This window comes from Miniopterus natalensis, chromosome 2, assembly GCF_054644295.1.
Source record: "Miniopterus natalensis isolate mMinNat1 chromosome 2, mMinNat1.hap1, whole genome shotgun sequence".
Classification (NCBI taxonomy): Eukaryota; Metazoa; Chordata; class Mammalia; order Chiroptera; family Miniopteridae; genus Miniopterus; species Miniopterus natalensis.
Window position 1 is genome coordinate 130,754,732 of NC_142082.1, and position 288,358 is coordinate 131,043,089.

Here is a 288,358-nt window from a genome sequence, read left to right on the forward strand (position 1 = left end):
CCCACCCACTCCTGCTTATCAGATCAACAAACTATTAGTAGGTTAAGAAAAAAGAAAACAGTAATTAAATGTTGCATTGTTAAATTGTGTCCCCTGTGTTTACAGCAGTTTTTCACTAAACCTGGGACTGTGAAGGGATTACAAAGAAGGTGATTAATATAGTCCTTTTTAAGGTTATGTGATTTCTCCCCCCGCCCCGCCCGCCCCCGCCCCGCCCCGCCCCAGATGAAAGTGGAAAGACCATGGCAATAGAGAGTAAGTGGTCACTGCAGTGTCTTCTCCCTTCAAAAGATCCAACTGCTGCTGAGGTAGAAATCAAACGTGGGCGCCCCCTAGTCTTCTTCTGCAGACTCTTGTGAGGATGTCTCTTCAGTCTCCTCCTGGAACACACAAAGGGCACAAGCGTTAGGCCGGCCGTGTGGGCGTCCGCACAGGCAGTCCAGAGGGGACCCGCGTCCACACGCGCTGTGCTTGCTTCTGAGGCGCGTGACTGGCAAGCCCCTCGTCCCCGGGGCTTCTGAAACTGTAATTGAGGGATCAAGGTGGTGTTTTTCCCCAGAGCAGTCATTAGCCACTGTTGACTTAAGGCTTGACACCATGGAGGCCGGTCAGCAAATTCCATTGTTTGCAGTCCGGAGAATGTCAGGCCCATGTGCGCTTACTCACCGATTAGAGGAAAAGAGAAATGGGTCAATTTTTCTCCCCGATAGCATGCCACTCATCAGTTTTAAAAACCGGCGTACAAGTAAGAAAACGAAAGTTCAGGAGATAACTTACTTAGGGCAAAAATATACGTGTCCTTCAGATATTGGTAATCATAGCGGATACTTTTATGGTGACTATGAGTAGCCTTTAGGGAATATCTGCTATTATTCCCATTTTACAGGTGAGGAAAGCGAGGAGCAACAAGTAATAAACCCAAAGTTACAGGGTGAGTAGGGCCAGGATTTGGGTGGAGTCAGACGAGCACCAGGACCTGTGTGTGACCACAAAGGCCCCGCCACCAGGCAGAGGCAACGCGGGCGCACAAGGGAGCCTGATCTCAGGCGGCAAGAGCCGACTCCTAACTTCCTCTCTAAACCGGGTTCCTTGGTCTCATGTGCATTCAAGCACATTTTAAGACAATGACCAAAGTTTGGCCTCACTGCTCAATCTCAATGCTAAATCCACATTTACCGAACATTTAACGCCGGGCTGGCCAAGCAGAGAAAATCTAATATATATGTTTTTGCAGGGCCTCTTCTTTATGTTAATCTAATTCCTCCTTCTCTCTTCCTTTTTCTGATTCCTTGTGGTTCTGGAATTTGTTGGAGTCTCTGCAAGCTGGCTTGAGCCGCACAGTTCTCTTCCCCTTTGCTTATTTTACAAATGTGCAGTACCTCTCAGGACATGGGTGGTAAAGCGGAGACAATAAACATTTCTGATAAAAGCGTCGTTAGTGAGAGGATGATTTTTATCAAATGCTGCACACTGTCTCATAAGACGGCATGTGAAAAAGATCTGGGAGAAGAGGTAAACATTTACCCCGGCAGCAAACTGAGCCCCTTTAAGAATGGCCAGCTTAAAACAGCTTATAACAGTCTTCATACTTTAATAGATTTGATTTTCCACATGGCTTCATTTTGTCTGGGTGGCTAACTGACACAATTTATACCTCTCTTCCTTTCCCAGGTCACTACAGTACACCATTCAGTAACGCATGCCTTAAAGCTTGTCTGCATTATATGACCAAACTTCCATTCATTAGTGTTTGAAACACTTCAGCTGTGAAGGAGCTCCTAAATGCTACCATGTGTGACGCTTTTGCGTAAAAGCAGCAAACGGGAGGAAAAAAGCCCACACGAACGGGCGGGCACTCACATGAATGCGCACGCACGCACACACGCACCCCTACACACTCACAAACTATCCTGGGCTTTAATCGCAGGCCGCTGCTTACGGCAAACCCTTTGCCAAAGGTTTCACACATTCTTCCCCCAAAGACTCAGAGAGCTGTAAATCCTGGGAACAAACACGCCTACAAATGAATGGATCACAGCTTAGAAAATATAACCACGGCAGCATCGAGCCACGAGATCTCACACCAGTTTTGTTTAGTCTGCTTTGGGTTATGTGGGAAATGTGGGCCGTATGAAGCTACCTCCCCTCCACTCTCAAACCCCAAACTTCGCGCTTCATATATTTAAGCAGCGGGTTTATACCTCTTGATAGGCACCAGGCCACGACCCCGAGATTCTCTACGGAGTCCTGGCCACAGAGGGGATGCACCATGATCAAAGCCACGGACAGACGAGAGAGAGACGAGCCACGGCTCGGCTGCCCTGTGGCCTTCTCTTTTCACTTAATATTTAAGTTCCAGAAAGTCACTAAGCTGTTTGGCAGATACACTCTTCATCCGTCCCCAAATGACTCACTTCTCATTATGGACAGGAGGTGTGGACTTAGGTTATTACTCTGAAACAGGCCACAGCGTAAAAGCTGGCGGGTATATTTTATTCCTTCTTCTCAATGGTTGATCAATTAATAGAACTCAGTCAAGCTGGAAAACCTCCTGGATCTCGCTGTAATTATTCCACTTCCAACGGCTCGGTTTTTCTGTACTATCTGGAAACCAAAGTACTTCCAAATCTGGAAGGAAATAGAATTTTCAGGCCATGAACTTACAGAGACCTTGTAGTAGATGGAATGTGATCAGCGTTCAAAACATTCCCAGAAACTTTGTTTAATCTGAGCTCTTGAAGCTCCTGATATGTAAGTGGTTTATTCAAACCCCTTAGACACAACTCAGCTAAAAACGATGGTCAGTCTCACTGTTTCCTTAACGGTTCTTAACACAACACAGACAGTTGTTTTATTTAGGTATCTTTCCACTGACCTTGAAATTCTTCTACTCATAGTTGTGAGAGTACTGGGTACAGTCTCAGAGGGCGGGGGCGCACACTCCATTGAACTTTGGGAAGGAACGTGGCTCTCACATGCTCAAAAGGGTGGTTTTCTCAAAAGGCTAGTTAGAGGCGAGCAAGCTCGTCTTTGCACAGCCCTGACTGGCCACTCTCCACGGGACAGCACGGCTGCCAAGCGATGACGCTGGCAGGGCGAGGCACTTCTCACCTCTGCAGGCCTCACCTTTCCAGGGACTTGGTTGCTGAGACAAAAGCGTGCATGTCATTAAAAGAAGAAAAACCCTCCCCGTCGGACAGAAAGTGGGAAACCCGCCGTGCCTGCCCTGCGCCCTGGCTGCGCAGACTTCACAGGGGGCTCTCCTGCGGTGCAGACAGCGGACAGAAACCGGGGGTGCCGGGGACAAGCAGCTGGCTCTGATGTCCCCAAAGACTCTTATTCCCAGAGCAGAGTAGTAATTAGCAGAGTAGTTATCAGATTCAGTCCCCTTCATGGACTTAGAAGACATTCTTGCTTATTGTAGACAATAGCTTGCACCTTGAGATACTGACTGAAATGCTTCACGCTTGCCACATAAGCCAAAGGACCTTGGAGCTTGTGTAGCCCCTAAAGAGTAGCACTGACTCAATAAGGAGACTGAAATGTTGTAGCCAAGAATTATATACATTTCATTAGGGGCTAGTCACGGAGGTGGGAAGGCCAAACAGCAGCAGTCTGGTCAAGAAGGCTTCGTCCTGGAATGTAGGATAAAAGGACTTTTCAAAGTGCAAGTGCACAGTGACATTTTTGTGAGCTCTAGCCACTCAGGGCTCTAAATACTGAACAGCTCCCCACCATTCACGCACTTATTTTACAAAGACAACTGAGGCTGCGCCATACCGGGGTGAAACATGGGGGGTTTTTTGGCAGGAAAGGAAAGTGGGCAGAGTTGGAGAACTATATTTTTATTATGACTATTGGAAAATTGCACTCATTTTGCCTTAGTTTTTCTTTTGTAAATGAAAAAAAAGGGGGGAATTTAATAAATGTAACTCTTTCATTGCTTTGGTTAAGTTTGGACAAAAGCCCACTACAACCTAGAAATGTGGTTGGCACATATCTCCATTCTTTTCATTTGGTTCGCCAGAATGCACGTGGCATATACTTTGGGTACACGTCCACTGATTGACTCAAAGGAGAAGACAGTCCAATATCCAACCCTATCCCCTAATGCTTGATGGAGTTTTAAGATGTCTGAAGAGTTGAATCCTAGATCTCAGCAGACAGGCATGGGTAAGGGTGTGCGCTGGAGGAATGCTCAGAGTTTAAGGCAAGAGCTAAAGCTTTGGGTTTAATTTTCACCTGCAGACTAAACAGCAGGTCTGCAATGCAAGCCGCCAGTGGATTCTTAATAGAACCAAGAAATGGAAATATTCTCCCTGCAAACTGGAGCAGTTGTGTCACCATGAAGTCCCTCTGTGTGTAGAGTAAGGAGTTCGTGTTGGCTTTAATCAGTCCTTCTTTTTCCCCCTCGATTGCAAAGAACTCTGCAACTCTTACCATAAAATGTTGCAGGCTAAAAACACACTTGTAATTTAGGTTATTCTTGCCCCAAACCCTACAAAAATCTGGTAATATAGAAAGAGTAGTTATGGTTTTATGACATATTCCTTTTGTCATATTAATAGGTTTGATTCCTTAAGGACTTGGAGTGACACATTTAGGAGATTTTCATGTTCACAACTATCTTGAGCCAGTGCTCTCAGGACAGAAATAATGGGCTCTCGTCGGCAGCAATAACCAGAAACCAACAGCCATTCCGCCCCCTCCAGCAAGACCACAAAGCCAAGTTTTTCTATTTCTCTGTCACATAGTTTAACTTTGAATGGATTGGGACTGTTTAACTTAATGGAAAGTGACTACCTCCTCCAACTAGGAAAACTTTATATCAGGTTTTCACATATTAAATGGAACATATATAAACCATAGAATCTGGCAAGTGCAAGGGATTCTGGTGGAAATGCTAGAAGGCAAATCTGTTTTTCAAAAGGATGTTTATGGCATTTGTATCTCATCTTGTCTTTATTTTAGCTTTATGCATATAAAAATATACAAGTATCAGGACTATTGTGCATGTGGTACCATCAGCTTAATACAGTCAATTGAAATATCTTATTGGAGGGTGCTTAAATAAAGAAGGCAGATTCTAGATGTGACTGACCAGAGCACCAACTCTGGGATGAACGGGTTGTCTAACTCACGTCTTACTCCCGCTGTGTGAGACCGGTAGTGACAATACCCATCTACCTGCCACGCAGGGTGTGAGAAAAAATGGGACAAACAAATGGGAAATCTTTGAAAAAAAAGTAAAAATCTTACAGGACTATAATTTGGAACTGTGATTATTAATTACAGTTATTCATTCTGTGTTTCTTTTTTTACCTGTGACTCAATAATAGATTTTTTGGGAAAGAAAAAAACAAAAGATTAAACAATGCCTCCAAAACAAACAAACAAACAAAAAACAAATAAGACATCTTAGGTTTCTAAAATGCCCTTCTGTTTGTCCCTTTTGTGCCCTCAATCAGCGTTCCATCATTGAAAATATGGCCAACAGCCCGGCTGGGGGTGGCTCAGCGGCTGAGCATCAACCCAGGACCCAGGAGATTGGGGTTCGATTCCCGGCGGGGCACATGCCCGGGTTGCGGGCTCGATCAATGACTCTCTCATCATTGATGTTTCTATCTCTCTCTCTCCCTCTCCTTTCCTCTCTCTGAAATCAATAAAGATACATTTAAAAAAAAAAAATCACCTGAAGGGAATCACATTTTTTTCAGAGCGGGAAATCATTTTATGTCTACACTAATTGCAAGTTTCAGGATCCTATAAGTCAGTCATGATTTCTGAGATTACGAGCTTCATCAACTTCCCATGTCAGTTCTAATTCTTACTGAAGGAGCCTCATGTATAAAAAATAGCTAAAGGTATATATAGCAAAAGGGTTTTTGCATGAAGGAAGCACTCAGAAGAAGGAAATTTATTTCAACAGTTCCAAAACTTTTGAGGGATATTCTTGTTTTTGTGCAAAGTAGTTTTATGGTTATGGTGAAGGCTGCTTACTGGTTATATGCCAGATGTGTTTATTGATGAACAGGCTAGGAGAAACCTTTTCTCTTTGTGTATATAACTTTGCATGACTTGTATGTGTTGCCAGGGAACAGAACACTCCTGGATGTTAATCCTTATTGCACCAATCGTTTGTCATTACCCTAGGACTTTTGATCACAATAGTGAGTCAACAGGTAATTATTTAATGGACACCTGAGTGTCCAACAAACATTTCCTGCACATAAAGGAAGTATCCTGGATAAAGCAACATAATTGCATTCAAAGATTAAGGATTTTCTTTGAAGGATCATGTTTTAAAGCCAGTTACTATAATTCATATTAATTTGGGTCAGCAAATTTGGCTAATAATAAGAAAGTTTACATATTTAATAATTGCTTTATGTCCAACCCACATCAGAATGCAGAGAAAAAGCAGGCAGACATTGCCATTTTATTTATTTTTTATTTTTAGTCTAACCCACAGACTTCACCACACCATGAAAAACAATTATACTTTTAAAAACTATATGAAATCTGTCAAGTCCAAGAACACTAATTTTTTCCTTGTGGAGTTTTATCTGCTGCCCTGAACTGAGTGATGTTCTTTCCCTTCCATTAGGAGTTGATGTCATCCCTACAAGACATCCCGGCCAACAAACAGCTAGATTCATCTTGCCGATATTCCTCTTACAACTGCTAGCTAATTACTTCATATGTTTATAGTTAATAATCGTTCTGCTATGTTCCCCTGCCCTCCCGCTGTGGTGTTATACCCTTCAGCTACTTTACTGTAGGGTTAAATGTTCCTTGGTTTCTACTTTTCTCTCTCCCTCTCCCTTGACCTTTGCAATGTCAAGGGTCAGGGGTGGAATCAAAAAGTATTTCCTATACAACAAAACGGTGCCACTCGGGGCAGACTTTGATATAATTCTTCATGTTTTACCAGTTGGTACCAAACATTTACTGGCCCACAAAATGCTTTACCAGCTTGAAAGACCATGAGGAGGAAAATAAATCAGTGCTCTTTATGACTGAGGCAGTGTAAATCACTAGGCTCCCTGAGTGCGCAGAGACTGACCATTTGCAAGTCTGATTTATTATGAACTATTTACTGCGCTGACCAAGGTGCCATGTAAAAGATGAGTGTTACAGCGAGAACGCTCTCCCCTTCTCCGCCTCCTTCCTTCTGCGTGTCTAGACTAAAAGCCCCCAGTAAAAATGCCTTCTTTGAGAACAAGATGCTGACTGCAATTCATCAACTTGCTTGTCCCAAAATGAAATCTCTCATTTTGCTCCAAACAATGTTTAGGTTGTCTGAAATATAAACATCCTTAAAACTGCCCTTGAAGTCTCTGTAAAAACATTCAATTTAAAAAAAATTTTTTTGGAAGGGGAGAAAAAAAAAATCTCCTGATAACCAAGGCTTCCTGAGATTTCTCCTCCCTGACACACATCGCCCGCAGGAGATGTTACTTGCAGGTAAAAACTCTATTTCAAAACAGATAGCTTTGTTCCCAGTCTCTCAGAAACCAAAAACCTGCCAGCTCTCTCACTGGGAGATTGAAAGGGGTGGGTTTCTACTTGTCTTAACTGCTGGAGGTGTAGCTTACCAGGGCTGTACCACAATGAAGAAATTGGGTGGAAAGGAGGGATAACTGTTGGGATTTTAAAAGCCTGTTTTTACCCTTTGGATAGGGCTACAGTGAGGGGAAAAAGTCTGAATTATATATAAGGACTCAATTCTAATCTTAGTTTAAGGCATTAAAAGGGGGAAATCAAGAAACAGTAAGATATCTGATAAACCAGCAAAACCTTGTTAGAAGTCTAAGACGGAGTGAGATGTATTCTTATGTATTATTATTTTTTAAATCCTTACCAGAGGATATGTTTTTCATTGATTCCAGAGAGAGAGGAAGGGAGAGGGAGCGGGAGAGAAACATCGATGTGAGAGGAGCAATCGGCTGTCTCCCGTATGCGCCCTGACCAGGGATCCGACCACAACCCGTATATGTGCGCTGACCGGGAATCACACCAACGGCCCTTTGGTGCAGGGGAAGACACTCCAATGAACTGAGCCACCCGGCCAGGGCGAGACGTATTCTTATCAAAATAACTCGGGAAACAAAGCTGCCTCAATCAATGAGGATAACCTGGTACTTTTATGGTGTTTTAAAAATTAAAACAGTGACAGCAACAGAACCTACCACTATTTCCTACTAAAGTTAAAAATGTAACCCATGGGGCTGAGAATTCAACCGCTTCAAATTGTTAAAAACTAGGAAATTAGCTAACTTTTGTTGATTGCCTATTTTGTCACTTTAAATAAAAACAAGAATATAGTAGAGTTCCCTAGTGAACTTTTGTTTCCAACTGGTTTTGGAATTTTAAAAAAGTTAATGTGAATATTACAGATTATTCCCTTTATATCTATAAGAGACTCTAACTTTCCCATTAGGATTGTGAGACACACTGGGTGTTTGCAGCTGATGGCAGCTGGTGGATTGTCCAATCACAACCCCTCCCAGTAGGGTTCCCTTTAAACTTCTATTCCTCCCTGGACACATGTCCTTATATACACAAACACAAGTATCTAAATTTTGAGATTTGTTATAATCCTGAATTTGTCTCCTCAGAGTGGATTTTGTCACTTTGTATTCCAGTTTCAGGATATAGCAATCCTGAAGCTCAGAGATTTCCAAATTTGACAGATTTATGATCCTTCTCAATAGAGCCTTTGTAATTCTAGATACATGTGACATGCGGGGAAAGTGACTCTGACTGCTTGAGTCCTAATGATGGGATGTAGCAATTACAGTTAAAAAGCACCCTTATTTTAAAACAAGCAATAAAAACACTTGCAGTAAAAAGGATAGCAGTTTTAAACTAATTAGAATTCTAAAATTTTCGAGAATATACACCTCTGGAAATTAAAAAAAAACCCCTGGCATCCAAAAATAAGTCAGAACATAACAGCACTCTCTCTCAAAATGTTCTTGAGAGTAAGGAAAGAGGTGTTATTTTCCCATTTCATAGGTGGATACGTAGGGCACACAGAGATTAATCTGCCCAGGGATGAGGCTAGAAAGCAAAGCCTGGGCCTCCTTACACACCTCTGAGCCTTTTCCTTTAGATGTAAAATGTATAATTGTGCTGAAATCTTCACCACCTAACAACAGGATCTACATGTAACCCCTCAAAGTACTGTTGATGGAGGAAGGATATGAGCCTGAGGTAATCCAGACTGCCACATGGAAAAGCCATCTGGGAGGGTATTTTGAAAGAAACAGATGAAAAAGGAAGAGATTCTTTTGAATGTAGTGTAAAATTTACATTATCCTCCATGAACTTCCCTGTAGTCCCGGTGTTTATATAATTCATCACTGTGTCCTTAGGCGATGTAGATTAAGAAGCCCAATGAGCTCATGCTATTTTTTTTTTCTGTTTCTGAGTCTGAACTCTCCTTTCAAGGGCAAATCTGGATCTGGGTCTGTGAGGCAGCCAGACTGATCAGTGAAGACCAACCCCATCCATCTGTGGCTTCGTGGATATTCCGGATTGCCTTGGGAAAATTTTTTGATTTCACTTATATCATTTCTTGGTGTTATTCCTGCCCAATCTGCAATCAGTTCCAGCAATCTCCACATGTGGTCTATTTGTTTCTGCCTCTCTACTTCTGAACAGTCATTCATCTCATCTATAAGGTCTTCCTTTCTTTCCCCCAATCTGTCTCCATCTTCCCGTTTGCAGCTAAACAACAAATCAAAGCTCTTCCAGGAATCATCTCCTGAATGATCCCCTTGTGTCATTCTGTATCCTCCATGTACCTCATAAACGTTGATATTCTGTGTTTCAGATGTTCAAACCTCTTGTCATGTGTGTTCACTGAGCACCGTCACCCCTGGCTGCACATTAGGATCACTTGGGGCGTTCGTAACAAATGCTAATGTTTGAGTCTCCCGACCAAATAATCAGAATCACGGAAGGGTGGGGCCATTGGCATGTAGGTAAATATTTAACGACTTCCTCTCCAGGGAAAGTAAGTCCAGATTTGTAGTATTTGTCAATTTTCACGGTGTAAATATTTCCAACATAGTGGATTTCAAACTACCTACTTGACATTGCTGAACGTAGATATGGAAAAGATGCTCACAACTGGCTCCCAACAGCCAGTTCTAGCACATGCCACACACCACCTGGTGTATATACGTGAGATACATGTGCCATGTATATGGTGATATATAAATGTATACGGCATATACATGGTGATATTGGTAATAACCACTTAGATATACATGGTCACTCACACACACACACACACACACGCCCCCCATATACATAGTCCTCCTTATCTGTGGTTTTGCTTTCTGTGGTTTCAGTTATCTGCAGTCAACCTTGGCCCTAATATATTAAATGGAAAATTTCAGAAATAATAAGTTTTAGATTGTGTGCTGTTCTGAGCAGCATGGTGAATCTCACACTGTCCCACTCCATCCCGCCTGGGGCGTGACTGGGACGTGAATCGCCCCTTTGTCCGGAATACCCCCCCCCCCCCCGTTAGTCACTTAGCAGCCACCTACATAATCAGATTGGCTGTCAGAGGTTGAGAGAGAACGCATTCACATAACTTTTATTATAATAAATTGTTATAATCGTATTTATAATTAGTTATTATTAATCTCTTATTGTGCCTAATATATAAGTTAAAACTATCATGGGTGTGTACGTGTAAGAGGAAACATAGTACAGGTATATGTAGGGTTCAGTGCTACCCACAGTTTCAGGCGCCCACTGGGGGTCTCGGTACGCATTCCCTGCGGATGAGGGGGCCCTACTGTGTGTGTGTGTGTGTGTGTGCGCGCGCGCGTGCACGTGTGTAATCACCAGGTTACTGTGTGTCTGTGTGTGTGCGCGCGCACGTGTGTAATCACCAGGTTACTGTGTGTGTGTGCGCGCGCGCGTGCACGTGTGTAATCACCAGGTTACTGTGTGTGTGTGCGCGCGCGCGTGCACGTGTGTAATCACCAGGTTATTCTAATTCCAGAGCCAAGGTTACGAACCTCCGAACTAGATGGCACATTTCTCAGCTAAGGGGCTGTGCTGCTGTTCGCCGCTGCTTCCCCGCAACGCCGCGAAGAGGGACCCGAACAGTGCGGCTAACAGCCCGCGTAAGGGGGTGAATCTGCTGTTCACAGGCTCCCATGCAACCGTGAGCACCGCAGGATCCTTTGACTCAAATGCAGAATCACAAATTCACTTCCTCTTGATTTTCTTATTGATGAAGGGTGAGAGGCTCAAAATATTTGAGATGTCCTACTTAAAATGTTAAGTGCTTGTTTCGATTTCATTTTGTTCAATATCACATACAAACGCTCAAACGTTGGGTATTTCTTTTCAGTGCCTCCTACCACTCTCAGTTTTTAGGTATGGGAGCAGCCATGAGAATGATTTTTGTCATGGTAACCATAGTAGCTCTGCTTTTATTTTAAAGCACATCTGTAATTATTTGGATACATATTTTCTGCATGCTTGCACATGTTTAGAAGCTTCAATTCTCTTCCAAGCAGCATTTTTAGGAAACAGTAAACACATAATATTGTGGTTGATTTTTCCCAGGCAAGGTGACAATGTCCCAAGAGAACAGAATGCAGGTACTTTTTTTGAGACTCTAGGGAAAAGAGCCCACAGATTTTTTTTTCATCCTTACCTGACGATATGTTTATCGATGAGAGAGAGAGAGGGAGAGAGGAACACTGATAGGTTGCCTCCCTTATGTGCTCTGATTTGGGGATCAAACCTACAACCTAGGTTATGGGCCCTGACCATGAATCAAACTTGCCACCTTTTGGTGTACGGGAATGACACTCCAACCAACTGAATCACCGGCCAGAGCCCATACATATTTTAAATTATATGAAAGAGATCTACAAAGAACTTGGTAACCCATGACACTGCTTAAAAAATTTACTTCAGCCCGTTCTGCATGATACATCCAGATCCCTCGACCTTCTCCTTAAACCCAGAAGGGGGGAGCAGCAGGACGTTCTCATACTTTAATAACAGCTTGCATACTTGGCAATCGTATTAATTTATTCTTCGGTTTTGCTTTCTTCAAGATATACTTCCTCAATAAATATGATTCTTATGTTTCCACGTATAGATTACAGCTAGGACAAGGCCAGTCATGTGGGACAATAGAAGTAAAGCTGGTTCCTAATATTGATGTATCCGAGGACTTCAGAGACTATGACTCAGGCATTGAAGCAAGACCTGAGAATTCATCAATCTGCAAACCCGGTGTAACTTAATTTCCCAGTTCCCCAGCCTTCCCTGGGGGGCGTTTTGGGATCATCTAATGTTATGGAATAGTTCATTGAACAAATATGTTTCCGGTCATGAATCATGAAATATTTTGCAGCTAATAAGTCCCACACCAAATCAATGAAATATGGATAGTTAGGTGGAAAGAATAAAATTTGATGTTTAAGGATTGGTAAAACACATACAATTAGATATATGTTTCATACACAAAGCACTGAAATAAAAATTCTATTTTTTTAAACTTTTATGTTTGCCTGGTCACTTAAGGAAAGGTCTTGATCTCTTAGGGTTTTTAATGACAATCTCCGACTGTGTATTTCTGACTTCTCCTGAAGGATACAACAAATTGTTGAGAATACCGCAATGCTGATGTAATCAAACTAGAAAAATACTAATTAAAGGTTTAATTTGGGGACTTGTTTTTCACTTTTTCTATTAGTTGGGAGGAAAGAAGTCACAATGACCATCTCTTACCTGAGCAGGCTTCTTCTGAACAACTTGTTGTGGCTAAAAAAGAACAGAAAAAAAAGAACTGTTATAGTTCAAGGGAAAACATACGTAATGAAAAAAATTAAGTGTACATATTTATAGCAGCTACATCAAAATAAACTTGCTATTTCATTCACTTTGGTTTTGTTGTTGTTTGGTTTTTTTGTATGAATACCATAAAACTTGAGGAGGGAAAGGGCCTAATTTGTTAATATTTTGGTTTTTTAAAAGAGCTTTATTGAGATATAAAGCACATACCATAAAATTCACCCAAATGCAGTGTATAATTAAAAGTTTTTTAGTATTTTCAGAGGATTGCATAATCATCATACAATCTAACTTTAGAATATTGTCACCTCCTTTAAAAGAAACCTCATACCCACTAGTGGCCATTCCCCATTTCTTCTTGCCTCCCTAGTCGCCTCCTGTCCCTAACTCACCACTAATATACTTCCTGTCTATAAATTTGCCTGTTCTGGACACTTCATGTAAATGGAGTCATGCAATAAATGGTATCTTATAGTCTGGTGTCTTTCACTTAGCACAGTGTTTTTTAGGCTCATCCATGCTGCAGCATGTATCAGTAGCTTTTTCCTTTTCGTTGCCAAATAATATTCCATTGTATGGATATACTACATTTTTTAATCCATCCATGAGTTGATGGACATCTGGGTTATTTCCACCTTTTGGCTATCATGAATAATGCTTCTATGAACACATGTACATATAAGTTTTAATGTGGATATGTTTTAATTTCACCATACACACACACGGGTACATATGTGGAATTTTTGGGTCACACAGGTAACTATGTTGAACTTTTTGAGGAGCTGCCAGTCAGTTTTCCAAAGCAGCTGCACCAATTTACATTCCTACCAGCAATATATGAGGGTCCCAATTTCTCTAAAACTTGTTATTGTCTGCCTTTTAAACACCCTACTGGGTGTAAAGTTGAGTATCACTGTTCTGATTTGAATTTCTCTAATGACTAATGATGTTGAGCACCTTTTCATGAGCTTATTGGCCATTTATATACCTTCTTTAAAGAAATATCTATTCAAATATTTTGCCCATCTTTAAATTTGTCTTTTCATACTGAGTTGTGAGAGTTCTGGATACAAGTCTCATGGGGATACAGTTTGCAAATACTCCACTCTGGGTGGGTTTGTTCACTTCCTTGATGGTATCATTTGCAGATACCATCTGTGCCAATATCTTATTTATCTATACCTATATCTATTTAATTCTTACGTTTATATCTATCTATATCTATGTAATTGTGCATGTAGAGCAAAACTCTCCACTTTTAAGTCAAACACCTGAGGGAAATTTTCTACCCACCACCAGCCTAAATTAATTTCCCAAGAATTAGAGTATTAGAAAAATATTTAAGTTTTTCTTTGTGTCATAAAAGGTGGATTTGAAGCTGAGGCTTTCCGATAGATTACTTCCAGGACTCACCTCATGTCTGAATATCATAAGCCTTCCTTATTCCATCTACACATCACTGACATTTGTGAATACAATTGAGCCACTTTGTGACATGCTTTCATGGTTCAAGTGGGAAAAAAAAAAAAAAAAAAGAAAAGAAATAAAACTGCCACAGTTCTCCCAAACAACAGAAGTTAGAGAAAATGCACCATGCTGTGGAAGGGGTAGAGTTCCCATCTTTTTTCCTTCCCCTCAGAATTTCTGTGATGCTGTAACATCTTATTGCTGCAGTATTAAATATATCCAAAAATCCTCACAGCTTTTAAAAAAGACGAACAGACTGAAAATAAAAGAAATGGCACGGTGCTTTTGTTCATGGAAAATAAGTTCTTCCTTTGACTTTGAATCACAGCGCAGCTGACATCCCAAAGCCCACACTTGGAGAGGATGTTTCCTGCAGGTGGCATGAGCCCAGGCGGGTGAGGCCCTCTGCCTTTGGGGCTCAGCGTGCTGGGAGACAAGTGTCCCGGTGAAAGGGGCCTCGGCGAGGGCAGCCGCCCTTCTGCTCCCCTCTTCCCCGCCCACCCGTGCAGCCCCCGGCTGAGCCTGCAGCCCCCCAGCCGAGCCTGCAGCCCCCCAGCTCAGCCTGCAGCCCCCCAGCCGAGCCTGCAGCCCCCCAGCTCAGCCTGCAGCCCCCCAGCCGAGCCTGCAGCCCCCCAGCTCAGCCTGCAGCCCCCCAGCTCAGCCTGCAGCCCCCCAGCTCAGCCTGCAGCCCCCAGCTGAGCCGCCCCCGCGCTCCCAGCCCCGCCTTTCCCGCCGGGCCGCGTCCACGTGACTCCGCGCGCTCGGGCTCAATGAAATGCTCTGCAAGGGCTGCCAGCTCACCCAGTTTTCCATGAATTAGGTCCTGACACTTCAATGGGGGGAAGACAATGCCTGAGCCGCTGCAGCGCTGGCCGCCGGCCGAGTCCGCGTCAGAGCCTCCAGCAGCGCCCCCCCCAGGGCACCTCGCCGAACAAACCGGCCCTTGAGCGCTTTCAGGGCCGCCCACCCGCGCCAGGCCGCGCCCAGAAACTTTCCTGTTGTTGTTATTTGGATTGTTTTTATTTTTTTATGAATGGCTTTGGGAGAAAAATGCAGACGGAAGCACAATGCTACTGCCATTCATAAAAAGGGAAAGGAAACAAGCAGCTGTCTGGAAATCTTTTGGGAAACCAAGCAAACTGCAAGACTCTTGTCTCCCTTGAGGCATCTCCTGGCTAAGAACTAAATGTTGATACCCAGAAACCAGCTGCTCCTTAGGGTTCATACCCTTGCAAACATGGTTGATCACTATATTTTCATAAGAAGAACTGAATATCAATTATGCATGTTAATCTTTAGTGCCGTGAGCAGCATATTTTTCTGCATCTTAATAAATGAGTAATATTTTGCACATGCATTTCCCATATAAAAGCTTAAAATCCGCCCGGCCAGGCGTGGCTCAGCAGCTGAGCCTGGGATCCAGGAGATCCGGGTTCGATTTCCGGTCAGGCACATGCCCAGGTTGCAGACTAGGCAGCCAATCAATGACTCTCTCATCATTGATGTTTCTCTCTTTCTCTCTCCCCCTCCTTCCCTCTCTCTGAAATCAATAAAGATATGTTTTTTTTAAAAAAAGCTTAAAATCCTTTCCGTTTTTTAAAAAAGAAATTTTTATTGAGTTTCAGAGAGAGAGGAAGGGACAGGGAGAGAGAGAGAGAAACATCGATGTGCGAAAGGACATTCCTGGCTGTCTCCTGCACGCCCCCCTACAGGAGATGGAACCCCAACCACTAGGAAGCCAAACTTTTTGGTACATGGGAGGGCTCCCAACCAACTGAGCCACACCAGCCAGGGCTCCTTTCTGTTTTAAACATCTGCCCCTTTGTGATGGGAAGGACCCAGGCCTTAATATTTCCATTTGCTCACAGGGAAACTAAGGCACAGGGAATTTAAATAATTTCCCCAAGACCATTTTCTAAACCCGAGTCTCCTAATTCTCTTAATCCTGTGAATAGTGATCTGAGGAAACCCATTCTCATCCAAAAAACAAGTCAACTCTGATCTAATCCAGGAGGACAGCTATGCTTCATGGCCTTGATTGCTCCCTCTAAACTCTCCCCTGCCACTGCTGTCTCTCGGACGCCTTACTGCCACCACAGCCAGGGGAAGCCCCAGCTCCCTCACCGGGGCCCAGCTCTGTGCTCCTGGGTTGCTGACAAAAAGTGAACCCCAGAGGACAAGCGTTAGGCCCACAGACCCAGCTGCTCCCCCCATGAGACTCTTCCTTAGTTATCAACTGTGGAGAGCCTGAGGACATCCCTGATAAAGGCGTGGCTTTCATAACGACTGTTCTGCTGAACAGAGAGCAAAGCCCTCCAAGTTGCTTATTTAGACAGTTCTGAGATTCCATTTCTATTAAGTCTGTGCACATGGTAAGTCTGCAGAGTTTGGTCAACTTGGCACACAAAACTAACAGTGCCCCGAGATGCTGAGCTCTGTAGTTAAGAGATTGTTACACCTTTCAGAAGCCTGTAATGAAAACCTCTCATTACACTGATGCACGTAAACTTCTAAAATACAGTGAAAGAGAGCTTCGTCCCAGAACAGAACATCAACAGCAAAGGACTCGGAATGCTTTGGATTAATATAATGTTAAAATAAAACTCCGAGGGGAACTAACAGACCCGGTCAATCAAACGTAGATTAAGAAGGGCCCTCTCAAACCACAGGGACGTGTAGTTCTCTGCGGGTTAATCCTTAGCCAAATTCAAAGTATAATCTTTAAGCAAATAAGTATTGTTGCCTGTAACTAGCTTAGGATACAGCATGTTAAGAAAGTGCAAAGGATACAAAAAAAGAAAGATCATTTTTGGATTTCTGAAACTATACAGCAAACCAGAATCTCTCCAAATGAAAGGAAAAATATTATTGCATTTTTAATGCCCACGGACTATTTTGTTTTTTTTTCAGATTTTGTAGAAAGACACTTGTCCAGGAAGTGGTCTGCCACCCATCTATTTCAGAATAATTAAGGGGTTCCCTATCCCTCCTGAGAACCCGGCCGATGGTTCCCGGGAGTCTAGGTATTTTAAAGCTGAGGCTTCGACAGCTAAGCCACCCCTTCTAGTAGGAACTGAAAGAAAATCCTTCCTAACAAAGGACCTAGACATTATTAGTTCATTTTACTACTCATCTCAACATTAAAAGAAAAGAGGCTTGAATGGGGCTTACCAACTTAAGTTTTTTAAAACGAGATACAATGTATAGTAAAGTGAGGATGATCATTATGCAAGGATCTTAAATTCAACTTTGAAAGAAAATAGCCCTTCATTTGGATCTCTGTTCTCAGCAGAAGTTTAACCTAATTATATTATTCTCTCTTTTTCTGCAGTCAGTATAGGAGGCAGTTTTGCTCACTTTGTTTTAAAGTCATAAGACCATCATCGAATCGAGACGTAGTCCTGTGTCCTACCACAATCTTTTCCCATGCCGACTGTTTTTCATTCTCATAACAGCACAGGCTAAGACAGATCCCCTAGCTATTTACTAAAGAAGATTTTAAAATCTTTATTTCTTCCAGGCGACATGAAAGGATCCTAAAATGTAACTCTCATTTCTTATTTCTAAATCTGTTAGCCAACTAAATAACATCTCACAAGATAAGCTCAGCTATTTAAAATTAAATGTGGTAGCAAACTAAACATATTTGCTAAAAAGATACTTGTTTTTAAACTTCCAAAGGAGTCCTTCATGCTGAAGTCAGTGCACTGAAGCAGCAGGGCTCATGGTTCTGTGTGTGTCCACACAAGTCAAAGAGCTTCATCTTCTGCCTGAACTGACTGATGAATGTATCTCCACCATCTGAAGAAAATTTCACTAAGTAAATCGACCTATTGCTCAATTTCCTCAACTGCTCCCTGGACCAGATTGATTGGTTATTTATAGCAAAAAGTATCAAACAAATTGAATCAATAGATACAGCTCAGATTCGAGACAAGTAATTGTCCAGTCTCTGTGCAAACACTCCACGCACGCACGGCCACGCACACGAAGGCCAGCAGCAGTTCCCATCGGCAGTGTCTGTGCTGACAGTTCTTTCTGACTTGGGGGTTGAACAATATCCTTTGATTCTTTGTCCCAAGTAGTTTAAAAGCTCAAAAGGTAATCTTTCTCTCTGTACATAACCATTCACCAAGATGCACTTTCATCTATGCACTGAGAAACACGCTTTCCACTCTCTGAAGCTCCACAGTGCTCTTCTGAACATATTTTCTTTGACTATGACATTAACCCAACCAGAGGAAGAGTACCATCGTCAAGAATGGAAATTCTTCCCTGCTTTTCCTGAAATGACATGTTCAACACACTTGCTTATGGCACTCTGGATTTACAGTTGTAAAGCTTGAATATTCTAGAATGTCAAGATTTATATTTGGGTCCCTTTAGTAAATGAACTTTATGCTCTATAGGCTTTGAACCACTTTATAAAAGGATTAGAACCGCTTCCTCTTGTTTTTCCAAATCAGGTCTTATGTGAAATCGTACAATAGGAAGCAGACAAAATGGTACTTCTCACTGGAATGCCGATGCTCCAACACATTCCTTGCCCTCCCAGGATGCCCCCGACGCCCCTCAGTGGAACACCAAGAGGTCCAGGGAAGGTCAAGTAAAAGTCTCTGATCTGCAGATGTAAATTCTCCACCAGGCTTGTATCTCACCAGGGTAGGTGGAGGCAGAGCCTCTTCATAATTAATTCAGTGTGACTTATACTGTTAGCTGGACATAGGAGCCTGAATGTTTGTCAGTCAAACCCAGTCAAACAGCAATAATTTCATATGGTTTAACCTAATAGGTTTGGCCTAGTGGAATCAAGGTAAGGTAATGGTTCTTGTTAATTCAACTACATAATTTTTGTGATATATTAGGTTGTGTCATCCAACAGATTTTTGTACTTTCTGTGCATCTAGGACCTGCTGTCAAGTCCAGCTTTGGTCCTTTCCTTTACACCTATTTTGCCAAAGGTTGCCTGACTCTGTGGTGAAAGGAGGGATTGCTCATACCAGGTATGATATTCCAGTTTTTTCATTTATTCTGCAAGAACACCATGGCTGTCTTTGTGACCAGGTAGCTAACTTCTGATACCCACTCCAAGCCCTTCTGAAGTCTACCTCTTCACTGAAACTGGATGGCTGGAATAATCTGCACCTAGCAGTTCTCAGTGGCTATTCAAGGAAGCTTTAGAATGAAAACTGTGACTTCTAACTCAATTTAAAATAAAATAGTCAACTCTCAGCTACTGACACTGATATAGGGGAGTTGAGTTCAAGATATTCTCTAGCACCAAGTGGTCAAATTATTTGATTTACCTAAGAAATGTTTAGGTAATTAGAGAGGAAGGTGTATTTGAAGTTTGAAGCATTTATTTCAGATCAAGTGGTGCAACAATGTATGAGACTCAGTTGTAGCTAAACAAATGCCATCCCTTTTGCATATATCACTCTCACTGCGCTGGAAGCCTTCCTATCTAATAGCTTCCTCAATTGAGAACGACCCTGCCCCCTGGTGGTGGGAGGCCTTGGTAAACAGGAGAAACCACCTACCATGAGTAACTGGTGGCAGTTTTCCTCCAGCTTAGAAAAAGCCTGAGTTGGATCGTAACTTCTATTTCTTGTGCCTCCTGTGTGCACTTTGAGATGACTGTGTAACGCGTGTACACATGTAGCCCCGCATGGTTACAATTTGACAGTAACATCTGGCCTGTATACTGCAAAGGAGATTTTGTAGTTCTCTGTACAAAGTCTCCTAAGAAGTGATAAATCTATGGGGAGTTTTGGCAAAATCCCTGGAACTTCTGCTTGGTATTGGGAGGAAGGTGAGGTGTTCTTTATTTTCTACTCTACTTGGCTTTAATCTTAGACTTTAATGCAAAAGGCAAAAGTCAGCATCATTTCAAAAGTATTTATTGGATTATTAGAGCAAAGTGCCCTCACTGTGGCTGGCTTCACTTCATCCGTTCAAGGATGGGAGTAGTTACAGTCTGCTCTAGTTAGTGTTGATTAACATCAGGCGGCGTGTGCACAACAAGCCACGTGAAAGCAGTTCTCCTGAAAACAGATTTAGGGATCAGTACTTTGGAGTCTTTGCCTTCCCTCAGGTGCCTCTCAGGGATCAGTACTTTGGAGTCTTTGCCTTCCCTCAGGTGCCTCTCGACACCTTAAGAATGGAGGGGACAGATCAATGAGGAATCCTTCAAAATATCAGTGTCCTGATTAGTTTCAAAAGCCAACCTTCTACAATCTGACCTGACGGCTCGCTGAATTCTAACTGATATCTGATAAGCTGTATATCAAAGGTACTGGGTATAAAAAATGAATAAGAAATGTTTCCTGGTCTCAAGGAGCCTCAAGTCTAATGGGGGAGAGAAAGGAGGAAAGAGATATTAGAGTACAAGGTGCAATTTTAGATTAATTTTTCCCATGCTCAATGTAATCTCCTATGTCCAAGGTAATCTTAAGAGGAGAAAGGCATGATGATGGAACAGAATAATCACAGAGAAGAAGAGATGGCTATTTTTCTTCTAATAGGGAAAATGACAAAGTAGAAATAAGTGCACTGAAGCAAAAAAAAAAGTGCAGGAAGAAATTTAAAGACTTGATAGAGAGGAAAAGTATCAATTCTTCCCTATCACAAAAAAATACAGGTAGGAAAGAAATGTTCTTTATTTTCACTTTAGAAAGTTAAAGATTATAATTAAGTTTAAAAAAAAAAAAAATCAGAAAACAAAACAAAAGTAGATGCAGCTTTGTGCTTGTAATGCTGTCAAAACCACAGCTAGTTTTAAAACGATACTTTGGTGTGCTCCGAAGTTATTGCATTTAATAGGCATTTTTATTTTATGGAAGATGGCTGTACTTTGGGGATATAAAGCATTCTGAAATGAACAGTCACATACCAGTGGGGGTGAAAAAACACACAGTCTCATGAGTTGACTTTTCATCTCAATTTTTATGATTTCCCAAGATTTGGGGGAAATTTCACCCTTAGGCAAAGAAGCTGAATGAAAATTGTAAGATGAATGTCACTTCATAAAAAAAAAAAAATCAATCTGTTTCAGTCCTGTTTCCCTATCCTACAAGTTTTTAAACAGAAACACTACATATTTTTCAAAGGCTCAAATTATTTATTTATTCTCTACATATTTCTTTTTCTCTGTATGTAGCCATTCACAAAGCTAGTTCACTTTGCATATGCACACATGGTTAACAGCATCAAAGTAAAATGAATAAATATTTGAAACACCATGCTGCTTGGTTTCAACAAATCAAACACATGTGCATAGATGCTGTGGACTAGGTTCAAACTTTAGCTAAGGTCAGCTTTAGCCAGACAGAAAGAGTAATGTTCAGTCACAGATGAAAGTAGACGTCTATGAGATAATGAAATTATATACTAATTGGAGATGAGCAATAATTAATACTCTAAATGTGTTGGTGATATACTTGAAAGTCCATTTAAGACATGCATCTTCTTAACATTAGACCTATTCTTTAGGTAGTGGTTATATTAAATTGAATTTGGACTTGAACTTTATATACACAATTTTTCACATAATATGTATATGTTTTCTCGTGAGCTTGCCCATATGTTTATGATAGAAATAATGTGATTTGAAAAGTAGTTCTAGTTGCTTTTGTTTTGACGAAAGAGATTTAGAACCAATATTAAGAAAATTTCTTTAGCTCTAAGAATATTTGTTTGGTCTAAGACTAAAAACACTTAAAAATGGCTTCACAAAGTGATTTGAGGATCCAGTATTTCCCAACAGCTATAATAGTTACACATGGAACTAAATTTTAATAGCTGAATCATGATTTTAGGCATTTTCTTTCTTTAAGGAAAGAGTCAGTAAATTTATTTGTAATCTCTTATGTTCTCAAGGACTACAAAGGGATAGTTTATGGGTTGAGAGCTCTATGATACTTAACTGAGTCATATCTCTCCTAGAACCTTAATTTCGCAGTATTTTCTTGGCACCAATTTAGGGCTGACTTTAGCAGTTGAGTTGTTTTCCTTGGAGGAAGTTTAATATTCAATCCGAGAAATGTTAGCTATTCCCGAATATTAGCTTATATCCTTTAACTTTCTAAACAGTTGTAGAAGTAAGTTCTCTTTCTCCCACATTCTCACACTTCACAGTCCACCCAGCACCCTGGTCTTTCCAGAGAACGCCTTCATCCTGCACCTTCCTTCAAGGTTTTCTTGGGATTAGAGTCCATTTCTGCAGAATCCATAAATTTAAATGTCTCCATTCCTTCTTCAGAAAACCAGGCATTTCATTCAGCTTGTCTCCAAAATCTCTATTTCAAACTCAAGTAGAGCTTCGGGGAACCACCTGAACTACCTAACTCAGCCAACTGCTCTAAAAATGGATGATTCTGCCCTGGCCAGTGTGGCTCAGTTGGTTGAGTGTCGTCCCGTACACCAAAAGGTGGCAGGTTCGATTCCTGGTCAGGGCACACACCCGGGTTGTGGGTTCGATCACCAGTCAGGGTGCTTATGAGAGGCAATGATTGATATGATCTCTCCTCTCTCTCTCTCTCTCTCTCTCTCTCTCCCCCTTCCTCTCTCTAAAATCAATTTTTAAAAAAAATTAAAAACTGATGATTCTGAGATTGGTATACTGTCATCTTAAAAACTATTTATCTTTGTTTAGACTATTCCAGAAATGTCTCTCTGAACTCTGCTGTATTATCACATCCATTGAATCAAACATTCCCTAATTACAATTCAGGATAAGGTGATATGAGTCTTCATTTTATAATTACAGTTGTCCCCACTTATTTGGGGAGGGATATTTCCAAGACCACCAGAGGATGCCTGAAACCGCAGATAGTACTGAATCCTATATATTCTATGTTTTTTTTCTATATACACATACCTATGACAAAGTTTAATTTACAAATTAGACACAGGAAGAGATTAATAACAATAACTAATAATAAAATAGAATAATTATAATATATTGTAATAAAAGTTACAGAAATGTGGTCTCTCTCTCTCTGCAAACTGACCTGATAATCGAGAGGGCTGATAAGTGACTAATGGGCGGGGAGAGTACACAGCATGGATGTTCGGGACAAAGGGATGATTCATGTCCGGGGCAGGACGGAGCGGGACAGAGCAAGATTTCATCAGCTCTCAGAGAGCATGCGATTTAAAACTTATGATTTGTTTATTTCTGAAAGTGTCCCTTTAATATTTTTGAACTGTGGCTGAGTTTGGGTAACTCAAACTACGGGACATGGGCGACTACTGTATATTGATTCTGTGACAGTCATACAGCAATAAACAGTTTACAAAGTGATTCAATGTGTACCGTCCGATTTACCTCACTACAGCCATCTGAAGGAAGTACTGCCATTCAGATTTACACACGAAGAAGCGAAATGCTACAGACAGTGAAGGATGTGCGAAAGGTGACAAGGCCGGCAGGTGCGGAAGCCGCAGCCGCGGCCCGGCTGTGCGGCCCCACAGCTTCGCGCCTCCCGCTGGACCACACGCGCCAGCAACTGCTTATTCTGTGCTTCTCTGCTTAAGAAATACCAGCTCTCTGTGCACCCATCTTCTCTCATTCATAAAAATAGCACCTGTAAAAAATAATAAAAATCTAGCCTTCTAGGATTATAATTTCACTAAGAAGAAAAACTACCAAATAAGAAAAACTGCATTTTAATGTAACAACTTTAAAGATCTTAGCTCAAACGAATGTTTCTGATGCATTTACAGGACAAATCAGTATTAGAAAACTCTTTCCATAAGTAACAGCTTTGCTTTGAAAAAAGTATTCTTGCCAAAAAGGTCAAGATGTCTTAGGAATATAAACAGCATCTTGTTTCTTACTAAATTTCTATCAAAGTAGAAATCGCATCCTGCTATTCTTATCTTTATATTATGTATTTTCCTTCACCCTTTTATTTCTCTTATTCTCTTCAAAAAAAGTTTATGAAAAAACGTCAGGCAAGACTGTGAAGGCTGATGAATCCAAAGTATTCCACCAAAGAAAATTTCTGTGATAAACGCTAACAAATTATTTGTTTCTTTCCCCTCTTGTTTATCACTTATTCTAATATGTGATTGTGTTAAAAATGATAGCTATGAATTCTGTGAGGTCTACAACATAGGAAATATACAGAGTTTCTATATCTATGTTGTTTAGAATCTCATTATTAGAATCTCGTATTGCCTGCGAGCGACATGTGAGGAAGGAAAGATGCCTGCTTCCCAACAGGCCCCTCACCGGCGTCCTCAGGCATCGCCCCGTCCCCCTCCCCGTGGCCTCCTGCGCAGGAAATCTGTGGGGCTCCTGCTTTTACTCCCCTGTTCTGCATGGTGGCTGCCCTGACTGGCTGCTGCTTTTGTGATGTGTTCATTTCTTTGGAATGTGACCACCCATTACACTTATTTTTTACCCATGATATATATAAATACACAGTGCCATACAGACGGAGTCATTTAGAGCCTGCGCATAGATGTATAATATTTATATATATTTACATTAAGGCACAATTACTAGTCAAAGCTATCATCGCCGACCACTTCGCGCTCCCACCCCGCAGAAGCCGAGCTCGCAGGCCCCGGGCCGCTGCGCCACCCGCGCACACTCCAGGGAGACTTCGCCCCCTGCCCCCTGCGCGGAGCAAATGTTCCAGAAAGGTCTCTGACTGACTTCTACACCCTCTCTGCCTGGAAGACGTCCCTTTCCTCTGTTCCTCTTCCCCAGGTCTCCTAAAAGGGTGCTGGCTGGAAATGCAGATGCCTCACTCCACCGCTAGATTCAGGGGGGACCCAGTAACTGCTTCAAAAGTGGGCGACTGGCCCTACGGCGGTGCCCTGAGAAGCACTGTCGTGGGGAAGCTGCTTACACGGCTACAGTCTTGCCCTCCAACAAGGCTGTTGTGGACACCAGAGAGCTGCTTTTTCGGAGATCCAAAAGCGGGGAGATGAAAATGGGTGAGAACACATATTAAATGTGACTTTATTTCCCCATGCTTCCTGTAGATCAGTGTATATGGAAGTGGGTATGGAAATTCAACAGATTTATAAGAATGTCAAATATCCCAAAGAAAATTCCTCTTGTATGCTTTTGGGTACAAAAGGGAAGCCCAACCCAAACTGACTTAACAGGGATATAATTTACCTCATGTAACAAAAAGCCTAGAAATGATGCACCCCCAGAACTGGTTAACTCGGCAGGTTACATGCGGTAGGCGAAATCCTCAGGGCTTCAGGTGGTTTCTGCCTTTCTGCTCTGTCATCTTAGATTTACTCCCAGTCTACCTCCTGCAGAGTCGCAAATGGCACTATCGGGAATGTCAATGTGCAGCAGAAGGAGAGATGGTCTCTTCCTACGGTCCCAAGCAGACTGCCCTGCTCTCTTCAACAGGCCGGAGCTGCCCTGCAAGGGGAATGGGACTGCCTCCGAGAAGTCAGGTTTACCCCAGCTTGGGAAAGGATCACTTTCTGTGAATAAAGGGAAGGGGGGGGGGACAAATGTAGGACAGCAGCCACTTTGGCGTTGAGCATTTATTTTTCCTTGTGCTGGTCTGTCTTTGAGAGCCGGCGAGAAGTGCCCTCTTGACTCTGGAATCAGCGGCACATGATTTTCCTTTGCATTGTTTGTCCTGTGCTCGTACATAAGGCTTTTGTTTTTGTCAAGCTGTTTCAGAGGAGGTCGAAGAACAGGCTTCTTTGTAGAATGAACACATTTCGGTTTCATAGTTATTATGGAGATGATGTCGGTGGTGTTTGCTTTCCTGGTCTGTTTGGAATTTTCCTCTGGTAAATCTAGATTTGAGTTCATCTCACTGTAGACAGAAGGGTCCCGACAGCTAGGTAATGAGTGTGCCAGGCTGCCTGGAGACCAGCCGTAACTCACTGGTCAGGTGCAAAAGGAATTCCAGGGATGGGAGTAAATAATTCGCATGAGCATCTGCCCACATTTTGGTATTCAACTAAACGTCTACTGACTTTCAGTGGGCGTCATTCAGAGTTCTGCTTGGCTACACTGAGGAGCAGCAGACCCTGAGTTTGTGTTTGGGGCCTTCGCTGCCAGGTAATAACGGCTCTCTTTGTTTTATGCTGCTCTTCCGACTCCCCGTCACTTCAGCTGGGGAATGTCCCTACTCTGTGAATGGGCTGTCTATTAAAATGAGAGAGACACTTGTCTGTAGATGCAGTGGGATTCAAGTCTTGGCTCTAGATAATACATGTTTTGGTATGTCTGGGCTCACTGCCAGATACATGTAGGTATCTGATCTTAGGAGAGCCTGTGGATGGAAGTAGGGTTTTTTTGTTGTTTGTTAAATTTTTTTTAAATAAAGGCAGGATGTTTGTAAGGTGCTATCTTTGATTGTAGTTGCTGTTTCCAGGATATGGAAGCTGTTCTGGAGTACTACAGTGGCAGCTTTTTGTCCTTGAGGAAATTCTCCCCCAAGGAACTCAAATGTACTTTGTAGGGGTTTGCAGGTAACATCCTGATACCTGCAAAGTTCCATTTCCCTGGCCCACAAGGAAAGGAAGTCTGAGAGAGTGGGGAAGGACAGGGCTTTGGAGCCAGAAAGGCCTCTGAAATCAGGTCTCAACCAAATATGCACTCACTGTGTGAGTTGGTGGTAATTCAAAGCTTAATTTCTTAATTTGTATAATCTGAGTACTTCATGTGGTTGTTGGGGTAATTAAAAATAATGTCTCTGAAATACATGGCACAGTTGCTGGCTATAAGAACTTAATAACCATTACTTAACAGCACTAAGGGTGGTGGAGGTGGTGGTGGTGGTGCAGCAGGAGTAATAGTGGTAAGGGTCATAATAGCAGCAGCAGTAAAGGTGGTAGTAATTGTTATGGACAGTTAGACAGACATGAGCAGAGCAAGGACGATGGGCCAGGTACAGAAACTTACCACGCCAGAAACCCCCAGATGCTTAGCAAGGGGCAAAACTGGGAAAACAAGAACCTTGCCCCCAGGGTAACCTTTCCTCCCCTATCACATTGCTGGTCATGCTATTTAGACCCCCTGACTTTTCATATTGCCAGTCATGTGGTTTAGACCCCCTGACCTTTTCCTCCCTAAAGATAACATCTAAGCCTCAGTTGTATTTCAGCTCCAGGCCCAGAAAAGCAGCAAAACCAGACAAGTGATGCCATGGCTGCTTCAGGACCAGCTACATTGACTAATGATCCCCTGCCCTGGCGCTGAGCAATCAATGGAGACCACAACCCTGAAAGGGCACACCTGGAAAGCTGATGAATATTCTATTGAGACCTTCCCGTAAGAACTCCCTTAAGATTTCTACCTGCAAGAGAGAGAGAAATATGCTCAGGATGAAGGACCCAGGGAGCGCTCTCCCCCAGAGGAGGGCATGGGCACCTCCGTCATTCCCTTCCCCTTTCCTCCCTCTAAGGGACCCCAGGAGACTTGCAACCAGGGGAGCAATGGGCAGTAGTAGCTCGTCTGGGCTAACCTCCTGAACCTGTCTCCAAGGCCCCTTTTTGTCTGATTTCTCAGTGAGCCAAAGCAGCCCAGCCTAGGCTCTCCTGTTACTTCTAAGCCCTTCCTTGTTTCACTGTCCTAAGTATATTTTGCTACGGCCAATAAATTCTCACTTACTTTGCTACACTTTGTCTCTTGATTGAAATCTTTCAAGAAGACAAGAACCGAGGTCTTGTCATCTCACCAGTAATATATATTTGCTGCCATCATTGACCCAATACCCTTTGGCTCAGTGCTGTGTAGCCCTTCCCTTTGGATATCCCCATCACCCATGCCCTTTTCTTTAAATAAATTCAATTTTTCTTTATTCACTATCTGAGATGGCTATTTAGCCTGCCTGTGCACCACCGACTTTAATCATTCAGTAATAATAGCAGAATAGAAATAGTAGTAGTGCCTGGCCAGCATGGCTCAGTGGTTTAGGTTCAATTCCCAGTCAGGGAACATGCCTGGTTGAGGGCTCTGTCCCCAGCAGGGGGAGTGTAGGAAGCAGCAGATCAATGACTCTCTCTCATCACAGATGTTTCTCTCTCTCTCTCTCCCTCTCCTCTCTCTGAAATCAATAAAACATATGAAAAAAAGAAAAAGAAATAGTAGTAGTAATAGCAGCAATAGTAACAGTAATAGCAGCAATAACAGCAGTAGTAACAACAGTAGTAGTAACCGCAGTAGAGTGGTAACGGTGCTGTAGTAGCTGATTGGCCAGTGTGTCCCTTAAAGCCTTGCCATTTCTGTGGCCTTCGAGATTCCAGTTTCGGCTGCACAGGAATACGCATGGCAACCAGGACAGGGTTTTTTATGTGCTTTGTTCACCTCATGTGCAGAGCACAATGGCAATTTCCTTTGCATTGTGCAATGGTGTGATGTAGAGTTCATAGGCATACACTTTACAAAGATGCTATCTAGCCTGATTTCCTTCATTCAGCTCCAGCCAGGCTATTTAAAGCACTTGATTTGTGGAGAGGGATGTCCTCCCTGCACATTCTTTCAAGGCCAAAAAAAAAAAAAAAGATTTACAGAGAGCAAAGAACACACACATACACAATATTAACAAGTAAAACAGCTTAATGATAGTGGCTTGCAAACTGGGTCTGACCACAGATCCCATCTGTTGAATGGATCCAGCCACGTGAACATTAAAGCTACATGTGCTAGGCATGTATGAGTCCCTGTAGCTTTTTCTCATAATACTCCTGTAATAAATGTCACATCGAGCATGCAAAACCTAAAGAACTTCACTGCATCCCTGCCAGACTTCACAGCTTAGAGTACTTTCCTGGTTCTATCTCCCAAACACTCTGCGCTGCTGGGGAAGGGAACCAGGCTTTCAAATGTACGACTGTCAGGGATTTCTTTTGAAAGGAACCTGTATTTTATTAAATTGAATTAATGACTACCAATTAGATTGCAGGGTTTTAAAAAACCCTCTTTATTTTCTTCCAAAATGACCCCTCTCCAAAAATAACTTCCAGGAAGTTGCAAAATTAGAATTTCAATAAAAGCAATTTTAAATCTTCTTCCATGTTATTTGTTGCTTGCAAACTACCTCTAGGATGCTCATGCTGTGAAGAGTGAAGAGACACACTTAGTTTAAGATAACAGCAGTAAGTGTTCTCACTACGACACCCTTATGCTATGACGAGCATGTATGACACACTGCAATTATGCAAATATTTCTGTGAAAGAGATTTCATTGAGTCAACAAATTTCTGAGTCACTTCTTTGTGCTGAGATGATGAACAGACTATTCTGGAACAACTGTTAAGCAGCCAACCAGTAACAGATGACATTCAACTATAAGTTTGTTGCTTAGCAACACTATTAATGGCTCTAATAATTGATAATACTCACTGTATAAATGTAATTTTAAAATTAAGCTAAATTTACAACCTAGAGTTTGACATCAGAAGAACTAATGCGAAAGCCTGGATATCTGAACAATCTAATTTTTCAATGTTTCCCCTGCAAGACCCAAGAACTACAGTATCTTCGGGATGCTAAGCCACACACACTGTAAGTTCCCTTCTCCTTGGAGGCAAGAAAGCCACTACTTCTAGCTGTGGCGACAGGGGGAGAAGATCTGAGGAAAGAAGGCAGTCTGGTTGCTGCTCGGTTCAGAAGCTGCCTTTGCATCTCGGCCGGAGCCTGTAACTTGCTCTTCTGCTTTGTCTGCTCTGACCGCTGGTGCGAGGAGTCACTTCCACTCCTTCCATCTCTTGCTCTCCAATCCCTCCAGGTCCTGCAGGGTAGCACCTGCTTGGCTGCCAGAGAAGTGCCCACGACACAGTCTCCTAGCACCTTGCTGGATCTCACCACTCATTCAAGGTGCTCAGGGGAAAGGCGAGGGAACCGAGACGACGGCATGCCTAAAGAACGCTGAGCTCCAGCTGTGTCCCAGCCCCGTCCCTCGGCCTCTGCGGCTCACTCTCGGCCTGCCGACTCCTCGTGTTCACACGCAGGCAGGGGAGCGTCGGAACAAAAGCTCCTCAGCTCTGCTCACCACTAGGGATATCGTGCTCCAGTCAGTGGCTTTTGTGGAAAAATGGAGGCACCACGCACCCCAATTTGGCAGAAAATGTAGATGACGAGTCTCTCATGACGGCAAATTTTGCACCCTCTCGTTAGAGCCACAACACATTAGGTAGGAAGATGACAGGTATGCAAGTGCATAGTGGGCTCGGGCCGAAAAGGGACCAGGCCACACCATGAAGTCCAGGAGGCTTCAAACGAAAAGCAGAAAGATGAAAGCAGACAACGAAGCCGTTGTTACTCAAGAACACGGTCGTTGCTGTACAGGTGCAAAGAGCGAGCGCAGGAAAGGCCCGAGACTGATGCAACACTGATCTGTCTACGTTGTACTTCAAGTTCCACTGTTGAAAATCTGTATAAATTCTCGATTACTCAAACTGTGTGGAATAATATCTCACCGTGTACCCATCTGGATGTGAGCTAGAGCACTTCATGCCACAGTCTCTTTTAAGTGTGCCTTCTTGAAAAGATGTGAGAAGTCCCTTGTCTCTGAGGGCGACTTGCCCAGACAACACCCAGACAAATGTGAACATTTTCTGAGGAATTCAAATGGTTGACAGAGACTTGCGTATTTTACAAAAGAAGAGGCAATGCCATTGCAAACTGAGGCAGAAAGGAGATAAAATAGGGCCGATCTGGAGTTTAAAAAAGATTTCTGTGGCTGCTTCTGGGAACTCATTTCTGCGCACACTCTACGCCTAGGACAGTTTTACAATGTTAGCAAACCACGTCCCCATGTGTACAAACAGAGTAAGGGCAGGTTATCTCTGCTCAGAGATGGTACGTCAAAATTTGGTGATTAGGAAATATCCTTGCTTTCCCTATTGCTTACAGAGTATAAGCTAATATATATATTTTTAAATAAATATTTATTGATCTCAGAGAGAGGAAAGGAGAGAGAGAGAGAGAGAGAGAGAGAGAGAGAGAGAGAGATAAACATCAATGATGAGAGAGTCATTGATCGACTGCCTCCTGCGCACCCCCGACTGGGGATGGAGCCCGCAACCTGGGCATGTGCCCTGACCGGGAATCGAACCCCGATTGCCTGGATCCTGGGTAGACGCTCAACTGCTGAGCCACGCCCGGCTGAGCTAAGCTAATATTAAAAAGAATAAAAGCAGGTTGGATGGTTAGTCCCCACCATCTTCTATACTTATTCTTTCAGTAAACAATCATTTCAGAGCAACAGACTTACCTCTGAATGGCCACCTGGGGAAGCAGAGTACAGTGATCTTTTTACCTCTTAGCATTCATTACCTCTGATTCACTGGATGGACCATTCAGTATATAAAATGTTATTAAAATTGGATTTCATGAGAAATTAAATCTGTTTTGCAGACTTTATCAAGATTGTTTAGATGGGATAAATGAAGGGGAACTCTGATGCACTGCTTATACTTAAAGGACGAATATTAAGGAAAGTTTAAAAATCACACAGAAAACTTCCAGCCTCGTGTGTCCGGTCAGGTACAGGCCATCTTTTGATAAAGGTGACAATAAAAATAATAAGCTTTCATGGAATTCTGCAAAGGTCTTCTCTGTCTATTTATGAGGACAGACAGGGGGACTGAGGCTCCCAAGGTTACCCACGCAGCTAATAATGGATGAAGCAGACACTCACACCTATGCTGGCCCACTCCCAAGGCCACGCTTTCTCTCCACATTATGCTGAATGGGAGTGCAGTGATGAGGAAAGTAATTGTACAAGTGCAATTAATTCATCCCCCCCAGTATCCTGGCCCAAATTCTCAAAGTGGTGAGGACTGTTTCTCTGTCACAGCCCAAGAACAAACCTAGTGTACGTGAGTCAGAGGCGTGGTGAGCAGACCAGCAAGTTGGTATCTGTGATATATGCTCAGGATGCCAAAATCATGGAAGTCTTGAAGGGCAGTGGTAAGGAAAAGTTCATTGAATGGAGTTGTTACGACTGGAGTTTTTTAGAAAGTGAGGAAATCCTTTAGGGGAGGGTTGCTTTAGGTTTTGACTTGAACATGCATTTTGCAGACAGCCGTGTCACACGCCCAGTCCTGCAGCTGCACAGGTTCCTTTCAATTTCATGAAAAAGTGGCCACTGATCAAGAAGGCACTCTCGTGGTTGGAGTACTTTTCAAGGCGGGACAGGATAGCAATGGCCTGCTGATGAACACATTCACCCCTATATTCCATCCTATTTAGGGCGCATCGCTGTATCTGTAGTTTCAGTTGGCACTGTCCCTGGTCCTATACCCAAAACAAGGTTTACTGAATTGAATCTACTCTTATAACTCATTGAGCTTGCTCATCCATTCAGTTCTTCAACAGACATCCACTGAGAGCACCCCTCATATGGTAAGCACCCAAGGAATGAGAAAAGAAGAAAGGCTGGAGAGATGTGATATTTGCCACTTGGCGAGTCTAGTGATGCTTATGCCAAGGACTGAACATCATCAAGAACCACAAAATTACATTCAGCACATTTATAAATGTAGCCAAACACACCTGTACCCATACATATTAGTGAGATTTTCACATGCAACATTATCAAAATTTAAAATGATGATGCAACATTATCAAAATTTAATATAAAGATGTTAATATTCAACTATGTGGAAAATTAATATTCTCTGAGAGCCCAACATTAGCTGAACTTTCACTGTATCTGGTTTTGACCCCAGCTCTCACTTCCCCTTTCTTCTGGGGAGAAGAGGTGCAGTGATAATAAATGTGGGCCTTGAGTGAAATGCAAGTATCTTGCTTTATACGTCTTAGGATAACACTGTAGATTTCTTGCACTTGAAAACCTGGACTTGAAGCCAAATTTGTGCTAGAAAACAATGAAAGAATGAAGATAATTATTTAAACTGATCTGTTTAAATAGTTTAAACTAGTCAAGTTTAAATTACTCAATCTCAATTTCTTGGATTTGGTCAGTGTTTTAGTCTTTCACTGGTTGTGACTGCCTGCCTTGGGCAACTAATACATCCACAAACTCAGAATTTTTAGAGGTAAAAAGAACAGATGCCTAATCAGCAATCCGTTTGCTAAAAACCTGTGTACATAGAGCTTTGGATAGACACGACACACACATACACATGCGCACACAACATACCTATATCTATAAACTTTGTTAGCTCCTAAGCTCCATTCTCGTTGCCCTTGATAAACACAGGAGTCATAATCATATAAAGGATACTTATAGGATTGAGAATCTCCTAAGTCTTTCAACATTGGATTGCTTTATGTGGTTGTGAGATGATGGTTTGGGGAGGAATTAAAAAAGGAAATTCCAAAATGTGAATGGTATTTAAACCTCCTAAATTTTTTCTTCAAAGGAAGAGAAAGAGAATAAAATTATGTTTTCCTTATTTAACAAGATGGCATGCAGAAGGGCTGTTGGGCAGAGAAGTAACTAGAAAGAATACAAAGGCCCAGTGACTTGAGTCCCTTTCCTGAAATATGTGAGTTAAAAAAAAAAATCCAATAACCATAAAACAAGTTTTTCTTTGATGCTGAGCAAAAAACAAGCTTCAAATTTAGTGCTGCTGAGCAAATGAATAAAAAATACAGATGTCTTTACCTCCAGTTCAACCCAGAATTGCCATCTGAACAGTCCCATGCTTAACTCTTTGTACGGCTCACTAAATGTATCAAAGCGTCAGTTAACAGCACAGGTTTAAAAGAAAACTTTAAAATACAGAGTTTTCCTTTTCTCTCTCTCTCTCAATGAATTAGGAAATCTGGCTGTGGCATATCACATTTTGTTGCCCTTGATGAATTACAAACCTTAGAATAACAGAAAAGTAAGATGTGTAACGTCTTTTCCTGGTGTAGGACCCTACTCTAATTTTTTCAAATTAACTAAGATATTGATTGCTTTATTTGAAATGTAGGATCTTGATGCTATTTTAATTTTCCAAAGTCAGCTCATAATACCAATTTCCCCAAGGTCAAAAACAATATATTGAGGAAATACCACCTGCTACTTAGAGCTTCCACAGGAAATTTGCATTTCCAAGTTTGCAATGCATTATTTGGGGGAGGAAATGACAACCGGCTTCATTATCCTGAAGCACAGCATCCCAATAGCTCCAAAGCAGCAGAGAAAAAGAAAGAAGGCCAGTGTCCATTTTCCCACTCACATTTTATGGAGATAAAAGAATCAGTAAGAGAAGGCAAAACGCATACACTGAAAGATGGCAGGCTCACCCAAACTCTCTCTTGCTTTCATTAAAGACAGGCTTGCCTGCCAGCTCACTTGAGTGGGGCTAGTTGCACAGAGAGGCAGCATGGGCCCTGGGCACATTTTTCAATTTTTTGTAAACAATCTCTGTAGGATTAAGGTGCTGGTCATGGCCGTGCCCTTTAACCGACCTCCAAGAGTGAGAGAGAACACATGGAGACAGCCTTTGCAAAGTTCAACAGACCTTTTCTACAGTGTTATTTACAAACTAAACAAGGTTGAAGATAGATTACTTCCTACTGTCCAGCTCACAGGAAAGAAGCATTATGTTCAGGTATAGTATATACATTCGGGAACAAAGGAGCGGCTGAAAGCATCTGCCCTGATAAGCGGTCAGCTATGTTGGATTTAGACTTTATACATAATACTTTACTCTGAAAATCCCTGTTGATTGAACTTTTTTTGAGTGCATCATTTCTCTTCTTCCCTCTCATGCTTTTCCATCTTTCATGGATTTTCTTTCTCCAGAGTTCTTATTACTATATAAGAACGACCTGCTATTCCCTGTCATGTATCCCATACTTAATGTGCATGGTAGTTAAAGCAACCTATAAATTCATTCAGTCAATCAGTGAGTTTATCTGGAGAAGGGCAAGCAAATAACTTAATCAATTGTTTTTCCTCCCTGAGTTGACCAACTATCCTTTTTAAAGTATAGAAATATTTTCCATTAAATTTCACTTAAAATTGAATAGAAATGGGTATTCTTTGAAGTAGCTGATGTAAGAGACTTGAAGAACTGAAGTTAGGCTTATCCTGTTATCCACCTGTGTAAATTAGCTGAGTAAATATGCATCTCTTCAGGAAAGATCAAGTTGATAAGCCTTTTTAAAATTTTTAAACAAGGGTGAGTTGACACAGGTCTTTAAAAATTAGCAATAGCTTCCTTTTTCATCTTCAAAATAAAAATTACTTAAATGTTGTGGTCATGATGCACTATGGCTAGCAAAACAAAACACTGCTTAAGAAATCAAATGTGTTAAAATGCCACGCTGACATGCAAGAATGAAAACCATGAGGCAGTTTTGCTATTGAGAGACATGGCCCAACAAACTGGTCAAAGGACACCCAACATTTATCTAGAAAGCAGCTCTGAGAGCAGAGAAATGCAGAACTTGTCTATCCAAATACCTATGTAAAAACTTGACAAATACCTTGAATGCTTTGGTTGAGATTCCAAAAGTTTGTTGTACAGTGGTTAAAAATGGTGAAAAGATTGAAAAATAGAAATCTCAAAGTAAATGAAAAAGAATTAGATTGCTTAGTATGAAGAAGGTAAGAATGCGGGTGACTTAAGAGCTGTCTTGAGGAGATATATATTCCCATTTACAGGGTGTCCCAAAAAATGTATACATACTTTAACAGCCGATAGCTCAGTTTTGAAAATGAAATGTATTTTAATAAACACTGCCTTTATAATTATTCAAAGTGTGTGTATAGATTTTTTGGGACTATATATATATGACAGAGACCAACAACAAGTCTTTATCTCCTACAACGGCAAATCAGGAAACATTTATATTAACTTGGTAAAGGCATCTGTACAGCTGAAAGTATAATAAACCGTATGTCCAGATTCTGGCTTTGAACCCATTTTCTGCATTTAACTAGCTCTAAGATCTTGGGCAAGTCTTTTGAACTCTCTCTGTCTCCATTTCTCAATCTTAAATGGAGCTCACTGTCCAATATCACCATTCTATAAAACACCAAAAACGGTTGGTCCTTGCCTTCTTCAAAACTGAAATGAGCAATTTTGCCTATAGCCTGGCCACTTAGAAGTACAGGACTGTCCTTTCCAGTGTGGTTTGTATACTTGGCAGTAAACATGGAACACTCAACAGAGGTAGGGTACGAAATCAAAAGGCAAACAGTCTGGGGTAAAGTGGTAGTAATTTATCTTTTCAGAAATTTGTGATCTCTTCCTAGAGTCCGATGTGACTAGAGATTGTAGCTCATCGAATTAAATTTCCAAAAACACTCCTGCGTTTCCTACCATGAAGGGGATACATTCATTCCCAAAAGTATAGCAATTCACGGGCACCTGTGTCCATCCTGATCCGAGGGGAAAGGGGACCATTCTGTAAAAGCAATCCAGGGCTGCAACTCAGGCTGGCTGGAAAACAGTGTTAAGCTGTACTTTTAAAATGAGTGATAAACCTCTCATGCATTGAGAGACTTCTTCCTTTACATAAGAGGAGCGCCCAGCCCTTCGCCTGCTCTACGGCAGCAAGAAGACCCTGCTCGTTTCAGTCAACAACAGTCGGCCTGGCCGTGCAGGAGATGAAGCGCAAGACACTTTTCCTTTTTCTTTCCTTGAATGAACACAGGGCTGCTTCTGGAATTAGAGTTTGCATTTTTCTCACCACATCCCTCCCCCGGAGCAGAGTGTGAGCTGGGAGACCGCTGAAGGAGCCTCCAGCTGAAGGTTTCATGTGACAATGCGGGTGTTTCAGAGCTTCCTGCTGCTGGTGGTAATCCCGTTAACCTTCCCTCTGCCATCTGTGCCGTTCGGGGGACTGTAAACCAGCATCCGAGCTGATTGAACGCAGATTTAAAGGGCAAAAGAAAACGATGGCTGTTTAATGATTAAACACCTTTTTTTTTTTTTTTTTTTGCTAAACATTGGAGTTATTTTAATGTTTAAATTAATGTACATGCAGGATGCAAACTGCATTGGGGTTGAAACAGAACTTTGCCACGCTGTTGTGCTTCGGGGGAAATTGCTAGTATTACTTTAAAAACTCAAATTTGTAAACTAGCCTTGAAAAGCTCCCCTCCAACACCCCTAGCCGCCTCCCAGGAATTAACTCTACAGAGACAACATTAAACACATAATTTGTAAAACTATTGAGGAGTGAACTTCTTGTTCCACAGGAACCAAAGTAGTTGCCAAATGCAGATAAATCTTCACCCCGAGTGGGAAGCCCCACAGTTTTGAAAGCAATCCATAGGCTTTGCCACTGCTGAAAAGGACTAAATGCTGGAACCACAGGCACCACTCGCTGCTCTTGCTCTCACTTACTGCTTAGGGGGGCGGAGTTGACACTTTTAAAAAACCAGCAGCTTCCCTAATAAATAGCGTGATTTAGTGGAGATTTTGATTGTCTTGGGTTGGTATCCCTGAGAACAGAAGGTTTAATTTATTTCACTCTAAGCAGGTGTGTAATGAGAATAGAGGCTGTGTTGATAAGAGATCCCTGGGAGTTGGTAATATATTATCCTCGTAATTTCTTCCCAAAATAGACTTAATGGAAAGAGGATGCATAATATACCCCTTCTCAAAGGAAGCATTCCCCAATACAACAGAAGCAGTCATTCTAAAAACAGCTTTATGGCTCTTCAGTCAATAGCTCTATTTTCTCCCCTTTCACAACTTCCTTCCTTCTACTATGTAAGGACGTGTGTAAGGACACACACACATTCACGTCTCAGGTCTCAGCGCGCGGGACACAAAATGCCAAGGTCAGATTCTCCCCCTCATCGAAAAGCCAGTCATCATCTGATGCGATTTAACCTGAGTCCTTTACAACTCTTTTCATTTCATTTCATTTCTCCTCCAAATCTGATGAAGAACCATTAATTAGCCTTGGGTTACATTCAGTTCAGGAAGCAATTACTAAGGGCCCTGCTATGCAGCCCTGTGTTAGACACAAAGATAAATAAGGGACAGTGTTCACGGATAATGGTGAGGCGCAAGCGGAAGGGGTCCCTCAATCTAAAGATGGTCAGAGCTCTGGCAGCCAGGCTGCTCACTATCAATCCTAACCACACACCTACACTGCAAATCAGGTTCCTTTCCAAGGTCTCAGAAGTGAAATTTCCTTGCTATCCCCACAATGCTTTCCTTAGCTGTTTTTTGCTTTTGTTACTGCTTTTTTTTTTTTTAAATCCTCACTGGAGGATATTGTTTCCATTGCTTTTCAGAGAGAGTGGAAGGGAGGCAGAGAGAAACATCGATGTGAGAGACACATCGACTGGCTGCCTCCTGACGGGGGCCGGGGATCGAGCCTGCAACTGAGGCACGCACCCCTGGCCAGAACCGAGCCCAGGACTCTTCAGTCCGAGGGCCAGTGCTCTAACCACTGAGCCAAATCGGCTAGGGCTTAGCTGTATTTCTTAAGCTAGAAGAACATTTCCTCTTATTCAGGGCGAGCCAAATCCTTATTAGAAGAGAAACAGTCCCGAAAGTCGAGTTGTGTGCCAGTTTTTTTCAAATTTGGAAGATTTTGCCTTGAGGCAAAAAAAGGTATAAAATGGTGGTTAGATTCTCAGGCTGGGTGACAAAAACCTATAAGCTAAAAGGTGACAAACACATGTATAGCAAAAATTACAGGAAAAAAATACTTCTGAGCTAGTCATAGTTAATTAAAAGAGTTAAACAAAAGTTTGCAAGAAATATTCTAAAAATTCATCTTGGAATTTGACATTTGAGAAATAGCAGGGTTTAATAAAAGACAGTGGATGGAAACTTTTAAGGAGGGTCTGAATGGGAGCTCCTGGGCATTTTCAAGGGCTGGAGATTAATGACATTCTTTCTTTATTCTATTAAATTTTACCTCAAAACATATGGTTTCCCTCCTCTCTGATATGTGTGTTTCCAGGGCCACTCTAGCAATATGACAGAATGGTAGATAAAAGTGGCACAGAAGCAAATCAGAAGACATATTCCGAAAGAGGAAGAAAGAGCTGGACGAGAGGAGAGTAAATTGGTATTTGTGTGCATGAAAATATATGTGAGGGAGGCCATTGTCTTGAGGAGATGTAATGGCAGGAAGACTCTCTGAGCCACATAACACTTGTTCTAGTCCACAGCAAAGTGCCCTCTGCCAAAGATGTCAGAGTGACCATTCTCTAGAGTGACTTCGAGGCGCGTGTGTGCGCATGTGTGTGTTGTGGGAGGCTGAGCCAAGACAGAGGGCAACTGTGATTTGTAATCCCAGGGTATTTATAAAAATTGAGTGCCTGTTCTATATCCAATTTACAGCCCAGAAATTAACATATTGGAGAAGTTGGAGACTACCCTCAGGCATAGCATGAAAGAGCGATGGGATTAGAGGCAGGTCAGATGAAAGTATGCTAAAATAATTTTTTACTTAATTTGAGTAGGTTCTCTTAAAAACTAGCTTCCATAACATGAAGGAGGATAGGGCATGGGTAAAGCTTCCACTGCCCCAAATAAACCAAGTCAAAATAGGCCTTAGTTACAGTAAAAGGAATTTCAGTTAGTATTAGGAAATATCCTTCCCAAGGCGCTGGGGCTGGGGCTGGGGAGAGGTTTCTTCAGGGCATCGATGGTTGGCATCTCTAATCAGATCAACTCTAGTGCTCCCATTTGAAGGCATAAGATGGCACCTACATCAGCAGGCTAACATACTCTCCCGGGCTTCCACCACGTGTAGGAACCTACAGGAGCTTGAAGCAATTAAGCAAGTGAGGGAGCTGCTGAATCTTTTGCATCATAATGCATTGTCTTGTCCAGTGCACGAACTGGCAAGCGGAGTCCACTACTATTCCGGCTTTTTCCCCAAAAACCTGGGTACTGACAGTGACCTGTATGGAGTACAGGGAAGCCCATAGTGGGTGACAAGTCTTCCTTCATCAAAGGATCCTTCTGCTCCACCCCCAGTCTTCAGGACACCAATTTATATAAATGATAAAAACAGAGCTGCTCTGGTTTGAGAGTGGGAAAGCACCCAGAAGTTTGTCCTCGTGTTTCCTGAGGAGTTTTCTTGTAAGTATGGCCATAGGAAGTTTTCGCTTCTCTTTTTCTTGACTGGGTCCACATTTTTACCAATTAAATCAGCCAGAGGAGTAAGTTATCCTTCTGTGCAGCATAAGCATTAGTGAGGAGGAGCAGTTTCACCTTGTTTCCAATTGGCAACAACAAAGAAATGGTCAGACAGGCTGCTCCCAAGGCCATGTGGTTAGTAGTAGGAGAGCTAGATCTAAAAATACACATTTTAAATAAGTCTTTTACATTTTACTTGTCTTTTTTTCTTTTCTCTATAATTTCCTATTATATTTTAGCAGTCCCTTGATGATTCTGAGGATTTGGCAAACCCCCAAATTCACAGTCTCTAAATTTGGGAATCCAGGAAACATTTTGCTCAGGTTTGGAGATTTCTCCAGAAACGATTACTATCTAGAGGCAAATGTTTCCTGTGCATATCCTCTGACCAAGGTTAACTCCATCACCAACCTTCCTTTACCAAGGATTCATCTCTCACTTGATGGCTATTTTCACAAAGAAACTAAAACAATTGTTTAGTTTCTTAGAGAGAGTTACTATGTAAACTCAAATCAGGAAACAAAGAGGTCACATTGGGATGTGACTACTGGCAAAGTGTTGGCTCACTTCATTCTAAACTAAATGATTTTCTCCCAAACATCAGCTTCCAGGAGCCAGAATTCAACTCTGTGCCCGAGAAAAATGACAAACTACTAAATGTCCATCTGTGGTCACTGAAACCTCAAGGTTGCCCGAAGTCCACTGTGTTCTTTATATGCAGTCTTGATTCCCTTTTGGATTAAGGTAAAACAGGAAAATACTAAATAAGGCCACAAATAAACAGCAGATCTGAACACCACGTGATGAAATTTTTTTGTTATAGTTTGTCACTTATATACATTTTCTACCACCTATTGATTCTATGGCATGTCTTTCAGTGGTGTTGAAGGACTCACAGACATTTCAACTCTCATCAATTTAATGGCAAGTAACAGAACATGCCACACCTTTCCACACTGTTCTCTGACTTCCCAGAGTTGGGAAAATGGTAGACTTACCTAAGAACTGTCGCATTCGCCTTTGAAATAACATTCAGTTTCTGTTACTTAAATTCTATTTCCTCTGCAAAGGCCTGCCCTTATTAACTAAAACGTTTCTTAGGCTGCCAGTTCATTCACTCTCGCCTCTAAAGAAGGGACCTGCCTTCTGCAATCATGCTCAGGGCTCCTCTGCGGCAGGAACCCATTCTTAAAAAAACCAGACCACAGTGGAAACAGAAAAGTGTATCAGCATCCATATGGCTTTCCATTAGGACCACTGCTGTCTTTGTGTTAGATATCTTGCCTAATTCACGTTAGCTTTCTTTTGGGCCAGGGGCGCATGGCCTACTGCTGTACTTTCATTAGCAGTAACTGTCTGATGGGTCATTTAACAAGCACACCAAAATGCCTAACATATAGATCAGCATGAATAACGAAGACTTGGCTACTGCTCCTCGTAGGGTACCAGTCTATATTTTTATGGCACTTCCCATCTTCCATGTTTGGGATTAGCGAGTCTGTACTGCGTAATATACCCGAAGAGATGTGGCTGTTACATCTGTGAGGTGCTCATCTGATATTTGTCTTTTTTCTGTGGGAAAGTTCTAGCAGATGAAACAAGACTGTCGGGCCCTACCTCTCTTTCCTTTTTCACCCTGCTGAGAGATTTACCAGAGCAGTACCCCTTCCCTCCTCTGCAGAGGTGCTTTGAAACATATGGGCAACCCACCGGTATCTCCTGCTCTACAGTATCATCATTACTTCTAAAAATAGAAACTACTGCCAGGAAATAGATGCAAACAACTTTTATATATTTAATAAAATAAGTAACATCATTGCCTTTTTCAACTATCTCTTCATTGCTCTTAGAGAAGGACTGATTTGTGGTAGAAAATTATACAGTCACATACAGATGTCATTCACAAGATTATTTTCGAAGTCTCCAGCCTCCTGATATTTGTCAACATTTTCATCCTGATGTCCACCAAAAGACGAATTTCATTTTCTTAAAAGTTTGAGGAAAGTATGTTCAGTTTTTTAAATCGTAAGAAGTTGAAAATTACATTTTTGATGCTTCCAAAGCCAATTTTCTTATTCAGATAGTTACTTATAGGTAATCTTCTGAATACTTACAGGCATTCTTATGAAAACAGAACAAACATGAAGCAAGAGAGAGAAGCATATTTCACAACTTTTAGGCCCATTTCTTCATTTTGCTAAGATTAGGAAGGATGCTTGTCTAGCTGGCTCTGAAGGAAATTTCACAAGCAATGCATCTAGATACTCTTCCAGAGGTCTTTGAGTAAATTATTAAGAAAATCCAAGTTTAAAAACCTCCTCTGAGTGGAGAAGGGATGTTTTAGTTTGATCTAGCAAAACGGAACATTTTCCCTGAGTTCATTTCTGGATAATTCTGCACTTTTAGAAGTCACTTGCCCTTCTTTCTTTCAAGCTGGCATGAGGTACAGAGTAAATGCTTGGAGAGCTGTGCGAGGCACTAAAGAGATACACAAAAGCAGTTCCATCAGAGGGCTGAGATGAATGTTTGAGAAATGGCTGGAGATACAAGCAAATTAAAGGCCAAAATCATAAACTCAGGTTGTCGCCCTCTCTGACTCCACGCTCCAGGCAACCCTGGCCTTCTTTGCCCACTACTCTGTCTCCTCTCTTCCCAGGCTCGGTCTGCTCTTCTTCCTTCTCAACTCCTCTTTTCCTTTCTGCCTAACTGTTAGGCCTATCCGCAATATTGATAGGTACTGTTCAGTTCTATGCTACTATCCTCTTTTTTATATGGGGGGGGGGAATCATGATTACCTACCTCTGCTTATTGGACTGATTCGGTCCCTCCCTCCCTTTATTCATTCATTAACCAAATGCTGTCTCACAAAGCACCATGTAAGATAACTCGAGGGACGAGATGACCAGACCCAGATTCTGCCCCCGTTTTGCCTCTTTCTCCGCAGTCCTCGCTTTTGTCCGATGTTTTTCTGAGAGCCATCAAACGCTGTAGCTCTGTACTGAACTCCTTAGGCCCAGGGATCTGGGCCGCCTTGCACCCTGCTTCCCAACATCCTCAAGGCCTCAGTGGCACGGGACTGTGGCCACGGGAACTCTCAAATATCTCCACCTGCCTTTCTTTCTTCTTCGGCTCCTCCCGTTCCCTCGAGGCAGTGTCCCTTCGTGCCCCAGGGCTCAGCCCCGAGGGCCCTGCTCCTCTCCTCCTCTGCTCACTTCCCTGCGGCACCCACATGGATTCAATTAGCACCTATACCCAGATGAGCCCCAGATCCCTATCTCCTGGCCTGACCTTCCAGGGTCTCTTCAGTCACATATTTCTCAATGTCCACTAAATACATAGACTCGCTAGTTTACTGCCATCTAAAGCAAACATGTCGAAACCAGATTTTCTCATCTCTCCCCGCAGCAGCCCCCGTTGCCTACCTCCCCCCTGAGCAGCGGAAGCGCTGGTGCCCCGACCCCCAGGTCTGTCTTCCACCGTCTCCTCTTCCCCTTCACTGTGCCCTCTGCCTGCACCCTTCCTTCAGCTAAGCCCTATTTACTCTTTTCAGACCCAAACTTTTCCCCAGCCAAAGGACTATTCCAGATATCAAATATCTCAAAGTAATATGTATACATGCACTCAAAGAAGTAATAAACAGGAAAGCTTTCTCGGGGTACTCTGCACGTCCTAACACAGATCAGGAAGGATCCTGTCACATGTTTGCTAATGATTTATAGAGCATGAAAGAAATGATTCAGGCTGGAGTTATAGGAATATTTATTAGGTTTTTCTATTTACTTAACTCCATAGTTGTTTTATTGTTATGTTCCCAGGGAGGCTCTGGCCTAACAGGCACATTAGAAATAGATGAAGAAAAATGGAGACAAGGCAAATTTAATAATGGCATTCCAACCATATCCATTACCGAGACTTATCTGCTGTCCAGTACATCATGATGTCAGGACATTTTGCCTCCGGGTGATCTTTAAGTTTCTCATTTCTTTCTTTTTTTAAAAAAAATCCTCACTCAAGGGTATGTTCATTGATTTTAGAGAGAGAAGAAAGAGAGAGAGAGAAAGGAAGAGGGGGGGAGGGAGAGAGAGAAGCATCCATCAGTTGCCTCCTGACCAGGCACAAACCCAAAACCTGGGTATGTGCTCTGACCGGGAATCGATCCCCCAACCTTTCTGGTGTACATGACATCGCTCCAATCAACCAAGCCACCCGGCCAGGGCAAGTTTCTCATTTCCTAGTTTTATACCTTTTTACACAAGCTTTTTTGCATTACATTGCAAACTTTTTATGTTTAAGTTCACCTCCTTGAGATCTATCAGTTACCGGACAGAAGAAGCTGGCTGAGTCTCGTCACTTCATGGATCACCAGAACGGACTTGGCTGAGCTTTGGAAAATCTCATTGCTCGCTGCGCCTCCCTGACTGTTCTATGTGGGATTTGTCCAGAGTGTGAGCTTAGTATGAAAGGGTCTTCTTGCCTGCAAAGGATGGTGCTCCTCTACGGGGGTGGGGAACGTCCAGCCCACGGAAATCACCTGGTCTGGCCCTGCCAAGGCAACCGCAGGTGGGACTAGAAATTCAATAAATCTAGGAGCTTTTATCATAGCTAATTTTTAAGTTAATAATTTTGTATGGCTCACGAATGATGTTATTAATATTCAAATGGCCCTTGGCAGAAAAAAAGTTTCCCTACGCCTGTATTAGAGCCTCTGAAGTCTCACTTCCTGTGAAGGTTAGTGTGTGGATTATCTGATCTCTTGACAACCCCTCTCCCTTTTTCTCCCATTACCTAGGTTCAGGCAATTTAAACGCTTATTAAAGTCATCTCCAGAGGAAAAGTAGAGAAGAAGGGAAGCAACACTGGACTAAACTAATTATACAGATTTTGCCAATTTGCTTTTGATAAGAATCTGTTAATAGAATGTTGAAATTTTTAGGAATATCTGTTTGGCTTCATCCAAAGTTGCCCAAAATTGAAACACAAAGAGTAACTCCACAAAAAATATAGGTCAAGGCAGGTATTCAAAAGTGCATGTAAAGAAACAGCTATACCAGTAGAAGTAATCAGAGCAAGTCTGAAGCAGAGACTAAAATGTTATTTATAAATTGTATAGAGGATAACAGATACAGGACAGGAGGAGGCCAATAGAATGAGAAAGGGGGGCTGATATTAGATGACCCCAAAGAGACAAAGACGATCAGTACTTTTTGAGCATCTATTTTATGAAATTAAACCACACCAGAGCCAACACTGTGGCTTCGACAGAAAGGTTAATCCTGTACAAGGGCGTCCAAAGTCCAGCCCACCCCCTGCGCCCCATGCTATCTGCCCAGGCGTGCCACTGCACCTGCTGAGAGCGGTGCCTTTCTCTAATTTGCACAAGGGTTCCATGGGGGGCAGCGATGAAACTGCATCCAGGAGTCATCTCGATCTGAGGTGGAAACCTAGGAATGAGTAACTCAGTGCTCTGAAATGATCTGAAAGACATCTGATGGGTCCTACATTGGAGAGAGTCACAGATAAAGCCACATAGAGGTAACCTGGGACGTTCCTCAAGGTGAAAGTAAGATTAAGAGCTATCCTGGACATCTCCAATGCCAACTACGCGATGCCTTTTGATATGGTTTCCTCTGGACATTCTCTGCTCAGAGATGCTTCTTGGAAGTAGCTTGTCCCTGTGGACACAACATCAGAAGGCGTATGGAGATGGTACGAATACCTCAGAAGAGCTCTAGTGATGAAACACACAAAGGTGGGGGTGGGGAGAATGTTTGGGGGGATGGGTAAGCAGAATTTTTAAAAATTCTTAACACTGTGTTCAATTCTAGGCTCCGCAACTGGTAGGAGATAGTGGGCTGATGCAGAGGAGAGTCCCAAAGACGGGGAAGAACTTAGTTATCAGAGCACTATTGCTTGTATGCCAGGAACCTTACAGGCACCACCAGTTCCCACGGGGACCCTGTGAGACAGGCCCCATAACCGCCCCGGACAGACGAGGAAACCGCCGTTCAGAGAAGTTAGGCGCTCGGCCTGGGGTGAGACAGCCTGAGTTCCGAGGCTCAGACTCAAACCCGGGTCTGGCTACAAAGCCCATATTCTTTCAATTACACCACGCTGCTTATTAAAGGGCCGAACAAGACGCCCGACGAGAAAAAGCTAAAGGAAGTTCTATAACTCACGCTTGACAAAAAAGACTGAAAAGTGATATAATGTTTTTGAAGTGCTGTCGAGGAAGGACGGGCCTAAAGGATGGTAACCAGCTGCTTTTGAAACTTGTTCTGGAGAAATAAGAATAGGAAATGGGCTTCGACTGCAACGTGAAGGAAAGCTTCCTTACCACAGGCCGCGAGTGCCGGGGTCCAGGGCCGGGGAGCACCGTGGTCTCCTTCCTGTGCAGAAGTGAAGACAAATGACCCCCCTTAGAAGATGAAAACTGGAGTCTGTTTAAAATGGAGGGTCCACGGAAGGAGTTGCCGGGAGTGAAGGAAAAGAAAGAAGACTGCCACAGAGCGGCATGCGACAAAATGGCACGGATGGCAGGAGGGGGGAAGGAACAGGAGGGGTGTCCAATGGGGAGATACACAGGAAACAAGAGAATCACGATTACAAATCATTAATGAAAACACTTCTGTTTGTGTGTCTCATCTTTGTAACTATCTTGGTGCAGCATCTCCTTCTCTGGCAGTAGTTTCAAGCAATATAGATTTTTATCTGAACGGAAGACTTGAAGGGTGGCCCTGCCTCTCAGCGGGAACATGCAAATGCTAAGTGACCATCAGGGGCCTTTGTAATCCTCAAAGCAGCTTATTTATTTATTTTTTAACCCTCACCCAAGAATATACTTTTCATTGATTCTAGAGAGAAAGGAAGGGAGAGAGGGAGAGAGTGGGAGAGGGAGAGAGAGAGAGAAAGAGACATTGACGTGAGAAAGACACATTGATCGGTTGCCTCCTGGACGCATCCCAAACAGGGACCGAACCTGCAACCTGGGTGTATGCCCGGACCAGGAATTGAACCCTCGACCCCTTGGTACACGGGATGACGCTCTAACCAACTGAGCCACACCAGTTGGGCAAAGCAGCTTATTTTTTAAACTTGCCTTAGATTTAATAGTGATCTCAATTAAAAAATATAATGCCCCATTTAATTCTCATACTGACCTATATACTGGGCATTATCTTCCTGCGACAATTTACATTTTAGAGTTATGAAAACTGAGGCTCAGAGAGACTAAGTGACTTATCCAGTTAATAACTGACAGAGCTGACTTGACATTAAGTCCTTGAACAAATCCCAATAGCCTGCATTTGAAACACGTTCTGAGAGTTGGCTACCTGTCAGCCACACCACCTCAGGTTGTTCCCTTAACTTCAATGTGAATCCCTTGTAAACTCTACTGACTGCTTGCAAGGGTGGAGAAGAATTGCTAAATAAAACTGGTAATTCAGAGCAAGAGAACAATTAGAAAACAACAACTCAGGTACTGTATCTAAAATACCCATGTCCCTCTATAAAATCACCAACGAGGCTAGTTTTATAACGGCTGTAGACAGTGGGAAGCAATGTCTAAAGCTTTTGTTCTTTATGTTGTTGAAGCTCACTACGAAGACTGCACTCAGAGCATTCTTTGCTTCATTTGTTTATTCATCCATTTATTCAAATTCAAAACAGATGAGGTCACATTTTGTCTATTTTTGCAACACTGAAAATTTGTTAAAGTTGTGTATCCTAGAGAGAAATAAATGCCAAAATATTTAAAAAGTATCAAGTTCACTTTAACATTTAAAAAAGTGTAAATTATTTGTCTTACCAAAATAATATGCAATAATTTGAAGAAATTTTTAAACATTTATAATTTACCTTAAGACCCATTCTGGGAAGCGGGGTAAGGATTGCAACTATTGGGTGTTTTGAGATTGTAAAGAGAGAATAAACAGAAAAGCTAATGGGAAGAAAGGATAGTTATAGACAATAAATTATAAAGAAGCTACAGTGTCTAAATCAGGGAACACTAGTCTAAAAGCCCTGAGCTAGGCACTAGAGGCTGCATATGATATATTATCTATAAGTGTACATATTCCCAGATGCATTGAAAGCAGAATTTAGTATAGAGACGGCACGGCGCCATAATAGCCTCATTCCTGTTTGGACATGCTTGTAAAATAACTTCAAGCATAACATTGCTGAGAGACATATAGCTCGATGTGGTGAATCCCAACACTGGAGATTCAGTAACACTGAACCTTCACCACAGTATTGTATTATTTCTGCACAGGTGCCTGGTCTTTGAGGGGATGGGGGGAGGCTACATTATAAGGAGACTGCATCAACGAAAGTATGACAAAGACAACGGACAGGGGTCTCAAATGAAAATGGTTTGATATCGTGGGTATTCAAGTAACCAAGCGCTTATTGGGAGGCTTGGCTCTAGAATAATTCAGGATAGCAGAATCAACCATGCTAAGAGAATAGGAGAAATCGACAACTGAGAGCATGGGACCCGCCCCTGCTTCCTGCATCCTAATCTTGCTGTCATCACACAGCTTTCCTTGGAGCTCCGCCAAGCAATGTGCCAGCAGAGAGGCTGCTCTGTCGAGCAGAGGATGTGGACACTAACTACCCTGTCACCTGCTTCCGGGGAAGGCTGAAAGCATATTAAGGTTTTTAGAAGCCTGATCCTCCCAACAACCAGCCCTATTATTAAGCTATCCTTTTATCGGAAACTAACGTTAAAGTCAAGTGACAGAGATAGTGCATCTGCTATCCCAATCTTTGAAAATCTGTTTTTCTAGCACCACCACCAGCTCTTTCCCAGATCCAACCCTGGAGCACAGTGGCATCTTCTAAACTTGCTTGTGCTCTCAGCTTGCTAATATAAGTTACTGAAGTATGCCGATATCAGATATACAGAGTCTTGTTTGGAAATACAAGAGTTGAGTTTCTATTAGACATATATCAGTTTTTATGACTAGAAAATACCCCTTGCACTTCTGACGCCTTATTTCTTAATGTGATTGCTCACAAGGATCTTGACCATTGTTGCAGTCTAGGGGGCTCCTTGCTAAAAGGAATAAAGTTAAGTGGGAGATGGGGACAAGGGGAAGATAAAAATCAGGCCTCTTAACTACTGACATCCAGTGACTACTAATCGCTACTTCTTAGTCTATACAGTTCGAACACTTAAGAGTTGAATTTGGGCCTGTGAATACAGTCAACCCTTAGCACAAAGGGAGACTTAACCTTCTTTTAAGAAAAAGGGAAGCATGTAAGAAAGCAAAAGAAAACCATGGGGGGTGTGCATTTCAGTTTAATTTGTATAGCACTCTAAGAACAAATAAGAAGTTATTTAAAAAGAAAAAAGGAAACTGTAAAAAGTGGCCCAGGATCCAGTATCCAGAGTTTCTACCTGAAGATATCCATGGAAATCAGGGACCACAGACGGGAGACAGAAATGCGTGCAGAAAGGGAAAACAGCAAGGTGCTGTGTAGAATTATCACTGTATGTGTTTATCTTCAGAGCTAAAGTCATAAAACATCTTACTCAATAATCTGTGAAATTAGGACAATCTAACAGGAATGAGGCTTGAGTAAAATGTAAAGACTTTTTAAGTAGGAGATAAAAGACTTACCACAGTGCTTCAGTAAGTGGCAACTATTGTTCATGATTGTAATATTTGTCTTTCAGAGAATATTTGGATTATTGGACCAAAAAAAAAGGTTCTAAGAAAGGATCTGTTCCTGGGAATGGGGACCCATCTTATGAAAATGGTGAGACAATGACTGAATTAAATGATTGAGCAGAGGCCCCCTTTTCCCGCAGGGAGCAGGGAAAGAAGCATTTGTTCAGCTGTGGTGTCCCATGGATAAGTGCACAAGGCCAGGCTATGGCCCGAGCATAACTGTGTGTGAGAATCATGAGGGGCCCAAAGAGGGGAGGTGGATCAGAGCTTACTTTTATTGTTTTGGTCTTAACTCCTCTAGTCTCCTTCCTTCTATCCCTCTCTATCTCTGTTTCTCTCTCTCCTTCCTTCCTCTCTACCTATTTTCAATATATTCTCTTTTATACTATTAACTTTCATCTGTCTCTTTTTTGTCCTAGAGAAAGTGTTCCTTCTACACATTCTACACCCAAGATGATATGTATGCAGCAATCTTATGTCCAAGCACCTCGAGGGCCGCAGGGGTTGACCACAGGGCATCGAGGATGTCAGCTAGGAGAATGGAGCTACCGTGGGTGTGCATGCATGGGGAAGGCTGGAGCTCTCCATTTGAACACCTGCGCTGGCATGTGTTTCTGCCACATGTTGGAAGTCTCACATCTTGGTCCTATCAGCAGGGTATAAAATTGTGTTCAATGGATTTAAATACATGAGGATTATGTCTCCATACTCCTGTCCATGGATGTTCTATTTCTACATGAATGTTTATATAGACAAAACAGAGGCATGATGATACGGTTAAATTCAGTGAAACCTCCCTATTTTTTCTCATTATTCGTTTTGTGGTGGTTGGGGGAATTCTGTTTCTAAATAGACTTATTCAGATAATGGCATCTCTTTCCCACCTCACCATAGTCAGGTAAAGCCTTCATACCACTAGCTTTAGATAGTTTTCATTCTCAAGTTAACTTGAGAGAATTACTAGAATTTTGAACTTGTCTTCCATATGAATGCAAAATTCAAAATATGCCTGTAAAAAGATTAAACAGAAATTAGGCACGCTAAATATCCTATATTGTAGGAACAAACGAGAGCTTTAAAAAAATTTTTTTTAAAGCAATCCATAGTTTAAATTTCCTGCCTGCAGGGCATCCTACACCTTACATCCTCTTAAATTCCACAGGTAATATAATTTATATTAAATGGGACAGGTCCCAGCAGAAATTTGTACTGGTGCCAGGCAAAACAATTACTTTGATGTGCTCTTTTGAAAGTATTGCTGCTCCCAGGTACAGGGTTTCCATGCAGACAAACAGTAGAAGATTTAGATGCATATTCTGCTATTAAAATTATTAAACTGCTAGCATGTAATTATTGAGTATAATACACAAACAAAACTAATCTATTTAGCTGTTTATTTAAAAAATTAATCAACAGTTAAAAGGTAAGAAAAATTAAAGTCAGACAGTCTAATAGTTTGCTAAGCTAGTTTCCTAGAAAAGAAAGTGAAACAAATCCTCTGCTAGCAGATGTGTTCAGAACTAAACCTTTTTAAGATGATGGCAGGATATATGTTGTGGAGGCAATTACAGTGGAATTCAGGTGGGGCCAAAGCACACCAGATTACAGTCCGTAACAAAAAGCCTTTTGCTATAGTTTGACTGTGTTGTAGGAAGTCCTCAACCCACACAGAAGTTGGGTTCCAAAAGTCTGTTTGTAAATTGACTCTCTAGAGAGCAGATAAACTTTCTTATTGAAATTACAATGGTTAAAAACAGGAGCATTTAGGAGGTCCCCATTAGATGCCTGGAAAGTCCCTTCAAGGCAGAGACAGATGCGTAACCAAACAATTACAAGGCAGCAACCCTGCACCTTAAGAGAGATGCGAGGATGAATGAAGAGGCGACCATCCAACTCTGCTTCTCAGTAACAGCTGTGGCCAGGTTTACCCCAAACTGAGGATGCAGAGAGGGAAAGAATGAGAGAAAGACAAAGGAAGGGAAAGGAGAAGGGACGTGGAGCGGGGAAATATTAGAAGACAGTGAACAAGACTTTAATGGGGTTAAAAACGGTCTAGAGAAACATGCTGGACTGTGAGTAAGGCAGGCAGACTGAAGAACAGGACTACAACGTGTGTGACATTTTCCGAGTTGGGACTAAAGGCTCATGTCTCATGCCAACGGTTCCCTGTGCCTGTTCCCGAGGGGGAAGAGGAAGCCTGGGCCATATATGGGCTGGCCTTCTAGTGTGTAATGTCTGCTATAAAGGCCAGCGCAGGTAATCCAGAGTGCCTTTTACAGCATGCCGCAAACACCATAAAAACGAGGGAAGCTCCCGCAAATTCAGACCAAATCTTAGGCAAATTCTTGGTCCACCTGATTGTCTAATTTGGCCTTTTCCACCACAAGTATTTAGTTTCCTCTAAATGCTTAATTGGAGATATTGCTATGGTCTGAATAGTGCCCCCTCACCCCCATTTCATATGTTGAAACGCTAACCCCCAGAGTGATGGTATTAGGAGGTGGGGCCTTTGGGAGTGATTAGGTCATGAGGCAGAGCCCTCGTAAATGGGATTAGTGCCTTATAAAAGAGACCCCAGAGAGCTGGCTTCCCCCTCCACCATGTCAAGATACAAGAAGTCTGCAACCTGGAAGAGGGCCCTCACCCATCCGTGCTGGTGCCCTGATCTCAGATTTCCAGTCTCTAGAACTGTAAGAAATAAATCTTTGCTGATTGTAAGCTCCCCAGTCTGTGGCACTATGTTACAGCAGCCCAAACAGTCTAAGACAGGTATAGTGTCAATCTTATTTAAAGGAGTAAAAATGGACTAATTGAGCATAAAGAAACAGCCACGCAACTTTTGGAAAGACTGGAGAGCAGGGGAGAAGCTGAAATGGATTGCAAAATGGAGCTTAGGTCACAGTAGTGGTTGATACCACCCAGAAGCAGTAGGACTGGAAATTATGTGGGAAACACAATTACATCATTATTGTCTCGTGCAGCTGTTTAATCCCACATCTACCACATCCCAGAACCACTGGGCCACAAAAGGATTGTTACCTAGAAACATCCTTACTGGAAGAATTAAACACTTGTCCAGTAATTTCCCGTTAATGAGCAACTTCCCTAAACGTTGGCTTGCGTACCTCCTAAGTGGCCACTCCATCTTTCTGCTATTCCCCAATCGCTGTCATTAACGAAGAACTCCCCAAAGAACAGACCTTCCAGGTGCTTCCAAAGAGGGACACAGACGCCTTTTAAAATGTCTCCATCATTTTAGGTGATCTCCTAACTTTGGACAAATGCTGTGAGGCCCAGAACTCTCAGCTCAGGACTCCACCCGAGTCCATACTCCTTTTTATTAAGTTAACAGTTTACATATTTGGTTGCCACTGGTCTTGAGCTCCACAGACCGCCCATTCAGCTTCGGAACCAGGTGCTAACCTTGCGCAGGTCTGGCACCTTCGTAGATGATCAGCAATTGTGAGGGAAACCCAATTTAACAAGGCCTTGATCTTCAATGCTGGTGGCAGTGACATTATATTTAACACCGAGCCACTGGAATAACCACTGTTAAGGTTCTAACATTCAGCTCCTAAGCTTGTTTCCTGTCCTCAAAAACCTTCCAATCTAAACAAAAAATAACAAAGAAAATTCAAAATCCTTACTCAACAGGACTTAACGTGCAGCACAATCTGCAACCCCCTTTCTTTCGATTCGCTTCTCTAATGTCCTTGCCCTTTTCTTCTTTTTATTTTATTTTATTTTTTTAAAAAATATATCTTTATTGATTTCAGAGAGAGGAAAGGAGAGGGAGAGAGAGAGATAGAAACATCAATGATGAGAGAGTCACTGATCAGCCGCAGCCCGCAACCCGGGCACGTGCCCCGACCGGGAATCAAACCCTGATCGCCTGGATCCCAGGTCGATGCTTAACCGCTGAGCCACGCCCGACCGGGCTCTTTACTCTTGCCCTTTCTTCTCCGCCCCTCGAACCAGTACCACCGATCCAACCCGAGTCAAACGAAAATATCGCCCAAATGCATTCTGAAGCACTCACATCCAAATCCTAAGCAACCGATGGTTGGAAACGCTGCAGATCGCCTTCTCACTCAAGTATGGAAGCAAAACCGCACACCATGGAGACTCTGCTCAGCTTTTCCCATCTAAAGCCACAGAACCCACCAATAAACACAAAGATTGTATAAACACTTACTAGTGAATGTTGCTGGGCTACTGCACACCCACTTCTGCAGGAATCAACCTTCAAGGGCTCACATAAAACCGCAACCAATCTGTATGCCTATAAGATGCTATCACCAGAGGCACTGACCCCCTGGCCCCCACCCCCAGTGACCCCTCACAGTCCTTCTCACCTCTCTCACAAGACTTCCAAAGGAACTCCCCCCTCCGGCAATTGTTACTTGTGACCTCATGGCAACTTCCCGACAAGAGTTTCGCTGCAGGCTGATGTCTAAAGGTTCAGGCGCTATAAAAACTGGTTTATTGGATGCAAAAGAGAATCAGGACTTCAAAGACTCTTACTCTGTCAAATTAAATTAACATATGGAACAGCAACTAAGCTATGATTGGTATTCATGGCGTCAGCTCTTTGGTAAGGCTCTGGCTGGTTTTTAATGCAGTTGCTCACTGTTTTAAGTTAACTAATGCCAATCTATTCTGACTACTTAGAATATGTAATGACATGAGAAATGCTCACAATATACCTAAAAATGTAAAAAGCTGAATAGAAATTATATGTAAGGTATAATACAAATTTTCTAAGATAAGTTCTATTTAGTTGTTGTTTTTTCCTAATTTTACTTCATATATTAAAGAATTAAACAAAAATATTAATGCTGACTTCCTCTGCATGGTAGGATTAAAGGAACAATTTTATTTTATTTCTTGTACTTTTATGAATTTTCTAAAATTGCTGAAGAGAATGTATTACTTTAATAATGAGAAAAAATATATAAATGTTTTTAAGGAAAATACATTATTTTAAAAAATATTTCTTATGTAAGTAGAAACTTGCAAAGAGTAGTGTGCATGAACAGAGACAAGCATCTCTGTGCCTGTTATTGGCAATGTGTGGCTATGCTCAGAGTAAATGTAGTCGAGGGTTTACATACCTGTGGGATACAGGCAGTGTCCACAGACAGGACAGGTTTGGATATGAAACATATTATTCAGCTTTTTAGTTTTCTTTCTATTCTTCAACATAGAAAACTGTAATTGAACAACCAAAATATTATAATAGTGGTAATATATATATTTCTTTTTTCCTGGAAGAGGAATCAGTTTCAAAATCTAGTAGAATGCTATTAAAGCAGCTTGATGGAGATTTAAACAAAATCCGGCAAGCTGAAGCATAGGAAATAGACAGTATTCAATAGATTTTTGTCTTACAAAAATAGCAATTTCATTTTGTTTAACTGAATACTGTATATCAATATCACAAATTATATATAATAAATACTACTGATTTTAGTGTTTCTCTTTATTCCCCTGCCATAGGTATGTATTTAGGTGATAAAGTCCATTTGTTGCAACCTACTCCTAAAATAATCAGAAAGTCAAACCTATGAGAAAAAAGAAAATTAGGGCATGCATTTCAAAGTCTGACATAAAAGATTTTCTATTTATCTGCAAGTTTTTGAACTTTTTACATGCTGTTTCACTCCACAATTCACCACATCAAAAGCTAACTTGACTACAGAATTATAAATATACAAAATGCTTTAAAAGTAGTCAAATTGGCAGACAGTTTAATCCCCCAAACATCAAAACAATTGCTTGAATTAATTAATAGGTAGCATCCTTCAGAGTCATCAGAGCAACCCATTGGGGATATCAGAACCATTCTCTATGCATCCTGTTCTGTTCATTTATGAAAGGCAATACTGTACCTGTAAACATGCAACAAAAAATTGGTTCAAGAACAATTGCTAAGGAACTGGGGGATGAGGGTGGCTGGGGCTGTTATCTTGATTCTGGATGCTTTCCATTGTGGGAAAAAAGAATATGCCACAATTATGTCTTGCAAGACATTACCTGTCAATTGTACAGTGCTTGATATTAGAAGCAACTTTAAAATGAATTGCTTTGCAACTTGAAATAATTAGACAAATTTATAATCTAAATGCAGATATAGTGACTTCAACGCTTTCATCACTCAGCAGACTGTTTGAGCTAAAGGATGACCTTGGGCGGAAGCAGCAAATCCAGATTCTAGTCCTAGCCTCTCGGGCTATGCATTCTATGACCTTGGGCAAATCTCCCAGACCTCCTTGGCCTGGGATCCTCTGCAAAATGAAGCAAATGATTTATGTGTTGAATTAAGTGGTGCCTTTTAAATTACTCTACAAATTCAAGACATTATCATTACTACTTACTTATGATAATCCCTGTGTGACGTGTTTGGTTTTGCTGTTTACTGGCAAATATAACTCCACCTCCCCGAAATAAAACATTTCCTCTTTATTTCCACCAGGAAATCAAGCTACTTGAGGCAGTTATCACGAATGTGAACTTGTCAGTATTGAGGCTTGTTTCATTCCAGCAACAAAAATGAATGTTATCTTTTATCTGCTAATTGTCCCCAGAAGCCCATCTCTCACCAATCAAGCAGCCAGAAGATATGACATAACTATGGGCTCAGATATTCTGGGACTTATTCCATATTCATTTGCAAGATGAAGGAGCAATGCCCCTTGGAACACACGCAGCCTCTCTCGGCCCACCGAGGCAGTGTTTGACAGGGCTGTCAGAAACATTTTGCTAACATTTGACCTAAATAAATATTCACTGTGACACTCAGAACCTTTACTATTCGATCTTTTTTACAGTGGCACAGGCTGACCAGGGACCCTGCTCTGCCCCGACCACCCCACGATGTCTCGTCTGCTTGGGCTGCTCTTGTGGCTACAGTCTCTGCCGTTTTCCCCAAAGGTATTTTCCCCCTCGGATCATTTTACCGTGCGTTTCGGCATTTCTCCAAAGTTTCCTAATAGGCTGCAATTTACATTACCTCGACCGATGACTTAAAATAAACCAATTAATTTTTAACATCCTATATTTCCCTTCAATTTCTAGTGCACATTGGCCACTTACATATTTAACACTGCAGCATGAATTTTCAGCCAGTGCTTTAGTAAAGTGTCCCAGGTTTCAGTCTTTTTGACCAGCAAAGCCACTAGCTCCAAATTGTGTGTTTTGTGAAAAACATATGCATAAGTAAGTCCTAGATCAATCTACCTCATGTCCCGGTGCTTTAAATATATAATATATATATAGTACATTTAATATATACTATATATATATTATATATATGGACCAATATTTATAAATAATGGATTCTTTTTTCACTTCAGCTTATTTTCTTTTCTTTCTAATCACAGGTCTTGTTTGTTTTTAATTCTCAGCCGAGGATATGTTTTTATTGGTTTTAGAGAGGGAGGAAGGGGTAGAGAGAGAAAAACATCGATTGGTCTTCTCCTGCGCGCACTCTGACTGGGCATGTGCCCAACTAGGAATCAAACTGGCAACTTTTCTGTGCATGGGACAAAGTGCCAACCAACTGAGCTACGGACCAGGACACAGTACCTGTTTTATGTGACCATCTTACTCTACACAGTTGAGATATAAAATTTTGAATTAGTGCCCAAAAGTAGCACATTGCCATTTTACATGGGACAAGAGCAGAGTGAGGAAGTTGGAATTACGTTAGGCTGCACTGTGAGTTTAACAATTAACAAGTCAAAAACTTGGTTGTATCAGAAATGACCAACGAAATCAGGATATGATTCTCCACTTTCCTCTGAATGTAAAACATACACAAACACCCTGTGGTCTGTTCCACTCCCTCCGTTCTGGGCAGCTGTCTTCTCATCCTGTGCTAACTACTGCTGAAAACAGATCGGGTTGTGTTCTCACACTTGTTGGAAAAGCATTTCCCCGGGCTCTGTGTGTGTTCAGTAATGATGTACAAAAGAATATAACTTTTGTTTGTTTTATTTCACTTTTTAGGGGCTCTTGGGGTAAAAAATCTTCTTAGGAAAGACAAGAGAATTTTTGAATCAGAAAGACCTGAACTAAAACCCCACCTCCACCACTTATTACCAGAATGGTCCTTAATTTTGTGTAAAATGTCTCATGTTTGCGTAAAATGGAGATATTATAACCTAGTTCACAGAGTTTTTTTTAAAGATTAGTTTTTAGACATGTGCCTGGTACAAAAAGCAGTGCATAGCTGATATTCAATATTATTGGTTTAGTATTATTGTTCTACGGAAACAAATTCAGATTATCACCATCTTCATAAATTTCTACCAATTCTCCTTAAGAAACTGAGCTTGGTTCTTTAATTTTACTTATTTGGAATGGAAAACAATTCTTTAAAGTGGGATGATCTATATTGTGAACAAACATTTGAACTCGACCTGAAGAACCAGGACCAAGAGTTACTTATCTCTGTGTGGAGCCATGGACAAAGTCTGGCACATAGCTGGTTCTCCACAAAATAAACTGAGATTTTTTTTTTTTTTTAAGTAAATTAATCAACACTATCATTTTTTACTATACGTGAAGCACAGTTTTATGGGTCTAACATAAAAGACTTTGTTTTCTGATATACTTCAGTATATGTCAGATATAAATACTTCAGTTAGATTTTCAAAGACAAAGTAGGTTAGCAGTGATGACCTTACTTAGGTGCGCGCGCGCGCGCGCGTGTGCGTGTTTCATTCGTGCTGTTTGAACTCTGCTGGCATCCTTGGATTAAGATCTTTCACACTAGGACTCATCAGAAATGTGTAGATATATTATGGATTCAGGTTACAAGGTTTCCATTGTCTTCTATTATCTAATAAGTGATTTATTCCAGGCTCTCTGGGAGAAAGTGTATTCATATGTACACTTACATGAGTTATTATAAATTTTGTGATATTAAGAATTACAGAAAACAGCCCAGCCAGGCGTGGCTCAGCGGTTGAGCATCGACCTAGGATCCAGGCGATCGGGGTTCGATTCCTGGTCAGGGCACATGCCCGGGTTGCGGGCTCGATCCCGAGTGGGGGGCGTGCAGGAGGCAGCCCATCAATGGCTCTCTCATCATTGATGTTTCTCTGTTTCTCTCCCTCTCCCTTCCTCTCTCTGAAATCAACAAAGATATATATATATATATATACACACATATATAAAGAATTATAGCAAACAATGTCAGATAATAAAATATAAATACTCTATTTGTAAGTTCAAAACATCTGAAACTTCCACTTGACTTGTTCCTTTTTACAAAATTCACTATCCGTTATTTATCATTCTATCACCAAATACAGTGTCACAAAATCAGACCTATAAATCAATGCTTGACTATTATTCAGTTCAGCAAAGAAATAGCCTTGGTCGCTAAGGAATGAGAGCAGTGCCAGCATGAACACAGGTCGATCTTTTCCTTTACCTTAATAAGTAAGACCACAGTGAAGCAATGAGGTCAGAACTTCACTCACTCATCAGTAACGCGAGTGACTTCTCTGCTGAATTGGATAATGGTTTTTGAATACTCAAAGTATATTTCCTCAAAACTTTCTGTGCTATTCACAATGTAAAGGCTACAGACACAACATTCTTAAGTTTAACCTGAATTTTTAAAATGTCCCCAGTAACTTTCTTAACTCTGGACAATCATCAAAACAACATGTCAAGCCCTATTTGTAGTACTTGCCAATTTCTGTGGCATATATGCTCCTCCCACCACAGTGGATCTCAAGCCCCAGTATGCCATCGCTAACAGAGTTGGAAAGAGAGGCACAGGGGCACACATTATATTCTGCTTTCTCCAGACAGATACAACAAGCATAAGCTTCAAAGCTTAAATGGTAGTAAAATAATTTGCAAACGATTAGCTTTGTTTTTAATAATTTAATTATAAATTCATATACTTTAATTTTTTATAATTGTTATGTTTAACAACCAGCTTACAAAATTCTGAAACTGTAGTAATCCGTTCTGAATCAGCTCCCACACACCACACGGTCTCCTTTATTAATGCTGGCTAGTGGGTCCATCCAGCTTTATCTATAAATAGGTGAATTCCGTGAGTCTTCACAAATGACTGGAGCTTCTACCACAAAAATTGGGCTACTTTTGTTCTTAGTTGTTGCCTTAGCTGCCTTTTCGAGAACAGGAAGCATACAATTGTTCCTGTGGTCTCCCTGCTCCGCGCATGCCTCCCCGTTCAGAGGTCGCGGCCTCCTCGGGCAGCTAGCCCCTGGCCGGGCCCTGCGCTCACCGTGGGGAAGTTACTCGCCTGCCTGGTCCTGCCTGGACTGTGCGCCTGATCGCAGGCTGGTAAGCTCTGCTCTCCGGCTCTCAGCTACGTTCTGAGCTAGGAGCAGGTTCTACTTAGCTTGATAACGCCCTGGAAAGGAATCCTAGGAAGCAGAGCCCCACTATACCCTCAGGTGAGAACAAAAATGAGTCCTGGGAATAGAGGAGAGGGAAATTCTCAGCCATTGAGTAACTCCAGACCTAGTGCTTTCCTAACTAAGTCTCATCATATAGAAATTTAGAGTGTGGTAAGTAAGGGCCTGGGTACAGAATGTGGAGATTCATAATGACTGTCCTTTCTCTCTGATAGGTAACTGTGACAAAAATAATCCAAGGAGATCTCAATTCAAACAGATCGTTTTCATTGTCAACAGAGTAAGCATGACCAAACTGGCAACCAGTAATTAGCAAAGTCATCTAAATTGCATAAACAAAATAATCTGAAAGAGTGACATTATCCTATAAGTCAGGGTCTTGGAAAGCACAAAATAGTCAATGACTATGACAAAAGGTTTCCCCCCGTCGTTCAGTTTTATTATTTATTTATTATTTTATTAAATTCCTCACATAGTTGCCTCTGTTTATGACTTTGTGAGAAGTAGAAAAACCTGAGCATCAGGAAACTAGTTATGGAGGTGGTAAAAGTATAGCTAGGTAAAGTGTGATGGTGCATTTCATGGTAGAACTGGAAATTTCAGCTTTCTGAAGATGCACTGAGACATTTGTAAATTAAACTAAAAATGATCCAAAGAAGAAAATCCTTCAATTCTCATTACCAAAATAGCACAATCTGGAAAATCACTTCCTTTCTCAGAATAGAATACCCTAAAGGGTGCAGACGATGGTAAAACGTCTAGAATATAGGGAATAGTCTAGAGTGCGTTGGGCTTTTCCTCACTAGGATTCAAAAACTTGGCCAGAATGTTTCCATTTAATTCCCTCAGTCAGGATTCTTCTCATTCAGAGACAAACTTGATTCAAACCCTGTCTCCCTCTACAATGCAGAAAATATCTTGAGATTATCACATCATAAGGCAGATTTTTCTGAAGTGTGTATGTCCTGTGATGGTAAGTAAGAAAGCCAATGAAATAATGGAGTGAATTCGGGAGCAGGGCAAAGTAGGATCTGAAAGCATGATGGGTGGGGGGAATTAAACGTAGGTACTGTAGTGAATAAATAAACACTGAAAAGCACTTGTTCCCAAATGTGCCATAAAAGTACAAGCTATGAAATATAAGGATATTTGGGAACAGTTGGAAACTTTTAAGTTTTCATTTGTTTTGAAGCATGACATAATCAGCCAAGGGGCCTAATAGGAAGAACACAGACACTGCAATCTCCCCATCATAGATGGACTCTGGTTCCATTACTCTCTAACACTATAATCTCCTTGAGCCTCAGTTTCCTCATCTGCAAAATGGGAATAATCATAACATGATTGTGCAGGGTTGCTAGGAGGATTAAGGGTAACGTGAGTCAAGGGCTTGACACAGTTCCTGCTATTTGTTGTATCATTGAGAACACAGTAGACCTAAATGAAATTTAGTCCTGAAAGGATGTCAGACATATTCAATAACCCTATATATGAAATACAAGAATGTTATATAACATAGATATTTTTAAACTTTCTTAATGAAGCTTTCTTTTTTTAAAATTTATCTTTATTGTTGAAAGTATTGTGGATGCTCCCTTCTCCCCGCACTGATCCCCTCCACCCTGCAAGTTTTCTTATTAGAAAAATAATGATGCCTAGGTGGTACCTTTTCAGGACTGGTGCAGTGGGGCTTTGCAGAAAACACTAGCCACTGCAGGTTTCCCTTGGGATTGGGAAGCTCCACCTTCTAGAGCTGCATAAGTCATTGAAAAGATCGGAACATTGGCTCATGATTTACAATAGGTTATACTGAACTGATTACAACAAATAGCATTAATCAACAAAAACCAGAAAGAAAATGAAAACACAGCTCTGTCAAAGATAATGATTTTCTACCCCATTATGCCGTGAAACTTTTTCACCACTTGAACTATAGTACTTGTATATTTAAAAACTTATTGAGGTAGCCATCTCTGGGGGCTATTAAACAGCTCACTGCATCTTAGTTAGAAAGAAGCCTGGTATCATTATGTTTGCTACCTACTAGGGAATGAAGCTCACTCATACTTAGGCATCCAAGCTAAACCAGGTCACATCAAAATTAAAATAGGCCCTGGCCAGGTGGCTCAGCTGGTTGGAGCATTGTTCTATACACCAAAAGGCTGCAGGTTCAATTCCCTGTCAGGGCACACACCTAGGCTGTGAGTTCGATTCCCAGTAGGGGCCTGTACGGGAGGCAACCGATCAATGTTTCTCACTCACATCGATGTTTCTCTCTCTCTCCCCATCCCTCTCAAAAAAAAATCAATAAAAAAACATATCCTTGAAGATTAAAAAAAAAAAAAATAGGCCCTGGCTCTGGGTAGCTCAGTTGGTTAGAGCACTGACCCAATAAACCAAGGTTGTGGGCTCAGTCCTTAGTCAGGGCACATATAAGAATCAACCAGTGAATGTATAAATAAGTAAAACAACAAATCAATGTTTCTCTCTCTCTTTCTGTCTCTCCCTTCTTCTCTCTCTAAAATCCATAAGTTAAAAAAATTAAAATAAAGAATTAACATCAGTGGCTTCTCGGCACATGAGACCATTGCGCAATCCTTTCCTATGGATGAATCCTTGAACTTTCCAATTTCCCCAGGAGCAATGATAAGCACTGTCCCATACCCACCATCGCTAGCCTTCATATCCCTTCTGAATTTTAAAACACTGTTCTGCACCCTTTCTCACTCTGTGCTCACCCTGACCGATCCGCTTTCGTTTTTTCCCCTGGGCCCCCCGTATTAAGATGGAACATAAGAAAATGAGTGGAAACTAAGTAGAATATCTCTATTCAAATGCCTAAAACCCAGTTCATTCCCCAATTACAACACAAAGACTTCCATTTAAAATAAGATTTTTTTCTTTAATTTTCCTTGAAACTTATAAAATGATGTAGATAACACAACTGCATGGTCTCTAATTTGTACGACAGTTTCTTTTCATCAAAAACTAGTGTTATGTCACCTAAGATCATTCTGATCCGTACTTCTCACATCTTTGCTATTGCAAGGGTCAGGTTCCGACTAACCAATTCTACATTCTTCTCAAAAGCCAACAGGAATCAGCAGTGGCTGGAGCTGCCCTACAGAGTCTGACCTGACGACGCAGATGCACCCAGCAGAGCAGCCACGTGAAGGGTTATGCTAAGTGTCTCTTCCCAGACTCATTCATTCCAACTACCAGATATTTTGGTAAATGCCAGTCTGTAAGATAGATTCTTCATGCAGTGTTTCTCCAATGTTTAATCAATTAGGAAAACACAGACCTCCCCGCAGGCTGCCGAACTACTGTAGATCAGTTTATAGAATCATGTTAGTTCCAACAAAGGCCTGCCATTGGCCACTGACTTGCAAACAGCAGCCAAGGCCAGAAGATCTGCTTCTAGAAACGGCCAAGCTGCACACACGGAGAAATGTACATTCATTTAAAAAAAAAGAGAGAGAGAGAGAGGACAAGCCTAAGAGGAAGGAGAAAAACAGAAAGGAGAAAGAAAAAGAGAGAGCACCACACCTCTGACAGCAGCAGCTTTGTGACCCCATTGGTAATGTTACCCAGTTTTGTTTATCATGAAAAGATCCCATTAATGTCTCAGCCTCATCAAACAGCAGACCCAGTCCATGAATGGCACCTATCAGAGCCCAGGGTAAATCCAATGATTAGAGGGAATTCGCCAAAGGGCCTTTGTAGCTGAGAAAAATGCCTACTCCAGAGAGGAATGCAGAAAATTCCTGGGAGCACAGGCTCTCCTTTGTTGCAGTCTGGCGGTATTCTGGAGCAAATAAAGGGACAAAAATGGGATCTTAGATGCAACGAACATTTGAAGAAAATGTTTTTCAAAGACCTCCTTGAAACATTTCTTTAAAAAAAAAAACACCAAAAATCCCCCCCCCAAAAGCTATTACTCTGATCAAGAAGAACTACAGAATTTTTACCCAAACCACTATTTCATAGTATTACATAACCTTGGAGATTCTCAACAGGAATATCATTTTAGTTAGATTTCCTTTGTCCTGCTGGGTTTCCTGGTTAAACATTAAGCCAAAGTTAAAACTTTACAGATAAGAAAACACACACACACATTCACTCATTCACCTCCAATATACTGAGAGAATCAACTGAGATTTAATGTAACATAAAAGCATCAGTCAAGGAAATAGAGTAGCATAAAATACTGAATGGAGTATATTAACCAAACTCAGATTAGAACAGAGCATAAAGAACATGCTGAGCTTTCACCATGATTAAAACATGCGTACACCCAACAGGGAAGCAAATCTGTCAGAAAGACTAAATAGGATGCAGAAGGGAAGTTCTAAATAGGATCCTAAGGCACAAGGACCCTAGACGTCAGTGAGCATTGTTCTTACCTCTTCTGTGCATAAGAGAAATATCTGTGTACTGAGATCCCCCTAGCTAAAGTGTGGTAGAAATAACATGCCTTGTATTGCTTTAACATTCAATAGTCTGGGTCTACCAGTGCATGCAAAAGGAACGCTAGGCCTAATAGACTTCTTTTATACGTTTTCCTGGAGAAAACAGAATCGTTCAGTTTTGTTTGGTGAGAAGAAGCCAACATAATAGAATATGAATCGGAGCCTTAAGCCTTAAACCTTTGGTAGCCGTCAGGCATTGGGTACATCTGACTTTCTCATTTTTCTAAAAAGGTATCCCCCCCTTCCCAAGGCCCAAACAATTTTAATGACTTTTCTGCCCAATGTGCCCCTAAGTGTAATACCTTCCCTCATAAATCTTGTTACAGACTTATTTTATGTTCCATTTTAATGTCTGCTGGGTTGAGGGAGGAGCAAAGTAGTAATCATGTAATTCTAGTTGAAGGTTTTCCTCCCTTTTCTCCTGGGCTGAAATCTAATAAAATATTATTTATTTGCATCTTTGGAGAGCTATCTACTAACATTTTTCAAAACTGTAGTAAAGTGGTTGCAGAGGTGATATCTTTATTGCTTTGCAAATGTTGTTCATTTTATTATTTGTTTTAAATGCCATTTTACTGATACCAGCGGATTTACATTATAAAGCTGCATGAGGATGTTATTTGGGGGGGATACACAACAAATGTAGGGCTTTGGATTGTGCTTCTCCATACTCACTTCTGTTTGCCCGTTTAACCACATAAAACACTTCTCCCAGACGTCCCCTCCAAATAACCAAGCATACATAATTGTGGGGTTATGGCATCACTGTTTATGACCAACCTTGCTCTTTCTAAGAGTTATTTCAATAAGTCTCTACCTTGGGGTGTACTCCCATAAAATTTATACATCTGTGCACCAAAAGGGAGAGGTCAATTTTACTTTGCATCATTAAATATATAGTTTTGCAAACACTAATAAATACAATACTTTTTCAACATACACGATGGCTTGAAAAACAATTGGCATACTTTCCTGATGCATTTTGCAAATTTCCTCCTATGTCTGGACTGAAAAAGCTTTATATTTGAGTTCTTATGAATAAAGTGCTTAGTTTTGCCAATGTAAAAAAGAAAAAAAAAAGATCCATTTAAAAGAAATGTCTAGAGCAGAAATAAATTTAAGCACAGAGCAAACTAAACGCTCTCATTGACCCTGATTGAGGATTCCCTATAAATGGAGTGTACCTCTCCACCACTGTTGAGTTCTCTGAAATCTTGCCAAACGCATAAATCCTGGAAATATCTTCTAAAAGATAAGAATGAGCTTGGAAAATAGATCATCAAAGAAATATGCAGTGCCTATAAAATAAACCACACACATACACACACAATTTTCATTTACCAGATCCTCTTTCAAAAATCTAGCAGATGGTAGAGCTTTAGAACGAAGTTTTTTCAAACTGAAATTTGATTTTCATCTTTAGCATGTTAAGAAGAGAGTATGCGTTGGATACGATGCCAACACCAGGGGCACACAACCACACTCATATTCAGGTGGCCAGTGGAAGAAAAGAAAAATCCTGAGTGTGAATTCCAACTTTTGTATAATTTTTTGTAGGACTACAATATAAAAAGTACAAATTAAGAAATACATCACAAACATTCTCTTTTAGCTAGTGACATGCTTGGGTACGCTGAGCAAAAACAAACACCATAAGGAACGGCTACCCTGTGCAGACTGGACTCAACCCATTGCAACAACTTTGCTTTTTGATCCAGCTTTGTGTCGGGAGGAAGGTTCAGGGCAGCTATGAACCACGAGGTGGAGGCCACGCAGGAGGGGGTCTGACCAGCCACTGCCCTGGACACTGCAACGCTCGCTAAGGACGGACACCTTGAAGCAGGGGGTGGTACAAAACCAAGTTCTGTGCTGCGTCCGTTTACGAACACTAATACACACAACCTCTAAGTGGTCTCGAGGCCACCGTTTTCTTTTTCACGTTTTAAACTTGTGCTCTCTGGAAGAAAAAAAAAAATCACATTGACTTTATAAAACCTATACCCAATCAGTTATTTTCTCTTTTCCAATGTATCCGTTTGGCCAGGACTTACACAAAAGTGAATTCTGGAGTGCCCTGTCGTGGCAGATCCTGTCCTCAGACTAAGTGCCCTGAGCCTGGCTGTAACCACACCAACGCGAAGAGACGGTAGGTGCTGCTGGGAACAAACGGGTCTTGCTGTGGCCCTTCAAGGCCCTCCTGTGCTAACAGCAATGAGAGAGGAGAGCTGAGCTACTTCGCCCCTCCTCACGCAGGACCTCGTCTCCCCTTCCACAGGAAACGGGGGCCGAGCTAGTGGGGCATGACTAGAGAAGGGATCTGTGACTGCGGAGCCGTGTAGCCATCGGTATAAATCTGTCATAGACACACTCGCAGAGGAAGAGGGACTTCCACACACTGCAGCCTGCACACTTTTTGATGCAGATACAGATTTATGGCACACGGGAAACTGGGAGCCTTTGAGCCAAAGGGGCCCTGTGAATCAAGGCCATTTTGTAGGTTTCTGCTGCTCCAAAGAGCTACACATTTATAATTGTGCTTGAAGTTAGCCCCCTTCCAGCCCCAGGAGGCAGCACCATTTGGTTAAAATAAAACTCAGGACTTTTCCCAACAGCTGGTCAGCTTTAGTTTTAAGTTTTAACTACAGGATGAATGGACTGAGGGCTGCTGAAGGGATCAAAAAGCATTATGCCAGACTTGGAGAGACCCTTCCCTGACTCCACCGTTCCCAGGGATCAGATTCATTCAGAGATGACGAACCCACTTTGAAGAGTTCCCTAGCATTGTTCGCCCTACACAGATGACCCTTTCACCAAGATACTTAAAAATGATCCAACTGAAACTTTGAGGAAATGTCTCAAACAATTTCAGACAAGAAAAAAAAAAAAAGAGTCAGCTAAAAGTCACTTAAACACTGGCCCAGGGTTGGTGCTAATTAATTAAGAACAATTTCAAAGCATCCCTAATAGAAGACTTCCTCCGGGCTGCCAGTGTCTGATTCAGCGAGTGACTCAGGCAATAAAATCACAGTTGGGACGACTCCCGTGGTGCTGGCAGGCCAAGTTCAATATTTTCCCTATGAGGCATGCCTGTACTATAAAAAGAATGTGATGTTTGAAAACGAGTGTCTCTGCTCTCTGTGTGCTGGCATTAAAAGCCTCTCCTAGCCCTCCTGCCACATTTCGAGAGTACAGTATGAATCACAGTCATGTGGCGAGCACCTCCTTGCCAAATTCTTTCATGCTGCTACCACGGTGCTTTCCCTCTCAGGCTCCTGCCAGCAGCCTCTGTCCCCCGGCCAAGACCAGCAGTGTGAGCGAGCGTCAGTGGACAGGCAGAGCTCTCGGCTCCACATTCACCAGCACGGAAACAAGGAGGCGCATTATCGTAAAACTGTACTCGCTGAATTGACTGAGTGGGCAGGGTAAGTCAGCTGAGAGATGGAGCAGCTAGGCTGGAGAGGAAGGATGAGACGCAGGAAAAGGGACTGCCACTTCTGGAGGGTGGCCTCTGTGCCAGGCCTGGGGTTGGGCTCTTTAAATTCATGCTCCTGAGAAATTCATGCTCCTGAGAAATGATGGCTGAAACTATGGTGAGGAAACTGAGACCCGTATTAGAGAAGTGGTTTGCTGCATTACATAGCAAAAGCTGGCTGCGCTGAGGCTGGACCCCAACCTAGTGTCCCTGTCACTCCCCACTCCTTGCCCTGCCACCTCTGATCAGCAGCTCAAACTTGGAGAAGACAGAAACTGCTTTTCTGCTGTTTGGGGATTTTTTAAACATTTAAGCCATTCTCTTAACTACCACTGTCCCCTAAATGCACATAATGCCACTTTCATCAAGACATGTTTATGAAAATATCTGTCAGGCAGATTAGCATCCATAGGACCCGTCTTCCACAGTCATGCCCACAGAACCCACCCCAAGCCTAACAGTCACGCCCAAACGCTGCTTGGCTCAGAAAGGGCTCTGGGAGAGTGTATGGAGGGAAATATTATTGTAGTTCAACATCATGAATCACTACTGATGGAACCACTCAAAGTTTATCCCCTACTTACATCTGCATTTCCTTTGTGTTCATTTACTGCTGTGGTTAACTACAGATTAATCTACTTGCCAGTTTTCTGGCTGAGTTTCCCATAAGCCTAGCATTGTCTGGCCCTTAAGAGGCAGAAATGGATCATGAAATCAGGAAACTCCCTGGAGTTACAATGCTTGTTTATCCCAGTCTTGTAAATGGCCTGTTAGGTATAAGAGTTTGGAATGAAAAACAGTGTGGGAAGGGCTACGTTTCTGTGCTTCACAAGAAAAGGACAACTTGTTCTGATGACCAGGAAGAGGCATGGAAGCGGAGGTAAAGAAAGGAGTTCTGGTCTACCTGAAAGCAGGGTAGGCGTTGGGTGGCGGTAGAGTGGGGGTGGGGAATGTGGATTTTCATGGCACATGTACCTGGCTTGAGTCAGTAGCGTACTATGGCTGCCAAAAAAGGAAAGGATTTACATCTTAAGCAACATTATAGTATAGTATTTAGAATAATACTAGGTGATAGTCTCACTCTTCTTTGCATTGATCAAATCACAAGAATCTACTAATTAAAGATTTAGTAGGACTTTGAAAGGATTCAAAACCAAGGCCTATTACTTTATTCAGCCATCATTCACAAGCTTGAATAGTGCAGCTATTATGTCTCATACACTGTGCTAAGGGTTTGATATACAAAGATACATAAAACAAGGTCTATGCCCTACTGGAGTTGAATACAGTCGGATAAAACAATGTTTTAAGTGTTACATTTAAATAGCGGCCTGTACCTGGTAACTACTGACCTTTGTGGTATAATACTTTTCAGGATTTGGGCAACTCTCACCTTAGAGTTCTTGCTGATAATATTTGTAAGATTCTTTGCTACTTAACTACTATGTGGGTTGGTGGTGTTATTGCTGTATGGATCTATATCTGTAACAATTATGGAAGAAATAAAAGTGGGTAAGAATTAATGGAAAGATAGCTTGAATCTTTTTTTTTTCTTTCTAATTTTATTTTTGTTTAAAATATTACAGATGTCCCTTTTTCTCCCCAATGACCCGTTCCACCCCATCCCATCCCCCTCCCTGAATCTTCTTTAGTGAAGAAGACAGAAGGATTTTTCAGAGTGATCTGCCATGTAAGTGGGGCTAGGGTACAGAATGAAGTAGGTAGTCAAGTACATCTCTGGGGCCAGCCTGCCCTGCCTGGCTCTACCACTCATTTGTTAGCTGTTGAATTCTCCAGCAGATGGCTTTTCAATCTGTACCTTGTCTTCCTCATCAGTAAAATAAAGATAGTAATAGTACTACTTCACTGAGTTACCATGAGAAAGAAATGAGATAATCCTCATAACAATTCTGATATGTGCTTTCCCATGATCTAACCCCCATGCAAACTAAGGTTTGTCAACATACCTACCTTCCTCTTTAAAGTCATACCTTGATTCATTCACTACTTGACAAAGCTAGACTATTCTGTCCCACAACTTGTTGGCCTTGTGTACTGGGCTTTCAGTTAGCATTCTTGTAATGGAAACTCTCTAGAGTACTCACTTGTGTTTATGTGTGGTTCACTATATATGTGTTTACTGTGTATCTATTGTAATAGGTTGTCTGGAGAGCTGCACCCTCGACTCAGTGCTCAGGTCATCTTGTTGCGAAACAGAAAGAATAAATGCCAGATAATAAATGATGAGCTGATCGTTTGATTTTTAGGAAAAAAAAAAAAAAAATCCTTTTATTTCTTGAAACTTGAAGATAAAAAACAAAACAATGGTGATACTGTATTAATTACAACAATAAGTCTTATCAAAACCCAAATGAAAGGAGTCTTAAATATCTAGCTGGATACTGGAGTTTATGTGACAAGAGTAATAAAAAAGTTTAGGTGACCAAAATGAGTACAATTCATATTTCTTTTAAGAAATATTTAATACTTTGGATGTTTTGGTGTCAGTTGGAGTAGGGTGACAGTAAAATTCAAAATAATAATAAAACAAGATATCGAGGTTGTAGTCCTTCTTGCTGGTATGCGCTGGGAAGGCAGCTCACTACTGGTAGAAAGAGTATAAGCTCTGAAGTCAGACAAGCATCTCTAAAAGGGGGCTATGGTCCACCTGGGTCCCTGACCCATCTTTGTTAGAAGAGTTAAGTGATATAATCTGATCAAAATGCCTACCACACTGTAGGAGCTCTATATATACTGATGAGTGAATCAATGAGTCAATGGCATACACTAAGTTTTTATTCAAAGGTTTCTTTTTAAGAAAATATCTGTGCCTCCTTAATTCACAAACTATGTCCTATGCCCCTAAATTGCTGGGGAAAAGGGCATTGATAACCTCAGGAAAACTACTTTGTGAAGGTGTGAGTACATATCTGTGTGCTTGTGTAAGTGAGGGAGATCAAAGGAAACATAAAGCCTTCGGGCAAAAGGCAAGGAGGTACAATTAGAATAATAAACTCAGAAGTAGTTGTATTTTTTGCTTTTTTTAAAAAGCTGATCTATGGCAGGCTATGTTGACTACAAGTATCTTCCTTCAGAGGTCCTGGTGACAAAGAATGTATGCTGTTTAATTTTTTCAATTATAAAAGTTAAGATCTATCACTCTCTAAAATTTTTAGACTTTTGTAGATTCGAAGCATAAAATATTTTTAAATATCGTTCCATAAGGTGATTCACTGGAATGCCCATTAAAAAGAAGAGTCAGGATAAGATTTTCATTGCCTTCATCAAACTGGCCTTGGAGCAAGTCATCAAACTTCCGTCTTTGAAACTCCCACTTAAATAACACTGATTGCACAGGGGGCCATTTGTGTAATGAGCTCTTTATAGAAAAGGCATCGTTTAAATTGCCAAATAAATAGAGTGAGGTAATTGACCTTCTACAATTCTGGGCCACGAGGAACACATATTACTTTCTAAAAGAGCTCCAAGTCATTAAAAAGCCCAAGAATTTCATAATCCAACCTATAAGAGAGTCTTGCTTACTTCTTATTACTTAGTAAAGGGCGGTGGAGGTAGGCAATGAATAAAAGAGGAAATGAGGAATTCAATGGACTGCGCCTTCCAATAGCAAAAGTGTATTGAAGATAAGGCCCAGAATGGAGAGTGAAAGTGACCACTGCCAGTTAGCTCTTGGCTGGCAAACTGAAAAGCTTTGTCTGGAAATTTCCCTTGAATTCAATGGTATGCCCTGGTTGGATTTATGCCTCCTTCCCAGAACACCTCTGTGTTGTCTGGATCAACATCCTTTTCAGGAATTCCTTGCAAGAATGACGGATCAGAAGAAACTCCTCACCAGGAGGAAACAAAAGAGCTCAGGGTGACAGAGAATCTTGAACCTTAAGTGAACTGTCAGCTTGAAAGCATTTTGAGAACAGTCCACTTTAAATTCTGTTCAGCCTCCCGATCTCTTAAAACTCACCCTTTTATTCAATAAACATTTTTAAAGAATGGTGACAAAAGAGCAAAAATATAAATGTAAGCCAAGTTTAAGAAGTCTGATCTTTTAACCTAGTAATCTGCTTTAAAAAAAAAAAAAAAAAAAAGAGACATTTTCATGGCATAGATATTGACATCATTAAATCAAATTTTAAAATAATTTCAAAAATGTGACTCTCAGATTATGGTCATTAGTTATAAAAATCTTTTCATGTTATTGTTGCGATTATCATCATTTGAACCAAGAAATATGGGAGAGGCGGCCTGCCTTGACATTATTTTTTGGAACAGAAAATTGGTTTGAGAGATTTGGAGTGTGCTGTAAGGTGCATGAACGGTCTTGTTGCCTCAAAACAAACTATTTTTCAGCATGTTATTTATTCCCAGGATTGCACACATTCCAGATGACATCACCAGGGCTGCTAGTGCACAAGCAAATAAGCAAATGAAACACACATTGGCTCATGTGGCCAATCGCTGGGTTTACCAAATGGAAAAGAACAAAAACAGGGAGGGAAAACATTTTGTTTTCAATCTACAAGGATATTAATAAAACTCTAACGCAACATTCTGTGGCTACATTTCCCAGGAAGAAGAGTCTCTGCTGGCCAAAAGAACATAACAACAAACTTTTGTATCTGAGAATATGTGTCTCGTGATGTCATTTACCATGACTAGGGCTGGAAACATGTTTCTCTGAAACTCAGACGCTAAGAAAAAACTTGAGGACAAATTCTACCTAAAATAACCTGCAGTTCTAAGTAAATCAATTCGATGAGGGTAATTTGACCCATTATATGTCACAGCTTAAAATCAAAAGCTTCTCTAGATAAAATTCCAAGGAAAAAATAAACAGTAAGTCACCACTTATTGTAGTGCCACAGAGAGAATGAAGTAGAAGATGAAAATTTCTTTTAAAAGACTTCTTAGGCAAGTGTAATATACAGACACCAGAGAACCAAAAACAACAAACTTTATAAAGCTGAGTATTATTTCAAAATAGAATCAGCTGGAAGGCTTACTGTGATTTAAAACTTATCAGGCACAACTGTAAGAAAATTCCAGTTTGGAAATCATTAGTGGTTAACAGTATCAGTTAACACTTAGATAGCACTGTGTGCCAGGCACAATTTGCAGCCTTTTACATAATTAACTCATTCAATGCTCTCAAAAACCCATTGTAATAATATGATGATTCCACTCCCATTCTCATTCTATAGTTGAGGCAGCTATATCCCAGAGAGATTAAGAAATGGTTCCACGGTCACACAGGCGTGATGATTAGCCCATATTAATCTAGATGAAGTTAACTAACATTTCAAAGATATTAATAAATATTGATAATACAGAACCATCATTCTATTAGGACATAAAGATTTTGATAGAGCAATTTCCCTTAGTAAAGTAATAATGCTGAACTATTTGGACTGCTTACCTTGAGGATACAAATTATACAGGGTGGGGCAAAAGTAGGTTTACAGCTGTTCATATGGAAAATAATACAATCATTAATTAATAATAATACAAGAATAAACTGTTTTGTGCACTCACAACTGGACCTTACCCTGTAACACATACATTCACAACCTTCCTTAGAAACAGAGTAAAGGTCAGCACAAAAAAAGTTTAAATTTTGCCCTTGACAACAAAAGAGGACACACTCGTGCATTAATATTGATCAGTGATTATCAACTGAACAGCCACAACTTGATAAAAATATTAACTTTTACCAACGGCTGCTGGGCATGCATATATATAAAAACGTCACATGAAATTATTTTTCTCAGTTTTTAATCCCTTCCTGAATTCTCTAACTTAAATGATGATACATACATAGGAAAAAGACAATTGGCTCTCTTATTTTAATAGAGTCGAATATATTTGGAAAACAGGACTGCTTTTTTATAAACTAGTCTCCTTCTGGAAATATTTAGAATTTTGGAAGAAGTAGCCTTGGCAATAATATCGTCCAACCTTTATTTATGGGGAGAAAACAGTGACCCATAGAGATTAAACTCAGGTTAGGATTAACATTAAGAGGTCAGGATTAACATTAAGCGGGAAGCAGGCCATAGCCCAGTGGCTAAGGGCACAGGAGCACTTGGCTGAGCGACCTCGGGCAGGTTATCTAACGTCTCTCAGTCTCATTTTCCTCACTACTAAGCAGGGAAATATTTCATGGAGTTGTTCTGTAAATTAAGTCAAATGCTAAATATTAGAGTACTTTGCACAAACACTTGACACCCAGTAAGGACTCAATAAATGGTCACTGTTGTTGTATCATTATCTTTTTTCTTTTTAAATCCACACCCAAGCATGTGTTTTTATTGATTTTAGAAAGTGAGGAAGGAAAAGGAAAAGAGCGAGAAGCATGGGTCAGAGAGAGAAACGGGTCAGTAGCCTCCAGTATGCGCCCAGACCAGGATCGAATCTGCAAACTGAGTACGTGCCTTGACTGGGAATCGAACCCGTGACCCTTCAGTGCACAAGGACGAAGCTCCAACCAACTGAGCCACACTGGCCAGGAACATATCATTATTTTCATTAAGTGACTCACAACCAGTTAGTGTCCAAACTGGATGTAAAGCAGTGTTGGCACAAGCGTTACTGTAAGCTGGTTCCTTATTTCTTCTATATACCTGGGCGTAAGGGCGGGGAATCATATATCATTAGAGTTTACCCCGACATGGTACATTCACCACCTCCTCTCTTCTTTTACCCCCAGAACAACCTTTCAGCCTTTTAGGAAGTGTTTTCCGTCGGAACAGCACTTCGAAGTTGACCGTGTTACATTCTGGGGCAGGAAGGTCCTGAGCGCGCTTGCACAAAGCGGATACACAGGGTCAGGAAGCCTGAACAGCGACGGTGCCGCGGCTCCCATCACCCGCTTCCTCCTAATTCAAGTCGGGCTCTTCCTGAAAGGCGGAGGAGTGTCTCCTATTTGATTAAACACGCCACTAACATCAGAACCAAACAAAACCTATAATCAACCTGATCTTAATTCTAGGGCGCTTACCCCTCCTCGTGAAAAGCAGCCCTGTTTGAAAAAACATTTTGCTAACCAATCAGGTGCTGATGAACAACTCCCTACCTTTTCTGCTTCGCTGGCATCTCGAGTTCTCATTCAGATAAGACAAGCCAACGTTTACTGAGGGCTTCCTAAGTGCCAGGCCTTTGTTTACTTTCTCGTTTAATTATCACGATGAGAATTAGAGGGAGAGTGGTATTGTTCTCATCCCCATTTTACAGATGACATAACTGAGGCTAGGCAGAGTAAGCTGTCCAGGGTCACATCATTAACAGCAGAACTACTAAAATCAAACAGCCCTCAGGAGATCTGGCCGGGCCCCTGCTCAGACAGGCCACATCCCCTCCCGACCTCAGTTTCCCGTCTCTGAGAGGATGCAGCCCCTCTCAAGTTCCCGTCCAGCCTGCCCCTCCCGCCCAGCTGCGCGGCTGCAGGCAGGCTCCTTTGTTTCCATGTTCAGCTGCTCTGGCCGGCCTCCCCGGGCTCTGCCCTGTTTTGTTTTTGCTGCTGGCCCTACTACAGACGCAGTCCTGGCAGCGCGGCCGAGGCTTCCTCTTTCTCTCAGTTCCTGGCTGCTTTAGTAAGAACAGAAAAGGCGGGCAGGGGCCAACTGGCAGAGGCCACAGAAATCGCAGTGCATGATTCTCCCAGGAGCAGCGGGAAGGTCTGCACGCAGGACCCCGCCGTCTGCCGGGCTTTCATTGACTAAGGTTGCTTTTGGCACGCACAGGCACAGGGGGTTTCCACGCTCATTTCCCTCCGGTCCGAGCAGACAGCTCTGGTGATAGACAACTCCGAGGCAGGCCAGCGACGGGCTGGCCAAGGACAGGAGACGGAGACATTCAACTGCAAAGGCCACATGGGAACCCCACAATCTGAAGCCCTCAATGCATTCTGCAGCCTGGGACCTCCTCGGGGACCTACCGAGGGCTCGGGTCGCCTCTGAGCACAGGGGGAGAAGGTGTGCAGTTCAAGGACGTGTAAGCAGCAGTGACCCAGCCATCCCAGCACACGTGTGAGAGGCGGGTTCCCGGATTAGCAGGCCTGCTCTGCCAGCATGCTGCTCTCATTAGCGACGGCCAGGAGGGAACATGTGTGGCGTGGTCTGCAGCCAGCGGGCGCGAGTGAGTCAAGCTCTGCCCTTCAGCGCAGTTTTCCTCTCCCTGTCATTCTCTCTAGCTCTCTCCGGGGCTAGGACAACAGTGAGGCCAGGACGGTTCCAGTCAGAGCTGGATCTTTCCACTACTTAGTAGCACACATGAGGATTTGTTGGAGTGGTTTCTTGTTTTGTTTTGTTTCGCTACTATTAAGCAAGATGGACTCATAATCCTTTAAGTGTTTTTTAGCCAAGTTCTATTTACATAGCCTGGCCAGCAAGCATGTGATTGACCCAAAGATGTCACGAGGGAAGAAGGCAGATGTTACATCTGAAAAAAAGCTGATGCTGTTTCATTTAGGAGACACAAACAGCTGAGCTGTCGAAAGGACAACTGTCTCTTGGGCCAACACCACACAGAGAACTCTCAGACTCTGGAGACGCTCAGAGACAAGAAGAAGCTGCTGCTGAGGTAGGGGTGCAGATGCAAACAGTCCTGCTTCTGTCTCCTTCCCTTCCTCTCACTCTCACTCTCACTCTCTCCACTCTGGGGGCAAAGCTTTGGGCTAGCCGATGCTCAAAGCATCTAACACATGTGAATGGTGGTAAACTGTCAGTTCACTGTACCACAAGGAGACACTTAAAATGTGATGCCTTCCTCCCAATTCACACACCACCCAGAAAACAAGCTGCCTTCCATCAAGGAAAGGAAATCTCAAGCATTTCCCTAAAGGCATTATTTCAACCAGTATCTCCTGAGTGGTGTTATGTGTTAGATTCATGCTAGACAGATCAAGGAGCTTTTCATATCTTTTAGCCCATGATAAAGATAAACAGCGCCATTTCTCAGAAATATAACTAATGATCTACCAGAAAGTGAAATAGATTCTGATTTATCAGGGATTATTTTAAAAAGTAAAAGAAACCTAAACTTCAAGACCTAGACTCTCAGAAGAAGGATCTTTTCACCAATAAGAAATCTTTAAATGTTAAAATAAGCATTTACCAGGAGATATCAGTGAGGTCTTGACTATGTATAGTCTGATTCTCAGGCAAAACATACTGTAACACACACAGTAACCTTCTATTTCTAACTCTTATCCCTCCACACTGCCTCACCATGCAGCTTTAAAAGTCATTTATCTTCTCTGAGTGTACATTTTATTATCTTTACTCTGAAAGGACTGTTAGGGATTTCTAATTTCTCATCTAGTTCTACAATGAAATATTTGTTTAACGAAAGAATCCATTATTACTGTCAATGGCAGTTTTTATTTTAATCTTTATACACAAAGGGCAATACATGCTGCACAGCACAAAAATATCTCATTGCCATAACCGCTGAGAGAAATATTTTTCCAAATTTTTTCTTGCTCTTCTTGGGGGGAAAAAAATCATGCCATCAGGCTCTGTGAGTGAGGCAATGCCAGGGATGCAGAATGGGGATAGAGGTTTCATTTACTTGCTTTAAGCTGAAATGCTTTGGAAGAGCTGGGAATTTCCCCATGGAAAACGCTTTTGCCTCTAACATTATCTCCAGCAATCGGGAGTTAGTGCTGAAGGTTTGTGAATGGGTTTCAGAATGTGCAAGTGGCACCTCCCATCGTTAGCTGTCTACATTTTTTTATAACCACTTGCATACTTTTGGTCAACCACTGTAAAATAAACAGTCTTTCCCAAATGTTTTTGTTTTCTTTGACAGCACAGCAATAATTCACTTGGAATGCTGTAGAATAGAATAGCACTTTAATGCTGTTGTAAGGCTAGCTTTTTATGATTTCTATTCATCGAGCTGTTTTTTTCCAGCTAAAAGATGCCAGACTCAAAAGCACATAAAACACTTTGGAGATATGTTATGCTTATATCTGCTATCCCGATCCCTTCAAAATATATATACATGTAATGTATGTATAACCACCCATGTACATGTGCATATGTGTACTCTGTACACATATGTATTAAAAACAACACTCACCTAAAGTGTCGGCTGTTTTTCTTTTTGTACTTGTACTTTTGTTTCCTCCTTGAGAAGTAGGTACAGTTTTGTGTTCATGAAAATGGAGATGTAAATTAATATTTATTTCTGCCTAGAAAAGTTTGGTTTGTTTTTAAATGTCCTAACACACCCACTCCTTACTTGATAAATACACTCGATCTTTTTTTCTCCAGTCATGCACATACTAAAGAGTAAGTTTAGAAAAAATATATAAAGTTTGATCAAAAGAGATTTACTTTCTTTCTTTTTGGGGGTTGGGGATTATTATGTCAGGTGCATATAGTAGAATAAAATACATATCTAAGTGTCAAAAACAGAACTATGAAAGCTGACTGGGGAAACTGCACAGTCTCTGTGCATCATTACATAGGATATATTTATATAGGACATTTGAAGTAAGAAGCTGGAGTTGGGGCAGTGTTTCATTTCATCTTAACCATCCTCCTCTCTAAGAAACCCGTCTCTAGTCTGCACAACAAGGCTCTTCCACCTGTGATCTGTGACCAGCATGAATAAGCCTTGTGTTGAGTTGAGTTGCAGGGGCCCGGAGTTTATCAGCTGAGCCATCTCACCTGCATTCCTTGCAAGTGACTGGAGCTCGGGAAGCCTGGCCTGGCTTTGGGCTCCTCCAGCAGAGAGCAGTGAAACACTGTCAGTAAACTTAATTCTGGAGACCAGAGTAGCCTCAAGCTTAGAAAAAGGCAAAGACAGAACTGGTAGGCTCATCAGAACTGCAAAAAAAGGGGAAAAACTGGGCTTGTAGATTTTAAAAACTGGGTATGTTAGAAGTTTGATGCCAATATCGACAGCATTGCATAATTTCGGGCACTGAAATGTCAAAATGGCACTTTGCAGCGAGACAGATGTCAGAAAAGAAAAAGCACATACTTTCCTAAAGCAAGTTTCTTATTTTAATCATGAAACTACTATATTATTATACATTTACTAGGTCACTGTCATTTGCATTCAGTGTTGTCACTATGTCAGCTCTTGAATCCCATTCTCAGGCCACCTGCGTTGGCCGTTCTTCAAGAATCCCTTGTTTGCAGCATGGTAACTGCCTGGTAAATCAAGTGCAAAAGCGGCGTATGCATGTGTGTTCTGCAGGAACGTGGTTGCAGAGAGCCACCCTAAGCAGCTTGAAAACGGCTTCAGTTCAAAATGAGGTTCATAGTGGGGATGTGTGAATGTCACCTCCAGGTAAAGTGATTTATGTCGTTACATAGGAACTTGTTAACAGTGTAACACAAAAATGCAAAAACTCCCCTGACACCCAGCCCTTGGCTGGGGTGCGAATGGGTTCTTCTCCTTCCAATTAACAAAACTGATGACAGAGAATATTAGTGAATGGAATATGCCGCTGCTAAGCTGTTCTCAAAGAAAACATATGTTTTCACAAAGAAAGTATGAGCATTTACAACCCCATGTGGTACATATGATCTGACCTGTTACTTTTCTTAGATGAAAAGGAGTTTAATAAACAAACTCACAGACAATAGTATGGTGGTTACCAGAGGGGAAGGGGGGGTGAGAAGAGATTGAAGAGGGTAAAGGGGGTCAAATATGTGACAGGAGACTAGACTTTGGGTGGTGGGCACAATATGCAGATGTATTAAAGAACTGTACACTCGAAACTCACACGATGTTATTAACCAATGTCACCCCAATACGTTTACCAATGTCACCCCAATACGTTTACCAATGTCACCCCAATACATTTACCAATGTCACCCCAATACGCTTACCAATGTCACCCCAATACGTTTAATTAGAAAAGGGAGTTTAATCCATTATTTTTTTTGAAGCAAAGACATCAGAGATATTATTCTAAAGACGTCTAAGAAAAACAGGCAGATCATTCTGCCACTGAAGTGAAAGATAATCCCCTACGTATTCAGCACACAAACCTTTAACTAGGGGCTGGATGAGCTCTCATTCCGAAACTTTGCTGTCTTCCAGTGCTGGGCTCAGGTGCCAGCCTCTGCATGCAGGCTGCCAAAAGACTAAGTGAGGCATGGGGCACTACACATTAAAGGGGAGAGGTCAGCATGGCGCCATGCCCGAAAAGCATGCTGTACAAAGGATGAACTTCGAGGAGACGGGCTCACATCAAAAGTCACCGCATGTTTTACATTCCCCCAGTGACCAGGGTCGTTTTACCTTCCCCTGGAATCTCCTCTCAGCCATTCTATCTCCCACTTCTTGAAGAAAACTCCCTCCTTCGTTCCTCCTCCCCAAGCCCCTCTCCACAGTGCCAACGCCTCGCAGACAGAAACCTCCTTTCAGAGGGCAGAGAAAGCTGCAGCTGGCACACCTAATGGCAGGCGTCCCTCGGACGGAAGAATGTGGCCGAAGCACAGGCCACAGCGCTTGGGAAAGTGCAGCCCTGCTGCTCCAAGTCAACATTCCACCCCCTCCGCCTTTCCCAAGGTCTCAGTGAGAAAACCTTTCTTTTCTTTCTTTCTTTCTTTTTTTTTTTTGTTCTTATCAGTTCAAACAAGAACAATGAATTCCTCAAGCCCTGCAAGAATGTGACAAGGTGTCAACAAAGCCAACCAGGAAGGTGATGTATGGCCCATGGGCTGCAGCTCCCATAAATCACTTCACAAACCAGAGTTGCAAAGAATGAGCCCTGCAACCCCCAGCCCAGAAGGCTTGCTCCCTGCACCCTCAAACGTGTGTACCCCACACCCACCCTCCTCCAGCACCCTTGTAGGATTGCACCTGTCACCCTTCCACCTACAAACTGGCCTGCTCAAAGGTTAAGCTCTTTTCCTTCTGTGTCTCCTACACGGTGGAGCACTATATAATTCAATGTGCCTTAGGGATGTGTGTTGACGTGGCTTTGTTGAAGGCTGTCTGGAAAGTTCTACTCGAAACCCTGATTTCAAAGGTTTATAAATGGTAAAAGTATTTGTTCTTAGGTCAAAATTTGATTTAGAAAGTTTGGGCTTAAGTGGTGAAATGATTTTATGGTTTTCAAAAATGAGTGCCAGAAATTGTTTTGTCTGCTTTATAAGTGATACTGAGAGAAACTGAGAATTACCAATCTGGAATTCCTCTCTGGGTTCCTCTGGCTTTCTTGAAAGAAAAATTGGACATATAAGTGTAGATATACTAAAATTAAGAGGGGAGTGGAAGTATTAAATATTGTTTTATGCAAAGTAACTCATTGGCAAATATGGAAATACCAAATAAGATATTTTCCTTCATTGTTTTAATATGTCTAAACTGATTTACACTTTCCACCATGATTTGGGTGTGAGTTCATAGTGTAAATTCTTAATGCAAAAACTCCTGAAAATATTTAATTACAAATGAGTCACTAAATCTGCAACAGCTTTGAATCCATTCTGTGAAAAACATGATACAGAACTTTTTTTTTAAGTGTATTAAATATATATTTAACTAACAGACCAGAACAGCCAAGTAAATCATTTATAAACATGTATTCGTATGACAGGCTGATCTGTTGCTGCCACATTCTTATATAACAAGTTTAGAAAAGAAAGAAAGAACTTCCGAAGAAACAGTGTTATTGAAAACAAAGGCAAAACCAAAAGAGAATAAAGTCGCCAACACCCGTGCTAATGGAGACCGGGACTCATCAGTCTCGCTGAACACAGGTCTACTTCTGCCTTCCAACCACTTGTTTAAAAATCAAAGATTCTAAAAACAGCTGGAGCAGCAGAAATGAGCTCACTGTCTACTAACTAACTTTGCTCGTTCTCTCATGATGGTAAAAATAATTAAAAGAAAAAGCAAATTTAGAAAGAAAGTAACACCCACCAAAATGGTAGCCCAAACTAATAGAAAGTTAGTGGGCTTTTTGACATAAGCCTTGGTATTAAGAAGAAAAACTAAGTACATGAAAATTTGAATAAAGGATTATATGCAGTATGATCTTTGAAATAATCTAAGGTTGTTATAAATGACGAGTTCTAGTGCATGTACATAGGTCAACTCGGAATAATATCATCCACTCATTCAAGACACAGGCATCTAATTAACGGAAGTACCTCTGGTATTACAGCCAATAAGACAATTGGAGAAAGTAGGTACTGAGCCACTGCTAGTGTATCTTCTAAGATGAGAATGGAGGAGTAAACATTCAAATTGTGACTACTTTGAAAGAATTACCTATTGCATTAACTCTATTTAAATATAAACACTTTTTTATTTTTACACGTGTATGATTTCAACAAACACAAAACTCACTATGGCCATAGTGTCAAGGTGCACAGTAATTCTACAAGAAAATCACTGGGGGAATAAAAACTGTCTGGTCCAAAAATGGAGAAGAGAAGACAGAATAAGTACATGCAGATTTGTCAGATTCTAATTTTCTTGCACAGGAAAAACTTGTAGAAAGATCTATTCCCACTTCGAAATGTGACTCTATTTTCCTGAGATGGAGCTCCAAACTGGAAAAGGCAAAGAAGAGGGCATCAGGGGCGACCATTTAAAATCTTCTGATAATTGCCTGGCTGATGTGGCTCAGCAGTTGAGCATCAACCTAGGATCCAGGAGACTGGGGTTCAATTCCCGGTCAGGGCACATGCCCAGGTTGCGGGCTCCATCCCCAATAAGGGGCATGCAGGAGGCAGCCGATCAATGAGTCTCTCATCGTTGATGTTTCTATCTCTCTCTCTCCCTCTCTCTGAAATCAAAGATATATTTTTAAAAATTAAAAGTAAAATCTTCTGATATTTTTAAGCAACTTGTGAAAATATTAACCTTCATATATAGATACAGAAAAGCAGATGTTAGAATCATAATCATCCATTCTTTTGTAAGATAAATAAATAAATAAATAAAGATACCTTGCTAAGCTTTAAGGAGGCCCTATGGGTAAATCTGGGCAGCTTGGTGCATATTATAGATCGGCCCAAAGAAAAATGATACACAGGTCACCTGTACTCCACTACAATGAAGCTGGAATCACCTACACTTCCTTCTGAAAAAGACTCTGAAACAACTTGGAAAAGGAATAACATCTTCAGATGGTTTCCTTCCTACTGGAAACCTAGGCTTTGTTGTATGAAAGCAATTTGTTTCCACTGAAAAAAGGTGGTTAAAATTTCCTGAGTATTTGACTCAGATCATTAGTTTTATCTACATTTTTACCCAATGGGTTTCAGCAACACTGAACAAAGCCTTCAACGAAGTAGCAGATTTTACACAGCTTTAAATTATACACATTTTAATATATTTATTACTTATATATCTTTATTATTTATATTATACACTTATTAATTTTTATTGTAAATTTAAAAAATAAAAATAAGCTTTATCTTCATAGGTAATAAATGGGAGCCATGAAAGTATTAAAGATAAATTCTTACTCTTACAACTAGTGGGTGTCAATAAATATAGACCAAGACCCAACACCATTTTAATACACACAAGGAAGAAAGAACAACTGAAAAATTACTACAAATTGGCCTCTGTTCCACTGTCACTTCATTCATTCAGCAAATCATTATTAAACACCCAGTGTGTGCAAAACTATATAGTAGGGTAAAGAGATATGAAATAGAATCTCACTTATTATTTGCTATTAATTGGCAGACCTCAAACCACTTTATATTGTTACATATGTTTTTCTGTTTGTGATTTTTAAATTCCATAAGTCCGGGACCATGGGTTAAACCCCATGCTCAGTCTCTGGCTTTATTGTTGGACTTAAAAATGATAATTTTCTGAGAATGAATATAAAAAAAAAAATCAAGTAATGTGGTAATGGTCACATTAAAATATATATACTTTATACTATACATATATAAATTCTTTATATGATTTACAAGACACTGACTTCATACCAAGCTCTCTTAGTATTAATATGGGAAATTAAAACTTTATCTCTAATATATGCAACTCATTAACAGTGACATTTGGAAGCCTCTCCTCTTCTCTACCATTCTATTCAAATAAATACTATTCTTCCCACATCTGACTTCATAAGTGACTATTTGTACATACACATAGCCTAAATTTATAGCCCAAAAAAATACTGAGAGAAAAAGAAAACTTTTCTGCTGATAGCTGCCCTATTGGGTGCTCATAGCACCAACTCATTTCTTCTTCTTCTTTTAAATGATTTTAGAGAGAGGAAGGGAGAGAGAGAGAAACATTGATCAGTTGCCTCCCGCACAGACCCCAATGAACCCACAACCTAGGTATGGGCTCTGGTTGGGAATCGAACCTGCCACCTTTTGGTGAACGGGATGATGCTCCAACCAACTGAGCCACACCAGCCAGGGCGCACCATTCTTTTCTAACATGTCTCATAACGGAATCTAGAGGGCTTATGGTGTAGATACAGACATATAGCTTGGACACATTCATTCCTTGGATACTTTTGATAAGATAAACACTATGATATGCACTGAAAATACAAAGAGGGAGAAGACATGGGCTGCTGTGTGCAAAACATGTGAACAATGCAGTATGAAATGTGCTCTCCTCCAGCGGTGTGCAAACCCCCATGATGGCAAAGAGGAAGGGTAACTAATTTTAGGGGGGGCACCATATCTGTACTGGGGCTTGGGAGATGTGTTGAGATTTGTCCAGATGGAGATACAGGTAAAGAATATGACAATCAGAGCAGAGGTGTGCGGGGGTTCAGGAAAAAAATGGTCTTTCTGCACTAATGAAGACTATAACTGGCCAATGATAGTGTGCAAGATTAAAAACAAGACCTAATGTAATAATCAACACAAGAAATTTGGACTTTATCACTTGAGTAAATGGTTGCCATTGAAGGCTTCTGGCAGGAGAGTGTTAAGGTTTCTGTCTTGAACATAGCACTTGCTGTAATATTGGGGGTGGTTGAAGAGAGAAGACTAGAGACAGCAGGGAAACTAGCAGGAGACTGGAGCAAACAGTTCAAGTGAGGGATGATGAAGGCCTGGAAAGAGGAAGTAGCAGTGGGAACAGAGGAAAAGAAAACTCAAAACATATGGAGCAATAAATGACAGTTGAAACAACAGTCTGTGAGTGTTGAAAATGGAGAAAGAGGGGAGTTAAGAATGACTGGGTGAATTATGGCACTCTCAAGTAAGCTAAGAATAGAGTCATTGAAATGTAGGTAGATTGTCACTGAGCTTACTCTGAATGGACACACGGAATGAAATATAGAGGCCTCAGTTTGTAACCCTGGGGGACGCACAATGTGAAAAGAGCAGGTAGAAAGAGAAGAGCCTACCAGACACTAGGAGGTTTCAGACAAGAGAAGAAACATCAGGACTGGTTTTTGTTCTGGGATCCAAGGAAGGAGAGTTTGAAATGTGTAGGGTATTTCAGAATCAACATCAGCATGATGGCTGAGAAGTGCCCCTTGGATTTGGAGGTTAAGAAGTTATTGGTGACCTTATTTAGAGGACTTTCCGTGGGATGAAGAGTTTGGAGGCCAGATCACTTTGGGCTCATGAGTAAGTAAATGACATGGAGAGGGGAGACTATTTTTCCCTTTGCGTGCAGTTACCTCCGTCATTTCAGAATGGCTTCAGCCCACAAAGGACAGGTTTTCCTGCCTCCTTTAGCTGTGCCTAACCAGCCCCGAACCCACGAAAGCCAGGATGCTGCCGAGCACAAAGCTGCACAGCACAGAAGGCAATTGGTAGGTCACTATGACATTAACACACCAAACAGAGACAGTAACACTGTTCATAATCAAAGATTCTGCCACTCTTCCTGAGCCCTTCTGGGGAAAATGACCTGAATGAGATATGGACAGACACCAAACAGGAAGAGATTTTTAAGAGATCCTAGGAAGCTCACTTGGCACTGTTCTGTGGAGCTGACAGCCTGAGTGTGAACTAAAAATGGAGTGTGACTAGCAAAGGAATGTAGCTCTCTAACCTAAAGGGAAAACCACACTTTCAGGATCCCCATGGTAAACGGGGATGGTAATGGATAAAACATATTCTGCCTCATTATTCTTTAGCTTTGAGAATCTAGATACAGAACATTCAAGATTCTCAAGAGAAGGAAAAAAAATAACATCTGGAGGCAAAGCTAAAGGTGTCTTGCTTCTGTTAATGAACTGAAATTCATTTTCCATTTGCACACTATAGGAAGAAATGCATATAAATGGATTGAAAGGCCAGAAAGACATACTCAAGCAGAGGTCAGCAAATTTTTTCTGTAAAGGACCAGACAGCAAATATGTTAGTTAGGCTTTGCAGGCCAGGTGGCCTTTGTGGCAACTATTCAACTCTGTCCCTATAGTGTGAAAACTGCCGTGGACAATCTGTGAATAAATAAGTGTGGCTGTGTCCCAGTAAAACTTTATTTACAGATACTAAAATTTGTATTTCCTATCATTTTTTTACATGTCACAAACTTTTACTATTTTAGAATTTCTGGGTGTGGAACCTGCTGACCCGTAGAGACCATGAAATTTATATATTGGCAATTTACAGAAATATGGCTCTTTAGAAGTCTCAAAGTCCTTTTCACTGTGACCCTGGGTGAATCACTCACCCTGATAATAAGAGTGAAAGTTGTAGTTAACCTAGAGGCTATCCATTCAATTCTTCATTCATTGAACAAGTATTCACTGAGTAACAATTCCTCCAGTGCTGTGGGAGATAGTAAAGAAAGCAAAAACAGGGTCCACATCATCCAGAACTGGTCATCTATTTGAGACAATAGACTCATGCATTGAACTAGTGGTGAATGTGAATACAAATTCACATAATTAAAGGGAAAGTTCTCAGGCTGCTAATATTTAGACCAGACTGCAAGAAGGTAATCTTTTCACTTTCAAGTTAATCAAAGCACATGATGATTACCAGCTCCTGGTATTAAGAATGTATAAAAATCATCTTATAAAGTGTTAATTAATTGTATTACAAATGCCTATTTTTATAACTGATGCTTTTTATTTATTTATTTATCCTCACCTGCAGATATTTTTTCCATTGCTTTTCAGAGGGAGAGAGGGGGGAGGGAAGAGAGAGAGAGAAACATCAATGTAAGAGAGACAGAGAAACATTGATCTGTCACGAGAATGTCTATGGCTAGTGACACAGGTTTCTGTATGAGTCTCTATTTTTTATAAAACAAATCAAATCTGATCAGTCATTCTCTTACTCAGAAATCTTTTTTTTTTTTTAATATATCTTCATTGATTTCAGAGAGAGGAAAAGAGAGGGAGAGAGAGATAGAAACATCAATGATGAGAGAGTCATTGATCGGCTAGCCCGCAACCCAGGCATGTGCCCTGACCGGGAATTGAACCCCGATCGCCTGGATCATAGGCCGACACTCAACTGCTGAGCCACGCCCAGCCGGGCTTACTCAGAAATCTTTAAGAGCTTCCATTTCCTGTGGTGCCCAGTCTCCTCAGGCATGCTATGGGTGGCCCTCGCGACTGGTGTCACTCACTGTCGAGGCTCATGGCCCACATCCACCTCTTGCCAATGCTATGTCCCTAATTTACACTGTGCCACCCAAACTGGCTGCTGGCACGTGAACACACCCACGCTTCCCTGCCTCCCTGATTTGTTCCCGCGTTTCACACACCATGGCAGGAGCTCTCCAGGAACTTCCCCTTCCAGCTATCCTATGAAAATCCTAGTCATTCCTTAGGGCTCAGCTGCAGTGCATTCATCTTCTCCATAAAGCCGTCCTTATTTTACCTAGTTGGAATAAAGGCCTCATGATTTATGATTTACACTTTGAAAAAAATATTTATAAAATATCTACTGTAAAAAGCTCTTATAAAGATTAAATAGTAAGCAGAACTGTGTTTAGTTGCCCCATTTATTACCTACATTGAGAAATGATGTCCAAAATAGTACATACCAGGATAAAATGCCAACTGTATTTCTCGACCATTCTTTCTTTTCTTTTTTCTTTTTTATCCTTACCTGAGATATATTTTTTACTGATTTGAGAGAGTGGAAGAGGGAGAGAGAAAAATTGATGTGAGAGAGAAACATTGATCAGTTCACTCCTGTATGCACCCCGACAAGGCATCTAGCCCACAACCTAGGTATGTGCCCTGCCCAGAAATCAAACCCGAAACCTTTTGGTGCGTGGTACAACACTCCAACCAACTGAGCCACCCAGCCAGGGCAACCGTTCTTTCTTAAATACATAAACAGAGCAGCAATCTCTAGTCCATTTGCGGGGAAGAGCCGGTACAATGAGGGTAGTTTACTATGATCTCTGAAGAGTTACCTACTGACAGCACCCTCTTTGACTTCCCCCGATGACCTCAGCAGACAGCAATAGGGGAGTGCAGACCATGGCGTCAGATCAGACTTGAGGATCCATCAATGTATGAGGTGGAACTTTAAGAGCTATAACAACTACCATCTGCTGACGAGGACGCCTGAAATACAACCACTGTGTTTCACTTCCTAGTCATCACTGTCATCTTTCTGAGTTGCTCTGTGATCTACCATATTCCTTCTCCTCTCTTGCTTTAATTTAGGTATGGACATGATGATAGTGTCACAGTGCCCTATTTCAAAGTATGTATACCCAAACTAAATTGGCCCAGAGAACCTCATACAAAAATGGATCAAAGTCCATTTGGTATTGAGTTGATTGAGTAGAATCCTTAGAAAACAGTGCCTAGGCTCATTCTAGCTAACCATCCCATCAACTGAATGTTTTGCAAAGGTTTCTGCTTCTTTGATCAAGGAAGTACAGCAGCTTACTAATGCCTGTCTCTTAAAATATGTTACAGGAAGTCAGTGGTAATCTATTAGACCCACTTGTTCATAATATGCTGGTGGTCTGGGGCAGCATTAGTATTTTCAATATTAGTATTTTTGAAAGAGTCTATCATTTGGGTTTAGACACAAATTCTTAATTTACTTTTCAATTTCAAAACATCACAATTTCATTATTGTATCAAGAACAACCAATAAATCCCGGTCGGGGGTGGCTCAGCGGTTGAGCGTTGACCTGGGATCCAGGCGATCGGGGTTCGATTCCCGGTCAGGGCACATGCCCAGGTTGTGGGCTCGATCAATGACTCTCTCATCATTGATGTTTCTGTCTCTCTCTCTCCCTCTCCTTTCCTCTCTCTGAAATCAATAAAGATATATTTAAAAAAAAAAAAAGAACCACCAATAAAAACCATTCATCGCCTAGTAGTTAACTTACTAAAGCATTCCCATAGATCCTGACAGGGATTTAGGTAAAAGAGTTAGGTAAGAACAAACAAGACTGACTGATACCACCTGGGATTTTCTGCCCTACCATTGCTCCCTGAACCATCACTTAAGATGTGCTGAACTGGACAAGACCCATGGAGAAAATAGCAAAGAAACTCTTGCTTCAAGTTTTCTGCATATTCAAGGTAAACGGTGCGTTGGGCCCAAACGGCCTCAGTTCTCCCTTTCCTGTTTCACCTTCAGACACAGCCAGGACTGACAAGTAACCCGACTCCTCCCTGCTGGTAGCGGGCTACCTCCAGGATGATACTGAGTTTTCATTCTTTGTGTGCTCTGTTAAACCACCTACCGCTCAGAGAAGCTCTTCAACATGTTCTAAACTCTAACAACAAATGAAAATGGCATTTCAAAAAAAAAAAAAAATGAAGCCAGAACAAAGTTGGAAACCTGATATTACAAGATCAGGCACTTATCTGCACTGTAAGTGAAAAAAAGCTTCGGAATCAAAGAACTTAGCAATTTAACCACCCGTTTTCTCCTGAGACTTCACTGTCACAAGAGAGCCTTGCATTTGCAGCGGCATTCAACAGATCTCCCCTTTCAGGGAGGCCGGCACACGAGGTCACTGGATATTTGTTCCTTCTCAGACAGAGAGATTCTTTTGTGAGCAATGTTGGGGGGAGAAAGAGCTCAAATGGGAGTGGACATTGGAAGACAAAAGACACAGGTCTACAGGTGCCTGTGACATCTGTTTCCATTCTGAGCTGTGGCCTATTGGTGGCAGAGTGGAAGGCCAACCTTTTGTCCAAGTCCAGTCATTCAAGCTCTTGGTAAACACGGCTACGGAGTAGCAGGGGACTTTGGGAAATGTGTAAGAAAGAGAAGCTGGATCCTTGCCCTCCAGGTGCCTCCAGTCTTGTTTGGGTGACAAGCTTTATGTATGTGAACTCAAGTCTTTTCCTGACTTCCTTCAACATGTCACCCAAAATTCTTCTCCTGCAGGCAGCCTCGGGTACCGACTAATCACTCGCTCCTGCCTCGCTCTGTCTCCCACAGACTCGGAGCCTCCACTTTTACACATTGAACTTGGCAGGAGTGTCCTTTGGTTGATTCCTGTGTGCTCAATCCAATTGATTTGTCAGTATCATGAGGATAGTGTTTGGGGTTTCTCTTTCCTTTGTGTCCTTTCACAGTAATTAGTTCCGTAGCTTAAACAAAATCCACACTCACTAAAGGAGGGTGGGCTGGCCAATTCTGAGTCCTCATGCTCAGATACCATTCCCAGTGTGCTGGTTCCTGGCTCTCCCCGTGACATTAAGTTCCAAGAGGTTCCCCTTCCTGAGAAGCTCTCCAAATGTTCATTCCGCCTTTGTATCCAAAACCAAAGAGGTTCTCAACAGAGCAAAGAGTTAGAATTCAGTGCCTCAGTGGGCAGGACTTCTGTTCATCAAAACAATAGGACAAGTGGCTGCGGCTACCCAGCTTGTGAGGTTAAGGGGAGCACCCATTAACAAGGGCAGGTCCTCAATTCATCATATCAACATTTTTTTGTTATACGAACTAGTAATTTAACCCACAACTAAGGAGGCCCATGCAGCTCTTTCCACCTTTCTTCACAAATTGTTTCCTATTTCGCTATATTTTTCTGCAGTGTTTAGAAACCAGAAAACCAGAGCTGATTTCTCTTCCCCCATGTCTACACACACACTCACTCACTCTCTCTGTCCCTCTTTCATTTCTACAGGGAAAACAGCAGCAGAAACAACAGTATGACTCAGGTGGGTCAAGAGGGCACCACGCCAAGCAGTGTTGATACAAGCTGGCTACCTCTCAGCTAAGTGCAGTTAGTTTTTCTAAGTTAGCACTGTTAAAAAGAACAAAGACTATTTTCATTAATGACTATTTTCATGGCTTTCTTAAATCGGTTCTGAAGAATGAAAGGTGGCCTGAAATGGCAGAGGCAATATTTATTTCACTTTGAAACTTATAAACGGCCCTATCGGTATCACAAAAGGAACAGATATAATGAATTCTCTTGCCTTTTACCTGCTTTTTATGGTACTTGCAACATATCCTTGGGTGTTTACCCAGTCACATATTTCCTAACCCAGGAGATGAGAAAAATAAAGTTGAATGCACAGTTAGCCCCTCCTAACTCCCTCTGGCCATCTGCTGCTTGATGCCAGCCAACAGATCTATCTTCTTGTCATTTGGGGCTCTAAATAGCACCTCCTCCAAGATGCTCACCCAGACTGTCCAATGTAAAGCACCTCTCCCACTCCAATACTTTACATTACATTAACTTGGTTCACTTTAATTCATAACTCTTTATCACTGTTGGAAATGACCATCTTTATTTTTCAGTAACTAGACCATTGTACATAATTCCTCTCTAGAGTATAAGATCGATGAGAGCAGGGGCCTTGAACTGCTCACCAGTGTATCTCCAATATCTAGCACAGTGCCTAGCATTAGCATGGACATGATAAATGCTGGCTGAGTGAACAGACAGATGTCTCCTTAGGGGTAATTCTCAATTTCCATTCTTTCTCCTATGTTTGTGAACTGTTTTTCTCTCCAAAATAGAAGCCCACCCACCTTGGACACATAGAAATTATATATCTGGTGTGATCCCTAGAGTATGCAAATTTGATTCTCCATCACGTTAGCCAGGAACTATAGTTTGAATATTAGTGGAAAATAGATGGGGACACAGATGCTTAGAACAAGTGTCTTCCCATCTTGACAGCAGAGAAATGGAAAAATATCACTCTGGTACGTTCCATTCAAATATGAAAACTTTAGAAAGCCTGAGGACTAACTTAGGTTTAAATATAACTATTTAAAACAGCAGCAATATTTTCAGTACATATACATTCAATTATTAGAAAGTGTTTTAATTTCTACCTGTTAAACAAGAGCATAAAAAGTTCACCCTCATGCAATTAAACAAAAATACACTAATGTGCAAAAGAGCTGAAGCGCATAAAATGGATCACAATATTTCTAACTGCAGTTAAGTAAGCTAACAAATACAGGCCAATGACAATTTTATGCCTGTGTTCAAATGGCCATTGTACGTGCCAACTAAAGGAAAATCTAGTATGTATATTGACTGTAAACACTATGGAATCATTTGTAGTGTGCCCTAGGAAAAAAAGAGAGCATATTAACATTACAATGTTAATGCCACTAATTTAAACCAGTTTTTAGTATGTTAAATATTTCCCTGTATTTAAGAAATCATGAACTTTAATAGGAAATTGGGCGATCTCTGCCAAACTCAAGCTGAATGTGTACTACCTACAAAGTAGCCAACAATGGAGTCAGTAACATCATATAAGATTTCAAAGAGGTACAAGAAAAATACTGGTATTTTCTTAATGCTCATAATTCTGGTTTTGGCTATGTAACTGTATAACATTACTCAGTTCAATTAACAGGTGAGTCAAAAATTATCATCTTGGCTGCTTTGTGGCATTCTTCAAATCTCTTAAATCCCTTGCTTAAGTTTGCTACCCTGACAAGCACTTACCCATGTCTCTAGGGTGTTATATGAATTAAGAACCCTGGAGCCCACAATGCCTAGGCATGGCCAGCAGGTAGGAAGCTAATAAGCATGATGGAAATGGGCCTAGTTAGTTACTATGGATACACAGATACAAAGATTCCTACTTGCGGTACTCATCAGCAAAACTCCACATGTTGCTGGACCTAAATACGGTCATAAATGTTTACTGCGCATACATAATATCCACGGAACTATTCTAAGATGGCAGAGCCAAGGCTTGAAAAACAGTATGTTTCTTTCCTTCGATTTGCCCATCCCAGTTTCCATCTGGAGACATTAAAGTTTTGTTCGGCAATTAGCTTTACAGAATGGAGCATTTTTGTTGTATTACTAAAACTGCTTAGCCAAAACCGGGGGCAAGTACAAATCCTGTGCCCAGCCAGCTTACCTAGAGACACCGCACCCTTCAGAAGGTTTGGAAACTTCATCTTGTCTGCTCAGCGTGGAGGTGGCAACCACAGTGGCCTGAGGACCAGTCCTCTAGCACATCAGAGAGGATGAGCTGGGCACAGAGCCCAGAGTTGCTGACTCTTACGGTCCTATTCATGTGAAAACCTTTCAGACTTTTTCTTGTGAATGAATCCCAAATTACAACTCAGGTTCTCATCATCTGATCCATGCAATGAATATCACCTTAATTTAATTTAATTTTTTTGGACCTTGAAATCTAATGATCCTTGAAGTCCAGGTTGTCAGTTTAAACACACCGGGGACATTTCACTCTTCATTAGAGATGTTCGCTTTGTTTCTCAGAAGGGAAGGTGCAGTTGATTGCTGGGGACAGGCCTTGCACTTGTGTCCTATTTTTCTAACCAGTTTTAGTAAAGCAACAGGCATGCTCCACTCTGTAAAGCAATTGCACAACAGAACTTGAACTTTTTCAGATGGGAAACAAGATGTCACTCGATATGAGTTAATGACCTGGCCCAACAAGGACTCTCCTCGGTTTCATTTCCTGCTCTCCTTGAGTGTTGATAGCACAGCCAGGATTTAGGGTTCGCTGCCGGCCGTGGCGTGCCTCAGTGGTGAGCTTAGTCTAGCGAGTTAATGGAGAAGCAGCAACCATGCCGACTATCAGGAGGGGGTAAGGGGGAGGGGACGGCAGGGGGACCACACGCAGGTTCTCTGTATGGTGGGACTACGGGGGAGGAGGCAGCGATGACCACTGGTCCACATCCCATTCCTGGCGGCTGGCCACCTATTTCATCTCGCTGTGTGCACTGATCCCCATATTCCCTTCTCCTCTACTTTCTGCATCGCTTTTCTTTCCCACACTTTCTTGAGGTGCTCCATTCACAGCCATGGCTGCAACTGGGACCCCCGTGGCTCCCGCATCTTCACCGCAGCTCAGCTCCCTCTCCTAAGCACCAGGCACAGTCACCCAGGATGGGAGTGCCGCGGCTCCACCTGGACTCCAAGCCCACCCTTCTCCCTCCCTGGGGTTTTTCTCTTAGCTGAGGACATGGCCATCCTCCAAGTGACCCGTGCTTCTGGTCCTTGACACCACTTTTTAAATGTTTGGAGTACAAGAGATTTCTAACAACTGGCTTCCATCTTTATACAACCAAGCAAGTTAATTGCCTTAAAACAGTATTTTAAATATGGTTTCAGACATATTTAGTTTTTCCTCAGTTCTTTTGTAATATAAAAATGTAAAAGTACTTAAAATATTTAAGCCTGTTGGTAGCTGTGGCAGTGATACTGATTGTAGGAAGCAGGGAGAGAAGTGGGTAGAGAAAGAGACATTTTCTGGTTTTACGAGGCTGTGGTGTATGTGTGTGTGTATGTGTGTGTTTTGGTAAATGTGTTGTAAGATTCTGAGAATAAGGAAACATATCCAATGATTATTCTTTTGCTTTCACCCTTTAAAATCTAGTCACACTGCAGTATTAGGAACAGTTCCATGCATAAGTTAATTTTTTTCAAAAAATATATTAGTATATTAAAATGTAAAGTATAGTCTATTAGGAAATAGTTGCAATATTTCTTTTCTGAATTTACTCTAAAGTTATATCATTTTGTTTACCAGGGACATACAAGGTGCTTAAATTAAATATAGAGAGTATTTAGGCTTCTACCAATTCAAGAGAAGTCAACATAACCGAAAAAGAGATGAAACTACTGATGAGATATTTAGAAAAAGAAAACTAAGATATTTTCTGAACTTACCATTCCTAGTGATCTACATACATAGAAAAATGATAAAATAAAATAAAAGAAATACATTCACAAGTTTTCCCTTGTATGTGAACTGTTTTATCCTGATCAGCAAATGTTGTTCCTTTAAACCACCTTTTAAAAAATCAACCATAGACACATTGTTTTTTGTTTTTGTTTTGTTTTAAGGAAAACTTCCCCCAAACAGACACACCTCTTTCCAGTTGTGCAGAAGAACATGCCTGCATATTATCAGTACCACACAGCAGATTCACCCGAGACGGTGCCCCTAACCTAACCCGCCACATAGCCTACATTGTGTCATCTTTGAAGGTATTTTTCCAACATCTGCTTCTAAGTGGACTTTCTCTTTTGTAATCTCGTTGAACGCGGTAGCAGAGCTAATGTCACTTATATTTATGTCTCTAAGCATTGGATCCAAGAGATTAGCAGCAGCAGTAATTCCTCAGGGCCCAGTAATTAATGACATAATACTGTGGAAATACTTTTAAAAAAAAAGCTTCCAATTACAGTTTTAAGAAACCATCTTGCAGAAATGATCTAAGTAGCCCAGCCATATACTTTTTTTCTTCATTCAACAAATATGTGTGTTAAGCAACTACTGTATACCACTGTCCTGGAATTGGAAGAAAATTCTAAACACGTGGTAACTTTTCTCAAAGTTTATAAAACTGGTAAACAAAGATAAGAAATGTTCCAAAATTATCAGTACAAGAGAAAATGGATAGCATGTTATAAGCAAGGCATTAATAATGTGTGTTCTCATGTTCCAGGAGTGAGACAGCTCCCCTGACCCCTGACTCGGGGAGTCATAAGAGTGGTGTCTAAATTGGATATAGATGATTAAAGATTTTAAGCAGCTGAATGTGGGACAAAGAAATTCACGTAAAAGTGACGGTGAGAAATTGTCTGCTCTGTTTATAAAATAGCAAGTTTACTCACTCGGTTACATATGTATTCTTTTTACATGTATACATCTGAAAATGGTAAACAGTGTGCTAAATAATTATATTTACAGGCTCTGAAAAATTTATAATTTATTCAGTCACTAAGGAGGAGCCATTGGCAGTTCCTGAACAGAGAAATGGCCTGATAGAAGAGCGGCAGGAAAGAAAAACCTGGACGTGGAATAGGACACAAATGTAGCAAGATTAAGGGAGGTGCGAAGCAGGGGTGTGAAAACTCTAGGCAGACTGTAGGCAGGGTGATCGTGGACTTTACCTTCCCCAAATGGGGCACTTCAGGGGGCGAAGGGGGTGCTACTGGCAGTTACACTGGAACAATGGGCATAAACTGGGACTGTCCTGATATAATCCATGACATACAATCATCTTAATTATGGGGCACTAGTGTGGTATTTTAAGAGATAATAGTTTTATACTGCATAAAGTGCCTCATTTTAACATGGTTTGAAAGTTAACCCCTTTAGGATTAAAACTCACATATTTTTTGCACTATGTCCCATCTCAAAGCCCTAACCTCAGGACAGTCCACATTAGGCTTATTCCTGGTTACTGCTGAATCATAACCTATCTACTCACCACCAGAGAGAAAACCCTGGCTCTTTCCATTCTGCAAGCTCCTTGAGGGTATCTCTGTACTTCCTCCAGGACCCAGCACAGTGGCTTGCACATAACGCCTATTTGATTTTAGTCATATTGAATTAGGCAAAAGATCAAAGGCAGAATATGGCAAGATCTGAGCTGAAGGGCATTAAGGTCTCCTCCAGGGGCAAATGACAATTAGGATAGAATAGATATAAAGTACTATGAAGGTAAAAAAGACAGCTATGAAGGGAAGGTAGAGACACAGTTGATCCAAAGGTGACTGTGTTATCCGATACAGTTGTCACTAGCTATTTACATTCAAATTACAAGAAAATAAGCCAAGTATTCAGTTCTTCATTTGCAATCATCACACATTAAGTGTTTGAGTAGCTACCTGTGGCTGGCGGCTACAGGATGGCACAGATACAGAGCATTCCCACCACTGCAGAAAGTTCTGCTGGGCAGTGTGGCTCTGGAAGAACTGGGAGATCCTAGCACTTTCTACAAAAGCGAAAGAAAGTGGAGGGGTGGGTCTGAGAAGCAGAGCGGCATCTGAGCATCTCATGGATGCCAAAAATCAAGGAGAGGGAAAGGAGAAGCAGGCTGGGGACACTTGAGGACCTTTGACAAAGCAGGCTCAAAGTTTGACTGCAAATGAATTTACCCATGTGAACAACTACTTGGAGTGAGTGCTGACCAAGGAAAGAAGTGGGACCAGAATTGAGGGCCCAACAGAATGAGACTTCTTAGCTTGGCTCTTTCATTTCTTTCAGTGCAGATCTGTGTCCTATAATTTTTCAAATCCTCCACAGAGCCTGGCCTGAAAAATGTGGAGTCACACTGGAGAGAGAGGTAAAAATGGTCCACAAGATCATGCCTGGGTGATGCTGTCTACATCCTCAAGGACGGCAATTCCAGGAGTCTCAAGATTTTCCCTTTTGTGACTTTTAAGAATGTAATTTAGACTACAAATAATGCAATGGGTCAGTTGATTATGATCATAATTAGAAAGATGAGGGCTAGCTTTCTAAAAGAATCAGAAAGGAGCATGATGGGCAACATTTTGACACTTTGGCTTCTTTATTAAGAGGGGGTGTGTGTGTTGCAATACTTAACATACATTAAAAAACCCTGGAATGTTGACTATCTAAGTTGTGCACTGCTTTCTCTTGGACTCAATATGTAAAGGTATAAATCTAAGGCTGCCTATTACACAAATAAATGACCAAAGAAAAACCAAGGAAACACAGCAAAACTATTACAGGTGTTTTGTTTTTTTTTGTTTTTTAAATCTTGCAACATTTTAACAGAAAAAGAATTTTTACAAAAATATAAAATATACTTTTTTTCTGTTCAGACCATACGCAAAACCTGAACATTATTTGAGTTGATGACAGAAACTGGTGTTTCCAAATGTGCCACTGAATACGACACTTTTTTAAGCCTTGAGCCAATGCAGAAATTACTGAATCAAATTTTCTTTTTTATAGTGGGAAAAGTAGGGAACTGTAAAGTCAGCTATAAAACATATGGATACTGAGGGATGATTCAAACAATCTGACTTACTACTGTATGTATATACATTCATTTTCTCGAATTAGTCCATACCATTGGAAACTGCATCAACCCATAAAAATAACTCATACGCCTATTATGTTTTTCCATTTTAAGCTTGTAATAGCAATAACGACCTCAGCAAAAGACATTTCCTTAGAATTAATGGCTGGCTGGGAGGCAGAGCCAAGGGCCACTGGTTCCTCCCAGCTGGTCATTAATCCTCAGGAAATGCCTGTACTTCCATCATTATTGCTAAAGCACCATTATAGAAAATTCTCACAGTTCCAATATATGGAAATTTGAGGCTATTATGCAAAGCCCATGGTATTCATGTTAGTTAATAGGCCACCACTGAGCACAGAGGACGTAATTATCACGACGACAGAAGGGAAAATACTGTTCTCCTAGGTCAGTGAGGTTATAGGAAATAGGGACTAGCCTTATGGGAAGGAGTGTATTTGAAGCTAAAAGACATTAATTTAAAGGGAGATTTGGAATCACTTATATAAAAGTTAATAAAAGACATGGCATCCATTCTTATTACTTTGTTTTAAAAATATTTTTTAAAGATACAAATTAAGGTTGTATGGGCATTTCCTCCCAAATAGATTAAATAATATTAAAGAGAACAAAGAGAGAAAGATTGTTCAGGAACACAAATTATTACAGTCCACTAGGGGAATGCATACAACAGTTGAGAGTGCTGAGTGAGAGTAGGATTTTTTTTTTCATTGTATACACACAGTTAAATATTATATAGCAAATATTTTGTTCTACACTTTATGACTACAAAAAATTTTTTAAGTTCAGGTTTTTTTTTTACCTTAGAGGCTTAGCACATGCAAACAAGTATCTAATAACTGAAGATCAAAATGATAAAAAAAATACAGAGCTAGTGCTCTGTAAGTTTTCAATTCTCTAAAAAAATTTTTTACTGGCTTCCAGGCCGAAATGAAAATGAAAATGAGGTGTTTTCAGGTCTATTCATTCCCTCCTTTAAATAAATGGAGTCCAACAAACGGTTTCAAAGCAGGGAATTAATCCAAAAATCACACCCAAAACAGTCCATAAATCTTTTCAATGTGTTATTGTAACAAACTACAAATGTTGGATATGATGCTTTACATTTAATGAAATTCATTGCAGGTTCTCATTGTGTTACAAATACCTGACTGATTCGAAAACTGGTTTTGAAGCTAACGAGACCTGTTCTGGGTTGAACTGTGTTCCCGAAAAAGATGTGGAAGTCCTAATCCCCTGCGTATTTATGAATGTGACCTTATTTGGAAATAGGTTCTTTGAAGATGTAATCAAGTTAAGATGAGGTCCGTAGGTAGGCCTAACCAAATATGACTGGTGTTCTTTTTCGAGAAGAGACACACAGACACACAAGGAGACTGTCATCTGATGACAGGGGGAGAAACTGGAGCCATGCACCTAAAAGCCAAGAGACGTCAAGGAACATCAGCAACACCAGAAGCCAAGAAGGCATGGAACAGACTCTCCTCTGAGCCTTTAGAGATAGCGAGGCCCTGCCTACACCTCAATTAGAACTTCTGGTTGCCAGGACTATCTGAGAATAAATTTCCGTAGTGTTAAGGCACCCAAATTTGCATTACTTTGTTACAGCTGCCCCAGGAAACTAATCCAGGACCTTAAGGAGGAGGTTCATCAGAAGAACTGTCAACATTACAAATGGAAAACCAAGAAAAGACTGGTGGGGTGATAGGAAGGTGCTCCCTAGAGCGGAAAAGTAATGGACTAGAAGTCAGGAAGCCTGGTTCTTGTCCTGGCTAACAAGGTTGGGTGACCTTGAGCTGAGCACATTTAATTGCCCTCAGTTTTCACTTTGCCACATGCAGAATACGAGAGAATTCAACTACATGATCTCTAAAAAAAGTCTAGGATTGTTGTCGGACACATCAAACATCAAATAGATTACCACTTTCATTGTTACAAAGATCACTATTGCAGCACTGCTTAGACAAGTCCTCAGTGAGTGATAGTGGGACACAGGAAGCGGAACCTCAGGTTTCCATTTGCCACCTTCCACAACCACACCAGCAGCACGACCACATTGATTTGGATGAAGTAAGGCCCAGCGAAGTGTGCTATGGAAGTAATAGCAGCCTGTCCTGATCACCTTTTATCATCTTTCCTTTAATTCATAGTTTTTTCTGTACTTCCAAGATTTTCACAATGTCTCCAGCTGACTAAAAGTAAGCTTTTATTTAAGTAAGGTACTTGTCACCACCAAAAAGAAAAAAGGCACTGTAAATCATGAATTTTGAAAGCGCTAATAGGAGAAGTATTAGTCCAGAAAGGAAAAGAAATGCTTTATATACCAAGGCACAGTTGAGATTTAGAATACAATAGGACATTGGTAATAAACTCACTAAACTTATTCTCCAAAAGGACTCCATAGTGATCAAGTTTGCAGGGGTTTGCTCATTGGTTAATATGCCCAAACATCATCATCATCATCATCATCATCATCATAAATGTTGGTCATCTAATTAAACAGTCAAATTCCAGGAGTGATGAGTGGTATGCAACAGATCTTTGTCATTCTCAAATTTTAATATTCACAGCTTCAGCTATTTGCAAATCCAGTTTTTCTCAGACTGTAGTACAGAGCTGAGATACTTAGCTGGTGAGGCAGCTTGGCCATCTGCCAAGTGTTTGCCCCTCAGCACAGTTTTGGGGTGCTTATGTGTGTGTGATGGATAATTGCAATTTTTTTTAAATTGGGGAAATGAATATTGTTGTGGCATTGTCAAAGGTGGGTATTCCTAAAGTTCTCAACATAGGAGAATTCTACTCAAGTTCATTCTAGAGACTGGGCCAGATAGCCAAAGTACAATTAACAGGACATTTCCCTCCCAATAAATATCTGTCCTTATGGACATTTAAAATCTGTGTGAAACAAATTTCTGGGGGTGGGGAGTATTTTCCACACCTTGAGGACTGTGGAGACATGTTTCAATATATCCCAGGAGGCAAACAGGTACTCAAATCAGCCTGTTGTACGTGGCCTCGGGAAAAGCAGGTGTGTTACATGCCTAGGCCAACTCTTTGCTTCCTGGCCTCTGAAATTGGCAGAACTCTTAACACAGTACAAAGCATAACTTACTCCAGGCGAGTAGTTAGCTGTGTGCCAAGCCCACCTATGATTCTGCCTGGGCCAGCCAGCCCTTTCTAATGAGGACTGTGAAAGTTACTACACAGCCACAGACAGGAACCATGGGCCAGATTTCCACTCTCCACCTTTCTCCAGCCATGCAAAGCTCTTATGTATTTAGAGGACACACATCTTAATGTCTGTCAGCACAGGATGTACCCAAACTCTTGAGCAATTTACAGTCTTAAAAGAGAGTATCTCTTGTGGTGGATACATGAATCTACACAGGCAGTGAAACTGCATAGAATTTAATACACACACAAATGAGTACACATAAAACTGGGAAAATCTGAATATGATGGGTGGACTGTATTCATGCTGTATCCTATTTGAGAGACAGTACTAAATAGTTTTACAAAATGCCACCATTGAGGGGAAATTGGGCAAAGTGCAAAGGAGATTTTTCAGTATAATTTTTACAACTGCATGTGAATCTGCAATTATCTGAATTAAAAAGAAAGATAAGGGTATATTTGCTGGAATTTGAGGTAAAGGACAGAGGGAGAAAGAAAGCTGGTTTAATTTTTCTCTCTACCAGAGAAAAGCAAGGACACTTTTTATTTTAAAAATATAAATGTGTAAGACTATCAATGGTTTGATATTATTCCTTTCTAGGAATTTGGAGATAATGTGGAGGACCTTCCTTCTGACCTTTTTTTGGGGGGAAGGGGAGACTCAATAAAATCCAAACAACCTTGGTACAATACGAAGTATCTCAAAATATATACCCTCATCAGCTACTTTTTATACCAAATACCTTCAAATGCCACCATATTATACATAGTTTATCAACGTTGCATTAAGTTAAAACTCATTAATCCCTTAAGAGATATCATGATTCATGAGCACAGGAAGCCTAGCTGTAAACCCTGTGCAATCATCTCTCCTAGACTAACGAGAGTCTGGAAATGCTTTCCCACACATCTGCCTCAGCACTCGCTACGGATTTTAATTGGGGAACCTAATCCTATGGTGGTGTTCTCAAATTTGGATATTCCTATTTGAAATCCAGAGAGAGACAGGAAAAACAACTAAATTTATTGAGCACCCACTCTGGGCCAAGCACTGTGTACTGAGCTGCCTAGACCAGGAAGGGTGGGACCCATGTGCGGCGAGGGCGCAGGCTCATGCCCCAGACATGCCATCACACTCCCACTCTGCCCACTCAGAGTCACTGATTCAGGAGGCCAAAAACGATGACACGATTCAGTGGCTAAGGTCACAGGCAGCCACGGAGGAAAGCACCCCAGGAAAGCAGCATCTACAAATCCCAAGTGGACAGACGTCAGGCCACTGTGGCTAGATTTTTTAGAATATAGAAACATATAAAGTGACCAACAGGGATGCTTAATCAAATTCCCCTCTCCACTACTCAAACCTAAGTACTTCCAGCCCCACAATTAAACATGAAACCAAACTGAATGGAGGCAACAAAACAACAACAAAAATACAGAAAAAAATTTGGGGGAAAGCTTCTTACTTCTACACACTGTCACTATATTCAATAGAGTTAAAAATTAAACCCAAGAGCACACGGAAATATTCTTTTAAACATGACTATATCCACTCTGCTTTCTTCCCTCCATTTTTAGCACTTGTGAACAGTCCCCACGGTTCACCCTGCACGGCTAGGACACTCAGCTTTCCCCCCGGTTTTCTCCAACACCACATTCTCACTTCCCCACACACCACTCGGCTGGCCCGCCCTCCCTGAGAGTGTATCTCTGCAGACATGGCCATCGTCCTGTACTGCCTGGAATCACTCCAATCTTCAAGGTCAGTGCCACTATAAGTAATCCCCAATGTCTCAAAGGTCCCTTCTCATTCAGATACGTTTTGACCATGCCATGCTTCTGTTTGAAACTGGGCAGTGACTATCTTAGGAGATGCAGGTCTACAATCCTCTGTTAAATCTACCTCTCCTGGGTCACTTCACCTCTTTGTTCCCACTTGGACCACCTGCCCTCTCTTAACCTCACCCAACTCTGCTACTGACTCACCCTCCACACACAAACTCAATACTTTGAATGTGTGAACTGTTTTAATGTGTCTGTCATACATCTGAACAGTCTCAGTTTTAGCTTTCCAGCCATAAGAGCAGATGAAAATGAAAATTAAAAAAGAGTAAATGCTTCATAACTGCCATGTAAGACAAGGGTGAGGCTGAGGACGGTGACCAACATTTTAAAAGTCAAGACCAATTTCATTGACCCTATTGTAAGTAATTAAAATTTAATTGCTGATTATATTTACTGCTGTCGCTTAATGATTGTACAGTGCTTCATGACTTATGAATCACTTTCTTAGGGTATTTTCACTACAACCCTGAGAGGAAGGCACAGAAGGAATGACCATTATTATTCCATCTTACACATGAGCAAACAGGCTCAAGGTTGTTAAGTGACTTGTCCAGGGTCATATAGAAGAAATTCATTAAGTCAGAAAGCAGATCAGATAGGCCTTTCATTGCAAACCTAGTGTTCCATCTACCATACCATCTGAAATCTCCTTTAGAACTATTTTCAGTGGATTAGAAAAACAGGACACAGTTAGAAAGATCTGGGAATGTTATTATGGAAAAGGAAAAGCTGACTTAATAAATCTCACAGACTTAAGCAATAATGATACAAGGTAGCATATTCTGAGCATTTACTCGGAACTGGACACTGAAGATAAAACTGTGATGGAGAAATTATCAACCTCATTATACAAAAGAAGAAATTTGGCTCAGAGAAGTTATCAAATGATAAGGCCCAGGCTCAAACCCAGATCTGTGAGGACCCAAAGTGTGTACACTTTACCTCAAGGAGGAAGATTTATTTTGAGGAGGGACGTACCAGATGTTCTCTATCACCATTAAGAACAAGACAAGAGGAAATGGACTGAAAACCATATAAGGAGAGAATCAGGTTGCATATATTAAGACCCTCCCGTCACACCATTACCAAGGGTACTTGTGAAATCTCCTTTCTAGACATACAGGAGACTTCTCTATGATATTTAAGGGTATTTTTATATAAGTAGGTTTTTCTACCAAAGATACTTTCAAGACTGAAAGTAAATCAACCTAAACGTTTCCTCAGACTTAAAAAATTCATAAAAAAGATAAAACCATAAAATATGACATCTACATTTTCATACAAATTTAAAAAGTTCTATTTGCCTATGGATATAAAATGTCAGCTTCCCAACCTGGGGGATGGATGGTGTCTAAATTTTTATTGTAACATATTTACTTAAAAGAATCACAAATAGTAATGCTGAATGCATACCATGTTATAATGATCCTGGGCAGAAAACTCTTTTTTTAGCAAAAAAATTTCAGTCACAAGGGAATTCTTTATACTGTGACCATGTATGGCCAAGCCCTGTCACTCTATACAATCTCTGCACATTGACCATCTGATTAATTCCACAGCGTACATAAGTCCACTTGCTTTACCACAGCACAAACTATGTGGCACAAGTCAGTATGGCATGAATCAGTTCCCCATGACTACTAAGGAACCCCTGAGAGGTTTCAACAATGCAATATTTTGTTTTGTTCCATATGTGCTTACTATTGAAAAGGGGTCCCAAATGATATCCGCCAAGATTAGTGATTTAATGGCAAAAGAAGATTAAGACTATGTAGTAGAAAAAGTCACCATTTTATTGTTTATAAAGTTATGGATTTTTAATGACTTTATGTAGGTCATGAATTGTCTCAACAGGGTGCAAAGCAATGCCCAAAATCATAAACCTGGCTGGTTCACTGATAAATGTTAACATCTACCAAAAAAGTAGGGCATCACTGGTAAAACATGACTAAATAAGACATACGCCCCACCATTGCTTTGATTTGATGGCCTGGAAATGAGTACTCTAAGCAGCCAATCCAAAGAGAACATCATTAAACTCTGTACCACTGCTCTGAAAGGAATTATGAGGAGGATTAGAGATGGAAATGATGTCATTTTCATCCTATGCATATAGGAAATATATGGTCCAAAGATAAGAAAGAGGAATGAAGAATGTAAAAACCAAACATTATTTATTCCTAAAACAAAAATTTAAAGTGTAATAAGAGCACAGGAAAATAAAAATGTTATAGGATAGACAGCATTATCACATTAATGACTCATAGGTGCACGCCCAGTGTCACACACAGCACCCCTCGCTGAATGCCAGTCTCTCAAGAGAACAGGGGACCACAGAGACGGTCATGGTCATACATTCCAACTCCACCCCACATCTACCCACTGAGAGTGGGCCCAGGCCTGCAAGTGCTTCATCAGTTTCCAACAGGGAATTTAAAGAACATTAAAACTGGACCACCTAAGAGAGTAAGAGTAGGAAAGAAAATGCAAGGACTGAGACTCTGTAATAAGGAAATTCTACGCCAGGATCAGCTTCTGATATGTGTCCTTTCTGACATCCGAATCATCTGGAACAGGAAATGATAAAAGACTGCCAAACAAACGGTACTTTATAGAACATTATCAGCTATACTCTTATGATTCCCTGGTCTTCTAGAGGGTAATTCTCTCACCTCGCTGGGCTTTGGTGCTTCCTGTAATAGGGTGCTCCCTCGAGACTGAAAGTATTTGGGTTGTCTGGAAACTTGGCAGATCTGCACTTCCTTTATTGGCAATGTTAATGCTTTAACGTCTAAGTCATGCGATGTTGCTACCTGTGTTATTCTGACTGTGAAGTCCTTATTCCAGTAGTGACGTAAGCCTAGGATATTGGATTTTTCCCTCAATGAATCCTCACTTGTAAACCCTGCTGCTTTCGCGTCACTCGAAGGGTTTGAGAATGCCCTTGAAAGGAGTCAAAGAAGCAACAGTCACTAACTGATTTTCCTCCTTTCTTTATTTCCATGTTAGCACTAAAATTAGGAGTAAAGGAAATAGAAGACAGGCAATTAAAATGTGTTTTCATAGAGAAAAATCAGAAACTATCGTAGAAAATTATTTTGTGCCAACAAGGCTCTCTTCTGTTTCTCTGATGATCCAAAGCTGTGACAAAAATTCCTTTAAGGTGCAGCACTAGGGTCTATTTTGGAAAGCAGGATGCTATTTCCAGGGCTGAGGGAATGGAAACATGAATATAGGGCAAGGCATTCAACGTTGGTATTGGGCCCGGGTGATAGTGGCTCACAGCTTACTTCTGAGGTGGAGAGACAAGCTAGAATTCAAGATCATTACAAACACGGCTTTGATGCCCACAGGTTGTGCTTTTTAACCCTGTGTAGCGTCTTAAAAATACAAATCATCAGATTAAAAATAAAAGCCAAAGAAGGCAATTCAGTCCATGTTCACTACCAGAAAACAAAAATGCAAAGACCATGCTTCATACGCACTATGGCAATTCTATCCCATTCGCCAAACATTTATTAAATCCTGCTACGAGCCTGGAACGGTATTAACATCAACAACTTTGATCTATGGAGTGCCTGCTACATGTTGAATAAAGTTTTTTGATGACCTGTCATTTAGTTCTTACAAAATAATCCTCTGAAATGAAAACGATTATTACCCTTTGTTTTACACACGGGGAGACTGGAGCTGGTGACAATAACCAAGTTGCCTTGATAAGCTGATAACTAGACCCAGGCAGTCTGAGCTCTTCATCACTTTGCTGAATTCCCTCCTATATCCTGTAGGTGCCGAGCAAAACAATAAATGATGTGCTTTCTACCCTCCAAGAGCTCGTTTTCAATACAAAGGGCAGCCTTCTTCAGAAATATTAAAGGATAGAATTAGTTGCTTTACCACCTAGTGATTTTCAAGTTATTTGATACACATGAATTATACGCAGTGTGAACAAAGAGAAAAGTAAGATTAACATATGTTGAGGTGGTGGCTCAATAGAATTATCCTGGTCTTTCTGATTCCCAGTCACCTCCTCTTTTTGGAGCTGACACTTGATTATCTGACACTTAAATACCTATATTTCCCCCCCTACAGCATTTATCCCCTCTATGCCCTCTTCCACCTCCCCCCAACCCCCTGCCATCACCATACTGTTGTCCATGTCCATGAGTTCTCTAGCTTTTTCTCTCTCTTTTTCATTCAATCCCTCCACCCCCCCATCCCCCCAACATCACCCCACCACCACCACCAGGGCTGTCTGCCTGGTCTCTATGTATAAGTCTGTCTCTATTTTGCTTGAAAATACCTATCTTTTAAAGCTTTTCTTAACAGATAAAATTTGGCTCATGATATCAATAAATCAAATATGTATACATTTGATATTTGCCTGGATATCTGCTATGGTGATGAGAGAATGTAACCTCAGGCTCACTAGTGCAAATTCATAAATTATGTATAGCTAAATTCAAATAATGATAGTGTTGCTAGGGTTTGGAAAGCAACATCATCACTTCAATGGAAGGATTGTTAAATTCTAAAGAGTTCAAAAATACTTGAAAAATGAAATTTAATTTAGCCTCACAACATCCAAAGCACAGAGCAGTAACCTCACGGGCTGGTATCAGATTTTCCTTTCCAGGTCCCAAGACTGTAAGTGCCCCAAAGGCAGCCCGTTGGCCTCTGTGTCCCCAGGACCTACCTCAGGGCTTGATCCATAATACTGTCAGGAGACTTTAGCAACACCTTTAGACAAATGGAAAATCACAAAATCAAAGGGTCTCGCAATTAGAGCCCCAGGGTTTACATGGTCCAGCCAAGCAAAAGAGAAGCAAACAGACAAGTGAACACAAAAGTGTTCCAGCAGTTTCCTCTACATCTGTGCTGTCCGTCTTACATGCCGAGCCCTCTGCACAGTGCTATGTTCAAGGAGACGCTCAAAGCGAATTCTCTGGGTTGATGCAATGAAACCACAGCACAAAGTGATAACATGGGCTCTCCATGGTCATTCAGGGACAGTAGTTATATGACCTTTTAACACCCAAATAGGACTCTTTCAGCAGCATAAAGCCACCTTCCTTTGCCTGCATTGAAAGCACTGTCATTCCACAACCTGAGTCTAATGTAAGAGGAAATCTGGTGTGATTTTTCTGGGTTTGAACAGGGTGCAGGGACTTGCTAAACCACACCTGTTCTGCAGCCACTCATCCATACTGAGATTTTTCTTCCTGTAGCATCCTAAAAAAGACATTTTATCTCCTAAGATCACACTTATTATACGAATGAGTAAATGATGAACTAAAATCACATTTTGATGTCATAGCTGCACTGCATTGCTCCTGAGGGCAGGGTCTGGGGGAGCAAGCTGACAGGTAATCTGAAAACCTTCTGTCTGCCATGACTCCCAGACTCTTGCACCCCAAACCTTTTACCAGAGTTGACACCCTGCTTCTGGCCCTGCCTCCAGCTGGCGGAGACAATAATGAGCAGTGAAATGGGCAAAGGGCAGGCGGCAGGTGGGAGCAGGGGAAACAAAGCGAAGAAGGGCACAGGAGGCTGGGTCATCTACAAACTCAATAATCAGTCCCTGGATAATAGAGCTGGTCACAGCAAGAATGGTTTTTGTGCTTTACAACCCTAAATGCTTGATAGGCATTAGTTACAGAGAGAACATTCCTGGCAGACACCTAAACAGGAGAAAACGCATGGGTTCATGAAGCAATCTGCCCAAAGGTACTCAGCGCATCAAAACACAAAGGTCCTTATTTCAGCCCAGAGCAGAGACAGGCTTGAGTAAATCCCATGGAATTGAACTTTTGCCAAAAATGGTTAACTATCTGTGTCAAATATTGATGAGTTTAGAATAAAAAATTCTTTGATTTAAAAGGCCTTAAAATAAAAGCAGACTTCACTCTTAAAAAGAAAACAAAAATGTTCTCTTAAGTATGGAGTAATAGTTTTACCTATCTTGCCTAGTTTTAAAGTACATATATGACATATTAATTTTATTTATATAGGACATGAGGTATCCAGTATTTTAGAAATATTTACCATGAATACTGATTTGGGTAATCACAGGTAGTACAGATAAAGTCTTAAACACATTTATTGTCATATAAAATGGTTACTGAATTCAATAATACTTGTCATCTAATTGGAATGAAGTTGAGATAAATCTCTTGGCTAGGATTCTATCAATCTCATTATTTTCTTGTAGAGAAATAGGACATTTATCTGAACTACCTTCTGTCTATAATTTGCCATTTAACCACAGGTGGGGGGGAAAACACGTTCTTCCTTGATAAGAGTTTAGTAAGACCACGTGGCTATTGTGGTACTGTGGCAGGGTCAGTTAAACAGCAGGCCTCAAGGTCAATGTCTTTATGATCCTTAATGGTCAGAATCTGGTAGAAACTGGCCTTGCCCAACTGAACTAGATGATCACATAGGGCAGGCTATCAACCTCTTTTTTCAAGATTTTGTTTAACAGAATTAAAAACAGCACTTTAATATTTAAACAAACAAAAAAAGAGGTTAATCTCAAGACAAAATATTAATCAAACCCAATTCTTGCCTTCTGAGTATGATTTATTAGCATCTTCACATTTAATCCTGCAATTTTAAATAATCATTTTAGTGAATTTTACAGTATGCTATCAAAAAACAAAATAAGCAAGTCACCTTCCCCCACAGAGATCTGTTCTGCTAAGTATTCCAGTTTATCACAAAATAATTGCAAAGGAGGAGATAATTTCAGAAAATATTGCTCACTCATTTTGAACACGTTATATGCATCAGAAAATTTATATTTTATCTGCTGAGCATGTATCAAAATGTGCTTCAGAAGGCCCATCCCCATTTTTAAAAAGCATGTTATTGCAAATTTCTAAGGGAAAATGACTTTGCCTTCACACACTCCATTAGGAGAGTTTTTGATGTTAAAGTCTGTTCTTCCTCTCTGACTCCAGTGAAAAGTTACAATTATCTACAATATGATTACTGAATATTCCTTTCTAAACATCGAAGTTATATTTCAGCTTAAGACAAGTGTTAAATTACAAATGGCTAAAAGTTGTTGTTGTTTTTAAAGTAACAAACATCTGGAGGAAAAAATTAATGGAAAATGAAGCCCTGAGGTTTTAATTTCAACATTAGATCTCAAGGCTCTTCAAAGTCTTAATGGTTGGGATCTTCAGAAGAAATCCAGAGTTTCAATCAGCCTGGTTGTAATAGGTTTTAATTCTGATTTAGTCCCCTTACTTGATTTTCAAATCATCACTTAAATTCCTACATTTCTACGAACTTGGAAAAACAAAAAGCCCTTGTTGCCTATCTAGAATTCTCATATGTTTGACTAGCAAATGAAATTACATCACTTTCCTGTGTATCACAAGCTCTTTAATAAAAGAAAGACAACTGTCCCCAGAAAGAGGTGGACTGGAATGCATATTTTTTCATCGACGTACTACTGCACACATCCCGTTACCAAATAAAGAGAGTCAGCAACCCCAGAAAACAGCTGGGGTTTGTTAGTATGTTCCTAGTGACCAATTGAAGTTAAGCTTCAGCATCTGGTCCTTGGGTCAATTTCTAGGTCAATCTCAGTTTCTCCAGAATGAATTTTTTTCTTTAAAAACCATTAATTCATATTGGAGAGTATTTCCCTTTTGTTGTTAATTTCCTTTCTTAAAACGATATTCTGAAAACAAAACACCTAGAAACATCTTTTTCCCATTGGTTTGTTCTTTATTATTTTTTCCTTGCTGCTTTTCCCCCAGAAGCACCAGTTGCTTCACTGAGCAACATCTGGATGGAGCATTTCATACGTGAGGTTAACATCTTTATTATTTCATTGTATCCTTGAGCCTTAGCTCCACTCTCTAAAACTTTTTTCCACATATTTTCCGCCACTAAATCAGATATGTGATGAGCTCCTTTCCTAGGCAAATATCGAGAAGTACAAATATTAAAAGCCTGCTTCGGCCGGCAGAAGGGCTGACTAATGGAACTCTATACAGGTTCTGAAAAACCAGAACATCCCTCATGTGCACACTGAAGTGAACAGCAGAAATATTACTTTTCAAATTGATAAACAACACAAGACTCAAAACCTCTACAATTAGAAGGCTTATAAACCATAATTTTAAATGTTTGCCTTAGCTGTAAGTAGATTTACAATGTACTTTAGTATTATTCATTAGCAATTCTTAAACTTGATGATATTCAGCATAGATATATTGAAGACATAATGGTAACAACACCCAGGTCCTTGGTTAGTTTCATGCACAGTTGTTAGCTCCCTCCAAATGTAACTCCTGGTAGCTACAAGGGTTTAGGCTGTCAGTGATATCTACATAAAAGCGCATGGCGGAGTTAAGTCTAGTTTCTAACATTTATTGAGCATTTACTATGTGCCATGCCTTTTAATAAGCCTTTCACATGCATTATCTTATTTAATCTTCAAATCAACTCTATGAGAAATGTACTGCTTGTACCACTATTTTAAGGATGAGAAAACTGGACCTTTACAAGGTCATGTAATTTGCTCAAGAGTACATAGTCTAGTGATGGGCCAGAATTTGAATCTAAGTCATCTGAATCCAGACCCTGAGCTCCCAACTATTAAGACGAGGAGAGAGGTTAGGCCCTACTTCTCTCTCTTACTTTTACACAGCGGTCCTCTACCTACACACATTTATTTAATTAATCTTTTAATAACCTACCAAATAGACCCCAACCACGAGAGGAATCAGATGAGAGGGTCACACTGTAGATATGTTTTCCAGGCCTGTTATATGACACTGTAAGATTTATAAGATATCTTTTATTAAAGCAAAAGAATTTTAAAACAAAGCAAACCACCCAAAAGAACAATGGGAACAATTTGGCTTGTAGACCATGATCTTAGGAAATCCAGTCAATTGAAAAAATATATCTCTAATACAAGGAAATCAGTAAATGACACTGCTGGAAAGAACTGAACTTCCTATAAAGTACAAATCCCATTTCCCATGGAAAATGCAATAATTTATTTCTTTAGTACAGCTTTCCAGTAAAGAATGCCATTAAACTGGATGCACTGCTGTGACTGGCTGCATACTCTACCCAATAGAATATATACAAGCAAAGAGGAAACATGCTGTCTAGAAAAAATATACAATTTCCTTTTATTTCCTCTTCTGAGTAGAACAACTCTTCTTTGGGGAACAAATCAGGGGCTTATAACAATTCACTACATAACATTTTCCATTCTGACAGCCAGTAAAAATGAGAAACCGGGAGAGTCAATGAAGATGACCCAATTATTCTCAGAAAGGCAAGGGTTCCTGTGGTGGGTGCCTCACAAGGGCTTCTTATCCAGCATGAAGATGAGCTGCCTACAATCCAGATCTCCCCCAAGTGAGCAAGAATCCACGGAGGAAAAGCACAGATCCGTTAATTAATCCATATTTTATTCCACCTTGACTGAAACATCAGTTGGGTGGAGATGAGTAGTAGGAAATAAAGCCGTAAAGATAGGTGGGTTTATATACTGTAGGGATCTCAAAGTGCTAAGGCGGGCTGTCACTGATTCAGTGGCCAGCTGTGGAACCATAGAAGGATTCTAAGAAGAGCAGTAACATGACTATAACCTATGGAGATCAACGGGCAAACATTACAGGATAGGTCAAAGGTAGAAGAGATGAAAGGCAGAAAGACTAGGTAAGAGGCAAGCTATGGAAACAACCTAAGTGTCCATCTATGGGTGAATGCATAAAGGAGATGTGCATATATATGTGTGTGTGTGTGTGTGTGTGTGTGGGTGGGTGTATGTATATGTATATATAAAATATATATATATACACACACACACACACGTACATTAGCATATTACTCAGCCATGAGAAAGAAGGCAATCCTGCTGTGTGTGAGGGTAGAACTTTCAGGCATTGTGCTAAGTGAAATAAGTCAAACAGAGAAAGAGAAAGACAAATGTTGTATGATATCACTTATATGTGGAACCTAGAAAAGCTAAACTTCTAGAAACAGAGTAGAATGATGGTTGCCAGGGGTTGATGGGTGGAAGAAATGAGGAGATATTGGTCAAAAGGTATAAATTTCCACTTCTAGGATAAGTTCTGGGGATCTATCATGGTGATTATAGTTAACAATATTGCATGATTCACTTGAAAGTTAAGAGAGAGGATCTTAAATGTTTTCACCACAAGAAAAGAAATGGTAATTATGTGAGGTGGTGGAGGTATTAACTAATATTACTGTGGTAATCATTTGGCAATATGTATAAAATGTATCAAATGAACATGTTTGATAAACTTATATAATGTTATATATGTCAACTATATCTCAATAAAGCTGGGGAACTTGATAGCTGTTGTGATGGTTAACTTTCATTGTATTTGCTTATAATATATTTCACTGCACTTTAGCAAAATTAATCTCATGACTTCAAAGAATGTATCCATTTTCTATTATGTTGCCTATTAGACAGTTTATGTGGGTCTTTTTTATTGATTAGTTCAATGGGATAGGATATCCTTGCAAAGTTCTGAGGCTTGAAAATGACAGACCTGTATGTAATATGTATACCAATACCAAATTAGTCAACAGAGTGCTCATTAGAGTATAGTGGAAGTAGCCCTTTTTGATGTCTGAGTCCAAGTAAAGAACTTGGACTAGTCAGAATACTCTCTCCAGCAGGCCTGAGTGCATGTCAGAAGGCTGACTGCCTACCCCGAGACCACAAAGCTGGAAGGGCACGAGTATCAGTGCTCTAGTCACCCCTAGATGCACCCAGACTTCAAGCAAATCCTTCGCAAGTACCAGACTATAAGGGAGGAAGCCCCAGATTCTAGACTCCAATCACTAGAGTCACTTCCTGCTGTTTGAGTCCTCCCAGCTGAGGCCCCAGACATCATGAAGTGGAGATAAGCCTTCCTGCTGTGTCCAGCCCATATTCCTGACCCAAAGAATCTATGAGCATAACAAAATGGCTTTTTTTACATTATGAAGTTTTAGGGTGGTTGATTATGCAGTAATAGGTAGCTAGCACCCTATTTACAAGACAGGTGATAAATCCACTGGTTGTGGAGCCCACACCTAGAATATGACACTTAATTCTGGGTGACATATTCCAAAAGACTAAAAATCAAACAGACTCAGAAGAGAGTAACAAGAATGTTCATTTATGGGGGGAAAGATGAAAGGATTGGCGATATTCAAACTAGAAAAGAGAACAAGGGTACATGTTAATTGTCTTCAAATATTTGATGGGCTATCATGAATGAAAATGAAAACAATTATTCTGTAAATTCCCAGAAGAGAGGCCTAGGGACAGTGAGCAGAAGCTGGAGGGAGTGCGATGTCAGATGGAAGAACTTTCTAATACTCAGAGCTTTCCAGGAAAGAAGAGGCAGCCTCAGGAGGTAGTGAGTTCCCTAACATTCAAGACAATCAAACATAGTCTAGATGATCACCACCTGGTGGGTGGGTTTGGAGAGAATTCATTTATTGACCAGAAGTTTGAATGAAATGCTCTTACTTTAAGGTTACACTGTAACACTGAGATGTGTTTAATCTAAAGATCAACCCCATTTCCTTGTGCTAAGAAATCTAATCCCAACACATGTTGAGCAGAGGAAAAAAAATACAAGATGAATAAATTAAATGAAAAGCAATACCCAGGTATAAATAGAAAGTGATGGGAACTTTAGAGGCAGAAATGGCAAACGAACAGGAAAATATAATCCTGCATAGCAGCAAATAAACTTTTAAAAAGATAAAAAGCATGAAGCATAAACTAAGGAAGAGAGAAAACGAAAGACATCAATCACGTCACAGGTGATACTGGGTAGAGAGGATGCCTTTCTCTTTCTTGAGAAATGTTTATTCATTGTTAAGACTTTTCTCTCCTGTCCGTGGGAAAGACAGAGCAGAAGGACACGGCAGTGCAGCAGCAAAGGGACTGAGGTCTGAGTGGCAAAATGTGCGAAGCTCTTCAGCGATCACCGCATTTCTGGCCTCCAATAGGTCTGTGTGCCTACAGGGTCAAGCGCCCTTGCCCAGAGGCCGCTGTGGATAACGTCGGATGTAAGAATGACTAAGGGAAGCGAGAAAAACTGGAAATTAAACCCTGGTTTCCGAACAAAGCCAATGTGGAAAAAATGCACAAACCACCTAGAAAATGAGATGTGTCTAGAGCAAAGCCACGAAGGAAACAAAAAAGAAAACGTTAAAAAGTTATCTCAAACACATTTCATCTGAACTTGATCAGCATTTGTAATCAACGTCTAACATTTCATAATACCCTTTAACCTTAGTTACGCAACCCGCTGAACAAGTCATCTCATTGTTACCGCGTTTGGAGGAAGAGTGGAGACTCTTTTCATGTTGATAAGAGATAGAAAAGGGAGTCACTCCCAGGAAAGAAAAGCGGTCTGAGTCAACTCCTGGAGCCGAAGGGTAAGGCGGTGATAATCTTTCGCTTGCCTTAACCCTTTCAAAGATTCATCGAACCAGAAGTTAGAAATTCACGTAACTGATAAAAAGAAGTAATTTTCATTTAAACAAACAGAAACTTTTCATTAGAAAACAAAAATAGAAAGTGTATCTTATTACTCACCCATTTCCTAGGTCGGCCTCTTGGCCGTTTTTCTCCAGTGGCTTCTGCTTTCTGCAAAATGAAAAAGGAAGTCATATGGTTTCCTACCTGACATTATTTATAGTGCCGCACCAAGGGACACGGTTCAGGTAAGCACGCTCCGAGCTGCAGAGGAGGTGTTGAGACTGTTTTAACAATCTCTCTTTTTAGGTTCATCTCCTCTATTTTTGATTCTTCTTTGTTTTTCTCATTGTGTGATACGAACAGATATCTATACAACCCTCACCGCGAAAAGACTCCCCTGGAGTGACTTTCTTTTATTTCTATCCATAATAAACAAAAATGATTCCCACATATCCATAATTATATAAAGTATTTCAGAAAATTAATGTCTCTTAAATGATGATTTCTTTTCCATGTCACTGAAGTCACAAAAATTAATACTGATGTATTGCTTTATGACATGCAAAGCACATCTACCTACACTGCTAGTCAAAAATAAGTCCAAGCTTAAATAAAAGGATTCTGAGTTTTAAAAAAATATTTGCATATTTCGACATGATTTCCTATTCCTTGCCAAAACACAAAACAGTCACCTGTCAATCAGTTCACCTAAAGCAGAGGGAAATAAAGCTAGAAAAAATCATCAGCGTTTGTCCCTGAAATGGAAACTATGGATATTAAAAATAATTAATAAATATGTACATTAACTATAATTCCACACTTAACACAGACATTATATATACATACATATATATGTATTTTCTAACTACATTGAGAGTTTGTTTCATTGTTTTACTTCGCAGATTTTTCTAGTATCACGGTTATTTTTTCCCTTTTGAATAAAAATTTTCTATTAAGTAATTTCCCGGTGTTTATCCCCCTATTCCAATCCCAGATACACCAACACACACACACACACACCACATACACCTTCTATAAAAACAGGATAAAGAGCCCTGGCCAGTGTGACTCAGTTGGCTGAGCATCGTCCCAAACACCAACAGGTGATCAGTTTAGTTTCTGGTCAAGGCACATGCCCAAGTTGCAGGTTTGGTTCCCAGTTGGGGTGGGTAAGGGAGGCAACTGATCTATGTTTCTCTCTCATATCAATATTTCTCTCTCCCTCTCCTTTCTGCTCTAAGTTAAAAAAAAAAAAATCATTAAAAAACCAGGATAAAGAAAACTTAGTGCATACTCCTGTGTATGAGAATCATCCCAAGGCTATATAAACACAAAAATATAAGTAACCTGAGCCAGGATAACTTGTTTTGCATTTCACTTTCATTACCTGGGGTAGCAGCCAGTAGGTACTTAATACAATGATACTAAAATTACCTGTTATAATTGTCTACACTGCCAAATGAGAATCTCCTCTTTCTCTCTTCAGTCTACCTGGTAAAAATAGATGGAGATGGATGACAGATAGGTAGGTAGATAGATAATAGATAGATGCAGACAGACAGACAAAATAAGCTTCAAGATTTCTCACCAAATAGTATCTCCCTTGCCTGGCAGTAGTATCCACAGGTGCCATGAATTAGCCCAAACTCTGTATAATTATAATGTTAGTTCACATTTATCTAGCATTTAAAATACCAAAGGCAAAGGGCTAAGTCATTCACATGTTATTTTAATCCTTACAACAGCCTTAAAAGGTAGGTATTATTTTTCTCTTACTTTTGCAGATGAACAACTAAGTTCTAGATAGAGGAGGTAAATAATTCAAGGTCACACACAAAGCTGGTAAACAGCAGATCTGGGATTTGAACCAAGTTCTGTTGGGCTCTAAGGATTGGGTTCCTATCCTCCTAGCAATGCTGCTAGCTTTCCACAGGCATTTGCTACCACGAGGAGATATTTTAGTTTACTGAAGTCCCCACCGATGCAGCTAATTTCCCAGAACAGAAGGAAATCTGGTGGAGCCTGTCTATAAAGGTCAGACTGGGTGCTCTGAATCGTTGCTTCCTACCTTTCGGTGGCTCCACAGAGGAATCACTTATTTTCAGGGGTTAGTGGCACTGTCTTAACTTCAGTCATAAGGGCATGAATTAAATTGAGAGCCTGGAGTACCCGAGAACCACATCCTCTTTCTGAGTGTTGTCTCCGGGACACACAGAGGTATCTTAACAGGAACACAGACCCCACTTTGGAAAGCTTAGGCTCAAATTCTGGCTCTGACATTTTAGCTTTAGGACTTTGGGCAGTCCCTGAAAACCCCAATTTGTTCTCACATGTGAAATGGAGATAATGCCTCCTGTGAGAAGAGAAGTGCCCTCCATAAATGAGGTGCACTAATGGAACTCTTAAAGGGAAAGTTTTCCTTCAGGTTAGTCCAATCTCACAGAAGGTTCGGTCAATGCAAATATTCCATTACACCCATCTGTCACCTTTAGAATGAAGCTTTTAAGAAACCCTTTGGCTAGTACATAGTGAGTTACACAAGTTCAAAATTGCCTAATACAGAAGCAGTGTCTGATTTAGTCTTTGGGAGCATAATTTACCCAGTACTAAATTACACAAACATGGAAGACAGAAATTCTCCCTAATGGGCTTGGGGATGATAGGTGGAGTTGAGGGAGGAGGCTATTGACCTTGAAGGCTAACGGTGCTACACCAGGCTTTCTCTGCATGGTTGTTAGGTTTCAGGGGCCACGATGTGATCCAGGTGTATCTAAATTCTGTTGAAGAGAGAGTTTTTCGTGAAAGAGTTTCACTGCATTTCAAAGTCGGAGAAAGCAAATCTCTCAGAGAAAGAGAGAAAGCCCTGCAAATAAGAGGATTTGAAAATGAGCATCTCATTTACAAAAAGTCTATTCAAAAACAAAATTCACAGCATTAGCTAAAGAGCAAAATATCACGACTGTCACTTGGACTTGTTAAAAGCAAACTTGCTCCATGGTCTTCAGGCCAGTGTTACATGTAAACTGAAACCCTACTCGGAGACTGCATCTAGAAGGAACACATTAGCTGTGCTGTGCAGCCTCGAGCTGGGAGGTTTGCATTGTTCTTTAAAACCCACATTATTTAATCTTTCCGATCAAACTTCACAAAGGCTGAAAAACAAGTTGGGATTTGAGTTTGTAAACCAGCATAGACCCAGGGTTTGCACAGAGTGCAAAACACAGGCTTTTAAACCCCGCCCCCCCCATGTTTAATGCCCTTCAGGATATTATTTTTCCATAGGAGACAAACAAAACATTCCGGGGGCTTGTTTTGTTTTTAATATGTCAACATATGCATACTGTGGGGGGTATATTTGGTTTTCCTTTGCTGTAGTGGCATTGGGTTCTATACTGCAAACCCATGTACAACTGAGACAAAAACACATTCTAAGTTTTTCCTGCTTATCCTGGGCGGGGGGTGGAGGGGTGGGGGTGAGGGTGGAAATTCTACATTTGCAAGAACTGAAATTTCAGACTATGACCAGCACTGTTATACTACCAATATTTACAGCTATCATATAATATCTTGTTAAAAATGTTATTTCTTCCTTGCCTGTCTTCATTCATATTGATTCTTTTTTAAGTTCAGATTCAGAATTATCTCTTTAATTTTATAATATGCTCAGAAGCAAGTTCATGAGGGCTGGCAGAAATATTAGATGGGAAATGTAATTATTTCTTTCTCTAAGAAGTTCTGATACTCCAGGCTTTTGAATGCACTCTGCACTTAAAAAAATAATTAAGGAAGGAAATTCACCAGGCAAATACAGCTCTGGCATTTGGAACCAGTGCTTTGCCTGGTGCACAAGATATGCTTGCTATGTTTTTATTGAGGAAGGAAAGAAAGAAACACTACTGTTTATGGCATGTGTGTGCCTTGTTTCCCTCTTACTGTCAGAATTCTACAACTTGGTAGGACTTCTGGGTAACTTTAGAGAGCATTTCATCCAGCCCCTTCCTTTAACAAATAAAACTTCTGGGTGTCTTATGATCTCCAAAAGCATAGCCTTGTCATTTATTTGGGGTCCAGAGGTCAGTGGATATCGGCTGGAGCTGGCACACATTTGCAGTCCTTTTATAAGCTTGTAAAGAGCTGCCCTCCAAAGGTTTCTCAAAACCTGACTTCCAACCTGCATTTCAGGTTACTACAGATAACAATCTACCTTCTAGCAAACATCTTACAAAATATCTGACAGCATATTGTAGAGGAAAGATAACAGGCTTTAGAATGAGATGTGAATTCAAACCCAGGTGCCATCATTTGCTAGAGTTGAACACTGGATATGTCAGTTTCTCATTTGTGAAATGAAGACCAAAATGCCTACATCAGAGGCATTACATATACATAATGTATATGTAAAGTGCCTGACAAAAGCGACAGCATTTAGTAGGTACTCAAATGTAATTTCTTCTTCCCTCCACATTTTAAAATGTTACCAGTAAAAAAAATACCTCCCAGCCCTGGCCGGTTTGGCGCAGTGGTTAGAGCCTTGGCCTGTGGACTGAAGGGTCTAGGGTTCCATTCCGGCCAAGGGCACATGCCTCGGTTGCAGGCTCGATCCCCAGCCCTCTTTGGGGCATGTGCTGGAGGCAACCAATCGATGTGCCTCTCTCACATCAGTGTTTCTCTCTCTCTCTCTCTCTCTCTCTCTCTCTCTCTCCCCCCGCCCCCCCCCACTCTCTCTGAAGAGCAATGGAAAAAATATCCTCGGGTGAGGATTTAAAAAAAAACAACCTCCCAATTCTGTTAAGTTTCCATAGTGATTTTCTGAGCATCATCTCACTTAAATAGGGCAGCCATTACTTCCCCTGTTTCACAAATGGGAGGTTAAGCCCACATTCATAAGTAGTGGGACTGAGACCCAACCCGATTTCAAGGCAATCAAGGGAATATTCTTCTGGGAAATGTTCCCATATAAAGTAAAATAGCCATGGGCAAATTTTTAAAAATCAAAACCTTCTAGGGTGAGAAACAAATGAATAGTTAAAAGTAAAACATTTCCAAATTTCTTGTAAAGACATGGACAGAAGGTGAGATTGGGAGCCAAGAGAATTATCCAGTTCTGACTTCTGGGTCAAATTTAGATATCTATTAATTCTTTGCTAATCTAAATGCTCTCATCATGTATTATATGTACTGTAATAATGCATGAAAGCCAGAACTCTCCCACCCTTAATCAATCAGTGCATATGAACAAAACACACAAAAAAACAGCTAGAATATTTAGGCATAGTAGTAACTTTTGTTTTTATGTATCTCTATGTTTGTATATATGTATATATGTGTAGATAGGTAGGTAGGTAGACCGACAGATAGTTAGGTAGATATTTTAAGACTAAGACCTGTAGGCCTAAGAGCATATGGAGCCAACTATCCAAAGTTTAAAAAGTCACATTTTGATTCTCTCAGTGGTTCTTTGACAAATATAAACAGTCTAAATCAATGTGCACTGGCATCAAAATCAGGTGGACTGATCCGTCAAACTACTGAGTAACTCTCATTTTACCTTTCTGATAATCCAGTTGTATGGGTTTCCAAAGTTTAAGTGCAACCATTTTTAGTCTCAAAAAGATGTTGCAAGTTCGCTATCACTCTATATTTTCCAATAGGAGCTATAAGTAAATTCTATCCCCCATTGGAGTCTGTGCTCATTTTACCCAAGGAAGCCCTCATTGTCAACTCCCGTATTATTATTTACACACCCGTCTTCATCATCCAGGGGTGAGGAACCTTTTTTCTGCCAAGGGCCATTTATAACATCATTCATGGGACATACAAAATTATCAACTTGAAAATTAGCCTGCTGTATTTGGTCAAATATTTAATTAACTCACCCCTAATGTGATGGCTGGAACTGCTTCTCTTTGGTAAGACCTTGGCAGGGCCAGACCAAATGATTGCTCGGGCCCACATATGGCCCGCCAGCCGGACATTCCCCACCCCTGATCTATACAAACACTAAATTAAAGTCAAGGCCAAAAAGACCAGGAAAGTAATCTTCAAAGTTTAAGATTCTCTTCCTTTAAACTATCCCTCTACTTCTTTGTAGTCAGAAAAATCAATATCAACAATACAAGTTCATAGGGTTATCTTCTGAGCAAACTGCCCCTTACTTTACCCTGGAGAAAATAGGACGGCACTAGTCCTGGCCAAATCAGTTAGAAGATGCTATTCAAAACTGTTCAGTGTATTAAAGCAATATAGCATAACGCAACAGCCTAAAATATAGTAAGTTCTCCATTCACCCTCTCCTGGTTGGCAGAACAAAGATTCATAACTAAAAACTCCAGAGTCTAGAACAGTGAAATTCATTGTTCCCCTTTTTGCCAAGCTATGTGGTCCCAAGGTGAACTCTGGAAACTGCAGACAGTGAACTAATAAGACAAGATAGGTTCTAATGACTTAACTGACATAAAATGCTCTTTAGCATCCATCTATTCTCAAGGAAGAACTGAAATGCAATCGAATACCAATCTGGTATGTTCTACCTCCTAAGCAAAATGATCTGCTGACACTTGGAGATAAAAACGAACCAGGGTTATTAGTCAGTCATAGTAATGAGGAACTTTTGCTGAAAAAAGTTGAGAAGAATGGTAGCTTGCAGAGAATGAGAATCATGGCTCCCCTGAAGTAAAGTTACTTCATAAAATAATTCAGATGTACCTGGCTCTCCTGTACTTGGATCATGATCTATGATGACTCTAAGGCCTTGCCAGATAAAATTTACTGATGCAGCAAGGTCTGGTCCTCTCTGGTAAAGTGAAGTGAAAAAAATGAGTTCATTGTTTAGGTCAGTCAGCCTAAAATATCAAGACAATGGAGACAATAACTGGGCTTTACTTAATTCTACCTGCCTGGATTCATTTGCACACTCATGGCCCTGGATCCCAGTGGAAATTACCTTTGCACTAAAACACAGAGGAATCAAACTAAATCATCCTAGTAACATAGAAACCATGGGTTAGAATTGTATGGTAACTTCTAAAACCATCTTTTCCCAGCTTACCTATAATGATGCCCTTTGGTTACTCTAATTGAGCCTACTGTATTCTGAAAACAATCTTGTCCTCACTCAGCATTATGCTCTAACACTGATCTGAAATGATGAGTGAAACCCGCCTTCTCTCATCCTAATATAAATATCTATGATTGGCGTTAGTAATCATTTATGAAAATCAAGCACATTTCTGGGAATGGGATTAGAAGCAGCACAAATCTGCCTTTATAGTTTTAGCAAATAGAAGATATATATGAAATCTTTACCTGAACACATTATTTGAATCATACATCCTGTACCTAGATATTTTCTTTCTGCACTTTGCTCTCTGGGTCTGGTCAAAATGAAGCTCAAGAAAATCTATGACATTATGAATAGCGCTACCTCACACTTGATATTTTTTATTTATGCAGTTTCCTTCTGTGAAAATTTAATTCAATGTCAATTTTTCCCCTAAAAGTACCTGGATGAGAATTAGCTTGAGACTTAGGGATGAATTTGACTTGCCACCTTAAACACTGAAGAATTAATGACAACCCCTCTAATGTTCCCTCACCAATAAAAAGCCACAACAAAAACTCTAAACCAAACATTAAGGAGAGGGTATCTTTCTTTTCCCAAAATAATGTGAAAATACAAAGTATTTCCATCCAGCACAAACAGGAGTGGAAAACAAAACAAAACAGAGGAAATTAAGAGGCAATTGGTTACAGGTATATCTCAAACTGAAACATAAATAAAAAGGGTCAAGACACAAACACATACACACACAACACACACAGACATACGCATGAATAAATTATTCAGGAAAACATTAACTCCTGGTTTCTTTTATGAAGATAACAATATGAAACTGATTTAGGGACAAATTTTGAGCACTCAGGTTGGAGTTCTAAGGAATGACTAGAACTGCTACACAATGGTCATCTATGGGAATTTGCCAAAGCAGCTGTAAGAAGAATTATCTTCTCTCCCAAAAGTTCCAGGCATAACAAATTGTGTTTTTAGAAATGTTTGTTTTATATTATACAAATCGATTTTTATATTGACTATGGTCTGAAATTAGAGTGATAGCTAATTTAGTAGTCAAGCACTTGGTCTTGCATGCATTGTCAAGTTTCACATTGCTAATTTTCCAACAAGCAGTTTTGTTTTCAAATGCCCCAAGGCCAATTACTGAGCCCAAACATAAACTTTGTAAGCAAAGAAACTCCAAGAAGCAAGAAAGTTTATACACACAACACCATCAGGATTCCAGTGTTCACTGTAGCTCCTCTGATTTTAGAATTCTATTCTCTTATATACTTACCAGTTTTTGTTATACCGTTTTCATTTTGATGAGTCAGTTTTCAGGAGAATATCCGAGTTATCAAGCATAGAAGACCTCTCATACACTCTGGACAGTCTAGCAGGGTATGTTTATCTTACATGTTATGAACAATATAACTATTTCTTAACTATTTTGAAAAGATTTCTTTTCAAAATACTTACAAACATACGTTTTATTAAAATACAATATGTTTGATAATCATGTTTATATAGGGTATTAGCAAACTCAATAAATAGTGATTTAAAAGTGAAAATACTTTAAGTTTACACATGCCATGAACAATTCATCAATGTCATTCATTGTTTTGCAAAGTATTATCTTCTCCAAATGAAGCGTAATTTATAAAACTGAATATTACAGTCATACTATTGGCAAATATATTTACTCACTTTTATTAGAAGGGGGACTTTTATAACAACTGTGTGAAATAATTTTGTCTGGAAGAGTGAAAGATTTCAGGGAAGTATTTCTTTGGGGAGAAGAAAGCCTCCTTGTGTTTTGGAAGTTGTAATCTGTATGCATACAGAACTATCAGAGAGATGAGTGGCCTAGTTAGGGTCATTGTAAATACCTATTATAAAAGTAACTAAAAAGGAATCAAATCTTACTTGGGAAGAGATCAACTTATCTGTTATTTGGTTTTAGGTGGTAAATTAGGCTCAAGTGTCAGCTGTCCTTGTCAATGAAGATTCTGTTTGTCAGTGGTAAACTGTTCAGAATGAAAGGTGATGGAAACATCTCTTTACATTCGAAAACATGTAATACAATGAAATCTGAAAGATAATTCCTTTTCCTTTTTTCTATTAAATTTTAAATAATTTATTTATGATGAGAGTTACAGATTTCTTTCTGGGAGATGTTATAATGATGCCCCTTTCAGAGCAACTACATCATAGTCTAAATGTTTGTTAGCTACCTGCCCAGGTATCCTTTTGCCACCTTATTAAAGTAAAATTAAGTTAGGTAAATCCCACACTATGCAACGTAACAAAAAAAAAAAAAAGGAAAAGGAAAAAAAAACCTGTTAAATTAGCCTTTTTTAGTTAATTTAATAAATTCAAGTAAAATGTAACAGAAAGTATTCATGTCAGAAATATAAGATTATATATTGTCACTTTTAAATGACAAGGTAATTTAGAGCTACTTGAAAGTTTATTGATTAAATATGAGTCACCAATCTTCATTCTGAGCAGTTGTATTTAAATATATTAGAAATCTGCTCCTTCAACTCTGTTCAAGACTGCTAAACTAAAACAGACAAGAAATCATAGTTACACCCTAAATAACTTTATATGTATCACTGGTTGCTATGACAGTTTACAACAGAAAACCATCACATATAATATGGTTAGCGCCCATAATCACAGAGAAAATCACATAAAGCATTAATCCCCAAAAGATGAGCATAAGTCCTTTCTAATAAACACTGTACATGGTGTACTCAAATCTACTCAAAAGATGTATCAAAACTTATTTCTCAATTTTGAACCTTTGTTTTTAACTAATATACAAACTTACAGATAAAACAGAGAAAAAATTTTTTCAGATTTATTTATAAGGCTAAAAAAATGTGAATTTTATAGTTACCTTCACTCTCTATACATGCATTGTCCCTGAGATATTTCCTCTTTCCCAGCTCAAATAAAAGCAACATGAAGTTATTTTACACCACATTTAAAGATTATAAAGAATAACACTGGCAGTTGTACTTGACTGGGTTCTATCCTGCCTCCAAAAATACAGTAAGTGGATCAAACATTTATTTAAAAAAACTTCTCATTGTCTCATTTAGAGCATTTCTATATCATCTGATGGAAAGGTTTTTTGAGATTATGATATATTATATTGCAAGCTTATTGTAAACAAACGGTATATACTTTATCATCAAATTTAAAGCTGTAAAATTCGTAATTTTCCAGTATCCCATAATTGGATTTACTTCTAATTATCATCTATTTGGCAAAGAACTTAACTTTAATAGGGGGATTTGGTTTTGCAGTAGTCTTGTAAATAAGCACAAAGTAAATTAATCTTTATTATTTTTAAAGGAAATTGCAAAATCTATAGTTTTGATTTGTAGTTAACTATTTCACAATTGGCCCAGATCTTAATTGTGCCATTCTCCACTCCCCCTCTTCACCCTCCCAACCCCATATTAACTTTCATATTATCTGGTGATTGTTTGTTTGTTTGTTTGTTTTTGTTTAAAAACAACACTGAAGCCTCTTCATGAACTTTTTATGCTAAGCATTTGCTTCGAAATCTTGCTAATAGTAAGAGCAGGAAATGAGTCTTGGGTTAACCAGTTAGGACAAATCCTTAGGTGTGGATCTAGAATGGGATAATGACAGGAAGGTTCCTGTGGTCCTTGAGAAAGTTGGGAGGACTTGAGAAATCTCACCTTTTGAGCTGCTTTTGAGGGACTCTTGTTTTTGCTGCCTTTGGGTCTTCCCCTGGGTCTCTTAGGAGAGGGCTCACCGGTTGGCTCCTAATTATGGAGAGAGAAAAAAATGCTGTTGTGGCAAGAATGTCTGCAAGAAATTGACCGATTCTATAGTTATATTTTCTGCATGTGCTGCTCCACCGAACTGTTGGAAAACACTTCAGTTCAAACATAAATAGTGATGATGGTAAGAGTTTTCAGAAAGGGGGAAATAACCATACTTTCAATCCAAAGGTTCAAAGAGGAAACTATTTTACATATGAAAACTAGATTCTATTTCAACCCTACAAAGGTAACAAAGGGTGACAAGTTTGCATGCTCTAGAAAGAAAGTCATACATTAAAGTGAAAAAGTTGCATGGTTATGCATTTGGCAACTCAGCAATAAGCATTTTACACAAATAAGACCAGCCATCATTGTACTAGCATTTCGAACAGAAACACGAGGCTAATATCATAAATATTTCAACAGTCTTTCCTACTGATGGTTTTTAATCATCTCTATATATCTGCATTGTAGGTCAACACATTGAGTGAAATATTGGAGCAATTATCCAAGTTCTTCAACTCAAAACAACTCCATTCCCCTTAAAATTTCCAAATAATTATGGTAAATCTGTTGTGGGAGGTTTTGCTTGAATTATCTAGATAATTGCTTCAATTCTCCACTTCCTTTTAGAGATTCCGGCATGGTCTCTAGTCTAAATTTAAATATCTTTTGATAAAAATGAACAATTTCTCCAAAACTTTCTTTTGAGAAAACTCCTTTGGGGGGTGAACTGGAGAAAACTAAGAGGGGGGGAGGGGGAAGTGAGGAGGAATGGAAGTGTCTGGGAAGGAGAAATTGAAACTATCAATAGGTTTTAGCAAAAACTTTAAACGGCTTCTTTGCCAACTAGTAAATACTCGAGTGGTTAAGAGAATGCGATGATTAATATTCCAGTTCCTGAATATTTACCCAGCGAGTCATCAAATTACATTTCATTCAGATTTGGTGATTAAATGAGACCAATTAGCTTAAACCTCATGGAAGTCTTGAATGAAAATGCACATCCTAGTGAGAGAATCTGGGGAAGGTCACTGAAAGCTTCTGGGGGACCAGGAGCGCCAGTGGGCACATCCGGAGCAAACACATCGGAGACACATTTTTCCTTTCTTTGTGAACTCTGCCTTAACTCAAAGGTAAAACCTCCAATCACCTCCAGACCCCACTGCAGTTTCTTTTGGATTACTTTTCGGAGGCCGGAGGCAATTAGAAGAGCCAGAGAGAGCTGGGTGGCGGGTGGGAAACCAGGGCGGGGGGACAGGCAGAGACTTCCCGGGAGGTGTAAAACAGGATCCCAACGCCGCGTAAAAGTGTCGCTTGGCAGAGCGGGAAAGCTCAGGGGCCTCTAGATGGGCTTGGTCCCTTTGATGATTTCAAAAAGGTACAACCCTCTCGGTGTTTCTAAAACGCGCTGGCAAGCAAACTTTGTTCGCTCCATATCCCCCACCTTGCTCTCAGGCAGCTTTGGGACTCTAGGATAATTCTCTAACCGGCCTATTTGCCGTGAAGGAAGCCGCTTGTAAGGCTAAGGAATGAAGAAGTTTTAAAAGCCCGCGGAAGCGAAGTTTAAATGTTCTCAATGGACGTGTTGCGCTCCAGCCCTGCCCGCCAAGGCTTGGAAATTGCTGCGAACAAAACCCCCCGCCCTGGGCGCTGCGCGCAGCCCTGCAAGCGCCGGCTGCACGCTTAATTGGTTGCATCCGCAGACAAAACCCTCCACTCCGCGGGGTCCCGGGCGCCCCTCGATCGTCCCCTCCCAACCCCCCAGCCAATGGCCCTGGACTAACACATTTCATGTCTGAAGCTGAGGCGCGGGGTCCGGGGGCAAAAGGGAGACTGGACGCTTGGCGAGGAAGTGACCCTGGCTACGGTGCACCCTTTCGGACATTACTTTCCATCGCGCCCTCGGCCAAAAGAGCTAATCCCGTTCCCGGCGGACTCAGACTCCGCCGTAGCCCCTTCCCCGGGACACCCCGGCGGCGGCGCCGCGTTTAAAGAGCCCTGAGAGGACCCGGCGGGCCCACGAGTTCTTTGTCGGGAGGGCGCGAGTCTCGGGCCACCGAGAACTTGGGGAAGGCGCCAAGGGGGCGGCTGCGGCGTGCCAGACCCGGGCCCGCTAGCAGCCCCGGATGGCGGGAGAAAGAGCCGGCGAACGGTCCCCAGGACCTCAGCCCCTCCGACTCTGCCCCTCCACCGCACCCTCGGCGCCCCCACCCCACCCCCGGCACTTCCTTCCCCCGGGGCAACTGGAGAGCGGTTGGGAAAGCGCCTGGCCAGCCCCGGATTGTTGGACTCCGGCCGCTTCCAGTCACCAGGAGCCACCGCGACACTCAGGGCGGTGCACAATAGCGAAAGTCCGAGGACGCGCTTCGCCCGACCCCACCTCCCGCCTCCGTCGGGCCGCCCGCCGCGGCTCCCCACCTCCCCGCCCGGAGGGGCGCGGGCGCCCCGGGGCTCAGCCGCGCACGGGACTCCGCCGCCCGTCCCCCCCCCCCGCCCGCCCGGTGGGCTGCGTGTGGCGCCCGCGGCGCCTGGACTCCCGCGCTCCGGCGGCTGCGCGTCGCGGGGCCCTCGCACGGGGAGCGGAGGTGGGCTGGCGCTCCCGCCGCGCCCGGGTACTGACTTGCTGCTGCTTCCTGGGTCGGCCGCGTCCTCTCTTCTGAGGCGCCGGGGCGGCAGGTTGTCCCTGGGCTGAAGTGGACGGCTGCCCGGCGCCTTCACCGCGTGCGCTCATCCTGCCTCCCGCCGCCGCCGCCGCTGCCGCTGCCGCCGCTCCCGCCGCTCCCGCCGCTCCGCCTCAGCTGCCCCCAGCCGGCCCGGCACCTTTCGGGAGAGCGGTCGATGGGGCTGGCGAGTGGGGCAGGACGAGCGGAAGCCGGCGTGCTGCGAGGGCTGCTGCTTAGGCTGCCGCCGCTGCCACCATCAACGCCGGACGTCCAGCGGCTGCCAAAAAGAGAGAAGAGGGGAGGAGGAGGAGAGAAGGAGGCGCTGCTGGCGGCGGCGGCGGCGGTGGGTGGGTGCCGGAGGTGGAGGTGGCGGCGGAGGTGGAGGTGGAGGTAGCGAGAGGAGGAGGAGAGCGAGGGAGAGGGAAGGAAAAGAGGGTCTGAAGTCGGCAGGCTCCCCTTTCGGTTTGGGATGAGGAGCGGCGGTCACCGGGAGCACTCCGTGAACGGCTTGGAGAGGGAAGAGACTTGGAGTGAATTGTGTCCCTTGAAATGTTAGGCGGGGAAAGAATTCCTCCTCCTCTTCCCCCCCGCTCCGCGCCCGCAGAGCAAGAAAGAGAAAGAGAGAAAACAAATAGCGCCTTGGGCAGTCGGAAAGCCAGGAGCACGGGGAGGCTCCGCCGGGAGCCGGGCGGGCACTGAGCGCGGGCGAGGGACGGGCGGCGGGCGGCACCGCGCCGGCTCGGGCGCGGAGAGCGGGCGGCAGCGGCAGCGGCAGCGGCAGCGGCACCGGCAGCGGGGAGTCGGAGGGGGGCCGGCTGCTCGCTCCTGCGTCCTGCACCAAGTGCGCTCCCTGCCCGGGCTGGAAGTTTTCTGAGTTCCTGCCCCAGGATTCAAGTGGGATGAGTGCGTGTGCGCTTGGGGAGGGGGCGGCGGTGTGGGGGTGGGGGTAGTGCCCACCTCTAATCGTGGGCGGATAAAGGGGAGGGGGCTGCGCAGGAGGAAAAGGAGGAGGAGGAGGGAGGCCAGGCGGACCGCCGAGCCAAGGCGCCTGGCCGCCCGCCAGAGGCAGCGTTCGAAATACAACTGCATCGGCGGCGGCGGCGCCCGGGTGCCACCCGGAGCACGGCTCACGTGCTCCCGCCGGGCGGTGGGGTTAAAGGGACAGGCTGGGGATCCCCCCCGGCCGGCTCGCCGCTGCCCTCGCCCCTCCCGCCGCCCGAGGTCGCCCCTGGGCGGTTGTCCTAGGAAGGCGCGGGAATGTGCCTGCCCCAGAGCCGAGCTTAGGGGCTTGGCCTTTACCTGCACCTCCACGATGCGGAGCCAACACTCTGCAGGAAGCGTTTAGCTGCACGAGCCGCAGAGTTCTCCGGCCCTGTGAGTGGGAAGGAACTAAAGAGGAGTAGGAGCGGGGCCCCCGGCAGCCCTGCTCTGCCTCGGGGGTGCCCTCATCACAGACCGCGGGACCCGGCGCCGCGTGCGCGCGCGCGCGCACAGATATGCACGCAGATACACACGCGCACGGAGACCCACGTGCACACGCGCACAGGCACATGCACGCATAAACAGGTAAACAAACATGCTCGAACTTACGCGCGCACATGCACGCCCATCAGCGGATACATGCACACGTGCAAACAATGTGCGCACATGCACTCCGAGCTGGCCGGTCTCTTCATTGAAATTTTTTCTCCAGGAAAGACCAGAATCCACGCGAAGTCTCCCGCCCTCCACCCCCTCCCCCCGCCCCCGGCTGGCGCTAAACACCCGGTTCTAACGCTAGCGAGGTAGAGGGTTTACCCCCAGCAGGGACCCTCTAAGCTTCCTAACATCACGATTGTGCCAACTGTCCAACTCTCCCTTCATTTTACCTCGATTTAACCTTCTCCTTAGGAACTCCCTTTCTGCCAAGTCCTAATTTTATAGCTTGGGCTGTTTCAGAGTTATGTGAACACCGTAATGACCACAGTCCGTTTAAAAAAGGTGGGGTACATTTTTTAATGTGCTTCTTTGCATTCTTGAGTAACAAAAAACTAAAAAAAAAAAAAAATTAGGTTCAGATTTTCACACATCAAACCCCAAATTATTTTGGATTAATTCCAAAATAAAACCTTTCACCCGAGGAAGAATTTGTCCGCCCCCTGCCCCCCTCCCCCACAAAAATACAGACCACCGCGGAATAAAAACGCCTACTTTACAGCCCTGAGCGGGGAGTTAGGCACCGCCAGGTTCCGCCGAGCCTGTGGAGGAGGTGCGTGTAAATGTCTGCTTGGCCTCCGCAGCGCTGATTGGTCCGCGTTGCCATTTTAAATCCATTTCCAGCTGCCCTTTGCAGAGCTGGGACACTTAGCTGCGCGTTGAGTGCCCCGCAGAAACCCCGGGTTTCTCCTGGGTCTGGGAACGCTTAGCTGTGATAGAGAGGGAGAGCCCCCATCCCTCTGGATGGAGCCCAGAAGCCGGCTGGGGAGGGAGGAGGGTCTTAACAGGAACCAAAGATTTTCTGCCAGGGCTCGGCTGAAAGATGCTATCTTCATCAAAGGGCTTGAAATTTCGTGTACTACCGATTGCAGGGACATAGCCTAACTGCCGAGTTTGCACGTTTTTTCATGCGGTCACATTCGCACTGCGGTGCGCACCTTGTACATACACGTACAAGAGGAGCTTCTGGGTATGTTTTTGTTTGCTTCCTCTCTGCAAGGACTGCAGATAAAACTCTGAGATCCAATGTCAGAGGAATCATTGAAGATTTCAGCCCGCAAGTTTTATACTGGGTAGAATATTTTCTCGGGTTTTTTCTTTTTCTTTGTTTGTTTGATTTTTTTAATATTCACAGAGGACAGCAAGGAGGGGATTCTAAAATTTTATTTTTGCATTAATCCTTGACTCTAAGAAAAAAGCACAGAAAAAATTGGAGGTGGGAGAATTTCCAGTCACTTGTTTTCAGACCCATGTCACTTAACTGTCAGACTATTTGGCCCCTTTAGAATTTATAACAAGAATATGAAAAATAATATTGCATCCAGTTTTGTCTAAATAGTTTTATATTTAATGTTTTCAGGCTTCTGTGTATTTTCTGTAGGGAGATATTAAAATTTGTTTTCATCTTTGAAATTACTTGAGACTTTAAAAATGATATTATATATCTTATTAAGTTAAATAGTTGTATTTTAATTTAAAGTGGATTTTTTCCATTTACATTTGAAGGTTGTTTTTTTCCCAGTTTAAGTTGCTCAGATGTTCACTTCCTCTTCTTTATCTCACCATATTTCAAGGCCAAACTATTCTAATTTGCAGACTTCCCAGGTGGTTTGTGTCCACATAAGACTATTCCTTTTCTTCTGCACTTACTATCAAACTGAACAGTTAGCACCTTGGTTGTATATGTTAAAGGCTTCTAATTATCTGCACTACATGATTTAGTGTTTAGATTAGGTCCCCTCATTAGTGGGTGGTAAAGTGAACTCAGTGGACTCATCACATCATCTAGAAACAATAAATTGAGTGCAGTAGATAATATTGCATGTAAAAGTTCTGTTGTAATTACATAGTACATGTGTATAAAAGTTGTATTCAGATGCTTTTTTTCACCCTTTTACATTTTGGAAGTTGGGACAGATCTTAGAGGTCAAGGTATCTTAACATGGTGTTATAACATACTGGACAGAATCTTTTCTATTTTAACAGTATAAGCAATACTGATGTGTTTTATAATCAACAGCACTATAGATTAGAAAAATATATGTATATGAAGTCTATTTCTTAGCGTGGGTTGCCGTGTCACATGTATAAATGGCGCTGACTTAGGCAGTTGTGAAACCTGGGTTCCCTACGACTTCACTAAACCAGCTCTGCGGCCTTTGCTAAATCATTTCTCCTCTCTGTATCTCAATGTCATCTCGAAAATGAAAGATCAGTATAATCTCTGAAGGTTCTTCCAGTTCTAACAGCCTTTAGAACACACATACAATCTTGTTCTCTAATTGTGTCCTGTGTACATGTAGATTGTACATAAGTTCCAAGGAAATCAGTAGCATTTCTAATGCCTCTTCTCTGTACTATTGTGTGTTGGAGTGTTCAGTTCATAATACACTTTTGCTCCTTACTAATTTATTGCTATGACAAAGTTACTCTTACTAAGTTACCATTTTACAAATGTACCCCAGGATGAAAAAAGCATTACGTATGTTGAAATATCCTCCAAATTCTTTTGACTCAAGGAAGATGTATCCGTGATGTAGTTGAAATTCTCCCACTGCACTTTATCACATTATATTTGTACTTTAATATATTCACAAATTAAAGAATAATCTAAGAATTCTCTCAGGGTAGAAATGATTGAATTAATCATAGATGTGTGTACTTTATATGTAATTAAACAGATTTATTATAACCAGATTTTTGGAAGTGAATCTATATAGGGCCACAGGAAAAAATTATAACTAATATTTATGGAACAATGCATATATATGTATATATGTATACATACAAAAATACGTGTGTGAATGTAATTAGAAGTTCAGTATAGTACAAGGTGAATATATATTTCTGAAAAATATTGCCAATGTTTTAACGTGTACTCATTTGTGCTGCTCAAGTTCACAATCTTAGAGATTGTGTCTTTTAAAATATGCTTAGTACTTAAAGCAACGGAAGAGAGAGAATCTGTAAGCGCTCCCCTACAGTATCACCCAGAAAGAATAGATGCTGCCCAGCTAGCATTTGGTGGTTGGCGGGGAGGGAGGTGTTGTGAACAGGCTTTCTCGTTCCATAGACAGAAGTGACCAAACAAAACGAATTTGTCCCCTCACTTATTCAGCAAACACAATGAGTTGGTGTTGCAGTCATCTCCCCTATTGTTCTCTCAGGACTCAGGAATGTAATTTATTCAGAACTAGAAAGAATCTCTTTTGAAACAGCTAGGTAATCATTTAAAATCTATTTATCCCTTATGTTAAGCCTTTGATTTACCCTTACACATATTCATTCTCCTCTATCCAATCCATAGTTCATTCAGCAAATATTTATTGAGGACCCAGAACGTGCTAGAATTCACAGAACATTCTTTTGGATGAAAGTCATGGAGTAGAACAGAAGTGGAATCATTTCATTTCCATCTCTCATCTATTGACATGATACTGTCATCCCCAAACAACCTTGGTCTAAATATACTACCAAGCAACTTTGAATAGCAGGAGGAACCTGGGCTTTTAAATCAGATTTAGGAGTGGGAGGGTTGGTAGGCAGAATGCTAAAATGGTCCCCACCATTCCGCCACCCCCACCCCCGTTTACCTGCGGTGCGTAATCCCTGGGACTATAATATGATGGGTTTTACTCCTGTGATTAGGCTATATTAATGGTAGAGTTGACCTTAAGATAAGAAAATTCTCTAGGTGAGCCTGACCTAATCATATGTGTTTTTAAAGCAAAGAAAGTTTTCTCTAGCTCGTTTTAAGGGAGGAAGTTAAAGATTCGGAGCTCAAGCCCGGCCAGGCGTGGCTCAGCGGTTGAGAGCCGACCTAGGATCCAGGTGATTGCGGTTCGATTCCCGGTCAGGGCACATGCCCGGGGTGCGGGCTCGATCCCCAGTTGAGGGCCTGCAGGAGGCAGCCAATCAATGAGTCTCTCATCAATGATGTTTCTATCTCTCTCTCTCCCTCTCCCTGAAATCAATAAAGATATATTTAAAAAAAAATAAAAAAATTCAGAGCTCAAGAGGGTTTGACTCACCATTGTTGGTGTGAAGATAGAGAGATGTCCTGGCAAGGAATGTGGGCAGCCTCTGGGAGCTGAGGAAGCCCCAGGCAACAGCCAGCGAGGAAACAGGGACCTCCTTTTTAGAACCACAAGAAACTGAATTCTGCCGACAAGAATAAGCTTGAAAATGGGACCTTCCCCAGAGCCTCCAGAAGAAAATTCAGCTGGGGCAGCACCTTGATTTCAGCCCCATGATACCCCCGGCAGAGGATCCAGCCATGCCATACCTGACTTCTGAATTACAAACCTATGAGCTAATAAGTGGGTTATTTCAATGATATTTTTAAGTCATTAAGTTTGTGGTAAATTTGTTATACAGTAATGGAAAACTGATATAAGAGGGATCTGGTCAATAAACTTCCCTTCCTTTCTCCATCTCATGGACTGCTCCCCCCCAAAATTTATGCATACAGTTTGTCTGGAGATGTCTTCAGTGGTTGCACCACACCTACCTGCCAAGCCACTCACTCTGTCTCTGGGCTTGTAGTGAGGCAATGACCAGCATGAAAACACATCACCTTGCATTGCTTTCCCATTGCTTTCCAGCCTTCCCGCTTTCCCTCTCTTCCTAGCTCTTTCTCTGTCTCTGTCTGTCTGTCTGTCTGTATATATATCATCTATCATCTCTATCTATCTCAATACCTTAGAATTCCTGAAGCCACCATGCTGGAGACACATGGGGAGAGGCATACATTTGGGTAATTCCAGGTCCCCCATATCGCTGCCTCTAAACCTCCCAAGCTGATGTGAAGTAGATCAGAGTGGAGAGACTCCTGCTGAGCCCTGCCCCAATCACAGGTTTATGAGTAAAATAAATGTTTTTGTTCTTGAGCCGCTAAAGTGTTGGATGGTTTTTTATATAACCATAGAAACTGGCCCATCTTTCCTCCCCCTAAAACTAGTTTCTCTATCTATCATCTATCTATCTATCTATCTATCTATCTATCTATCTATCTATCTATCTATCTATCTATCTATCTCTATCTATCTATCTATCTATCTATCTATCTATCTATCTATCTATCTATCTATCTCTATCATCTATCTATCATCTATCATCTATCTATCATCATCTCCCTTATCCAAATGAATAACCTCAAATGGGTGATTTGCTTAGCTAGAAAGCACCCTTACCTCGGACTCACTCTAAATCCTGGTTCTCTCACCACCTCAAGTGATCGCCACGTCTCCCAGCTCCGCCTTCTGAATATTCCTGGAACCTGGCTGCTCCCTGCTCTCGCTGCTTTAGAGCTCTCTCCATCTGTCACTTGGATGACTCCAATGTCTTTCTCCCTGGTTCTCTAGCCTTCAGTCTTACATTTTAAAACGCCATTCTTAACAATGCTTCTAGAAGAATCTATTTTTCTTTTTTTGATCAGTTATCTTTATTGCCCTTTTTTCTGGTCACAAATGTAATATAAAATGCATTGTAGCCTGGCCGGAGTGGCTCAGCTGGCGGAGTGTTAGCCTGGGCACTGAAAAGTTGCCGGTTCGATGCCCAGTCAGGGCGCATACCTCGGTTGTGTGTTCAGTCCCTGGTTGGGGCACATATGGAAGGCAGCCGATTGATGTTTCTTTATCACATCTATGTCTCTCTCTCTCTCTCTCTCTCTCTGTCTCCCTTCCTCTCTCTAAGCATGTCCTCAGATGAGGATTACAAAAAGAAGAGAAAAAGAAAAAAATGCATTGTAGCCCAGCCAGCGTGGCTCAGTGGTTGAGCCTCAACCCAGGAACCAAGAGATCGCTGTTTGATTCCATGTCAGGGCAGGGCAGGTGCCAGGGCTGCAGGCTCGATCCCCAGGAGGGGGCATGCAGGAGGCAGCCGATCCATGATGTTTCTCTCTCATCGATGTTTCTACCTCTCCCTTCCTCTCTCTCCAAAAAATCAATAAAAACATTTTTTAAATGCATTGTAAAAATGCAGATGACAGAAAAGTAAAGAAAAAGATTCCTCTGTTAGCCTACCAGTCATAGATAACCCTATAACATTTTAATCCTTCTAGATTTTAAATGGACTATTACAGGTTCATGCTACACATTCAGTTTTATAACCTGTTTTTTATGTAGATAAGAAGTCATGAATGTTTTTTCATGTCAATGAATATTCTAGTGGTTCTGTTGTTTTCTATGGCACATATCTATGTAGATTATAGATATATAGAAATAGATGACATAGATATAGATATAGATGATATAGATATTAGAACACCTGGAATTAAGTAAGCATTTGATAAAAGTTTCTATGACATCTTTGTGAAAAGATGAACTATGACTTGGATGTTATGCATTTCTTTCTGCTGATATTAGCTTCAAAGGTGGTCTCTTCTATCAGCATCTTGGCATAAGTTTCAAATTTTCAGATTTCCTAAAGGTAGAAGGGATAGCTACTCCATTGATGCCCAAATTAAGATTCAAAAATATCTCAACAAGCTATAAAACAATTTAAAAAGGATAAGAATGAGATATGTAACTAGTTTCAAAAGAGGAAAATATAACCAGCCATACCAGTATAGGGTGGAAAAAGTGACTTAAAAACAATTCCTAGTATTACATATAAGATTAAGAAGTGGGTACACATATCACATCACTATGTTGTACACCTGAAACTAATATAATGTTATATATCAACTCTGCCTCAACTTTTCAAAAAGTTTAGCAAAAAACAACAACAACAAAACACTAAGAAGCAGATATTGCCAGATTCCCACCTAATATCCATTCTGCCCTTCTAATTTAGTAAAAGAACACCTAACGGTGTTGAGTATGGCAATATGCTCAACCATAAAACTACATTTCCCAGCCTCCTTTCTAGATTGGGGTACTCAGTGAAATATAAGCCTCTGGAAAATACTTCTGGGAAAGCTCTTGAAAGGGGACTGACTCAGCTGGGAGGCTTCTTCATTTGCATGTGGCTGTCCAGTTGTTCCAGCACCATTTATTGAAAAGACGTCTTTGCTCCACTATATTTGTTTTGCTTCTTTGTCAAAAATCAGCTGAATGTATTTGTGTGGGTCTGTTTCTGTGCTCTTTGCTCTGTTCCACTGATGCATTTGTCTTTTCTTTTGTGAATATTGCACTGCCTTGATTACCGTAGCTTTACAGTAAATCTTGAAGTTGCATTGTGTCAGTTCTCTGACCTGTACTTTTCATTTGATATTGAGTTGGTTATTGTGGGTCTTTTGTTTCTCCGGGTAAACTTTAGAACAAGCGTGTTGATATCCACAAAATAACTTGCTATGATTTTGATAGGGATTCTGTAGAATCTATAGACCAAGTTAAAAACACTGACATCTTGATTATATTGAGCCTTCCTCTTCATGAACATGGAGTAGCTACCTCTCCATTTATTTACTTCTTTGATATCGGTCATCAGAGTTTTATAGTTTTCTTCATGTAGATTTTGTACATATTATGTTAGATTTATACCTAAAAATTTGATTTTTGGATGTGCTAATATAAATAGAAAAGTGTTTTAATTTCAAGTTCCACTTGTTCATTGCTGGTATATAGAAACATGACTAACTTTTATATATTAACTTTGTATCTGCAATCTTGCTATAATCACTTATTAGTTCAGGAGTGTTTTGGGTCAGTTGTTTCAGATTTCCTACATAGATAATCATGTCATATGTGAACAAAGACAGTGTTATTTTTTTCCTTCCCGATATGTATACTTTTTATTTCCTTTTTTTATCTTATTACATGAATAGTTTATCAGTTACAGCTCAGGTTTGCTTGCCCCGGTACTGGTTCCGTGGTGGCTTCTGCTCTAGGAAGTTGTGATTCTCTGCACTCACCTGTCTCTCCAATGTTTGAGGCAGTAGTTTGTCCTTTGGTTTCCTTCTCTTGTGCATCTAAGAATTGTTTTTCAGTTTGTTCAGCTTTTTACTTGTTAGTGGCAACATATAAGCTACTTATGTGCCAGACTGGAAACTTGCATTTTAAATTCCCAGAATAAAGAAGGTAATACTATCACTCTATTGTGCCCTTGGCAATGTACATCAGGCAAATGATTTTCAGTTCTAGGCATCATGCTTTAAGAGGGATTTTGACAAATAATATGTGACCTAAGTGGGTGTTCCAAACATGTCCTATGAAGACCACTGGAAGGAAATGGGGATTTTAGCTTGAAGAGAGACTTGTGGCCATCTGATCACCATCTTAAAGTACTGTCACTCTGAGGAAGTACATGTAGATACATTCTTTACTGCTTCAAGTAGGAGGATGAGTAGCCAGATTGCAGCCAAATATAAGATAGAACATTCGAAAGTTAGGGCTGTTTAAAAGCATCCTGTATAATTGCATTATGTACTGAGTGAATTTCCAGTTGGTGCTGTTTAGGCAGAGATTAGCAACTAAACATAGGGACATTGTGGGGATGTTTGGCGTGGGACGTGAGATTAGAGAAATTGTTCTCACTTTTTTCAAAGGTTGGAACCCTTTTTTCCAGTGAAAGCCTCTGAGGACTTCTCAATCTATCCCCACTCCTTGAAAGACTCTCTAGAACTTCCCAGAAGAGCTTAAGAAGAGCAGATTAGCCAGCCAGGCGTAGCTCAGTGGTTGAGCATCGACCTAGGATCCAGGCGATCAGGGTTCGATTCCTGGTCAGGGCACATGCCCGGGTTGCGGGCTCGATCCCCAGTCGGGGGCGTGCAGGAGGCAGCCAGTCAATGACTCTCTCATCATTGATGTTTCTGTCTCTCTCTCCCTCTACTTTCCTCTCTCTGAAGTCAATAAAGATATATTTTTTTAAAAAAAGAGAGACCAGATTAGAAGATAACTCTATTACCTCTGATTCCAACTTGTAGATAGCCTCAGTTACAGATGAATGTTTGCCCATATATGAATTATTTTTTTGTTTGATACCCAAAAACCATATTAGGAGAAAACCAGGTTTATCACCTGAAAACTTTTAAATAAAAATAAGATCCCCTGTCATATATGTATCAGAGGTGAATGACTATTGCATATATTAAATGTAACAACTACATTATCACCAAAGGGAAATTTTAGTGTGTGCCATCATGTTCATAATTTTTTGTAAACCGTACATTGTGATAAATCACTACCTGGTATCTATTAGAATACAATAAGAAGCAGTAATGAGTAGCAATGAGTAGTAATAAGAATAAATGATAGAAGGGCCATTTGGTACCAGGCCTTGTTTCAGGTGTTTCTGGGGAGAGAGGCAAAGTTCAGGGAGGAACCCAAAGGAGAGAGAGAAAAACAAAAACAAACCAGACCTGGATGTGGGTTCAGACTTCAAAGAATTTACAAACTGGCCAGAGTTACATGTACATAAGTCACTATAATTTAAAGCAGAGAAAGATAATCACTCTCAAGTATGTGCTGAGTGAGTTCAAGGAGAGAAGAGATTTCCACGGTGTGGGGATTAGGGAGGCTGCTCGGGAGCAGTGGTGTTGGAGAGGGCCTTGAAGGACAGCTAGACACCGAGCTGGGAGGAAAGGGGTTTCAAGCAAAGGGATTATGAGAAAAGTTGCTGAAATGCAAACCTGAAACGCATATACCAAGAAAGGTTTTACTACATTAGTCAGATGCCAGCTGGAAACAATTCACTGCAGATGGTTCTTGCGAAGGCGCTTCACTGCAAAGGACCACGGATGGATATTGGGCAGAGGTACAGGCACAAACGGGGAATGGTGAGGCACCCAGACACTAGCAATACTGGGAGGCGTCACCACCCTAGGGATTAAGGGGTAAGCAGAGGAATTCGTGTTAAAGACCTCAGCAAGGGCCCTGGAGGAGGGGTGATCGGGGGTGATCAGGGTGAGCTGAGGTCAGGGAGATGTGTGGCCACTGCCAGAGGAGAGGCACCAAAGCAGGGAGCAGGCTGGGGAAATGCCCTGGTTCTCTCCTGCTCTGCTTTCTCAGGCCAGCGCATCCCATCCCTAAACTCAACAAGCCAACAAGCAAGGGAGCCTGGGTGACTTAGGCCCCCAGCATCAGCCTCCAGGCAGGGCACAGCACAGGGCAGAGACGGGCAAAGGTAACCATGAGATGAATGATTAGGAATTTACAGGAGACTGTGGAACATCTTAATTACCAAATTTAAATGTTTCTAAATTATTTGATAGTGTGGAGACGCTGATGCTTTATCAGCAAGAGTGCGATGTAACAGAAATTCCAGAAGTGGGCAAGCCCAGTGGGCAGAGCTCCGTGTTGTTATCAGTGTTCCCCGTTTCTTCTTCCATTTTGCACCCCAGTTCTCAGCATGTGGCTTTCATCTATATGGTCACGTCATGGCTAAAATATGTCCACTCCACCTCTCATCTCATCTCCACTTCTAGACAACAGTAAGAAGAAGAAAATGACAAAGAACCCAACATTTTCCAGCAGATTTTCACCACAGGGTCAACCTCACTTGCAAATGAGGGAGGCTGGGAGAAAGCACATTGCTACTCTGAATAAAATTAGTTTTGGTTTGTTTTTGTTTTTCTTTTAAGAAAGAAGAAAATATTATTGGTAGAAGCTAGCAGCATTTGACATAAAGGAGAAAAAAGCTTAATGGGAGAAAGCACTCTAATTAATTTTTGAGCTTTTAGTAATTCCAAAATTGGGCGTTGTTGCCCAGATGGAGAAGCTGGGAGGAGGGGTTATTTGAGAATGAAGAGGGTTTCTGGGGTTTGACACATACTGAATTTGGAGTGACAGCAACATGTAATATAATGGCAAAGCCGTGATAGAAAACAGGAACGGGGGTAGAACTGGAGATAAAGAACTGAGTGGTAAAATAGATTGGATTGTTGTTTCCAACTCTTTCCTTCCAGAGTTAATAAAATTATACACTCATGCCCTTGGCCACTGCAAGCCAAGTTTACTAACCAGCTCCACTGAAATTGGGTTTGGTGACATGAATTTTTTGGACAATGGTTTGAGAGCAGAAGTGACATGTGCCAGTTTTAGGCTGGAATATTTCTGCTTGCCCTTGGAAATTCTAAGCTCCCTTATGAGAGGAGAACTCCCTGTTCCTACGATAAAGATTCATGAAATAAATCAGGGCTAATACCCAGTCACGCCCAGTAGAGCCACAGTCAACATGCAAACCCATGAGGGAGAAATAGATGTTTGTGTTCGAAGCCACTGAAGTTTGAGGTGGTTTTCATGATGCAAAGCTATTGTAGCAGAAGCCTAATTAATACAGCTGGTCATTCTCAAAGACACAAGAAAAGACGGAAACTACTTCACCCCCATTAGGATGACTATGATCAAAGACAGATAAAATTAGCGTTGGCAAGGACATGGAGAAATTGGAACACTCATATACTGCTGGTGGTAATGTAAAATGGGGCAGCCTCTTTGGAAAGTAGTCTAGCAGTTCCTCAAAATGTTAAAGGGAGACTTTCCATATGACCCTGTAATTTCATTCCTAGGTTACCAAGAGAAATGAAAACATACTACACAAAAACTTATGCGTGAATGTGAATAGCGGCATTACTCACGATAGCCCAAAATTGGAAACAACACAAATGTCCGTCACTTGATGAGTGGATAAACAAAATGTGGTATGTTCATGTAATGGAATATTACTCAGCAATAAAGAGGAATGGTGTGCTGACACATGCTACAACGTGGTTGACCCTTTAAAACATTATGTGAACTGAAAGAAGCCAGACCAAAAAGATCACATATTGTATGATTCCATTTACATAAAACATCCAGAATAGGTGAACCTAAAGAGACAAAAAAATAGATTTGTGGTTTGTAGAGGGTAGGAGAGGGATGAGGGATGATTGCTCAAGGGTAAAGGACTTCTTTATGTTGTGATAGAAATGTTCTAAAATTGATCGTGGTGATGGTTTCACAACTTTTTGAATATAAAGACCATTGAAGTGGGTACTTAAAGTGGGTAAGTTGTATGGTATAGTTTAAAAAAAAAACAAAACAAAGGGAAAAGCCACAAAACTGCCAATAAGACACATGCTGTGAGCCAGGAGCGATAAACCAATCCCAGTCTCACACATGACATGATGGTGACAAATGGCATATATGATAGCAAAATCTGGCTGGGTTATTGACAACATCTTTGTCAGACGGAGATTTTCTGTACATGGCACTAACTTGCCTTCGTAAGAAAAAGCAGATATGCATGGCTTCGTTAACACCATTACTTAACCAGCAATTTTCAAACTCTTGTAATAAATATTTCCTTTAATTATGCACACAAGCCATACTTGAATAAAATCTGATTGTAGAACACTCAAACAGTTCAGAAATATTTCGAGTAAACGTGGAAGTGTGAAAGTCGTAGTAGTAGTCTACCAACTCTACATATTCTTCCCAGAGCTAACCACTGAAAACAGTTGATGGATAGTGTTCTAATTTTTTTTTTTTAATATATCTTTATTGATTTCAGAGAGAGGAAAGGAGAGGGAGAGAGAGAGATAGAAACATCAATGATGAGAGGGTCATTGATCGGCTGCAGCCCGCAACCCCGGCATGTGCCCCGACAGGGAATCGAACCCCGATCGCCTGGATCCTAGGTTGACGCTTAACCGCTGAGCCACGCCCGGCCGGGCAGTGTCCTAATTTTTAATTCTTCTAATTTTTTACTCTAAACATTTGCATAAGTATGTAGGCAAATATACAGCCCTGTTTTACATAAATTGGACTATACTATGCACAACGTCCTGAAACTTGCATTGAAAAACCTTACCATGTCCTGAAGATCTTTCCATGCATATTTATTACCTGTATAGTATTTTCATAGTACATTATACCATAGCTCGATTATCCATTCCCCTGTTGAAGAACATTAGATTGTACCCAACGTACTGCTATTACAAACAATGATAAAGGAATTCTTATATATACATTTTTAACATGTGTATAAGTCTATCTGCAGAATAGTTTCTAAAAGTTACATTTCTGAGTTGAAGAAAATACTTGTCATTTTTTTTAAATCGGTAGAAACCCTTTCCAAATTAACCTTTACGTGTAAGCCCAATCTATAGGAAGTTAAGAGAGGAGATGCATGGATCTGGGGCCGGGAAGCAGAGCTTGGAAGCTCTAGCACGTCAGCTTCACTCTCAGCCTCTGCCTCCACTGCCCCAAGGCGCCTCCAAGGAGCCCTCGGGTTCCAGAGTCCGGGCTGGAAACCGTTGTTTTAATCAACCCAGTTGACATGTCGTATTTCAGAATGTAAGGCTGGATTTTCAAGCAGGATCGATAAAACAAATTAACTCCAAATCAAAGAGTGTTAGCTACTTTCGTGTTTTAGTCAAGCGATTGGACCATTGTCAGCCAGGATGGCTGGTGAAAGCAGTGGCTCCAGAGTTTCTAGAGAGGGGGGCCTTCGGGGAGGCAAGATGATTGCAAGGAGAGGCTGGCTCCTGCCGCTGCATTCATGTAGGGAGCCGCCTGCACGGTGGCTCCAGGAGCTGAGGGTGACTGTGGGAGGTCGAATACAGCATCCCTCTTCAAGCTACCACTTGGCTTGACCATATCGTAAATGTTTCATAAATCAAAACTAGATGTCAGGAAGACAGAGTTCAGATGCTAGATTTTATACATCTTTCTTACCTATGGTTCTGTGTTAAATCCACTCTTGGAAATATGAACTTTTAGAATGCTTATATTACCATCAGCAAAAGGAATACATCTGGATAGTAATACATCTTTTGCGCTCCAACACAAAACATAAGGGGATGTTACCTAATTCTAGTGAAATCTTTAAAAAAGTAAGTTCAAGAGCATAAAATACTTCCACAGCGACTTCTTTCAAAGACACCAACATTATTTAGCTTGGACATCATCTTGAAGATATACAACTTCTGGTTCCCGATTCCATTTTATAGGAAAAGAAAACAGTAAGGCTAGTTAAAGCCACATAGTTGAGGCACTTACTATTTGAAGCTAAAGTCTGGCCAATATTTAAGAAAATAAAACCCCCAAACATTTAAAGACATCTTATTCCCACTTCTTGTCACCATTCATTCTTCCTTGAGAGAAGAAACTGTGTCTTCTATCTTTATACCCCCTGGGCCTTGCATATATTCATCTTTGATAGAGGAATGAAAAAATGAATGATAGCCACCAAATCTGAAAGAACAGGGTATATAATTTAATTAAAACATTGTGGCCTCCTAAAGGCAATTCTTAAAAATGGGACAGATCTTTTAAAAAGCAAGCCAGTTCTTTAAAATTAAGGAAATGTATACATGTCCCTTATAAAATTCTCAAATACTACAGAAATAAGAAGTCTGAAGTCTAGTTCTACTTCCATTTTCCAGAGGTAATTTCTGTTAACAATTCCTTGTTAATTCTAAATGTTTTTCTTAAATACTCACTGGAGGATATGTTTATTGATTTTTAGAGAGAAGAAGGGGGGGAGAGAGAGAGAAACATCTATGTGAGAGAGAAACATCGATTGATTGGTTGCCTCCTGTATGTGCCCTGACTGAGGATCGAACCTGCAACCTTTCGGTCCACAGGACGATGCTCCGATCGACTGAGCCACCTGGCCAGGGCAATTCTAAATGTTTTTTTATGCATCTGTGAGTCTGTGCATGGTGAACACCCCCTAATCTCTTTGTCCACACAAGATCAGCCCCCTCTTCCTGTGTTTCAGGAATTCCCACATAAGTAATAAGGCACATCTTGCCTCTTAATATAGAAGCTAAAAATGGCAGGAATTCCTTTTACTGGCCCCGCTTGCAGCAGAGGTGTAAACACACGTCCTAGCCTCCATCACCTAGCCCCCTAGCCTTTAGAAGATGCAGCCTCAAGAACAGCACCGGGAATCGATGCTGGGGGGCAACTGCTGCAGTCAGCGACTGGAAGCAGCAGAGGGGGAGCGGGGCCGGCCGAGTAGCAGCAACGCCCAAGGTTTCCCCGGGCAGGTGCGTGGTGCGGTCTGGAGCATTGTCACTCGCTACGTAGTTCGAAACTGGTTGTCCCAAAGTAGTGCATTGTGTTTGCACATGGCCCAGATCTCCCTGGAGAGCTTTACTGTCTTGTGTGTCTCTCCTCCCCGGCGTCTCAATGTGCTTTTACTTCCAAAAACCAGCAGTGCCCCCTTATCCTTGGAGAACATGCTCCAACCCCCCAGTGGATGCCTGAAACCTTAGATAGCACCGAACCCTGTATATACTAGGTTTTTTTTCTATACATACATACCTGTGATAAAGTTAATTTATAAATTTGGCACAGTAAAAGATTAACAATAACTAATAATAGAAAACAGGACAATTATATACTGTAATAAGAGTTATGTGGGTATGGCATTAAGAAGTAAAATAGGGTGACTAGAACACAAACAGTGTTGTACTAGGACGGTAGACCTGATAACCAAGACGGCTAGGTGACTAGGGGGTGGGAGGCCTACGGCGGGGATAAGCCACACAAAGGGATGATTCACTCCCTGGATGGGACAGCGGCACCGTGCAAGGTTTCATCACACTACTCAGAAGGGGAGCAATGTAAAACTTATGAATTGTTCATTTCTGGAATTTTACATGTAATATTTTTGGGTCGCGGAAGTGAAACCGTGGAGAAGCGGGTAGGGGACTACTGTGTATTTTTTTCTCAGTACCTGTCCATCAGCTCCTGGAGCTAGGTCTGCTAGAATGCGTAGAGATCCAGAAGTCCTGGGAATGTGCCTCCTGGGAGCAGCCCTAACCAGTGACTTAGAGGTGCAGGGTGGGGAAGCCTGCCCCCGGGCCTTGTGTTGGGACAAAGCTAAGGAGTAACTGCTGCTTCAGAGCTCTCTGTGGGATGAGGCTGAGCTACCCTGGGGAACTGGGCCTGAGACCGCACCGTTGCTGGGCTTCCTCCCCTGCCCTGCCCTGCTCTCCCCTGCCCTGCCCTCCCCTGCCCTCTCCTACCCTCCCCTGCCTCCCCTGCCCTGCCCTGCCTCCTCACCGCTTACCAGGTTCCCCTGGCTTCAGGAGTAAATTAGCAGCTCACGTCTTCCAAGGGTCACTTCCCAGCAATCTGACCTAAGACAGCCAGCTTCCTGGAGACTCTGAACCAGTCAAACCTTTAAAAAAAAACAAAAAAGCAAGCCCTGCCGGCGTGGCTCAGAGGTTGAGCATCGACCTAGGATCCAGGAGATCATGGTTTGATTCCCAGTCAGGGCACATGCCTGGGGTTGCAGGCTCAGCCCCTGGTGGGGATGTGCAGGAAGCAGTTGATCAATGACTCTCTCATCATTGATGTTTCTATCTCTCTCTCTCTCTCTCTCTCTCTCTCCCTTCCTCTCTCTAAAATCAATAGACATATTTAAAAAAAAAAAAGAGCAAAAGTTCTTAATTAAAAAAAAAAAAATCTCCCTTTCTGCCTAACTTAGCCTAAGTTGGTTTCTCTTGCTTGCAATTCAGTCTAGATACAAGCACGTGTATATATGCATATATGAAAATATAAGTATACTGCTAAGATCTGGGATCAAACTGGTACAACAGAGCAAAGAAATGAAGAGAGGGACACATTTTCCGAGCCCTGGATAAAGCCTTGCCTGATGACTGCTCATTTCTATGACCCAGCATATCTCCTATTTTGTTTAAAACAGTGTATGGCAGGCCCTAGCCAGTTTGGCTCAGTGGTTAGAGTACCAGCCCGGGGACTGAAGGGTCCCAGGTTCGATTCCAGCCGAGGGCACATACCTCAGTTGCAGTCTCGATCCCCAGCCCTGGTTGGGGTGTGAGCAGGAGGCAACCAATCGATGTGTCTCTCTCACATCAATGTTTCTCTCTCTCTCTCTTTCTCTCTCTCCCTTCCGCTCTCTCTGAAAAAGCAATGGAAAAAAATCCTCGGGTGAGGGAAAAACAAGTTAAAATCATGTCCTACTACCCTGTTGTGAAAGCGCACCGCTGCCCCCATTCTCCCCATAGACATGCAGTAAAAAGGCAGGTTGCTCTCCCTGTTGACTGAACCATTTACTGAGGGGTCCATACTACTTTACACTTTTCTTGATATTTTCCTTTTCAGACCAATCTTTCCATCAAATACTTACAATGTGCAAGTATTCCTCGTGTGTTCAGATGAGTAGTCACGCAGTGCAGGGAAAAGTTCCATCGAGGTGTCCGCGTGGCCTCATGGAATAGGCAACTGAATTTTTAGTGGCTTGGCACCGGCACCTCAGGATAGAATTTCTTTTGTGGTGCCGTCTTATTTATCTTTAAAACGTGAGTTTCTCCAAACTCTCATTACCAGGAGACAGCATAAAAATTACGTAAGTATTGATACGGTAAAATACCATTTTATGTATATAATAGTCTCAATTACTAATCTGACTTCCTTTGGGACATATAACATCTATAGTCATTTTAAGTGCGAACATTCCAGTTCAAATTTTAATGCAAAGCAAAGATATAGAATGATTCCGAGGACAGTATGTTTCTCATGAAACACGAACTACATGTGATTCAAATTTGTTTTCCCCAAATCATTATTTAAATTATTCAATGGTCATCTTCTGACTTTTAATCTACTCATCAATCATTAGAGAGTATGTGCAGTAAATAAATAACTTGAACGCCAGTGCTCTGTGCAAAGCACTGTGCTAGGGGCAGAGAAGGGAACAAAAGTGAAAGTCCCTTCCCCTAAAGAGCCTATAGTTTATAAGGAGCAAGACCCAACATAAAAATAACTAAAAAAAAATAATGTAGAGATGCTAAATATGGGGCAGGGAGAGACAAGAAGTAAGGGTCAAACCAAGAGAGAAGCAGGGAAGTATGGTGCTTATGTGAGACTTAAAACTACTTCATCTAGGAAGGTATCTGAAAGGGAGCAGTGAAAGGGAAGGGCGGAGGGCTGTAGATTGGGCCAGGCCAATCTGGTCTTGAAAACCAGTCTAGCCCTGGCCGGTGTGGCTCAGTTGGTTGAGCATGGCCCCAGGCACCAAAGGATGGCCGGTTCCACTCCTGGTCAGGGCACATGCGGGGTTGTGGGCTTGATCCCCTGTAAGGAGCATGCAGGAGGCAGTCAATTGATGTTTGTCTCTCTCTCAAATCAATAAAAACATAATTAAAATTAAATAAATAAATAATAAATAAATAAATAAAGTTTTTAAAAAAAGAAAGCCAGTCTAAGTATTTCATGGTTGACAAAAGCCAAAGGTTATTTATAGGGACTCGAAGGATCAAATCTGGGTTTTAGGAATTTAAATCTGTCAGAATTGTACAGAATGGAATGCAGATGGTTACAAACTAGAGGCACTATGATGATGTTGTACCAAATATTTAATTTTCCTCAGATGTAGTTTTCCCCAACATAGGTGCACCACCGAGCAATATTTTTGCATACATATCTGGGCTGGCGGAGAGTGAAGAGACAACGCCTGAAGCCCAAGTCGATTGTCGCAAATCTAGTCACTCCATGGAACCCAGGAATTCGGAAAGATTTACTGAGAATGCTTAAGCTAGGTCTACAAGGAGCAGTTTTCACCACTCCTGGGACGTTATGGATGGAGATGGCAAATTGGATCCACCATTCTTTTAATCCCATCAAGGTGCACCATATGTTTATAAATAGGGTTTTTGTTATGACCCTAATCAAGGGAGATTTAGTTCTGTAACTGGCCTATTTCTGATTCACTATTGTCTAAGATCTTGCATTCTTTCAAAAGTTGAAACAGAAAACTAGAGTAAATTACACATATCTGCTGCCTAAAGGATTTATATTTTCCTTTTGTTTGTTCTTAAATACCATCATTCTACTCATCTGCTGACTGTTCAATTGCAGGACATAGTGGCATAAAGCCAGATATCCTGTCCTGTGGTTTCCCCTCCCTCACTCGTGAGATTAGAGGGAAAGGGGGCAGGGGCGTGGAGGGAGAAGAGGAAAAGGGCAGAGGAAGTTCTTCTGTTTTACTAAAGACCTCATCCAAAAATAAAAGAAAAATATGTTAGTGTAAATACCACTACAAAGAAAACTTCTGATTAGCCAGAAGCTTTCAGTGTTGTACCTGGCACCGGTTCACGTCTTCTCTGAGTGTGAACTATAGGCCGTGCATTTCAACAGCACGTTGAAGTGCTTCGGGATGGCACTAAATCTCAGCCGAATGTGCTGATGGAAGTGGCCCACCTGCCTTGTTACCAGGGCTGGGCTAAGTTAAACCTTGTGATGACTTGCTGCTGCTCTTAAGGGGCTGGCCTCCCTCGCCAGGGTTCCCCTTGGGGGTCTTCTATTTTATATTGCCCAACTGTGCCTATTCATTTACCTTTCTGTAGTCAACTAAGAAGATAGTCACGGTTTAACAACATGTTCAAATATTTTTCTTTATGAGCATCGCCAAGAGAGTAATCTGATTTTAACACTTAATGTGGCACAGTCCACATTCCATGTATCAATAGGTTCTTCTTTCTTCCCTCGCTCTGTTTTCCTTTTCTTCCTTTCATCACCCTGTGCTTCCTTCCTTCCCTTCCTCCCTCCCTTTCCTCCCTTTCTTCTTACTTCCTTCCTCTCCCTCCTTCCTTCTTTTCATCTTTATTCTTCTTTCTGAGGGGCAATAAGTCATTTCATATTTTGCAAGTTAAGAGAAATCGAGCAACTCTATTATGCTCAGGAAACAATGTGCTGCCTTTGGGAAATGGTAGATGTCATCTGACTTACATTGTCACAGAAAACATGGGCTTGTCCCAGTCAGGTTTATAAATGGAGGTAGTTGGTGTTGGCATTCTTGGTCAAGGAAATCTGTAGCTGGAAGGCAGAGGAGAAATTGTGCTGTTTATGTATGACACTATATTTGCAAATAAACCATAGGCTTTTATCTTGGATCCCTGTTTCCACCAGCCGAAGCCAGCAAATGATTGTATTGCAGGGGCACTCATCTCCATGACTATAGCAGTTGGTGGTGAAGCTTCAGTTGTTCTGCCTCCTGTGGCTGTAATTGTAACATATTCTGACAGCATCTAGAGAAAAAGAACTATACCAAGAGCCACACAAGACACACACACTATGTTTATGTTTCCTAGGGCTATAGTAACAAATTACCCCAAACTGGTGGCTTAAAACAACAGAAATTTGTCATCTCACAGTTCTGGAGGCCAGAAGTCTGAAGTCAAGGTGTCAGCTTGATTTGTTTCTTCTGGACGCTCTAAGGGAGAATCTGTTCTTTGCCTCTCTAGCTTCTGGTGACTGCTGACAATCCTTGGTGATCATTGGCTTGTAGACTCCTCACTCCAATCTTTGTCTCCATCTTCACGTGGCTTTCGCCTCTGTGTGTCTGTGTCTCAAATCTTCCTCTCTTCTCTTATAAAGACAACAGCCATATGATAATTCTATTTTTAAGTTTCTGAGGAACCTACCATATGACCCAGCCATCCCACCTCTGGGTATTTATCTGAAGAAATCCAAAACACTAATTTGAAAATATATATATATACCCCTATGTTCCTTGCAACAATATTTACAATAGCTAAGATATGGAAGCAACCTAAGTGTCCATTGATAGGTAATTGGATAAAAAAGATGTCATACATATCTATAATGGAATATTACTTGGCCAAAAAGAATGAAACCTTACCATTTGCAACAACATGGATGGACCTGGAAGGTATTGTGCTAAGTGAAATAAGTTATACAAAGAAGCAAATACCATATTATTTCACTTATATGTGGAATCTAAAAACAAAATAAACAAACAAACTAGAAACAAACTCATAGATACAGAACAAGCTGATGATTGCCAGATGGGAGGGAGTTTAGGGGACTGGGTGAAGAAGGTGGAAGGGATTAAGAAGTGCAAATTGAAAGTTACAAAATAGTCACAGAAATGTAAAATACAGTATAGGGAATATAGCCAATAATACTATGATAACTATGCATGGTGCCAGGTGGATACTAGCCTTATTGGGAGGATCACTTTGTAAGTTATATAAATGTCTTACAACTATGCTGTACCCCTGAAACCAATATAGTATTGAATAGCAATTGTAATTGAAAAAAAAAAAAAGTTAAAAAAAAAAAAGACAGCAATCATTACATTAGGGCCCACCCTAAATCCAGGATGATTTTATTTTGAGATCCTTAATAATCTGGGCAATGACCCTATTTCCAGCTCAAGTCAATTTATAGGTACCAGTGGTTAGGACTTGGGCATATATTTTTAGGAGATATAATCAATCCACTAAACACTGCTACCTTAAAACAAAAGTATCAAAGATTAAAATCTATAAAGCTACTACAAAACCAAATCCACATTTAAGCCAGTGGGAAAGGAACTTCGAGCTCCAGGATTAGTCTGAGACTTGTCACTAAACAAAAGAGAAAACAAATTTCTTTTGCCCTCCATCTTTTCATCTAGGGTGATTTCTATTGAGCTTTGTAAAGCTTGCTCTCCTTAAACCCTGATGCCACGTTTACAATTACTTCAGAAACCCAACAGAAGAAAACAATGCTGCCAAGTTGCTTCCACATGTTTTACTAAAAAAATTAAAAATGACTACAAGGAGAAAAATCATGTGGATGGCTCCACTAAAGATTTTCCCAGGATTAAGAACCATGCTCTATTCACTGAGACTTTATCTCTCAGGGGGCACAGTTCAGACAATGTTAATAGTAATATTGATTACATCAGTTTAACAGTTTTAATACACAGAAGTCAAATGGTCAGTTTGAAAAAATAAACCTGTTAACTTCATTGTTTTAATCTTAAACTAAATTCAAATGATGTTTCATTTAATCATCAGAGAGCCTTTGATAGACCATAACCTTTTCATGCTTCTAATATTATGAGTGTGCTATACCCCTGCCTCGGGGTGGAGAAAAAGGTAAGCAAGTGGCTCCCCTAGATTAGCCTTTCCTGAAGCAGATCAGCCAGCACTCCGATGATTGCTGGCAACTCTAGTTTTTATAGCTCCTCTAGTTTGTTGACTTTTCTATACGTTGGCTCACTGGAACTCATTTGATACTTTTGAGTGAAGGCCCACAATTGCTTCCCTACAAATTTTTTGACATCTCTACTATTGACTTTGTATGCAGAGAAGTCCTTTGAAAAGCAAATACTTAGGGAAGATGATTCAGTGAGCACATCTTGTCATCACTTTGAAAGATGGAGACATCTTGAGTAAGCACATCAACTCCCTTGGGAAAGTAGTATTAATGGGACCTTAAGTTAGACTTTTAATTCTTAGAGTCCTTATTCAAATATGACTACAACAGTGCATGTCACTAAAGTGACTTTCCCACCATCTGACATTTGGGATGACCCATGCCTCTGGGTCCCTCCAACAATGTGGCAAGAGCTTAATTCACCTTTGCATTTATCTCTCAGGACATTTCAACCTGTAGCCATTATCCAGAAAGAATTGATTAAAATTGATGCATTAATGTTAATTTCCATGTAAAGGTGACTTTTAAGATGAGGCAGTGGCCAGATTTTTGGACTGGATAAACTGGCAGCAATTTGACCAGACATGTAGTAGTTTGGCATTTTGTTGACATGACCTCAATGGGAAAAATTTGTCAGTTGTAACTACTGGCTCCATAGACATTTAGAATTACATACATGCACATCAGAAACACAGAATGGGACCCTCTTATACAGCCCTGTGCCTCTTGAGTGTATTTATGGATCTGGGCACTAACACCTGTGCAAATACATATGCAATATAAACCTTAATTCAAATATGCTCATCATGCTTAATTGAAACATGCTCCCAAGAAGGCAGAGGAGGTTTGCCTATTTTAAAATTTCAAAAAGGGCCCAAAGGTAGCAATATTATTCTACTAGTGGGAATTTTTTTTTTATTTAATAAAAACATAAGACAAATATGTAGTGCTTGGCTCATTAACAATACTTATTTTTTTATCAGAATTAATATTCTTCCATATTTTCTTTGGAAATAGTAATATTGATGTTTATATGAAATGCAAACAAATGATGCAATGTTTCACATTTTCCAGTTTTTCACTGTGATATATTCATTCTCTAAAATTTTATGTTAGTGCAATAAAAAAAAGTGCTTCCACAGTTCGTTTCAAGATAATATATTGCTCTGTTATGGCAAATGTAGTATGACTGGGGCTTAGGAACTGGAAGCTAAAGCAATCTTTGTACATGTGTTCATTATATCTTGAACAAGGCTCTTTTGGTAGGCCTTGGACCACTGATAAGTTATTAAAAGACATAATTTCCATGCAAATGGAAAAATCTTTTAAATATATAGATGTAGATATAGATATACAGGATGGGGCAAAGGTAGGTTTACAGTTGTGAGTACATGAAACAATTTATTCTTATATTATTATTTTTTAATTATTGTGTTATTTTCCATATGAACAACTGTAAACCTACTTTTGCCCCACCCTGTAGTTGTAGACATAGATCTATTCCAATGCAGTAACTGCTAAAATATCTTTGAAGGGAACATCCTTCCAATTATAAACATGTCATCTTAAAAAATTAAATGAGCTTTACAAGAAACAGTAAAGTTGATTTTGACTTTTTATTTTTTAGCGGTTCTATAACTTATAGATTTCACTCAGAATAATCATATACTTCTAACCTCCAGCTTTTTACTTTGTCACTCAAGCATATTCATATATGTTCTTATATGTAATTATCTACATGTTTCATAAATATTTTTTAAATTTTTTAAAAGGTAAGGCCAGTTTGAAAACACGAAATTAATTGACTTCTTTGAAATATTTGATAGGAAAAGCTGAGCATGAGCATAAAATTATGAGTAGTTAAATTGAAACAGACAACACTGTTCTGTAACATATCCTTAAATTTTATTGACTTCTTGGTTTATGCCAGGTATACATACATAAGCTCAGTAATCCTCATGAAAATCCTTTGAAATAGGTATCTTGCAGATTTCAAACAAATAACCCTGAAACTCAGAGAAGTCAGATTGTCTAGCATCACATCTTTAGTAAACGATGGAGTCTGTACCCTTAACCACGGCCATCTGAAGATGATTCAGATTACTCACTGTACATTTCCTAAGGAAATCACTCGCATTCTTAAATACTTTATACTTTATTTCTATATTTAATTGAACAAAGTTATTTTCTTGCTTGTTTAAACAGAAAAATGTAGGGGGAAAATGACAATTTTAGGTTGTTAAAATATTTGAGCAATGTACACTAAAGCCAACTACTAAATAGCCAGGATGACATTACACATATTTTCTTAGGAATAAAATCTTTTGAGAAACCATAAATACTTAAACATAAACGTACTATAGATTGGCAACCAGGACAATTCTGGATTCAATGTGGAATTTTTTCAACCTTTAGATTGCTAACTACACAATCTGAATTTCTCATTAATTGTCAAATATCCCCTTTTCTTTGGAATGTGCAGATCTTTAAGCTAGATCTTAACTTTCAAGATATTTAACTTCCAAGACCTCCAGAAGACCTTGTGAAAGTCATGCCTAGAGGAAATAGTCCATAGTCATTGATTTTATGTTCTTGCTTAATTCAATTCAAACAACTCTTTGCCAGGTTCTCTCCTCTTTCTCATTTTTTTTTTTTGTAATTGCTGTAACTTTACTATTTTATTCATTAATCACAGTTTTACCTCAAATATCCATTATTCCCTTCGTCCTCAAAAAGAGAAATCTTGAGTCTTAGCTGGACACATGGCTTTCCAGAGTAAAGGCTACATTTCTTAGTTTCCCTTGCAGTTAGAGGAGACTGTGTAAGTTCTAGCCTATGGGATATAGATGGAAGTAAGGAGCCAACTCGTGCCCCTTCTTTGTGTTTTCTTCCCATCGACTGAAAAGGAGTTATAACACCCGAAGCTGGTCATCCTCTTTGAACATGAAGTGACCTTGAAATGGAGGCTTCACACAGCACGGCACCCACCTGGAGGAAGTGGTCCCTGACACTGGGGAATGCCATTCCAACCAAGATCGATTGCCTTCAGGCTTTACACATAGGAGAAATATTTCCAGCTCATCTGCTCCACATTTTTTGTAACTTACAGCCAAACCAATTATCCAAAACAACGTACAATGTGCTATCACAGTTGCTCTTCATTGCTTATAAATGCCACAGCAATGACTAGCACAGTTTAGTAGGAGCATTTTGGTGGCAGGGATGAACAAACAGTGTGATCAGAACAGTGCTGGGTTTTGATTGCTTATGAATTTGTTGGCTGGCTTACTTTTCTTATATATTACATGCTACAAAGTGATTTTTCTTTGTTCTGAATAATATCTGACAATGTCCGGTCAACAGATCTTGCAGGTGAAATGCTCATTGAAATAATTCACTACATGTGTGCACTTACCTTACAAAGTTTTCTAAAATGATACTGTGTGAACAGCTGGAAATTGATTCACATGGAAAGGTTTAGCGTTCTGCATTCTCAGGTTAGGTAGGTGAGGTAGAGATGTTTAGTTGGTGAATTTTAAGCCTTAAGGAGATTCTGCCATCTGAGATCCGAGGCAGCTGCCAAGCTCATCTTAAGGAAGGCCCTCCTCAATAGAGGCAAATCAGTAGCGGCATAGATGCAAATATTAAAGGGGTACCTTTGTCAGCTTTGCCACAGGTCTTAATGGCATCTGCACAGAGAAGGCTGTGATGCTTTATCTTGACTCCATGACTGATTATATAGATAAACCACTGCGACTCAAACATGAGTCAAATGTTTCATCAAGTTCAACCCAACTGGAGCTCTATAGAACCAGTCCTGCTTTTACTCCAGATTTGAATATAGTAATTTATTAAACTTTATAAAATTCTAGATGAATTTTGTTTCTAATGTCTCATGATATAATGAAAAGAATAATTGAGTGATACCTAATTTTATATAAAATCTTAAATATTTAAAAGTTGAGTTTTGAGGTATTTTATACTTAAAAGCTTTGGGGAAAAAGTGGTTGAATAACTATTTCCTTCTTGGATGGAGAGATAGATTTTCCTTTAACTTAAAAAAAAAAAAAAAAATCACATTTGGGAGGCAGCCACCAGGGACAGTTTCACTTGGAAAGAGACTTTTTGAGAAAGTTCCAAGTGACTGAGAAAAGAGAATTATAATGGAATTTGCTCCACAACTTTTATTCTGACAGAGGATCTATTCATCCTATGGAATTCTTTTAAAATCACTGACCTGAACAATATGCTTCTGAGAATGTTTTTCTGCTTGGCTTATAAAGATTTTATTATGTATCTATGATATAATCACTAGAAAATGCTCCCTCTTGGGCATTTGTTGTTTCTTTAATTATCAGAGTTGATTAGGGAACTGATATACCTGACACGCTTAAAGGTACAACAGGAAAGCAGATACAATCTTCCATGCAAACTGCGCCTTCTGTCTTCGTCTTGGAGTCTGTTGTTATATATAATAATTCTATCATTTAAAGGACGCCCTATAAACAGGTTCTTTTCATTTAAAAGGACAAAAATTATTGTAATAAGGTTAAAATAATGACTCCTATAGTTACTTGTGACTTTGATGCCGCAACAAACCTATTTCCATCTGTAAGCTCTGATCCGAGTGAGTCCTCTGGGCCTCAGTTTTCTTCCCATGAAACAGCGGGAACTGTCTCATCTCTTGCTTTCAGGACAGAGACAGACGATTTATGCAAACGGTCTAACTCAAGTACTTACCTCACTGCTCTCTGTTATGTCATCTTAGAATCCAGACAATTTTAAAGCCCAGAGCCACAAACAGTCCAAATACACGTTATAGTATACCGATTTTTATTCTTTTGGTTGTGAAACTGAAGAAAAGTAACTCAACAAATTACTCAACTAGGAAGAAATTGTTCCCTTTAACTGTAACTTAGGTCTTCTCAATTATTCAAACTATTTGAGAAGATCAGAGATTAGGTTAATATAAAACAGCCATGAAACTAAAAATTCTTTACATTTGGTTTTGGAATGTGTTTGGCTTTTACATTTGAAAATCCGTGCGTCTGGTGGTCTCGATAGTCACTTCAAAGAAAGCGATGAAGACATGTTGAGGAGACATGGTTCAGGCGCAGAGAAATAGGCCCAGGCCCCCTCTCCAGCCCCTCTGCCCACCCAGCCCTTCCCTTAGCGCAATGGCAGAAAATGTCTGCTTCCCTTTAACTGATGAAAAATCTGTGTTTGCTCAAAACTTCCCCAAAGTAAGGAGGTAGCTAAGTATTTGAGCTTCAAAGGGCTTTTCTTCATGCAAACTAAGTAGAGAAAATTGAAATGTCTAAAAAGCTATAATTAAGCAAATGCCATACTAACTGCATTGAACTTGAAAGCGAGCTTATTATGGATAACCTAAAGTTCTGATAACTACCCAAGGACAATGCTGATTAACCTCCACGTGCTTTGAATGCTTATGAGGCATGGATGTGAATATACTAAAACAAAGCCTGCACCATTTGAGTGCATAATTTATTTAGAGGCATTAATTTATTTTTAAGTGAGCATCTAAAGAGCTGATATAATAATAACATTAATCTGGAAAGATTTTTTTTTTTTTTTTTTTTGAGAAAGATACACTTGTAGAAAATTCTCAAATTCTTTTATTTTAGATAAAAATACTTAATGCTTGGTTTCACTCTGATAAAAATAATTTAAATAAAGCCCATTAAAATGCACATCAATAATAAAATCTGCAATGTATTTTTAAAGCCACTTGTAAATCTATTACTAATGAAAGTGAAATAAACTATTTTCAAAAGGAGAAGGTGCATGTCCCAATGTCTCTGAGCCTGTTTTGTTTATCAGTTTACTAATATCCATATATGCATAGCCCATGGGCAAATGATAGCGTGGGGAAGGCTTGGGGAGGGGGCAGGATCTGGATGGAGGGGGACTAAGGGGGGTAGGAGACATCTATAATACCTTCAACAATAAAGATTAAACCTATTTTTAAAAAACAAAAGCAGTAATTGCTTCTAGAAAACAAAAATGGAGTCTGGGATCAAAGAGGCATTTCATTTATATACCCCTTAAACTATTGATTTTTTTTTTTTTTACCATGCTCATGAAATACACTTTTTAATTAAACAATTTTAAATTATAAGAAAATGGAAAGTTTCTGTAACAATTTGCAAGCAGACAGAAAAAAAATCTATTAACCCATCAACCTAATATAATATCAATTGTGTGCCAGGTGGGCACTTGAATTATCAGAGGGAACACTTTGTAACCTATATGAATGTCTATCAACTATGCTATACGCCTGAAACTAATGCAAAAGAGTGTTGAATGCAAACTGTAATAAAACAACAACAAAATCATTTGTGTGTTACATATTCTCTCTAAATCTTTGTTGATTAAATTTTAGAGTGATATATGTACACATACCAAAAAAAACCAAGAAGGTGGCATTTTAGCAAAGCAAAGATGTTAAATCTGATCTTCAGAAAACCTAGAGATAATGGTATGACAGTGTTGTTGTTTTCTAAAAATCGATTGTAGCCCCAGCTGGGTAGCTCAGTTGGTTAGAGTGTCATCTTGTACACCAAAAAGGTTGTGGGATTGATTCCCTGTTAGGGCACATACCTAGATTGTGGGTTTGATCCCCTGTTAGGCTTATGGGAGCCAATTGATCGATGTTTCTCTCTCCCTCCCTCTCTCTCTAAAAATCAATAAACATATCCTCTGGTGAGGATTATAAAAAGAAAAGAATCAATTGTAGAATGCTTTTAAAAGAAAAACTGTTTATTTCCAAAAGATTTAAAAAAGAACTTCAGAGAAACTTGATAATCTGTCATTGTACAGTGATTTTTAACATTCCAACAAGTGTGGGCTGCAGTGTTAAGGAGTATTATGTGGATGAGTGTCCTGTGTCAAACATGTGATTACATGAAGTTAAACATGCTTCATTCTGCGTTTGTTATCTATTGCTACACAACAAATTCTCCCCAAATTTTGCAGCTTCACTGGATGATTCTGGCTCAGAGTCTCTTGTAAGTTGCAGTTAAGATGCTGTCCAGGGTTGCAGTCATCTGAAGGGTTGACTGGGGCTGGAGGAGGCTCCGCTTCCAAGAAAGCTCACTCATGTGGCTGTTGAAGGGAGGTATTAGTTCTTTGACACACAGCAAATGATTTTGCCCAGATCAAGTGATCCGAGAGAGAGAGAGAGAGAATGAGAAGGCTTTGGTACTTTTTCTGACCTAGTCTTAAGACTAGGGAGGCACACATTGTCATTTCTGTTATAATCTATTAATTAGAATTCAGTCATTAAGTTCATATGCAACCAGAGGGGAAATAACCTCCAATTCTTGAAGGATAATGTATCTGATGATTTGTGACTAGTTAAAACTACAACACATCTCTGTAGAACTTCTCAGAGCCTTTAATACTCTAATGTGAATCCAGTAGTGTGTGTACCATTTCCAAAGCTTATTTGACCACTGAAATCATTTTTTTGTGGATTATTTTGCAGAACTGATGTTCCACTGGAGACACTTTGGGATACACGGGCTTAACACAACCATTGCAAAGAAAAATATATGTATCTCTCCAAGGTTACAATGTATAGAATTGTTAGTTTTAGTGGTAATCATTTATTATTATCCTAGTGCTAGATAACAGATCTCTAGGCCTCAGAGAGTCAAATTTAGTCAATGAGTATTTATCACTGTCTTCTGTACCATGGGCAAGTAAGGGAGAGTTCTTGCCCTTGATGAGCCAACAAAGGAGACACAAATGTAGAAAAGTTGCAGTGAGGTCATAGCAAATACGTAGAGTATAAGCGATGTGCCTTGCACAGTTCGAAGTGCTTTGTGCGTGTCAACTCATTTCATCCCCCCCAAATAGCCCTATGAGACAGACCCCTTTTTTACACACAAGAAAACCGAGATAAGGAGGAGTGAAATAACTTACTCAGGGTTGAGCAGCTACTAAATGTCAAAGCTAGGATTCAAGTCAAAGGGGTGTCTGGCTCCCAAGTTTAGCTCTTATCATTATGAACATGACACGCTAAGTGCTATACTAACAGACACTTGTAGGAAAGAAAAGACAATTGCAAATAGCCCTTGTCTGGGGGACTAGAGGAAAGTGTCACACTGGAGTTGACTTTTGAGCCAGGTCTTAAAAGGTCACCAGGAGCTAGCCAGATGGAGAACAGAGAAAGGAAATTTCAGCCTAGGGCTGAGTGTCTCCAAAGGCACAGAGTCCTGACCCTGAATTGTGGGTTTCGAGAATACTGGTGTGAGTAGAGGGCACCACCAATGATAAAGGGTTCTGGAAGATGAAGCTGAAAAGTTAATGGAACTAAAACTCAGAACCACAGTGTTATTTGACTCATATCTGCAATGTTTAATATTAATATTCACCTTTCCAAAGAGTGGTTCATTGAGCCAGGACTACTTGACTAACATAACCTTGAATATGGGGTGTGGCGGACACTCTATGCACCACCCTGAACTCCCTTCGGGGATGAAGAACTTATTCTCCCCGCTGTGGGGTGCCGCCAGCAGAGCACTCTTAGCAGTCAGCCCACCATGGGGATTGTGTCCTGCCACTGAGGAAGCTGCCTCCCCCAAAGGCATGACCCTTTCCCAGGATGCCTGTATCCAGTGACTGACCAGAGGTGGGGTATCAAGGCTGGCCTCCCCTCCCAACTCAGGACAACAGAAAAGGGTCATCTTAGCTTTAGAGATCCTGCTGAGTTGGCTGCAGACTCGGTTGAGACTGCATCACACTTGACTTCTCCTTCTTGGGATCACTGCCTGCAGAAGAGGAGAGAGAAGGCAGGTAGCGACCCCAAGAGGCTCCGTAATAAACCCTTCCAACTCCAGTCCCCATCTCAGAGTCTGCCTCCTGGTGAGCTCTTGGCTGGCAATGTAGTTCCATCAGTGGGGTGTTCGGGGCCCTTGGAGCCTCTAGAACAAGGCAGCGGTGCAATTGTTACCACCTTTGCCAGTGGTGAACGGAGATGGCATACACTGGCCGGTGGAAGGGAAAGAACTAACTGATGCAGGGTCGTAGGAGTGTGAGAAATGTGCGGTAAAGAGCAACTATGAGGATGGTGGAATACCAGGTCCAATTGACACTCTGGAAAAAACAATTATGACCAAAAACAACAACAACAACAACAAAAACAAAAATAAGAGCGACAGACTGTAAAAGATAAGAGTGAAAACCAGAGAGAACCTCCTTGGTAGCATAAAAAGGCTCTCATCTCCTGGAGGGAGGGCAGAGAAAGCTGAGGACCGGACCAGTAATTAATCATAACAGTAGCGGAAGTGAAAAGAAGGTTAACCTCCCAAATGTCAGATCTGTTATGCCAAGTTCAGGGCCTGGCCTGTGTATGAGGGTATGTGTGGGGGGGTGACCTTGGCACACGGACAAGACAACTGGACTACTGTGCGTGACAATTATGAATTCCCAGATCCCCCTGAGCCCACTGAGCTGCACGAGGAGCCCACAACTTCCATTAAAGGGCTAGCACTCTCCCTTGTTTGATGTGAGGTCAATAGCTAAGACTGTCACAATAAAACCAGCCAAGGACATAATGGGTCTGATAAGGGAGGAAAGGAACTAGACCCAAAGCGCTGGTGAACGGGCAGGAGCAGATGGAGGTGGAGCAGCCTGGGCCCGGGGGGCTTGATGAAGTGCAGCGGGATGTCAGGCTGCGCCGTGGAGGGTTTGTCCAGGATCGAAGGCTTCGCACCCCGTCAAGGACCCTGGGAGACAGTCAAACACACATCTAAGATGCCTCCTAGAAAAAGCAACGAGCACATTGAGGTAAACATGGACCCCCAGGATTGCCTTGACGGATAGTGAGGGGGGTTGAGAAGCTCAGGGAAAGGGGTGTGCTGAAGAGGGTGCGCTATGTAAGGCTAAAGCCACCAGAGGCCCGGGTTCTACAGAAACAAGGGAGGAGCATCTTTTGCCAAGCAACAAGGAATGCTGGTAAAGGGGTACCAGCGTCCCTAAGAAGTTCAGTGGTGGCTGTCACCTTATAGGACAGGGTTGATAGTAGGAGGAACCACCTCCAGTAGCAATGGGGGTGATAAGAACCCCAGGTAGACACAATTATTGTAATGAGAAACGAAGTCATAAAGACTGACAGAAAGGCCTATGCTCAGACTACTATGGACATTGTATTAGCAGACTAGAGTCACTAAGGGCAAAATAGATGGGCAGCCAGGAAGGGTGCTACTCAATCCGTAAAATCAAAAGAATGGCCCTGGCTGGGTGGCTCGGTTGGTTGGAGCTTTGTCCCATGCATCTAAGTGTTGCAGGTTTCATTTCCAGTCAAGGCACATACCTAGGCACATACCTAGGTTCGGTCCTTGGTCCAGGCAAATGTGAGAAGCAACCGATCAATATTTCTCTCTTACATCACTGTCTCTCTCTCCTTCCCTCCCTCTCCCCCCTTCCCTCCCTTTCTTTCTAAAAAAAAAATCAATAGAGACATGTCCTTGAGTGAGGATTAGAAAGAGAGAGAGAAAGAGGAGAGAGAGAGAAAGAAGAATCAAGGATGGATGATACGGAGGCTGAGAGCAGGCATCCCATAAAATGTTTCTGAACCTGAGCCAGGCTTTGAACCTAGAACCCAGTGACAAAAGGAGAGGCTGGATCCCCAGGAAGAAGGCTGCTGCAATGCCACAGCAAATGAGGGCAGTAATGACTCCCCTGATCTTCCCTAAAGAAACCTATGGCCATTTTACTGAGGAGAAAGGACACTGATGCCCAGAGACCAAAAGCATTTGCTCCCAGTTAGCATGTGGTCACATGGGGCCAGATAATAAGTGGAGCCCTGGCCCATCTCTGGCCACCAGTGAGCCCACTGGGACTGTGGACCTATCCAGTGGTCATTTCCCTGGTCCCCAAATGTATAACTGCCATAGATATACTTGGCAGTTGGCTGGCTCCTGCACTGGCCTGTGGGGTGAGAGCTGTCAAAGAGTTCAGGGAAAGGCCAAGTGGAAGTCTGAAACCGCCCTCTCCACACTCCCAAAATAGTAAATAAAAACCAATATTGAATCCTAAGGAAATGACAGATATTAGGAAGGGAAAGAAAGTTTGAACTCTCAATATTTCCTACTGAGATCAAGACACTTGCTAGCTAGTTCCTCCAGGAGCTGGATATCAAGTCTATTTCATCTCCAAGACCTCCAAACTAAAAAATTACTTCTAGTGTTGATTTATTATAGCCACGATAACCCAATTCCATTATGATTAAATTATATGGGAAATCCACAAAAAGTTTTAAAATGGAATTTTGCCTGTATATGCTATCTCTATGGGTACTTCAAAAATATATAGTTAATAAAAGAGTTATAAAACTGCTGAAAAACAAAGCTTTTCATTAAAAAAACAACAACTATTCTCATTTAGAGAGAAAGACAGAGTATTACAATGGTCCTATTAAATTTTTTGATCCATAATGACCCCAGTTCCTAAAATATGAAATTTAAGGCTGACATTATAGAAACAGTAAAATACATACATTTCACCTTTGTCCTTGCCTTTCTCCCCTGCACCCTCACCTCTCAACCTTTTTCACCCACAACCTAACTTGCCTCCAGTAACCTTATGTGAATGTTTTATATGCTGTCTCAGAGAATCCAGAAAAATGAGGCCATATAATATTATTTGGCATTTGATAGCTTACCTTTTCAAAGATAATTTACTGTCTGTTGTTATTATTTAAAAAGAGCTTAAAATGGGGGACATTTAGGGAAAAGATGACCTAATGGGACACTTCGGTCACCACGGGAGGAAGATTTTTGGTATTTCAGTGGAGTAGCCTTCCTAGATCTAGAGTTTTTGCTTTGGACAACAAGGTGGCCATATCCCATTAAAAAGACTCTCAGAAAGTATGGATTGTATTGTTCTCACATCCCTATGTCCTTCTCACCCTAATGCAGTGTTTGGCAGGAAGGAAAAGGCACAGGGCTCTGGCAGCTAATAAACAGGTCTGATTTAGAAGTATTTTCATAAATATTCAGGAGTTTTTCGTATTCGCCTTACCGGGTAGACAAGGCCCTGTTTCACCTAGTCTCCATTCCAGGAACCTCCTCAGTGGTTACGGATATAATTAAGACAAATCAATGACAGGTATTTAGAATTATTTACACGTCAATCATTTTTGCTCATGCAACACAAAACGGGAAAGCCAAGAAATTTACATTTGGCCATTTTTGTTGTTAATGTGGTGCCACATACAGTGGGCTCCTGAGCCACCTGGGGTTAGGGCCTCCGAGCCCCGGGTAGTGGAAAATCCTCATTTAACTTTAGACAGCCCCAAGACATAAGTCAACCCTCAGGATTTGCAAGGGATTGGTTTCAGGATGGCTGTGCGAATCCCAAAATCCACAGATGCGCAAATCCTCTATATAAAATGGCATCTATCAACGCCCATAGTCAGCCTCCGCGTCCACATACTCCCCATCTCTAGCAGAAAACCGCCTAAATATTAGTTGAAAACACTCTTGTGTAAGTGGACCTGCGCAGTTCAAACCCGTGTTGTTCAAGGGTCAACTGTATTAGTTTGCATTCAAAAGATTAGTATGTGTGAAGCGCTTAGTTCTAGGCACTATTGAACACTGTAAAGGAATCTGAACAATATGTGGTTATTACTATCATTATTATAAAAAGTTTTTAACCATATGCCATGTATCATAGAGCACTCGTGTTTTATTTGGTCAACAGTATTTTCATACAATGAGTTGGTAGCATTTTCAAAATCGGGGCCTTACAAGCCTCGGGTGCTTTAGCTGCTGAATGCAGTCCGCAGGGCTGACCACGGCCTGGGCGCCACTGTCCAACCCCTCCCTGCCCCGCGGTCCCTGACGCTGCAGCAGGGTGTCAATAGCCACCTGTCGTAGCATTTGTGCTGTAGTCTCTCATAACTGCCTGCTTTTCTCCACCACCACCCCCTTTCTTTTTACTTTTTTATAATGTCCCTGGTCACCATGGGCATTTCAGTTTGCATGCTGGCCAAAGAGCACAATATTTGCAAATTGAAAGGGATTTTACAGGGTTGTTACATCACTTCCCTCCTTGCTCTCTTTGCTCTGTCATTGCAGCATTGTCACTCCCCACCTGCTTCCTGCTTTAGACAACTGGGCCTGAGGGCAGGCTTCAGCTTGGTGGCAAACCTCTCCAGGGAACAATGTGTGTGGCCCCTCGGCCCAGTAACCGCACAGCGTTTTCTGACTTTACTCATAGTATAATTTCTATAGTGAGTGGAACAGACAAGGCTGTTTGATAGAAACTGGGAGCTTTTACACTTGCTCCCAGGGCATCCCCACAAATAACCTCTCCACTCTACAACTACATTTACGTTCACAAAGTTGATAGGCAAAAGTTGAAATTCCTTTTAGCAAGAACCCTATGGCTGTGTATTCTGTACAGTCCAAACAAAAAGTAACTCGGGCAATTCAGAAGGAATCAGGTGTTTTGTGGTCTGTAATGAAAACTAATTAAGTGTTTTTATTTTCACTTTTTAACTCTTTGCTGTTAGTGTTTAGGCAGCCCATGGAAAATGATATTTGTTCTGACTTTTATAAGTCAGCTTATCTTTTCCTATTATCTTTTTGGGGCCAAGGTTTACCAATTAGAATTGAGGATGACAAGCTTGGCACCCAGTTGCACTTTAACATTTAATTCTAAAAGTTATTCTAAGTTTTCATTGTCATTTGTCCACAAAAAGGCCTCCATATGCTGATGAATGTGACTTAGCTTCATCACTCTTTTAAGTAGCAATTGGTTAGAGTATTAAAGATCTTAATGTATTCACAAAATCTTCAAAAAATATAGTTGTGATTGGTTAACTGACTAATGTCATATTCATAGGTTATAAGGAGAAACCAAGCTTCTGCTCTTCAAATTTAATTTCTGGACCCTTTCCCCCCTTTCCCCAGATGAAATATTGTCTAGCTTTTTCATTGCTCTTTAATAAATAAAGAACACCTTCCTTTTGGCATTTTAAATGATTTTATAAAATCACATGACTGTAGTCCAGTCCACTACAATGATCATTTTATCCAATTTAAAACTTCCCCTTTAGACTTTAGTTGGGCATCAATATTGCTTCCCATTCCCCTTCCTCACTTACCTTCTCCCCTCTTCTTCCCTCTCACTGCTGTTTCCGACCCTTGTAGGGTTGGGTCAAGGGATAGAGAAGATGAAAGAAAGAGCTGTGACATGGCATTGGTGGTCCCGGGAAGGCAGATGCTCAGAGCTGATCCTTTCTCTCAGGCTATTGCTGGCTTCTCAGTAATCCTTGGCCAGGGACCCCCGACTGCCACCACCTTGACATAGTCAGCTGTCTGATTAACACTGTCCCCTTGGAGACCTTTTGGGCACCTACTCCTTCATTAGGGTGACATCGTCCTTCCAGGTAGTCACTTAACTTATTGGATAAGATCCCTTCTAAGATAACCCCAGGCAGGCTCTCTTTGGGTCTACATCTGAGCTCCAAGAAAGACCTTTTCCCACCATCGGTGGAAGTAAAGTTTGTCCCATGGCAGCCCTCCTTACTCTGTGACCAGACAAAATGATATGGCCACAGCCACAGACTTTACACTTACAGTTCTTCGTGGGCGTCAGACACCAGTCCTTATGATGGTAACCTCCAGGGGGTATTTATAAGTCCTCTGAGATGCCCCCTTGAAGTCCCTGTTGTTTGTGCTGAAATACAATCCAACAATATTTCTCAAATAAATTCCCCACCTATTCCTGTTCGGCTAGAAGGAGGCTATGCAGGCAGAGCCACTTTGGGGTCACCCCCTTTGCAAGTCCCACGTGGGTGGTCAAGCACCTCATATTCTTAGACTTCGGTGCCTCCACCCAAACTAAAGCAGAATGGCCCCAGTTTCATCCTTCAGTTACACAGTCAGTCCTCTCGACTCAGGCTCGGTGGTATGCTGGAGCCAGTTGTTAACCACAGCCATTATTAAAATTTAAAATAATATAAACTTATAATTAAATAAATTATATATAGACTTTAGAGGTAACAAATACTCAAAGATTATAATTACCTAATTTTTTAAAAATATGTCTTTATTGATTTCAGAGAGAGACAGGGAGAGGGAGAGAGAGAAATAGAAACATCAATGATGGAGAGTCATGGGTCAGCTGCCTCCTGCACGCTCCCTGCTGGGGATCGAGCCCGCACCCTCGGTATGTGCCCAGATCAGGAATCAAACAGCGACCTCCTGGATCCTAGGCTGATGCTCAACCACTGAGCCAAGCCATCTGGGCACTTCCTAAATTTTTAACTTCATTTATTATTATCTCTGCTCTGGAGATTTCTTGTCTACTGTATCTATATGATAAAAATATTATATGATGTTGTGCCAAGGCACATTTCTCTCCAACTCTGCAGTCATTGACCTCACTTTGGTAGCTTGAAATTAGTTAAAGTGAAGTATTTACACCAAGGAAGTTGGTAAATGTAACAAATCAGCTGCCACCCCTCCCACCAACTTGTTTAACACTTACCAATATACCACTGCTTAGGATACACTCTTCAAAGATGTTAAGAACTAGCAAGATAGCAGGTGCAATCCAAGGTAAGGCAGTTTATTTCAATATAAAAGCCATCTTATAAGTGCTAACACTTCCCAGGATTAATAGAGTCAGCACATTTAAATAAAGCGTGTCTCTCTCTAATGCCTGCAGTTCCTGAGAGATCAAACTGGTTCCTCTTCATAGGTATCCACCCTTAATACATTTTCAAGTAAAAGTCTGAGATTAGAGAAAGAAGCTCCTGCAGCTGCACATTCCTTGGCAGCCCACATTATAAATGCTTTTGCAAAAATGCCTCACCCAATTTTTTAAAATGTTCTGGGCTACATTTAATAGATGGTGAAAAATAATGACTTTTAAATATGCCGCTGTACAATTAGGCCACTAAAGGAACCGAGATACTCTGGGAAACTTGAATCTAGGAAAAAAGACAAAAATGCCAGCAGAGACAAAAAACCAACCATATCTATGGGAAAAAGCTAAAACGTAAAGGTCAAAATTTGCATCTATACAGTCACATTGAATAAATGTGAATGACACTGTAAAAGAAACAACCTCTCATTGCTCATTCAATAGTATACATGTGAGCATTCGATACTTTTTCCATCTTGTTTGGCTTGAGTAGACTCAGGAAAGAACTCACAATAATACCATAAACAATGGTAAGAAGTGAGAAGAGGGTAAGGAAGGCTCACGCTCTAAAAAAGTAGTGTCTTTTTCACAAATCTTAGAAAGAAGATGTTTTAAAAAGAATATGTTGACTTGATGGTTATTTAAAATAGAAGAGAGACTTTAAAGAAAATATTGTGAAAGAAAAACTATAAGATATACAGGAGAGTGGCTGAATGGAGGGGCTTCCTTTATGTGCCCCACCTCCCTCCTGCCTGACACTGGCCTGGGCTCCCTGACCTTGACCTTCAAACCTGGATGTACCTTTATATCTGCCCTACGAGGAAGATTCCCCAGCACGCACCGGTGTAACTGTATTGCTTATGGCCATTATCTTTTCTAATTCATTGCCTCCCACACTGAGCTGGTTGTAAACATTTCGAATATTACCTTCAGATAACTCTCCATGTCTGACCAAGAACATTCAGATCCACCATTTCAGATAAGTTTCACAACTGCTCTATCAAGTAAAAACCACAAGTATTATTGGTTCCTCTTTAAAAATGAGTGGACCCAGATCTCTGGGCCAATAGATGATGGAGCAGCATACAAATCTGACGCTCCTATCTCTTGACTGTGGGTCCAAAAGAACGTAGTAGACAGAGTATATATTAGTTTTTCTATTGCTCTGTAACAAATTCCCACAAATTTAGCAGCTTGAAACAGCACCCAGTTGTTATCTCAGTTTCTGTAGGTCAGAGTCCCCACATGGCAAATCTGGATTTTCCACTTAGTGTCTCATAAGGCTGAAGTCAAGATTCGGGCCACACTGTGGTTCTCATCTGGAGCTCAGCATCCTCTTCTTAGCTCATGCTGACTGTTGGGAGGACTTAGTAACTTGAGGTTGTAGGACTGAGGTCCCTGTTTCTTCCCAGCTGTTGACTCGGGGTCTCTCTCAGCTCCTGGAGGCTGCCCTCAAGGCCCAGCCTCACAAAATGACAGTTTACTTACTCCTTCCAAGTGAGCAGGAGAATCTCCCTGACTTCCCCCAAGACTGGGTCTTCAACACCATAATGTAATCACCAGAATGACTATCCAGTCATATTCACAAGTCTCACCCACACTCAGGAGGAGGGGATTACACAGAATGTGGATATCAGAGGAGTGGGAATCTTGGAGACCTTCTTACAGTTCTGCCTACCACAGGGCATGAGCCTCCGATACACAGAGAACATCAGCTCTCAACTCTGCACTTAATAGCTTTGTGACTTAACTTCTCTGAGCCTGATGTTCCTCACAATTAGGGCAATGCTACTCATAGAACCCTTGTGAGAAATGAAAGTGCTAACATCTGGACAGTGTTTGACACATGAAACAATAAATGTTTTCTCCTGCTTTTGCCACTGCAAGCCAGTGCATGCACCATTGCACGCAGGCACACCAAGTTAGTTCTGTATTCCCGATGTTATAACAGTCACAAAGCAGCATGACAGTCAGCCTTGAGCATTGACTACGGAACACGGCAAGTGGAAGAAAAAGGTGACCAGCTCATCATATTTATCCCCTTCTTAATGAGGATCTCCTGGATTAGATGTTTCTCATATTCTCTCATTAACCCTAAAGACCCTGCACGGTAGGTGTCACTACTCCCATTTAACAGGCAAGGAAACTGAGGCCCAGTAAAGGTTTTCTGGTTGCTCAAATGCACACACTGAATAAGTAACAGAGCTCATGACTGGGATGACTAGGGACCTCAGCCTGTATAACAGGTTATCCCACCAGACAGCCACTGAAAAACCAAAACAGGACCTGTGTGTGTGTGTGTGTGTGTGTGTGTGTGTGTGTGTGTGTGTGTGATTCATCAGGAAGGAATGTGAAGAATTTCCCCTCCCCTCAGGGAGAATGCTGGGCCCCTCTACCCTCAACAGAGAGTGCACAGATTTTAAAATGTTGCAAAGGGTCATTAATCCCTCTTGTGAGACAAAAGGACCTGAGAGAATATTTTGTGAATAGGAACTCCAGAGAGAGGGACAAATTAGTGATTGCAATTCATCCCTCCCACTATTTAGTTCTATTTTCAAGGTTCAAAACAATCCTTTCATTGTTTTTGTTGTTGCAGTGTCATTACTTCCATATCTTTAAAAACCTTGAAATATGAAACAAGATCAATGGCACAATTATTTAACTCTCAATTTTTAAAAATTGCTGAATAAATCTTCCCACTCAGAGATTAAAATTTCTCATTGAAGAAAAGATACACTCATTGAGAAAGATTACTCCAAAGCCCACTTAAAAGGAGCAGAGACGGGATCACTGACAAAGCAAACCTTATGCTGCCGAAATAATTCTTACTTAGTTTAAAGATATTCTGAAAACGGGGCATGCAAACAGAGTGGTATTGAAAGGGATGCAGGTAACACTTTAATGGCCAAGCCATTTATACTTGAAAAATGAAAGAAGGGGAAGATGAACTAGAAATGTTTTCTTTGAAATAAAAACTGCATCTCTCTAGCAATAAAAAGTCTCTATAAAAAGAAAAAGCAAAGATTGTTCAAAAAGATCTCAAAGTTATGGAATAAGAGATGGAAATCTTTGAAGCTGAAGGCTTCAGAGAAAAATATTTGGAGATAGATTATTACCATCTCTTCATCATTTCACCAACTGGTATAAAGTCAGAAAGAGCTTTTCAGCAGCTGGCTCACTTAAATTTCATTTATATGATTTGGCTCTGAAGAATAATATGTTGGATCTAAGAATTTTTTCATAAGCTGAAATGAGCACTTTATTATAAGGTAAAGTTTCGAGCCCTTTGCTTGGGTACCAATACCTAACTGTGAGTACGGACGGGACGGACACACGAGTTAACGGCAACATGCAGTAGGCAGGGACAGGGTGCTGCTCACCATCGCCATTCCCCTCTCTCCTTAGTGACAGAATCTGGCTTTTGTTTGGAGCCACAATGTGCATAGTTAAGGCTGTATTTTCCAGCCTCCTATGAAGAAAGCTTTGGCCAATGAGACATAAATGTAATTCCATGCAAATAATTTTTAAGATAGCTGTTTAAAGGGCATTGATTCATGTAGGAGGGGTGTCTCTTTCGCCTCTTTCCCTTCCCCTTCCTCCTGCCTGGAACGTAGCAGTAATGGCTGGATCTCTGGCAGCCACCTTTTGTCATGGATGATAGACATGAATAAGGGTGGCAGAGAAGGAGAGCAAGGAGGCACTGGGTCCCTGTTGACATCACGAAGCCATGACGCCAGCTCTGAACTGTACAGCTTCAGAACTTCCTTTATGTGAGAGAATAAATCCTTAATTAGTTACCCTTCTAGTAGGGTATGTGTTACTAGCAGAGAAACTCAATTTCTGATATTGGTCAGCAATGCAATGTAATTATAAAAATGATCCATATGATTAAAACCTTGTTAATAAATATTTGGTACCTGGGTAAGAGTATGCAAAACAAGCCCACAAAAACAGAACAACAGCAAGAACAGCTGACTGGTGCCAGAATTCCCATTTAGCGCAAACCCCTCAAAAGAGGCAAGACTCATTTTCCTTAAGGTCCCTGAAGGGGTATGATGCTGACAGATCCAGAGTTGAGGGAATCACAGGCGAGCTGGGAGAGTAGAAATAGAAATGGCTGGCCCTGGAGAGGAACAAGTTCTGCAAACCTGGGAAGAGACTGGAGGGGGCTTTGCAGCATCCTTGGGAGGTAACGGAGTCTTAGAAAGAAATGCACTGAGGAAAGCTGGGCACCAGGCATCAAAGCTTTTATTGTAGTTTTGGCAAAGAATCAAATGGCCAAGCATGGGACATAAGGGAGAGACCCTCTTATCTTTACATGAACCACAATGGACTGGGATAATGAAACTCTCCTGGGGGATTATGATTGTCTGAAGATAAGAGGCACAATTTTCAGAACCCACATAATCCCTTCTCATTCTCAATCTTACCCCATGTGACCTATGGAGGCAATAATAAATGAGCAACACTGAATTTTTCATCGGTGTGGTAAGGAAAGGATCAGAGCTAGATTAAATTTGACTTAGAAAAGTAGAAGTGTTTTCTTGCATCTGTCTGTGAAAAAATAAAATTCATATTTTAGCAGTGTGTTCTCTTTTTTAAAAAAGGGCAGGGATAGTTGTGCTCAGCTTTGGTCACAGCATTTCATGAGTGACAAATGGGATGGTGTGTTCAATACAGCTGGTTGCCTCTAGGATCTGTTACCTAGTCCCCTGAGCAGTAGTGCCTCCAAGGTCTACCGCCAAGGGCAAAAGGCCTCCCTGGAAAGCACAGCGGTTCCCAATCTCTCTTCCTCAGAGGTGGAGGCATGTAACTAAATTTAGATTAATGAGATATAAGCAGAAGTGGCAGTTTTCAGCCACTTTTCTGAAGGGATGGTCTGCATGCGCAGTGGGGTCTCTCTGCCCCCTCCTCTGTCTTGCTGCTTAGAACTTGGGGGCTCCCACTCAGACCTCGGGAGAGAAGCCATGTGCAAAAGAGCAACGGGCTAGATGGACCCGGGGTGTGCCGTATTGTGGAGGGCCATACTAGTCATAGATCCCCCTGAAATTTTAGACAGAAAAATGTACTCACATCTTATTTAAACCATTTTGGGTTAGGTTTTCAGTCCTTGGCAGCAAACCTAACTAATACAGAGGCTGGAGGAATTCAAAGTCATGTCAGAGTGTCTGAGGGCCTAGGTCTGCTGAGCCTGGAGGAAGGAACATTCAAGAAAAAGTTGGCTGTTTTTGAAAACTTGAAACTTCTTGCAGAAGAGAGATAATGCTTATTCCATGTGGCTACAAGAAAGAAAATTCTGGAAAGTCAGATAAGCACACAATATAGGATGCATTATGAGTATCACTTTTGATTGACCTGGGTGTCTGACCTGGACACTGTCACTGGCTCTAGCACCTGATATGACTGGTTAGTTGAATCCAGTCATTCCTTGGACTACAAGCTCAGTGGGGACAAGGCCAGCATCCTCCCCCTACTCAACTCCTCCCCCACACACGTGGGCACATCCAGTACCTGGGTCCCTAGCAGGTGCTGTAAAAGGGTTTGTTATGTGGGTGCAAGGACAAAGCAAAACCGAGACGTCGAATGAGAGACCTTTGAAGGGCCAGAAGAGTGAGCTTTCGGGACAGTTCCTCCCCAGGTAGAAAGCAGGATTTCATTGCTTTTAAAATTCAATTCTTTTTCTTGTTTGGTAAAGTCAAAGCAAAATCTACTTTAAAAAGTAAATGCTGGCAGGAGTGGCCATTATCGCATAACAGAAGAATGTTTGGGACAGTAATGATTCTAGGGAAGAGACAGGGAAATTCTCCATGTGCTCTCTTCAATGTGTGTGTACATATGTGGAAATATCCAAGGAGAAATACACAAGGAAATATGGTAAAAGGCCTTCATCACTACTGCTTTCAGATATGTAGACATTTACCATATTTCTCTTATTCCCTTCAGCCACATTTCAAGCCATGCCATCTTGATCCCATTCAGAAAATTTGAACTTTGCAAGTAAAACTATATCAGATGTTTTGCTCACAATTTTTTTTGTGTTCCTTTTATCCCCAAAGCTTATTCAGGTGTGCCCTGCTTCAAGAAAGTCAAATACAGTATACTAAAACCCAAACTTGACAACATATAAATTAGGGGGTGAGAATTTACATTACAAAAAGATTCTGAATGTATCTTCTTAAGAGTATGACAAACATACTGAAACTAAAGCCACTTGATCAGAATAAAATGAAAATATTTCTGAAATTATGATGCAACCCAATGGGAAAATACCCAACTGTACTTGAGGCATTCTTGTGATCAGGGTGTTTGTGGATAATAGGAGCGATTAAATATCTCTGAAGTCTAGCAATAAACAAAATCTATGGCTCACAGAACTATTGTACAAAGAAAAGTTCTCCCTATGTTATACTAGGGGAAGTTATTTTCAGATCAGACAGGCCTACAGAAAATAATCACAGGAACAACACTGTTTTCCACGATGCTTTTTCTATAGGAACTGTTTGAATCAGACATTTGGTCCTAGGTTAATCATTTATTCATTCATTCATTCATTCAGTAAAAAATGCATTAACCCCACTGCCCCTGGCCCTAGGTGAGCAGCTGGGCATTCAAAGCAGCAGCCATGGAGGTACCTACTGGTTGTTCATCCACAGACAAGCAGTCATAAGTGTTTACGGTGAGGGTAAAGAGTATTGCTAGTCTAGAACCGAGCTTTCCAAAGAGGAGCTGTGGCGTATTCCTTGAGAACAGAGTAGGCTGGTGCATGGTCCTCCCCACCCCCCACCGGGTCACTGGCGCTGGGAAGGACAATCACAGGCCTAAGGGTCCCCATTGTTTTCTGCAGCAGCCATGGTGGCTTCAGGCGCTGGGTTTTGTTTTCTGTTTTCTGGGTGTTTTTTGTTGTTTTTGTTGTTTGGGGTGTTTGTTTGTTTTGCCTTTGGATTATACTTGGCTTTAGTAGAGCATCTGGAAAGGAATAAAGTGAAAGAGTAGCTTTTTGTTTTTTGTGGTTTTGTGTTTTTTTACTTAAGATGCACGATTTCTACTGATAGGAAAGAACAGACTTATCCAAAAGCTACATGGACCTAAAGACTTTAAATGACTATCATAAAACTCTGAGAGAAACTTTCCTTACATTGGATTAGAAATAGAAAATGGAAACCAATATTTCTTGATTACCTGCTACGTATGGCATTGTTCTGGGGAAACTTACAGAAAGCGTTCTGCAAGGTAGCGATGATGTGAATTACATTTCGTTTCTACAGATAAAGAAAGCAAGCCTTTTGTTAAAGCAAGTGTTGAGGTCTTAGAGTGAGAAAATGGCAGAATCAGATTGGGAGCTATGGCGTTCCCTTGAAGCTGATAGTAAACTTTCTATTTCCTGAAGTACTGAAAAAAAGACTGCTTTCTCCTTCATAATTCTTGAAGTCAGAGCTGGCCAGAGAGACTCCATATGTCTTTTCATATGTTCCTCATCCAGAGAGTATTTATCTAGAGTAAGATCTTCAGACTGAGACCCAATTGATGCAAAGGGTATATAGATGAATGGGTACAGCTGGAAGAGATTAAACCTCTGTCCAGGGAAGAGTGAGGAGAGTTGAAGCACCTGCCACCCTAACAAAACACCACTTTGGGGTGAGCTTCCTGCAGGGAGGAGTTGGACATGTGAGGGAAGTTGTCTGGCAATGCATCAGGGTAAGTGGGGCAGCCGACCTTGGCCTGGGTGGAATGTGGGAGGGCAGGAGTGAGCTAAGCAGGAACCTTGAACAGGAAAAAGAGCACCTTGTTCTGTCTGATGAATTTGGAAAAAGAAGCTAGGCATGCATTGACCCTCTTCTTCATTTTATTTTGGGGAGCTACCAAGCCACAAGAAGACAGCATGTTGCCCATTGTAAAAAAAAAAAAAAAAAAGGTAAGTTGAAAGAAGAAAATAAATATTTTTAAACTCCCAATATATCTGTTAGGATCATGTTTGGCTGCAACCATGAGAAGTACTGAAAAAGCAGTCTGAAGAAAGTACAGCAGCTGCATGATTCCTTTAGGAATCAGGCTCTTCTATTTTTCAATTTCACCATAATTGTCATGAAAGTCTTTGCCTCATATCTGGTGTCTCATGGTTGCAATATGGCTGCTGTGGCTCTAGGTCTCATATCCTTTGAAGGCAGGGGGAAGGGGAAAGCAGGAAAGGGTAGTACCTATATCAGAAAAGTAAAAACTTTTTCAGAAACCCTCACTTTAGTTCTCATTAGCCAGCACTTTTCACATGGTCTCCGAACTGCAAGGAAGTTCAAGAAATTGAGTATTTTTGGCTGGACCCATTGCTCCTCCAAGTGAAATCTGGATTTTGTTTGTAAGGAAGAGAAAGAAATAGCTACTGGGTAGGAAACATAGGCTTTCTCTAGTTATGACTCAGCCCATGTTCTGCCCCCTTTCCTTTCCTGCATCACCTGTCACCTACACCCAGGCCATTCTCTTAGTAGCCCCAGTGCCGTCTGTCCTCCAGGTGAGAGCACAAGGCTTCCTCCCGTTTCATATCTGGCTTACAGAATGAGACTCTTTTCTAGTTATGCATCCAGTTGAGACTATTACGAGTTTTCAAAGCTTATGTATAAACTCTCCATACCATTTTGTAACCTGTTTTTTTTCTCTTAATGTTATGTTTATTGTCAGTAGCTTGGCAGCAGATGAAATTAGTTGCATCTCAGCTGCACAGCATGCTTCCTTGAGTCATTCTATAAATATATGCTGCACAGTGTTGAAGATGCTGAGAGTAGACACTAAACAAAACACACAAAGTCTCAGCCCTTGTGGAGCTGATATTCTAGGGGGAGAAGACAGTGAGCAAATAAATAAGTCCACAATACATCAGATGGTGATAAGCATTAAGGAGAAAAATTAAGCAGGGTAGGGGAGATAAGGAGTGTCAGGAAGGAACGGAGTCCTATGTTATACATAAAATGGTCAGGGAAGATTACACTGATAAACAGAGGCCTGAAATAAGGAAGAGAGCAAGTTGTGTGCATTCCTTGAAATTTTCCAGGCAGAAGGAACAATACACGCAAAAACCCTGAGGTAGGGGCATGTGTGGTATTTTCGAGGAATAGTACCAGGGCCTTTGCAACTGGATCAGAGTTAGCAAGGTGAGAGTATTCAGAGACAAGGTGGAGACAGCACTAGATGTTCCCAGGTAGTCAGAAGAGCATACTTTTATTAGTTGCATAGTGTTTAATCACTTTGTTAGAAACTCAACTTCTTCCCAATTTTTCACATTTGCAACTAACTTTTTTTAAAGGTTCTAGGCCACTGACAAAAATTCATTAATGCCTACATTAAAATAATAATTGACTAATTTTGTTTTTTGAGAGAAAGTTTTAAGCACAGCTTACCTTCTTCTAAAATAATGAACAAGGGGACAAAAGCAGTACTGAAATCCCACTTCATTTACAAGCAAAGCAACATAAAAATATGCTCAGTTATCTTAGTGTGGCAGATACGGGAAAATATCAAGGAACAGGAGGAGGAAAATGAAAACAGGGAAAAGGAAGGCAAGAAACACAGAACTAAAGAGTAAACTTCCCTGAAGAAAAAGGAGTCCTGGTGGTTCTGTCTCTTGCTACAAACCACCTTCAGGTGGTGACGTGAAATAACAACCATTTAATTAAGCTCATGGTTCTGTGGGTCAGGAGCTTGGGCTTCCACACAGCATGGCCGTCTTACCGCAGTTCAACTTCTTACAGGGTGGTTTGCTTTCAAGAGGGCACAGTGGAGGCCCTCCTAAAGGCTGGGCCTGGAACTGGCATAGCATTACCTCTACCGTGCTCTCTTGGTCAGAGCACTTACAAAGCAGTGCAGACGCAACCTCCTCTCAATGAGAGCATTGTCAAAGCATTTGAAGCCATTTTTAAATTTACCACAACAGGCAAAGAAGAGAGAGCTGGAGGCCTAGCTTTTACTTACGTGAGGTCCATGGCTGTGGCCGCAGAACCACATGACAGGTAGGACCAGGATCGGCTTCCTTCTGGCCTACAGTCCTGGGATGGCTCCCTCCAGTCCCTAAGCTACATTGTGTATGTGGCTTACCCTTTTCTAAATATTGGAAAGCCACCTTCGTAAATAATAAATTACAGATTTCTTCTATCATCTTTAGTAAAATAGCATCCTGCAAAACTTCTTTGTTTGTTTGCTCTTTCCTGGTGATACGCTGCCCTCTCCCCCTTTTATAGTAGTCGAGTAAGCTCGTATGTGTGGCCTTGTAAATAGTAACTTGTCCAAGGTAACAATTTATGCCAGGAGAGTCTAAGACGATGTTGATTGTATTTATTTTACTACCTGTGTACTTCCTGAAAGGAGGGAAGTTTGATAAAATATTGTGAGGCTGCTCTGTTTTGGGTACTTATTTGCAAAGCTGCATTAGCTAATTCCCTCCAGACTTCAGGATTCATGTCATCTGGACCCACTGATTTGTGTATGTTCGGATTTTTCAAGTATTCCTTTACCTGCATTGACAGAGCATATATTTGACAGAATAATATTAAAAAATATAAGATGGCAAGCAGATGGTCAGAGTCTTGACTGGAAAAAGATCTTACTGAAAATGGTTTGTGAATGCAGACCATGCTTTTGTTTACGGGAATGTCCTGTTAAATATTTGGTTTGATCACCAATGGAGGTCTTGAAAGAGCCCAATGCCTGCAGAAATATGTTAGCTGATATCTTCTACCTGAAGTAATGGCTCCTTTTAAAAGGGGGAGGGGGAGGTAAAGGAGTTTTCTGTAACTCCTTGCTGCCAGATGTCTGTGTTGCTACCTAAATCATGGAGGTGAAAAAAACTTTTCCTGATCGCCTACGCCTCATGCAGCTCCTTCTTCAGTGAAGAAAGGCATGGATTCAATCCAGTGAAAACAAGAGGAGGCAAAAGAAAAAAGAAATGGAAAGACAAAGACTCATACCAAGAAGAATTTCCGAGGATCTCAAGTTTAGTTCCTTTGTGTTGGGAAGACAGGTTGGTGAGAAGTCTGGGCTCTGCGCTGATACCTGGAATAAGAAAGCAAACACTTTTACGGTTAAAGGCTAGAAAGCTCTAATCACAGCCCTGGACGCCTTGCACAAGTTGCAAAGGGAAACTCGGTGGAGCAATATTTGAGGTTTCTCTACAGACTTTTCTATCATTGGTACCGGTGTCCTATTAAGAGAAAAGAATGTAGATTGATATTTTGGTAGCGACATCCAGTACCTTTCATTATTTGGATAGTTCTAGTGTCCCCTTGACATCAGCCTCGGTTGTCACTATTGAAAAGGTTAGTGGAGTGGAATTTGCCCAATATCGTTGCAATTTCAGAACCTGTGCCCTTGGGCCCCCATTTCGGCTGCAAAGGCATCTGGGCAGGATGAGGTCCACCAAGCAAGCCTGCAAACTGCCTGGATCTATGACCAACTATTTGCTGCTGAATGTTTGGGGAGGGTGGATCTTCTATCTTTAATACAAATAAATGTTCTTTGTCTTGTACTAAGGTGCACACCCATGCTCTTAAGCACCCACCAAACTCTAATGGCCCTGTGCCATTTTATTTTTTCAGAAATAATTTCAGAAGGATATTTAGTTCCTCTATCCCTTCCAGACTTAGGTGTTTTGACTAATTTTTCTACAGATGCTCTTCTTTCTGCCTTCCTGTTATACGTAGCCAAGCTCTTTTACCTTCTACTGTGAGATAGGAGTCATTTTAGTGATTAAAATAAAGCCTTATTTTTAGTGCTATCACATTGAAATGTTCAACAACTAAAAGGTCCTCCACATCCTCCAAAAGGACACTTTAAGAGATTTTTTTTGTTTGTTTACATGGAGTGCAACAATTTATTGTAGTAATGCTATAAAACATGGCAAAAGCTTCACTTGCCTGCTCCTGGATGAGATTGTTTTTGGCACACAAGTGGGTCTTTCTTGGGAGAAGAAAGATGATTTTATACATAGACCAGTGTGTAAGAAAATCATCCAAATTGTTAGTCATTGGTTAGACTACCAATTCATCAAAGAACCAATTTGCAAAAAGACCAATTTTTCAACATTATTGATTCACAAAGAACTTGTTGCTTTATAGTTATTAGCATGATAGCTTGAAAAAATGCCAAGCTTAAAACCACTGGGCATCTTCACACATTTGTTATATTAATGCATGCGCTCACTGCCACATACATAACAAAGATCCATCCCCATTTGTATGTAGGAACATTCCCAGTGAATTACTTGTAATCCAACTCCTTCCTTTCACGGTGAAGAAAAAAATTATGAGAAGTAGGAAAAGCAATAGACTAGGTTGAAAATATATTAGAAGATAAAAATTCACCATACCATGTTCAAAAACTCATTGAGATTGGTGACATGCCTAATACCAGAATTTTCTAAATCCCAAGAAATTGTCTTTCTCCAAGGCAAGCTGTATATTGAGCAGCCTGACAGAAACACAAATTCCTATTAATTTATTACTTATAAAACAATTATAAATCATTAAGTGGGCAAATTGGTCATTGAGCCAATTGATTTATTGACAAATTGTTATTCTGTGAAATAACTTTAATGGATTCATCTAGAACCATTACATAATTTCTCTTTTAAACAATTTTAAAACTTACAAATTTTCTCCCCAGATTTTCTTGCCTATAAGTCTAAGTTCATGCAATTTTTGAAGGGGTGGGGATTCTCAGTAGATATACCAATGAGCTAATTGAAACAGTAAAGTCATTCATTCATAAATACTTTCTAAGTATCTAATATAAAACATTTTATTAGATACCTAGGTGAAAAAAAGAGAGGAAATACTAAAGAAATAAGTGATGAAAATGCTGCTCCTTAGTGATTCAGAAGAGAAAATATTCATATATTGGCTGACTTGAGAACAATTACAAAACATCCTGTCGAGTTCACAATGACACCGAGCAAGTGTAATGTGTAGACAACTCTGATCCCATGTTGGGTCATGCCCGCAATCCATTCCTAATGTCCACACATGAAACAAAGTCTTCTCTGGCAGGATGTCTTTTTCCTTCCAAGATAAAACCTCTTTCCAATTCTCAAATCATAAGACATTTTTCTCCCCACGAAAATCATTCTAAACCCTACAAGTATTTTTATACTTTCTGTTGTTTCACTCAGATAAGTCTGGTTTGATTTTAAATTCAATAGAAAGAAATTGAATTCAGTCTTTTTATTTTTTAGCATAGATGCTAGAAATATTTTTTAAAATATTTGTATGTGATGATTTTATGAAATACATCAGGGATCTGATGACTATAAACCTCTACTTTTGACATCCTTCTGGTACTCAGAGAAAGTTTGGCCCAAATTAAAAGACCAGGTGACTAACCAGCAAGCCAAATGAAGATCTACAGAGAATACAGGAGGCTTAAAAAAAACTAATTTCAAAAGACGGGTTTTCTAATTCGAATGCAGCCAAAGTTCCCAGGGATGTAAAAAGGAATCCAGCAGGCATTAGGTCCCAAGGATTTGGGCCTCTGACGTTATACATAATTTTTCAAACATGCATCTTACTTATTTGGAAATACCGTAAAAAATAACCAAAACATTATAGCAGGTCCTGAGGCGTGGGAAGAGAGTCCAAGAACCGAGCAACGCCGTCCTCCAGGGCAGGGACCACATTTCCTCTATAGCTTCATGTGGCAGCATGCAAGAGGTTGATGGTCAATAAATAAATTAATAAAACATTCACATAATTACAAGCTTCCATGACTGGAGGGAGTTTTCATCGAAGATATGAATAATATTTTACGAACACCGACAAGCAGAATGGTACAATTATGTAGATAGATTTCTCTCAAATACACGTTGATGTCAATATAATCAGACATGGCCCACTTCCATGTATCCAGCCTTGACCGTCTTTAGAGACTACTCAAGATTTAACTAACGTGCTGGATACATAGTTTGCTCTACTTGAGCATCAGCATAGTGAGAATTAACAAAACAGAAATGCCTGTTTTTAACATACCCGTTGTACTCCAAGTTCACATCTGCTATCTTGGTTCTACTTCATATACTTTATTTATGAGGAAAAATATTGTATAGATATATAATGCTGAATTTTTAAATCCTTGAAGTAAAGGGTTGTAAGAGCCTTTAAAGATGTTCTAGTTCAGCCATCCAAGTCCAAATTCCTCCACATTCTAGTCTAGACACAGAGATTCATTGCTGGACTGCAACATCCATATATTTTTGTTCTGCCTAAAGCAGGAGTCAGCAAAATGTTTCTGTAAGGAGCCAGAAAGTAAATATTTTAGGCTTTGTGGGCCATACAGTCTCTGTTGCCACGACTTCACTCTGCCTTACTAGTGCAAAAACAGCCACAGACAGTATATAAATGAATGAACATGGCTGTGTTCTATTAAAACTCTATTTATGAAAACAGGCAGTGGGTCAGATTTGGGCAAGCCTTGGTCTAAATAATTTGGTATGAAGCATGGAGCATGGGGATAGATGGAAAAACTCACAACTAATGTGAGAAAAATGTTCACAATGAATACCAACATAACCTATCTTTGACTTTTCAGTCCAGATGACTCAAGATTTTTTTTTCAATATTAAATTTGTTACAAATACTTCTGTTGGGCCCTATTAACCAAAGATCACCTCTTGCCAACCCAAACTTGAGGTAAGAGAGAAGCTAGCTGATGTTCAGGCATCATCTTCATACTTCCTGGGTGTTCTTAAGGGTGACATTGTAAAACAGAATCAGACAGTCTGGTTGGTAAGGCAGGGATGATACAACTTTGTCTTAAGAGGATGGTACCCAGCCACATGCAGATTAAAGGGGTGACCTGGGAATATGGGATCAGGAAGTGAAGGCAGAGTTCAACTTCGAATGGAAGATCATGTAGTGAAGCCCATGAAGGGCAATGTGGCCTGGTAGAAAGCACATGGGCCTTGCAGTAAAAAGCATCTGGATTTAAGTTATTTCTGCAATTTAATAATTATGGGACATTGAACAGGTTTCTTAATTTTCTTGAACCTCCAGTGTCTCCTTTATGAAATGGAGATAATGTTTATTTTCCAGAACTGTTAAGAAGGTCCCATGAGGTAAGGCCTGTGACGTTCCCACCACAGCGCCCAGCACACAAGAGTCACTGACACTTTCTAGGAGGCTAACAAATGCTCTGTTACAAAATTTTGCCACCTGATCACCATTTTGAAAAAAAATCTGCAACCTATAGGGCAAAAGCCTAAATTTCAAGGAAATGTTTTGCTTCCATATTTCCAGGGGATAATGTCAGTTGCTTCCACCTTGCTAAGTAACAGTTATGATCAAGAACTTATAGAAAGGCGCTTATCTTAGCACGGAAGTTACCTGTTTCTTTAAGTTTTGTTTTCCCTACAACTCCTTGCTGTTCAGTCAAGTTTGGAGCCCTGGTTAGTCGCTTAGTTTTCTCCTCAGGTGTGAACTCATGGACTCAATAAATAGAGATTCCAGAATATAGCCTAGCTGTATGCTAACCAGGTCCTCAAATGATTAGCAATCTGAGAAAATGCCAACTTGTTTCCCTTTGAAGGCAGCCCTAAGACCACCCAGGAGTTTGTGATGCTCGAGAAAGTAGCGGCATGTTTACATAGGAATGTGAGCTGTATAGAACATGGAACACCTGTGCTCTGTGGTCTTCACAGCCCCAATTAGCTTCTGGAAAGAATTCAGGGTAGAAATCCTTAATGGGATGCCCCAGAAAGCACCCCAGTTCTGAGCACTGAAATAATTTCTTCAGCTCTGCTAGCTATATAGTAAAACATATTCACTAATAACTATTTAGTTACCCATGTAAGTGCCATAAAAGAATCCTTGACATTCAAAAAGGAGACTCAACTTATTTATAATAAGAACGTATAGTGTTGGTACTGGTACATTTGGAGTTTAATATGAGAAAAGACTTTCAAAATCCAGAACTGTTCAAATAAGGAATGGGTTGTCCTGTGGGGTAGCAAATCCTCTGCATTTAGAAGTGATGATCTACTGGAGATGTTGTAGATAGTATTCCTATAATAAAAGGAGGAAATATTTGACTAAATTGTTTTATTTTTATATGTTTATTTTATTTTTTAATCCTCTTGAGGATATTGATTTTAGAGAGAGAGGGAGGAAGAGGAGAGAGAAAAATCATTGTGATCAGTTGACTCCAGTAGGTGCCCCAACTGGGGATTGAACCCGCAACCTGGGTATGTGCCCTGACCAGGAATCGAACCAGTGACCCTTCAGTACAGAGGATGATGCTCCAACCCACTGAACCACACCAGCCAGAGCTCTTACATGTCTATTTAACCAAGCATTTCTGGGCACCTAATATGAGCTAGCACTTTTTAAGTTTTGGCACACTTAAAAAGGTTAAGAATATAAAGATAAATATGAGGACACTTTTGCTATCGAAGAACTTAAAGATGAGAGGAGAGGACAGATAAGTAGCCAAAGATTACAAGAGAACACGGGTGCCATGATAGAGAAACGTACAGAAGTGGGGCACTTCCCTGAGCAGGTAAAGATGAGGGAAGGGTTGCTGGAGCGGGTGACACTAGCCTCAAAGGATTCATTAATATGTTAGTCAGATAAAAGAAGGAGGTGAGAAGCCATTCCTGGTGGAAAGAACAATGTAAACAAAGGCACAGGGTCATAGAAACACAGTAATGCTTCAGCCTGTCTAGAGGATTTTCCTTAGTGGTGGGTCACAGGGCTCTGTCATCAGCCCCATCCCATTCATTGTTACAATAAATGTCATGTATGAAGAGCCCCTAATCAAATTTGTGAATAATGCGATGCTGAGATAATACATATTAATAGCAAAATTAAGATCAATGAAGACACAGTAGGGATTCAATACATAATTACTGAGTCAGTAACTCTGCATAGTGTGGTTATATGAATGCGAAAATACAGTATGTGGGAGACCTGGGCAAATAAAAGCCCATATAAAGAAAGAGGTAAATAAAACAAGCTAACATCTGTTGACCTTGTTGACGAGTTATGAGTGTCTGCTATTTTGTTTCCTACTTGTCTAAATATTTTGTAATTTTAAAAACACTTTGGATTTGAAGGCCCGGCCGGGCATGGCTCAGCGGTTGAGCATCGACCTGGGATCCAGGTGATCAGGGTTCGATTCTTGGTCAGGGCACATGCCCAGGTTGTGGGCTCGATCAATGACTCTCTCATCATTGATGTTTTTGTCTCTCTCTCTCCCTCTCCTTTCCTCTCTCTGAAATCAATAAAGATATATTTTAAAAAATAAATAAATAATAAATAAATAAAAACACTTTGGATTTGGGAACTATACTTCAACAATGGAACATGGTTGCCAAAAACCCAAATGTAATTTTGGCTAACAGAAGTCAGTGTTAAGAACAATATGTGTTCCGCCTCCTCTATTCTGTGCAGACCTAATTGCACATGGACAGTCCAATAATTTCTGGGATTTATACTTAAGGGCACGTGTTCAGAGGAGAAATATAAGAAAGTGAGGGCCTCAAAATCACATTCTATGAGAAACATTTAAATGAATGGTGGTGCCTCATGTGGAACAGTCTCAAGAGCTCTAATAATTGTCTTTAAAGGCTTTCGTGGAGAAGATATTAGACTTGTCTCATGTAGCTTTAGAAGACAGGCCTACATAAATGATGTTATACCATATGTGTGTCTAATGGACACAAATTTAATTATATGAGATCTGCAAAAATAATCATATTTTTAAGGAAAAAATACAGAGTAGGGCAAAAGTAGGTTTAGTTATGAGTACACGAAACACACAGTTTATTCTTGTATTATTATTTATTGTGTTATTTTCCATATGGACAACTGTAATCCTACTTTTGCCCAGCCCTGTACAATCTAAATAGTGTGGCTGGCTCCTCCAGCTATTCCACTTAAGGAGCATATCTATGGTCCCTAATGAGTGGGAGACAAGAAGTGTGAAGACCTACCTCAGGACCCCCTTGTCTCTCAGAGTGTGAGCATCTCCCCAGTCTGAGTGGGACTCTAGCATTGAAAAATTCGTATCTTTTTATCCATATATCTCCAATACACAAGCCAGCTACTTTGATTCGCAACCAAAGAAACAGCGATCAGTTTCATCACTGGAGGGAATGCTGTTTGAGAAATCATAGGTTGATGACCATTGAAGTGCTCTCCCAGAAACTTTCAAGTCGAAGTTTGGCCATAGGCAATTGTTGCCTCACATTGACTTTAGAATCAAGCCTCCAGCAAAAGGTGTGACTTTACAATAAGACCAAAAGCTCAAAGTTGCAAGGAAATGATTTTAGCTTAACCTAAGGAAGAAGTCTCTAACAGCTAACTTCTTCAGGAAGTGAAGAGGGCTCTCCCCGGCACCAAAAGTCTTTCCACAGAAACTTTTCTGGTACATTGCAGATGAGACTCAGGGGTCCTACCTGAGTGGTGAATTAGAACAAGTCTAACTGGCCCCTTCAAATCTTGAGATTCTGAAATTCTGTGCTACCAGACTCATCCCAAGTCCATGACTTTGCTCATGTCACATTCTGCTAGCCAGTCCATTCCTGTTCCTTCAGAGTCCTTTTTTTTCTGATTCTTTGAAACCAACTGCCTCTGTCAAGAAACATTTCCCCATTCATCTGTGCTTTCATGCAGTGGGTGGTGCGTTGTAGGTACCCAAGAATGAGAACCCTTGCTGCATTACTAATGAGCGCTGCATTTGCTCTTACACTTCTCCTTAGTCCATGATACTCAGTTTGCACGGGACATTCACTTTTCCCTGGGGCTAAATCTTAAGAAATCAAGATTCTAGTTTAGATGGTTTCATTATATGTGGATGTTTTTGTGTGTGATATTTATAGGACCAATAGAAAACTCCCAATGGGAGGGGAGAGCTCAAGGTTGGCGATATCTATTGTTGCATAAGAAAATACCACAAAGTTAGTGGCTTAAAACTATATATATATATATATATATATATATATATATATATATATATATATATATATATATAGTGGCTCCACAAAGCATGGGCTAAGTGGCTCAAATGCTGAGGATGATTCCAAGAGGCTGAAATCATCTGAAGGCTCAATCACACACATGACAGGGGATTGTTATAGGATAACAGGTAGGACAACCTGCTGGGTTGTCAGCTAGAACACCTACATGTGGGGTCTCTTTGTGACTGCTTGGCTTCTTCACGACATAGTGACAGGGTTCCAAGAGCAAGTGTCTTAAGAAAACCAAGTAGAAACTGGATCTATCCCCTTTTGTAGCTAGCCTTAGAAGTCACGTAGTGTCACTTCTGCCATAGTTACAGGCCCTCTCAGATTTGAGAGGCGTGGATACAAACCGCACCTCTCTGTCAAAGGAGTGTCAACATCAGGTTGTAAGAAGTGTATGGGATGTGTGATGGGAGATCTTACTGCAGCCATCTTGAAAAGTAAAACTACCATGAAATGGATCATTTATTTGGAAACAAGAAGACTCAAAACCTGCTCAATCTGATTATTTGCATTCTCTAGTATGTTAGAAAAAAACTACACATGCTTTGTCTCCTTTACTCTGACATCACCCTTGAATGCATGGTTTCAAAAATCTATGGTTGCTTTTGTTTTTAAATATATCTTTATTGATTTCAGAGAGAGGAAGGGAGAGGGAGGGAGAGAGAGAAACATCAATGATGAGAGAGTCATTGATCGGCTGCCTCCTGCACGCCCCTGACTGGGGATCCAGCCCCCAACCCGGGCATGTGCCCTGACCAGGAATCGAACCCCAATCTCCTGGATCCTAGGTCAACTCTCAACCGCCAGGCTATGGGGGGTTTTTTGAGATGACATAGCTACTTTATTAAATAGAAGCAAGGAAGCTAAACTAAGTGCCTGAATTTAGGGAAAAGCTATGTGCAGACACAATTTTAATTAATCATTTGCTGTGACCACATTCAATGACAACATCACTATCAACACTGGTCTTGTAAAGAACTCTTCTCTCCTACCTGTGGAGAGAGCTGGGCATATGCTTTACAGGCATCCTCACCAGAGCAAGCATGTCACAATTCTCATGTCAATCAGCACAAGGGACGCGAGAAAGGAAGGTTCTGGCTAGTCCCCTCCCACCTCTCCTGGTGCCCTCAAGCTCCCTTTCTTAGCCTACTTCCACTGAGACCAGAATTTCTAGTCATTGCACTGCTTTCACTGCCACACCCTAAACCACCCAGCCAATGAAATGAGCAAATCAAACCAAGAATTTACCACCCAATTAAAGCATCTAAACTTTGTTTTGCATCCCATCATAATTTTGAACATTGACTGGGGTCATTGCAATGTGCGCGCGCGCGCACACACACACACACACACACACACACACACATATATATATATATATATATATATATATATATATATATATATATATATATATATGAATGACACAGTTCCAAAGCTTTGCAAGGTATGCCAAGGACTAATTTTTTTTCTTTATTTTTTATTTTCTTTATTTTCTTTTATTTTTTACATTTAGAATCTTTTAGATGAATGGCTTCCTCTGGTTCACTAGGGTAAGAGAAAGGAAAGAAGGGAGGGAGGGGAGGAAGGAAGGAGGGAGGGAGGGAAGGAAGAGAGGAGGGGATAACAAGGAGACGTGAGAAGGGGACGCTGCCCTAAGTATTTTGACACTGAATTCTCCCTATGTAGAAATATTGCTACTATCTGTTTCTAGTGTTTCTCTGAATAAAAGTCATGAATGTGGTGAATGTCGTGACAGGAATGTGATCCTGCAGCATCAAAAATGTCAACAAAGCTAACACATAATATGTTTACACAACTTTTTCTCTGAAAGCTATTCTAAATTCTTAAAGTGACCAACAGTAACTTTTTTTTTATAAACAAGAAACACATGACTCTGCGTCTTCAAAAACTGTGGAGAAATAAGCTCAATAAAACTCTAGCAGCCGGAAGAGCATCTCTAAAATAAAAGTTAGGCTAGTAGTCTAGTCTAGAATTGTTTCTCTCTCCCCTCCTTTCCTCAAGAAAGACAAAACACTTCATGACCTCTCTGTCTCCCTCAGCCCATCTTTCAGCCACCGCTGCCAAACTCGCTTTGCTCTTCTGGGTTCCTGTTATGGCAGATCCTAGGCGGCGAGCTCAGTGGGCATGACTATGGGGTCAAGGAGACCGGCTCATCTCGTCTATACCCACTTCAGTAAACCCACTGGTTGAATCACCAGGGTGGAGAGATACTGATTTAAAATTCCCTAATAATGCAATGCAAATCATTCCCAAATTTTTAAAACATATTGAGCTTCTTGTATTTTATTTTATTTTATTTTATTTTATTTTATTTTATTTTATTTTTATTTTATTTTATTTTATTTTAAATGTTTTTTAAAAAATTGATTTCAGAGAGAGGAAGGTAGAGAGAGAGAGATAGAAACATCAATGATGAGTCATTGATCCATTGCCTCCTGAAATTCCCCTATTGGGAATCGATCCCGAAACCCAGGCATGTGCCCTGACCGGGAATTGAACCATGATCTCCTGGTTCATAGGTTGACATTCAACCACTGAGCCACGCCAGCCGGACAATCATTCCAAATTTCTAAGAGGGCCTATACTCCCTTTCAGGGTTCGAAGGTTCAAGGGAGGTTTGTGTATGATAAGAGAGTGTTAGGTTTCTTCTCAGAAATGTTTGGAAAGTTAAATAGATTTTTTTTTTTTCAGACTCAGACTGAGGATCAGGAATATGCATAAATTTAGTATAAAAAGGGAGGCAGTTTCCCTTCAGGGAAGGGCCATGCCTCAAAATCCCAGTGGTCAGCTGGAGTCAGACCAAACACACACCTTGGGAAACAGGGACATTAATCTGTCTGACTTGCGGGTGTGAGATGATTCTTTGGAGGCTGAGCGACAATGAGGTAACCAGGAATGAAGAGGAATGAAGGGGGATTTGTGAACAGAGGGAAAATCGATAAAATTCTTAAGAATTATGGGTTTCTACATACTGAGAATAAACAAGGGGTTTCTGGTGAGAGGGATCCAGGCACAGAAGAACCTGAAATATCAGGTGACATATAGGGCCAGATAGGAAAGCTGTACTTACCTTTGTTATAAAGTAAGGATTTATTTTATAAGGTGCTAGATCTGATACTGGGAAATTGATGGAATTCTCAACAAGACATTCTTCCAATGTGGGCTGCATCTGTCTAGGGATATGTGTTATCAGTACCAGCAAGTATTCCCCCAAATAAATATAACCCGGGGTGGTCTCTGGGCACCCTCCCCCTTCTCCCTCCTAAGAGTTGGGGGCTTCTGATAGCTGGCAGGCCTCCCAGCTAAGAGTCATGCGTCCCTGCCACCCTGGCAAATTTACAAGTAAGCTGTGGCAAATTTACAAATTTACGAGAGTGCTGCAGAGCAGGGAAAACACGGGCCTGAGGGATGGCTGGACGTTCTCCTGTTTCTTCGCTAGAGAGAGCATGTCCTTTCTCTTTCAGAGTGTTCACTTACTTTTCAGTCTCACTCAGACACTTAAAACAGTCTCTTTCCCCCACCCTGGTCAAAACTGGACAGTTTTAGCAAAACTTCATTTTTCAATATAAAATTGTGGTAAAAATTGAGAAAATGAGCTTCTTTGACAGTTGTTTCTCATTAAAATTCTTACCTTAAGGATTCAAAGCATTATTTCACAGCACAATGCCCCCCCCCCCAAAAAAAAAGAATTACAGAGTCTCAAAATCCATTAAAGGCTCAGATGCCTGACATTGTTTTCCATAAAGACAAATACCCTGTGCTTTCCATAAGCACTGAAAGTGAGAAGTTTGCCTGTATAAGAAGGTGGAGATTAGGCTTCTCAATAAAGAAAGGGCTGTACATGCGTTAGGGAAGAAGGGACTTTATAGCTTGTCTCTGGGAATCTGGCTGTTAAGTAGATTCAAGCAATTACAAAAAAGCGTGAAGAGCTCAGAAATAAAACTTTCCATATCTAAACCACAGAGGCTGTGCCACTGCCCAAAAGGAGAGGCAGTTTAAATGTCAAGGAAGCATTATGTTCTGTAGCAAAATAGAAGTTCCATGCCTAGCCGCTTGTAAGGGGAAGCATGCCATCGGCATCTCACGTGACCTGCGGACTGCTGAAGGTTGTTTTGTTTCTCAGTAACTATGCCACCATATGTCCCTCTCACTCGTGTTTGGTTCTACTGCACTGATTACTGAAAGAGTGATGACAGAATTCCCGGGGCAACACTCCTGGGAGAGGCTTCTGTAGGAACACTGTAGGCCATGTAAGATTGCCAGGCCTCCCAAGTGATAAGAGCATGAAGGGGACACAAGAGAACTGAGAAACCAGGACAGTGCCAAACCAGCTGGCTCATTGCAGAGGTGCTCCTCATAGGATACAATCTCAATGGCATCATGTAGGCTTTGGGGGCCAGCTAATCCCAAAGGGTGCCTGAGGAATAAGGGGAGAACTCGTGTTTGCCAAGGCATCAACAGACCTGCCCTGTGACCAGATTTCATAAAATTTCAGTCTACGATCCAAGAAGAGAATATGTTTAACTCTTGATAATTCAGGATTTTTCTGGTAGTGTGTTTCACCAGAATCTTGTTGTTGTTGTTGTTTTACTAGCTCATGTGGATGCTTTTTGGTCAAAATTATACAATCTATGTAGCTTCAGGGCTAACAAAAGCACCAGCCCCTACAAAAGCCATTGTGTCTACTGCTCAAGAGTATGTCAGTCACTTCCTCTCCCCTGTACCTGATAAAATTTCACTTAGCTTACGCAGTTCTGGTGGGACAGGCCTGAGAGATGGTGGTAATAGATTTCCCCTACACTGGACTCCGAGGGGTGAGGTGCATTTATTTGCACAATGTACCTTGTATATATCTTAAAGGCTCATGGAAACGGACTATTTGATTTTATTTTGACTGGTATACCATTTATTCCCTTTGTCCCCAAACACTTCCACAAATAAGTTGAAGGTATAATTTGGTGTAAAACTTACCACTTACTTACCTAGGGCTTAGAAATAGGATGAGTTCTCAAAACCTTGGAATGACTTAAATGACTATTCAGCCAATAAGATGAGAGGGAAATCAGTTAACCCTTTAGACCAAAAACTTTATATTCACTCCAGACTCCATAAAGTCCCAGAACTTCACCTTTCCCACCTATGTAGACATTTTAATTTACCTTTCATCTTAAGTCAATCATGGCACTTTCAGAAAGTACCACAACTTATGATATCTCCCAACCAGGGATTCCTATGTAGAATGACATCTATTTGAAAAAATAGGTGAAATCTGTTGGAGCTAAATGGATATCAGTTGGCTGGACATATGGCAGCTCAAAAGGACAAGTTAATCCTCCGGTAATATGGTTGTAACCTGAGAAGTAAGCCCTCCTCTCTGGCTAAATTTTCATTTGGATGGTGGATGTCATGAGCTAGAGCTCTTTGCTAAAAACACCCATTAATAACCTTAAGAACACCTGCTTTGGAGACAGCCTATGAACCACATGGAACTTGCAGATAGGTAGATTCTGCCATAGTGGGGGGCGGGGGGCAAAAAGTCCTTTAAACTCTCACATGAAGCTTTGGGTTAGACAGTATTCATTCAAGAGGGATATATATTTTCTCCCACAAAAGAGCATAAAAAGAAAATCTTCTGTCTGTATTGGTGATGGCTCTGTGGAGGGGAAAAGCAACTTTTTATAGTAATTGGTGGATCCAATTATAGTAATTGGTCAATTTTTGTTTTAAAGTCTTCATTTGCAAGGGCCATAGGAGTTTATTTTCTTGCCTAGAGGTTACTCCGCTAGGCAACAAATCTGGGTTTATATCATTGTTTTCCAGCGATGTGTAAAAATTACATATCTTGACTTGAGCCAGGTTTAAGGTCTCCCATCTTTAAAGATTATGTCTCCTGAGATCAATGTCTTCAACCTCTTCTCCAATGAAATCCTGTTGGTTTCATGTCTCATTCACATGACCTGAAGACAACTGGTGACTTGCAGGTGACAAGATCACCTCAGTTGTAGCTTCTGTTTTTGTGGGTTGACTTTTTATAATCTTTATCTCCCCACTAAACTGAATGAACTCTAGCCCTAAAAGTAAGAGAAACACTTTCATGAACAAACATGGAGACTATCCCTAAAAGGACATCATTATAATATTATTTCTTATAGAAAAAAAAAAGGTCCTCTAAATATCCATATGTGAGGATGAATAAATAAATTCTGGAATATTCATTTAAGGGGATACTATACAGCAGTTAAAATAAAGATCTACATGTGTCAAACGGATATACCTCAAAAATTTATTGTACAATGAAAAATGATTATATTGTGAACAATACGCAGGAGGGTATATTATGCTCATTAATGCCCTGTCACAGAGTTACTCAGCATTTAAGATTAAGTATGCCTCCAATGTTCTAAAAAGCTAATCTGGTTATGTTAACCCTTACCCTTCCTTTAAATGGGATACAATTTCTCTAGCTGAAAAAAGAAAAGTTGCCATTTTCTGCCCTAGCTGGTTTGGCTCAGGGGTTAGAGCGTCAACTTGTGGACTGAAGGGTCCTGGGTTCAATTTCGGCCAAGGGCATGTACCTTGATTGCAGGCTTGACCCTGGCCTGGTGAGTGTGTGTACAGGAGGCAACCAATCACATGCATGTTTCTCTCTCTCTACCACCCCCTCCACTCTCTCTGCAAAGCAATGGAAAAAAATATTCTCCAGTGAGGATTAAAAAAAAAAAATTTAAAAGAAAAGTTGCCATTTTCTACATTTGAACAATCTGCATCCAGTTTAGTCTTGTGTTCATAGCTTAGCACTTACACATAGAGTTTGAAGGTGGGTCAGAAAAGTCATAAAGACAATTCAAAGTTGGAGAATGTTATATATTAAGGGAAGTTGGCATTGTTAGCCTGGAAAACAATATAAACTTGAGGTGTTTAATGATGGTTTTAGGGCTTCTGTGTTCTTGCTTTGAAGTGCAGGATCTGTCTGGTTTAGTTTTAAAGAATTAAATCTAACCTTTCTTTTGGGGGGTTCCTTCCCCCACTCTTTTCTTTTTTCCCTTTCATTTTTATCTCCTCTTGGAAAACTTTATATAACATTTTAAGTGCAGCTCATCAAGTGTTTGCACAGCTTCATTCAAAACGCTGGTTCAGTTGAATTCGCGGGACCTGGATGTGCTAGTTATTTGCCTGCACTAGGATTTAGAGCCGTCCAACTGAGTAACACACCTCTATTCTCAAAAATCTCACAGTCTGGGGTCTGGGAACTGGCCTGGAAAGCAATGTAAAGGCACGCACGGTCATGTGGACACCTATCTTATCAAGACAGAGATAGCTAGGTTAGCTCTGAACTGATTTTTACGCTGGCCTCTCGGGTTTTAAGCTTGGAAGTAGACTCTTAGCAACTCTCAGGATCAGAAGGTAACAAAAACTAACAAACCATCAATCTGGACAGTATCTTAGAAGCATACCTGTCCTGGAAGTTACTATCTCCTAATTTCTCCTGTGAATCACAGTGATTTTTGTTTTTTACAGGCTCCTGGTTTCACAAACCACTTTTTGGAACACCTCTTTCTGGAAAATAAAGATACTCAGTGTTTTTCAAAACAACAAACTCACAGTCAAGTTGAATATAGATAAACTAGTCATCATATTCCTGCAAGATTAATGCCAAAGTAGACTGTTTAAGCTTCTTTAACTATTCTATGCAAAACAGCCTCTGTAAAGTTGTGCCGAATAACAGTTGTGGAGGAATCGCTCCTCCGGCGACCACCCAGGTGGTGCCAGGAGCTGCAAGGGGCCCTCCTCCGCTCGCCCGCCGTCGGCGAGGCTCAGGCGGGCGGCTCCCGGGGACGCGGGGGGGAACGGAAAGGCCGGCCGGGGCTCCCCGGCGCGAGCAGCTCCGGCCCGAGGATTAGAGCCGGTCAATGAGGGGTGTCCGAGAGGGAGGGAGGGAGGGAGGGAGGGAGGAAGGAAACGGGGCTTAAGCTCCAGGGGAGCCCCATTTTCTTTAGGAGAGGGGGTCGGGCGCCAAGGATCCACGTTTGTCGATAAGATGTCACTCGCCGTGAAAACGAAGCCCGCCCGGCCGCCTCCCGCTCCGGGGCCGCGAGGGCTCAGCCTGGGCGCGGGGGCCCGGGCCGGCTGGGCCCGCCGTCCGAACCCGCCCCGCCGCGGCGCGGGGACGCCGCCGAGCTCGGCTCCCGGGGCGCAGCCGCCCAGCCGCCGAGACCCCGAGGGCGCACACGCGCCCTGGCCCCTGGTCTGCGCCCAGCCCCGGCAGGACCCGGGGAGGGGCCCCGGCGGCCACGCCGCCCCTGCAGGCTGAGCGGGCCAACCCGAAGGGCGACGAGTTGTCCTGGACGGACCCCGACCAAGGGAAGGGGCCCCGCCTGGTGCCGGGATCTGCGGTGCGGAGGCGCCGGCGAGGGGCGCAGGCTGGTGCCTGCTGTAGAAAGCGGGAGGAGCGCACGCGCCACGGGGACACGTGCGGGGCCTGGGAGAGGCCGGGGGGCCAGTAATGAGAAACCGGGGTGAATGCCCGAGAGGAGGCAGGGATAGTGAGTGTGAGAAGAAACGGGTGAGTGCGTGAGGGGGGGCAGGGGTGAGTGTGGGGGGGCAGGGGTGAGTGGGGGGGCAGGGGTGAGTGTGAGAGAGGCAGGGGTGAGTGTGAGGGGGCAGGGGTGAGTGTGGGGGGGCAGGGGTGAGCGTGAGAAGGAGGGGTGAGCGTGAGAGGGGCGGGGTGAGCGTGAGAGGGGCGGGGTGAGTGTGAGAGGGGCGGGGTGAGTGTGAGAGGGGCGGGGTGAGTGTGAGAGGGGCGGGGTGTGAGAGGGACGGGGTGAGTGTGAGAGGGGCGGGGTGTGAGAGGGCGGGGTGAGTGTGAGAGGGGCGGGGTGTGAGGGGCGGGGTGAGTGTGAGAGGGGCGGGGTGTGAGAGGGGCAGGGTGAGTGTGAGAGGGCGGGGTGAGTGTGAGAGGGGCAAGGTGAGTGTGAGAGGGACGGGGTGTGAGAGGGGCAGGGTGAGTGTGAGAGGGACGGGGTGAGTGTGAGAGGGGCGGGGTGAGCGTGAGAGGGGCGGGGTGAGCGTGAGAGGGGCGGGGTGAGCCTGAGAGGGGCGGGGTGAGCCTTAGAGGGGCGGGGTGAGTGTGAGAGGGGCAGGGTGTGAGAGGGGCGGGGTGAGTGTGAGAGGGGCGGGGTGAGCGTGAGAGGGGCGGGGTGAGCGTGAGAGGGCGGGGTGAGCCTGAGAGGGGCGGGGTGAGCCTGAGAGGGGCGGGGTGAGCGTGAGAGGGGCGGGGTGTGAGAGGGGCAGGGTGAGTGTGAGAGGGCGGGGTGAGCCTGAGAGGGGCGGGGTGAGCGTGAGAGGGGCGGGGTGTGAGAGGGGCAGGGTGAGTGTGAGAGGGCGGGGTGAGCCTGAGAGGGGCGGGGTGAGCGTGAGAGGGGCGGGGTGAGCCTGAGAGGGGCGGGGTGAGTGTGAGAGGGGCGGGGTGAGCGTGAGAGGGCGGGGTGAGCCTGAGAGGGGCGGGGTGAGCCTGAGAGGGGCGGGGTGAGTGTGAGAGGGGCGGGGTGTGAGAGGGGCAGGGTGAGTGTGAGAGGGGCGGGGTGAGCCTGAGAGGGGCGGGGTGAGTGTGAGAGGGGCGGGGTGAGTGTGAGAGGGGCGGGGTGAGTGTGAGAGGGGCGGGGTGTGAGAGGGGCAGGGTGAGTGTGAGAGGGCGGGGTGAGTGTGAGAGGGGCGGGGTGAGTGTGAGAGGGGCGGGGTGAGCCTGAGAGGGGCGGGGTGAGTGTGAGAGGGGCGGGGTGAGCGTGAGAGGGCGGGGTGAGCCTGAGAGGGGCGGGGTGTGAGAGGGGCAGGGTGAGTGTGAGAGGGGCGGGGTGAGCCTGAGAGGGGCGGGGTGAGCGTGAGAGGGCGGGGTGAGCCTGAGAGGGGCGGGGTGTGAGAGGGGCAGGGTGAGTGTGAGAGGGGCGGGGTGAGCCTGAGAGGGGCGGGGTGAGTGTGAGAGGGGCGGGGTGTGAGAGGGGCAGGGTGAGTGTGAGAGGGCGGGGTGAGCCTGAGAGGGGCGGGGTGAGTGTGAGAGGGGCGGGGTGAGCCTGAGAGGGGCGGGGTGAGTGAGAGGGGCGGGGTGAGCCTGAGAGGGCAGGTGAGCGTGCGGGAAGGGCGGCTGAGCCGCAGAGGCTGCAGTTCGGTGGGGGCGTCTGCACAGATCTCCGGGTGCGCGAACGCGTGGGGCGGCGCTCAGGGCTGCGGGCCGGCGGGACGAGCGCCGTGCGGGCGGGTGGACGCCGCCCGGGGAGCCGGCCCAGACCCGGGGAGGCGGCGGCGGGAGGGCCGCGAGCCCCGCGCGCCTGGGCACCTAGGCTGGTCGAGTGCCGCCCCCGGAGCGGCGGCCTCCGGCAGGTCGGGGGAAGGAGACCGCGGGCACAAATGAGGTTCTGTTTAACCTTGGAGCGCAGCGAGAGCTATTAACTTGTCACTGACATCCGCTCGTTCTTTAAAGAAAAAACTCCGCCAGACAGGGGACCCCCTAGAAGGGAGCACTCGGAGTTAAATTCGCGCAGCCTCCGCCCCGCCCCGCCCCGCCCGCCGGGCCCCGCCCCCGCCCGGGCCCCGCCCCCCCAGACTGCGCGGCGTCGGCCCGCGAGCCAATGGGAAGCTCGCACCCTCGGGCCGGGCTGCAAATCACCGCAGGAAGTGTTAGGGCGCCTCAGCCCCAGACAAGATCGATTACTTCTCTCCCCACCGCAGACCGGCCCGGGAGCCCGAGAGGAGCCCGGCCGGCTGCCTCCAGCTCTGCCCGGGCCGGGAGGAAGCCGGGGCTGCTGGCCCCGGGGCCGGGGCGCTGGCTGCTTACTGCTTTTCCTCCAGCCTCGCGGACACGGGTAATAACGCGCCCAGTTTGAGGCTCAGAGGCTCATTAACTAGAGAGTACACAATAAAGGCTCTCCTGGAGAGGAAGGCAGTCTTTTCCCTCAATCCCAAATTGTTTCCGATGGGGTCATCGCATAAATCTGCGGGTCACATCTGTTCAAAGGAGCTTATTAAAATATTTGCTGATCTAGGAGGAGCGAGAGTTCTATCTGCGTGTGTGCGTGGGGAATGTTGGAGGGGGCGCCCCACCCCACCTCCCAGAGTGAGTGTTATAACCCAGGTCTCCCCAGTCTCAGCTGGGATGTTCTCCCCTGTTCGAGGCAGAACCATGGGCTGCAAGGTAGTTTGGCATTCCTAAGGTTTCGTGATTAAGAACGACTCTGAAACGGAGGAAATGTTGCCAGATAAATTTTGAGCAGCAAAAACAAAAAGATGGGACGATTGAAGGGAAGGGGGGATAAAAGAGATAATAGAGGATATTTACAAAAATGTCCTCATGCTTGAAGCTCAGTATGCATTCCTGGAAACCTCTGCTGAGTCAGAGCACAAATCTGTGTCCTTAGGGAGCTGCAGGTAAGGGTGTTTGTTTTGTTGCATTATAGTAGAAGAATCCAATAAGGTATCACTGGCAAAAAGGTTTGTGGTGGAGGGTTGCCTTCTTTTAGGTCTTTTTTTTTTTTTTAACTCCAAATTTGAACTAAAGATGGTTCAGATTTCCTCTTCCCTCTCATCCATCTACCCTCAAATGAAATGGGAACACTGACTACAAAACAAATTGTTTTTCTCCTTTTGATTGAGAGCAGTATGTACTTGTCACTGTTTTATTTTACAGGGAACTTGAAGCTCGTTTCCTTTCTCTGCTCCTAAATGCAGTTGCTCATCTTGGTGTTTGTTTCAGAACATCTTTATTTAATGAAAAAATGTTTGATTTGCAGCAGCAGGCATACCTTAACAAAGTTACCAAATGCAATGTACTGTCGCAAAGGGGCATCGAAATGAAAAGGGAACCATGTTGACAATGTTTCTGAAATGACAATCCTTGAATATTTGAAATTAAACTGCGTGCTCATTTCTTTTCATTGTTCAGAAGCCTTCCTCTTTTTATTTTCTATTTTCTTTTTCCATTTGGCAACTTTAGAGACAGATGACATGGGGGAGGAGGGGGAGTTGTTACTTTCTTTCATTCAACAGACAATTGGATTAATAACAGATATCCCTATAGCTTCTATGGGGCATGTGACTCCAAATAAAAATATACCAATGCGAAGCAGAAGTATGTTCAAAGGGTATACAGGAAGATTCTACCACGGTGTCATAATACATTCTTTACCCTAACCAGTTGTCTCAAGAATTCATAATTAGTTAAATATATCCAATCTTGGTTGTCATCCTGTCCTCTTTTTCTCATCCCTGGGGCTGAAATTTCCCAGGGTTTTCTTTTCTCTTACTTCTGTCTCAAGGTGATTCATACACTCTACGGATTTTAATTCCATCTCTATGTTGCTGGCTCCAAATTTTCTATCCCCACAAAAGGTATCTCCCCTGAGCTCAGTCCTACACTTCTATCTGCTTAACAGCTTCTCAGGCATTTCAAACTGTGACAGATCCACGAAAGAAATCCTGATCTCACATCTCCCAAATTTTCTTTTCAGTCTTCTCCTCCAAATAAATCCTTTAATTCCACTAAGCACCTAACTGTTCAAGGTAGAAATAGATGGGTCATTTTTTTTATTCTGTCTTTACTCCCCACACCAAATCCTAATCATTCTACCTCCAAAATATATCTCCCAATTCTATTTTCTCTGTTCTACCCGAGTCCAAGCCATATCTTTCACCAGGGTTGATGCAACAGCCTTGTTTACTAGTTTCTCCTGACTCTTTTACCTCCCTCTCATTTTTTCCTTCCCTGCCTCTCTCCAGCCACTCCCCCTTTTCCCACAAATACACAAGATACTTTTTTAAACAACAACAAAAAATGGATCCTGTCATTGCCATCTTTAAAAATGCTCAAACTTGTTTATGCCAATGCCTGCCAGATCTGTATGACTCAGGCTCTGCTTAATTCTCCAAATGCATCTTTGGTCCCTTCTTCATGATCTTCTTTGACTTTCTCTTCAGGTCTTAAAACAGGCTCTTCCCCACACTGTGGGTGGATAGCTTTGTCTTATCCTTTAGGTTTGAGCAAAAATGTAATCTCAAGGAGGCCTTTTCCTAAGACATTCTGTAACTCTCTTAGCACTGTGCTTGTTTCCTTTGTGTCATGTTTCAAGTTGTATGTTATTTTGTCTATTTGCCTTTTGTCTGTCCAGACTCTATATGGGCAGAGACTACGTGTGTTTCATACACCCAGGATTTAGTATAGCATTTGTCTCTCAATAAAAATTAGTTAAGGGATGAATGAATGACCATATTCTGAAGATGATCTCAATAAAGTGCTAACGTCCCATATTTCTGGGCCACATCTCCCTGCTGAGAAATACACACACACCCACGTCTACAAGCATTTCTGCTGGGGTTTCCATTGGCATAGCAGACTCAACAGGTCCAAAACCGACTTCATGGTGCGCCACCCTTCCTGTATTCCCACTTTCAGCGATACCCTATGTATTTGCCCAATCCTGAAACATGCCGATCACACAAAAGTCCCCTTTTCTCCTCATATCCAACATGCCACCCAGCCCTGGAAAAACGGCCAGCTCCATCTCTTCCTCTCCTCACTTCATCTCCAGTCAGTCAGGGCCTCCCAGTTTCCCAGCAGGTTACCATCCTGGGCTCCTACAGGAGGTGAATGCATCTGTGCGGGGTGAATGCATCTTCTTGCTGCTCCTCCCTTAGGAGGGTGGCTTGTTCTTTCTTCCTGGAATGCTGTCCCCCAGACAACTGCACGGCTCACTCCTTCACTTCTTTCCATTTTTGCTTCAAATGTCTCCTTTTTAGAGATGCCTTTCTTTCTTTTATTATTATTTTTTGTATTGTTGAAAGTATTACAGATGTCTCCTTTCCCCCCATTGATCTCTTCTACCCAGCACCTACCCCTACTCTCCCCCTTCCCAGTTCTTCTCCACAGTATTGTTGTGTCTATAGGTCATATATAGATGCATCTAAATTCTTTGATTAATCTCTCCCCACCCCCACTCCCCACCCCCACCTTCCCTCTGAAATTCGTCCTACTGCTCCATGGTTCTGTATCTCTGTATCTTTCTTATTTCACAGATGCCCTTCTTACTCAGCCTTTATAAAAAAGCAGTCAACCACTTTCTACTCTTAATTTTTTCTCAGCACTTACATTTTGTATTTATGTGCTTTTTTGTTTAGCATGTTTTCCCCAATAAAATATAAACTTCACAAAGGCAGGTATTTTTGTTTGTTTGCTCCTTGCTGCCTCCGTGTCTCAGCGTGTGGACAGAGTAGGCACTCAGTAAACGTTTGTTGGATGCAGAGTCTCCTAACTTGTCTCTCTGACATCTGTCACCCTCCTTTAGTCACCCTCTGAGGTGCCATCGGAGTGATTTTCAAAAACCCAAATCTGCTTTTCACCTTCCAAGGGCACCTTTAATCTACACAATGCGGTCCAATCTGTCAGTGGAGTGACAGCCCCAGTTGAGCTCCCAACCAAGAGCGAGCATCCCACCCATCTGTGTCGGGTGTCCCAGGTGACCTCTCAGTGCAACCATGTGAGAAACCCCAGGTGGGCCATCCCCAAATTCCTGACCCACAAAATTGTGAGCAAAGTATAATGGCTATTTTAAGCTGTTGGGTTTAGGGAATATTTGTTCCCAACAGGCCACTGAAATACTTGCCAGAACTGATTTTTGCCTGTTCTGATTGATGTGTGCCAGTCTTTGCCAAATTATTTATTTCAAACCACCCTCTGGCAGGAGCCTGTCTGTTTACACTGATAACGGTCTATCAGCAACTGTCTGTATCTCACAAATTATAAACCCAAGAATATTTTTGCATAATTCCTTTAAAACTTTTCCCAGTTTTTTATATTTCTGATGCCCTTGGACTGACATCATACCTAAGGAGCAAGTAGGTTAAAAATGCAGCTACTGTCTCTTACTGTTCACTGACACCTTTCCCACCACTTCGGGGAGAAACCTGCCTGGAAGAATGTCAGGTGGTTTGCAGGTTTTGCCGACTCTCCATTTTGTGGACAGGAACTGGTTGTGAGTCACGTTGCATGATTTCACCATAGGTTATTAGTTAATGTTCTTTAAAAAATTATCCTTGAAGACACTGTGCTAAGTGAAATAAGTCAGTCACAAAGGGACAAATACTGTGTGATTCTGTTACATAGAGAGCAGGCTGCCTGGGGCTAGGGAATGGGGGAATAGGGTGTGAGTGTTGAATGAAACAGAATTTCAGTTGAGGAAGATGAAAAACCTCTGGAGCTGAGTGGCGGTGATGGTTGCACAACCATGTGCAGGTAGTTAATGCCACTGAACTATACCTTTAAAAATGGTTTAATGGTAAACTGTATGTTATGTATATTTTACCACAATAAAAAAAAATTATGACAACCCCCCCTATAAGGCCCAAGACAAGCAGAATAAATAAGACAGGTCAAATAAAAATTCTTTGACTGGTACGAAGCAGGATGACCTCCCCTCTCTTTTAGAAACCCCCCTGCCATAGTGAATAGGAAGATAAATATCCTCCTGTGGTCTGATGACATTTTTTTGTTATCATAAACCAAAAGTGTCCCATCCTAAAACTGATGGCAGTATCTAACAACTTTCAAAAATAATCATCTAACCAACCAGAATGGAATTCATTGTGGGAGCTGTTCTCAGCTCGTTCCGTTTCATTTTGTAATGAACTCATCCTGGAGTCCCATCAGAAAGTGTCATCGTTCAACCCAAGATTCTGTGGGAGTCCTTCTGATGGTTTCCCTCAGACTCTGTGGGTGATGAGGCCACGCCAACCTTTCCATGCCAAACGTTCCAGGAACGTTTTCTATGCCAAAACAGTATGGCGCTTAGGTGATTCAACTGAACATTTATCCAAGTGCTAGAGCTCAAAGCAACTTCCTAAGTAAAATTTTGGCTCATCCTTGAGATGCCCCTGCAGCCTACCTCTGAGAAGAAGTAGGGTGGCCTTCACCGTTGTAAATACAAGGATTTGCTCCTGCACCTTTAGGAGAAAGATGACTACCTTGGCATTTGCTCAGTTGTTTTTCGAAACCCTATGAATCTGGACTCTGTGATCTCAAAAGTAATGCCAACACTCAGGGCTTTTGCCAGAGAGAATCATCTTAATTTTAAATTATTTGGCTCTTATCAAGATTGCAGCTGAGAGAAGTGATATATGGGGAAGACTGCCCAAAGGATGTTATTTTATGTTTAAGGGGAAACCCAAATACTGAATTATATACAGTCTGCAGACTCACTTTCACTTGAGTCTTGGTTTTTATGGGAGACTATTACACAAAACAGGGCTGTGATACCCTCTTCTTTCCTAAAAAAGAGCTGTTAAGACGCTGCCTTTTATATCCTTTATGACACTCCTGGTGTCCTTTATGATACCCTACAAAGTAAATTTCTTTTATAATTCAGTTTCATTAAAAACAGACATTCTTTACACTTCTCAGCAGCAAGACCAATGTCACTTAGGGTTTTCCTCTCTTTACCTTGGCTGCAGGCGAGCTCAGAGCCCACTCAGAAGCTCGATCTCAGCAATCTGTTCACTCTTAAGGTTGCCTTATTTCAAGTTTTCCCTTTTTCTGGTTTTCCATTATGATTTTACCAATTTACTTAAAATGGGGTGTTTTTGGTCATAGACCACCCAGATTCTTCTAGCAAAGAAGTAATAAGTAAAACATATTTAGCTCGTAACCTTTAAACTGCCTTCTATTGTGTCACCTCAGCTCAGACTCTATTTACAGGAACTTAAAAAGGAGGAAAGTGACAAGTTAAAGCTGACAGGAGGTTCTAGAAGAGGCAGTACATAAATTCGTATCAAGGACAGCTCCTAGGGAGCCCACCTTTCGTGAATTCCTTCCCTTAGGTGGAAGGCCAGACTCACCTTAACACAGCACAGCCTCTGGGAGTAGCCCTCCCTCCGCCGAGTTCCCTAGTTTAGTATTTACATCTTGTCTCGAGGTGTGCACACCTCCTAACCCCTGCTAAGGTTTAAACTTTCCTCCTCTCTTCCATCACTAGACTGGATGATCTGTGAGGACAGAAGCCACAATAAGTCCCTCCCTCCCTGCCTCCCTCCCTCCATGATGTTCTTTCACAGATTCCTCTGGTATGTTATTTACTCTTGGGAACCTGCTGCACAGGTAGGTAGTCCCTTTTCTCTGTAAAGTCAGGCCCTGGATATTTGCCCAGACAGGAGGCTATGGAGCAGGTGACATTCCTCGCATTGCTTTGTTCTTCAGTTATGATCAGCCATTAATGATTCCGATAAGCAAAGGGAGGCGAGTCTCATCAATAGGTCCTTTCTAGTCCTTTCCAAAAACCATCCTGATCATTTCACTTCCTAAAATCACCCTCATTTGTCCGGAAGGATGGGAATTGTCAGATTTTGTAATACCTTGCTAGAAGATTCGATTTAAATATAAATTTGTATGAGTATGCCACTTATGATTTTTCTATCAGGGGTAATTAAAAAAATACTAAATAGAAATCTGCTGTAAAGAGATGGTAGCCAACTTCCTTTCTGAAATTTTTAAAAACCTAGTGGCTGAAGCCTTGCCAAGGGGGTGGGTGGGGGTGGGGGAGGGAATGAATTTATAGAGGAAAGTCCGACAAGCTAACCTGTAAGCACGCATACCCAAGGTTATGTTTGCGGGGGGTGGAGGCTGCAGTTCACTGAAGTTTCTTAGGCGGTCCAAAGGACACACTGTTTCGCTTTTTGCTTAAAATAGCTTTTGTGTTTCTCTCTCCCCCTCCCGCGGAGTCGCTGTTCGCAGTGTGCTGCAGCCTGCTTGCCATCCCACCGCACCGCACCGCACCGCACCGCACCGCACCGCACCGCACCGCACCGCACGCCACCCCACCCCACCGCACCCCACCGCACCGCACCGCACCCCACGCCACCCCACCGCTCGGGGCCTGGCTGTGGCTCGGAGCCCGCCGCGCACGCGGTCCGGGGCCTGGCCGGCGGCGCGTCCCGACCCCCGCCTGCTCGCCGCCGCGGGGAATCGGTCACCGCGGCGCAGCGGCCCCGGCCCGCGCGGTCTGAGCCGCCCGCGGCCTCCTGGTGCCTGAGACCCGCGGACCCGCCGGGGACCCAGCTGCCCCGGGCGTGAAAATCGCGCGGGAGAAACAATCGTTTGCATCGCGCCGGGAGGGAACAGACACCTCCTCTGGCAGCACCGGGACCGGCGCCGAGAACAGGGGTGGCTGCTCCCCAAGGCGTCTCCCGGGAGCCCACCAAGGTGTCCCGAGACGGCGTCGCCCCCGGGCCCGCGGCGCGCAGTTGCTCGCGCCCCGCAGGGTTTGTAAATTCCCCCCGCCCCGCAAACGCACCCCGCGCCGGCCGGGAGAGGGCTCGGCTCGGCCGCGTTTCCAGGCGGGGCGACCTCGGGTTCCCCACCTAGAGGCCAGTTTCGTGCTGAATTAGCCCTTAAAGTTGTTGCTAAAAAAAGTGCTTGAGAAGGGAGGGGCCGGAGTGGAAGTGGAGGGTAAGAGGGGAGGCGTGTTAAAGGCGCTACCAAACCGCGAGACATCTAACTTGTTACAAGTTTGTGACAGTTTATTGGTTTTCCCCAAATATCCCCGGATTAGCCTGACAGCTCCTTCCCTAAAAATACCCGCTGAAAGCCCCCCCGACGCGGGAGCAGTTAACCGGTGTCACCGAATCCAATCTCAGAGCGATTACGGAGTTAATTCACATAATAAGCAAATCATAAGGTTGACAGATTATTATATGAACACGGACAAATTGTTACATAAAATATTTTGATACTGATTGTTTTATTAGTAATGTTAAGCCTCTTCATGGCTGTTTCTGTTTCTCAGGACTGACATGTTAAACAATGCTCACTGCTAAATAAATAAACCGAAATGGTGCGAACTAATTGTCTCCGTCATTTAACTGTACAGTTTCATTAACATTATTAACGCGATTATTGATCATTCTACTGGCTACTTACACGGACGAGATTTTTCAGTAGCAATCGTTCGTTACCCACAGAGAAAAATGTGCTAACTTAAAGTGGACTCGAATAACACCCAGTCTTGAAAACTGATCCTTTTGATATTTAAAGATATGTTAAGGGTTGTTGTATCCTTGGACTACTAGAGAATTTAAATTGCACATACCCCAGCTATTAAAAGCAATTTCAATTATTATTAATGATTTAACCAAAAAAAAAAAAAAAATACAGGGGATATAATCATAAGTCAAAACTTAGAAAAATATGTTTCACCTAGCAAAGAAAAGGGAAATGTAATTTATTTTCCATTTTATCAAAGAAAGCTCTGTGCAGTTTACTTAGTGCTGTATAATTATGATTTCTAGTTTTAATGGAGCCATGCGTATATAAGATCAAAATGATTAATAGGCATTTTGCAGATAAAAAGAAACACAGCAACTCAATTCTTCACATTTCAAGGAAAGCTTCATTGACAATGAAAATTTTTAACTAAAGGAAATTCTTTGATAACCTAAGTGGGGTGTTGTAGATCACTGAAGTAGGTGGAAAGTCAAATTTTAAATTTAGCTGGCATTATCACTTTGTCTCAGAAACTGCAGTCTTGCCTGGAAGGTGAGGTGAACTGGGGGAGGGGTGAAGAATAGGAAAAGAAAGAAAAGAAATGTTAGTTTATGACAAATAATAGAAATACATAAATTGTATACTTGTTCAAATGTCTTACAACACAGAGGATGTGTTCAAGAAACACCATTTATTTGGTCCTGTCATTCTCTTTCTAAGCACTAATTTAACTAAAAAAATGTGTTTTCTAGTAAGAAAAGTAAAATTCAGAGACCTCATAGAAACAGTGTTGCTTCTTAGGAGGGCAGCTGTGCATGTGCAGCATTAAGAGCCCTGACGTATGAACTGTGCCATGAGGTGCTTAACATTAGACCAAGAGTCAAGTTTGCCTGTATGTTTTAAAGAACACTATGAGAATTGAAGTATTTCAGAGAAGAGCACCACCAGGATTAGAAATTTAAGTTACATCAATTGAAAATATTAAAGGAGTTAATTTAAGTTTTTGACTCTAGTAAGGGAAGATTCAGGATTACTAATAAGTGTATTTAATTATTTGAGTGTTATCCTTACAGCCCTGGAGTTGAAACATACTGAGAGATTTAGTGAGAAGAAATGAGATATCAATGGCAACAGGAGAAATGGACATTGGTATCTGAAGACTTTCTTGATTATAAGGTTATTGAATAGTAATGTTATTAAGTAATGAGTTCTTATAAAACTGTATCTCAACTACCTGTTTAATAATGTTTAAAACTTTCTAGACTAGCTGGCAAAGAAAGCTGGACTTGAGAAGCCCTTCTGGTTGTTCATTGTGAATTTCTACATAGAAATGAAACGTGCAAGTGTATTCCATTAAGATATTGTTTTCGATGACTGATTCTTCCTTTGTCATTTTTTTTTTTTTTTTTTTTTTGTATTCCTACAATTTATTTGAATTTTTATAAGAATATTCATCTACTAGCTTGGACTGACCACATAAACTCTCTGAGCCTTATTTTCTTCAACTGTTATAATAATTCCCATCTCACAAGTTGTCTTGATGATCAAATATAAATAAAAGGAAATTAATGTTTGAAAAGGGCAATTAATATTAAAAGAAACTCCTTACAAATTTGTATGATGGGTGATGACCTTCTAATTTTTTTTTATTGCTATATATGGCAGCCTTTTCCCAAAGTGACTAAAAGACCAAGAGCACATTTGTCTTCCCTTGTTAAGATTTTTAGTTGTAATTAAAAACATTTCTTTCAACTGAGAAGCTAAATGAACACACTAGAGGAGACATACCTTTATTTAGCACACCTTAAAAACAAATTGCTACTAGGGGTGAACATCAGGTTTCCCAGTGGTGGGTCCCGGTGATCCACCCAATGAGCCATGAACTCCAAGAGATTATTTATTATTTATTTATTTATTTATTTATTTATTTATTTATTTATTTATTTATTATTGACTTAAGAGAGAGAAAGGGAGAGAGAGAGAGAAAAACATCCATTTGCTATTCTGCTTATTTATGCATTTATTGGTTTCTTCTTGTATGTGCCCTGACAGGGGATGGAACCAGCCACCTTGGCACATGGGAACCACATTCTAACCAACTGAACTGCCCAGCCAGGGTGAGATTCTAGTTTTAAAAAGTTCCCCCAGACAAGATGCATGCATGCCCCCAAATCTGGAGCCTCTGTCTCTGGAGTTAAATGTATTGCCTTTCTCTAAGGCCGGAAATGCCAGTCACGTGCGTACACTGAGACCACAGAATGATTCTGGCTCACGATTGTCATCTTCACTCCCCAGCTTTCAGGGAGACGGCAGAGTTGACGTCCTCTGTTGTTTGTGAGCTGCTCTGGCTCACACTTCTCTAGATTTAAAAGAGCTGATAGGTTATTGGGTCCCTCAGAAATCTCAGAGCTTAACCTTTACGATGACCTTGGAGTTTTTATCCATCTCTTTGGAGAGCGATAAGTGTGCTATTAATAATTATGCTGGAATACAGGTGCAAAATATATCGGCCCTAAGCAAGCAGAGCCATGTGGGCAGCCTACCAAACTTACACCAGACTTCCTGTGATCACCCCGAATCAGAAAGTTCTCAGAGAAGTTTTCGGAATCAAGGTTTGTATTCAGTCTTGCTGGACGCCACAGATCTTGAGTACTAGCTGAAGAAGAGGCCTGAGGATGCTTTGGGGGACCTAGAGGGGCCCTGGAGTCCAGTCAGCTAGTCCTGGGCAGAAGAGGAATATCTTCCCCGAGGACTCCCCTTTCACCATTCTGTTAAGCCTAGGCTTTCAGACAACCAAGAAATGTCCTGAGGTTAATTAATTGTGTCCCAGGGCTTCTGAGCTTCTAAATCTAAGGCTGGCCCCAAGGCAACTCCCCCGTCTCTGGCGGTGAACTGCAACATTGATCTCCATTTGCTGACCAGTTCCTCATCTCCCAGCCTCCTCTGAAATCCTCAAATGTTTTACAGGCCTAATATAATTAACCTTCCCAGAGTCTCCCTCTTTCTCTCTGCCTTTGTAGTACGGAATTGCCTTAATCTTTCGTCTCCATGCCTTCCTATCTGTTGACATTTTCATCTCTTTACTTTCCTCTTTCCCATATTATTCTTTCTATCTGGATGCCATGACAGGAAGCCTGGCTACAGGAAGGCCAAAACGAACATATGAGGACCAGATTGGAAGCCTAAGAAGCAAGAAGGAGACGGCTGGAAAACTTCATCGACTGTAAAAGATCTTTGGGGAGTAGGTGTAATCCACAGTTAGGATACAAAAGCAGGAGAACATTTGAATCCCGGTGTTACTTGTGAAAACGACAGGGTTTGGAGTGGTGTGTGTGCGTGTGCGTGTGCGTGTGTGTGTGTGTGTGTGTGCGTGTGAGAGAGACACCGGTCTTATCTTTCCTTAATTCTGACAGCAGCCAAGGGATTGCGCATAGACCACATATATCCAAACATTTATTTTTGATCATTCATTGTCAGCAGCAGAGACAAGACTAAAACACCAAGTTTATGAGAACAGTGTTTTGTAATTTTATTTAAAGACCAACTAACAGGAGGGAGAATGTTCAGCTGTCTCTCACATTTAATCTTCATGAAATTTGTTGCTGATGCTGGTTTTTGTTTGTTGTTGTTTTTTAACAACTATCATAGCCTTTCCCTGTGGCACTTCTCGATGCCATATAAGGCAGGCACATTTTTTCTCTCCTTTCTTTCATAAACCATGAACTTCCTCTCTATTTCTAAGGATGGGAACACTGAACTGCTTTTATTTGTAATCCATTTCTGAACTCTCACTAAAGCATGAACCCCTGTACATTATCACAATACCAACCTCCTTGCAAATTACTTCCCCCCTTTTGACTGAAAAAATAAATGAAAGGAGTCTTAGAAAAATAAGGTTAGTATTTCTAGAAGAGTGGCATGAACATTTCATATAATAAAACTTGAAGGCAGAAAAGGTCACACCACTGTGGACATCTCTGCATACACAAAACATTCACCATTTTTATCAAGCTTTTCCATAAATTTGGCTTAGTTGGGGGCAAATTCTTGCCCTTTTCTAGGTGAAAGGAACGATCAAGTTAAAACCATAAAAAATTCCATAGTTTCAGCTTTCATTTTTAGGATTATTGGAGTTTGAAATAATGAGTTCCAAAATCAAGGGTGCAAATTCTTAGAAAACCAAACTAAAAATAATGGAAACAAAGAAGAGTTTCATCGAACATTACCACAAGTCCATTCTCCAGTATTGCAATCTTACTCCCCTGGAACTTTAAGATTTTTGCATAATTATACATCTAGTAAAAGTAAAATCATTCATATGAAAAAGAATGTGTAACATTAAGAAATGTCTAACAGAAGAGTTGATTACCTTACTGAACTAAGTGTGAATGTTCAGAGTTTCATCAGATCTCTTAATAAATTCATTACATTTTTAGAACTCTGTTTCTAGGAAAGCTTTTCTAGGAGAGACGTTTATCTAGTAAAATATTTCATGAAAACAAATAAACGAAACACAACTCTGACCTTCAGAATTATCATAAAAAAGAAATCCAAGATACTGACATGAGTTGGGAAACATACCTAGGGAATGTAATAATGTTTTACTACTTCTTTGCTTATCAGCTCCACTTAAACTAACAACAAATGAAACACACTCTGCCTTTTTTCTCAATTAACTTTCCATTCATTCACAAATAAGTGGGCCTTGCCCTGGAATTAGACCTTTCGTTCTTTAAAAAGCCTGCTTATCCTGTAAAAGTTTTCAACTAATCAAAGAAACAAAACAAAATGTGAAATAAATGCCAAAAAATTAAACTATTGCCTTAGGATAAACATGGTTTCTCAAACCAGACAGGTCTACGAATCCTTGAGATTCTCTAAGAAGCAAAGATTCCTAAATTTAATTTCCTTCTTCACCGACAGTTAACAAATCCCATAAAAAAAGTTAACTGGTTAGAGAAAGAGAAATGGAGATGGGGAGAGAGAGTGAGAGAGGGAGATGGAGAGAGAAGGGGGAGGGAGAAATAGAGATGGAAAGAGAGAGAGACGGGGGAAGGGAGCGAGGACGGGAGGAGAGAGGCTTCAGACTTAGGAGTCAGCCCACTCTGCTCCGCGTCCCTAACCATTTCTGCTGTTTATAAGGAAGGAACAGTTGTTAATGAAGATCAGACCAAGCTAGAAACCAAAGTCTCTGTTTGTAGGGTCAAACAACTCAAGGACCTTTAAAGATTTAAAAAACAAAACAAGTTGCACAATCAATGTTATGCTTTAAATAGTCTACTTAAATAATCTCAGAGTTGTTTCAGATTTCATTCCTCGAAGTAAAATGAAATCCAGAAACATAAGTTTTCATCAAACAACCTGATATGTTTGTAACATATATATACACTAACAAACAATAAGCACATATGCAGACGTCTGACTTTCAATGTTTTAAAATCATATGCACCTGAATCATTAAATTAGAGGAAGTGCTACAGGTCTGTTTTAATAGAACGTGAAATAAAATCTTTATATACTTGAAGCGGTTGGGATGACTAGTATAGAAATTGATAAATAAAAGCTTAAGTTTCCTCGAATCACACTATGTCATCATTTTAAAGGCTCTCCATGTTTTCCTTGGAGACTTAGTGGAGTGGACGACAAGCCCCCCTAGGAACCCTGGGCGTCGGGTATAATAGAGACAGAGCAGCCTCAGTGGGAACCCCGCTTGGCTATTTTAACCACGCCATTTATCACAGTAATGAAACTCTGTCCAAAGCAGTGGTCAGGACGATGCATTACATGGCAGAGTCATAAAGCATGGTTACTGTCAGTGCCCCAAAACCTCAAGACTTGGGCCACTTCGCAGATGGGCTTGACATTTGTCCCACTTCGTTATTAATGCCTCTGCTCTGCATCAGCCGTGCTTACAACAGCGCAGTGCTCCCTGATGTCGTGTCCTTACGCTTGCAATTGGGGGCCATCATGTTTAACTCACGTAGCTGACATCTTTGCTCAGTCGAAGGTTCGCGGGCTGGGCCACAGGACCTTTCTGCCACACGACTGAACACCATGCCCGTTGCTGACCATGTGTGCGTTTTAATCACTGAGTTCAAGCACAGCTAGCAGAGGCCCAGGAGCAGAGATGCCTCCTCACTCCATGACGCCTCCTTTGCCCCTCAATGTGAATCTTCACCCGGGTCTAGCTTGCTGTCTCAGAGGTGCGATGTTAAGGATGCTAAGGTGTCTTTCCCCCCCTCCTTTACCTTATGCCCATCACCTCCACCTTTTTTGCCAAGGGCTGACATGGAACAACTTCCTGCAGTGAAAGAGGGGTCGCTCTGCAAATAGCTTTCAGTGAGTGAGCATTTTATTTTAATTCACACTATAGTGTAAATGACTTGCACAGAATCCTTTGGGTGCCTGAAAAAGAAAAACAGCATAATGTGAATAGATAGCACTAGTGCTGGCATTGTAACAAGTACTTCGTTTACTACCCCACCCCCATTAAACTGTAACTAGCCCCATCTTATAGCTGAGGACAATGAGGTTTAGGGGTTGAGTAAATTGTCTAAAGTTACTACAGGACAGAGCCAGGCCTCACCCACATCCATCTGATACCAAAGTCTATTTTAAGCATTTAACTGCACTACTTGAAGGAATCTGGGCAGTATCATCAAAGATTGACCCACAAGCATAATGCCATTATGCTGATCCTTTATTTCACCAACATGTGTTTTACTGTTTCCCTAAATGCCACCACCTCCGTCTTCTTCCCAGTCATCTCTGTGAGAACCACCTATAAGCTCCATTTGGAAACTCTTTAGCCTGGACTTTATTCCAGAAGATTGATTTCTCCCTTTAGTTCAGGGTTCTTAACCTAAGATCTGAGAAAGGACTTCTGGGGAAGGAGCACTGGGGTAGGCGAATGCCTTGAAATTGTAAATTTTCATGTATATAAACAGAAGTGCATTTTTTTTTTTTTTTTTTTTTCAGGAAAAGGAGGCCTCATGGTTTTCATCAGGTTCTCAAGGGATCTGCAGCCACAAAATATTAAAACCATGGCTTGATTCCATTTCCAGGGCACAGAGGTGAGAGAGAATGGATTTTCCTTGAAAATGGATTCTTGGTGAATTAAGAGTAGCACAAGCACAATTTACTTTGAACTTCACACATCTGCCTGCATTTTCCTGTATGATTGATCTATTGTAAAGGTTTTGCCCACTATCCACTCTTCAGTTCTGCATGTCTTGTATGTGACCAGCAACACTTCAGGTCCAATGTGACTGGTGACAGGTCTATGAGGGATGGCAATTGTGAAGCACATAGTGGGAACTCTCGATGCACCAATTTCCAGCTGGTTCTTTGGGGACAGTTTTCTTGGTCTTGGACTTGACTGGGGGAGCTACTGGAAGCTCAGTGCCCCTAAGCTTCCAGGATGGTCAATAAGAAGTTGAGGGAAGTGGGAAAGATGGTGACAATCATGGTAGAGGGTGGCTGGTAACTACGAACACTCTCCTCAGCTTCCTGAAGACTATCCAATAGTCTCACATTTATGGTGTGGTTCACCTGGTTATACAAGACAAACTTACATTCTGCTGTCTGATAAGACCAGAGTATTTGTGTCATCATTTTAGTGTTAGGAGAATGAAACATGAGTGAGATTTAATGCCAGGCAAGGGACATATTTAGTAGTGAGTGCATAAATAGGAGAGTTAAGAGGAAAAGTGCGCTTTTCAAAAGAAAGAACGCTAAAATGCAAGGAAAAGAAAGACTGGTTGCTAAGGAAGAAAATCATAGTTCTAATTACTGTTTGGGTATTCATAGTTTAAGAAGTTGTAACCACCTGATACCTATATTTTATCTTTGGTGGAGAACACCATTAAGTATTTAAGGAAAATAATTTCCTTTGAAAAAGTAATGGCTGTTGGTCTGGGGGTTGTTGGCAGGGAGATAGAGAAAGGAATGAATCGGACATGGTACCATAGATCTTCCTACTGTAAAAGAACAGGTCCAAGGTAGTTTCACACATGTAACTGAAGCCTCCAGGAGCTGCACTGAACATGTCAGTGAGCGTGGGGCAACCTTGCTGGGAGGCTGCGGGAGGCTGCGGGAGGCGGTGGGAGAGGGCAGCCCTGGATCCAGGTACAGGGTCCCAGCAGAAGAAAGAGTCAAACCGGGGAGACCAGGATGTGCCGCTAAAAGTCCTAGAAAAGGAAAGACAAACGGAGACCAGGAGACCGTGCGTGAGACATCTTTTGTGGCCATTTCGGGGGCAGGCAACACAGGGGAGGAAGTTGGACTTAGAAGTGGGTCTTGATCACAAGCTGCAAAGAATCTCCAGGATTAAGTTAAACGAAGGCATTCAGCATGTGGAAGACTAAGTGGTGCTTTAAACTCTGGCTGAGGCCACACGACAATGTGAAACTGTCACGTTAGACCTTAGTTGTCATGATTTACATTACCAAATTCTCTGAACACTCAAAGTCATACAAACCCATTGTAAAAAATGTTACTGTTTCTAAAACTATACAGAATTATATAAACTCTGGATACAAACTATAGCATAGGCCTCTACAAGGCTCTTTTCCAAGCCCATTACTTTCCCCAGAGGTAACCAGTGTTAACAGTTCAATGTGCAATACACACACACACTGCACACACAACACACACACACACACACACAGTTTTTTCATATATATGTGTGTGTTCTGTGATTTAGTAAGTCATTTAAATTCACATAGATGTATCTCATTGTGTTAATGGTTGCATATTATTTTAAAGTATAAATATTGTAATTTATTTAACCATGTCTCCTCCCCCATCCCATCTTTAGCAGACATCTCTCAGATGCCCTTTCATTCACTTATTCATTCATTCACTGGATTCTGAACACCCACCACCAGTACGTCCCCATGTCAAATACACAGTATAAAGATATAAAATACATAGTTTTCTAAGCTCAAGGCTTAAAACCAAGTGGAGATAAGATCTAGTTGCATTAACATCGTTGTGAAATATAAGACATTTTAAAGCCACCTTAAATCCTTTCTGAGTGTTTGCAGAAAGGGAGTAAATAAACAAATAACCAGTTTGCCGCGCTGGATAAAGGCTGCCTGGAGAGCACAAACAAAGGCCCACAGGAGTTCAGAAGAGCCAGAGATGGATTCCAGCAGGGGCTTCCCGCGCCCTCCGCCCGCAGCTCCGCCAGATCAATCTTCCTGCAGCAGCGCTTTGATCAGCCACCGCTCTTCCCGCAAGCCCCGACCCTCACCCTTGCGGCCTGGCCTCCTTTCCCATGTGCTGCAGAAATCACTTCATTCCTGTCACTGTCCCATTAGAACCGAGGTCACTGCGATCGGGTGGAAAGTGCCAGGAGCTGTTACAAGAGCTGGGTGTGAAACCCGCTTCTGTCACTTTCTAGCTAGATGGCCTTGGATGAGCCATGCAGTTTCCTCCGACTTGGCGTCTTCATTTGTCACTGTCCACACTGCCCATCTCATGAGTGGGTTCGGTAAGTAAATGAGATGACATGGGTGAAAGGTCTTTGTTAACTCTATAAAGTGTTTTGTGTGTACAAGATATATATGAGTATATGATACACACGTTTATAAAGGCACTCAGTGATCATGTATTTATAAATGCGGCCGGTGCTTTCCAGTATGATATGCCTATAAGTAATTACATATGTTATATAACTGGAAGGTGTGTGTGTGTGTGTGTGTGTATATACACACACACACACATATATATATACAGAGAGAGAGAGAGAGTTTCCACACACTATGGAAACTGGAATGTTCTGGGCTCTGAAGGATTAATAAGATTTTGAGAGAAAAATAGGGGAATGGCATGTGAACATGTAAAGAACCTGGAAGGCCCACAGTGTGTTTGGGGAACAGAAAAACAATCATCTGATTGGTTCAAGTGTGGGGTCTACTGGGAAGGGGAGCAGGAGCTCACATTGGAAAGAGCTGGAATCAGGTCTCATGAAGGCCCCCGAGGGCTGGGCGGGGAGGTCTGAGCTCAGCAGGCCACGGGGGCCATGGCTGGCTTTCCATCAGAGGAGCGGTATGACCCGAGATGGGTCAGTGCCCGGTGTTCTGAGGGGTGGATTGGCAGAAGGATGGCTAGAGGTTTAGGATTTCTGCAAGGCTGTGGTTAAGCCAGGAGACAGAAGGTAAGTTGCTGAGCTGGCATTCCCGCCGAGGGAATGGAGAGGAGGCAGGTAAGGTAGTGACACTGTTGTGAAGTCATTGGCTGGATCCTTCTTGGTCACTGGTTGAACTCTGGGGAGGAGGAAGACAGTTTTAAGCTTGGTAGTGATCTGGGGTTGGGGGAGCGAGCTCACTGAGGCCCAGAGAGAATGGTGGTTGAGAGAGGTGCATTTATTTGCCTGGGATATGGTGGCGATGGCCGTGAACAAAGAAAACACCGCCGGCAGTAATAACCCAACTAGCCAGGGAGGCAGCAGCCCAGGCGCTGGGCAGTGCCCCCCGTTTCTCAAGGGTCTCACTGATTCAGAAGCCGGCCTGAAGCATACGTTTGCATTCTCTGTGAACACAACGTGCACCCAGAAAATTAATAGTGAAAACTAGACTTGGGGAGAATCTTAAATCTGAAAGGAACAAAGAGTTTTCAAGAACCCACTTATTAGAAACAATTGACTTGCTGATTATAATTTATTCTCAACTGTCTCTTCTATTCATGAAAGAGTTTCCTTCAAAGGATTTGGCTTAGAAACTTTATTAGCCATGTTTCAATGACCGTATATCCTTAAAAGGAATCCAGATGCATTTTTTTATACAAATAGTCTTCAATTCAGACATTTTACCAGTTGAAACTCACTTTGATTTCCAATATGTTTGAATAAATACTGCAAAGCTAATCTGTTTCCTGAGGATTTGAGAAATAACTTGGAAAGCAGTTGTAAAGCACGAGTCTCTGGAAAAACCCAGTACTGAGCAGCCAGATGTCCCCCAAAGCACTATAACTGAGAAAAAAATCCTTCATTTGCATTATGCACCAAAGAAAACGGGAATTCCTCCCCATTGTAAAAACTAATAGAAAGTTTTCTATTTTATGTGGGTTTGCTCCATTTCTTCTTATGACCTACTATTACTTATACCATTGCAGGCAGCAGCAAAGTACAGTTTACCGTAAAAATAAGAGTCATTTCAGTATGAATGAGAACTTGTAATGAAAATAGATTCTCACACTGGGGCAAAACTAGCAGAGGGAAAATTCAGTGGTACAAATCCCAGGCTTTAAAAATATACAACTTTGTATCGTCTCATTTATTACAAATATCAACAGCATTCAAGAAGAGTGTTTTAAAGACTGACTAGAATTTTTTGTGGCTTTTATAATCAAATTATATAATGAAAAGTTACCACCATAATTAGAAATAATAGTTTAAGATCTCAATACATTGTGCAGTTGGGGGTGGTTACTGGATTTAAAAGCAGCAAACATGTCTGTTGAGGGTAGTGAAAGGAAACACTTTGGAAACAATTCTTCAACATCTGTAATGGAGTGTCAAGAAATTGATAGTCTTCTTGACCAGTTCATTCCTAGCAGCCACTGAGACTAATGTCCTTTTTTTTTTATTTTTTAGGAAAAAGAAAAAGAAAAAAAAGTGTTCTCTGTGGAAGCCTCGAGAGGTCTGCTGAGGATATAGAAGCATAGGAATGACTGCGTGGCGAGTGGGGAAGAGCCGCGGCAGCCCCTATCTTTACTCCATATGGTCTGAAGTGAGTCTGATGGGATTTCAGATTGTGGCTCGAGATAGCCAAGGATCTTGCTAAGCTCCTGAATGAAAACTCCAGACTTCTGAATCAAGACCTCACATTCAGGCCAAGTTCACCGAGAGGTTTGCTGAGGCGCACACACAACTCTGAGTGAACCTGTCTTAAGCCCTAAACTAGATAGGGGCAAATTTCAAACGAACCTGAGACGAATTACGGTTTCAGGTGGAAGTCAAGCGAGACTCAGTTTCAGTTGTGTTGTGGTGTAAACCTAACCTGGGGTGAGAACCCACATGAGCCAGTCATGGGAGCCCCTCCCAACTTCTTGGGAACCTCACACAAGCCGAAAACACAGACTCTGCAGCCGCTCAAGTTCCTGAAGTTTCTGTAACAGGCTTTTTCGCCTTTTACAAAAGTATAAACCGGCAGCCACACCACGTCAATCAGATGGAGGCTTCAGGGTTTCTGAAACGAAGGATGAAGGCATGAAGGTCCTGGACATGTTTCATAGCCAGCACAGTACTTCGGCTTATCCTGAAATCATTCTTTGTCCTGGGAGTTTGAACAAAAACAAGATGTGTTGGGTAAACGTTCTTCATAGTCCTCTGGCTGGCAGGATCCATAGTCCCCCGTTTCATGGACAGAGAAATCAAGAGAGCCAAACCCCTGGGTTACTGATACAAGGCCCAGGGTCACAGGCCCGCGCAGGTCATTTAAGCACAGAAAGTGGGCAATTGCCACCTGTTCCTTGGCCTTTACTGTACTTGTCCTGCCGATGCTCCCTCTCTAAAAGATGCAGCTAATATGATTGTATGACCTGCACACTGTTGTGAGTCCGCCAAGGAAGGAGGGACTGAATTTGGGGAGGTCACTGGGGAACTGGCTATTGGAAACGGAACTTCCTCTGGGGAGGCAAGAGAAGCCTGTGTCCTGGGACGGAAGAGAGAGGCAGGCGGAGAGGCGACAGCCCCCTGAGGTGAGGGGACTTCATTAACAGCACAGAGACGTGGGCCCCGAGGCTCCCTGAGCATCGGTGGCTGGAGCATGCATGCGGTGTGAGTGTGTGAGCGGGCGCATGTGTGCACGTGTACACGTGCATTACTGGGAAAGCTGAAGAGAGGAAGCCATCATGTTGCTGTGACAAATAGGTAAAGAATAAACGATAGCAGTTAAACAATTACCCTGTGGACAATTCAGGCATCGTTAGAGATTTGGCGGTGGGTGGAGAGCGAGCTGGAAGAAGCTGGGGTTCCAACAAAGACACAGGGTGGGTCCTTCCAATGAGCCAGAGACCTTCAGTTTGTTGCCATTATGATTCGTTGTCCTCCGTTTTTATCCCCTTGGGCTAAGTCCCCAGGCCAAGGCCAGTGGCACTTTGACAATATGTACCCTCCCCTCCATCCACCCGACTGGTGTGTCCTTCCTTAAGTCAGGGTTTGTGAGAATTTGAACAAGGGCAGGGCTAGGGATTAGCCTGCATAAGACAGTAGGAAAAAATGCTTACATGTGAGGGAAGTTTTAAGTATTCCAGAAATACAGACAAGTAGTTGGTAACTTCCTTAAATCTTTCCTGTCTATTTGCAGTTGCCTTGCAGGTCTTTAAAAAAGAAAAGAAAAAGGAAAACAAAGATTAATCAAAAAAATAGAAAGCTAGACTAAACACCAACAGCGGCAATAAGATAATATGAAATTGATTCATAATATCTTATGAAAAGATAAAATGTGAAGACCTTCGGTGTTTAAAGGAGATTGCTTCTTAGAACCAAAGGATAAGATGCAGAACGCATTTCCTACTTGTGTATCTAGATGAGAGAACATCTTCAGAGGTTTTGGACTTGATATTTTGTTAAAATGCAAAACTGGAAATATTTTGGCTGCATTTTTATATTTTCAATTCTAAATAATGAGTTATATGCAAAGTCAATACAAAGCGAAGTGAAGATAAACATGTAGCCAGTGTCTACAATTAACATCCCTTTTGACATCTGTTTGGGCTACTTTTGTGCATTTTCCATATTTTTTAGCCCAAAACTTAATGAATTCACACAAAAAATATCTGTAGATCGTTGTGTTTTTTTTTTAAATTTAAAGATATGCTCTGCATATAAGGAATCTAACATTTTTATCGTTTTTCTTCCTCACACGGAACCTGTCACTTTTGTATTTTCAGTTTCTGGCTTTGGTCAGATTCTCAGTCTTGAACTTGAATATTTTACATAATAAAATTAAACAACAGTTGACTGAAATAAGGTGTCATATACTTCTGGACCACAACTCATTCTGATCTACTGAGCAGACCAGGGTGACATAGTTTTAACATAATATAGTTTTTTCCTAAAAGCTACGAGTTGTTTTGAATAAAACAAACTTAAGCAAATTCCAAACATAATGTGTGTTTGAAAGACATGAGAATGCCTGTTGTTCAAACATTTTATCTCTTTGCAGGTAAAGTCTCACTTTCCGGTCTGTTTCTCCCGCTCTTCTTCTATGTCCTGACCTTCCCTCCATTCTACGCGAGTCCATCCAATTCGGAGAATTTTTTTTAACCATAAAACACTGCCATGCTGCTCTTCATTGACTTTTGGTTTTCATTCCACACTCCTGTATGAGCAGTCAGGGAGTCAGTGCCTCCAATGTCACCTCAGTGAAATCCACATACCATTTGGCCTCCCTCCAATCTAAAGGTGGAGGCAGGTGCCCACCTACCAACCGTGTGGCTGAGATTCTCCCTGGGGTTAGCAGAAGACTCCGAATACTGTCTGGTGTGTTCAAACTTTAGAGTGGGGAGAAAAGCAAAGAAACTTGACTCTTTCTAAGGTGGATCTATTTCTGTAAGAATTAATTATAAGTTGAAAATCTTTGAAGTGAAATGAAAATTAGATGCTGATGCAAACCTAGGCTCTCGGTCCATGAGACAGCTCCTGAAGACCTTAGCAGTTCCTTCAAGGCATTGGGGCCATCCCACAAACACTGCCTGAGTCCTTTGCAGGACACTTTGAGAGGATGCTGGGAGAGGACACCAACACTCAGACTTGGAGTAAATATGGTCAGAAGACAATTCGCCACCCCCAACCCCTAAGTCTATACCCTACCCCCTCTTTCCCCCATATGCAATAGAAATTGAGTACGAACCTTATATCATCAGTTCTGGGTTACACTCCTCTCCTTTTCAGTTTACTCATTTACTTACATTTTAGCATTTTTGAAACCTTACAATTAATGGCACCTTTTAGTCATTGTTGGCCAGGTGGACGTTCTGACATAATTGTCATTGCTTTTGCTCCCATAACCTTGAATTTGGTTGACCTTCTGGAAGCATGACTGGATGATTGCAACCCTTCAATATTTTAGTCAACAAACTGTTAAAAGATAATTCGAGGAAGAAATGTGAATTCTGGCTGTTGTCTGAAAACCTTCCTTTGATCTGGTGAGATCAAGCAATAACCAGCATTTGCAGCAATAGAAGCCTGTGACTTGAAAGAAAATCCCAGAGATAATAGTGGAACACTCTCCTGCTGCAAAAACAACATTTTCAATAGAACAGACAATGATATGGTGTGTGGGTGAAAATTCTAAATCAAAAAATGGCCAAGGAAAGTTAACTCAATGAAGCAGCTTTAGGAATACCTTAAGCTAGTTATTTTGCTTATATTTTCCTTTTTATGTATGTATGCAAGACAGAGCAATACATGATAATGAAAAATCTATGTCTAAATAAGCTTTATTAGTTCTTGTCAAAATGAACTCTTTCGACAAGAATAAAATAAAAATTTTAAGTTAAAAAAAAGCTCTGTGTCATTTTAATTTCCGGTACTTTTCTTCCTTAATTATACCTGAAATGTTGGTTAGTCTTTTAATGTGTTACTTTGGATCTGATGAAATATAAACAGAGTTCTACTCTTTGTTCAGGGAAAGGAAAAGAGAGAGGGAGTGGGTAAAGAAAGAGAGTTCAGGAAAGGAGAGATTTCTCTGTGGCTTTCTCATGAGGCCTTTTCTATTGCTTCCCACAGTTTAGAAATCCAGAGTTGACCCTAGCCACTGGTTGTATCTAAAGATCGCAGAATAACACATTACGTGGTAATAATAACTAAAACAAGTGTTCCGACACCTTCAAAGTAAGAAAACATAAGTAGGAGGCAAACAAGCATTATTTATTTTATGGCCTTTCAGTTGACCGTCAACACTTGGAGCTCCTGCAATGTGTTTCTTGGCAATTTGCAAGTATAGGCTGAGGGACCTTTGATCCTGTGAGGCTGGTGGTTTGTTTTTACTTCCACTTTCCAACTTACAGACACTGAAGTCAACCAGTGCCTCTTTCAAGGACTGAGTCAAGCCATTGCCTGCGGAGAAATAACTGTAGTCCTGTACTTCTACCACTAGACAGTGTACTCTCTCTATGTTCCATGCGCTGACAATGCTGTGCTTCCTTAGCTCTGAGGAACTGGCTGTCCAGAAGAAGAGGGAGCCCTATAAATATCTGTAAAAATGCAAATGGGCTGGATGATATTTACTACAGATCCTATCTGGGATGTACTCAGGGTCTTAAGTGTTTTCTTCCCTAGATTTGGTCCAAGAGTAAGAGAAGAAAGATTCCCAGGAGGAACACTGCACTCTTATGGCTCATTGTTTTTTCTTAGGGAACAAATGGTCTAAACTGCAGATGAATTTATTGACTCTTCAAACTATAGGCCCTAGATCCCCCACTCACACCACAGGAATTCTAAAGCAGAATCTTCTTGTTTTCTTGAAAGCTGGAAAAACAGAAAGAGCTGTGGAGCTACTTGCAGGTGTTTTTTAAGCGGTTGACATATATGTATTAATAGAAGTAGTGAGGTATAATGGAAAGGACAGGGCTTTGATATCATACCTGAGACAAGCACTAAAATTGTGTGATGTGGGGGCAAATTGCCAAACCCCTCTGAGCCCCAGTTTTCTATTCTATAAGATGGGAAAATTACAGGAGATAAGTTAATCAATGCCTGTAGTAGAAGTTCATCAAATATTTATTTCTATGAAGGGGAACGACTATTGGCATGATAAATTTTATAAATTATATCCCCTTAGAATGTTTGATATTATACATAATGCTGCAGTGTACATTTTTGTGCATAAATCTTAGTTTAATTCTCTCATTTTTCTTAAAATATGTTCCTATCAGTAAAAATCACAAAATCAAGGGTATAAACTTTTTAAAAAACAGATTTTAATACATAAAAGCCTTTTCAGAAAAGTTATATCTTTCACTGAGTAAGAGAATGTCTTTCTCATCTATACTTCATGGGTATTATATTTAATTTTTCTTGTTTAATAGTACTTTTGTCTTATTGTTGCTTTAATTAACCATTTTTGATTACTTGTAAAATTGAACTTTGTTATTTGCCAATCATTTGTATTAATCACACTTTTTCATGAAAGATTGATTTGTGGTGATTTGGTTCTCATGTACTACATTTTATATACTAGAGCCTGATTTTGAATCAACTATGCTTTCCATTGCTATACCTTTTCAGTATCACATTGTTTCAATTATCATAGCTTTACTCCATGTTCGAATATGTTTTGAAAAGCCTTAAGATCACTAGCTCAAAAAAAGCAAGTCATCATAGGATGCTGGGGGAAAAACAGCAAGAGGAAAAAATAAAATTAATGGGACCTAGACAGAGATAAAATGTTGAAAAGCCTCAACAAACCTCCCCGTGGCTTGCATAAGCCTAGAGATAAGATTTGGAAAGCTCCTTAAGTCCATTATGGCTCGTGATGGAGATAGAACGACAGACAGGGAGACAGATAGCTTTTCCCGTGTGCTCTGATCAGCCCCAATGACCAGATACCAGGTGATGAAAAGATCCCATTGTGTATGCATTCAGTTATCCAAAGTGATTTTTTTTTATTCACCTGAATATGTGACCATGTCACTTTTCTGTTTGGACCTTTTCAATCACCTGCCGTCACGTGAAGAGTAAAATCTAAACTCAGCTTACAAGGCACTGAATGAACTGGCCCCTGTCCTGCTGGTCTACCCGGTCCCATCTCCCTCCAAGCTCTCCCCTGTTCTGCGGCCGCAGGAGAGGCTCTGGATTTCCCTGGCTAACAGAAAAGTGACATGGTCACATATTCAGGTGAATAAAAAAAAAATCACTTTGGATAACTGAATGCATACACAATGGGATCCTTTCATCACCTGGTATCTGCTCAGCGCTTCGGGAGCTCCGGCGTCAGCGGCACCCGCTCCTACTCCCCTCACTTCGCCTGACTGATCCCCGCAGCCCTGTGAGTCAGTCTCAGCTCAAAGAGAATGGCCTTCCTCAAGCCTCCCCAGCCTCTCTCAGGCGCTCTCTTTCGTGCTTTTTAGATCTTTCCATCTTAACAACTACTTTGTTTCAAGCCTATGTGCTCTTTGGGGGCAAGGGCCATGTGGCTTCATCTTTGAACCCCTGGTATCTAGCATGGTTCCTGGCAGAGTAAGTGATAAAAACTTCTCAGATAAGTAATGGGACTGGAATTGGCTCTTGGGCACAGTGTAACAGGCACAGCCACTTTTTCCCCTCCTGAGGAATACTCCAGAGTTAGAAAGCAAACACAGCTCCACAAAAAATTTTTCAATAGTCTCCTGAGTTTTTAGTTGTTTTGTTGTTGTTGTTGTTGTTGTTGCCAGAAGGGCACACTTCAAGATCCTTCTCTATCCATCTTCCTGAGGGATGCAGATGATGAGTGATCACAAAGCTCTTTGTAGAGAGAGAGCCAGTGGCTGGGATAAAGGTGGCTCCTCTAGAGAAGACTAGCGATGTCTCCGTAAAAGTACAACAGTCATTCGGAGAAGGGAACTCTCACAGACCCGTCCACCCACTCATCAAAATTGCAAGTAGAATGAGAACTCTCAGCACCTTCTAACCACAAAGCTACATTAGAAACTTCCAGCTGCCAAACATCACTTCAGATAATGTTCTGATTTCTGGCTTTTCTGAAGCTGTTACACACATCTCAATTTCGGTGCTAAAAAATAAGGCACATCTTAAATCCATAGCTGAACAAAAAGCCCTACTGGCCTCAAAGTCCAGTGCTTCTGGGGACAACCCCTGGGAAGTGGGCTAGACAGGAAGCAGAGCTACCTCTCACTTCCACAAGCGGTAATAGCCTTCTAGATCGTGTCTGTGGTCAATGACTGGCCAGAGCTGGCCGGCCTCCAGCAGGCTTGTTTAGACTACTTGATGAGTTGACACAAGCAACGACTCTTTCCAGTGCTATTAGTGTCTGAACATTAACAAGCAGCAGTGTTCAGTGAGACTATTAAAGAGAAAAGGCATTTTAATCTTTGTTTTGGAAGTGAGCCCTCCAAACAAACCTGTGGTAAGGGAACCCTCATGAGCAAGTGGCTGAGTCATCGCAGCCATCCCCTGCTCCTGGTCAGACTAACTGGATGGGGAAGAGGGGAGGGGCCACCCCCAGCCCACCACCCTTAGAGAGAGAAAATGCTAAATACACTATGTGATGAATTTTCAGCACTCTGTCAGCAATCCTATACTTTTGAATTCCAAGCAAATGGTTCACAAAGGACTCCCTTACCTTTCCTAACTGCAAGATAAACAAACCTCCAGGAGACAGGGTTTCTCACCTTACAAGGGAACCCATGCAATTTAGAGACTGCTAGGATGGTATTTAGAATTATGGTTCTGGGAACTGCTGTGGTTCCCAGGTGTGTCACCCTGTCAGTGACAGTCTGGACTAAAAGTGTAGAGGTGGTGGCAAGCATGTGACACATGAGGCTACATCTGTCCCCAAGAGCGAGCATTTCAAACACGAACCAAAGCAAATGGTTCACACTCAAAGGAGAAATGTGTGCTGATCTTGGTTTCTCTTTTCTTGTTCTTTTGTCAACAAACATAAAAGCAGAGGATCATAAAACTTAGAGTCTGAAGGAAACTTAGAGGCCTTCTGATCTAAGACCAGTGTGTTTTGCATATTATTAAGCTAAAGAGGTCAGATCATGAGGGCCCCAACCATGGTTTTCATCATGTAGTAACTACCATTCCACTTCCCCCCTCGGAGATTTATAAAACTACAATGAGGCCCGCTGAGCCCCTTGGCATCCGTCAGTAGGGCTCAGGAACGGTTGGTGGGACCTGTGACGCATGCTGAGTGCATGGAGTATGCATCAGTGTTTATTTTTCATCATTCTTACCCAGAGTTTGCAAACAGCAAGAAATTATTGACTGTTCCACAAAATCTGTTTTCTTCCAGCCATTCAGTCAGCTGAGTTCATCATCAATTTGATTTATATAGTGGGAGCTGAAATGAAAAACAACGAGCTTTAACTACAGACTATCACCCATATTTAATAACAGTGTTTTAAAATGGGAGTGAGTGAGAAATAAATTAAACCATCACACAATATTCAAGTCGAATAGTCGGGGAAATCAGACCTATCTATTTTCCAAACTCCCTGCCGTCATGGAGGAAAATATAAACACTGGATGGTGAGGGTTCAGTCCAATGGCAATTTTATCAAAATTTCTGATCGTGGAGAACAGAAAGAAGAAATGCGTCCTCAGTGTTATTAGTGATGATAATGAATGGCTGCAAGCCTGCTGCAAATGTTCCCATGTTGACAGCATTAGGAATGATAGAAGAGATTTCTGGTGCCCATTTTCCAGTTTTCAAGACGAGGAAGCCTATATGCTGATGTGACTGAGGTATCATAGAAAGTAACCGCAGCTCCCTTGTGCTTCATTTACCTGGTTCTCTCATGTTTACAGATTTCCGGAACTTGGATATCTCCATTATTAGTGTAATTGTCTCTGTCTTATTCCTGATTCAGGAGTAGAAGTTTAACCACCTGCCTCCTATTCAAGTCATGTTTTCATCACTGAGGTAGGCTGAATAATGCCTCTCCCCCCTCCAAAAAAAAAAAAAAAATACCCAGGCCCTCATTCCTAGAAACTGTGAAAGTTATTTTGTGTGATAAAAGGGACCTTGCAGATCTAAGTTAAGTTTCATGGAATGGGGAGGCTATCCTGGTGGGCTCTAAATGCAATCACAAATATACTTAGTAGAGGGAGACTTGACTATAGAGATGGAAGAAAAAGGCAGTGTGAACTCTGAAACAAGAGGCCACACTGTTGGCTTTGAAGGGAAGGGAAGCAAAGAGTGCAATTCTAGACGCTGGAAAAAACAAGGGAACAGATTCCTCCTTAGCTTCCAGAGGGCATGCAGTCCTGCTGACTGACACCTTGGTTTCAACCCAGTAAAACCTGTTTGTACTTCCGGCCTCCAGAACTGTAAGAGAATAAATTTCAGCTGTTTTAAGTCACCCAGTTTGTGGTAATTTGTTACAGCAGCCACAGGAAACTAACACAATCATCTTTGCTTTTTTAACCAGCTTTGCGAAGCAATCATAAAATTGACTTTTGTTCTTAGATCCGTGTCTGATATACATGGGAAACCTGGGCTACATAGAAGTTGTGTCATTTTCAGCACATTAAATTGAGACACTCTCTCCCTTTGGAATCAGCCATAGTTGGAAGGATGCTTTTGATCAACTATTTTTTGCAGTTTGTGTAGCACAAATCAAATAGTATCTATTTCTAAAATTAGTATATGTTTGACATTATATTTTAACCCTTTATTTTTTTTATCACCAATATTTACATTTTTTCAGTTTGGGCTCATCGCTCTTTTTAAAGTTGTTCTTTCCAAAACAGGGTTTTTGTTTTTTTTCCCTTTTGAGAAATTAAATGAAGTGATGGCGACAGTCTAGGTTGAAATATTTGTCCTTTAAACTATTTTTCAAAATTTCTGAGACGGTCACATTCTACACACCTGCAATTGCATAGTAAGGGTACAACTGGTAAGAAAGTGATTCTGGAGAGACTTGTAGAAAGATGATTTCAAGGATCTACACACTTCACTGCCACACCTGTTTTGGAGTATGGACCCTCTCCCTCCTGGCACACTAATATGTAGCTAAGACGCCTTTATGAAAATACTTTCTCCCCTCAACCATCCCTATCCACCTCCCAAATTGTGAAACACAGAAACAGAGACTGTCGGAGGAGACAGAGAACATCCTCCCCACGCAGTAATTTTAAGGAGGAGGAATCCAATGCTCCAAATGGGCAATATGTTTGTTGTCTTGTCTCAGTAGCAGAAGAGAGGCCAAAACCCATGTCTCCTGACTCCCAACCCAGCACCTTTCCCACTTGTTAATGGGCACTCTTTCCCATTCTAATCTTTGGTAGGACTTAGTTAACTCGAGAGGGTAACTAGCTTGTAAGTACCTTTTAGAATCACCAGCTTTTAACAGAGAAACTTAAAGATAATCTACTGAAGTCCCCAATTTCCAGATAAGAACACTGAGCCAGGGAAATTGCTCAACTTCACGTGGGTAGTTCAATGGTAGAAGTAAGCACGGGTCACAGGTCTTCAATTTTCCTACACGTGATAGCCTCTCAGGGCTATTTCTTCTACTCACTCCACTTCTTCCCTATCATCCAAAGCAACCTTCGATGCCCAATCCCAAACCTCTTATCCTACAATTTTCTGTTAGGTTCCCCCAGCCACCTGTCAGGGAAGCCTGATATCTCTGACCCCCATCCTGTCTAGAGTAAGTCAGTCAGTGGAGTAGAGAGAGTTCATTATTTTAGAAGTATCTTCCCTCTGAGTAGAAATAAGTTCTTGAGAACATTGGAGGGCTGTCCACCAGAGATTCAATGGTGGAGATAAAATTTTCCTACCATTCATGGGAATTGTTACACGAATGGTTGTTTGGAGCTCTTAAAACCAAGCTCCCAAGAGCCCTCCTTAGTCTATGGGCCCTCTGTGCACAGTGACCTGGAAAGGCCATCACACTAACCTCATTGTCCCGTGACTAGTCCCTGTGTATTATTCCTCTGTGAAGCCCACTCTTGCTACCTGTATGACCTTATTATACGCATATCTCAATTTTCACTATCTTCAGCTGTAGAATTGGTGATACTATCTCCTGACAGTGCTTTTTAAAACAGAATCAAGTGGGGTAACACATAAGGGATACCGCAAACAAAACCTGGGCACCGTTGCCCTAGGCGGAGAGACGGGACGTGACAGTGCCTGTTGACTCTGAGTCACCACCATGAACTAGGGCTCTCTGAACGGGGCTGGTATTTCACTGGTGGGCACTGGGCCTGCTCCACTGACCGCGCACGGCTGGGTTGGGGCGTGCAGAGCACGGCTGTTGTTCTGAGTCTCCGTTTTGCCCTGCAGGGAGCTCTCTCCAGGATAAAGCTACTTGTTCGTGCGCTGGTTCTAGAGCAGTTGGAACAACCCTATCAAATCCACTGCTCCCTTTTTATAACAATCCCCTTTATTATTCTAAAGTAAAATTCATAAGCAATACAACCTACCTGCCTACAACAAGATCTAACTTATATAAAGAGGAGAAATAAGGGAAAGAAATTTCCTATAAAAATCATACATCTCAATATGCAAGTGCACCGGCATCAATACACTAAAAGACATAATAAAGTGGTTATATGTTTACACTTGTTTATCATGAGCAAGGAGGTCAGAAGCCATTCTTTACAAGAAGAATGAAAAAATAACAGAAGAAAAGTACAAATGGAGACAAGAATAAAAACTAGTGTTAAGCTAAGTAATAACAGGCTATGTATATGTGTATGTCATAATAAAAAGAGAAGACTAATCCTAATATAAGTAGGAGAAAAATCTCAAGAAGAAATACAGAGTCAAAGTGTAAAAAGTGAAGTTCAATATTTTTACAGATGAGCTGCACTCTGTTTATAAGTGCAATACCCAAATCATTCCCAGTGTTATGACATGGATTAGGACAATGACAAAATAGCAAAGAAAATTCCATCCCCTATCTTTCCAGACATGTGCTCAGTCTCTAGTATTTGAAAAGTCTTTGGAGGCTGTATTTTTGATAGATGCCGAAGAATAGGAAGTAGGTTAAGAAAAGCAACTGTGGTTCAAGAGGCTGTAGGCAAGTGCGTGGTATACCTCTGGGGAGAGTAATCAGAGTAAGACTTAAAAACAGCAAAACAACCCCCAAAATCACCAAATAATTTCAAAATGTAATTTTTACAACATAAATTTCTCATTATTTTGCCTCAAAATATTTGAATATAAAATATTGCAAACCAGCCTTTTTAAAGGAACCTCAGTCCAATCTCTGTGTTTTATGTGTCTCTGCTGATATAATATTTGATGAGAAACCCATTAAAAGACATCTCAGGCCCTGGCTGGTGTGGCTCAGTGGCTAAAGCCTGACCCAGTCACCAAAGGCTCATGGGTTCGATTCCTGGTCAAAGGCACGTACCTGGCTTGCAGGCTGGATTCCCAGCCCCGGCTGGTCGGAGCGATGAGGGAGGCAACCAACTGATGTTTCTTTCTCTCTCCCCTCCCTCTCTCACTTGCACTCTCTCTAAAAATTAATGGAAAAAGTATTCTCGGGTGAGAATTAACAAAAAACAGCAACAAACAAACAAAGGCATCTCAGATTTCTTTTATGATTTTGGGTGACATCACAGACACAGACTAAAATAGGTTTGTCCTATGGGCTACTGAAGATCATGAACATTATGACAATTGGCAAACAACTCTGACTAGCATTCCAAAGCAAAAACTCCATTCTTCCTTTCATTTACATGGTCAGCTGCTTTCCTGGAAATTCAGCGTAGATTAAAATTGTTCAAAAGTACTTTGTGTCTATATATAAAGTAGCTTTAAGTTTCAGGCTCAGGTTACTATAAAAAAATTCTAATTGATGTGACTACTTGCTGGGATATTTAAAAGTTGTATAAAACTCAGCTTTCTCATCGGGCAAACTGTCCCCTTACTGGAGGACATCTGGCATGCCTGCCCCATCGAATGCAAGGAGTGTCCCCCAATCGCTGTGAAAACAAAAATTAGCCCCACAAATTTCCCAAATGCCCTCCAGGGGGAGGTGCCACCTCTATTGAGAATCAATGGTCCAGATCTATAAACCTGCAAGTGTCTGGATAGCCGTTCTCATCTAGCCTCCGAGCGCATACGTCTTCCGTTATTTCCATGTAGCATGATACAGGCGACCCCATGTGATACTTCCATTTTTAATGATAAAAGAACTATTGAGTAACTAAACTATTTCTGAAGGTGACACTTGGCTAGGAGTCCAATTCTGTAAGGCCCTGCTGCTAAGCTCTTTGCATAGCACACAGGCAGCAATCTGACCAGAGAGATGCTTCACATATTATCTAAACACAGACGTTTAGAAAAGGTTCAAGCCTGTAAACCGCTTCAGGTCCAGAACTTGTCTTTTTCTGCCTCTCCATCCCCTGGGACAACGCCCGCGTGTAACTGCTGTGCCTGGGTGAGCGTCGCGCGAGGCAGGCTGGCGCACGTGCCCGCAGAGGAGGGAAGAGGGCCGCTCCCTCACGTGGAGGCCGATGCGTGAGGGGAAGAGCAGGCTCAGTCCAGCCCTGTGAGTGGGCGGGAAAGCGCGGGTGGGGAGCACAGCCGGGCCAGCGGGTCAGCCAGGAGCCTGGGGCAACAGGTGGGCAAAGCGGGAAGCTGCTCCGTCGGTCCCCATCTGCCACCGCCAGGCCGAGGCCCACGGGGAAGGCTGCGGCGACTGCTCAGAGGACCTTCAGGAGCAGAGCACAGCCCTGGCCGGTGTGGCTCAGTCGGCAGAGCATTGTCCCCTGCACCAGAAGGTCGCCCGGTTCCATTCTGGTCAGGGCACAAACCCAGGTGGCGGGTTCAATCCCAGGTCAGGGGGGTGCAGGGGGCAACCGATTGATGTTTCTCCCTCACATTGATGTCTCTTTCTCTCTTTCTCCTTAAAATAAATAAAAAAACATGTATTTTTTAAAAAGAATCAAGGATAGCACAGTGGCTCTGGCTCCAGCTTGGACTTGAGGATCATGCACCAGGTCTCAAAGAGATCTGAGGACGTAAACAGGGCAACAGGCTGGAACTTTCAGAGCAGAGTCCAAGGAAGTGTCCCAGCGCCATAATTTGAAGGAGTGGGAGGAGTTGTGCTGGGGGACAGTTTGGAAGACAAGGGGCCATGGTCTCAAGTGTTAGCTGTGACCGACAGCAGACAGGAGTTGGGGAGTAATGCCGTGGGACAGTGGACCCCTGGTCCCTGGAGGGGGAGGATGGCATGTTGAGCTCCAAAGAAAGGAAACCCGAGGCTGTTCAAGCAGCTCTTGGCTTGGTCTGGAAAGTGGGGTAAGGCTGGTTTCAGCTTTGAAGGACTGGGTAAGGCAGAAGGAAGGGAAACTAGCTAGGTGGGTGGTAGACATGAGGTGAGGTAGGCAGCATCGTTTTTTAAGTATAAAATTGAATTAGATGATGTATTTTGACCTATAATGTACCATGAGGTGCTTGAGTTATGGTTAGTTTTTACTGTATAAGTAAATCACAAGAACTTACTAAGAAAGGCTTAATTCTTAGTGCCCCAACCAGAGGGTAAGCAGACCAAAATTTCCAGGTTTATTTTCAGTAACTAAAATGTTGGGGAAAGGTCTAAAGTATCCCAGATGGAATGTAACTTGAAGTGGGAAGCAGGAAGGGGGAGAAGTGTGCGCCATTTCTCACCTTGACTCTACATCTGTTACTACTTTCTTATTTCCCTGAAATACTAGGCTTGTCTCCACAAAAAACAATCCCTTCTTCACACACACCAGCTCCTCCCACTTCCCCTCCCATAACAAAAAGAAGGCAGGAACATAAATGTGAGGCTCTTTTGTTTCTAAACCTATCAATAGGATTGATTTTATTTGAAAATCAGTTATCTTAAATTTCAATATTGTCTTATCTTCAACAAAGTAATGACAACTTATGTAAAAACATATATCTCGTACCACTTAATGAAAGGAGTGTGATGACAGGACATTTCACTATAAACAAAAATCTCGGCGTAACATTTTTCATGTTATTGAAGTCTGAAAATTTTTTGGCCACACAGTTTTGTATTATGCATTCTTGGTTCACATTACTCCTGAGCAGGATCCAGTGGGAACCACAGATTGTCTATAAAATCAGGCAGAAGTAGTTATTTCAACTTAACACTTTGTGTAGATTAAAACAAAGAATTAAAGATAATTGTTTAGAAAATAGAGAGCATTTAAATAAATCATAGTGAACAGACTGACAGCTGTCAGAGGGGAGGGGCGTTGCTGGGCTGGGTGAAAAAGGTGAAGGGAATGCGCAAGAAACCCAAGACCAAACCAAACAAAAACCCTCATAGACACAGGCCTCAGCGTGGTGATCAGATGGAAAGGAAGGTGGGGGCAGGTAGGGGACGGTACAGAGGGATAAATGGGGATGGAAGGAGACTTGACTTTGGGTAGTGAACACGCAATCCAATATACAGATGATGTATTATAGAATTGTACACCTGAAACCTATATAATTTTATTAACCAATGTTACCCCAATAAATTCAATAAAAAAAAAGGGAAAAAAAATAAAGTAGATGAAATTTAAGCCAAGATACCTAACTCAAGGTCTGGTAAGCCAAGCTGGTTCAAGAGGAGTATCATAACATGTACCCATTTGTGGATAGATTTAGAAGCAGTAAATTTAAATTCTGGGGTGTTGACAAAGCAAAGATGAGATTTCTCACAGTCAGGGTGATCACCTTCATGGTGATCAAATGCTGTGGGCAAGGATCTGTGACAAGATTCTGCGAACCCAATAAAACAGCTGCTAAGGGCAAGTTCTGTGCACCCTGATGATAACACTGTTGCCCCCCGTAAGTATCAGTTTTCACTGTTTACCAAGTCCTTTTTTTTTCAAGTAAGTTTAAGGTTAGGTTAACCTACAAGAAAAGACTTCCACCTTTAATAAGAAACATGATTAGAAAGATAGTAAAAAGGTCCTAACCAGGATGGATAAATTAAGCCTGTCATTGCTATTTTGCAAACCAACTAGACTCTCCTCCCCTGATTTAGGACACCCTCTCCACACCCTCCCAGATCTAAGCACCCAGTACCCAGCACCCAGCACCCAGCACCCAGCACCCAGCACCCAGGCCCAGCCAAAGTCATTGATCATCTTGGATCCTGACCCTCCCTGAACTGCAATTCAACTTTCTTTTCTTTTGGTTTCTGTTTTTGTTTTTTTCCCTTTCTTACTGTTTGCTATTGTTTTCGTGTTAATGTTGCCTTCTCACTTAAGGCAAGTTTCCTGTGGTGAGCAACTTCTGCCTTCAACTGGTCCAGAAATTAGTTACTATTTACAAAGCACTTTCTTCTGTAGTCACCTCTAATCTTCATGATAATTCAGTGAGAATGATACTATCATTATTCTCATTTTATAGATGAGGGAACAAGCTCACAGAGGTGAAATGATTGGCCAGTACCACCCTCAGGGAAAAGTGGGGCTGGAACTGAGCTCTGCCGTCTGGATTCTCAGTCCTTGGTAATTTCCACCCTACAGCGGACCTCCTTCTAATAGGTTGCTCACTGTACCTAGAATTATCTTATAGATTAATGCTGTTCTATAAATTTGTAACTGCTGTGCTTTACAGGATGGAATTCAGTCTGTGAAAATGCAAACGTCTTAAAGGTTTGCAAGAGCTTTAAATGCATTGATTTTGTGGCAGGAGAATGATGTGAATCCTTTTTCCATGATTATGTAGAGCCATGTAGTTTTATACATATATGTACATATGTCTGTGTGAGTGTGTGTGCGTGCATGTAATGCTGAATGAAATGAATTGTAATCTCCTTTGATTGCTCACATTTAAGAAAGAAAACTATTTAATGCAGTTTTTTCTCTCTTTTTTAAAGGCATTGCAATGTGGTTCTGTTGTAGGCCGCAGGAATGGCACCAGGTGTTAGACCCATGGGGTCTGACCTCTGACCGCACCTGGGTTCAGCAACGTCGGTACTTAAATTCTGGCTAGGAAAGAATTCAGAGCCAGGACTGCAACTATAAGAGAACATTTATTTAGAAAATCAAAATCATAGAGGCAGAAGAAGTAATTCATAGAAGAAATGGGCTCAGGAAACAAGTTATAGAGGCAGAGGAAGGGCCCTAGGAGCTGGGAGTGAGGAAGGCAATGGTAACCCACCTGGGGGCAGAGGGAGGGAAAGTTGAGGGCGTGCTCTTCGGAGGGAGAGCGCACTGGGCCCTCCTCCTAAAGGTTTTAAGGGAGGAGATTTTAGGGGAGGTCCCAGGGGAGGATCTCCACAGAATATTCCGCAGCTACCCAGGTGTGTCCTTTCAGGGTTGGGGTCTCACTTACTGATTGGTTGGCACTGGGGCAGGGGGTAACTAGTCAATACGCAGGCCCTGAGGTCAGCCTTGTCTGGTTTTGCTGCTTTTCCAGGCCTGGAGCTGAAATACACTGAGGCCTAGATGTTATCTCCAGGGAGGAAAAGTCAGGGGGTCCCAACTGCATGACCAGCAATATGCTAGGGGAGGAAAGGTCACCTTGGGGATGAGGTCCTACCCTACAGTTGTTCTTTGCTAGGCACCTAGGGCTTTCCGCCCTGGTGACCTTCTGTACCTGGCCCATCCCCCTTGCTCTGCTCGTGTCTGTCTAACTGTGTACCACAGTTCTAAATTTTTTTTACTCTGTCAATTAGATGAACCCCAAAAGAAAAAAATTAGTATTCTGGGAGACCATTAAACAGAAATACCAAAGAAGGATATAGTGTTGGCTAGCACTATTTCGAGGGATGTTACTATTCATTCACTCTTTCATAACAACATTTTCTAGTGAAATATTTCAGTTATACATAAAAGTACAAAAATAATAAAACAGCACCTATGAACTCATCATCAATTACCAAAAAAAAGAACAAATAGAGTTGAAGATCCTTGAGTACTCTTCCACATCATAATCCCACTTCTACCTTGAGTCTATACATATGTTTTTTTAAACAATATTTAGTATTATTTTATATATCTTAATTTTTATACAAGAGTTATAGTTTTTGTATTTCTTTGAAACTTGCTTTTTTTGGTTAAGTTTTTTAGTTTTCTTGTTTAGTTTTTGATATTGATCTGTGTTGCTACATGAAGCTCTTAGTTTATTAATTTTCACTATTGTGGAATATGCCTTTGAATGACTAATCCAAAATGTATCTGTCCATTCTACTAAATGCTGTCAGTGAACATTCAGGTCACTTTCAATCTTCCACAATGATAAACAGTGCGGCTCTGGCAGCTTCTTACATATGTCTACTGTCACATGTCCTAGGATTTCTCTAGAGTCTATATCCAGGAGTAGACATTGGGCATTATTATTCAACCAAGATAATAGTTTCCATGGCTCCATATCCTCATTAACACTTGGTATTGTCTAGCTTTAAATCTTTTCCCAAAATGATGGATACAAAATGGTATCTTCATGTGGTTTAAGTTTACATTTTTCTAATTACTAATAAGGTTGAGCATCTTTTCAGATGTTTGTTGACCATTCCCATTTTATTTTCTGAATAATCTGTTTACATCTTTTGCGTATTGTGCTTGTTTGAATTTTTCTTACTGGTTTGGAGGAGTTCTCCATGTGTTGTGGGTGTTCTTCGTCAGTTTATGCATTGTTGATACCTTCTGACAATCCATACTATCTTCGTATTTTAATGATATAGTTGTTCATGTATGTTTTAAATTTTAACATAATCACTTTTATTAACCTTTATTATTTATGGTTTGAATTTATAATTTAAGATATTTTTCTAAAGTGAGGTCATAGTCTATGTTTTTCCCTAAAGGTTATAGTACTTCTTTCCATATTTAGTTCTTTATTTTACCTTAAATTTCTTTTATAAGTACCGCACGAGGCAGTGATTCAATTTCTTTTTCCATTTGGAAAACCAGTTGTCTCAGTACTACTTACTGAACAATCAGTCCATCATCTGCACTGATTTTCAGTGCCATTTCTACACTCAAGTTTCCATGTAGGCACGTCTTTGTTTCTGGACTCCTTATTTTGGACCATTAGTTTACTTTCTATCCCTGTGCTTATAACTTCATAGCTCCTTAATATTTTAGGGAATATTCCTGACTCTTCAAAATCATTGTGACTCTCTTTGACTTTTTGTTCTCCTAGGTAAAATTTGGGATCAATTTATTAAGTTCCACCAAAAAATCCTTTTGGATGTTGATTATAATCATGTTGAATTTATAGATGTACTATACCCACATTAGAGAAAATTCAAAGATAGAAAGATCAAAGGTGTCACAGTTTCAGCACCCCAATACAATTACTCATTTATACATGCATGTGTGTCCTTTTTTGTTTATTTCCCATGAGAAAGTAACCTCCCTGAGAATAAGGACTTTGAATGTCTTGTTCACTGGTACAACGCCAGTGGCTGAAAAAGTGTGTAGCGCATAGTGGTTACTGAATTGGTATTTGCAGAAGAAATGAATGAATAAATACAGATGCATTTTCTTATAATTTTTTCATGACTGCATTTTTAGGTAGTTTTAAAACCATCAACAGAGAGGTTAGATATTTTTCCATGTAAATTTGTGACACATAAGATGTTATTCTAAGGAGACATTTCCCCTAATGCGTTACACAGACATTAGACCAGCAGGATGTTGTGGAAAAAGAGAACTCAGTAGACAACATGTTTGGGAAACGCCTCATGCCATACTCATCTCTTAGAGTCACCATGCATATTAGAACAGTAAAGGTTCTGAGAAGTTCTGCAGTCATGAAACTAGTTCAATTTTTCCCCCCAAATTGTGTTCCCCCTTTAAAAAATACCAAATACCTTTTTAAAAAGTACTAAATATAAATGCTGTTCTGAAGAACAATTCTACTATATGTGGGCATGTATAGAACTGGAAAATATTAGAAAGTGTAAGATTATCTAAATGTCTTCTCCCAAGCAATTGAATATTTACTGGGGTGAAGATTAATTCATGGGACTGACACATCCCTTGAGATGTCTTCATTTTAAGTAACTATTTTTTCTGCTAGTGAAAATGATTAGCTGCTGCAAATTTCAATTTTCTACTACTTTATAAAAGTACAATTTAGCCAGAGAAATACATTCACAAATATGAACTTCAATGTTCTGAAAGAGAATGCATTTATAAGAAGCCTGTTTTATATTGGTGTGTTTACACTGGTGCTAGCATGGCAGCCAAGCTACCTCTGTGCTCTGACTCTTCGTTCCTACTCGTCGATGCTTTGGTTCCCAGAGGAAGAAAATCACTTAAATAATTAAATATTATATACTGTGATAACCATATTGTCCAGATTTTAGTGACAGGTGGTATTTCCTGTCCCAGACCAAACACTAAATTTATAAAATTTTTCACTATAACCATTCTGCAATTGATTTCACGTGGGATAACCACAGTTTACCAGGACTTTCTTGAAAGTCAATGTGGGCACTGCTGTTACACCAGGACATAGACATAAACCAGGACTGTCCCAGGCAAAGCAGGCATGTGGCCATTCTAATTCCACCAGACTCATTTCAGATGACTCCTTCAGAGTAAGATGACTGATTATCACTATCTTACTTTTAAGGGCTTTAAAGCATATAATTTTCTCATGATTGATACAGTCATTAAAAATGTACCCATCATTTTAGATTGTGAGTGGCTTGTAAGTGATAAATATCAGTATTACTAGGCATCAAAAAACCTCTTTTTATAAAAAAGTATCATAACACTGTACTTCAAAAAAAACTATAGGACCCTGAATATAGACAAAGCCAAGAGTCGTTTGCAACTCCTTTAAAATAAAATGTACATAGTATATAACCTTTAAAAAATGCTATGGACATGTCAGCTACCCTGGAAAGACTGAATTGACATCTGTAACCCATCATCACATTTTGTTTTGGGGGAGGGAGGGATGGCCTTTTCCAAGAGGAAATCTTAGGGAAACTCTGCAAAGCAATGGGAACATTTTGACATTTTTCCAAATAATAAAGTAAGATTGCATGCTTTTTAGAATTAATTTATCTTTGGGGAGCTCTTTTTGACATCTCTTTTATAAGATAGTAATAAAAATGATTCCTCCAATTTTGTTTTATGAGTAGATGCTGAAGATGTTTGATCCAGTTGGTTTGTAAAATAACCTAGGAGTGCTTAAGCTGAAGCCTTAATACAATTATAAACACAGCCAGATACAGGTATAGATACATGTGACATGCACATAGTTATCTACTCTACTTATGAAGTGTTTCCCAGGAGGACAGTTTGCCTCTTTCAGAAATAAGTTAATTAGGTTTGGGGCTTTAGAATCAAAACAATTATGTCAACTATCCAGCTGTAAATTGATAAACAGATGATGATAGGTAGGTAGGTAGATAGATATAGATGTAGATATGGATGTATCCAGATTATATAGCATATTCAGGTGTAAATATAGATACAGATGATACAAACATAGACACGGACACAAATACAAATTATATAGCTAATTCTACCCTATTTTAACCATGCATTTAGGGCACCTTAATAGCAGACAATCATTGCTTTTAACTTGATTTACTTTTCCAAAACATATTTTGGCTCCTACGTAAATGAAACCCAGGGAGTGGTTAGGATTCACATTAAGATTATAGATTTCTTTCTCCACATGCTAATGGGAAATAACTGGTTTGAAAGACTTCTCAAGGGCTTGTACCCTGCTGCTCCCCGGCCCAGCGTGTTCTTTCGCAGATCTCCAAGGTTCGTTACCTAACTTCACGCTGGTCTCTGCGTTAGCATCTTGGTCTCAGAGATGCCTCCGGGACACTATGGCCAAGAGCGTGAGACCCCTCCCTCCCATCTCCCTCTAACCCTCTGCTTAATGTTTACCCCTTGCATTTATCATTTTCCTCGAGGGCCCGGCCTTGAACTCCGACTGCATTCCGGGCGCCGCGCTGAGACTGCCTGAGAAGAGCTTCAACAGAGTCGCGCGTGAAATGGGGCTGTGGGCGCGTTTCTCTAAGGGAATCTCTTTTCCCCGCCCTGCCCTTACCCTGCCGGGCCGTGGGGCCTTCCCTGCAGCCTTCCGATGGCTCTGATGTTGTCCACTTTCCGCGCCGGCATCTGGTGAAGCACCCCTGCTCCTGCGGGTCTCATCACGGTCCCCAGGGGTCCCTTCAGCTGTGGCCCTCCAGCTAGTTGCCCACAACCTGGGCACAGGCCAGCCCGTGGCAGGGCAGGGCTGAGGCGGGGGACCCGGCTTCCTCGCCCCCTTCCTGGACAGGGGCCACCTTGCTGCATTTGAGAAGAGAAGGCCGCTGCAGGTGGCGCTTAAGGGAACGTATAGGGAAAAAGCAGAGGAAAAGGTGTTGTATCTAGATCCTTAGAAGTGGTCGAGAAGTCAGGTGACAAAATGGCATTATGAGAACCAAAGAAAGTGAGGGTTTTATAAAAGACAATGGTCCATGGCGTCTAACGCCAGGAGAAGCTAACTGAGATGGGGCATCACGTCTAAGAGGTGCCCGAACAACAGTGATTTTTTTTTAAGGGAGTAAGAAAAAAAAGTTAGCTATGATATGATAAAACATAGACAAAATATTTATTTGGACATTTTTCCTTATCAAGAACATTTGCAGTTCTCCTGTAGAAACCCAGAGAATGACTGCTGGGCAAGGGTGTCTTTGTCACTTTTTAATTGTAAGATCGCTTACGGTAGCGATGGTCACTGGTTCTGTCTCCTCACCCCTGATTTTAACTAATTTGGCACACTTCAAAAATATTTAGTATTTCATCCTTAACTTGTGCTGTTTCTTAAATGGCGGTGACCTCTTGTCATGGTCAGTTGCCCATTTTCTGTCTGCCCGTCCCCCGAAGGAGAAGGCTCTGCGGAGCATTACACAGAACAGCTGCTCGGAACATGCATAGGCCAGTTTACATTAGGCTGTTTTTTCTTGAGAAAGTCATAGTTTAAACAAATGGTTGTGTCTATTTTAATCATTTTTGCCCTCTTTTGAAGTGTTTTTTCAAACATAAGTTTTTTTTTAGAATAGAGTTTTGCATTATAAATTAGTCTGCTCTGTCATGTCCCTTTTAAACACAGCTGTTACTACAATGTAAACAGAGTTTTTAAAATGTAGATAAACAGTTACAAGAGGAAGAGTTTCAAGTGTTTTTAACACATGGTAAGTTTTTGCTTACTTGAATTCTGTGGTTTGAAAGTTGAATTCGAAATACACTTTTGATTTCACAGATGTCAGGCTATTCAATACAGCTGTTCGTGGATGCCCTAAAAGGCTTTTTTTTTTTTTTTTTTCTCCCACAATCAGCACAATTGGACACTATCATATTTTTGAAGTCATATCAGTAGTAAACCTGAGATGAATATGGAAATTCTAGAATGATATATACTACACAAACCTTTTGGGGGCCTAAATGTGGTAGGGAAAAAGTATCTAGTGGGCAAAAGCTAAAATGTGAAAAGATTTTACATGGCCAACTCAATAATGTGAAATATTTAGCAGATTTTCAAATATTGAAAGGAGCTACAGTTTTAATCTATAATCTCAGAAGCAGAAATAAGAAAGTCCTAATCCTGTAGTGGAATAATCTTATATTCTAAAAATTTGTGTCTAAGCTTATACCCTGAAAAGTGAAAAATTAGGCATTGTTTGATAAAGCTATTGACTGACCTAAGTTTATTATTTTAACAAAATTCAAACAAATAGACCAAGATACAGCATGAGTGTCATAGTTCTTGAACACCAAACCTGGTCTTCCAGATACATAAATAACACAGGCATTTGAAACAGATTGTATTGGAACTAGAGCATTTCAGTGATTTTTTGGGGGTGGGGTCAGGGGGAATAATATGACAATATATTTTAAATCAAAACTTCCATCAAATATCTGAAACTCTACTATCAAAATAGTCCAATGGACATTTAAGGATACCACTATTTAAATTATTACCCAGAATTTCCCAGTTCATTGATTATCAGTAATAACATGATTTCTGTAACTTGAGTAATAAATTTTGGTAACTGCTTAATTGTAGACAATTATTTGGAAAATGTTCTCCTAAGCACTGTCACAAGTAAAAACAAAGTAAAATTAAATTCTATCTAAAATGCAGTCTAGTTAGAAAATGCCATCCATTTAAACGCCTAAGAAAAACACACAGAACTTCTACCCATATTGTTCTCAAACACTACGTCTGAGTTATGAATCTTAGGGAGGAAGCCATGTTACTAAACCTAATTACTCTGTATTTGGCTTGGAAAAATAGTTAAATGATTATTTAGCTCTATCACATAACCCAACATGACCTCATTTTCAATAAAAACATGATTTGATCCAAAGCCTTCTGCAGTACTCCATAATTAGACACCTTATCCATCAGGCTGCAAGGAAACCTTGGTAAAGAGTAAAACAAGAATTTTCATGTGTTAAGTTATACAGCAGAGGGAGTCCCATGAATATAATACAAACATACTGATATTGCCAAAGAAAAGTCAATTAAAAATTATATGCACTCTAAGAGTTACAAAGCTCAAAATGTGTTGTGTAATTCAGGTCAAATAGTCCTTGAGTACAGGTATTCATGAAAATTAGACTTCATTTATTACCGTTTTCATCTCTAAGAGCTTCTAAGAGTTTTCCTAAGTGAATTTTGGAACTGATCTAAAAAGTATGAACAACATTTTTTCCCCCCATCGGAATGTTCAGAATATGTTTGCACATATGAATACACATATTGTATACTTACAAGTCATGCCATGTTTGAAATCTTAAACGTTCTCCTGAAATTGGTCACATATCTGATCCTTTAATGGTTTTACCTCCAATGTACATAAATCTTGTTTCAAGGTCGATTGAATTGACTTTCTTAAATAAAAGAGAATCTGGTTTTCCTGCAAAAAATCACCTCTTATTTTTATTCACTGTGATGACTGTCCTGAAATCATATAAGAGACACCTAAGAACAAGATGACTTCCTTCTGTTGCTGCCAAATGTTTTCCCTTGACTTCTCCTTCTCATTTAGCCTCACACTGTCCAATTGACAGGGAGAATCTTGCCAAATACAAGTAACAGTAACTCTGTAGACTTCAGTGATTATGGTCCCGAAAGAGCTTTGAATAGCGCTTGAAAATTTAAGATCAAGGAAAACTGTTAATATCTTCGTTGGCTCTTCATTTACTTATTTATATATCTAAAAACACATTTCTCTGGGCTTCATTTTGCCTATTATTTCAACCCATTGATAAAATTAGTATAAAACGTGTAGCCAACTTTTATTTTATATATATAAACTTTACAAAAGGAACCACCCAACCTATCAGCCATTTTTTTACTAGTTAAGTAGAAAGAACTAGTGAGATGCTTGCAAATTTTAAGTGAGGCATTAAATTGCTGCTGAACATGTAGACTCTGCTGGGCGGATAGTTACTATTCTACTGAAGAAGCTATCTTCCTGGTGGGCTTTACTCTTTCTTTTAAGCAACACTGGAAGGGGCTCTCCTGAGGCCAGACATTGAAATGTAAAGTGGTGAGAAGATGATTAAAGCGAGAATATTATAAAGTCTTCACTCTTCTTTATTTTAGCATAACAGTCTTATGCCAGTATAATCATTTCTACCAGATACTAAGGATGCTTATGGAAATGATGAAAAGAAAATGCTTTCGAATACCATCTTAATTACATTTTCTCTTTTGACTTCTATATTATTAATTTCCTTTATTCCAATAAAAAAGTGTGCGTGGTACCCAGTAGATAAGAGTCATTTACAAATTTATTGCCATTTTTATAAAGAAAGTCCATGATGACTCAAGGAAAGACCAACCCTAGGGAATGCAGTCTGGTAAGTATTTTTTACTTTATCACTTCTCTGAATTCCTGAAGAGATTTCTCTAGCCCCGGTCCCTGCCCTAAATGTGCCCATGGTCCTCCCTTTTCACTTACCCTAGTAACTTTGCCCAAGATCACCTAGTGACCTTCCTAGTCTTTCCTCTAATTCTTTTTGCTCTTCAATCCATGCATTTCCTGGAGATTGATCAGATAGACCTCTTTCCTTGAGGGAAAATGTTGGGTTTCCACTGGAAGCTTTGTAGCACTGAACAAATTCCATGACAGTGGTGACATTCCTGGTCAAAGAACGAAATAATTCACACAGTCAGCAAATAAAACACAAATGTCCCACGATTCAACCTCAGCTCGAAAAGTTTTCCTACCTACTCTATGAACCACACCATTGGGCAGTCAAATATTTAAAATTATAATTTTTTTATTAAAATTATTTTTCACTATCAGTTATGATTTTAAGTGATGGGGGTATAAATCAGATCCAATCTTGCTTAAGCAGTAAGAGAAATTTATTGGTTCAAGTAACTGAAAAAGTCTTAGGAGTAGGTCTGGCTTCAAATGTGACTTGATTTAGTGGATTAAATGATGTCATTGGGATCTTTTCGTCTTCCTTTTGCCTTCCCTCTGCTGGCTTCAGACTCCAACATATTCACAGATATAAGTTGAGAGTAAAACTCAGTGCTTTTTCTTGGTGGTTCTCATAGAAATCTCAGAATTCATTTTTATTAGATTAATTTGAGGAAAGTACACATTTGCAAACCAACTAGTAGCTAGGGAGAAGCAGTTTCATTGACTAACCAGGTCTGGGTCACAAGTTCCAATCCTGGAATTGGGAAGAGAGACCATCTAATTACATGGTATGAGAGCAGGTGAAAGGTGGTTGCTCAAGGCGAGTCCCAGCACTGGTACCAAGAAGGGGAGATCAGTGCTGGGCAACAGCATCTCCTCAACTCTAGGTGAAGACATAAAGTACCCCAACCTGTTCTCAAGGTGGGCTTTCATTTGGCTCCAGGAAAGTGTGGCTATGTTCAAGGAACAAAAATCAGGTTTTATACCCCAGTTGCGCACTATAATGTCTAATACAATAGCAGTTGTATTCTAAATATTTAAGCAATATTTCCATTCCAAATCAGTTCCTTCTCTTGAATTTCCCATTTCCGTAAGTAAAACCACCCTTCTCTCAATGTGTCAGCCCAAATGATCCAGGGCCAGCACCAGAATGAGAACAGTAAGAGGGTTCACTTGCCCTAGATGTAAAATTTAAAGAAATGTAAACAAACAAACAAACGAAAAACTCAATGCTGCCGGCTAAAAATTGCCCCTCCCCCCCAATCCATATCCCAATCCCTGAAACCTGTGAATGTTACTTATATGGCAGACTTGGCAGACATGATTAAGTTAAGGATCATGAAGTAGGGATATTATGTGGCATTATCTGGTTGGGCCCTAAATGCAATCACAAACATCCTTATAAGAAGCAGTCAGAGGGAGATTTTGCACAAGCAGCAGAAGAGAAGATAGTGTGATTTCGAGGTAGAGATGGGATTGATGCAGCCGCAAACCAAGGAATGTTGGCAACCACCAGAAGCTGGAAGAGGCAAGAAATGGATTCTCCCCTAGATCCTCTTAAGGGAGTGAACCTTTAGACACCATGATTTCAGACTTCTGGCATCCAGAACTATAAGAAGATAAATTTGTGTTGTTTTAAGCCACTAAGTTTGTAGTAATTTGTTTCAGCAGCCGCAGGAAACTAATAGACTCAGTAATCAAGATAAATATTTTAATGCAGTATTTATTTTTGAAAATAAAAAAGTAATGCAGGGGGAAAAATGACCCAAAAATGTCAAAACTTAAACAAATATGAGCTATCTCACAGTAATTTCTACTTCTTTGGCGCCGTTACTCCCTACAACCCATGATTTGATTGCTCCTGTGACCTGTGATCTGTGCCACTGTAATTTCTCTTGACTCCCTCTTTCATTTCTTTTTCCACTGCGCCCACTATTCCAGTTCAGATGCTCATGATTTCTCACTGTCATGCTTTCAACAAACAGTAATCTGCTTTGTCTGTCTCTATGCTCTCCTCCCTTCCTATCCATCCTTATTACAAATTGGTTTTTCCTCCACAACCCTTCTTATCTGGGCATGAAGTACAGTTCCTGATTACCCCTGAGTAGCAGTTTCAGATCCCTACCCGCCTGCAGAACTATTCAAAGGAGCCAACCATACCTCCCATGGAACAGGGGGCCTCTCACCCTCTTGATGCTATAAAGCCTGCCTCCTTCAGGCTCTGCTTGTTTACTGTTTCCAAACGCAGCCCCTGGGCTGTGCGAGTACGTGACTAATGGACTGCGGTCCATTTCATCTGTCCAGTGTTGAGGGCTGTGTGTTCGGTCATCCGTAGGTCCCTCCCTCACCAGTGGGGTGATAGGAGGTGATTAAACAGAGATTCATGTCCATGTCCTAATCTACCTCTTACTCTCTTTGAGACTTATGAAAAATAAAAAGGGAGAATCATTTTAAAATTTAACAATTGTTAGCACTATCACCTCATTTTTAAGTTTTGTTTTTTTTTAAGCCTGCAGAGGACCTGCTTCAAAGTTCAAAGCACTGAGACTCTATGGGGATGACAGTATATACAATGGTCAAAAGTTCAGGCCCTGGAGTCAGTTCGCCCAGATTCAAACTGTGGCCCTACCACTTACTAGCTGTGCGACCTTGGTCGGGTCTGTTAGTCTCCCTAAACTTTGGTTCCCTCAAGAATTGGGACAATGATATCTATTGTAGTGTTGTACTGTCCATATAAATGATATAATCTATGCGAAAGCACTTGCATAGTCCCTAGCACATGTGTGCTCAGTAAATATTGGCTTTTCTTATTATTCACATTATAGCATGAGCCAGAGCAATGGACAGATTTGGCCCCACTCCTGAGATCAGATTTAATTTCAGACAATGAAGCCTCAAAAGGCTCCAGAAGTCCTTGATTCCAGTTTCATGCCTCGCATTTACATAAGTTGTTTTTCTTTTAAAGTATTTTTTTTAATGGATTTTTTTAAAGAGAGAGGAAGGGAGAGGGAGAGATAGAAACATCTATGATGAGAGAGTCATTGATCGGCTGCCTCCTGCACACCCCTGACTGGGGATGGAGCCTGCAACTCAGGCATGTGCCCTGACTGGGAATCGGACCGGTGAATTCCTCCTGGTTCATAGGCCAATGCTCAACCACTGAGCCACACCGGCCTGGCAACATTTTGCCTTAATTGGGATAAAAGTAGCTTTTCTAAGAATTCTACCACACCGACGGTAGGGTTTAGGCTGCCCAGTGTAGAGTGCCAACCTGTCTGTGGAGGCCTCGCCTTCCACACTTGGTGATACTGGAAGAGACTACCTTCAGGTTATCCTGAGGATCACCCAGGTGGCCATTCCAGCGTCTTCCTCAGGGCTTCCTGCTTGACACCCGGCAGCTGCATTTGGGCCAGGGAGGCACAGGGGTGGGCGTGGGGGCAGTTTGCATTTACACAGCGCACGTCTTTCTCCACGTGATTTTCTTCCATGTAGGGAGCAGAACAGAGGCATCTTTACATATTAGTCAGCCCTTTGTTTTGCATTTTGCCAAGTGCCAGATACTCTAGGTAAATGAGATTATACGCCATGTTATGCAAAGTCATTTCAAATTAAACAACTCTGATTCTGAGTTTTCAGATGCATCCCAGACTGCTGTCTGGTGAACCATGTTTTTGTTTCCTTTTAGTCTCTGGGTAGAGTTCCATAAATATTGATTTTTAATTAATCTTTTTACAAGATTCCATTACCGTCCCCAGCAGCACTGGGGTTTGCCACAGCCTTGGAGTTCGGAGTTCCTCTCGCTTGATAGGCTGGGGTGGATACAATTCAAAGGGCAAGTAGAAAGGGGGCTGATATCTTCTTGCATAACAGGGGAGGGTAGATTGCCCGGGGGCTTCGGTGTCCCGGGTTCAATGGCCCCTGATTTGTTTAGTAAAGGAAGGAGAAGGCACTTGATTCTTTTGAACTGTGTATTTCCACTCTTTTCACCTGCCTCTCTTTCCCTCTCACCCACAAACAAAGCCCTAAAGCAGCGGACACGGGTGGGGTGACCCCGGGCACTGTGTTACTGGTTGGTGGCTGCGGTGGGCCTAAGAGGGGGCAGAAAGAGGAAAAGAGGGGTGTCAGGAATGAGGGAAATACAGTGGCAGCGTCTGTTTCATTCCCCCCCCCCAGTGGAACCTTAATCCCTGCCTAGGGATTAATATGTATTTGGTAAGTTAATGCTTACATTTATTGCAACCTCTTTAATTTAGCTGTGCTGCATCATTAATAAGCAGAAAATGAAGATAATATATCTGCCTTCTCAACAGCTGAGAGTATATTTCTCAGGCCTGCTTCATTTGGAGAGAGAGGAGAAAGAGAGGGAGGGAGAGAGCAGAATCGCCGGCTCAGAGCAGCCTGACAGACGGACCCCGCGAACAGGAACAGGCACAGCGTCCTGAGCAGAGCCAGAGCCACCGGCACCGCGGGGCTGGCGCGTCCACACGGCCCAAGGCCTCGCCGCCTGCCCGCTGGGCCTTTCTGGGGACTCTCACAGGGGACATTTGCATAAGCCACCAGAAAGAGAGCCATCGCCAAATGACGCCAGGGAACACAGAATACCAGCCTGGGGACCGGGCTTCTCCCGAGGCCAGTGTTCGGGTGTGGAGCACAGCTCCTGCCAGCTGTGCGTGACCGCGACCCGCGGACACCTGCTGTTTTTGTCCCCCAGCACCCAGCTCCTCTGCTTCTGGTGAGAGCGCCTCCGCTCCCACCTGGGAAGCCACGCGGCCACCGTCACATGCAGTATGCGCAGACCCGATGCTTGATTAGCCAAGGAGGGGAGCAAGACACACACTAAGACGCTCTTATTTTTCCTCCTAGGAAGGGGCCAGCAAGGGTAGTGACCCAAAGAAGAGAAAGGATCAGAGTTAATTCATGCCGGCTTCGGCGCCCGGACTGTGCATTAACACCTGTTACCTAAACACTCAGAGCCTCCTTGGTGTCTGTCCTTTCTAAAGCCTGGGGTAGCAGATTTCCCTTCAGTTCTGGGAACAACCTGAAACCCTCCTAATAATTCCTTTATTGCTTAAATTAGTCAGGGTCAGGTTACCTCGCTTACAACTGAAGAACCTGAGGGAGTTGTCACAGGACAAAAGGAGGGGAATCACAGGGGAGTCAGGCTCGGCTTTGTCCTAAAATAGTCTAAGAACCCAGAGGGGTCCCTTAATCTTTCTGGGCCCCATTTCCCTTATCAGTAGATTAAATAATTGGATTAGATGATTCTAAGGTTCATTTACCTATAATTTTCTGGAATTCCAAGTTATTAAAAAAAATACCAGTCTTCATAGAGTTGCATTCATTTGTGAGCATAATTTATTGCGCTCCTACTGTGCTAGTTATTGGGGATGCAGCAGTGAACTTGGGGTACAGAGGTTATATTCTAGTGCAGGAGGTAAGCTATAAATAAGTAAGCAAATAAAATAATTATACAGTGTGAGAAGTTCCTTGCAAACAACGAAAGAGTTGAGATAGTCAGTGGGAAGGCCGTTTGATATGTCATGGCCAGGGACTCTTTTCTGAGGAGGTGAATTACAATGGAAGCTAAAAGGTCAGAATGGGTCAGCTATGCGAAGGGGTGAGGAAAAGCACCTTTAGGTAGAGGACAACAAATCCCCAGCCTGGGGTTAGAAGCGGGGCTTGGTTCCTAGACTATGGTGAGGAGTAGAGGAATGGTAGGAAAGAGACTGCAGATGGGGGGGGGGGGCAAGACCATACAGGACCTTGTGGGCCAAGGAAAACAATTTGCATTTTCTTCTAAAAGATCAAATATATATATTAGGCGAATCCCACTGGATGCTCTGTGGGGTTTAGAATGCTGTAAGGGAGGAGCAAGAAGAGTTAGGAAATTATTGCAGCTGTCCAGGTGAGAGAAGATTGTGGTTTAGACTAAAAAAATTATCAGTGAAGATGGAGAAAAGTTGATGGGTTTGACCTAATTTTGAAAGTAGCACCCAGAGAACTTGGTAATATGGGGGTTGAAGAAAAGAGAGGAATTAGACTATGATTCTTAAATATTTGATTTGAACATATGGGTAGAGGTGATAACCTTTTTTAAAAAAGAAGTTTTTAGAGAGAGAGAAACTTCAATTGACTGCCTCCTGCCTGCCCCCTACTGACAATCAAGCCCACAACCCAGGCATGTACCCTGACTGGGAATTGAATCAGCGACTCTTTGTGCATGGGTCGACGCTCGACCACTGAGCCACACGAGCTGGGCTGATACCCTTTATTGAAAGAGAAGATCCAGGGGAGCAAGAAGCATGGTGTATGTAGTGGTGGGAGATTCATTTTGCACATATTAAGAGTTTGATACTCTTATTAGATATCCAAATGGAGTGTAGCTGTCACGTAGGAAGTTGACTATAAATATCTGTAGCTCAAAGGAAGGGGGTCGTGGTTGGAGACAAAGATTTGGACATTAGCAGCATAAAGATGGTATTCAAAGCCACAAGCGTAGGTGCAGTCCCTTAGGGAAGAAGCATAAATAGGGAACACGGCTGAAGACCAAAACCCGAGGCTCTCCAACATCAGAGGTCAAGTAAACAAATGAGGTTTTAGCTAAGGAGACTGAGAAGTTATCAGTGAGAAAGAAGAAGAAGAAGAAAAACAAAAAACTAAGAGGAGAGTGTAATGTGATCGCAGCTGAGCACAGAGCGCTTCATGAAAGAGGGAGTGGTCAACTGTGCTCAGTTCTGAACATTCTAGCAGCATGGATTTGGCAGGATGGAAGCCACTGGTGACCATGACCAGAGCATTTTCAATAGAGTGGTGGTAACAGAAGCGAGACTGGAATGCATTAAAGGCTGAAGGGGAGGTGACAGCATGTTTAGAGGTCTTTTGAGAAATTTTGCTCTGAAAGAAAACAGAGAAATGGGCAATGCTTGAATAGTTGAATGGAGGGCTGTCAAAGGAGGACACTGACATTTCACAATGAGTCAGTAGAGAGAGACTGGTGATGCCCAGAAGCGGAAACATCTGGCAAAGAAATGTCCTGGGGAAGGGGAGAGGAGATGGTATCTGAGCACAAATGAAAAGACTTCTTCCTTTTTTAGGTGTAGAGATGATTCTTCTATAAAAACAGGCAATATGCTTAAAGGGGCAGAGAAGTGTGCAAATACCTGGGCGAGCCGTTGGAATGCTAGGAAGTTCCTTTTCTCAGTAAAGTCTGAGATGCCAATGCCTGAGACAGTGTGATAGAAATAAGGGAGGTCTGAGAGAGCAGGAGAAAGCATTGAATGGTAACTCAGAGAGTTAGAAAGCAAGTCACAGAGCGAATAAATTAGAACGACTGGGCAGTGGTTTGGGGATTTGGGATTTGGGCCATGATTTTAAAATAGGCCCTTTTGGTGGGATCTTATCCAGCAACACGGCAGCAGGGGTTCATGCAGAGAGATGGAGGGGGGTTAGGTTTAAGTAAGGTTGTTTTTGTTGTTGTTGTTTTTCTTTGTTTTGTTTTGATTTGCTTAATTTTAACCAGAAGAGTGTGATGGAGAGAGAAAGAAGGGAGTTGAGGGTGTTTGCAGCGACACAGAATGGAATCTAAATTGAGTAAAAGAGGGAGGTGAAGACATGAAGGGTCAGGAATAGTGCAAGTGCTGGAGGATAAGTGAACACTGAAAAAGAGGAGGGGCCCCCGAAGTAGAGAATTGTTGCAGTGGGAGGCATCAGGGTGCGTGGGCTGGAAGGGTAGGAGGTAGGATTCGGGGAATGGGTTTTTTAATCAAGATTTTGGAGGAGGCATGTTAGAACACTAGACCCGTGTTGGGGGCTGGAATAGTGCACACACGCAAAAGAAACGTGCTGCCGAGGGAAAGAGAGGCAGGCCATTCCCTCTTTTTTCACTTCACACCTTGTACTGTTTGAATTTTAGTCAAATCCACACAGTGAGACTGGGCCTCCTTTCCAAAACCTAAAGAGGTCAGTTCAAATCTAGCACGGTTTTGAGTGTCAGATGAAGCTGGGGCTGTGTGTGCTCAGATAGAAATGCATTTTGCTCAACCAACAGTGGCTTAACCAATTACATGATTATTTTATTAAGATAATAGGAAGTTTGGAGAGAGGTGACAACTGGCCTCAGCTTAGTGTCTCTACAATAAAAAGGCCAGGCAGGGTCTGTGATTCTTTTGGCCTTTTTCTCTTGGGTTTAAAGGTAGCTTTGAACCTTCATGTGGCACAGCTTCTGGGTCAGTTCTCAGTGGGGACCAGGTGGAAGCATCTCAGAGCTTGGAAATAGGATGGGACAGGAGAGCCAAGCAGCAGTCATCAGGGTCTATAATTATCATCATCATCGTCATCATCATTATCATCTTTATCTGGAACTGTTGTATGGGTGCAAATGAGTGTGAAACTAAAAATATTTTCAATCTGTCATCAGATGTTTCCCATCTTCCACACCTTCCCCTCTCCCCAAAATACCTGTGTATCGTATGCTCGCCGGATTCATCAGAAATCTGTAATTTAGCTATCTTTGGGCAAAGAAACCACTCTATGCTTATTGCTTAGATTTTAGATAAAAATGTAGAACTACATACAGTCAAAGAAATATGGCTTTCACCTACAAGGATTTTCCGGCCATTTCTGAAACCTCACTTTAGGCAACGTCCTCCCACCACCCATAAATCCTAAAGAATATCAAGTTTCTTATTGGAAGCAGATGGGATGTTTTCAGGAGTTGCCACCTCTATGTCAATGACTTAAAGTTTAAGTGCTAAGGCATCTGTGGAATTCTGAAATGAATGAATGGGCTAATGAATGGAAAGTAATTAAAATACCATATAAAATAGTAAACACTCAACTTCAGAGGGGTTATTCAGCCATTTTCAATTCTTTTAATCTTGCTTATCTAAATAAAAATCATAGCTAGATATCCCCTCTTTATTTTAAGTTGTTTGATCTCTATTGTTTTAGAAATATTTGATTTTATTAAATTATTTAAAAATATTTTATTGTATTTCTTCATTCTTTCCTGCTTTATGACTCATGAAAGCCCATTATGAGAATTTATTATTGCTGAATTTAACATTCAAATTAATAAGGTGTATGCCTTCAGTTGAAAGGATGGCATCTGTGCATCTACATGACTTCTGTTGGTAATTGCTACATACAAAATCTATTCAGCTATTTTTTTAAAAAAAAAGCACAAATGACTGAAAATCAAATCCCTGGGAAAGGTCAGAATAATAAGTTTGTTCCAGTGCTGGGGTTTAACAACTGTTATATTCCAGTTCCGCTCAAGTGGATTTCAGTGGCTCTACACTTCTGTGGTCAATACTATCCTTATCTGGTCACCTTGTCATTGTTACTCTAGAAAGTGCTGTTGATGTCAGTCGCCTCCCTAACTTAACCTAACCACTTTCTATTCCAGAAAAAAATGAAAAGAAACAAGGAGAACCATAAAAACAATGGACATATTAAATATACATTTACTTTTGACATTAATGTAGGCCAGTTCAGACTCTAATTATTTTCTTGTATCTAAAGGGGAAGGGGAGGCTCCTCTGATTTATTGTATCCTTAACTTAGCAACACTGCTATCTTAAAGTACTATATAGATCAGTGCACCACCAGTATTGTCATTGTCACAAATAATGACAAAATCTTTTTAAATTACTGAAACATATGCCCATAATTTCACTTTATCTCTTTTCCTTTAAGACAAGAATGACAGCATTTACTTTATGCACTATCATTTAAAAAGAAAATAAAAGACTTCTGGAAACTTATAATGGAATGGCCCACCATGTGGGTAGGATTCACAAGCTAATATGAAAAAATCTCCTGGAGTATCCAAAGACACTCATATTCCCATTCATTGGTATGCATCCAGTCTTATGATGTTGGAATGAGTTTAAATTTCCCTTGCATACAAAGCAATGAACAACTTTTATGCCAGTTGAAATGCCATTGACTTTTCCCTCTTTCATAGTTACCTTTATTTTTAACTATGAGGACTGATTGAGTGGCTCAGAACTTTGCTGAGAAATAGGGGACTGAGATTTGGGGGTAGAGCAGGGATGTGGATAGTGGTTTCGAAATCAAGAGGGTGGATGTTAATATGTAATTTAGTAAAATTTACTGAGCACCTATTTTAGGCTAGGCACTCTTCTAAACTCTGGTGATACCATACAAGACAAACTCTTCTTGCATTCTTATAGCTCATCTATTAGAGGCTCTCTCAAGACTTGGAAGAATTAAGAAGGTGCAGGAAGGAAGAGAAAAGATTAAGCCAAATTGAGTGGATTTTAATCTAATAGGATTAAACTGGGAAAGAAAGGATTTTTGATGTAGCTTTTCTTATCCTTTGACTAAAGGAATGCAAAGGTTAGCCCACTAGAAGATCAATAGAGAAACCACACTTCAGAAGTACTAATTGCTATATACAGGATGCAGGTGTCTTTAACCAAGTCTTTAGACTACTAGAAACAGTTATCACCCTAGAAGACTAACAGGTCTGGCTTTGTTGACAAACTGTCGGAACTACTACCAGGTGTTTAGTGCTGTCTTTGAGTCAAGCAGTTCAAAACCTACCAGACTCAGGAAAGTGTTAATAGCTCTCTTCCCACGCTTGGTTGACATGCCAGATTGGTAGGTGAAAGACCCTTAGCCTTTTCATTCATATTAATTCAATTCAGTAACGTTCAATTCATTTAAAATGAATTAAGACATGACTTTGCTTAAGGTGTTTGGAAACTACTTCATAACCTGTCTATCCAGGTCTAGCTGATTTTCTACTGGGTTTTTCCACATGGCTATGTCACAGGCACCTAAAACTCAGCATGTTCTAAGTTTGTTCCCAACTATGCTTCTTGGTCTATGTTCCCTTTCTGAGGAATAGAGCACTGTCATCTCAGATAGCTACACCTGAAACATGGGCATCTCCCTCTTTTTCAATCTCTTATCCAATTAATGCATCCATTCATGCTAAACATTTCCTGAGAGGCACTATTCCAGCCACGGGGATGCAGCAATGCCTAAAACAGACACAGTTCTCCACACTCAAGGAACTTACATTCTAGTTGGGGGCAGACAATGAACACAATAAAATAATGTAAGAAGGTGATAAGATTGACTAAGAAAATAAAGTATAGTAAAGAATATTAACTTTAATTTTTTTTTTTAAATCTGGTCAGGGGACTTTGAGTAAAGATTTGAAGACGGTGAGGCATGAAACCAAGTGAGTATCTGGGGGAGGAACATTACAGAGAAAGGGCTTGGTGGTGTCAAAGACCTGAGGCAGGAGCATGCACAGTGTCTGAGGACTACTCACAAGACCAGATGGCTGGAGGTGTGAGCAGAAGGAGATGAGACCAGAGAGGAACTGGGGATTAGATCATGCAAGACCTTGTAGGCCACCAGAAGAACTTGGCTTTTACGCTGAGTGAAGTGGGAAGTCATCAATAACATGATCTGAAACACGTTTTAAATTAATTGCTTTGTGGTAATTGATTATTACACATTGAATTAAAAAGAACCTATGAGTCAAAAGACGAAAGAGGAGGAGAGGGGGAGGAAGGCGAGTAGGTGAGGGGTATGAGAGGAGAAAGGCAAAGGAAGGCAGTTTTTTACTAAAATGTCTGCTAAAATAGGAATGGGAGTATTTTTAAAATTACCATTTTGCAACATCCAGTGTAATAAATAATCTAGGAAGGGTCATTCATAGATGCTAAAACCAGTGGGTAAAGGTTGTGATGGATAACACATTTGGAAGGTGCCAAATATCACCCCACAATTTCTTACTAATTACAAAGAGAAACCTTTGCCTTCACAGGGGAGAGCTCTGGCAGGTTACCACATTCGCCAAGTGGTCAAACAGCATCACTAATATTAGGACCACCTGACACTATGTGCCTCTTGATGTGATGCAGTATGGAGAACACAACATCATCTATAGGAAACTGACAAGCCCGAAATTTGTGGGAAAGTCTATATGAAACAGTGACTGTCTCAAGAGAAAAAAGCAGGCAATTTTTTGTAGGTTAAGAGAGACTAAAAGGTATAATAAACAAACGAATGCCTGAAACTTGATTGGATCCTGGATCAGGAAATAATAATAAAAAAGCTGTAAAAGACATTTCATATTGTACAATTCTTTCAGCTTTTCTGTATGCTTGAAAAGTTTCAAATAAAAAGTTGGCTGGGGTAGAGATGTTATTCGGGCTGCTGTGTGGGCTGCGGGGACAGGGAAGAAGCGGGAAGGCCCACTGGGCGGCTGTGGGAGTCACCCAGGAGCAAAGCGATGACGGCTTGGCCCCGGGTGGTAGCCGAGGGACAGCTGGCAAGTGGTCAGGCTCCGTGTAAGTTTCAAAGTTAAAGCCAAAGGGATGTGCTGGTGGACGGAATGTGACATATAAATAAAAACAGAGCAGCAACAATTACATTAAAGTTTTGGACCTGAACAACTGGAAGTGGAATTGCTGTTAACAAGACGGAGAAGACGGCAGGTAAAAGAGGTTTCAGGGGCGGCCTCACTTCCAGGCTAGGGCATGGTAAGCTTAACGTCTTTGCTAGACATCCAGGGGAGGCGTCACATAGGCTGTTGAATATTCAAGTCTAAAGCTCAGATATGTGGAAGACGAAGATGTAAATTCAGGCATCATGGTGAGATTGGCTGCGATTGCCAAGGGAGTAAGTGTCCTTCAGGAAAAAAGAAGACAGCCACGGATTATGCCCTCGAGGTGGGTCCGGGATCGGGCTCCAGCATTAAGAGCCTGATCATCGGGGCTCTAAACCAGAGCTCGGAGCCAGTCACCAGGCCCCATCCGTCCTGTTTTCCCCGCCCGCTCTCCATTCCCATCCAGCCGCCTTTTCTTCAGGCTCCATGCCATTTTCTCCTTTAAGCGTCGTGATGGGCTCCTCATGGTCTGCCTACCTACACCCTACTCTGCCCTAATCTAATCTAACCTGTCCTTAACACTTCAGCAAATTGTGTCACATCACCCCTCTGCCGAAACCTTTCAGGGCCCCTGCTGGATCCCAGGAGAAAGTCATAACCTCTGTGAGATCTAGATCCTAGCTCCCCTCTCTAATCTCACCCCTTACACTTCCCCTGGCAATGCCACCAGTCTGCTTCAGCTCTACTGAATTGATCTTTTAATAGCTGTCTTCTCTTCCAGCTTCCCGCCTTTGTCCGTGCCTTTTCTTAGGCCTATCACTTCTTATTCTGTGCACTTTGTGAACACCCCTATCGTGGCGCTTGACATATTTAATCGTCTGTTTCCTCCACCACATGTTAAGCTCTTTGATTGCAGGGCCCTCACCTTAATTCATCTCTGCCCATCTCAATAAGTGGGGCACATTTATTTATTCAATAAATATTTGTTGCATAAATAAATAAAGATTCACTTTCTGGAATGCTAAAGTTGAGGTTGGTGGCATGTCCTTAATCTGGAAAAAACACACACCCAAATGTTTATTATATACCTACTGCTATGGTCTGAATGTTTGTGCCCCTCCCCCCAAATACATATGCTGACATCTAGTCCACAGTGTTTGGATGTGGGGCCTTTGGGAGGTGATTAGGTCCTGAGGGCAAAGCCCTTATGAACGGGATTAGTGTTCTCATAAAAGAGACCCCAGAGAAATCCCCGACTCTGCCGTGTGAGATTTATAGCAAGAAGGCGGCTGTCTATAAGCCAGGAGGCAGGTCTCACCAGACACTGAATCTGCTGGCACCTTGATCTTGTACTTCCCAGCCTCTAGAACTGTAAGAAATACATTTCTGTTGTTTATAAGCCACCCAGTCTACGGCATTTTGTTATAGCAGCCTGAATGGACAAACACACCTACGTTACTTAGACCAAAGAGGGGGCATTGTAGGCATTTTAAAATAAAAATTACAAACCAATCTAAATAAATTTAATTATAATCCTGCCAAAGGATGGGAAGAGGTGACCTCAGAAAAGTCCATTTTAAAGCACTGATTATATGTTTCCGGTGTTTCTCCTTCCATATTAAGACTCTGAGCAGCTGGGTGCCACATTACTGAATTTTAAAAGCTACACTTTGGTGATCCATAGCAAAATAGTCTATGAGTCAGGTGATGATCCATTCATCAGTCATAGGAAACATGAGGCATTGAAAATTTAGTATAAAACCCCAAACCCACAAAACTAGCCACAGTTTCCTATCACAGGGCATATGACTCATATCTCAGCAGGGGTACACATACCTTATTACAGTCACAAAAGAAAATGTTTCTTAAACAAACTCTTCCCTCCACCCCCACCCCAACATCATTTGCACAGAGCAGTAATTTGGTGAAAATCTTTTGAAACTTACAAAGTAATTTATTTCTTTGTGGTTGGCCCATATTGCCATGCTTGGTTCTTACCACAATGACTCCTAATTTAGGGAACAAAATGATGGGCAATTAATCCTTTAACTATATTCAGCTGAATCCAGAGTTAAATTGAAGATGGATGGAAAGAAAATGCCCTTGGCCAACCTAACCTCTGGACCTCCCAGAAGTGCTCCCACACTCTAGCGATGCCCCATGGAGGAGAGCTCCTAAAGTGGCCACCTCAGTCCCCAGTGGATTCCTGTAAATGCCCTGTTTTTCCTGGTTATGGGTAAGGGAGAGATGCAAAGGAGAGAGGTGTTCCTGAGAAAGAGAGAGGCATCGTGAAATACATGTTTAGTAGTGATCTAAAATTATAGCGAAGGACTTTTTTTCTCAAATGCATCTTTAAAGTCCCAGTGCAGATTTGGTCATTTTGTTCATAAATAAAAAATAAGGGGAATGATTGAGTGGGTAGCATGGAGACCTCACTTGTACATCTACTCAATTATTTAGCATTACTTCATTAAGTGCCTATTATATGCCAGGGATTTAATAACCAAAGGACTAAAATGTGAGCCACACCCTAGAGAGATCCACAATGCAGTGGATGAGATAACCCCATAAACAAGCAGTTATGGCAATATGACAAAATATTCATGAAAGGACCCAAGGGAACACAGGGTCAAAGTATCTAATTCCGCCTGGAGGTGAGGAAAGACCAAGCTTGAGGCAATGTGTGTAAACTGAGTCTTGGGGAAGAGGTCTTGAGTTCTAGAATATGAGACAGAGAAGGGAATTCCAGGAGAAGGGAGTAATATGTGTAAAAGCAGAGGTAAATGGCATCGCTTGATGCCCACATACGTATTTAGAAGTCAGAGACAATGTTTGATTCTCACTGCTTTGACCCTGAGGATGTTTTGAGGCTGAGATTATGAAAGTAGGCCTTGAAATGGGAATGTGAACAACATCAATGCATTGTTGTCAAAACAACATTTTCTGCAGGAATTTTCCTTAAATCTTGACTAATTCCTTCCTCAGGTAAACTACTTTGAATTATTTTCTTACTTTTAAAATTTTATATAAATTTTTATGGGGATCAATTCTTTTTTTTTCTGGGCAAATATTTACCAAATGTGATTCCTCCAACAGCTTTTTAATCCTAATGATTCTATGGACTCCTGTGTGTGTGTGTGTGTGTGTGTGTGTGTGTGTGTGTGTGTGTGTGTGTGTTTGAGAGAGAGAGAGAGAGAGAGAGAGAGAGGATAACTTCAATAAATACAGTATCCTGGGACAAATTTTATAAATCTAAATTTTATAGAGTGTCAATCTAATTGCTGTCAATTTGAGTTGAGTATTTTTAAAAATAATATTCATTAGAAATTGAATAAAAGACATTTCCATTTCTTAGCTAATCAATCAGAAAAACTGAGAGACATTCTTTTAAATAGTCTGGAATTGCTCTATAATATTAGTCTTCTAAGTTTTTGATAAATCTATGTTCACTGATAGCTACTTTAGGTCCAAAAAAACATATAACAAATATTGGAGACAAAATGTCCTGCTTCAGATAGAGCCCTTTCAGAACATGTCACATCCATGCTTCTTCTACCTCCCAGATTAACTTTGGAATGCCAGGTTGCCTTTGGGAATGTTTTAACTCCCTAGAACATGATCACTCAATTAAACAGAGTATAGTCCTAGCAAAAGGTTTCCTTACCACCCTATCTGTCACCATTCAGTCTTAGAGTAGGCATTCCACTCTTCCTTGGTTCTCTGGATTCCATCGCTAGGTTTCAGGTGTCATTTAAATCAGCATGTTAAACTCGTCTGTGTCAAGTTCAACCCTTCCTTATCAGCTGCTCTCTTCAGGCTGTTTTAGTTAATTTATTTTCTGGGCCTCAACCTTACAGCTGTCCTACCTTTTTGATAGAATTGACACTCTTCAGAAGTTATGTAGAATTTATGACTGTTAAACTGAGATAGATCTTCTTTTTTACTTTCATCATTTTAAGGATTATCAACTCCATATATGATTAAATCTTCATAGACAGGACCTCCTAACATTTAGCACCCTGATTAGTTAATGAGTTAGTCACTAAGAAAAGCTTTCAGTGAAGTGTCCTTCCCTAATGTAAATTAGTAGCTCCTAAGATAGTATGTGTCAGGATTTTACAGCGTGATATGATGTATTTGTATTTGTTTTCACTGGAGAATCAGGCCTAATGTTTGAAGTCCAATTGCATTTTCACTTAGAATTTTTTGACCTGAGAGCATTCTCATGCCTCCATGGTGGTGTCATATGAGGAGGAAAACACTATGAGAATTCACTAAAATTTTTTTCTTATTTTATTTAAAGACAAATTTCAGGCATCTCTTGCTTTCTCAGATAGTGCTACTTTCCTATCCACCTCATACAAAGGACCAAATGTCATGAGACTGACGGCCCCTGATGCAGAAAGGGCTCAGGGCCTATGGTTAATTAGTCTGACAAAAATACCTCACTTAACTCCATTTTCTTAATAGTCTCCATTTAAACAAAACAAAAAATTTCAGACTTTCATCTTCAAAGTCTTGTTAGACTTCATCTAAATGGTCTCAAAATCTTTAGGGGAAAAAAATGTGCTGAAAATTCTCCAAATAACACAGCACAGCCACATCTACATTTTTAAAGGTGTTTCCCAATGAAAGAGCTAGAGGATATCTTGGCATCTGTATACAAATTAGATATTTAAACATTGAGATCTTCTAAAATATCCCATCTTACGGTTTGAATTGGACCCGTCTGAACACACAGCACACAGTGCGTGTTCCATTTTGTCACAGGGAAAGTGTCTCATTTATTCTCCTGGAAGCACAGATGGGACGTCTGCAGCGGTGATCCTGGCATTATATAGACACGAGCAGTGCGTGCCTGTTGGGAGAAGGGGCGGCGTGGCGGTGGGCAACAGGGGGCAATCCTCACAGCCTCTCCCTTAGCGCTGTGACTGGTCCAGCCAGTAGCTTGGCTTCATAGCTTTGCCTGCAAGGCGCTGCAGGGCAGCAACGGGGATATTTGCAGTGATGCATGTGAGCTGGAAGGCGCAGCACGCAGGTACGAGAAGCGATCGCAGCCTGCGGGCTAAGGGAGCGCTGTGGCCACAGCCAGCCCCTGGCTGCGGGGGCAGCGAGCGGATGCTCAGGAAGCGGGAAGCGCTCCGATGGAAAATCAGCTTAGGCAGGTTGCTGGTGCGGGCCCGGGCTCCCCACCCTTAACAGCAGCAACTTCTGAACAAAGATATTTTTTAAAAAGGAAAAGGAATGAGCTCTGCTGATTTCAGGCTCAAGAAAAAGCCATTTGAAAATAAACTTAATTATAGGATAATTTTAGATTTATAGAAAAATTGCAAAGGTAACACAGAGGGTTCTCATATCCCCTAAGCTGTCTCCCCTATTAACATCTTACGTTAGTTACTCTAGTACATTTGTCCTAATTAATTAACCAAATGTAGGCATTATTATTAATTAAGGTCTGTGCTTTATTCAATAGTCCTTCGTTTTCATCTAATGCCCCTTTCTGTTCTAGGACCTCATCCAGAGATGACAACTACATTACATTTAGTCGCCTTGTCTCTGTAGGTTTCTCTTGGCTGAGACAGACTTTTCTTATTTTTGGTGACCTTGACAACTTTGAAGAATACTGGCCAGGTATTTTAAAGAATGTCTCAGTTGGTTTTGTCCAACGTTTTTGTCATGAGACACACACACCTTCAGAAAATCTGTCAAGTGGTATTATGGAAAGGGTGCCAGAACAGGAGTCAGGTGGGAGGCAGGTTTTAAGCCTGCACAGCTGCCTACAGGTTATAGTGTTAAGTGACCATCTCTGTGGACTATGGTTTTCTCATTTCTAAAATAAAGAATCTTCAAGAACTCTACTGGTACTAAAACACTTGTTTCTTAAGTGAATCTAGATCAAGCTTTTCTGTTTCATTTAAGTAAGGGGAAGCTCAGAGGCTAAAATAAATGCCTGGCTTAAGGTTTCTTCAGTAGACAGTGCCAAAACATTCTCTCCAATTTCTTGATTACCAGTCCAGTGTACTCATTTATTTATGCCTCCCCATGAAGACATTAGGACATATGTGATTCACACAAAGGTGAGACTCACTAAGAGATTGTACTAGTTAGGGCACTTTGGTCGTAAGAGGCTGAAATACAATTCAAACAAATTCAAGACAAATGGGAATTTATCAGTTTACATAACTGGGAAGTCCTGGGATTAGTTCAGCTTCTTTACTCATGGCTGGTTCCAGGAGTTTGAACAATGGCTTCATCTCTCAGATCTCTCTCTCACCCTCTTTTCTGGAGGCCAGTTTCATTTTTAGTCAAAATCTCTCCACATTATGTGAGATATGGACACTCACAGCTACAGGCTTACATAGTCCTCTTACATAGGTCATGATCTTAGAGGAATAACCTTCCTTGTAGGGTCCATATGTTATTTGCTCAACAAACTTTTGGAAGAAGCAGCACAGCAATCCTAATCCATATGGTGGGAATTGGGTGGGTGGGGTGGGGGGGAACAAAACGGCCCCTCCCTAAACCAAACATTGTGTCCAGGAGAATGGAACAGTCTGGTTGGCCAACTTGATAATGCACCCCACTCTAGGTGGGAAGGGGAGTTGAATTTTGCATTTCTGGCCAGCTGCTGGTAGCACAGCTAGCCTGCATAAACAAGGCGAGTCCATATCGATTCTTAGGAAACAAAAAGTTTCCCGGCCTTTAAACATATGATGCCTATTGGTGAAAAGAAGTCTTTCTCAGGGTGATTAATGGGTAGTTTGGAAGTGGCCCTTCACTTTCTTGCCCTGTACTCTCCTTGAAGGTTGGCCTCAAGATACACAGTTTGGGCGTTCTTCTTGGCAATTCAGTTCCGTTTCACCAACTTTTAGTTTATATAGAACCTTGCTGTGACACTTTTATAATTTAGGTTGAAATTCTAAGCCCCCAAACACTCTGTGATTAAAGGACCTAGATGCTGTGGGTAATAAACTCAAGTTCTCTGGTATCTGTTTGCCTTTAACACATGTCCAAATGGCCTTATTTTTCAATTGGCTTCAACTGTGTACAGTTCAAGCTGTACACAAAGTCCTCTTTGCCCTCCAGTGGCCATGCCCACTATAGCTCCTGCAGCTGCTTCTTTCTCCCCCATCCTTGCTCCCACTCTTATAATTTTACTCTTCTGTCCAAGAATCTTTGTTTTTGGTTACTGTCTCCAAAAGGATAAAGGAGCTGGGTTTCTCTAAGCCACTGTGTGTATGCATTTGGAAGGGAACTTAAATTTTCAATGAAATCCTTACTTCTTCACTCAGTGACCCACTGTGGCTCCCTAGTGCTGCCACATCAATTCCATCTTCCTCCGCCTACATTTAAAGCAATAAGTTCTGATGACCTGACATCTAGCATGCTACAGACTCTCATAAGCATCTCTTCTAATGGAGACCAGGACCTATACTATCAAACTAGTGATAATGCAACCAGTCTGGCTCAGAGTTCCCCTTGAGCTAGAAGTTGCATAATTTAAGAGAAGAGCTCAATGGGAGTTCTCTATCACAGAGCCACAGCTGGCTACCCTTTTCCCAAAAAACCGTGATTATTTTGTATTAATAAGAAACAGGTCCAATTCTTTAATCAGCTTCCTTGAATGAAAATGTTTCCCTTCAACCTAACAAGGATGCATCTCTTAACTTATAATAAATGAGTGGGAGTTGCACAAAGGCAAATGAAACTTGAGTACATCCGATCTTGTGGTGTTAACATCTATGGCTACTCAGTTCAATGTTGAATTCAATTTAATGTTGAATCACTCCAGGAAATCCAAGTGTTCCCATTACACATGGTGAGTGTGCTTCCTCAAGGAGGTACAGTACTTGGCATCTCCTAGATGAGTGTGAATCACCACTTCGTCTGGCTGCTATACAAGTACGCATTGTTTTATTGAATAAGGGGGTAAAAAGTCACATAAAACATTGCATACTACAAATGGCCGGGGAACAATTTGACTTGCCTTGCTGCAACTTAATTTACACATTAAATTTCTAGAAAAAAAAACAAAACTCTTCCATAAATACAGCTTAGTCTGGGCACATGAGCCATGAATGGCTCTGATTATTTTTTTTAGTTGAATTTCCCCTGCCATATTTTTAGATTATAATATTTTTAAGATAAAATAAAACTACTTGAAGGCAGGGAGAAAATTAAATAGAATGTAAATAGGACAAAAGGGGCTTATAGTAGGCAAAATACAAGAGGAAGACAAAGAACAGATTTTTCTCAGTTTTCTAAATTACCATTTATTTTCAACTCTATGGAATATAGCATACTTCCTTTGCAGAGCTAAAATTTGTTTCCCCCAAATTTCTGACTTGTAGCCATATTTAAGGTTTGGCATGTCCCCAGAAAGAGTAAAATAAATTTGTTTTTCAAGCTCAGGTCACACCCAGGAGATACTATTTAAATAGAAGAATCATGCTGACTTTGCAAATTATGCTGGTTCTATATGCTGTCGATGTTATATACATAAAGGATGTTTGGGTAAATGCTGTATACAAATATCCTGACTTGAGCTTTTGTGTTAGTGAAAGGAAAAATTTCGACTATAACTAGAATACTACCTGAATATTTCCAAACATGAAATGCATTTGTCCTGAAATACCCAGCTAAGTGATCCTAGAGTGTGTTCTGAGGGAGGATCTGAGTTATTTGGAACATATACAAGTAAATAATGGATATACATAGACTCAGTCTGAATTTGTTTCTATACAGAATCAGAATTAAGAAAGAGAAGAGACAGTCACAAAATTCTGTTCCGGAGCTGTTCTGAATTGCCCATCCCCTGAGGCTGTAGAGAGCCTGTTGTCACACAAAGCTCCTCTGTAGAGCAGAGTTGTAGGTATGAATCCTAGTCATTTTCCTTATTTCTCATGTATTTTAAATTTTGTTTTCAGTATTTCAGTGCACTTTTTCAGTTCCATACATCAATTAATTGTAACCTCTAGCCCTCTTTTTGGAAGGTAATTTAATGACAGACTAGGGTTTGCCGTGGTTTCATATGGTGCTAAATTTTCTGAGAAATCCTTTGGGTTGTAGATTATTCCAGCTCACATTGTCCCACCAGGTTGGTCTTCCTGAGTCATGCTGAAGGTAGAGCAATCTTTGGTGACAGTAGGCTTTGCATCCAGCCTCCCTGGGGCCTTTCATGGCCTTTCCCCCTTATCTCCTGCCATGTCCTCCAGTTGGTACCAGGAGAGACTGGAGGAAAACCATCTTCTTCTTCCAAGGTCTGAAAATGTCTTCCTTATCTGGCTGAAATCTCTCCCTCTTTAAACTCTCTCTTGCATGTGCTGAGACTTAGAGACCAAACCTCAGAAGTCCTATTGTAGACCTCCCTTACGCAAAGGAGCCCAGCTCAGAATTTTTTACCTGCATGAATGCAGGAAGAGAAAATGGGAAATATCTCAAAATATCCTGCCAGAAAGGTTTTCTTGCTTTTGGGCTCTTTAGTTCCTGGATCTAGACAATATGATCTGATTTTCAAAACACAACTTGGATGTGAAGGGCTGGTGGGAGTTTGACATCCAGTTGCCATAATGTTGGTTAAGAGAGATGGATTTCATGTACATGGACTTGGAGTTGAAGGTTGGGGTTTGACTCCTGCCTCTTACTTAAATATCATGACAGGTAACTTCCTTAATGTTTCTCCTCCTGGTTGTTTTTTCTCTATCTCTACTACGACTTAGTTCAGGCTTCCATTGTCTTTCATTCGGACCACCATAATAATCTTCTAACTGGTCCCTCTGTCTCCAATCTCACCCTCTCCAGTGTATCATCTATCGTTTTTTAAATGTTTGTATTGATTTGCAAGAGAGAGGGAGAGAGAGAGAAAAAAAACATTGACGAGGGAGAACCATTGATGGGCCACCTCCAGCACCCTCCCCCCCTCCCCAGGGATCAAGCCCACAACCTGGGCATGTGCCTAACTGAGAACCAAACTGACGACCTTTTGGTACATGGGACAATGCTCAACCAACTGAGCCACACTGTCAAGGGCTGCATCATCTATGTTAATGACATGTAACAATATGTTCATCTAAAGTACTTGATCAAACCCTTCAATGATATTCCATTATCCAGAGGGCATAGTTCAAATTCCATAACAATTTACGATCAGCTTTCTCATGCCACTCAGAGGCAGATACTCCCTGTTGTCTTCCAAATTCCATTGTCTCTTTTTTCCATATCAGTAGCATCACAAAATCTTAACCGAGCACTTTAGTCACCATAACAGAACCTATTAGAAGTCTTTAGTAGTAGATGTGGCTGTGTGACTAGTTCTGACCAATGAGCTGAAGGCAGAAGCGTCCCTTGGCAGCAGCTTCTAAAAGAGTCTCTTAAAAGACAACTGGCTTAGGCTTGTATTCCTTCCCCCCGCCCCCTTTTCCTCCTCTCTGTAGTTGAGAATAGATGCAATGGCTAAATCAGGAGTAATTATTTTGGACCAGGAAGAGACCTTAGATATGGAAGCCATGTGCGGTGAAACAAGACCAAATGAATCTGAGTTTCTGAAGACTTCATTTCACTGACTCTCCGTACCAACCCAAAACCTCCTGCTCCTCACCTACTTCCGAAGAAATGCTCTTCAATCTTGTTTTCCTGCCTTCTCTACTCCCAACCAGGCTGACCTGTTCGTTATTCTTGAATTCATCATATAATTCCTTGCGTCTCTCCCTTGCCCTTGCTGCTCCTCTGCTTTGTGTTTCATCTTTCTGGTAAATTTCTTCTTTTCATGATCCACTTCCAAGGTCTCCTCCTTTGAAAAGACAACTCATTCGCATCCAGGTAAATTTGGTAATTCTTTCCTTTTGCCATCACTGTATATAGTACCTCTGCCTAACATAGTATTCATCACATGCCACTATCAATGTTTTATTTACATTTGTTATACATAACAGATGGTGAGCTCCTTTAGGTCATGACTAGGTTTTTTATATCTTTGTATTTCCAGTGCCTAGCATGTTTTTGGGCCCCAGATTATACTAATTAAATGAATGAATATACTGAATAAAATTCTCTGAGCTTCCATTTGCTCATCTGTAAAAAGACAATAATTTCTATAGATTTTTTTTGAGAATTACATAAGATGAGAAATGAGAAGGTTCTTTGTAAACTATAAAACATTATCAAGAAAATTAAGATTTTGTGTGTTTATCCAACTTTCTGTTATCTGGCCAATCACTTTGCATTTCTATAGAATCCACAGATATTGATCTACTTTAAATCTACAGGAAATGAAAACAAAGGATAAATTGGAAAGAAAGCACACTCCTGATCTTTGCAATGTAAAAATTAGTAATATAACCCAGAGTTCTTAAGGCCAATTTAATTTCTATTGCTAGATAGTGAAGTATATTTGAGTCCAACTGTCCTACAAACCCGTAGCTCCAAGTAACCTCTTCAACCACTAGATAACCATAGCTCCATGAAAATTAATTGTACTTAAGTTAAAACAAAAAATAATACATGTCAAGCAGCTTCCACTTGCTGAAAGTACCTCTAGGACATAGCAGAGACTTACGAGCTAAGAGCTCAGGACATTCTCTGTTTCTCCGTCTCAGCTGCTTTCAGAGAACATGGGACAGTCAGAGCTGGAGCCAGAGAAGAGGCAGGATGGACTCTTGTCTCCTCCGTGTTAGCCTAAGCAGCTAACTCTGCTTAGGGAACTCTGAACATCCTTTGGAGAAAACAGACCCAAGAGAGAAACAGACCCAAGAGAGAAATTATCATAAACTGAGGGGGTCCATTGTCCCATGGGACTTGGAAATTAGCATGAAACTGAGCAGGTCCATTGCCCTATGCTAATTTCTCTCCTGGGACTTGTATTCTAAGCTCAGCATCGTCATGAAGTCATTCACCAGAGCCACTGTGTGATTCTGATTCTGCTGTGGTTCTTCAACCATCTGCTGCCTCTAGACCCTCACTTTAGTCCTCTAAGACTTCCCAGAACCAAGACCTCCTGTCTGAGAGTCTAAAAGCCCCTTTTTATAGCAATCAATTTGCTCCCACCATTCCTGTGGAATCCAGTCTTGTTTCTGCTTATATTTTCCTGTCTGTGGGGGTGGAGGAAGGAGTGAAGGGGGATAGGTTTAATGTCACCTCTTATATTATGAATCAGTGACATAGGCTTTTAAAGCCAAAAGTATTTGTAAGATCTCCTTTTAAAAATATAGAAGATTTAACTACTTTCACTCTTCTATTTAAACTGGTTTCAGAAGGAAACATAGGGTTCAAAGTGAAGTTCGGGCTCTTCTCTGTATATTTGCAAATGCACAAAGCTGGGTCTGTTATGTCCTGTCTGAAATGCTATCTATTTGTACAGCTTTATGCATCTCTTCACAGAACACCCATGAAGTCACAGCTCATATTTCTGCTTTAAATATTCGATCTTTTGGCTTTAAACACCCATAAGGGTTATTTGTCAAAATGGATCTTAAACCTCGCCCCATAGCTCTGTAGCAGACCTTTAAAGTAATGCTGTAGGGGTGGGAAGGAGAGGGTGAGGGAGAAGGGAGAAGTCAGCCATTCAGCAAGCATTTATTGAGTGCCAAGTACATGCAGAGCATATGGTATCTAGTAATAGGTGCTGTGAGGGGGATAAAAAAGAAATGGAATATGCGTTCTTGCCTCAAGACGAAGGAGACAGAGACATAAGCACTGTCAGTTCAATCCTAGAGCCAGACATTTTAACCTTGTTTTCCAAATATATTTCTATGAAGAGCGGAAGCCAGCAACCTGGAGCGTGTCAGAACATTTTAGCAGCCTCAGGGTGTGCACGCATGTGCATCTGCACAAACATGTGTGGGGGAGAGAGAGAGAAGAGAAAGGGTACGTAGATGTAGGGATGGGACAAAGTATTACGCCTTGTGCAGGAAGTCCTTTCTTGTTGTGTTCCATCAGTCACTTTCTGATTCAATGCCTTTGTTAGATTTTCTAAGAGCCCACCAGCGAGCTCCCATGTCCCCTTTTTAAGCCCAATGCATTTGCTCCCATCATCTGCCTGATCCTTGGGACTCAGGCCCTTTGTTCTTCCAGGTTTGTTTTGTTTTGGTCTCATACGAGACCAACTTGCTTTGCTGCTCCTGCCCATTCATTTCTCCTACAAGCCACCTTGGTTCTGAACTGTGTGCGGCCAGACACTTGCAAGGACACCTGTCATGCATGTGCCGCACGAACCCAGGAGGACGGTCTCTGTGTGTCTGAGCAGATGTGACCTCCCTCAGTCTGCCCACAGGAGGCTCGACCACCCTGCCCTCCTGCTGTGAGTGAAGGCTTGGAAACCTCTAAAAGGTATGCTGGGCCCTTAGGGAGGTGTGAGGAGAAGTGAAGAGCCAGGCAGATTTGGATTTTAATCCTATTTCCACTGTTAACAACCTTATAAAACTACATTGAGACCCAGTTTCTCCATCTGTCCAATGGAAATTCTCTCATACATTATTATAATAGTTTAATGAATTACTGCATATAAAGTGCTTAGCACATAGTAAGCACTTCATAGAATTTTAGTTAATATTATAATATTAATATATGCATTTGCTTTGAGACTTTTCTTTGAGGTCTAAGATACATTTGTTCTGTCCTACAAAGTACATGACTAAGAGAAAAACAGGAAGTGTGACTTACTCCATCCATCCAACAAGCTTTTTTTAAGTGCTGACTGCATTGCCAAGTCCTGTATTAGGTCCCTCCCTCCCTCCAACCTTCCTTCCTTCATCCTTCCACAGACATTTATTGTGTGTCTATGAGGTGCCAGGCATTGTGCTAGAATCTAGGGAAAAAAGCAATGAGATAGATAGATATGCTTCCTACCATCACAGAGTTTATGACCCGAGGGAAAAACCCAGGGGTAAGTTCTAGGTGCTGCGACAGTGCTGGTGGAATATGGGACATCTTATCAGACCTGCAGGGTCAGCAGGGTCATGCTTTGAGTTTCCATTTACGAGGCCAGTTCTCAAAAGTGGTTTGGCTGCCATTGGTCGATGGTGTTTTCATCACATTTCCCTAGACAAGGCTGGCATTTTGTAATGAGATATCAATCAAATCCATAAATTTCCTACTCCATATTTTAAGTGGTAAAATGACTTTTTATTGGAATGTTTTTCACATAATACCTATTGAAAAGGGGAATTATAAAGCATCAAGATTTAAAATAATGATTTTATAGATACAACCTGGTATGTGCTTTACTAATACTTAACGCAATGTGTTTTTGGTTAATGGTTCTGTTCTGAACTTAGTCACGCAGTCCCGGCTTCACTGGAATATATTTTGTATGTCACCTTCCATTGATTAGGGCAAAAGCCAGGTTATGAACATGGTTCTAAAGCTTCTCAGATTATATCTGTAACTGTCTTCTGCAGCTAATAGCTTCAGTGCCATTATAGAGAGAACAAAGGGATGGGGAACTTACATTTATTGATTATCAATTAGTGTGAGTGCCAAATATACTCTCACTTAATTCTCCTAGGAACCCTATAAAAGAGGTCTTATTTCTATCTCTTTTTACATATTCAGAAACTGAGGCTCGGAGAGGTTAAGAAATTTGTCCAAATTTGCACACAAGGCTGTAATCCAAAGCCAAGACTACCTGATTCCAAATGGTCTTCTTGGTTTGGACATGAATGATCTGACCATTCACAAAAAGTCATGCAAGAGAGTTTATTTTCACGCATGCACAGTATGTTTTAATTTATATAATCACTGTAAGGCTGAGGAGTCATACAATAATCACCGTTTATCATATAAAAATCCATTTATAGTCCTTACATTACAAACTGTGTGCGATTTATTCTAGGTTCTAGGACTCCTCTTACTTTTTTGCCCTAAATCTATATTTCTTTGAAAACTTTTCTTTGCACTATAATTGAAATTCACAGAACAATAAAGGCCATTCAAGATGCCACAAGCAGGAAATGATAATATGTATCACTCTTTCTAAGATAATAATTTTACTTTTCCATACTGGTTAAGAGCTCTCTTTTCAGCATAGCAAACTTACAAAATTTGCTCTCATTCAATGTGCCTAAAGTGAAACCAATGATCTTCCTTCAGGGCTGTATTAGTTTTACCTCTTTCTCATTGCTTTCCCTGGCGCCCTCTGTTTCCCAGGCACCGGGGATCAAATCCTTGTAGCCATCTTCGACTCCTCCCAACATTCAGACAAGCATCATTTTTAATGAGAACAGCTTCTGTCTATATCAAACACAACAGAAATTCGCTCTCTCAATTCACCCAGCCTTCACAGCAGCCCCACTAATGTAATTGTTATCAATTCCATTTTACCCATGAGGAGACTTAGCTTCAGATAAGTCAGAAGCTGATAATTAGTGAAGACTGGAACCCAGGTCTTTATGGACTACAAATACCATCCATTCTTCCTTCCTCATTGATCCTGTGCTCATTTATTTCCTTTCATTTTCCATGAACTCACCTTGAGTCAAACCTACATTTCTTTAGTTGAAATTCATTTCCTAACCATTCTTTTTCTTCCACTTCAATCCAAATTCTGTGCCCCAAACCAGATAAAGCTTCCCAGTCATGCCTCTTTTTCCATTGCCTAACTCTGAGGAGCCTAAAAATCAGATAATAGGGTGTTTCACTCATTTACAAAAAAAGGAAAGGTTTGCTTCTTAAAATAAGCATTTAAAATTTAATATCTTAAATATTTCTCTCTGAAGTTTTTTTCTTAAGCTTTTATCCTAATCATCAGCTAATACAAGTATGTATAGTTATTTCATATTGCCTGCAAACCCTAGGATCTCTAGGCACCTGAGAATCACAGCCTTAGAGAGTAAATGCTAAACTAATGGTCAAGACCCCCTAAACTCTGTCCCTGGGTCATATTTCTGCTCCTCATTAATCCAACATCCCTCCCTGTCTGTGGTGGATTGAAGGTCCTAGCCCCATACCTGGTACATGGGAACATTCAATCAAAGCTCTTCGTCTATCAGTCCACCCCTTGCTCACAGAAGACACCCTGCTATGGTACATTCCTGTGCTTTGTTCATGCAGGGCCCTGTTCCCAATTTCTTCCTTTCCTCTCCTTTTTATTATGTTTGAAAAGATAATACTTAATATTTAGTGGATGCTTCTTAAGCTCCAGATTCAGTCCAACAGCATTACATGAATTAGTTGATGTAGGCTTTCCAATACTCTATGTGGTGAGTATTAGCAAGACCCCTTTCTGGGTCTCAGTTTCTGAATTTGTAAAACAAGGATTAAAATAACACTTACTTCGTCGGGCCAGTGTAGCTCAGTGGACTGAGCATCTTCCCGTGCGCGGAGAGATCGTGGTTCGCTCATCTGTTAGGACACATGCCTGGGTTTCAGACTTGATCCCTGGTAGAGGGGGTGCAGGAGGCAGCAGATGGATTTTTTCTCTCATTGATGTTTTTATCTCTCTCTCCCTCCCCCTTCCTCTCTCTCTAAAAACTCAATAAAACATATTTTTAAAATAATAATAATACTTACTTAATAGGATTGTTGTGGGAATTAAGTGAGTTAATACATGAAGTGGCTAGGATGTGGTAAGCACTTAATAAATATTAACCATTATTATTATTGTGACACCTTCTAATGTGGAAATGGAAAGCTCATGTTGATGAATGACTTGCTAGTAGCCACTGAAGCCAAGATTGGGACTCAGCCATGCCTCCAGCGTCTGAACTCTCGAACACTGGCTCCCCTACCTCCCTTGTTTGTTTTTCCTACTTACTCAATAGTCCACCCCCTCCAGGAAGCCTGGGTCACTCATTGAGGCTCCTAACATCTCCTTTGATGCATCGTGATATGTAGCATAGTGTTCCACTCATGTAAGAGCTTAAATACATGAAACAATTTCCATCTTTGTTTCAACTGTATTAACAATTAAGGTCAGACCTATACTGATGACATAATATTTCCGTTTCCTACTCGTGCTGGGGACCTGCCAGACCTCCCCCGGGTTTGATGATTTCTAGGAGGACTCAGCATGTAGTCATAGTCATGACTAAGATTTATTACAGCAAAAAGATCCACAACAAAATCAGCCAAAGGGAAAGGCACTTGGGGCAAAATCCAGAGGAGAGCAGGCACGAGCTTCCCGGAGTCCTCTGCCAGGAAGGCACACGGGCCCGACCCCTCCCGCCTGGGCTGGAAGCACACGCGGGCTGCCTTGTCCTGCAGGGAAGCTCCTTAGGGACTCGGGGCCGCTCACACAGGCTCTCTGCCCGGCGTGCAATACACCCCAGACCCCGACTCCCTCTCTCCACCCCGACTCCCTCTCTCCATCCCTTGTGGGCACAGTGGGAGCTTCCGCACGAGCCGCATCTCCGTGTAAACAGCTCAGCCACCCTGAGTCACTCGTAAGTTCTGAGAATGTGGGAACCCTCCTGTGATGGTGATACCTATGTGCCAATTTGGAGGGTTTTTTGGATGAGATTACATTTAATTCAGTGATTTTGAGAAAGTGGGTTGCCTTCCATAGTGTGGGTGGGTCTCACCTGATCAGCTGAAGGTCCGAATAGAACAAAAACCCTGGCCCCTCAGCAAGAGGAAACTTGCGAGCAGACTGCCTTCAGCCTTGGGATGGGCCCCGCGGTCTCCAGGCTGCCAGCCCACACCGCAGGTTTTCCATTTGCCCGCTTCTGCAAACAGGAGCCTATTCCTTTCTGTACAAATACACACATATCCTTTTGGTTCTGTTCGTCTGGAGAACCCTGCCTAATACACCTCCCAAAACCCAAGTTCCCAGATGCCAGTCAAGGGTCAACCTTGCAAGCAGGTCTTCCTAAGCGTAGCAGCCTCGGGCCTCTACATTAACTCTTTTCTGCTCACTACTAACCTTTTTAGCCACAGAAGCCACAGGGCAGTAATACCACGGAGCAGCAGAGCCCATGAATGATAATAAACTATGAGGTGGGGAGAAAGTGATTAGACAGAAGCTGGCTGGTGGTGGCAGAGAAGTCGAAGCAGCAGACAAAGTACCCGGAGTGCGGGCCCCACTGTGATAGTGGAGCATCCAAATGGGAAACGGGAGATGTCTGTAGCTGGGGGACAGAATAAGCAGATAAAGAGATCCTCCTTTGTTCCACAAAACCTGACTACATAATTGGGGTTTGTGGTGGATAAAGGTGGCCAGAAGTTCTCTGCTACTCTACATGAAGATATAGAATCTGTTTCCCCCTCCTTGAATCTGGACTGACCTGTGATTTCCTTTAACCAATAGAACACACAGAATTGACATTTGGTTGTTCTAGACATAGCCTTACAAAGGCCTGGCAGCTTCTGCTTTTGTGCTCTTGGGAACCATGAGTCACCACATCATGAAGTTTGGCTACTCTGCGGGAGCAACCCCTGGAGAGATAGAGAGAGGCCAGGCCAGTGCCCAGCTGTTCTAACCACCCCAATTGAGGTCCACGCATGTGAGTGATGTCATTAAGGATGTTCCAGCCCAGCTGAAATTCCAGATGACAGTACCTATACGAGTAACTCCCTCCAAGACCATCAAAAAATTTGCCCTGCTGAGCCCCACTCATATTACAGAATCATAAGCAAATAATAAAATGTTGTGATCTTAGACTACTAATTTTTAGGACAGTTTATTTCTTAGCAAGAGAGAACTGATGTGATAAAGGAGCTGAAAAAGTCTGAGAGTAGTGTCTTCATTCAAATGGTGGGACACCAGAGAAGAAAGCAAGAGCTGCCTGGGGCTGGGCAGGAGGATGGCTCCATGAGACTCGACACAAGGCACTCTTTTCCAGTTTCCACTGTTTCACAACTCTGACATGTGTCACTTCACAAAGAAAACAGTCTGTACTCTTCTGAATTAGCTTTACCCTAGAATCTTTTCCAGACCTTCCCAACCCTCAGACCGAAGTTTGTGAACAGTTGATTGAGATCCCATGCCCAGTGAGTCATGTTTGTCTTCCGAATGCCTATTGCCTGAGTGAAGATCTTAGATCATTGAAAGTCCCACACCCTGAAGCTCATGTCTCCATTCAGGAAGCCAGTACACCGTAGAACCTCATCTCTGGCAAAGATTTTCAGCATGTGCCTTCAGTATGTACTTGCAGAAAGCCAAGTCAGTGAGTCCAAAAACAGTCTGACTAATTTTATTGGCAGAATTGATGGGTCATTTAATTGTAGCAGGAACTGAACCTATGACTGGTTGTTGCAAATATTTTCATCTCTCATTTATAGAAAGGAAAGAGAGAGAGAGGTTTCAAGAATTACCAGAGCCACTCACCAAATCAGAATTGAAGGGAGGGACTGAATCCAGGGCTTCTTCCACTATTGGCTGCATTAGTTTTCATTGATGTTTGTCTGTGTCTCCACTGGAGAGGGCATAGGTACAACCAGCTTTTTCTCTTTAGTACTTAAGCCAAATACATTTCCTCTTTGTGATGTCACTGTTTTACCCGGGACACTTGATTCATTTCTTATGGGCAGTCTCAGCCGTCTATTGGGGGAAGAGGGGAGCTGTGATAAAAAACAAATTCCCAAAGGACTGTGTATTGAGAAAGAATGTATAAGCCCAGCCAGTGTGGAGAGTGTGGAGAGGCTCTCCCTGCTGGTAATCTTGGGAGAAAGAATTGTCTGACTTAGAAATATGACATTTTTCTAGGCCACCTCTTTTCATCTGATAAAAAAAAATGACCACTTTTCAATATGTTCATATGAATGAAAATATATCTAGGAGGTAATCTAAAGTGATAAATCAGGGTAACTAAAATCTACATGCGGGTAACCAGTCAAGAGACACTCTGTTTTGTTTGTAGTACATGGAGAATCCATCCACTCATCCATTCATCCATCCATCCACCCACCTAACGAACATTGATTGAACACCTACCACGTGCAAAGCCTTACAGAGACACATTAGGTAGAGACCATACTTCCTGCTCTCCAGAAACTACTTTTACAGTCTCATAAAGGAGACAAGACAAGATGTGAACACAAAGAACCAAGATCAAGGTAATAAATGAGTAAGTACCATAGGAGAGAAAAATAAGGTGAGATGAAAGTTCAGAAAAGGGAGACATCACTTCTGGCCAAAGGAAATATAGAGTAGAATGATTTCTTAAAAGTATAATCTATCACCTTCCAACTCCTGGTTTAAAAGCCTCACACAGTTATTAGCTATATGACCTTGGGCAAATCATAAATTTTCTGTGTCTTAGTTTGCTTATCTTTTAAAAGGAAGGGTTGGACTAAATGATCTTGAAGGTCCTTTCCGCTCTAAAGTACTGGGATACATAATTTTTCATGAGAAGGCCTAGCAAAATATGTGACAATCTATTCTTTATACAACCAGAGTAGCTCCTGAAACCTAAATAAGATCATGTTACCCACGGCTGAAAACCCTTTCATGGATGCATTTCAAAGAAAAATCAAACTCCTTTTGATGGTGCACAAGGTCCCTCAACGCCTGGCCCTGCTCTGTCTCTAACCCCATAGCCCAGATCTCCTCCGCTTACCGCTGCTCTCCTGTCACAGGGAGCTCTTTTCCATTCCCTGAATGCACCACCCATCAGGCCCTTCCCACATGCTGTTCCCTCTGCTAGGAATCCCTTTCCTCTTCTCTTAAGAAAAAAAAGCATACTGGTATGCTCCTATACAATGTTTATAAAAGGAACGAAAGCATGTAATTGAAAATAGTCAAATGATGCTATAAGATTATAACCCAAACCCAGAGGGTTGGGAGGCTGGGGAATAGAAATCACATTCCAGTGTGGAGACTGTGCTTAAACTCTTGTTTCCATGCATATCTCACCCACTTCCCTGGGCCTGGCATCCTGGCTATGGAGCCCCTCAACTTTTCCATGGAATAAAAACCCTCTGGAATCTTGGCGGGGTGAGGGGGAGACCGGCCTGGACAGGTGAGGCAGAGGGGGGAATCTGGGGGTCTAAGTGTGCTTTATGCTGCTTTCATGTCATTCTCCGGGTTTTCTCCCCACACCCCAGGCCTGCCTGCCCCACACAGAGCCTTCAATGCCCGAGACTCAGCTGGGGGGTCCGGTGCCGCGACAGGGCTCCATTCACAGTGGCACCCGGTTAGAAGCGCTTGGCACTTGGCACTCTTAGTTTCGCTGAGCCCTCCTTCCGCTGTTTATCTTGGAAGATGTGCCCACTCTGCGACCACAAGGACCTTTCTCTTCCCGCATGCTCTTTGCCTTTCTCAGCCACTTTCTCAGCAATGAGTCTCTTTCCGCTCAGCTCTGGCAGCATTTATGGAAGGGGAAGGATGAGAGAATGTCTTCTGTCTCCCATGTTTAACTGGAGCGTCTCTGCCCTGATGGCATTTTTATTTTATTTTTTATTTTTATTTATTTATGTATTTATTTATTTATTTATTTTTAAAGATATCTTTATTGGTTTCAGAGAGAGGACAGGAGAGGGAGAGAGAGAGACAGAAACATCAATGATGAGAGAGTCACTGATCGAGCCCACAACCAGGGCATGTGCCCTGACCAGGAATCAAACCCCGATCGCCTGGATCCTAGGTCGATGCTCAACCCCTGAGCCATGCCCGGCCGGGCCCTGATGGCATTTTTGGGCTGTCATCCTTCAAATGCCGGGTTCCAAGTCAGAGGTGGACGTCCCGGGCCACATGCCTAAGGAGATCCCCCTGTAATGGTCTAGCAGAGCGCCCCGTTTGCTTCCTTCCTAACGCTGAATATGACTTAAAGCCGTGTCCTTATTTACGGACTTTCTCATTTTAAATACGGACGGTTATTGCTTTACGGGCTGTTTGCTTCCGCTAGAGTTGGAGCTCGGGAGGCGGGAGCGTGTTTATTACCGGCGGCCAGTTTGCGCCGAGTGCTCAGCACAGCACCTCACCAGGGCAGGGGCTCGAGAAGTCTTACGGATGAATGTTCCCACATGAGGACCAAATCGCAGAGCCCACCGCCAGCACGGCCACCGAGGCGAGCAGGCTGGAAAGGAAAGGGACAACGACGTCACCAGTGGCACCAGAGCATGGACTCTGGAGCTGGACTTTCTGTGTTTCAATCCCAGAAAAACCGCTCCCCTTGCTGTGCAAACCTGTGGGTCAATCGCATAAAAAATGAAGATAATAGCACTCGAACCTCGTGAGACTATTGTAAAGATGAAAATGAGCCCACGCCCGTCCAGTTCGCAGATGGCCAGCGCATAGCGAGCGCTGCTTCAGGGCTGGCTGGTGTGTGTCAGAGCACTTGGCTTGGGGAGGCCTTGGCTAGGTGAGGCTCGAAGTTTAACTCTGAAATTTTAAGGCTATAAATTGAATATAATCAACTTGGCACAGCATGTCTGAAATGTTTAGAATCCGATTTTGAATTCTTGGTTCTAGTTCTTAGGTTTTCATCCTGTTTCTACTTTTGTCCAGTAATTTATAAAGCAGAGCCGCTGGGGGGTAGCCCCAACGAAAGGTTCCTCCTTGTGGGCAAGGTATGGTTGGAAGATGGGGTAGAGGATGCTAGGAAGGAGGTAACTTGATAGACTTACAAGAATAGAGGACTTGGAAGGAGGGGAGGGGAGGGTGAAGAAAGCAGGGTTGGGCACCAGACAGACTTTGGTTGAAATGCCAGCTCTATCACTATGAGCTGTATGACCCTGAACGGTTTGCTAGACCTCTTGGTGCCTCAGTTTCCTTGGTTATGAGAGACACAATAATAGGAGATGGTGTACCTAGAAAGTTTGGCCAGTACCTGGTGCAGAGGAAAATGCTCTAGTGTTTTAATTATCACCATCATTATTAGGATTAGTCAGTTTACAAGTGCAGACCCTCGAGCTAATCTCAGCACTGGCTAAAACCCTATGAACCTTTTCAAAATCTCACTCATTTCTCTTCCCCTTTAGGTAGCAGGCCTGTTTCCCAGATCTTAACACTTTGAATTAGAGTTTTATTATTGTTGTTTCTGAGTTTGGGGATTTTATTTGTTTGTCTTTGCCTAATGAGGCATTATTCTGAAATTTCTGGAATATGCAGGCCTACTCAGGGTCTGACAAATTCCAAAGTCCTTCAGTTGCACTGTTATCTTTCAGGGCCATAAGAGGGCCCATACAATGCGTTCACATGGTCCTATGTATAATAAAATTTGTGAAAGGCTAATAGTTAATAACAATTAGTTAACACTACTGTCTCTTTCCACTACAACTTCGGCTCTGTCATGCCTCGTGGTCAGGGGCATTTCTGGCATCCAGCTAAGGGAAAGTTGAGTTTCATTGGGATTCACTGAGATATGGTTTTGTGGGTCACAGGCACTTCTGGCCTCCCCAGTGTTGGGATGGCTTCCAGTGACACTCCTGGAAGAAATGCGCTGCTGACACAAAGGGACGTGACCAGAAGCCCTATCGTGATGAGCATGTACCCTATACCATGTCACAGAAGCACCAGAAGCCTATGAGTTGGAGGGAGAAGCAAGGTCTGAAACATGCAGAGCCAGAAGCTAGGCTGTGAAAGTTCTTCCAGGCTTCAGGTGTGAAAGGTTGGAAGCCAAAGACTGACTAAGTCAACACCTAGTCAAAAATAATAAACAAATGTAACCATTCATGATAGGATGAAGGCTTCATTGTTCTTTTTCTTTGACAGGAGCCCATGGCAGCCTCACCCCAACCCTCCACCCCAGGAAAGAAATGTTCACCCAGGTCTCTGTTATTTCCACCTGCCTCACGACCACCAGTACCCAGTCAGCGCCATGAAGGGGGGAAACACACCTGAATCACTCACTTGTGCTTAGCACAAGTGCAGGCACAGTAAAGGCTTGTTGAAGAAACACGTGGGCACATAGGCTATAGTGTATATCTACTGGCATCCAAAGCTGAGTCTTCATGTATGTGATCACTCTTCAGTTAACAGTTCAAAATCTCCCAGCTCCAACTAGACAAATTGCCCTAAAATCCATGAGCTTCGGGGGATAGAATATTTTCACCATAGGGATAGCCTCTTTGTTTTCCCATTGTTGAGCCTTCATCCCTAAGTTTCCTTCTCTTTCCCTAGCCTCTAACCCTCACCTAACACATGTGTGCATGTGCACACACGTACACACACATTTATACTTGTGTGCACTGGAGGAATAGAATGTGTATTACTGAGGCTTAGACTTAGAGTTCTTTGATTTAACACTTAAATTTGTTGCCCAAGTTGCTTTGAAATCTGGAGAGGGCAAGAAGAGAGGACATCCTGCGGTCGGGAATGAGCAGTGCCCTGGTGAAGGCAGGAGCAGTCCTGTCCCAGCTGACAGTATATAGGAGATGAGAGACACAGACCTTAAATGGGCCTCAAGAGAGAGACTGTGTGTCTAGGACTAAACCTCTGTTAGTTTATCCTAAGTTAACAGGAAGGATGCCTTCCGTTCCCAGCAATAATTCAGTACCTTCATTGAGATAAGTGACCTCTCATTCTGTTTCCTTGCAGACTAGATTATAACTTTCTAACATGAAACACCTCACCCTAGGATGCTTCCATAGAACGGAGTGGACAGTTGTGCTTCCTGTCCAGTGTCCACTGCCTGTTACTCTGATAACACTTCCCTGGGTTTGCAGTGGTGGGACCTCACTCCATGCCTGGGTCCAGGACTAGGCCCAGTACTCAAATTGTCTAAGACATCGCTACCCCAGAAATTAGAGCTTGAATAAAGTGTCAAAAAATGAAAATTGCTCGATTCTTTTATCTCAACCTCAGTGGCTTGAAGAAAGTGTTCATTTATTCCTGGTCCCAGGTCCCTCAAGCTTTTCCTGTACTAATACCTGGTTTTTAAATTTTTTACTTCCTACCTATGAGCTACTCTTTAATCTTTTAATTTTCTTCTTTTTTAATTTTCTTAAGTGTTTCAGTATGGGTTTCTGTAGCTTACAGTCAAAAAACCTAGCAGATCCAGGTAGACGAAGTGGATCTGAGATGTCAAAAAGGCCAATATCTGGGGCCCAACGCAATTATAATTGTACAGCAGCAAAGCTTGTTTCTTGGGACTCCAATTTCCTTCCTATTTCCACCTTGCTATGAAGCCAACAGTTCCCAACCCACATGACCACCTCCACTTCACTCAGGGCCATGGTGCCCTTGCCAGTTTTTTCCTACCAACACCTTGCCCTGAAAAGGCACTGACATCAGTCATCATTTAACTTTCCAGGTGCTTTCGATGCATCAGTAAGATCTCTGCTGCAGTGGTGCTTTCATTTTAGTGTTGGGGGACAGGCAATAATCAGGCAAACAAATTAACCACATAAGTGGGCAGAGTGATAAATATTATGAAGGGTGTCATAATGAAGAATGATTGGGTGCTCTGGGAGGACTTCCCTGAAGTGTGGGCATTTGAGCTGCAATGCGGATCACTTGTAGAAACCAGCCACACTAAAACATAGGAGTGGGCCAGGGGGGATGGTAAAGCTATCTGGACAAATGAAACAGTGAGTTCAAAGGCCCTACGGTGGGGACAAGCATGGTGTGCTATGGTCGTGTGTGTGCGGGATAAAAGTATAAAGTCAGGGATCTATGCATGGGCCAGGTGACATTGAGTTCTGTAGACTGTGGTAAGAAGTTTGTGCTTTACCTTCATTGCCATGTAAAGAATTAGAGGGGCTGGCATGATATAATTTATGTTTTTAAAAGATAACTGACTGCAGTATAGATCATCCATTGCAGATCAGGGAAACCAGCTGGGAGGCCACAACAGTAGCTGTTGCAAGAGATAATGAAGCTTGGGCAAGAGTGGAGATGGAGAGGAGTGAGAAGGTGCAAGACATATTTTGGATGTGGAGCCGAAGGTGCTGGAAAAAGGTGAGCGATGGTGTGTGCCGTTTGCCAAGATGAGGACAACTGAGCAGGCAGAGGTGTGACGAGGGACGCAGAAATCAAGAGTTCTGTTTCAGTCATGTTCGGGCATCTAAGCGGAACTGTCTAGAGTCCCTTGGAGGAGCCAGGGATGACATAAAGCTGGGAATCATTAGGATATGAATGGTATTTAAGATCACAGGACTAGATGAAATATCCAAGGGGAAAATATAATGAGAAAGGAAGAGGGCTTGTCACTGTCCCAATAGTCGACTGAGATAGCAGACAATTACAAAATTAAGCCATCATAAAAAATTTAATTAATAAAATTTTCAAGGAGCTTATTTAAGATATTAATCCAGATCTTTGACCTTGATGAGTTTATAGTCTAACATAATTTTTGAGGTATTTCTTATTATTTAATTTTTAATGGCAGGATATTCCTTAGAAGAAATCTTATGGTTAAATCTCAGTGTAAAATTGGAAGCACTCTGGTTGTTGCTGGGTGGAGGTGGGAGTTAGCAGAAAACCTGACTCTTAGTGTTCCCTCAAGCACCCCTTCCCAACACTCTCAAAATGCTCTCTGAGGACCACTATGGGACTCTATGGCTACACGGAGAAGACTGAAAAAATCCCTCACCTCTTTGAAATATCTGATCAAATGTTACCTCTTCGATAAGACTAACCCTTAACCACACTATAGAAAAGTTTCAGATTCTCCCCACCCTACCCTTAGTCATAATACTTTTAGCTTGTTCTTTGTTTAAAGCATATATCAAATACTAACATACTATATGCTTTACTTATTTTTTATATTTATTTTGAATTGCCTCTTCTTGCTAGAAGATAAGCTTCACAAGGGCAACATTTTTTTTATATATATATATTGATATATCCTACACAATTATAAATAGTGTAGTGCCTGGCACATGGTAGTACTCAGCAAATATTCATTGAATAAATGAATGAGTTAATGCTACAAAAAAAGCAGCTTCTTAATGGACACAGTATTTTCTTATCCCTCAAATATTTATTGAATATCTAGATAATCTACTCTGTGATACATAATACAAGAAAAGTAAAAACATTTAGATAATTAAGTTTTAAGTAAGGCTTTGTCTTATTCTAGGCATCTTGGAGAACTCAGTAGTATATTTTCTGATTCTAGAGATGAGTGATATTTCCTTTCTATCTAAATTGTCACACTGGTAGATGTGAGTACTCGTCTCAGTTTTCCACTCCCATCTTATAATAGCATCCTAATTCCATGTCCCCCGCCATGTAACTTTGTAGCGTCTCTTAGAGCAGGCAGGGCATTGACCTCTGATCTTGAGCTGTGCCATGTGACTTGCTTTGGCCAAATGAAAGTCAGCAGATGTGTTCTGAGCAGAGGCTCTCAATGTGCTCGCATGTTCTGTCTTGTCCTGGGCTTTTCCCATCTGCCGTGAGATGAGCACGTCGCATTCAGCCTCTGGTCCCAGAATGTCAGACAGGTAGAGCAAACCTGAACTCAACTCATACCCTGAAACTGAACCTCTTGACAAGCCACAGACCTGGGAGCCAAAATTTAATGTCTGTTGCTGTGAGCCAGAGATTTGGGGGTTGTTTGTTACCCAGAAGTAGCACATTAAAAATATCACTACTATAGTCATAAATAAATATAATGAAATTAACAATAGTGGCTCTCCTCCCTGGAATTTAAGATGGAAAGAAAATTCTACCTTCCATTAAAATTGGAGAGAAGGCATTTTGTGGTTTTCCTAAAACTTCCTTGAAGGCGAGCAAACTAAAAATCTAAAAGGGAAGCGTATTCCCTAAGGGAAACGTGATTTAAGGTGCTATTTTAATGAAGGCAAATGACCTTTCAGGAAAGAGCACAAGAGTGGGAGCAGAGAGGTGAGTCCTAGCCAGACTAGACTATGCCTACCCTTCCCCTGAGTGAACCTGGGGCGTCTACTAATCCCTGGATGTTTCCGCACCCAGATTATGAGGACATGAACATAGACGGTTGCTAAGGTAGCTTTCTGCTCTAATATCAAATTAACCATCCTTATTGTGGAAGCAGAAGAAAAGTTATTACATAGCAATAGAAGTAAGGTACTCTACTGATGGATGGAAACGATTAAGAATTTTTTGAAGGCTACAAACAAAACTCCGTGCAATTACATTATCCTGCTACTATAATTAGAATTTCAAAAGTAAATGGAAAGAAAAAGGGCAGTCTCAAACCGAACCACATCAAAATGACAAAACCCTTGTAGGCAAGACAGGTTATTCTACAGAAAGACTTGAGGACATTTTCCTTTGATAAGAAAATAGGTGGAGAAGCAGAGTATCATTTTTGTTTATAACAGTAAGCTTACAATGCCCGGCCAGGTGTGGCTCAGCGGTTGAGCATTGACCTAGGATCCAGGAGATCGGGGTTCGATTCCCGGTCAGGGTACATGCCTGGGTTGAGGGCTGGATCCCGGGTTGGGGGTGTGCAGGAGGCAGCCGATCAATGACTCTCTCATCATTGATGTTTCTCTCTCTCTCTCTCCCTTCCTCTCTCTGAAATCAATAAAGACATATTTTAAAAAATTAAAAAAATACAAGCGACTAGAAAGTAAACATGTTAAATGTTGTCCTCATCTGTCTTCAATATTGCAAATTCCCGGGTCAAGTGTCCAGGGTGCTTTCTAGGGCACCCTCGTCACTGCTCTTAGACCTGCTTTTGCAGAACCGATGCACTTGCCTTGGGGAGCTTTGCGCCAGGTTATGGCCAACACGCCGCGGGCGGAGGCAGAGCTGTGGAAAGGGTTGCCCTCTGAAAGGCAAACTTTACGGGAGAATGCCTTTTTAGTTGCCCGCCCCTCCATCTCCTCTTCAAGAAAGATTATCTGTCTCAGGAAAATGTCTTGTCTTTCCCTGATCACTTTTGGAAATCTGCTAACAGCAATCTGCTTTGTTCCATCGGGAAGTCCTGTCATCTCTCAAGGCAGGGAGAATCATCAATGGCATCTCACTTCAACAAATTAGCCACAGTGTTTACACTGCCGGTCCTGGGGGCTGAGCTTTCTTACATCTCAAGAAATTCCCAGGATTCTAATGTTTTTCCAAGTGGGAGGGTTTTGATCCAATGCATTTTCTCCCTTTAGCTTAGCATACATTGTTCTGCCTGATCCTACTGGGTGCTTTAAGCAGAACCCCTGGAAATATTCTCACACGTGGACACACACACGCACACACACACACTCGCTGACCCATGGAAGCAAATAAAGAAGGCAGTGCCGTGCAGGGGGAAGAAGCTGACCTGAAAGTCAGGACACCTGCGGACCCCCGTCGGGCCGGTTCAGGTGTGCCCGTCACTAATGGTGCGACTTCAGGCAAAGCACTGCTCCCCAGGAGCCCCTTTCCTCCGCTGCTGAATGAATGGCGGGGCAGGGCCGGGGGTTCCTACTAGCTCCTCCAGCTCTAATATTCCATAACCTTGCACTTCTGACCGGTGGCTACACAGGGACACATTTTCCTAAGGCGAGGCTGTAGGAGGCAGGCAGGAATCGGCTCAGGGATCAGCTCTCGCCTCCAGCAGGAGCTGCTAAGAGAGCCTGGAGGGGCGCGCGGGTCCCCGCCTCAGTCCCCACGCGTGTCGCTGACACAGCTGCAGAACGGTGCCGTCGCGAGGCTCTTTGTGCCGATGCCATCGCTGGGTTCCGTTGTGCGGGTCCCCACACAGAGCCCGGAGGACGTGGGCCCGGCATTTGAAGAGCTCGTATTATAGGGCCAAGGCCAAGGGAGCAACATAGAAAAACATCCCAGTCGGGGGCGACCTCAATAACTTCCTGAGGTTCCTTTTAGGCCCATGAGTCAATGTAGAGGAAGACTGAGCTTATTAATCAAAAAAGGCTGATCTGCTCAGTGTCTAATTATACCTGTCACTTCTGCAGCCCACACCGCAGCCTGACGTGGCTCCTCTCTCTGAAGTCACGTAGCTGTATTTGCAGGCCAGTTTTTAGTTGATCTGCGTATTTTCTGTGTGACACGTCTCTTCCACGTGACAGTTCAATTGTCCAGAGAAACACTAAAACCTCTTCATAGAACAGCCCAGCAACCCAGACCACACAAACCCTTTCTCTGGCCCTCTCCCCCTGTGGCTCCTGTTAAATTCCCAACCATCTCTCAAGGCCAAGCTCAAATCCTTCCTCCTCCGAGAAGCCTTTCTTGATCCTTTCCCCAGCAGACTTAATCCCTCTATTTCTTACTCTCCCCAAGCACTTTGTACCTTTATTATCTTAGCACTTACTTACCTGAGTCTGTCTTATATTAAAGTTATTTTGTGTATATGTCTTTCCTGTGACATTTTGAACTTGGGCAGAAATGTCTTATTTTTCCCCCTATTATCTGCAGCATCCAGTAAAATGCTTTGCACTTAGTAGGCACTTAAAATTGTTCGGTGAAGTGTGAAGGTGGAAAATGAGTGAAGCAGGAAGTGTGTCTTATCTGTTCTTTTATTTTCAATAGCAAAATGCACTTGATGAAGTGAACTCTTAAAATTGTTGGATAATTTATAAATGCATTAAATAATGCAACCCTAAGGTAGGAAACCAATTAGCCTTGTAATTTGTTCGTATTGCACATTAAAATAAATTCAGTCTATTTAATCAATGTCAAGAATGAAATTTGCCAGTAATATTCACTTAGAAGTAAATGCTTCTTTCATTCACCCAATGAATTTATTTATAACGAGTCTCTACACACTTTAATTTGGAAGGAATGTATGCTTTTAATGAAACACTCAGAGTATTTAATTAATCATTTACAACAGCCATAAAAGACATGAAAAACCATCTTTCCATTTAAATGACTATTTCCTAGTATAACAAACTTTTCCACTCCTCCTCAAGGCAACCACAGGAACTTCTGTTACAGTGTTTTACATTTGTCAACCTCACCATCCCCTCACTCCTTTTCTCTCTTTTTTCTTTTTGCGCCCAATCAATTAAACCAAATCAAAGGCTGTGAACGTGACCTTGGTCTATCTCAGCCTCTCTCTGCTCCTCCCTCCACTTCACCTAACGTCAAAACATCCTTCACATACAGTTCTTAAAATTCTCAAAAGTATTCTCTTATGTTTGAGCTTCATGAACCTGTAGAAAATTGCAGTGTCTTGACTAATGGCCATTTTTCACACTTTTTTTCTACACTGGTTCTGTACAGTTCACGAAGATCCAATTTTCTTTGGATAATCTGTGTTCCTTGGCCAAAGTTACCCAAGAAAATGTACTCATTGTCTATGTCAATTATGCTTTGTCCTTACGCACAACAGTGCTCTTATAAAGTGATGAACTTAGCTTGATATAACCTAATGCCTAATCTGCTAGCATAGGACAGTGCCATTGGTGCAGGGTCCCATTTTGTTTTAAACAAAAGACAAAGAAATGCAGGGTATCCCCACAAAATGTATACACACTTTAACAGCTGATGGCTCAATTTTGAAAATGAAATGTATTTTAATAAACACCGCCTTTATAATTATTCAAAGTGTGTGCATACATTTTGGGGGGACACCCTATCTACTTTAAATCTCTGACAATGACCATTTCTTTAACAAATACTTGTTCACTGTTTATTGAGCATCTGTTATGAGAATGGTGCTGATCTAAAAGGGTTTGTAATCTTGTTGGGGAGAGAGGTTATTATCAAATTTTTCAATACAATCCAGTCAATGCTGTAATAAAAGTACACAGTTCTAGAGTTTCCCATAAGGAAACAGTGATGAAATTAAAATAACCTATAGAACGAGAGCCAGGACCTATGTGTGTTTTATGGAAAATAAGTACAAAGATAAATCCTTGCAGTGGGAGAATTAGGGCTCACGCGTACATAGCAATGGCACAGCATCGGTGTGTCTTTCATCCGATACTTC

At 41.7% G+C, this 288,358-nt stretch overlaps 1 protein-coding gene across 1 annotated transcript; it reads right to left on the bottom strand.

Annotated features, from left to right (window-relative positions):
- Positions 1-210: 210 nt before the first annotated feature.
- On the bottom strand, positions 211-129,616 carry HMGA2 (high mobility group AT-hook 2). The gene is made up of 5 exons (XM_087814561.1): positions 129,486-129,616; positions 126,776-126,862; positions 116,123-116,173; positions 12,781-12,813; positions 211-380 (listed from the first exon to the last, which is right to left on the bottom strand). The coding sequence occupies exons 1-5, from the start codon at positions 129,594-129,596 to the stop codon at positions 333-335; spliced, it is 330 nt and encodes a 109-aa protein (XP_087670687.1). The 5' UTR covers positions 129,597-129,616; the 3' UTR covers positions 211-332.
- Positions 129,617-288,358: the final 158,742 nt, after the last annotated feature.

Coding starts and splice junctions, on each gene's coding strand:
- HMGA2 (XM_087814561.1), bottom strand. CDS start 129,596: ATGAGCGCACGCGGTGAAGGCGCCGGGCAGCCGTCCACTTCAGCCCAG. Junction 126,863..129,485: donor GACCCAGGAAGCAGCAGCAA/GTCAGTACCCGG, acceptor CTCCATAATTAG/GAGCCAACCGGTGAGCCCTC. Junction 381..12,780: donor TTCAGAAGAAGCCTGCTCAG/GTAAGAGATGGT, acceptor TGTGTGTTCCAG/GAGGAGACTGAAGAGACATC.